Here is a 249,647-nt window from a genome sequence, read left to right as displayed (position 1 = left end):
GAAAATGAACTAAATTGTCACCCATCTGTATATGCTATAGGAGGTGCTGGAAGCTCAGTGGGGAGATGACCTCAAGCTGCTCTGTCAATGTGTCATCGGCATCGGCATCGGCGGTCACTCAAAACCAGTATGACTGTCCTCCAGCTCCAGCAGGGAACCCCAAACTTCCCTCTCCCAAGCCACATTAACCATTATTTATCAACTTTTTTATAATGAAAAAATGCTGGAGGGAAAAAAACAGAATGCAATAACCAAACCAGTTCATTTATTTATATATTTATTTTCAGTATAACTCATTTTAACATTTATAATATACATAATATTTTAAGGCAACAGTAAAAACTGGTTCAATAACAACTAAGGTCATTTGGATCGAGAATGGATTTTTAAAGCAGAATTGCAAAGAATATGAGCCCAAGAGTACGGTGGCCGGGAAGTGCAATGCAACATTACAAAGAATGAAACACTTTTACAAAGCTCAAGACAAATTTACATTTTGGAAAACAAATTTACATTTTAGAAAACAAATTAACATTTTGGAAAACAAAATAACATTTTAGAAAACAAATTTACATTTTGGAAAACAAAATAACATTTTAGAAAACAAATTTACATTTTGGAAAACAAAATAACATTTTGGAAAACAAAATAACATTTTAGAAAACAAATTTACATTTTGGAAAACAAAATAACATTTTAGAAAACAAATTTACATTTCGGAAAACAAAATTACATTTTAGAAAACAAATTTACATTTTAGAAAACAAATTTACATTTTAGAAAACAAATTTACATTTTGGAAAACAAAATAACATTTTAGAAAACAAATTTACATTTTAGAAAACAAATTAACAAGATGCAAAACACTTTTACAAGTCCCGAAACAAATTTACAAATGACAGATTCTTCACGGAAAGGGAATGTACCACATACCGGAAGTGATGAGGTGTTGCGGGTGTTGCTGGTGAGCGCAGTCAATTTGTGTTGTTGTGAGTGAGTATATGGCGTGAATGAAGTTTATGGTGACTTTACGTGTGGTCGGTGTTTTGAGTTTTTAAAGAACGCGGACCTGACAGAAACATTGGAAAAACGGGGAACGTATCGACAGCCGCCGCCCGGATCGGCAAGCCAGCGGGGGGCAGCTGAGTCCGTCTGCAGCTGCAGGACCTGGAGCTCACTGCCCATTCCTGGCAGCCAAAACCGACACCACGCAGCTGGAGACCCAGGCCGTATTGCTGGGCCCGCTGGAGGGAAGGGAAGCCCGGGAGAATCAGATCCAGGACTGAGCGTAGCGGACTGTCACAGCCTGCTGAAGTTTAAATCACAGGTTTCCTAAAGGGAGTCTGGCGGGACTCGGACTGTGGATGACGAAACATGACTTTAAGTCTCGTTAAATGAATAACTACATGCAGAAATAAATGAATCATTAGTGGGGGAGTGAGCCTGGACATTTCAGTCTGTTTAAACTTCACTTTGAAGCAGAACCTCTTAGTTCAGAAGGGTGAAGTTTCCGTTTGTACTCATATCTGTGAACTGATTATAATAAATATTCTTTGTATTAACACATTAATTAGCCTCTTTGTCTTTTTGTTTAAAAAAACTACAACATCACATGAGATTTTGACGATTTATAGTGATTTTATTTCCGTTAGACCTTTGCCTACATTGACGCTGATGCATTAAAGACGGCCCATAGACAGTATATAAGGGAGTGCCTCCCCTGTTCCAAGATGGCGGCTCTATTGACGCATTCGATCCATAACTGCCGTAGTCAAGGCGACATGTATACAACACCTCATCACTTCCGGTATGTGGTACATTCCCTTTCCGTGAAGAATCTGTCATTTGTAAATTTGTTTCAGGACTGGTAAAAGTGTTTTGCATCTTGTGAATTTGTTTTCTAAAATGTAAATTTGTTTTCTAAAATGTAAATTTGTTTTCCAAAATGTTAATTTGTTTTCTAAAATGTAAATTTGTTTTCCAAAATGTTATTTTGTTTTCTAAAATGTAAATTTGTTTTCCAAAATGTTATTTTGTTTTCCAAAATGTAAATTTGTTTTCCAAAATGTAAATTTGTTTTCTAAAATGTAAATTTGTTTTCTAAAATGTAAATTTGTTTTCCAAAATGTAAATTTGTTTTCTAAAATGTAAATTTGTTTTCCAAAATGTAAATTTGTTTTCTAAAATGTAAATTTGTTTTCCAAAATGTTATTTTGTTTTCCAAAATGTAAATTTGTTTTCTAAAATGTAAATTTGTTTTCCAAAATGTAAATTTGTTTTCTAAAATGTAAATTTGTTTTCCAAAATGTTAATTTGTTTTCTAAAATGTAAATTTGTTTTCCAAAATGTTATTTTGTTTTCCAAAATGTAAATTTGTTTTCTAAAATGTAAATTTGTTTTCCAAAATGTAAATTTGTTTTCTAAAATGTAAATTTGTTTTCCAAAATGTAAATTTGTCTCAAGCTTTGTAAAAGTGTTTCATTCTTTGTAATGTTGCATTGCACTTCCCGGCCACCGTACAAGAGAGAGGCAGAGAGAAAAAGTTAAACATTTAATCTTATTTGTTCTAAAATGCACAACCTGTCCTGGAGATGACAAGAGTGAATCAAGTTAATTGTGTTTACAATATTTAGTGAATTTAGTGTTTTTTTTTCAAATGAGTGCAATTTAAGTTATTTTGCCAAAATAAAGTGTTTAAAACACAGTTAATTCCCACAAAAAAAGCCATATTGAAGCTTATACGTGACCTACAATTAGATCAAATTCCTGAAAACCCTTTGTACTTTTGAGCTTTGAAGTTCAACAGTATGATTGACAAAATAATCTCAACTTTAAGGTCCACTTAGCTTTGTCAGAGCTGTCAACCACGTCAAACAATCTTCATCAGGAAATGGAGTTGGTTCTTGTGACCTAAGAAAGAAACTTCAGTTACAAGATAAGTGGTTATATATAGGGATGAAATGGAGATCGTAACCCCTGTCAGGAATGTTCTTTGTTATTGGATGGAGTCCTTGACCTTTCTCCGGCTGTCCGTTGATGCTTGGTCGATGACTTTGACCCCTTCCCAGTCGATGCTGTGGCCTTTTTTGGTCTGGTGGTCACAGACAGCTGATGTTGTCTACTTTCAGTGTTCATTCAGTTGTTTGCCTATAGGTTCCTTAATAGCTAAATACAACTATTTGTAAACTGTCATAACATTTGTGTCACACATGTTAGACTCTCAGTTTTATATAGGATTACAATAGGACTATTACAGGCTATAATCATTCACATGATTCAATTCTAGGTCTAATTTATCTGTAAGGAGACACAATCCATCGATTTCAATGTGTTTGGTAAGTTATCATTGCTATGTGGAAAATGCCTAGCTCTGTCTCCTTAAAACTTTCATATTTTAGCAAATAATCAATTGTATAAAATCCCCTAGTTAACATTACACAATGGATGGCACAATATATCATGCAGTAATGGTCAGATAAAATAGATTTTCACTGTGGAATATGACCGGTGTCATGTAGGTATTTACATTTCATTTAATGTATTATTATACAGGAAAAGATTAAAAGAAACGGAAACAATACAAACATGAACAGCTATACACGGACATTACAGATAAGTGGACTTAGGTGGACTGAGCAAGATGGTATATGAGATATTAATGACTGGATGCAGGTATGTCCCTCCATGAAATAGTGTTTATATGTCTGTTTGAATGTGTAATAGAAGTTTTGTCTCTAATATGTGAAAAAATCCCTGACCATAATTGTTTCTGTAATAAGCACACACAAAATTGATATGTTCCTGTCTTGTGTTGTGAGATGCGAATCCAGGGACACTCCAAGATGGACACGCAGAGGTTTCTGCGATTGTTAGTTGATGATTTGTTTGATGGTTAGTTGATGATTTGCAAAATGGGGTCAGACATGATACACATTTAGGTGATTGAAAATACATACATTCAGTTTTCATGGCATCGATAGTTAGATAATTAGATTTCAACCAGTCATGTAAATACTGTGATCATAGGAGAGTTTTGAATTTATTACATCAGGTTTTGAGTTAAAAAAAAAAATTGCAGTGTCATCAGCATATAGTAGACAATGTGAGTATTTACACACATTGGGAAGGCCATCGATATACAGGAGAAATAATAAAAGGACCCTAAGTGCTGCCTTGTGGAACTCCCATAAGGTATTGAGGTAGATGTTATATGACCGATTTTAATCACTTGAGACCTGTTTGTTCAGCAGAATCTGATCGAAAGCTTAGCAAAAATCAATAGAAATTGCTCCAGTTACATGACCTTTGTTTAGTGAGGTACTTATTTGTTCAGTAAATAATAATAATGCAGACATAGTTGGTATTGGTTGGAAACCATATTGAAAGTCACCAAGGGTTATTGCTTTAAAGATGAATGTTTAATTGGTTAGAAAGTTTTTGCAAAAAAATATGGATATTGGCCTGTAGTTAGAATTAGGAGTTGGATCCTCAGATTTAAAAAATGAGGGTGATTTGAGCAGTTTTCCAGCCGGTGGGAAATGGAAAGCCTGATACAGAGATTGATCAGATAGTGGAGAAGAGGCATACGGCTGTCAGTATGAGACATAAAAAAATTTAAACCGTACTTATCACAAGCATGAGAATTTAAAAATAACATAGTTCATTCTGTCTGATCTCAGAGCAAGATAACTGGTGGGATGTAGAAGAGAAAACAGGTGGGGATTATGAGGTATATAGATGCAAGTTACAGATGTAACAACATCATCATTTAAAGTGCTTGCAGTGTTTATGGGCTTGTCTTGTAAAGAAATTTGAATATTATTTTCTCATAATGATCAGTGATGAATTCTGTGTCTGCCATAATATTTTAGGTTTAGAAGCAGTTAAAATAATTTTCTTCTGGAAATAGACAGCCTTTGCTTTGCGTAGTTCATGAGTACATTTGTTTCTGATTTCTATGAAATTAGTTTTACTCTTCAATGTTTTTGAGGATATATATATTTTTGAGAGAGTGTCTTCTGTTTTAGTAATTGCAGAATTACAGAATTTAACAATGGTAATTTATACTGCAGAGATTGTACCTTGTAGGCAGTGGTATATTTTTTTGCATGTTGTTTCCACCTTATTATAGAAATGAGCCACAGTTTGTTCTGGGTTTTCAGTCATTGCCCCACTCAAAGTCTCTAATTTCAGCATTACATTGATGCAGTTTTGAATTTGGTATTTTTGAGATAAAGATAATTTTGGGGGGCAAACCTTGAAGAAGAGCTAGGACAAATGTGTGACGTATAGTCAAATCACATGAGGAAAACAGTACAACCTGCTCCAAGTTAGCCACAAGGTAGTCTTTGTGTCCTAAATAAAATTTTCTTTCATAAATGTCAAGAGTGCCGGAAAAGACAAATACTTAGGGTTGGACATTATTTTACTTGCTATATTTTTCTTATTTATAATCTGGATAACAGTGCCAACACCTAAATCTTCTCCCATCTGTTAAGTAACTAACCCATTCAACATTATTGGTTCCTGTCTGTGTCTTGCCTACAGCTACCGTAGAACACTGCCTCTCAGCTCTTGCTACTCAGGGAGATGACATGACCTCATCATGGTACTTTATTCCTCTCACTGGCTCCAAGTTAGACCTCGTGTTGACTGAAGGGTTTCTGCCGCTTGTTTTGAAGGCTTTAAATGTGCTAGATGGCCTAGACCTTTTTACATTAGTCCATAGAAAATCTCAAAGTGATTCCGCGTAGACCTCAGGCTTTTGAGGTCTCAAGCTCTAGACTGTGGAAGAGCCCTCTTTGAATTAAATTAAATTTAATTCTTAAGTATTCTTATTCAAGTTGGCATGGCTGTGAACTTATTAAGGTTTGTGTTGTGCATGTGTGATCCGTTGTATTGCAACTCTGGAGAATCATTTGTAATTGGTTTATTGTTTTTACAGCATTTTGATTGCCCATGGTTGTTTTCAACCTTGGTTAACTTGACTTCATTTGAACTTAGCTACCAGAGCTATTCTTTTGTTTTCATCTATGTGGAATATGCAAAGCTTTTTTATGAAAAGTTTCTGTGTGTTTTTCATGCATATTTTAGTAATTCTAGTCCCATTTCAAACATCCCAGTCTCCCTAAAGATTCAGTCCTGAGGTTAATTGAGTCAACATTTAAATCACTTTGTTATGGAGAAAAATCCTCAAGACAGCCATTACTCTGGAGAGCAGTAAGAATGTCACAGGACACATAGGCTACAGCACACACACACACACACACACACACACACACACACACACACACACACACACACACACACACACACACACACACACACACACACACACACACACACCCCATGTACTTCCATTGTGCATGCTAATCTCAAGAGCACATGTACAAGGTAACTCAGCAAACATTCCAGGCATCTGCTTATAACAGAATATTGCCATTAAAAATCCTGCCAAGGTCAAGGTCATGAGGTGATGTTAATCTATGTTTCAGTAAAATGATTTAAGTATATTCAGTATTTCAACAATGAATTAAGATGAAAATAATAAATTTCATTATTTCTTTGAACTAGCTTGAATTAATTTTGCCTTTAATGATTCACTTAAACTGTAAGGCAATAGATCGATATGCAAAAACATACACTTGGACAAAATCTTTACAAAGTGAGGTAAAGATTTATGCTATGTTTCCACTATTTTCATAAACGGACATTTCAACCTCTTTGTTTTCAAAAATAACATCTTGCACAGCTGTCAGTTTTCAGAAAAGTGATTGTTTACATGTACCCGTGTATATGTGCCGTCAATGCCGTCAAGAGCACGCCAAACCTGTAGGTGGCAGTGTAACGAGAAGCTCAAGCCCACGTTAGCCAATTAGAAACCCGAAAATAGCAACAACAGCAACGAATCACTTCCTCTTTTTCTCTCTCGGCTGCCTAAACCTCCGTTTGTCTCAGTTTACGTGCAAATGAAGTTTTCCAAAATCTCCACTCTGGCCGGAGGTTTTAAAAAGAATCGTTTTCAGAGGCGAGTTCTCCGTTTGCGTGTAAACGAAGGGCACAAACGAAGGGAAATGTCTCCATTTTTCAAAATAGCCATGTACGTGTAAACGGGGTATTATACCCAATACAAAAAAACTAATGTGACTCTCATGCTCTTGGGATCACCTCTAACTGGGTGATCCCAAGGTGTTCCCAGGCCAGGATGGAGATATAATCTCTCCACCTTAGTCCTGGGTCTTCCCCGAGGCGTCCTTCCAGATGGACGTGCCTGGAACATCTCCCTAGGGGGGCTTCCCTCAGGGGGCGTCCTTACCAGATGCCCGGACCATCTCAACTGGCTCCTTTTAACGCAAAAGGAGCAGCAGCTCTACTCAGGATCTAGTTCTTTCAGTCATGAGCCAGCCTTCATGACCACAGGTGAGGGTAGGATCGGAAATTGATCGGTAGATCGAGAGCTTTGCCTTCAGGCTCAGCGCTCTTTTCCCCACAACGGTGCGGTAAAGTGAATGTAGTGCCACCCCCGCTGCTCTGATTGTCCAGCCAATCTCCCGCTCCATTGTCCCCTCACTCGCGAACAAGACCCCGAGGTACTTCAACACCTTCACTTGGGGTAAGGACTTATTCCCTACCCGGAATAAACACTTGATTTCCTGCTGAGAACAATGACCTCAGATTTAGAGGTGCTAATCCTTATCCCAGCGGCTTTACACTCGGCTGCAAACTGATCCAGTGAGTCATCAGCACTACATCATCTGCAAAAAGCAGCGATGAGACTGTGACAACTGAGAATGTCTTGACTTTCAAAATGATCGGTTACAATTTGGTTTGAGCTTTGTTTAGACCCCAGGGCAGCTATACACAGGATTAAGTATTTATGTTCTTTATTTGGCCAAATGCCGACCTTACACCAAACGACTTTTTCAAGTGATTCCACTGTCGCAGACTAATTTCCAATATCGGAATGAAGTCATATGAGTCTTGTTAGGGTTGGGGCATGCTCCCGTAGTCTCAATCGTTTGGTGTAAGGTTGTCATAAACCTGAGTCCGAGTCTGTCTTTTTCCCGTCTTGACGTTCCGACAAAATCAAACATGTTTGATATTATCGTAAGTTTTCAGTCTTTGTAGTTAAGTTAAATCATGTGAACATTGTCAACAACCAACGGATGCCTTCCCATCAGCACCAAACAGGAAGCATAGTGTGTACTTCTAGTGTATAGTAGACAACAGCCGAACTTGGTACTTGCAAAGCACTTGCAGGCTGCGTATGGTGGTAGGTAATGGCAGGTGATCAGCAGATGCAGACTCAGATCAGGTTCTGGCAAACACTCTGGAGGTGGAAGAGACATATGTGAGAATTTTTCCTGCAAAGTAACAACAAGAGATCAATTCAAGTTTCATTTACTAGAGCACGAGGGTCTGGAGAGTTACCATGTAGAGCGCGGAACAATCTGGAAACGAGTGAGAGGAGAGCCGGGGTTCTTATACAGATTTTGCTGATTGATAAGAAACAGGTGTGCCAGGTTGTGACTGCTGAACCATGCCAGAAGCACACACACACACACACACACACAAAGGTGGAGACATAGGGAAAGACAGATAGGAAACACTGGGGAAGTCTAGAGGTCACAGAAAGGGCTGTGACTTTATCTTTTTAATTGACAAACATCATATGTCTAATTCATGGCTCATTCAAATAACTATTTGTCTCTCGTTAACTACTGTACATATTTTTTCTGAAATATGTCCCATGTTGGCCCACTGGATGGGGCGGGGGGGGGTGTTACCTCTCTGTAATCCCAGATGCTAATTTTGTATTGGTATTGATTGTGAGCTCATTCCTTGTTAAGACTGAGCTCATATGTATCTTGGTTAATGATTGTCAGGAGCATTGTGATGTCTGTATGCCGGTTTACATTTTTAAATACTCATGTTTGAGTGTTATGGACCGCTTGTTGTTTTCTATTGGCTCAATGCAAACTCTGATCCATATAGAGAACATGTTCTTTGGCTGTGTAACATGACAGCTGTCTTGCTCACAGCCCATTTACACAATTATTTCCCATTATTGGCTCAATGGGAAAATCCAGCTTTCTCATATCAGAGACGTATACACATATTCACATTTTCTTCACACACTTTATATTCAGCCAAACATTAGAAACATATTTCAACTTCGATTTGATTGTTTACTTGGCTGTTCTACTCCGCTGCATTCAGGCCTATCTTAAGTTCGTACCAATCTGCTGCATGGCTTGAATATATGATTTTAATATCCTCAAATTGATAATCATCTGCTCGCTGACATGTCTTTGCCTGCTGCTGCATATCAAGTGGATTATTATCACGATGGTGTAGATATTCCCTTCAATGGCTGGAGATGCTTTGTTGGGAAATGGCCACTTGGCAACAGGTGCTGCTGTCCAACAGATAGTAGATTCCATAGCATAGCTTTATATAGCTGTATGTTATGTCACGCTGCTGCACTGAGTTTGGTGTGTTTTTTGCAGGGAGTGACATGCTCAAAGTTAAACCAATCACAAACATCTTGAGCGGCGCTAAACTCCGGACGCAGCAACACTGGCTGTGCAAAATGGTCTCGGGAAGGAACTTGTTTTGGTGGAACATTTGCACCCCGCAAAAGGGAACACCACATACAATATAAAATGAAGTTAACTGTTTACACAATACAGTAACGTGAGCTATTCAAATTAGCTGGATAAATGGTTAAAAGTAATTTGCTATGTGTAACGTTAAACATATTTTTTGTAAATCTTTACGATCATTCCCCGAAAGAACCAAGCAGGCCTGCCTGATTGCACGATCCAAATTTTCTTCAAAACATGTCATTTTCAGCGGTTAGCTTGACAGCTTAAAGTTTGTTGAAATTTTGCAAGGTGAGAGACATCCGATTATCCGGTAAATTAACTGTCATTGATCCAGACTAACCCTGAACCAACCCTCCTTTTCTTCTGGAGCTTCTTTCTTATCCATCTACTCTCATGTCATAGAAAAGGTGTATCTCCTTGTGCATCTCATTAAACCTTTAGAACGCTGTAAACTGAACCCTGCTTTTCGTCACTTTGTTCTCTGAGATCTCATAACTGCTTTCAGAATCAACTCACAGAGGTCCAGCTGGTAGATGACAGGACACGAACCACAAAACAATCATGATCGGATTATTTCATATTACACTCAAATCCAGTCCTTATGATTTAGCTGATTGAAAAACTGCTCTTTTTGACTGCCTTTATTATTTTCCTCACAGATTCCTAGTATATTGATTTTGGAATAGCTCTTAAAAACATTTATGGAAGGAGGTAAACTCAGAAGGATGACAGTTGTCGGGCTCTGGGAGAGGTTGCGTGAGTGTACTTTAATGAATGCTGAGAATTTGGGACATGCTTTTACAGGCTGCATTCACAGAATCAATGATACGTGTGCAAAAAGCAAACATTTCCATGGTTTCCATGGCACTGTTTTTCTCATCCTGATTGAAGGAAGAAGGCAGAAACAGGAGAAAGCAGCAGACCAGCAGTTGGCTGATGATGGTATCAGAGATGATCTCAATGAGAACCCTGCAGTCCCCCAGTCAGGAGCAGATGGCTGAAGAACATGATTTGTTGAACGTCACTCCTTGTGGTGTGGGTTGCGAAAGCAGTGATGTGACTGTTTTTTTGTTTTTTTTAAAATAACTAACTGGTGCTTATATAAAGGTTGCCATCGGTTCGATGATGGAGTTTGGCATTTTAGTTTCTAACCCATTTCTCTGACTAATTGAGCCGGCAGTCATAATTACAGTCAAGTGAAAGCCACCCAGCGAGCTGCACTCCAAGTTGGAGATTATATGAGGTTATGAGTGATGGGGAAGCATTCCTAGAGAGGCATGTGTATTGCTGTGAAAAAACAAAACTGCTCCTGAATGAAACACAATGAAGTGTCGAATTAAATTATCATGACTCACATGAAAAAAACTGATTTGTTGGTGACTCAGCCGTCGTGAGGTTAGGCAAAGATATTAGTGGCACATTTGTTTGAAGCGAAGACCGGGAAGAGGAGGAGGAGGAGGAGGAGGAGGAGGAGGAGGAGGAGAAGGAACATGGGAAACAAAGGGGTTGTTTTTCTGTTTTCTTACACGCCTTTGCCAATCCAAAAAAATCAAGGCTCACAAGGGTCGTTGAAATCTTTGCTACTTTTTGGATAGCCTTTCAATCAGAAGCTGGCCATTTTATGAACTGTCTAAATTTTTTTTTTATGTTGCATTTGTTGTGATCTTCAATATAGTGTGCCATAAACTCTAACCAAGTTCGATAATCTGATCTTTCTTTTCAAGTCTTTGTCTGGATTTAAACTTTTCTCAAGTCTCTATATTGTAATCCATTGCGTTGCTTGGCCTGTTTGTGCATGTCTTTGCTTCAAAGGTTTTCATACACTTTAAACTATCATCTAATCTGAGATGGTGGATAGAGACAATGTCTGCAATGTCATGGCAGTGGCTTGCTATATCAGTGTATCAGCTTATAGTTTGACATCTTCATCCTGGGGCCTTTCTGTGGAAGTGTTATAGACAGCCAACTGTTTGGACTCGGGTCAACAGGGAGCCCAAGCCACATGAATAATGCATGGTCTCTGCTCTCAGGCATACAGCCCTGTCTGTGCTGCCACAGCACATGCAGCGCTAGAGACGGAGACTGTGTAACAGAGATCATAGAAAGCAGCAGCAGCGGATAAGACAGACACACAAAAGGGGGGGGGGCAGAGAAATACAGAAGATACTACCAAGCACAGAGATGTACAATATTTGTGACAGGAAAGAGATATGTATAGCTCAGTTCACTCAAATTTAAAACTAAAAACAAAAATGTTTCTCATGCACCACTGTAACGAATGATTGTTGTCATTATGGATTGATTTAAAAAAAATATATATATATATTATTTTATAAAATGGACTCACACAATTACCCAGAGTCCAATGTGAAGTCCTCAAATGTATTTTTCTTTCCCAAACAACAAGTCTAAAACCCAAAGATATTCAGTTTACAAGGAAATACTTGGAATTGTTGCTTGATAAATTACTTCTGCCTCTCAAATATGAATATGTTCTGCTTTTTATCTGTTTTATATCATTTTAAATGGAATATCTTTGGGTTTTGAACTGTTGGTCAGGCAAAACAAAGAGTTTGAAAATGTGCTTTGAAAAATCGAAGTTGACAAATTCTACAGCAACGTATTTTTTACAGAAACAATGTCACAGTTACTCTGGATAACCCACAGACTTCACTCTCAGCACTCCCGTTGGAACTAAATGCTTTGAGCAACACAAACTAAATTCTATGCAGCCCCATTGTTATTGGGCTGGGAGCAGCATCTTCACGAAGGGTACAATGTTCAGTTTTTGTTGAAACTGTCTATTGTGAAACTGAAACAATCTGCATGGCTATAGAAGACCAAGGATGAGGACAAATGTATTTCTGTAATTTGGGTGAACGGACTCTTTAAGACAGAAGAAGGAAGCAGAAAAAAAGGGGGGAAAAAAACAACAGAGATGCAGAAAACTGACCAAAAATGTCAATGAAGAAATCGAAAGCGAGGGAGATGGGGGCACCCGACAGAGAGGAAGACAAGATGGGAGAGGGAGTAGTGTGGTAGCAGGGGGGAGATAGGTAGAGATGTGAAAATACCACAGGGAGTGCCAGGCAGATTGGCCATCTGGACCTCTGAGCTGACAGCTTGAAGTGTTCCAAGTGCAGCGAACGTAGAGCAAATTCACTAAGCACGGCCCCCTCTTGAGATATGCAACACATTACACGAGAAGCATAATTAGAGGGCTGGTGGGGCCTGCAGTGAGCGTCACCGTGAACAGAACGGTCGAACAGAGATCAATGCTCTGCTCTCTAAATTAATGAGGCTAATGTTGAAGTGACAGCCTCGTCACCGGAGATCTGTGGGGAATAGGACAGATTCCAACAGGCGTGAATGAAGACATGGAACAGTGTACAAGCCTAAGAAATTACAGCGGGCAGCAAGCGTGCACACACACAATATGAGAAAATTCTTCATTAACACATAGAGCTGGAACACAAAAAAAGTCATTATTTTCATAAAAAAAACAATCACAATCGTCTCGGGTGGCGCTAAGCTCCGGACACAGCGACGCTGGCTCTGCAAACTGGTTTCGGGAAGGGAACCTGTTTAGGTGGAACATTTGCACCCTGATAAAAGAAAACGTGAGCTATTTAAATTAGCTGGATACGTGGTTAAACGCAATTTGCTCTCACCAGTGTATCGCCGTGTATACCGTCACTTTGTCTACAGCAATCCTACCACAATCGGTCCCAAAACGTCCCAGTTAGATAGTAAATGCCCTAACGTCAAACATATTCTTTAATCTTTACAATAATTCCCCAAATGAATCAAGCAGGCCTGCCTTGTGGCCCGATCCAAATTTTCTTCAAAACTTGCCATTTTCAGCGTGTAGCTTGCTAGCTTGAAGTCTGTTGTCGTTTCCCGAAACGAACAGAGTTTTGCAAGAAGGGACATCCCATTATCCAGTGAATGAAGTCGTCACTGATTGGGGTTGGGTACCGAAACTCGGTGCCAATAGGGAACCGGTGCCGACGTAAACGGTAGTAACGAGACCGAATAAGAACGAAAGTTTCGGTGCCTCATTTCGGTGCTTGACTTTACACTACACCTGACAGCATGTAACGTTAGCCTACCTTTAGCTAGCAGCTGGATTAAACACCGGTAAAATGCTGACAGCTAACGTTAAACAGTACAAAGTGTGACTGTATTTCACTGTGGAGGACTTCAACAGCGGGATGTAACAGTCCGCTCTGCAGCGCAGCAGCAGCCGCCGTTGTCGCAATTCATAGATATACAGTATGTTTATATGGTCGGAGTTAAACAACACAGACGGTGCGTTCACTTGCAGCTGCCGTTGTCGGAATTAAACAACACAGACGGTGCATTCACTTAAAACAGGTAGCCTCGTGGTGCATTCACAGTAATTACCCCATCTGGGGTTCAACAGCAATTTACTGGTGAAATAAGTTATTGTTATTGTTATAGTTATTACATTATTATTAAATCTTTAATTTTGACCATGGCCTTAGCAATAAACAAGTCACTGACTGTTGTTTACTACCCTTATTTTTTTTCTTATTCTTTTTTTTTTTAACTTATTGAAAAGTACCGGTTCAGGCACCGTTTAGGCACCGTTTTAAAAGTATCGATTTAGCACCGGAATCGAAAAAAAAACAAATGATACCCAACCCTATCACTGATCCAGAATAACCCTGCGCCAATCCGCCTTTTTTTTTTAACGAGGCTAATGTTGATGCGACAGCCTCGTCGTCACCGGAGAACTGTGGGGAATAGGACAGATTCCAACAGGCGTGAATGGAGACATGGAACAGCGTACAAGTCTTTAAAATCACGGTGTGCACACACACAATAAGAAAATGCTTCATACACACACAGAGCTTGAACACCAAAAAATGATTAAGGAATATTTTAATTTGACGAATTCATATTGCTCACCAATAAAGTCATTATTTTCATTAAAAAACATACTGTTGAAAGTGAACAAAGAATACAGCTGCTTATACTAAATATCAACAAATTCAAGGTGGGGGGAGACAGAAATTTACAATAGAAAATTATCATTTTCCGGTGTAGAAAGATTATGTCTGAAGGTTGAAACAAACAACTCACAACTCAGTGCATCTCAAATATAATTCAGAACTCATAACGTATGAAACACAAGCACACGCGGAGTGCACACAGCAACATCTGCAGTCTCTTCGAGGGGAGAATGTGAAGAACGTATTCAACAGAAGTCCTAACATGTGAGCAGTGCTCGAAGTTGTCTTTCACACAAGATCTTACCAATGAAGACTGTCGTTGCAAGATCATTTGTTCACAAAGACGTACACATTACACACATAGAAAAAAAGAAGAAAAAAAAAGAAGAAAAAAAAAAAAAAGAAGCCAATTGGGCAACGCAGCACTGATGGACGTGAGGGAAGTTGAAGCTTCTTTTGATTTTTCGCGGATTTCTTTTTTTCGGGGAGCAAATCCTGGATCTGTTACAACCCGTGGTTGGGCGAGCCAAAAATGCTCCATTTGGCTCTTTGGTATTTGGTGTTGAAAATGGCAGAAACACATATTCATAAAGTACAACATTAACAACATTATAATTTCAGAAAATTACATTTCCCCCCCTGATAGGAGCTTTTTCTTTTTTCCCCCTCTTTTTGCTTCTGATTGCCCTTACGGTCCTTCAAATCAAACTAGAGAGTCGAGGTTTGATTGCAATTAGAAACAACTTAGAAAAAGTGTGTTCTTAAAAAAAAAAAGAAGAAGCAAACAAACAGAAAAACATCACCAAAGGTCATTGGCTGTGGGGGAAGTTTGCTTTTCACGGCGTTCAAACAATGTTCCAGCTGCTGCCTTGATTTCCACCTGACGGAGCAGATGATTCCTTACTGACAGGTGCACACAAACCCCTTTGGGAATGTTTCTGCTCCAGTGAGGCACATTAACACCATCCTAGCCTTTGATTAGTCTTTCTTAAAAAGTATTGAAATGTGATAACATGATGCTTCACATGGCATCAAAACATGGAAACCCACTTTCAATTATACACAGCTGTGTTAGCAGAACGGCCAGAGCCACCTGTTGAGTGCATTTTCATTATCAATGATTCATTGCTGTTTACACTTCTTTTTTTTTTTTTAAAGCCTCTTGAATGTGTACAGTCTCGCGCCCTGTGTTTAAAACAATGCCACGCTGTCCTCATGGAGACAATAAGCTATTACAGTCTATACAATAAGCTCCCATGTTGGTGTTAACCATCCATTGGTGCGCTTCCAAGGCTCTGCTATTCAACATGGGACTGCAATTCCACAACCATCTGTGTCTGGATGATGAACGTGTCGTGATGAAGCATGACGGAATGCAGCAAAGCCGATGACCAAAGACCACAGGCCAAAAAAATAAGAGATTGTAAAATCTTGAGAAGAAAAAAACAAACTATTATCTCCTCTTTGTCGTGGTCAGTGGTTGCCCTTGTTAGCGTGGAGGACCATTTAAAATGTATCCTAGAATGTGACATGTGGGAGTAGGATCCTGATGGATTCACTGTATACGGTATGTATGTGTCTCTCTCTCTCTCTCTCTCTCTCTCTCTCTCTCCTGTACGCTCGTGGTTTGCTGCACCATCCAAAGCAGTTCCTTTTAGGGGTTAATGGATGGTAGGCACATCTCCCAGCCAGGCACCGGGTAGGGGGCGTGGGCACCTGTACTCGTTCTGCAAGGGAAGGAAAAAAGAAGAAGAAGAAGAAAAAAAAAAAAAGACAATAAAGTGAAAAAGCATTTAACAGCTGGTCTGTGCCAGTTACAGAGGTGGTGGTTACAATGCAAAGTTAATTACAGTGTCCAGTGATTTGATAACAGTACAATGGGGCTGTGACAGTGCCAGCAAAGCAAATTAGGGTAAGCAATTAAGCAGATGATGAAATCCCGTGTACTAAGATAGCTGAGGAAGGCTGAGGTGGAGCGACTTCCCTAATGTCTTTCGGAGATAAAATGAAAGCTCAACACAGAGAACTCGCACAAGTGTTCATGTTGGAAATTTCAGTTTAAGCGGAAGTAATTCAATTTGAAATAGCGGTTCAATTGAAGCTGCCCAACTAAACATTTTGTCACTTTGTGCCAGTCAGTGTGCAACAATAGATATTCCAATTAGCCTATAGTCAAGCATTGATTGGCATCACAACAATAGCTGGAATATAACTATACACAACCGTGTATGGAAGTTAATGACATGACACGGGCCAGCAACAGAGGGTACTATTTTTTTCCAGAATTTGGTTTTCCGATGTACTGTTATTAAAGCTGCAAACACTAATTGTTTAATCAATTAGCTGTTAAGTATTAAATTAGCTTGAGTAATTAAAAAAAGAAAAGAAGTCAAAGTTCTCTGATTCCAGCTTCTTAAATGTGAATATTTTCTAGTTTCTTCACTCCCTTTATGACAGTAAACTGAATATCTTTGATCTGTGGACAACAAAACAAGACATTTGAGGACATCGTCTTTGGCTTTGGGAAACACTGATCGACATGTTTCACCCTTTTCTGACAGTTTATAGACCAAATCAATCGATTAATTCAGAAAATATTCGACAGATTAATCGACAATGAAAATAATTTATAGTAGCAGCCCTAGTTGTTATCTTTAGAAAATGAATACAAGTTCTACATAATGTGTTTACATATATATAAAAGAAAAGGTAATCTACATATAGTAGGATACTTACTACATACGTTTTCAATAATGCAAAAATAGATTGCTTGAACATGTCCTCGTATTCCCAATACAACGTGTGGTCACATCTCTACAGTCAGTACGTTCACTTGTAATAAACAGGCCCGTTCCTATCACATAACATATTTGTATCACTAGAAATGGTCAATTTAAATCCTGACAAGTGAATAATTCGGGACCTTTAAATGTCAACGCTCTCCCACAGGTCAACTCAAGCTTGTTGAGATGTTGAAATTCGTGACAGATTTTTACATTTTACTCTCATTTAAGAGCCTCAAGCTTTGAATTGATCTTCACACTGAAAGAGGCAGAGGCACACACTCACACACAGCCCACACGTCTAAGTTTGCCACTGAGCATCTGTGCTCTGAAAAAAAACCCTCCACTTTACAACTTAACCTTTAAAGTAGCCTTTTTTTGCAATACAGGTAAATCCAGGTTGCCTTAAGAACACAACTGCTGCAATTTTGCCAGGCTAAGCAATTTCTAAAGCTTTGAGAATCTGCTCGCAAAATTATCCCGGCTCAACTTTTTCCTGCTCGAGCTGAGATTGTTGTCGGTGTGAAGCAGATCTCTGTAACGCAGGGCTTAGACGAGAATGCCCTGAGCACAACTCTTATTTAAACGTTATCAAACGGGCTGAGAAGCCATCACTCAACTCTTTATCAACCTCTCAGGTGGATATGAGTGAAAGGAAGACAGCTGCACAAATTGTCATCCCTTAGACAATTTTGCCAGAGAACACAAACAGAAACAACTCGCAGCAGAAGCTCAGGCTGCTGCTGTGAACACATGTGCATTAATGTGAACTCTGAAGCAAGCAACACACACACAAAAGCTGAGGCGCGCGCACCCCTCTGAACAGGCCCACCCGCACGTGCAAACGCATGCACACACGCACACACACAGAAGCACATCACCCTATCAGGGGATGGAAAAAGACTAGCTAAATGATCAAATTAGTTGTTTATCTACCCATTTAAATGTTATCATTACACAGTATTTAATATAACAGTTTTGCCTCATTGCAACTGTAATGGAGCATGCGCTGGAATTGACAGCCTTGTTTATCTGGTATAACTGGAAATCAGAGAAGATACAGTAACTCCATGATTATGTAAGTGGCACAAATCACAATATATACTGTTTATATGTATTTATATAGTCGGTTTTAGCATTTGGTCTCAATCCCTTGACACGTTACATGTTATCCAACATTCTGCCTGTTACAAAGAGTTTTTGTGTTTTTGGTTCATCGGCTCAAAAACATTTTGACGCGGTGCTTGGTAGAAACGGAATCAATCCAGGGAGCGGCCAAATGCAGTGACATGGCAGCAATTTGAAAGTAATTGCAGCGGCATCCCTTACATCGGAATTCAGGAGATGTTCCTCACTCACCTTGTTGACTGAGTGCAGGAGGAGTGCATTTCTTGTAAGATAGTGGTCACAGTGCCAACTGTTATGTGGCTCTATATGCATTATCTGACAGCAAAAGCCCACCATTTTCACAACAAGAGCAAAACGTTCCTTGTCTTTTTTTTTCTGTAGCTTTGTTGCTGTATTCAGCAAAGCTGAAATGTTTTGCGTCACGGACACAGCTGAGTGGTTATTTGCGAAAAAACTCATTGTGCTCCTTTAACATGATTTTCTTCAAGAGCTTAGTTAATGAGGAGTACTGTAATTCACTCTGCCTCTCACACCACTTTAAACACTTGCATTGCCAACAGCCAATCATCGTCTGATGGCTTTCAGCCATAAGTTGAAGACAGTGCTTCTTTACATCACTTTGCATGAAAGGACAGGATGCCTGTGCATATTTTTGTCCTAAGATTACAACAATCCTCATCACTTCTGCTGCCGGTATTCAAGACTGGCCGCTCGCTTCCTTCATGACGGCAAGGAATAAGTGTCTCTGCCAGGGGCCTAAATATAGACTGTGCAGGCAGTGCGGGCCCTTCAACCGTCAGTGCGTCTACATGCACAGCACTAACCGGGGTACCTTACCCCTGTTAACTGAACAACCGGGTTATGCCAGTTCTCGCGTATACATGAGCTGGGAAGAATGGGAAGAAAGACGGGAGTAACTCTACCTCCGGTACAGTAGGTGGCGCTCTGCAACGCACAACTGGCTTTTTCTTCAAATGTCAAAATGACACTGACCGTCACAGCGTAGAAACGCACATGTTCTCGCCAGATGACTGACAACCTTTGGGCTCATTATATCAGTAACGTTAACCAGTGTCAGGTGGAGATAGACAATCTGTTTAGCCAACTCACGGTGTCTGCTTCTGCCTCGGCGGGGAGTAAAACAGATGGACCGTAGGCTCTTTGCTGCAGATGGCCAGCTTATTCATGCATAGCTGTTTTGTTGTACGCACAGCATCGACGGATTATTTATGGTTTAAAAACCACTCCAGGGGAGTGGGGAACGGTTGAACTTAACTTAACCCGATCATACCCTGTTTAAGGTGTATGTACATGGAGGAATCCCCTGGTTACTGAAGGAGTTCTCTAGGTCTGTTAACCGGGTTATGCGAGCTCCGATTTTAACCGGGGTGAGGTGTTTACATGGCGTTTTAGAAAGCGGGATATTACCTGAACCCGAATATAATCGTTTTTTAAATTAGATGTAAATGATGTGTTTGGCAGAGTGAGAGTGACTTGCGAGTGATTCAGATTGCTACCTCTGAAAATACACCTGTGTTCAAAGAACTCACATTAAATTAAAAAGGTGCAGTTTGCTATACAGTACATGCCCTCGAAAAGGCAACTCGGCGCCGTTCTTTTTAGTTAAATAGTCAGTAGCAATCTGTAAAGGCTTTGTGTGGACTCAAATTGAGCATGAAGAAAGGGGTAAGCTAACCCTAGAATTAATGTTGGCCTAATTATTATTATTATTATATTATTATAATTATAATGTTACTGTAAGGGGGGGGTTTAGAGCACTTAAAAAAATAAACTCCTTGGATCGACACAAATCACACAAACAACCAATTTTGGATTAAAAACAGGGATTTTCACTGAAAGGTGACAATTTTGCACCCTTGAAATGAATAATTCTTTTGATACAGTATATCTGATATATAACGATATGCAGTGATGATTGCTGGGTAATATGTATGGTGATGTTGTCCAATGTCAAGTCTTAAGCCCTATTCGCACGGGATAAGTATTACCTGGTGACCTCCACTCATTTGTAATAATTGCAGAGGTTGTCTGTGATCTTAATCCCGTGCGAATCGGTCATGTCTGTAATTTGTAAAGTAATAATTCCCCCGCAAATGACCTACCATATTTCGCCGAAAACGGAGGTCCTGTGATAATATTAGTCCCGTGCGAATCGGCATCTCTGATTTGGCCAAGATTTGGCGGGCTTTTAGGTTTTTTCAAGGTACCTATTTCCTTCTTTTGCACCTTTTTATCCATCTTTCGCGAAGAATGGAGGGTGCGTTGGAGTGTTCTGACAGTGTTTTGGGTGCTGGGTCATGTCGCTATACATCATATACAATTTGCAGAAAGAGAAAGAAAAACCACCACAGCGAAGACAAAAGAATGATTAGATGGCGATGGATGACATGTATAGCAGCATGCGGCAAGTATATTTTTATGTTATCATACATCTAGAGATAACGACAAGACCTCTCCAAGCAATAGCTTATCAAAAATAATGCACAATCAAGCGAGGGCTCACTTCATAATTAGAGGTTAATGTTACAAATAAATCGCCGCGAAGCTTGAGCTAATAGATTTTAACCTGGTGAAATGTTTTGTTTTATACATCTAACCGACCCCGCTTGACACCATCCGAGAAAAAGGAGAGAAAGAAAAAGGAGAGGTCGCGAGTTCGGACGATGACTACCCGCCATGGCAGGTGTGTCCTCGAGATCTGACCACACACAAACACACGTAGCAGAGCTACCCACACCCATGTTTACTGTTGCTTAATGTCAGTAAATTCAAGTAAAATCACAGGCTTCGCTTATCCCGTTCGAATGCGCCAGATGAAAATCAGACGTGGGTGGGTAATTTATAATTCACACGAGGTCCCTAGATAATACTTATCCTGTGCGAATAGGGCTTCAGACTTACGGTAGTCTTGCATTGCCAGACCTTCCTCCACAGCGCTGCTGCGAAGGGTCTTGCTAGTCTACACAGCATTCCGGGATGGGAGAAAAACGTGCTCTGGTGTATTGGCATTTCTATAAACCAATCACAATTGTCTTGGGCTTCGCTAATCGCCGGACGAAAGCAACGGTGCCGCTGTAAAATAGCCTCGGGAAGGAACTTGTTTTGGTGGAACATGTGTACGTTCAAACTATGCTTGTTTTAGCCATGCAAGAGAAAACTCAGATTGGACAGATAGTCTAGCTAGCTGTCTGGATTTACCCTGCAGAGATCTGAGGAGCAGTCAACCATAGTCCTCACAAATTAATTGAGGGACATAAGGAGGTATTTTCTGGTGGCACCTGAACAATCCCGGTAATGAAATGTCGATATAGACTAGACTTACAGTAGTTAGTGACACAATAGCTCTCAAGATTGTCTGAGCACATCTGCAAGCCGAACGCCTAATTGTGTGTGTGTATGTGTATGTTTCATTGGACCATACTGCCACACAACATTTGCCCCATAGGATTATATTGCAGCCAGTTACAGCGTTCACGCTTACTACTTGACCTATTTCAAAGATTGTTGTTCCTATCAGTCACTTACACACAAAAACATAGGAAAATAGGTTCCAGGTTGAAAAAAACAGTAGTTCCCATTTATTGCATTTTCTGTGTTAGAATAAGTGAAGCGGGATTCCAACAGATAAAAGAAAAAGTAAAAATCGACTCAATTAAATATCTATAAAACAAAGTCATCAGGGATCTGTCAAATTCCTCAGACAGAGAAGGCACTGCTGGCACTGCATATTCAATTATAGTGCCTAAGTACTTGTATGATTCAAGAATTTCTACATCCCGACCATTAACTGTAGTGTTGACAGGGTTGGAGTGATGACTTCTAAAGTCGATACACATATCCTTGGTCTTTTTCACATTTAATCAGTGACCTTTCACAACAGAGCTACATTCTTAATGTATCTGATTGAGCATTGTCTTCCTCCACGTGTGTGTGGCAGCCTTTGAAAATGCTGCTTCTACTCTCATGAACACAACATAAAATTATGGGAGTTTCTTCATCTCTAAAAGAAAGGCCGAGGTAGCTTCCTTGGTTCAAGCCAATGTGGGAGCTACGACGAGCTGGCAAGGGCCCAACTTGGCAAACACTATGGTCATGGGTGGGTCCTTCCTTCCCACCATAGGCGCCAATACCGTGGGTGCTCAGGAGCTCGAGCACCCATCGAAAACATTGAGCATCCACGTGTGCCACACTGCCAGAAGGCTACATTCATTTAAAATTAAACCTTGCAGTTGGTGCTAAGTGGAGCGTCTGTCATAGTGTGATTGGTTATCTCGCTGTCAGTCCATGAAGCTGATTGCAGTTACGTGTCAGTTAAACTTTTACATCTCCAATCCTATCTCCAATCCTATCTGTATTTGTGAGAAGTGGCGCTGTCCCTTTACGGCTTTATTGTCAAGTTAATAGGCGTGTGTGTTCGTGTTGGCCGCTGTCCATTTCCTAAGGTTCTGAAATGCAAATTTTTTTTGACAACTTTTGTTTTTAAAGGGCGTGCACCCGTGAGCACCCACGGCGCCTATGCTTCCCACCAATGCAGCACGGCAGCGCGTGTTAGAAGCGTACAGTCATTGGTGTTGTCTATGTGATACGCAGGTATACGCCATATACCCACTAGGAAAATGTCAAGGATTTCCGTATACCCACTTACAAAAGCGCAAGGGTAACGATACGTAACGATTGTTTTTTGTGACAGAACTTTCACACTTACGTTCATAAATTCACCCCGCCTGTGTTGCGAGTCGCGTAGGAACAACAACACAGTTGCTTGGCAGTCATTCTCTGTGCAAATCTGAAATTAATTAATGTGAATCACTTGAATCACACTTGAAACGAATGCGATAGTATTTGGGTAAGCCTGCCCATTAAGCTATACTTCTGCTTCGAGTGACACTGCAGCAGACGTTAACGGTACAGAAACTACAGAAAATGAGCCAGATAAGGCTGATGCTATACGCGATAACATCATAAAATACTTATGGGGTTGTCGCTCTGGGACGCGTCGCTCTGGGAATGGCGATTATGAAGCTGGGAGGGAAAGATCACAGTATACTTACTAAAAAAAACTAGACTACACCACTGCGTGCAGTAGCTGTTGGCTTGATCTCACAGAACCTGGCACTGGGACATAAGAAATCTCATCTGCCTCAGAGGACATTTCAGGCATATGAAACGCTGGGGCTCATATGATTTCCAGAAACAAGCCAATACAGCTGACAAGATACATCCTGAAAATTTGAGTCTGACTTTGGAGAGAGACAGAGCTTTTATTTGCCTCACGGACAAACACCCACTGTCCTTTGTGGCTCTCGGGCCACCCCTTAACAATCTACCCTGGGGAGTGTTGTGTTTGCACACACACTACAACAACAAAAAGGGCCCCTTTATGCCTTTCTTCCCCCACATGAGCTTCTAGTTGTTGGAAAAGCAAGACATGAGAAGCTGGCAGGGATTCCAGTGGTTTCAGACGGGACAACTTCCCCTTGTTAGGCAAAGATTACTTGGCTGATCTAGCCACCATGCTGGTCTGTCCCCGAAGACATTGTCACAACGGATAAACGGTACGCACAGCGTCCAACCTGGGGCGTGAAATCCGTCTGTTGGAGGGACTGGACTGTGTTTCTAGAACTGTCCCCCGGAGTAGTGTGCATTGATATGGAAACACATGATACATTTCATGATGGCTAAAAGGATTTAATTAATGTACATATATGGCCCTCTTACATCCTATGAACATCTTGGATGATATTATTGGTAAAAACTCCCACTAATCTTAGCCAGGCTCTCCCACACATTAAAGCAGTGAGGGAGAGTTCTGTAAAAACACATACGCAAAAAACGAAAACTGACTCATATTGGGGATGTTTGTGTGAATATTCGATATATCGTACTTTGGAGGATGTTTCGAATCAAAATGTAAGAGCCAAAGCTAACTAATGGTCATTTTGAGTTTTTGTATTTACTAATGTTTAAGTTTCTATATTTTTATAGTTATTTGATGTTGACGTACATTGTATTCAACTATGAGCGTTATTACAGATCTAATTTACTCTAGTTCTATGTTTGAGCTACGGCGCAGGTGCCTTTTGTTTTGCTAGAGAAGGAGTTTTTTTTGGGTCAGCGGTAGCTGCGGGGCAAAATGTTTTTTGGACCGTAAAAAGTAATGTAAAGTTTGTAACGAATAAGTAATGTAACAAGGTCGGAAAGTTGGAACAGCAAGTTGGAAATTTCAATGTGGATTTCTGACTGAGAGAAGCTCGGGGAAATGTCTGGATGAAAACAGAGGACTTAGGCTGTACAGGAAAGTTTGCTAATGAAATCACAAAACGCAACGCGGTGATGCCTATTCTGTGAGTACCTGTCTGCAAACTTAACTAAAGGATTGGAAATAAAGAACGAGTCAAGACTAATTGTGCCTACCGCTGACAGAAGTGAATTTAATACAAGATTTAATTTTGCCACTACAGAAAAGATGTCAAAACTAGATAAAGCAAAGTGAAAGAATAAAGAAACAGTGTAGGTTGATTGATGAGCTTTACAGCATTTTACTCTTTCGCTTTAGAGAGTTTCACAAGGACAGTTGTGTTTCGCAAGGCTTCCAACCAGGATAGCATTAAAATGTCAGCAAACCTCTGAAATGATTTTAGGACAGTTTCAACGTGAGGACATTGTATATGTGTTATACATATTTTTAGGTGACTTTCCCTTTTAATTAAAAACAACAACCTGTACAGTAAAATACATTTGAAATGGTCATGGTCAGTGAACATTCTGAGGAGGACTCTACTGAAAATGTCAGCAAACTCAGCAAACTCTGAATGAAAATGTTTATTTTACTTAAATGGGACATTTTCAATGTGTTACAATATCATTTGAGCTGACTTTCCTTGTACAGTTATATGCAGTAAAACTATATGTACAGTCATAGTCAGGGACATTTATATGTTGCTGCTTCTCCAAAAATATCTGTGAAAACAATGAGTCTTACACATATAACTGAGTCGTGTTGGTCTGTCCACATTGCTTTGAAATGATCGCATGTACAACAAACACTTATAACATCATTAAAAAGTGCATGATCATAAATGTTGTTTCCCTCTGCCTATCTAGGCATTCCAGAGGGGAAACGGACCACTTCTTAGACTTCACTTCTGGTCTTTTCAAGAATGCAGGTTACATGTCTAGAGCTGTCCCTACATTCTTCCACCCCCTCTGACGCATTTATGTGTTTTTAATTAGGATGCTAATTATCAGGCTAAAAACATGATGTAATTAGTTCGCTCTCAGTTAGGACATCTGGATGAAACAGACATATGCCAGCCACTCTCAAAGGGATCACACGCCTCTTACCCCACTCAGGCCTCCAATTACCCTGTTCTATCTAGTGATGTTTCAAGCTCCCTTCTTTTTCCATAAAGACCATAAAAAGAGAGGCAGGCAATGAAATATGGACCGAATGCGTCAATTCTTTGTGAAAAGTTAATGGGACACTTGAAATACGTGTGCACTGCAACTTTGGTCTGGAGAACATAAACAAAGCTGCTCATTTGTAATCATGTACTGTATGTGCATATGTGTTGTGGGATTTGTCACATCTGTTTTAGATTCACACACTCCTGTCAAATGAGATCATGGCAGACATGGATGAGCTGTAATCTCCACATACGATACAGACAAAGGACGGCGAATCGGAGTAACACAACCAAGCTTATTCCTGCTTTGAGGAAAAACAACTGATAAGGATGCTCTTCCTGGGGAGGTGAGGCCTGTATAAGCTCCTGATCTCAGCAACACAGATCCTTACACTTTTTCTTAAGCTCTCGCTCTATCAGACACACAAACACATATTCAGTCCTCTGATTTAACCAAGATCAAGTGATATTTCGGTCTTAAGAAGTTGCAGTATGGGTACGTTGTTGTTGGTTGTTAGATACACCACGTGAACAAAGATGTCGGTAAATGTCTGGAGAAGTTGGTTGGGAGTAATTGGGATGCTCTCTTTGATAACAAGACAGAGTTCAGTGGAAATTAAAGGTAAATGAATGGATTTCCTGTTAATGGTTTGACACAATTCTAATTGTGTTCTCATCGGGGTCACAGCATTCGGGCCGGACTATTAACGCGGCACATTAAAGGCAGGGTTGGTAATGCTGAAAAGCTGGCAAGATTTGAAAGAAGCATCTCCTCGGGGCTTCCGACCCACACACAGATGTGCACGAGCACCGCTGCGTCGCGTTTTCAGAGCAGAGCGGAGAATAGGCCGCAATTTTACGCCATGTCTCATTCACCGGTAAGCAAACATCTTATATTATCATACAGAATGTTTAAAGGTCCAGTGTGTAACGTGTTTATCAAAATCTGTGTTGCCCCTTCACAAACTTGTCCTTTTTCATGAATATTTGCCACCACCATCAATTCCAAGTATTCCTTGCGTACGCACAGCGGGCCAAGGAGGCATTTCATTGCTTCTTTTCAAAGCGAACCGCTAGGCAGTGATTGGTGGGCGTTTTTACAGAATTACAGCAGCTACAGATGGATCATTTTCGCTTTTTCGAACAATATATTAGAAAAAAGTGTATATTGGAAATAGTTACCAATCCTGACTTTAATAGAGGGTACAAAATATGTGTACCTCGTTTTGAAATACATCCCCATCTATTTTTGAATGTATAAATAACATGTACCACAATTTAATATTGTTGCTAAGAGCATCATTGTATGAATATATAAATCTTGTCAGCAAGTGCAATATTTTGCCTCTAGCCATACTTTTTTTTATGAGATTGAAAATGCAAACTTTGCAATGACAGCATTCAGACATTTACAGGATACCAATAAAGGAAAACATATGGTAAGGAAACTGAATGGATATGATACCACAAACGCATCGCTACAACCTGCATGTAATCACTGGATGTACAGATAACGGAAGCTAAACACCTTATTTTAATGACCTCATCACCTAATTCAAACTAAGAACATCTACAGTTGTACCAGCCATGATGGACTTCTAGCAAATGCTGTTTCAAAAATGAGTAATTTTTGTGTAACTCAAATGTATAATGCTATTATGCCTGAGTCTCTATTATGTGTTGAGTAACTACTGCATCTGAAAGAAAAGAAACAGCTTATGTGTATTCACCCTCTACACTATCCCTGTGTCGAACAACACACACTGTATTTCATTAGAAGCCCTGCTGTAGTGACCCATATGTAAGTGGGCTAGCGAGAGTAAGCTGTTCTAAAAGAGGATCATTGGAAGTTTAACAGGGAGTGATTTTGTGTGTGTACGCATTAAGCAAGAGATGCAAACTGTAGTGTAAAGGTAGAGCTCAAAGATCTCCCTGAGGAAATCTGACCCAGTGAGTTGTGGCTGGGAGCAATCTAGAAGTTCGCGGGGGGGGGGCTCCTGGGGGTGTTTTTTTTTTTTAAGGAAGGCACAGTATTTTTTTTTTTGTGGGAAGCGTTATGATTTATGAAGGTGATGGCTGACCGCATTAGGAGCAGCCCCTTCAAATCTCTCTGTATATGTAGCATGTGGTGCACAATAAATTCAGAAAACACAAAAAAATAAAGCAAAAAATCATTTCTTACCCTTGTTAGGATATATGTATCATCTAAGGCATCAAACCCATAGAGGTACGTTCTGCAGGTTTCATGGAAGACGTTTCCACAGTGTCATCTATCACATGTGTTGTCCCTCTAATACCATACACAGTTCCTGAAATAATATTATTTTTGTTGTTGTTGGTTGTCTAACTTATTTTGTATCTAACTCTTTTGTTATAAATATCACAAATGCAATAGTTCCTGTGCTTCAGAATTCCTGCTGCTTGTGTTGCTAGGCAACATGTAGCCTAGCTAAACATGAAAGGGCTGATATCAGCTTGCCAACTACACGACTGTGCTGGGATTACAGTTTTTTTTTTAAAAGTCCTGAACGACTTTTGAAAAAGGTTTCCTCACACAAAGCTTCAGTAATTATCTGCTCTGAAATCAGAATACAGAATAGTGTTGCATAACGGACAACAGGATGTTAAAGAGTGTCTTTCCAACTTTTCCCTCGTTCGCCAACTCTCTTCCATTATTACACGCAAGGACACACGCTTTAGCTCTCCCGCTCCAACTTTCTCTCTCTCACTCGAACTTATGAACTCTCCCCATCTCTTAATTATTAAGACATGTCAGCCTCAGCGTTTTCCTTTGCTGTTCCCCTATAGCTCTCCTGCAGGTTTGAAGGACATGCAAATAAGTTACTTGGTTAAGATGAGCAACGGCCCTTGTATTGCTTATCAGTTTAATTTAAATGTGTTGGCAGATACGTTTGAAGTTAAAAACTTTTGTGTTCATTCTCTACCTTTTTAGATCAAAGTCATGCTGTGCAGAAACCCGCTTAAAAAAAAAAGATATGTGGCCAGGAACAGGTTCAACTCATCATCATCGTCACGTTTGCTGATGACACTATAGTAACAGGATGGGCATTAACAATGATCTGAAGTTCTACCCTGGAAGAGGTGGGGGACCTGTGGGGGACTATGGTGAAAGGCCAACAACCTCTTCCTAAATGGCATCTACCAAGGAGCTAGTTGTGGATTTTGGGGAAAAAGCATCCCAGGAACTACACAACCCTGAGGACCGGTGGGACACCTGTAGAGAGGGTGGACACCTTCAGGTACCTTGGAGTTTACATCACTGAGAATCTGACATGGTCCACATACACAAACATCTTTGCGAGAAAGGCAAGGCAATGCAGCTGAGAGAATTAGTGGATCCGAAAGAACTACCATTTTGTCTCCAAATGGAGAGTAAACGTTGCCAATAGTTAGGCCTTCTGCTAGCCGCATCCAAAGGCTCGCGACTGCGGCTAAAGCTCAAGACTACAAATAGCCGAAAGCTAAACTACTTGTTTTGCTAATATTGACAAAGGTTTTATTGGGTGTGTTGTCAGACTTTCTTTTAGACTCTCTTTTTGAGAAGTCAGTCTTTCTTTTTGGGGTTGTGTTGCAGTGTAGTTGCCAATGCTGCATTTTTTTCTGCACGATTCTTCCAGCACTGAATCAAGAGTTGCAATTGCACCTGCATATGTGGAACTGCCAATAGAAACGCGAGATAGACTCTCTCCCGATGCCAAAAATAACCTGCCTACCCCAGATTTAGTCGTCAGAACTACTCCTTGTTCTTTATATCGCCCCCAGGGGATATATAAAGTAATTACAGTAGAATTGAATTTAAGAGTATGCCACATTGCACTTCACTACACATATTGTTTGTGTATGTGACAAATAAACCTTTGAATAGTTGAATTTCTCTCAAGTTTTGTTAATAATTTAGTTTAGATCTGTGTTAGTGAGAACTTCTCCTTCCGTCTCACAGATGTGCTACAGTATTTCAGGATGGTGAATATTACACAGGTGTGCCTTGGGCTGGTGTCAACTCAAGTTTACTCTAAAATGTGCAGTTATCTTGAAAAAGACATGTATTAGGAACTGAACTATGGATTTGACATGACTAGGGCTACAAAAATTTATTTTTTTTTGTTGTAGAAAAATCTCTGGCAGTTGACAAATTTCTCTTGGCATATATCATCATATCGCTCAACCCTACCATGCACACTGTGCTAATATAAGACTGTGTCAATGTTGAAATTCAAATCTCTTTCTTTTCCCAAGTCTTGGTTGTCTGGTTGGAAACTGAGCAACACAAGGGTTCTGCTTTTGGTCGTGTCAACGTTCTGGAGATCCTCTCATGTCAGGTCAGTACATTTCTTTAGTTCTTCTCCGTAACTAGCACTCAGCTTCAAAACCAGGTTTCTATGCTTGTTTTGTTAAACATGAATCAGTCCATACTCAAGGCCATCTCCATTGTATTTGGGAATAATGTAGTATATCTGAACAGGTAATAAAGGCATCAATATACTGCGATTACTCCTAGCTGCAAAAGGTACCACAAAACTGAACTTAATTTTCTAATTTCCTGTTACTGACTTTTATTTTTACATTGGAAGTTAAACTGATAAGTCTTTGACAGACCATAATGACTTGCTGTATGAAATAACCCCAAAAGTTATCGGGGAAAGTAAAAGTCACTTTACATTAGAGTGCATGTGTATTATTTATGTTGCCACAGAAAATCAATGAATCAACATTTCATAAGCATTAATAACTCATTATTACCAACAGCACACTGTTAGTTCATGACTTCATATAGAATAGTGTCAAAATGTGCAGCACTAAGTCTTCTCAGTTTGTGATCCGTGGTACAAAATAGTTGCATTGCCAATGATGTGAGGAAATTTCACTTATTTGGGAATTTGCATCTATCCTTTTGACACTGACTCAGTAAATATCTTTATATGGAATCAAAATCTGCACTTCTTAAATCCTGTTCAGGCCTCACCTAATGTGATACAAACACAGACTGTTTTTTATTATTCCATTATTTCTAACGGACAGTATTTTGGCCATTTGTCACAGGAGGGCATTTTTAGCATTACTACAACAAAAGATGTATATTAAAATGACCCAATGTTATGATCATGATCAAAAGCTTTTAGGTGATTAACAATATTCAGTTTGGACAAATATTGGTACAATTTTATTAGAACTAAAATGGAAATCAGTCAACTTAAATTAAGCCTTTCAAACAGGTCATTGTTTATTCACAATGCAATGCTGCTGTAGCTTATATTATATATGTACAAATATTCAGTGTCTTCAATAATGAATTTTGATTGTTGGTGAGTGGAAAATTGGCTGTAGATAAAGTAAAACATATGGAAATGTTGAATGCAGCTGAATGGGCAACATTTAAAATTAAATTCTTTAAATATAACTAGCCTACTTTGAAGTTTTTGTCCACGAGTTGTGTGTTCGATTAATTGTGATTTGACCTGAATACTTGACTAAAGTCAACTACCATTATGTTTACTGTACATTTTGATTCATAATGATATTTTGAAATGTATGGTTGGTATCTTCCACTATTTGCTATACCCGTCGGCCAAAGCTAATTACTTTTAACCATGCAACCTTTTTAGTTCTTCAGTGTCAGATGTTCAGATTTTGTAATTCAAGAAGGAAGATGGGCTTTCCTGTTCACTTCACCATATTGAGAACTTTTTGGGAGTCATTCAGCAATAGTTGTGGACGCTTTGCTGGCTGTATGAGTCTTACTACAGCCTCATAAAATTGTTCCAAAGAGAAAAATTAGGTAAGGAGTTTGGCATACGACCTCCCTAAAAAAAGTAGGCTAAAACGTTATTTTGCTTTCACATTGGGGTTGAGCTTATGGGAATCATAAACTTTGGTTTAAGTTAAGGGTTAAACTGATCAAACCTTTATTTCACTCGTCGTTCATAAATACGATTCATTCATGTGTTGGTCTATAAATAGCTGCTAACACTAGCTCAACTGTTAAAGTGCAGATGTTATTCTTTATGCAGTTTCGGTAATAACCAAACAGTTTCAGGTGCATTACCACCAACCCTAGAGCGCATGTATCCCTGAAAAATCAAGGCGGATTGCATGAAATATATTTGGGATCTGGCTGACGGAGACACATACATGTGGCTCAGTGTAAATCAAAGTGCATTACATCTAATCTGTATTCTGAAATGACTACAGTAGTGCAGTGGCATCAAAAATGTCAAATTTGTACCGATTCAACCTGTATTTACTCATCTCATTCATGTGATCCTTTCACTCCAGATTTTTGTTGTTGTACACAAGGCATCTGCATTTAATCACAATGGTGCATGTGCTATGAAATTACAGGGGACCAGGCTCAGAGTGAATACTGCCTCTTTCAGTGGTGTTAGTGGTACCCACACTCGTATATGAAACGGCCCTGACCTTTTGTCTAAAAGGCTGCTCGTCAAAAGATTTCTATTGGACAGGTAGGGATCAGGGTTGGAATCTATCATTTATTTCATGAAACTGTCTCTCTATTTGATGATGCATAATTTGCATCTCAGTATTGCAGAAATAGATGCCACTTTTAATGTGTTGTGTAATGTCAGGGTTAAATGTTCATGATAGGAAGGGATAAAACATGGCACCCTAAAACTCGTATCATACAAAATTACATGTCTCTAAGGGTTGGTGAAGGCATGCTGTGGGAATCTAAATGCATCCAAATACAACAGGCCTCTGGCTAAGCGCTCTTATTAATCCAACACAAACACAGTTTAATCATTCTGCTACTGGGCCTCTAGTTTTTAGTTTTCTGGCCAAAGGGACAAGCATGTTTAGTTAACTTTTAAGGCTTTAGCTTGAATAATTAATCCAACTATAAATCAAGGAATTTCTTGCAAGATATAGCGACTTTTCATACCCCAGTAGCTACTTTGAAGTGACTAGCAACAAATCTAGCAACTTTCTGTAGAAGAGAGCGGGAGCTCTTTCTCTCTCCGTCACTTCTGACAGAGGAGCAGCAGCAAGCCTACGGGCGCGTCATGTAGTTGGCCGACGCCTTGCATGGCAGCTCCACTACCATCGGTGTACTGTATGTGAATGGGTGAATGAGAGCCAAATTGTAAAGAGCTTTGTCTGATAAGGTAGAGAGGCGCTATATAAATGCAGTACAATTACCATTTACCATTGGATGAGTGGTTCTCGTGAATGCTTCGAACGGGCAAACCACCCGACAATGCTGCCAGCAGCAATACTGGGAATCAAGCATTTTATAACTGCATTTTCTGTCACGTTTTTGCGAATTTAAAATAAAAAATGTCTGGGAACCAAGCAATCAGGCCTGTTCCGAACAGGCACGCGCTCCAAACGGGCACCGCACTATAGCTGAATTTCGGTCGTGGCTAGAAGGGATACAGCTGCGGCCGGTAGTTACGCAAACTACGCAGAATCTTGCTAAATCTAATCTAAATAATACTCTAATTTAAATACTTTCTCCTAGGAAACACTAGTTCGTTTTAATCCAAACCATGATCTTTTTCCTAAACTTAACTAGTCGTTTTGGTGCCGAGGTTATTATAGTTTAGCATTTTTCATTAGTTTTTATTTTTATTTCGTTTTGACTTTTTGTTTTCAAATTCAGTTTAGTTTTAGTTTTTAAAGTTTCCATGACATGGTGCTCTTTGGATGCTTTTATATAGACCTTAGTGGTCCCCTAATACTGTATCTGAAGTCTCTTTCCCGAAATTCCGCCTTGGTGCAATAATACAGCCACTGGAGCCAGTCCCACAATGAGCTTTACTTAGTATGTGCCATTTCTGTGTCAGTAGCTATTGAGGAGAAGAGAGGGGGGGCAAGGTGGAGGGTGGGGGTGTGGCCTTGACCAACTGCCACTTTGCTCGTTTGAAAGCCACAATGTCTCTTTCTCATGGGTGGGCCAAATTCTCTGGGCAGACAAAGCAGAGAAAGGGGAGGTAACCTTGTTCCTTATGACCTCATAAGGAGAAGATTCCAGATCGGCCCATCTGAGCTTTCATTTTCTCAAAGGCAGAGCAGGACACCCAGGGCTCGGTTTACACCTATCGCCATTTCTAGCCACTGGGGGAACATAGGCAGTCTGGGGGAACGCATATCAATGTTAAAAAACCTCATAAAATGAAATTGTCATGCCATGGGACATTTAAAGTGGGTTTGCTAGTTTAGTTTAGTTTTCTTTTTTTTTTTTTTATGTTTTAGTGGTAGTTTTAGTCTTTTTTCGTAATATGGGTTATTTGTCACGGGCAAGATTCAAAAAGGTCAGAAAAAGTACAAACAAACAAAAACATCATACAATTTTAGAAATATGTATTCACAATGTATTCAACAATAACACCATTACATGTACATATGATGAGCACAAATATGTAAACCGTCTACACAAGACGCCGCAGTAAGTGCAAAATGTGTCGTGTGCCAGGAAAAAACCTAAATAGCCAATAGACTAAAGAAGACATACATGAACAGGTGTTTTGAACTTTGGTTACAGTAAAGTGGTGAACTTTTTGAAGTCAGTCGACTCACACAGTTGTGTAGACATCCCAGTATCAATACACATACCGGTATTAACCCGTGGTTCCTCCCGCTTGTGGTGTTCCTGTGTATTTACTACCCAGCAGCTATAAAAACTTGAAAGCGCCGGTGAAAGACCTCCTGTAGTGTTCTCTGTCCTGCTGTTGTCTCCGTCATGCTGCCTGGGCCCGTACCCATACATCCCCGCCCTGTACCGACCCGGGGTTAGCTTCTGTTTCGGGGGAAGGGGACTTTGCTAAGGTAAGCTAGGTTAGCCTCCCTGTACACGCTTCTCAAATGTACTTTCAAATTCGTGGGATTTTTCCCTTTTAATAAATTGTCCACATATTTTACCACCTTCCACTGCAAGGCACTAATCAAATAGGTCTCTGCCGCTTTCTTCCGACTTTCGGTACCGCCATAATGCCAGGCGAGGGGCGTGGACTATGTTGTGTTCAATTTGACATAGAATGTCAGAATTTCTGGATTCCCAGTCGGAAACTATATGTCTACGGCATAGACCGTATTAAACAGGTCTATGGTCGGAAATGTCAACTCTGAAAGATATAACGTTATTTGTTCTATGAAAGACATTGACAAAGACGAAAACTAAGGACATTTATTCGATAATTTCATTTTATTTTAGTTAGTTTTGCAAACAGACATTACAGTTTTGTACTTTACCTCGTTTTGTTTTTTTATTTCAGTTTACGACGATGTTTTTTTCCACCTAGTTTTCGTTATTTCGTTCGATTATATCGATTATAACCTTGTTTGGTGCCTAAGTCAACAGTTGTCGCCGTAGCTGTGTCCCTTCTAGCCTTAATCCTTTATTTCAGACCGAACACCGCCATGATGAAGTACAAAAACTGGCAGTATGGTGTAACAGTCACAATCTGGCTCTGAACATCAAAAAGAACAAAGTCAGCTCTACCACTCCCCACTCTACACAAATGGCGAGGCAGTGGTGAAGGTCGCCAACTTCAAGTTCCTAGGCATGGCAGCGACTGAGGATATGTCCTGGAGCACCGATAACCCCTCAAAGATTGGGAAAGCTAAACAGCGCCTCTTCTACTCGAGAAAACTGAAGAAGGTAAACCTGCCGCAGAAGCTTCTGTTAAATTATTGCCACCGTGCCATTGAAAGTGTGCTGACATACTGCGGGTCAGTGTGGTTCACCAGTTGCACTGCGGCGAAGCAGCAAGCTCTTTAGGACGTAATAAAGACTGCTAGGAAAATCATCAGGGCCATGTTGCCTGACATCACCACCATCTACACCTCCTGCGCCATTCTCACAGCAGCATCAGAGACCAATCACATCCAGCTCATCATTTGATTGACCTCCTAACCGTCAGGATCATTCCAAGCAAGGACTACCAGAATGATGAACAGTTTCCCTCCCTAAGCAGTCACACTGCTAAACACTACAACGTGGCTCAGGGGAGATGCTTCACTGTTTCGTGGTTTCATATAATGACAATACATGATGCTGAAGCAGAGCCAGTGTTTAGTGTCTTTGGACACCAGTGGAAACTAAAAGGCATAGGTTTGTTCCTTCCTATCCTTTGTTAAAGGTTCATCATGCAAATTATGTTCACGTGTTCCAAATCAGCTGTGACTCCCTGATTTAATAGGATGTGAACCTGAACAACTACCAAATAGCTGCAGGAGACATCTTTTTCATTTCCCTGCCCTTCCCACTGGAGTGGCTGTTGACACTTGCCAGAGGGTGCAATTGTGCAATTAGCACTCCTACTGCAACTACTAGTGACAGTGTCATACTTAGCGGTTATTAAATAGCTGGCGTAATGTGACATTTAACAGAAAATGGAATCCAAATGATATGATACCGAATGTGATACCTTGACCTTTTTCAAGCGCCCTGGTATAAAAACACTATCAGGATGTGGACCAATCCCAGTTTATAACAATGGAAAAGCCTGAAACTGGAAAATATTGAAAAAATACAATGATGATGATCAATTCACTACTCACTATGATTTTTTTTTCAAACAGAGCACCAACTCCCTAATGAACTGCAACCCCTTAAATGCATAAATTGGGTAAAACATTATGTCATAACATAAGCAGTATTTCTACTTCTGCACACAAGTTCCAGCGCTACTTCCTTACACAAGTAGGTCTGTGCGCCTTGTGTGGAGTAACAGGCTGTACAGTTCATAATGGGTATGAACTTTATGTTGGGCGACTTTCGCGCGGAGCAGCTCGAGTGATGTGTTTTACGCCACCGCCGAGAAGGACAACCGCAACGTTCAGCTTTTGAGACGAGGAGGACATACACATTACAAGATATTTACCTCTTCTTAATTCATTGATTATCGAAATGGTTGCTTATTAATAATCTATCCTTTGACAGTCTAGACAGGAGGACCGATTACAGCAAATTCATTATGTCATGACGTGTACTAAACGTATTTCTGCACACAAGTTCCAGTGCTACTTCCTTCCCCAAGTAGGTCTACAGTTTACAGCCTTAGACTGGCCCTCGGACACTAATCTAGATGTGTTTGCTATGTAAGTGGAGAGCCCCTGCATGGTGTTGTGTTAGCATATGTGCGCCTTGTGTGGAGTAACAGGCTGTAAAGTTCATAATGGGTAACTTCCTAAAGGGTTTTCTCACATCATTAGTTTTCAAAAGACCTGATTAAAAGGACACAGGGAATCAATTTGGTGGAATTATGTAAAATATATATATATATATATATATATATATATATATATATATATATATATATATAATCACTAATAAACTGCTGGTGGAAAAACTGGTGGCAAAATAACGGGGCTAGATAATACCAAATTAACATTTAATTAAGACCTGATTAAAGCACAGGGAATCAATTTGTGGTTATATAAAATATATATATATATATTTAATCCATCTAATAAACTGCTGGTGGAAAAACTGGTGGCAAAATAACGAGGGCTAGATAATACTCCATAATTGGTAACATCAACTCCAAGTCAAGGATTCACCATTAGAGTGAATTTCAAGCAGTTTTGTAAAAAAATGTAGCCAACCTCACCACTAGAGTATACATATAACACAACCAGACCATTCCACTGTATACTATTTATTAGGTCTTATATATTAGTCACATACTGACATATCAAAGCTGCCAGTTGCCTCACTTCTTTCTATCACCATATTATATATTATATATTATTCATTAAATTAGATGATCTTTATTTATTATTGCTACTGTCTGGCTAGATGCAAAACTGGATTTCATTGCACTGGTATGTACTGTGCATAATGACAATAAAGTTGAATGTAATCTAATCTATTATCACTTTATTTGAACCCTGTCATGGAATTTATAAGCAGTATATGAACAATACATACATGGTTTATAACACACTTTAAAACTCTATAGTGCACTTCTTACCCAATATAAAGACATTTCTGGCATTAATAAGTTAGGGTATAAATGGGTATTAATGAATGCTTGATAACACATGATAATCAGGCTGTTTTCATGGAAACTAAATGAAAAAAATGGTCTAGCTGATGGTCTGAACTTCAGAAGAGAAACCAAACTCTACACATTTGTCTCCCTCTGTTACAATGGCAAAAAAATTAAGTTTTTTTATCTTTCACTCTAAGTAGAAAAGCAACTTTAGGCTGCATTACTCTGTTCTCCACAAAGGAGTGGCCTCCATAGGCGGCCGTAGCTGCTGCCCGATTCCAGCAGACACTATGTCTATCAGGCACCATTCAAAAATATGTGATCTCCACAAATGTCACTGCTCCCTTCTGAAAACCACACTTTAATAATTCAATCATTTTCAGAGAACAAGAAATTAATATTTATTTGACAAGAGCAACAAAAAAAATAAATTTCCAGCAAGAAGATTGAGACAAGACAAGCCTATAAAATATAGACAATGTTGTACAATATAGGTTTCGGATAATATCGGCAAATTAGAATGAAGCACTCCTGAAAAAAACAATGGTTCCAAATTGATATTTTCTAATTTGAATTAAATGTTTACCTAATATGCCTTGGGGCATAAAACAATGAAGTGCGCCAAATTACAGTATACACTACTAATGGGCTCATATTGTCAAATGTATGAAAGGTTAACAGAGACAGCCTTGTCTCAATCCTTAGAGTAAACTGGTCACTGCTGTAAGCCTCCTTAAAGAGCTGTAGCCAGGCTCTCTCTGCATAAAGGTGAATATATGCCGCTCCTTGCCTGATTGTACATTAGCCGCCAACCTCATAATGATATAAATATCACTTGGAATGGCTAGTGCCTCTCTCTTTCCTCTTTTGATTCCCACCGATTCCCTGCAGGCTTTATTTTCATTCATCGTCTGAACTCAGTTGGCACACAGTTGCAGATTGAACTGCAAACGAGGAATCAAAGGTGCTACAAGGGAAGGTTAAATAAGAAAAATGGGCTGATGTACAGTATGTTCATTCCCTGCAGGAATAGAATGTTACACTAAGGCTCTAACTAAGGATTATTTTCAATTATCAATACTGATTATTTTTTTTAAATATGAATCATTTAGTCCAGTGGTTCCCAACCTGGATTGCAGAACTCCTCCAAGGGTTTAATCTGAGGGGTTGTGAGATGGTTAAAGCTATAGTGGCAACTATTTCATGTAAATGAACGTCTGTTACATTCAAGCCATTGCCAAATGAGTTGACACAAAGCTATAAAAAAAAACGCGCTATACAAATTCAATTTATTATTATTAATTAAGACTATCAGCTGCACAACACTCTCTCTGTATTTCTTAGTATGGCTATGTTTACAAATTGGTGTAGTCCGGCATCATTTATGCGCAGCAGCTAGTATGATGTGTTTTACGTCACCGCTGAGAAAGGACAACAGCAACGTTCAGTTTTGGAGACGAGGAGGACATACAAATTACAATATATTTACCAGCCCTTTATATTTATCGGTTGCTGATTTATTATCTATCTCTTGACAGTTTAGACAGGAGGACCGATAACAGCAACTGATAATTCTTTCAACATACACATGGCATGTGCATGTATTTACGATTAATTTTGTGTGTGATGAACTCATCAGTTATTCAATAAACTGTTTGAGCGCTATTTTACACATTTACTACTTCCTATGTGAAACGTTGCAGGAATGCACTTTGTAAAGCTACTGTGTGAGCGTGTGTATGTATGCAGGAGAGTTGTTGACTTTAATTACACTCAACACTGTGCAGTGTAGTACTGCCATGAGACTGCTATCCACTTATTATTCGGTTATGTATTCGTGCCAGCTTAGCAGTTATAAAGACTGTGGCAGAATGAGACATTTGTGGGTTTTTGACAGAACAAGTGAAGGTGGGTGGGTTGATGCTACTGTTATCAAAGGATAAAGCATGCAGGGGCTGCCAAAGCCCGTGGCAAGAGGAAAAAGGTGTGTGTAGGGGGGTAAGACATTATAAAATTCAATTAAGGGCAATAGAGGGGGTGGATCTTTTTATATAAGGTGCCACTGAGCTCTTCTCCCCTTTCTTCGATCTAAGGCACAAACACACATGCATACACACACTTTGAAAGATCTGCTGTAGAATCTTCTCTCTCTACGTTTTTGTTGTGATATCCAGGAAAACAGAGGATCCCTATTTGTCTTTGCTGTAGGGCCAAGCTCCAGATGCAGCTAATAATACACGGTTCATTGGGGTTTGCGTTGAGTACGTATGACTGTATTTCTGCATGTGCAATAGGGAAGAGCGCCTGGGGTAAAGAGCCACGTTTACACCATTTCAGTACACGCATCATCATCCTGTACAGCCTCTGCAGGGAGAAGTTCTTTTGAGGGTGACCCAGCAATCGAGGGAAGAGGGCATGAAATTGCCCCTGTGAGATATTTAAGAGGTTGTTGCACTGGATAAGTGGAAGTGCTTCTCACCAAGAGGTGTGCCGGCATTGTCGTACGAACGTTTTTTTTTTTTTTTTAACCATCCGCATTTCCAAATGATGATAAAAAAAAAAGGTGTTTATCAGTGTTTCTGTTTTGTAAACCAGAAAAACACTTGAGCCAAGCAGAGAAAAACATACATCTTGCTCTCATTAGCCCCCCGTTTCCAGTATAGCCGTTCATTTATTAAGAGCAGCATGATCTCGCCCCCACTCGAGTGTAAAACAATGGGAGTTTAGACGCTGCATTGAACAGAAATATAAAGCTTTCTATTAACTATAAAAACCTTTTAATAATTAAATCTTTTAAAACTCCATGTTGCTTGATTGCAGAAATGATGAATAATTTAAGGCCAGAGAGTATTTCATGATGTACACATTAAAAGCTGCTGTTTCTGTGCCTGGAAGGGAAAGCAAATGACAACTGAAATCTGGAATATTAGACCTACTGTATATTCATTGAGATCTCTCTCGCGGCACACGCCTGCTTGCACTTAAGCTCTTAATGGTTCCTTAAAACTGATGAGGTAAAGGGGAAAGGCAGCATAAAATGAAAGTATTCTTCTAAATGCTTTTTGGAGGAACGCCGATCAAGTGGAACGCAACTGGAGGGGAAATTAGCCAGGGGATATGCAAAGTGAGCGCCTTGGCTGGCTGTGTGACATCCTTCTCTCTTTAAAGCTGTCTGAGGGGAGGGGAGGGGGGAGGAGGGGGGGAGACTCAGTATCTCCAAGAGACAGGGACTGTGTGAGGAAAAGCCCAGAGAGAGACTGTGAACTTCCTAGTGTGAGCTTATCATTGTTTCTTAGGAGATACCTAGTGCTGATTTCTTAGGCTGTTATAGTAATGGTTTATGCCATGAAAGTATTTCCATCCATTTACTAGTCCTTTTACAGTTGTACATGCTGTAGTTCAATTTCAATCATCTAACCAGTAAATTGCCAGGAAATCTAATACTGTATATCATATTGAAAAAGTCTTTCCAAATAAGTCATACCATAGAAGGATGCAATAACAGGATATTGGACAAGAGCAACAACCTATTTCCAGAACTGTTTTTTGTCCTTAAATTATAAGATTTCCAACAGCTGTAGGCTGGGAGGAGGGGATGACGTGTGTTTTAGCATTCTTTACAGTTTATAATGTTGTTGCACTGCACACTAAGTTTTAGTTTTTGTCTGCAGACTTGAACTCAGATCTTTGTTAACGAAATGAAGATCTTATATGGCATCATCTCAGTCGCTGATAATTCATTGATCCTCGGCATCAGAAAATCTTCCAACATCATCCTGCCGATAGCTTTTAAAGTATGTGCCATTCTGGAGGACAATTCCAAATCACGTATTTTGCAGTTCTATTTCGTATAGGCTTCGCCCTCTAAGAGCTGTTGCTATTGGGTTTATCCTTCGTGCATGCACAGTCGTGAAGATTTCTTTCGTGCTCTTGTGCCCTGAACAGGCCTTTCTTACGCCCGCAGTTACTGTATATTACAGCTGCGAGACCAGAGATCTGCTCCCTATTTTTCTTCAGCGACCAGCAATTTGAAGACTTCAAAGAACAGTGGTGTCCGCCTGTGTACCGATTGGCGGACCAGCTACATCCTGCCGCCAGATCTCCACCCGAGCTGCGAGGCGCGCCTTGGCCCCGTTTTCCGGGCTGGCACCCCGACGGTCGCCAGCAGTAGACGATGGCGGCCGGGCGGACAGTCAGGTAAGGTAAGGATACCACCCAGACACCCCGGGAAGGGGATCTCTTTGGAGGGCAAGAGTCTGCTGACTTGGATCCCCCCAGAAATGGTTCTCTAGCCGGCCCCGGCTCTCCCTCCTACCTGTTGGGAAAACTGGAGCTCATAACAGAACAGGATTACGGAGCCCAGCCACTGCGGCTGTCTCCGTCCCAGAAGGGGAGCACCGCTTTCTCCTCAGCATCAGGTGGGCTCCCTGCCCACCGCTAAGGTTTTTGTTCTTGACTTGTGTGAATGCTAAGTAAGCATTCTCCTAAACCTGGGAGACGGACGGTGCCAGTATACCGCTATGCTATGCTATGCAGGGTCCAAGGCGACACGGAAACTGAGTTCCCTGCAGTCCCTCCACTGCGGCAGAGCCTGGCCTCCATCCATGCTTTTGAAGGCCTTTTTTCGGTTGACGGAAGCCCACACCGCCATCTCCCCGGGATCAGGTCCATGCCCGCTTCACTGACCGTGCGCACCTGCGTGCGTATATATCGACATCTGGCTGCACATGTCACAGTGGAACATCTGCCTGCATAGGTCATAACTCCCAGCCAATGGCAGACATGTGCTCTTGGACGGTCCCATTGCCCCTGGTGGGTTGTTTGGACAACACAAGCTATAGGCAGTGGAGGGGATGTGGAAACACACGTCCTGGAGAGCAGCAGCACCATGTCAGCTCGAGGAGACGGCGCCCAGCAGGCTGTGGCTGCGCCTCCCCAAGCCCCAGCTCCAGCTCCAGCTCCACCATACCACGAGTCGGGGGAGGAGGTACATCATAACAGCTGCCATATGGCACGGGGACGGACTGTCACAGCTGGACTGTGCGATCTTCCGCCCCGCAGTGATAAGCCAACGGCTGTTGCCCTGGCCGCTGAACGGGAGCGCTTGGACAGGTTAGGGTGTCTTGTTGCGCTACTTAGGAAACAGTTCCACCCTGTAGTTCAATCGGGTATGTTGATCTGTAACTGCAGAGCACAATGTGTGAGCCAATATGCTGTATGTGAATACACGGATCTTAAGTCACAGAATGACTAGCGGCCTTATGCATTCAGCGTGTTACGCTTGACGGTGGTCCGCTTTCCAGCACTGGTGTGTGGAGAAAGGCTCGGACACCACCTTGCGTCCTCTGCCTCTCGTGTTAACCTACCCTCAGACACTGCTCTATAATGATTGGGCTAAGTTTTTAAAGTGTATGTTGCGGCCTTTTTTGACCTTGCCACAAGGACTGTGGAGAGAGATGGGGTTTTGCACAGCCCTCAGTCAAGCGTTTGTTGAAGGGGATCAGACGACAGAAACCTGTTGTGCGTTCTTGTGCATCTTAATGGGATTTAATCCCAGTGCTCCGGGCTCAGGGGGTTCCCCTTTTGAGCATTTGGCACAAATCTCGCTCAGAATGTTGTTCCTGACAACAGCGCTCCTCATAGCCTTGACATCGGCTAGGAGAGGGACCGACTTATGCGCGCTGTTGGTCTCACCGTCCTGCTTTTCTATTAGAGAGGACGGGCGCGAAAGAAATCTTCACGACTGCGCATGTGCGAGGGACAAACCCAATAGCAACAGCTCTTAGAGGGCTATGCCTATACTCAGAATCTGGAGTTACAATATGTTACTATCGCTTACTTTGGAGGACTTTTCTTTTACTTTGCAACCATTTTTCCCCACTCACAGCAAAACTAAATGCCACTATATATGTTCTTATCATCCAAACAAAACAAAAAAAAATATTCAAGTTAGAATGCAGTCTTTAATCAAAACCTTTTACAATAAGCTTCATTTGTAAGAGGAAAATGTGCCATTTAGACTTTGCACATGACCGACATGTTTTTACTAAAAGCAATAACATCATAGTGTTCTTTAGTGTAATTGTGGTTGAAATACAGTTTATATCGCTCAAGATAACTATGCTATGTAATGTGTTTTTTTTCCCAAAAACTTCCAATGCAGCCATGACTTTCTAAGGAATTTTTGTCTGAATTCTTTTTTATCTACTAACCTAGTTTATCAGTTCATGAAAGAAGAATCTACAGTTTGTGAAGAGTATTTGCTTGAAAAAGGGAAAAACACAGAGTGAACCTCAAACTAGTAATTTTATAGTAATTAATAGTCATTTTATAGAAAATTGAGTAGTGGTTAGAATAGTGTCAGCTAACGTTTATATTGCAGCCATTATATAGTGTACCACTAATTGTATATTTGGTGTATTTCAAAGCTCCTAAACAAGGATCCCCCACATGTATTTTCACTTGCTTTGCCTGCACTTCAATATAATAACTACTATGGGGACTAACATCACCACACATGAATACAACTGGGCTCACTGAGCAAGAGTCTCAGCCTTCCAGTCTTACCCAATTTATGGAAAAAGTGTGTTAGGGACTCCAGTATGCAGAAATATTCAAATACACCATTTTAAAAATTGGTGAAAATAGCACATTTATACTGCATGCGCTTTTTGCCCAAAACATGGTGAGATTAGCACAAAGTGGGCATTTCTAGGGGAGACTCATGGGCGAGGCAAGAGGTGAAGGGACCCCTTTGAAAATGGCAATGTCAGTTTTTCCCTTGCAAAATGTTGCCTAACTTTGGAGAGTGATATAGCCTTTACCCCTTTACAAGCTAGCACCACATGGTTGGTACCAATGGATGCCTTAGATAGTCTAGTTTCCTACGATACCGATGATGACCGGCGGCCCTGCAGGTCTATTCCTAACATTACAGTATTCTAGAGTTTCTTACATACCTGTGATTAAAGTTATAAATAAATAGACCTACCGCACATAACACAATAGTGGCACCATGCAAATATAATATAAAGCTTCCATACTTTTAATCCATGAAAAATTTGAATAAATAAGCCTAAGGTCCTGCCTCTGACTGGGCATATAGCCAATCATAGTTCAAGATAATGGGGTGGAACGTGGGGTGGGTTTGCCAATGCCCCCCAGGCCACTCCCTGGACACAACCCTGAGTGAAGAATAACCTCTGTGCTGCAAGGCTAGTTTCAGGGGAATCCATCATGTATGGAAGCAGTTCTGTCAAAATTAATTATTTTCTTTGCCTAATCATGGTTGGCTGAATTTTGACAAGTGGTGCAATGTGTGATGATTGGCTGCCTCGTTTCTTAGTGCTGCAGTTTAATGATCCACTGTTTAACATTAGTCTCTGGGTGATGATGTACTTTCATCTAGCGAAGCTACTCATCAAGTTCTTAAATCCAAAATGTGCCCAAACACTGGCTTTCTTTGAAGATAAACTATGCTAACTTTGGAATCTATGACTTGATTTAGAATTGTAGATGACAAGAATTTTAAGTCTTATTTGAATCACCTTTTTCTCTCACCCAGACTTGTTAATGCACTATTAGTTATGCATTTACAATTTGAATTGCAGTTCTGGCAATTTGAAAACTATTCAGCCCTACCAAATATAAACAGTATAGTCTACCTTTAAATTTCAATATTCATGTTAGTGTTGGATTTGCCAGAACAGTCATTTTGGTACCAGTTTGTTCATACTTCTGTAGTTCTTTTCTCCAATACGACATATTGTAGCTGTCAGATATTCCCAATAACTCCTACTCGAGGCGACACAAACTGTATTTTCCATTCAACTGCACACATTTACATTCTGTACAATATGATGTGAATGTGGCATGAATTGATTTTGGCGATCTCAACAAACTCCCAGCATAGCTGCATCCAACTTCATCTCGAGCAGAAGTACAATCAGTCAGAGTAAATAACAACACCTGCCTGGGTTTGCGTGGGTTTTTTAGGTTAAGAGTATGTATCCAGCCGCAAAGTAAAAGAGAAAGTGTACTGTTCCTGCTGGGCTCTGACACCATTTTATGCTGGTCTTGATGATACCTCACTGAATCCTAACCACAGCAGGGTAAATGTGTTGTGTTCCCTTTTGTTCTTTCACATTGCCATCCACAGAGACTGCTGCCGCTGCACAGACCCATAATGAAAGGCACAACTAGCTTTGCCGGCCAACAATATGACACTTTCATCAAACTAAACCAAGCTTCAACAGCTTCTCAATTATTAAACGCCTGAAATAAGCAACAGTGTAGAACCCCAGCCTGCAACAAACTACCGTAGAAACCTGTCAGTGATGTTGAAAAGGAGAGATTGTTTTTGAGATGATGAGATTTGGATTATGGTTACGTAGAGAGAGAGACGCTGATTGCTACAGAAATACTTGCAGCGCTTGAAGTGAGAATCAGAACACCGCTTTTGTTTTGTGGCAAAGTGCAGTCAAGCTGCATATTGGTGCCAGATGTATGACTAATAGCAGGCGCAGGGCTGTACATTCCACCGCCTAAGCCTGAGTCTCTTAAACCTTTTCTGGTCCCAAAATAAATGGGTATGCCAGAATGTGAATTTGTTTATGACATACTATATTATATTTAGCATAGAGCATGGCAGCAGCTTCAAATGGATTATACATAAATGACAGGTTTGGAACATATCTGTATTGGAACTACAGATCAATTAGGAATGTAAATATTCACAATATCAATTTTCTCAGCAGAATTAGAAAACAAAATTTAGTTCTCAAACACTCTTCTCCTGTAAGAACTTCTCCTGTCAATGCCTGAATGTCAAAAATAAACATAACTGAATTTTGCAAAACCTGGCCGAAAATCAAACACCGACTATAATGGCCTTACTCCGCACAAACTTCAATGTTTGGTGTTAAAGCAGGATTTGCGATCTCTGGCGAGGTCACATATCAAGCAATACACAGTACACAGATATTTTGGTTCTTTTTTTCATGCATACTGTCAGATTTGTTTAACCTGAGAAAAGTCTGCAACTGCATTTTGGATTTCTGGAGAGAAGCTCAGTATTGGGCAGATGTGGCTGAGCATGCTCAGAGACCTGGTTCTGTGTTTACAAAACCACATTGTTTTATGTGTTTTTAATAGTTTCTGGATGACAGTGGAGTTGGCTAAATCAAGCTGTGGCTAATCTCGTGGTACAAAATTGAATGTTCCTCAGCAAATATTTTGGGAAAGAAATCAAACCTGTCTGCCCTGCCATGGAGACATTAGTCACAGTTGAAATTGAATAAGTGAAATTTCTAAATTTATGAAAGAAGTCAAAGTTTTCTGCATGAATAGCAGCCTAACGGACTTTAGATTTAACATTGGTTTCGCACATTGGACTGTGCCTCTGAAGTGCTCCTACACTTAAAGTGAGCAACTTAAAGACTCATGTCTCATGTCTCTTATTTGATAGCTCCTCGGTCCTCGGCTGAACCGGAAGGTGTTCTGTCCCTCACCGGCGAAGGCCGTCTTAAATCCCTTATTTCTACCCCGAGGACCGAGCATCGAGGAGGGATCATCGAGGAGCTATAGGCAAGGATACACGAGAGCAGCCTTCCCCGGAAGCCGTGCAGCTAAAAGCTGTTGCTAACTCGGCCCATACAGCTGATGAATTGATGTTACGCTTCAGAGGAAAGGACGTGTCATCCCTCTGAAACACATATGCTCAGTTCCTCTCTCTCCCGTGCGTCCTCAGTGGGAGGGACTAAGGCGTGAGGAAGGGAGGCAAGTGGAGGAGCCGGGGATGCAATTTCAGGAAATTGAAATGCACTGCGAGTCTCTGATTGCTTTATTAGCTGCTGCCTTAAAAAACATATGCATACAGACTGCTAGCACAAACATCTCAATGAGGCAGAATAAAACATCTTTCAGTTGTGGATCATGACATCCAGAAATCAATTTTGATCTCACAATACTGTTTTGTGCTTTGTCTTTGCCTTTTTAAGATTGCTTATATGCTACATAATACAGCACAATCAGGCTTATCATGTAAGTAAACTTACATTGTTGTAACTGTCAAGCTTTCCTTCTGAACACACTGTGTGTGTGTGGAAAGATGTAATAAATAAATTGCTGTAACTGCACGTAGGAGCTTGAGAACAATTTTACAATCAATGTAAGAAGATAAAAGCTGGAACTGCTCTATTGTCATAATCCAATGATCTGTAACTTATACAGAGTGGGCTGATTTGGTTGACTTGCTTTATATTTATTTGCAATAATGCTGACGGAACCCACAGAAAACACATATCCGGTACTGTACGTAATCGAGTATGCCGAATAAATAAAATTAATTTTAGCCTGTGGTTTTGTTGAAGTTGCTGCTAGCTCCGAGGCTAACCCCCTTCACTTTCTTCAACCAACAGGTAAACAGAATGTACTAAACTATGTATGACCGGGGTGCCCTGGTTGCTCACCTGATTGAGCGTGCGCCCTATACTAAGGCTCAGTCATTACCGCCGTGGCCCGGGTTCGAGTCCGCTGCCCTTTGCTGCATGTCACCCCCCCTCTCTCTCCCCCCTTTCCTGTCTTCCGCTATCCTAGCAAATAAAGGCCAGAAAAGCCCTCCAAAAAACTCTGTAGGACCCTTAGTGAATCTGTGTTATGACTGTGGTCATTTTGTGTTTATGGTCTGCTGTGTGTGTGCTGTGTGTGCCTTGTGTGTTTTTTCTTTTGTTCCATTTCGTATGCAAATAGGGGTGTGCCATAGCTCGGAGGTTATTGGTGGAGAGGTTCAGGCCCGACCCTGTGATTGGCTGCAGCTGGGGAAGCAACCCAGTTATAAGGAGCCAAGATGGTGGCCGTCGGCGGGCAGCGGGCATTTCCATAGACAGTATATCATGGACCAATAGACCCCGTTGCTCTGGACGGAGACCAGTGAAGGCTATTAGAAGCACTTTTCTGGTGATCACTAGCTTTACTGCGCAGCCTCCAACTGACAGAGACAACGTAAATGTGACGTGAGCAACGTGTCTGAAAGTTGGAAGTCTTCTGGTAGCTGTGCCAAGAGAAATCTCAATCATTCCCAATCTTACAGAGACGGAGAGCGTAGGTATATGTAAGGAGATAACATAGGCACAGGCTAATTACTGATCACTAACATGCTAGTTAACATTAGTAATTAAACCTAAACAGCTAATGGAAGTCCAAACTGCCTGCGAGCTTCTCCTGTACTATACGGTAATTCCTCTACTGTGCGACAGTAAGTCACTTGGATATGACGCAATCGTTAGCCTATTTTCACAAAAACATCTGCTACGGAATCATAACGTGAGGTACAAGGTAATGGAGCCTTTTATACATTTTCGTGTTTCTGTAGAAATAAACAATGGACAAATAGAGTCTTCAAACGCTTCAGATGTAAAGTGACGTAAAAACAAAATGGTGGTCAGCGGAATGCTAACGGGAGGTGATCGCTTTGTAGCAACAAAGCGATCCCATGGGAGGTTCGAGTTCTGAAGCGAAGCTTACCCTATTGGGCATTCCTCGTCCTCCTAATCTCCAAACTGGCCACACTTGTTGAACTTTGGTTTAGATTAGATTTTGTTTGTTTGGTAAGGGTGGAGCCCAAGCGTGTTAATTTTGTTTTCTCCTGTTTTTTGGTTAGTTATTTGTTTTTGCTCTTTTGTTTGTTAGGTTAGTTTCTTATCTCCCAGTTAGAATTGTTTTGTTTATTTTGGTAGCTCACCCTGAGGTCTAATCATATTTCTATTTTGTGTAAACATCATTTCTTTTTGTAAAATAAATTCATGTGTTGATCTAACTGCTTAATTGTTTGTGGCTACTTGGGAGACGGGGAAGATGGGGCCTTTCCATGTTGCGTCCTAGGCACCCCTAGACTAGGGCGTAACAATCTGTCATAGGTGTGCACCCAAAGCATGCTTCCTGAGATCAAACAAAGACAACCCCTGCAATTATTTTTCAGTTTTCAGGTGAGTGATTGTAATTAGCCTGGTTTATAAATATACTCATCAGAGCAGAGGGATCCACATTTAAGCCATATCATAAGCTTTGGGATTACCCCAGTGCCTCGCCTCTGTGCAGATTACCATAAATCTCCTCATACAGTTGTGGAGGTGTGCACTGTTCCAGAGACACTCTGGTTAACATAAAGTGCAGTTACAGTGCACATTCATACACAACTTAGTACCTATAATGGATGTTCAACCTTGTAATGAACAAGTTCACACGTTTCACTTTTCAGTTGCAATAAAGGCCTCTCAAGCTATTCCCCTCACTTTGCCATGTCATAGCAAAACAACAAATCACACACACACACACACGCAGTGCAAACACACACACCATATAAATTAAAACATGATTGAGCCATGCCATGCTGATGTGGTGTGGTGTCTGCAAAATAGTTAGACAGTGTCCAATTATTCATGGTCCCTCAATGTCGACATACCATGAAGAACATATGCAAAAGTGTAGCTTTAAAATAAACATTTAGCTAACAACTGCTATAAAGATGAATAAAGCCACACTCAATTAGCCTTAGAAAACAAAGAAATTCAGTACTGCATTATTACTATACTTTAGTCCTCTGAAAGAGACTACTGTTTTTTTCTTTGGATCAGATTAGTTATTTTTTTATTTTCCAATTTAAGGTTTTAAAAGTAAAACCTAAATAATTGGAGACATCTTACATTTGAAGTCAAGCGTGTTATGAACGAAGGGTAAAGGATGCTTAACTGTGATTCAACAGTGTCTTTTTACAGGGCATACTTGATAAAGGATTTACCTCTCTGTTGAGCCTTTGTATTTTGATTTTGAGTTTCAATTTTTAGGCTGATGCGATGAATCATACCTCACACTCCCTGGAGCCAGATATTGTGCATGTGCAGGAACCAGTGCCATTTCCTAGCACCTCCAATGCCTCTGGCGTGGCAGCAGGGTTGTAGCTCATGTAATACTCTTGGAGCTGGGAGCTCAGGTTCTGCTCTGGCTCCGGACTCTTTGTGCGACGTCTCCGCCCCACCATGGATCGCTGCTGCAGCAACCTGGTTGCACCTGGATAGCGCCGCCACAACACATAGATAATTGTCAAGATTAGGGACATGGTGAAGAAGAGTGCCACGCTGCCTACCACTACTTTGTGCAGAGTCATGTGTTCCAACTCTGGGGGTGGTATGAGAGTGGGTCGAGTGCTAGCAACTGAGTCTCTTGGGTCTTTGCTCATTTGCCCTGGAAAGGTAGGATGAGGAATCGCTCGAGGTTTGAATGGTGGGACAGGACCAAAGGTGCTGGCTGGTGGCATAGGTGGAGAGCCGCTAGTAGGGGCAAAGGTTGGTTCCCCGGTAGCTTCAGAAATGAGCTCTGACATTGGTGAGGGTGTTTCAGTCAGAACGTAATCAGTTTCCTCACAAATACCATGGCTCCTCGTGGCTTCCATAATTTTTTCTCCCTGGAGATACTTTGGACTGCTGCATATCATAGTGGTGTCTTTACTTCCCCGAAAATTCCTCAACCAAGCCACAAGTGGGCATATGCCAGTTCCACAATCCCACATGTTCCCAGCGAGGCTGATGGAGGTCAATGAGATCCATGCTGACACCGCCTCTTGAGAAACATTGGACAATTTGTTGGATTCCAGGTTGAGGACTTGAAGGTTGGGCAAGCAGTGGAACACAGCCGGGTCCAGGGTCTGGATTTCATTTCCAGACAGATCAAGTTTCTGCAGTGTATACCAAGTCCAAGGAAGGCCCTGGTTGACCACCTTAATGCGGTTCCACTGCAGATACAGTGATCTCAGGTTGGCTAAGCGTGGAAACAGAAAAAAGTTGATCCGTGAGAACTGGTTGTGCTCCAGATGCAACTCCATCAGCTTCTGTAGCCCCAAAAAGGTGGTACGGGTAAGAGCCTTGATTCGATTGTAGCCCAAATCCAGAAACTCCAAACTTCGGCACTCCAGGAATGCTCGAATTGGGATGTTGGAGAGACCATTTGAGCGTAGGTGTAGGTTTTGCAGTTTCCGTAAGCCATGAAATTGACCAGGCTGCAGGATTTCCAATTTATTGTAGGACAAGTCCAGGCTGCGAAGATTGGGAATTCCATGGAATGTTGAATTGTGCAGGGACGTGATCCTGTTGGAGCTTAGTATCAGCTCTTTAAGCCTGCGGACCCCCTGGAATGCTCGACTGTCGACAGCTGAAATCTGATTATGGTCCAAGTATATCCAAAGAAGCTGGCTGAGGTGAGCAAATTGATATGGCAGCAGGGTGTGCAGTTCATTGTAGCGCAGGGAGAGGCCTTGGCAGCCTACAGAGATGTTTTCTGGGACATCTAAGAAGCCAGCTGAATCGCAATGGACTGTCTTCCCCTCACATCGGCAGCTATTGGGACAGGTGCGCTCATTAAAGCTGAACAGCAGGGGAGCCCGCAAGAGGAGGAGGAGCGGAAAGAGGAGGTGTGTCAGTCGTCCATCACACAGGATTGGACCTATAAGAGAATATAAGAGATATAGAGAAAGGAAATTTAAGGATTTTGGTGAAGTCACATTGATGTTATATGCAAATAAGCCATGCGCAAGTCAAAAATTCAGTATCCTCTGTGACCAAAAGGGATTCACAACTTTTCAAAACAGATTTACCATCTGATAAATCATTTAAAGTTCTTTGTTAAATAATACCAGAAGCTTATGAATCGAAAAAACTAAATTAGAAAACTCTCAGGTGATTTAAATAAAAGAATGATCTTCAGAAGAAAATCATGAAAGAAAATACTGACTTTTGGAAAATGAAGTAGTAATGAAAATGGAATCATGGCTGCAGTGTAAGACTTGTTTTCTGGTTTATATTTTATAGTTAATACTGGTACTTATTGTTAAAGGAGCTATAACAAGAATCACAATCTACAGTATATTTTCGTACCACACTTTTTAGTCTTCCTATGATAACCGGTCACAACGTTGGTTTCTGCAAAATTGCACTTATTGAGATGTTGCTACCTCAAACATTAATATTCTGAACACAGACTTCTCAAGGATGATGTACATCTGGACAAACATTATACACATCGGTTTAGAGTTAAGAAACCAAGAGACTAAAAACAGGCTAAAACAACCAAGAACTCTAAGGAATTAAAGACTTTCAGAGGATCATATGAATGTACTATTTCTCAGGAGGAGTACAAGCCGTCCACATTCAGCTTTGAAAATGTGTCACCACTTGCAAGACCCATCGACCCCCTATTGATACTGAAAAGGTAAATTGGCTGCATTTTTTTTTTACTTGTCAAAGAAACATTTCGGATCTTTTCTACTTCATAGTGAGACATGCTCTGACATTTCTTACTTTCCCTGCAGAGTTGTCAGCACTCCATCACCTTTACTCACTTTAAGAGGTTTTCACAATCCTCTTAGTCTCAGAATCCATTAGGGGTCAAGATGCCAGGACCTTGACATAGATTATTCCACCAAATTTACACCAAATTTTCTGAAATATAAAAAGGTTGGAAGGGTTCCATGACCCTCCACTCCAGATTTGTTCTGTCTAAACTCTTGATTTTTATTTGTTACTCTTGATGGAAACCGTATTGAGCGAGTCTATGAATATAAATATCTTGTCATCTGGATCAATGTCAACCTTAACCTTTACAATCCATGTAAATGCAACGACTGACAAATTACAGGGTCTGCTTGAGGGTGTTAATATCTATATAGTCTCGCTTTGCCATGCTGCGGAGGAGAGTCTGGCTAGTCCACACAGCATTCCAGGATGGGAGAAAAAAAAAAAAACGATCACAATCATCATGGGCGGTGCTAAGTTCCACACGGAGCCGCTGCAAAATAGCCTCAGAGGAACTTGTTTTGGTAGAACATGTGTATGTTCAAAAGTTGTTTAAGTCGTGCCACAGAAAACTCAGATTGGACAGATAGTCTAGCTAGATGTCTGGATTTACCCTGCAGAGATCTGAGGAGCAGTTAACCATAGTCCTCAGAAATCGACCGGATTTTAAAGGTTCCATGATATGGTGCTCTTTGGATGCTTTTATATAGACCTTAGTGGTCCCCTAATACTGTATCTGAAGTCTCTTTCCAGAAATTCAGCCATGGTGCAGAATTACAGCCACTAGAGCCAGTCCCACAATGAGCTTTCCTTAGGATGTGCCATTTCTGTGTAGCTATTGAGGAGGAGAGAGCAGGGGGGCAAGGTGGAGGGCGGGGGTGGGGCCTTGACCAACTGCCACTTTGCTTGTTTGAAAGCCATGTCTCTCTCTCTCTCTCATGGGTGGGCCAAATTCTCTGGGTGGGCAAAGCAGAGAAAGGGGAGGTAACCTTGCTCCGTATGACCTCATAAGGAGCAAGATTCCAGATCGGTCCATCTGAGCTTTCATTTTCTCAAAGGTGGAGCTGGATACCCAGGGCTGGGTTTACACCTATCACCATTTCTAGCTACTGGGGGACCATAGGCAGGCTGGTGGAAGCGGAAGGTAACGGTTATCGGCGAAAAGACATGCATCCGGCTAACCTGGTTGACACCAGACCCTTCTCAGTTGTTACAGAGTGGGTCTGGGCAAGCTTCATTCACAGCCCGTTTCCAAAGGGGCGTCACCAACGGACGCTGCTCAAATGCCTCTGGGCACAATTGGATAGTCCTTCAACCAATCAGACCAACGATCCAGGTGACGTAGCAGCGAGAGCGGTATCAATGGGTTGCTGCTTGCCGTCGCTGCGCTATCGTCGAAGTGTAAAGTCCGCCTCAACGGTTGTGATTGGTGCCTACATATGGAAAAATTGGAAATGGGCTTGAATGGGCTCTTGGCCAGACTGACTTGCAGAGCAAATCTCAAATTTGCCGGAAATTCGTTAGCTAGCATCCGGCGGAATTTCCTGCGGCACCGGAGCAATCCCTGAAGTGGAACGTCGTGGCTAGCCTGGGACTTCTGGCCCCTTTTTATATGTAGTCCTACAATAGAGCTTGGCGATATGGAAAAAAATCAACATTGACGCCGATTTTGCAGGTTTGACTATTGGGGTTTTCACAAAATACGAACACAATGAGCGTTTTGATAAATAATCACCAATAATGTAAACTTAAAACAAAAAGCAAGGAAATTTGTGTTTGGTGGATTATTTCTCTGTGGTAACAATGCTTTTTGGCAATAAATCTTATACCGTTGGAAAACCTGTTTAGTTCCCTTTCAAATGGTGCCCCATTTGTAAGGAACATGCATTTGTGGGATGAGCAGCAGCGCTGAGTATGTGGGTTGCGCCCATGAAAAATTTGCTAAATCTTCTCTGCCAATGCCAAACAGCTTATTCTGCCATTGACTCGTTTGGTGGATTGGATGATTGAAGTTTGAAGAAACAAACGTCTCATTTATAAATGTGGCGTACGCACAAAACGGGGCTGAAAATGTTTACTGAAAAAACATTTTCAGCCCCGTTTTGTGCGTACGCCACTTCCCACGCAAAGGTTGTGATTTATAAAAAACAAACTTGATGGGAGAATGTGCGGTCCTCCACGCAAACTCTGACCCATGCGTACGCACATTTTGGAGACAAAATAGGAATTGGTGACGCAGATGGTGAGGTGGTCAACTGAAGTCAGACTGCAGAGAGTAAATGGGAATAAGATTACTCTAATATTTTCTAGTATTGATGCCTCACGCACATTCTTTCACTTAATATCATCCACCATGAAGATGAAATCCAGCAGTGTTATTTGCGCTTGTACTGAGTGATAACTGTTCCATAAACACCTCCAACTCAAATCTTAAATAAAAATGTGTTCATAATATTTTATCGGCGCTGTCTCGCCGTCACATTGTCCGCTACGGAGCGCAGGAGGAGGGGATGGCCCGACTGCATGGAATACAGAATATCATCAAATACTCTACCATTAGATAACTGCAGAACACAGTGTAAATAACTAAATATCTGTCTTTAAAATATATATCATCAAGCATATATCATCATCAAATGTCAAAGTCTGGAAATACAGCCGTTAAGCTCTCGTTCAATCGTTACCCTTAATGTCCTCGTTATCGGTCCGAACTTTAATACTGTTCATAACAAAACCTGCATGAAGTGTGTTTGCCTATTACATTTCGTCTTCAAATTGTATCTCGTGGTGGGGGATACCACTAGTTGATGCTGTGATTTTAGCAAGGTGTTAACGATCACAAATTGTTGTAAACATATAAATACTGCGGTGAACCAGTGCGTAATGCTGAATGATGGCACTGCAGGAGGACTAACCCCCAATGGAAGAATCAGGAGAGAAAGAGCCAGGGACCATGACGATTTAAATTCCCTAAAGCTGCGCTCTTGGATCTATGTACTGAATTGGGTCCAGTAAAGAGGGCAACGCACCAGAACCGTGCTATATCCCGGTCCAAGTACAGGTCCTCGCCACTCTGAGGGAAACTGGCTGTTTCCAGAGGGAAATGTCAGACAGCTAAGTGTTTTTTTAAATAAATATTATACATATAAAGTTGAAGATTATATATATATATATATATATATATATATATATATATATATATATATATATATATATATATATATATATATATCTTCAACTTTATCACTAAGGCTTGTTTGGATATAATATATAGTTCTGTTAAATCTTTATATTTAAATTATATACGTCTGGTATATCGAAGCTGTCCCCGAGTGCCGTAATGCCTGCTTTTTTGGAAGATTTTATGAATAAAGGTAGTCTATAGATCCGGTTTCCCTACACTGTGCGACAACAGGCCGAAATTATAATTCAGCAATTCCCGAGTGTCTGAGAGGTTTTTTGCTTTTTCTCTGCCAGTCGTCATGATTCAGCATGATTCGGTGTAACGAAAGAACAACTGCCAGGGTCATTAACATACTGATCAGCATTCACGAGGTGCTTTGCATTGACTATTTATGGTTAAAAATGGGCGTGTACAGGACAGGATAAGAGGCTGATCCACGTATGCACACTTGTCGGCTATCTGTGATTTATAAAGGGAACATTGCTTACAGTGTGCGTAACACACGGTTTTATAAATCTGACTTTTTTTCGGCGTACGCCATTTTGGGCTTTTGGCCGTACGTACACTTATAGTAAGGATCCTAAGCACAGTTTTATCTGACTTTTTTTCGGCGTACGCCATTTTGGGCTTTTGGCCGTACGTACACTTATAGTAAGGATCCTACGCACAGTTTTATGAATGAGACCCCTGGAGTTTGTGTAACAGCTGACGATTTCCTGCAACAATAAAGAACAGTCACTCTGTCTCTTTCTCCGTGAAATGAAGCTGCCTTCAAGTGCGGTCGGAAATGTTGAGATCTATAAACAATCTGACTGAAAACAATTATTGTGAAATTCAAAGTTTACTTGTGCTTCATTTCAGGTTGAAATAACACAACAGGCGAACGCTTTTGTTGGTCCAGAAGCTTTAAAGTACAAAAAAATTGTATAATTTGCGGAAACCCTAAAGTTCTTGACTGTCCAAATCAGTCACCTGGCTGATTGTCAACTTCAAATCTAAGCTGACAGTTGGCCCTTTAAACTTGTAGTCTTGTTTAATTTCAAATTCTACACCCAGCAGTACAGAGCCAACAAGTTAAAAGATGAGGCACTGTCCTGCTATATGTCAAGGGACACATCCTTGATCTAGGGCTCTCATCTGGTCTCGCTCTGACTAAGGATATCATATGTCATATCTCAGGACGACGCTGCTTTCAAATGTACTTTTACCTCCCCTCAGGCACCTATCTGCCCTCTGTCCGGTTTTGCGGCAGCTGCTTTGCTGTTACCAGCTACAGATTTGACTTTTAGCATTCATGAACTTGCTACAAAGGCATGAAGGGAGAATGGGTTTTAATTTTTTGGACAGGATTAAATGGTTCCGAGTAGGAGACGAGTAGCATTGTGCAGATGTATGAAGCAGTAGTTACAACAGGTATCTAATCAGGTTAGTGGTTTTTAATAATAAATGCTGCCATAGATATGGATTTTGTAATTTGAGTGGTGGGAGAGCTATCCTTTGTAGAATTAATAAGATTATAATTGCATGTGTGTGTGTGTGTGTGTGTGATTGTTACACACAGAGAGAGATAGCAATGATCTCCTTAAGTGGGAATTATTAAGGGTTGAAAATGCTTTGAAGAATAAAAACAGTTTGAGTTTTGTTAGAGGTAATTACATTGTAAGATATTACTTTTCAGAATATGTTATAATTATTATGACATTAATAGATGGTGGTTGACTTTTGTTCAGGCCTTTCTGTTTAGTTCATGTTTTTTTCCCCATCAGTACTGATTTGATGTTTTGTCCTTAAAGTGCTGTTATTGCACAAGCTTTAAGCTACAAGTCTCTACATATATTATACATGAACAAAGAATACCTTCACCCATCTCTTCTTGTACACATGGGTTGCCAATATGAGAAAACACATTAACAGAGCAAGGAAATCCTAGTCCTCATGATTAAACATGAGCATTAATTCATGCATATTAAAGATAACTTATATACTCTGTTGTTGCTGTGATTCTTGTTCTTTTTCTTTCCTCTTTTAGTTATATGTTGGAAAGGAATGTGTAAAAAGATAAAAGTGCAGACAATGTTTTCTGTTATGCTTGTCTCTTTAATGATTTAATGTTACATTTTGTCTGTATAATAAAAATTATTATGAAAAAAAAAAATATATATATATATAACATATATAATATTATTATAACAATATATATAGCGGCCCATGGAAATTGTACTTGAAAAATGTTCAACACACACATTTGTATTACCACACTTGGGAAGACCCTTGCTGACATATTGAATTCCCTATAGCTCCTAACTGTAACCATCTGTACTACTTACATAACCCCAAAACCTTTATCATAGTCTATCTATATATCGACGACGTTTCATTTACTGGATTGTTCCGGTACCGCCAGAGGTTCTGCTGGATGTCCCTCATTTTTATCCTCTGAGCTAGAACGGACAATCAAATTATATTTATATTAGGGCTGGGCAACGATTAAAAGTTTTAATCGCGATTAATCACATCATTTTCCTGATTGAACGCATTGTTATACGCATAATCCAATAATGAATTAAAAAGTAGTGTATAGCGCAATTTTATTTTAAATGTTCTGCCATATGAACGAAAGTGCCATAACATTTGTTCTGCAAACACTTAACATCTGCATTTTGGTTATACAGTAACAGTTAAATAAAATATTTAGTGTAAATCTCAACTTAAACAATGTAATCAAAGCAAATACAAAATTAAAGCTTATTGCCACTGCCAGGGCATTAAAGCGCCCATATTATGCTCATTTTCAGGTTCATAATTGTATTTTAAGGTTGTACCAGAATAGGTTTACATTGTATAATTTTCAAAAAACACCATATTTTTGTTGTACTGCACAGCTCTCTCTCACTGCTGCAGCTCCTCTTTTCACCTGGTCTCTGTTTTAGCTACAGAGTGAGACCTCTTTTCTTCTTCTGTATTATCTTTGATTGAACTCGCACATGCGCAGTAGCTCAGATGTAGATCAGATGTCAGCTAGCTCCATAGACAGTAAAAGTAAGGTTGTTTCTTCAACTTCAGTCAGTTACAAGGCAGGATTAGCTGGGAGACGTCTTCTAAACCAGGGAGCACATGTAAGTAGTTCTTTTGTAGATTATGGTGAATTTATGTGTGTTGTAGCAGTGCTAACGCTAGCATCCCAACGGTGGCAGTTAGCCAGCTCGTTTCGGCTTGTGCCATAGAAAGCCGTGCAGATTTTGAACAGCTCACCCGGAGACTGAAGGCAGGACACATTCAGAAACCGTATCTCACTCAAAACAGCATGGATGGATTATTTTCAAAGTTTGTATGCGTGTGCATTTCGCGCTAGTGGATCATAACCGGGTTGTAAGTACTGCTTCAAAATGCCAAAAGAAGAAACAGGAGCAAGAGACAAAAAATAGAAAGTAGGCAATTTATTGAAAACTGCATTTAAACTTAAACAGGCTGTTCATCAGCTGATCAAAAGTTTAAGACCATAGGCATAAAAAGGTAAAATCTGCACAAAAATATGGCTTTCGTGTCATTGTTCTTCAGGCAGTCACACTGTCATGATCTCCTGATGGCAAAGGCAAAAAGGCTTTCTCTCTTTGAACGTGGCAGGATTGTTGAGCTGCACATGCAAGGCCTCTCGCAACGCGCCATCGCTGCCGAGGTTGGACGCAGTAAGACAGTCATTTTACATTTCTTAAAAGTTCCTGAGAGTTATGGGACTAAAAAGTCAAGTGGTAGACCCAAAAAAATTTCACCTGCACTGAGCCGCAGGATCCGACGGGTTGTCCGTGAAGACACAGGCCGATCCTCGACCCAAATTAAGGCCCTTACTCATGCTGACTGTAGCCCAATAACCATAAGACGTCATCTGCGAGAGAAGGACTTCAAGAACAAAAAACGTCTTCAAAGGCCACGTCTCCTCCCACGCCACAAACTTGCCCGTTTGGAATTTGCAAGGGAGCACCAAACATAGGACATTGAAAGGTGGAAGAAAGTTTTATTCTCTGACGAGAAAAAATTTAACCTGGACGGTCCTGATGGCTTTCAACGTTACTGGCATGAGAAGGAGATCCCACCGGAGATGTTTTCTACACAGCACAGTGGAGGAGGCTCCATCATGATTTGGGGTGCTTTTTCCTTCAATGGGAAAATGGAGCTTCAGGTTGTCCAGGGGCGTCAAACGGCGACTGGCTATGTGGACATGTTGCAGCGGGCATCCCTCTTGACTGAGGGCCCCCGTCTGTGCGGTAATGACTGGATCTTTCAACAGGACAATGCTGCAATTCACACCGCCCGCCTGACGAAGGACTTCTTCCAGGAGAATAGCGTTGCTCTTTTGGACCATACTGCGTGTTCCCCTGATCTTAATCCCATTGAGAACATTTGGGGATGGATGGCAAGGGAAGTTTACAAAAACGGACGTCAGTTCCAGACCGTGGATGCCCTTCGTGAAGCCATCTTCACCACATGGAGCAACGTTCCCAGCAGCCTCCTGGGAACAGTTGCATCAAGCATGCCGAAACGAGTGTTTGAAGTGATCAACAAGAACGGTGGGGCTACTCACTACTGAGTCCTTTTTTGACACTTTTAGTTCTGTTGTGGGTTTATTTTTGGGCTATGGTCTTAAACTTTTGATCAGCTGATGAACAGCCTTTTTGAGTTTAAATGCAGTTTTCAATAAATTGCCTACTCTCTATTTTTTGTTTCTTGCTCCTGTTTCTTCTTTTGGCATTTTGAAGCAGTACTTACAACCCGGTTATGATCCACTAGCGCGAAATACGGAAAACTTGCAATGTTTCCCCCGGTCTTAAGATTTGGCCGAGTGCAGATGTGAGTTGTGCATGCTCAGATTTAAACGGTTTACGGCGTAACATGTCTTACTGAAATTTGTGAAATCAATAAAATAATAAACTTTTCTCTTTACATACAATAACAGAAGATGGAAATCATTTCAAAAACGTTTTAGCTATCTATGATTGTTTGATTTAACGTTAGCTCAAAACGCCATTCAAGTGACAGCCTTTGTTGTGTTTGATTGCTAACTTGTAGCCAGCAGCAGCAGTCATTTCCAAAACATTTTGTCTACGATTGTGTGATTGCTAACGTTAGCTCAAAAAAGCCGTTAGCATCTTGTAGGCTACTTGTCGCAAAGTGATGCATGCGCAGCTCACATCTGCACTCGTCACAAAGTGATGCATGCGCAGCTCACATCTGCACTCGTCACAAAGTGATGCATGCGCAGCTCACATCTGCACTCGTCACAAAGTGATGCATGCGCAGCTCACATCTGCACTCGTCACAAAGTGATGCATTCGCAGCTCACATCTGCACTCGTCACAAAGTGATGCATGCGCAGCTCACATCTGCACTCGTCACAAATGTATACATTGCAATTATCCTAGTTATCTTAAACAGCTTATGGTACCCTTCTCCTCTACCTATCACTTGAGACACTCCACACAACTTTTTTTTTTCTGTCCCTGCTGTACGTTTCTCAACAGCTACGAAAGCCTTTAGCTTTAAAGCCCCCTCAGATTGGAATAATCTACCTGTAAATATTCGGTCCATTCTATCTCTCCAGTTCTTTAAAAATGCTGTTCTCTTATTACACTATCAACTGTACCTGTCTTTAACCCTCCATAACACCATAACATATCTTCTAATATTATGAGTAGTATTCAGTTTCACTTTTACTTTGCCACAAATTTGATTATGACTGACTGACTTTTCTTTTTTTCTTGGTTTTTTGCTTGTTTTTGTTGTCTGTTTCTGTTTTACTGTTGTGTCTAATTATGATTGTACTGTATATTCAATTATTGTTAAGGACCCCCTCGAAAACGAGATGGTGCATCTCCAGGGGTTACTCCTAATAAAGAAATTTTCAACAAATCTGTGCTTGACTCACATCGGGCAGTGACACCCTTGTTGGTTTGTTTATCCACCAATTCTTTTCTTTTCCGGTTCCTGTAAGCGCGGCAGCACAGACTTTTACAAAATAAAAGCCTGTGAGCAACAGACTTTTACAATAATAAAAGAAATAATAAAAACTGTGTTAATGCGCGATAAAATAATTGTCTGCGTTAATGAATTAAGGAGTTTACGCGAGAATAACGTGTTAACTTGCCCAGCCCTAATTTATATACATATATATTTTTTTTTTGTAAAATTTTCATCACACACATTTTAATTCCAGAGCCTGCCTCCCTACATGCACATGTTCCACTAAAACAAGTTCCTTTCCGAGGCTATTTTGCAGAGGCACTGTAGTTGCGTCTGGCGCTTAGCACCGCCCAAGACGATTGTGATTAGTTTAAAGTAATACCAATAAACCAGAGCAGAGTTTTTCTCCCATCCCAGAATGTTGCGTGGACTAGCCAGACCTTAACCTAAATCTAATACTAACAGCAGCCGTTAAACCAAGTCTTAACCCCAAACAAACAGCCCTTCGTAGAGGTAGGGGCTGGGCAAAATGTCCTCCCTCTCAAGGTCTAACTCTCACAAAATTTTGTACAAGAGCACACGCACACACCCCAAATGTTGCGATTTGTTTGGTATGTGCATAAGAAGTTACTGTTTGACTTTGGACAGGGTTTATAAAATGACAGAAGGTGAATGACATGTACAATAACACAATAATGTACAATAACAGAAATGCATCAGGCAGAATGTGCAACTCTTTATACTGAAGTTTTAGAGCATCATATTGTTTTCCACTGTGTGGACAAACAGACATTATTTAAGATAAAAAGACAGAGGGAGACTATTGCATTACATAATGTGTGTTGTAGTCACGATATATTCACATTGACAAGTCCTCAGAAAGGCTACATAGCAAGGCTCCAGGACGGAAGTGTTTTATGTACAAAAAAATACAAAAAAACTTGTAATTTCTGTGTGCCTACCTGCTGTTGTAAACTGTAAACTAAAGAAAGACCTCCATAGTCTGGCATTAAGTATGCAGAGAACATTATTCAGCATCATTATACCACAACTTGGGGGTTGTCACACAATAATGACAATTCCATGCTAAAATGCATAGCAAAGTAATCTACATTAATCACAAGACACCGGTCACTTTGCTTTACCTCGGAACAGGCCGGTTAGTTTTGAGCCATAAAATTACCAAACATAAACAAGCAATTGACTTTTACCTTTTTGAAAATGATTTTTTACTGGTGACTGATTGGAAGATTGTTTCTTCTAAGGAAATGAAATAGCTTTGACATCACATGCTAGTACTGAAATGTAGGGGCCAGGAGCAAGAGCAGGCTCATAACAAGAGTTCACAGCAAGATTTTACAGAGCCCCAGAAACAGCTGGTGGAGCTGTAAACAACACAAACCAGGAGGAAAGCAACAGTAACAGTTCAGGACCCTTCACATCCTTTGTTTGATAAATTTGAAAAACTCCCTTCAGTAAGACGATACAAGGTATCCACAGCAACGAGAAACATTCTTAAGAGATCTTTTATTCCATCCTCTGCCATCATTCTTAACCAGTTTTTCTCAACGGGGGCGGTACCGCCCCTCCAGGGAGCGTTCAGAAGATGATGGGGAGGATTGGAAGCAATATTTTGGAAAAGGGGGGCGTTGAGGTGCCCTTGGGGGGCGTTTGTTTGAAAGCTAGTTTAAACCAAAGATTCACAATAACAATATGTTTACACTTAAACTACTAAAAAACTCAGTGGTCTGCAACATTAAAAGCTGCCAGTTTACAGCACTGTGACTGGACCAGGCGGGTATCCTAACTCTTCTGTGCTTCTGTCAGCTTAGTTTGGCGCAGCTCCGCGCTGCCTTCATGGAAACGGGACGTCAGCGCATCATCTTAAATGAGCTCTGTACTACGTGAAGCTGCATTCAGAAAAAAAAAAAAAAAGCAATCACCGCGACGTCCTGTTGTATTCTTTAACCCCCCCCAATGTAGCACAAGTAGACTTTATATTTCCCAGTAACAGTTTTTCGTCAGATCATTTATAGAACCCAACATTTCCTACTGCACCTGAAGGCAGCTTCATTTCACGGAGAAAGAGAGAAAGAAAAGAGAATTGCGTGAGATATCGACTGTGCTTTGTTGTTTGGCAAACATTTAGCTAGTTCACAAACTCCCGGGCAGTTCAGGGCTTGTGTTTGGTGTTTTAAAACTTTCTTGTGGAAGCGATAGAGGCAGTGATGTCACTGTTTACTGTACAGGATTCTCACACACCTCCGCAAAACACAGCGCAATATGGGGTTGCGTTTCTCCAAATGTTTTTTTTCTGCTATTTACTCACAAGACAGGCGATAGCAAACCTAGACTCTTCTAACCTAGACTCTTCTAACCTAGACTCTTCTAACCTAGACTCTAGAAAAAAGGGCTCTCACTAACTTTCAAAGGTTGTAAACTTATTTCCATTCGGCAGTAGGTGTCGTTCTTCAAGTCGTTTGTCTTCACCAAAATACTTTTGTGTGTGTGAGTGTGTGTGTGTGTGTGTAATCCTTCTGCTTTTACCCCTTGATAAGTGCCAGTTTGTTTTCCGTTGGATTAGATTATAGATTTAGATTTTAATGAAAAATAGATTTGAATGTTAAATTGCTAGGTGTTTCTGATTGGCTACTGTTAGTGTTTGTAATAATAATAATAATAATACATTTTATTTATAGCGCCTTTCGTGACACCCAAGGTCACTTCACAAACAAAAAAGGACATTCAAATTATAGTCATCTTCTAAAGGTGCTGAGGTTCACACCTGGGACATGCAGCAGGCCTTTTGATAATACCTAATTATAGTTTGAATGTTACATATCTAGTCGTTCTGATTGGCTGCTGTTATTTAATTTGAATGTCAAATGGTTGCATTTTTTTAAAAACCTGTAAATATATATAATTTCTATTCACATGGCTTTTTTGATACCTGGGAAACTAATACATGTGTTGTTTGGCATTAAATGATTTGATTTTTTATTTATCTTTGATAACAATAGTAACAACAATAACAGGCCTATATTAGGGCGTAATCATTAATATTCGGGGCAATTAGCCTACATAATATTTGATGGGGGCGTTAAGGACCTGGATAATGGATAGGGGGCGATGGCACAAAAAAGGTTGAGAACCACTGTTCTAAACTAATGACTTTTATTAGGTATTAGTGACGGCTGCTGGTTTCTACAATGTCTATTTAAGAGATGCACTAATTGTTAATATTTCCACACTTTTATCCCAACCCTTTGGCCCACTTTACTTATTTTTTTATCTCATGTATTCAAGCCCACGGCAGAAAAAGACTTGTGTGTATGTATGTCTGTGAAATATTTAAGTATCTTAAGAGTATGCATGTCTGTGAAGCCAAAGGAAACTGTCCATGCAAGTGCAAAATAAAGATGTCTAATCTAATCTAATACTCAGATGGGGGGCATTATATTCTAATGAGCCTGCATGCGACATAGGAACTGGCGCCAAATCAGAATGGCTTGTTAAATGTTCCCATGTTTTCTGATCTAGGCAGCCCACAAAACAATGACTGGGTTGTCTTATATCACAGATTGTTTATTGGTAGGCACTGAACAAGCACTGAACAAGTGAGTTTTCCACAATATGTCCCTTTTAATGGATCTGCCCTAATTACATTTGCCAATTGACTACTAAAAAGCACTGAAAGAGTGCATACCTTTGCCAAAAACTGAATGAACAGTCCTCCAAATGTGTTATTTTAATATAAAATGTCAAGAAAATGACTGTGTATCAGAATAAGCATCAAAATGAACAGTGATAGACCGTAGAAGATTATTTTCTTTTAAGAAAGTGTAGTAATTCAAGTAGTAGTTAAAAAGGGACAAATGCTCAAGTACCAAAACTGTGTCACTGTTAATGGCTGTGACTACTTGCTAACTAACAACCAGGCAGACAATCAAACAGTGTGTGTGTGCTAAACTCTGTGTTTGATTCTTTTATTAAAAAAAAATAAATATTGAAATAAGGAAGAGAGAGAATGCTAAATATTGCCAGATATTCATGAATCTCTCCCAGAATGCAAGCAAATACTAAGGGAGTAAATTAGGTCTGAGTATATGAGATTTGAGTAAAGATGCACGCTACATGTGAAAATGTGTGCTATAAATAAACCCCTTGAGTCCTCCAAGCAACAGATGCACTTCCACTTCCATCACATCCATTAGGTAACTGACCAAGCATCCATGGCACTATACACAGCCATTAGTCTTCCCTAAACGATAATCCCATTGAAAAATGTCTGTTGCGAAGCCCTTAGGGAATCCTCACTATGTCATCTCAATAAAAATGCATTGGGGATCAAGCAGAGAAGGGTAATTCAAACATATTTTCGACGTAAGAAAACTCCAGGCTATACGCTGTGATAGAAAGCCACAGTGTTAAGCCACTGGCTCATTGACGCCTCCGCAAGACACCATCATTAATTAGCACACATTGGTTCAGCATGGATTTCTGCATAGACAGAAGAGTAATAAAAAACCCACTGGACATGTGTGCACCGGGCTCCCATGGGAGGCTATACAGAGTAGAATGAAAAGAGACTTTCACTTTAGCACAGATTGATCATCCAGTCATTAAATGTGGCATTCTGCACAGGCATTACTCATGTTTTCCTCTTTTTTTTTTTTTTTATGCATCAGATGCTGTAAGGACCCCCTCCCGCCGAACAACGAATATCATGGAAAGCTGCGTGAGCCTCCTACGTGAAAAATTTCAAACACTCTGATTCTGACCGACAGTAAACAGAGAAAGTTGTCGCCTGGAACGGCCATTAAGGCTAACTAGCATAGAGAGCTACGTCCCTACATCTGTGTCACTGCGGGAAGAAAGGCACAGAGTTAGAACCTTAAATATAAATGAAATGCTACAACCATGGTTCAGGCAGGCATTGCTGTCTGTTCCCCCCTCAGAAGAGATTTGATCTCATGTGGTAAGCTACAGACATCTGTTTACCTGGTTCTATCTTCTTAGTAGAGCATGACCAAGCAGAGCCAGAGGGGTTTGGAGATCTCATATCTCGTAGAAGTTACATCTAGGAGATTTGAACAACTTGCAGTGCACCAATATAGAAACACACATCAGTGTACTTATCACAAAGATAAATCCTTTTCCAATACTGTAACTTTCAAGTCTTGAGTCCGTTTTTCCCACTTGCTTATGAGTAGGGTTGGGTATCGTTTGGTTTTTTTTTCGATTCCGGTGCTAAATCAATACTTTTAAAACGGTGCCGGTGCCTAAACCGGTACTTTTCAATAAAGTAAAAAAAAAAAAAGAAGAAGAAAAAAAATAAGGGTAGTAAACAACAGTCAGTGACTTGTTTATTGCTAAGGCCATGGTCAAAATTAAAGATTTAATAATAATGTAATAACTATAACAATAACTTATTTCACCAGTAAATTGCTGTTGAACCCCAGATGGGAAAAGGGTATTTTACAATTACTGTGAATGCACCACGAGGCAACCTGTTTTAAGTGAATGCACCGTCTGTGTTGTTTAATTCCGACAACGGCAGCTGCAAGTGAACGCACCGTCTGTATTGTTTAATTCGACAACGGCAGCTGAAAAAAAAAGGCCGGTTTTTTTTTTAATTCGACCATATAAACAATACTGTATATCTATGAATTGCAATAACGGCAGCTGCTGCTGCGCTGCAGAGCAGACTGTTACATCCCGCTGTTGAAGTCCTCCACAGTGAAAGACAGTCACACTTTACACTGTTTAACGTTAGCTGTCAGCATTTTACCAGTGTTTAATCCAGCTGCTAGCTACAGGTGGGTAAGCGTCTACATGCTGTCAGGTGTAGTGTAAAGTCAAGCACCGAAATGAGGCACCGAAACTTTCGTTCTTATTCGGTCTCGTTACTACCTTTTACGTCGGCGGTTCCCTATTGGCACCGAGTTTCGGTACCCAACCCTACTTATGAGTATGAATGGCAGCGGATGTGGTTTGTGTGGTAGGCTGCAAGTCTTATAATACCTTTTGTCAGAACTTCAGTGAAATAAGCCAAGCGTAGCCCTACCTTTTCTGCAGAGAATCCACCTATAAAACTCGACCAGCTGTCATCATCTAAAAACTCCATCCCTGTTTAATCCTCGGCCAAATACGAGTGTGGAATTTTGTTAAAACTGGCATCTAAAAATCTAGATTAAATCCTAAGAGTACTGCACCAATTTAGCATTGCACTTCAATAACATATCAGACGTGATGAACTATTTTTTTAAAAAATGAGTTAATGCAACAAAGCTAGAGACATTGTCTTTTTTTCCCCCATGCATTCCTCTGCCATTATAAAACCTCCTGCCTACATTACCCACAATCCAACAGCAAAAGCTTGTTTTTAAGCAGATTTAAGTTACAATCTTGTTAGTAAAAGCCCGTGTATTCCCTACAGCCAGTGGAGCAGTGCTCTTAGAGAATGACAAGATGGGTAGTTGTGCCTCAAAGCAAACTGGAGCACATTGCTTTTTCTTTTATTGTGTGCAGCGAATAATGCTTCAACACAATTTGTGTCTGATAAAGATGCAATTGCAGCCAATGAATATCCATTACACAGCATGCTCTGTGCTCCAGTTTCCCTCCGGGCTTAACTACTCAACAACTGGGAGTAGTTTGCTGAAGTTGGACTCAAATGTTCTCACTAAATGTCAACTAAAATGGGCTTGCAAATGCACAAAACAGCCAAAGTTAAATCATTATATAATTTCCTAAAATATATCTTGTCCCCAATTACCTCACCTATGGTCAAGTTCCAATGGCAATCTTTCCGAAGTCCCATAAAAGTGAGACTGTCCCCCATCCCTGGGGACAGAGTGAATGTTCAATTTTTATGTTGTTGAATGTTGGCAGGCTGACCAGAGTCAGCTGTCGTCTTCCTTGGCGGTGCGACAAGTTGATATTTCATTTGAATGCACGGTGCTCTGAGCAAAGGCTATTACCCAGAGTGCCCAAGTGGGTTGGCCAGCAGGGCTAAGGCCGCACGCTGGGGCACTTCAAATAAATGAAAAGTGAGCAAGAAAACAAAATATTTCTTATTAAATTGTCTACTGTAGCACACGTTATAACCATTAAAAGGAATGATTTCTTTGTGGCAGCTTTTCAAGGTTATAGACTGGCAGAAATGTATAATCAACATTATGGATATGGTAATTTATTGTAGACAGGCTGCATCTTTTTGTACTTTTACTTTAGACATTATGTACTATACTGTACTTTTTTAAAGATTATTTTTTGGGCATTTTAGGCCTTAATTTTTATAGGACAGCTGAAGACATGAAAGGGGAGAGAGAGGGCTTATGACATGCAGCAAAGGGCCGCAGGGCGGAGTCAACCCGCTGCGTCGAGGAGTGAACCTCTATATATGGGCGCGCGCTCTACCAGGTGAGCTACCCAGGTGACCTACTATACTGTACTTGATTGGGTATATGCCCCCCACCCCACCTCCTTTCTTTTCTTTTTCTTGCCACCTCGCCTTAAAATGATTATAAAATGCATACAAGGTGCTTTCTTTGGGAAAAACTGATCACAACAGAACTAGGAGGCTGTATGGTAAATAATCTGTATTTTCGCAGAACTTAAATATTCAGATATAAACTTCTTAATTCCTCCAACCCCACCTCCCCCCCCTCCCGACTGTCTTCCTCTCTCTGACACGGGAGCCGAGGGATTTAAAGTGTGCAATGTGTGGTCGAGCTTAGGCAAGCAAAATTCTAGGGCACTACAGAATGTGTGATATATTACATTTTGGAGTGTGCCCGCTCAGATTTAAGGCACATGAAATTAAAAAGACTTTCAGGGCACAGAAGTATGTGACGTATAACCAGTCACAGAGCCCATCATGCAACGTGGATTAATTGGACACACTGGCATTACAATATTGAAATGAAGTACCTTTTACACACTTAAAACCCATTATTGTACGCCCATTAATTTGAAAAATGGAGTCAGCTGTAATTTCAACTCACAGCAAAAGCATGAAGCAGTAAAAAATGGCTGATTTATGATAAAAGCTTATTTTACTACTACCGGAGTTGCACATACATGCAGGAGGAGCAGCCGGTCCGAAATACACACTACACATTACGAGATTAAGATGTATGGAAAAATCTGCTTAAATGGGGCTGTAACCATTAAAAATTAAAATGAACAGTCAGTTTTGTAAACTCAGTTATTCTGTCTAGATTAGTGAGGCATGTAGTAACCGAGCGAGGTCTACTGAGTCCATGACCTACTCAAGTCAACAGTGAAAGAGGGGAATGAAGAGGGACAGATTGCTCTAGATTTGCCTGCAAGCTTCTTTTATAGGAAAAAAAGAAAGGCTTCAATTCTAACCACTTAAAGACCTAATGCCATGATTAGGTGTATTGATTTGTCAAGTCTAAGCATTAACATTGCAGATCAATGGGATTAGCAACATACGGGATGTAGAATTCTAATTTATCCACAAGAAAAACTGCCTGAAACGTTCATCAACTTCTCATTGTAAGTACAGTGCGGTCCCCCTTTCACGGACCATGTGTCTGCATCTGTAGCTGGCCGCCATGTCTATTGATTCACATGTCTATTATTCTCATTTATACCATGGCTACTGTGAATTCTCAATTCTGATTGGCTGGCAGGTGTGGATTCCCTTTTAGTAACCACACGGTATAACCGGGCACCTCTGTCTGAATGTGTAATGTTTTCTCCAGTTTTATTAACTACACCGTGGCCTTTGGGGGAGCCCACTTTTTTTCTTTTTTCTTTTTTTTTCACCGGGGGTGTGGTGTTGGTGTGGAGGGGGTCAAGCACTTGTGACTTACAAAGATACATAACAGCTACAAGTGTATGCACTATACAGGATTTACCCTATTATACTTTATCGACAGGAATTGATAGGTCAAACAGCCACCCACAAATAGTCTATAAACAAAGCATCAGGCTGTCTTTGAGATTTCACATGAACAACGGTTAAAGTTACTCAGGCTACCGACGAATACCGTAATTCCTCCATTCAATTAGGCCTAAGCGATGCACCCCAAACTTCCATCCTTAACAAACGGCCATGTATATCGGCTCTTCCAGTCTCTCCACTGCTGGCTGTTCCAATTTAACGGGAGAGAGGAGCCAGAGGGGTTAGGATCATGACTGGCCTCTGACAAGCTGTTACAACCTCAATCTTCAGCCAGAGAGGACATTATTTCTTCAGCTTCTTCTTGCGTTGTCACCCCGGTGGGAGGTGTGCCAACAGGGCTTGCAGCAGGTGAATCGGTCGTGCTATTAACGTCATCGCTACACAATTTCTTAGTGAAACCAAAATGAATTAAACTGCCTTGTTTCCTTTTTGCCATGGCTGTATGATGCTAACTGCAGAATGGATTTCAAGGACTTTGCGCACCGATTAATGGCCTACGTTTAAATTTTTTCTACGAATCTTTGAGTTAACATGTACTTAACATGAATTGAATTCGCACCGCATACCATGCCTTGATGCTCATGAAAAGAATAGCATGTATAATTATTAAGGCTGTCAGCATTAACGCGTTAATCGCGTTGCAATTAATGGCCGAGCATAACGCGTTAATTTTTTTTAATCGCATGCCGCCATTTATTCATTTATTTTCACTTCACTCGGCTTCACGTCGTGCCTAACAGGCTACTATTTTGACCCTTTGCCGCACCTTGACTTATCATCAAGCTGCCATACTTCCTCCTAACACATCCTCCTGCTGCAGGCTGCAGGCATGATGGAGAAATGCAGCAGCAACACAATTCTGAATGGCGCTTTTTATTTTCCAAAACTCCCGGACGGCTCGTAGACAAGTCGAAAGCCATAGGCACATTGTGTAAAGCCGAATTAAAATATCACGAAGCACGTCAAGCTTGAGCTACTACCTACGAGCTAAGGATAGTCCAGTTAACATGACTCAGGTTGATGCTAGTGGGCTCAGGCAAAGCACTGTTTTGGAGAGTGCTACTCGCCGACCTGTTATTGAAACCAAAGCGCAAAGTGCAAACGCTGTCTCATCAGTGAGTAATCAAAATTATGTAGAAGTTATTGTACACTAATTTGACTCTGGTATGTAGGGTTGGGTACCGAAACGTGCCGACCTAAACGGTAGTAACGAGACCGAATAAGAACGAAAATTGTGCGCTCGCTCGCGTAGACACCGCCTACCAAGAGCCTGGGTCTGTCCGAGGTTTCTTCCCAAGAGGGAGTTTTTCCTCGCCCCCTTCGGCCACTGCTCCTTGAGGGAATTACTGGAATTGTTGGAATTGTTGGGGCTTTGTAAATTATAGAGTGTGGTCTAGACCTACTCTATCTGTAAAGTGTCTCGAGATAACTTATGTTATGATTTGATACTATAAATAAAATTGAATTGAATTGAAAATTGAATTGACTTTACACTACACCTGACAGCAGGTAACGTTAGCCTACCTTTAGCTAGCAGCTGGATTAAACATGGTTAAAAATGCTGACAGGTAACATTAAACAGTGTAAAGTGCGACTGTATTTCACTGTGGAGGATTCCAACACCGGGACGTTAACAGTCTGCTCTGCAGCGCAGCAGCTGCCATTGTCGGAATTAAACAACACAGACAGTGCGTTCACTTAAAACAGGTAGCCTCGTGGTGCATTCACAGTAATTGTAAAATACCAATTTCCCATCTGGTGGTTGTTTTTGTCGTTCAACAGAAATTTACTTGTGAAATACGTTATTGTTATAGTTATTACATTATTATTAAATCTTTAATTTTGACCATGGCCTTAACAATAAACAAGTTCCTGACTGTTGTTTAGTACCCTTCTTTTTATTCTTCTTTTGTTTAGAGTAAATAAATGATAAACTAATACAAATCTGAAAGTTAAGTTCATAAAGTAACTTTCTTTGCATTCATTTGATTCCCAATCAAGATACACCGGTAAGAATCGCTTTCCATTGTTAATATTTACTTAAAAACAGTTCTGAAATGCTAAATAATATAATTGTAATCATGTGATAAAACATGCGATTAATCGCGATTAACTATAGAAATTCAGCGATTAAAAAAAATTAATCGTTTGACAGCCCTAATAATTATCTTTATTGAAGTGAATTGAGGTTCAAATCGCCGACATGCATTGATGAATATTTTTGCAATAGTACACATAATAATCCACGATGATCACATTACACGAAATTGAAACTGCACGTCAAAATGATAATAAGACATGGAGCACATGTCTTATTAAGGGGAGCCAAGCTCCCCCTAGCTCCCCACGTAGTTCGCACCCTGGTTTTCTCTAATAATGAAGTGTATCAGGACACAGTGCTATTCTCTAATCTTAGGTTGAGTACGTCAAGCAATCAGTGGACTTTCTTCCTCCCCTGATTTTATCATTTGTGCCAAGTTTACACTTCCTGGCCCAGCCTGCTTCAGAATTCTGAACTACTATATTTCTGAGGAACTTTATTTGGTTATCTTTAAAACAGAAGAGCGACACTAAGAAATTAGTTATACAAGTAAATGAATTTGTTATTAATAATATTCTTTATTCAATTATAGTACAAATGGCATTTTGTTGGCAAGTGGACATGGTATAGGAAAAATAAATAGACACAGAGGTGCGTTATTCAGTATTTTGTCAGTAAAGCACACTGCTGATTATAAGTCAAGTTAAAGTTAAGAAATTTTCTACATAAGAGTGACATGACACTGTCATGAACGTGTCATAAAACATTATAAACAAGTTATAAACGTTTATGACATAACACTTCTTTTAGTAAGTGTCATTCAGTTTTGTCATGACAAGTTAGGGTTAGGGTTCATGTTTCATGACAGTGTCATGTCACTCATGTAGAAAACTTCAAGTGTTACCAATTTTTCTTTTTTATTTAATCAATTGATTGTTCACTGTCTAAAACATCAATAAATAAATCCTCCCAAGAACTTAAAAACCTTGTTAAAATAACTTGTTTTGTCCGTCCAACAGTTCAAGAATTAAAGATATTCAAGTAACAATGACTTAAAGTGCTCATTAGGGCTGGGACGATTCGTCGACGTTAGATAGTTCTAGGGACACCTAAACTGTAGCCCCGCCTTAGCTCTGAAGCTAGCCGAGCTCTCCGCCTACGTGCAGTTTTTTGTCAGGTCGACGGTCCAGTGAGTGAGTCAGAGATAACAGCACGAAAGAACGAGTATGGCGAGTGGTGGCGACCCACAAGAGTTCCCTGCCGGCCTCTTTAAGATCGCAAGTTTGGGAAAACTTTGAGACTGTATGGCTGCAGCCTGGAGCTTCCCGCGTCATGCCTTCTCGTCTCACGCCGCCCCCGCCTCGAAAATGTCGGTCTTCGGGTCAGTTCCAGTAGTCGGCTACAGGTGAGAGAGTGGTGGATAAGACGAGGACTGTGTGTCGGCGTTGTTCAGCAGTTGTTGGGTATGTGAGTGGAAATACATCTAACATGCTAACGCATATCCGACCCGATGTGCCAATCGCTGGAACGAGACAAAAAAAAATTCCCTAAAGTGCTTAACCAGCCTTCAGATACAAATAATTAAAGTTAAATTAAAGGGAAAAGTGCTTGGATGTTAAACAAGAGCTTATTCATTATTTTACCTACTACTGTTAAAAAAAGCAAATACAGGCTACTCTTTTTGCACTTGCTCTGTTTACTTTAAGTTTTCATTTTTGTATCTGGCTTCAGGTTGCACTAAAAATTCATTTTACTTGAACAGTGCAGTGTTAAACAGTTTTAATAAATAGAGATTTGAACCTTATTGAAATTTGCATTGTGTAAATTGTTAATAATTGAGAAAAGGGAAAATAATCGCTAATTGAAAAATGAATAGTTAGATTAATCGAAAAATGTATTGTTAGATTAGTCGACTAATCGAAAAAATAATCGCTAGATTAATCGTTTAAAAAATAATCGTTTGGGACAGCCTCGTGCTCATATTATGCTTTTTGGCTTTTTCCCTTTCCTTTATTGTGTTATATATCTTTTTTGTGCATGTTATAGGTTAACAAAGTGAAAAAGTCCACCCCAAAGGGACTTACCATCTCCAACAGAAAACACTGTTCACAAACTGCTCCAAACCGCTCTGTTGTAGTCCAGCCTTTACTTCAGAGACAAACAAGCGTCACTTTGTAACACACGTTATAATGCTCGCCTAGCTGCTAGCATAGCATGCCCTCATACTCTGCAACTGACTGGCTAGCAGTGCTTACTGCGCATGTGCGATGGTACAGAAGGGAGATACCTCACTCTGTAGCTAAAACAGAGAGCTCAACACACAGGGTGAAAAAAGTGGCTGCAGCAATGTGCAGTACAACAAAAATATGGTGTTTTGTTTTTAAATTAAACCATGTAAACCTATTCTGATATAACCTCTAAATACAATTATGAACCTGAAAGTGAGCATAATATGAGCACTTTAAGTCGAAGAAAGGCAGAAAATCAGAACATCTGAGAAGCTAAAACCAGAACATTTTTGGCATTTAAATATAATGGACCAATATAATAAATCAATTAATAATCTTTTATTTTTCTGTTGATTCTAATTGGACTATCCAACGAATGTTGTTTCAACATTTAGATTGCTACTCTTAACTCTCGTGAGCTTTTATGTGAAGCTGCCCAACAAATGGTAGAAGTTCAATCTCAAACAGCTGTCTCATAGAAATCACAATAGAAATACCTTTTGCCTACTTCTTAAAGTCACATAGTATACCTGTCAAGGGAGTAAAGTATAACCTGCAAGGAGAGAGACCTTTACAAAGGCTAAGTGATTATTTTTAATGTCAACATTTTCACACCAGCAGGTTTTTTTCCATGACAGCTGCCTGCTGTGGAAACCGGCTGCCTTCATGAGACGAGTTGGATGGAGGTCCACTTGGAAAAGTGACTTTTTTCCAGAAGTATTAGCCAACCCATTATGGTCCAGTGCCTACAGCTTTCTCTCAGCCATAGCGCTGCCTGCTATTTCAGTGACTTTGAGCCCTCTGAATATCTAGTAATCATACATTTGTTTAGGCATGTTTGTCAAGCCTATTTTTTCCCCATTCTAGAGTAGACAAAGAAGAAAATTCTTAAGAGCGTTCAAGGCAAAAGTGTAATCTGCACACTGCTTTATATTCATTTTAAAGCATTAATTATCTGTTGCTGCAGTGTTTTCATCTGACAGGAGGTTCGTGCCTGATGACGATCCATGAGAGATAGCAAAACTGCAGCAATCATTTATAAAATAGTGTACAGAGTTTATGTTTCGTCACCTTCCTAAAATAATTGCCTAAGTCATTTTTTCAGGTTTTTCAGAAAACACAAAAAATAAAACTGCCTAAGTCACATGCTTGACATAGGCAGTTATACAAGGTGTAGAATCACATGACCTGTTCAACTGAGGATGTAGGCAATTTTACCAGAGGTGACCAGCACCATGAGGAGATGATTTAGGCAAAGAAATCATTTTTGTTAAAAGTCATTTTTCCAGGTTTTTCGGAAAACACAAAAAATAAAACTGCCTAAGTCACATGCTTGACATACGCAATTTTACTAAAAGGTGTAGAATCACATGACCTGTTCAACTGAGGATGTAAGCAATTTTACCAGAGGTGGCCTGCACCATGAGGAGATGATTTAGGCAACAAAATCATTTTTGTTAAAAAATGACTTAGGCAATTATTTTAGGAAGGTGACGGTTTGCTTTAATATCCGCTTCTTTACTGTGCTGCTTATCTTTCTTAGACACTTGCAATAGCTTAATTCCTTGGCTGTAAAGATATAGAAAACTTAATGACTCCTTCCCATAAAAATGATTAAAACACAATGGAAACTATTTGATATGATGGCATTTAAGAAGAGTGACTTTTAGTTGTCTCATTTTATTTTTCGAATCAACTTACTGCCGCACGGTGGCGGTTTAATCGTGTTACCGTACTCGCGTGACCGTTCTATTTAATGTAACGGGCACAGTTTTACACACAAAGTTAACGTTGTGAAACGGAACTAGTTACATTTAAGGCAACTCAAATACTCAGTAAGGGTTAGTAAACTTTAGGGATAGGCTTAAAATAAGTCGCGTAAAACTTCTAAAATGACGTGACGCATTCTCATGAACGGGTTCCTATGATATCGTACCAAAACTTATGCAAAAGAATTAGTGCGATATCCTACAGTTTAGGCACCAAACAACTAAGATTAGAAAAGATATTGTTGTTTGGATTAAAACACCGGTCCCCTTAAGTAGTACTCCCACAACACGAACACGCGTTGACTGTGGGTGCTCCAAAGCTGAATTCACCACTCAGCCTCACAAACCCACACTTCTCTTTAGTGTTTCCGTGGCTTCGCGTTCCGCAGCTCCTGTGTGTGTGTGTGTGTGTGTGTGTGTGTGTGTGTGTGTGTGTGTGTGTGTGTGTGTGTGTGTGTGTGTGTGTGTGTGTGTGTGTGTGTGTGTGTGTGTGTGTGTGTGAGAGAGAGACAAACTCCACTCCCCCACTTAAAAGCCCTGTGTTGTATGACCCACAGGTATCCTACCCGACCTCCTCCCTACATGGACCAAGGCACATTGATTACTGCTGTAAGCAGCAGTAGTCAATGTGGTGCATACAGCAATAAAAACATGGCATACATACAAAGTCCTGTGTTTGTTTGACCCATCCGTCACGCTAACCTGCCTCCTTACGCGTATTTGCCGCTCTTATACTTTGTCACCTCATTTACTCTTCTGCTCTTGCGATATTTACACGAGCAGTCCATAGTCAGGGTCGTCGGACTGGGGGGAAAAAGGGGACTGAGTACCCAGGGCCCTCATGTGAGGAGGGCCCAAAGAAATGCTAGAATGAATAGCTGTGGATGCGGGGAGGGGCCCATAGAAAACGCCTTTCTACATTTTGTATTTTGAATTTTGTGCTATGCCCCTGCCCATAGTCACCATTTAACAAGAAATGTAGTTGTCGGTCATTATGAGCTGCTTGCATAATTGACCCATGCGGTGGTTTTCTGGGTGAGGATGGCTGGATTATAAAGATGGTGTCTTACACAGCATCATGAGACGAATAGTTTGCTTCTCTAACAGCAGTGCCCGATAAATCAGCCATATCACTGCAAGCATTTCACCTTCCCACAGTGTTTAACATCCGGCTTCAGCCTGTCAGAAAGTGACAGCTGAAACTCTTCACAGGCCCGTGACAGCACCCATATCAGGAACTTTACTGACACTGGCTTCCCTATAGACACACACAAGAACACACACACAAGAACACACACACACACACACACACACACACACACACACACACACACACACACAGTGCGCGCGTGTTATTGGCTGAGAAATCTGTGCAGATCAGCAGAGAGATGCATTGATCGATATGAGTGCTGGTGTCAAAAGATCAGCACACACCGAGACGTTTCAGCTGGCCACCGTGAGGCGAGCCTGTTTTAAAGGCTCAGGAGTTGACATGGTTGATGAGAGATTGTGCGTGCGTGCGTGCGTGCGGTATGCTGGTAATCAGTCAGTAGCAGATCCATTCAGTGTGAAAAGCAATATTTGTCTTTAATCAGAATTCTGCACTTCATGCCATCGTATAAACTTTAGAAATGAACTTTCCATATTTGTCACTTATCAGTTACTTGAACTTTTAACTGGCCTTTACACTGTTCCTTACCGCGGAGTACCCGGAAGGGATGTGGACGAAAACATTATAGATGGGAGGAAATAAAAGACTAATGTGAATTCTTCAGAATAAAAGCACCATCTGCACAAATGGTATAACTAGCTAAATAAATAACAATTTGCACAAGAAACTGCACAGATTATACATCCAAATATTCCTCATTATCAGAATCTTGTTCACACTAGCCTAGGTGAATACCAAATATGTTACTATTTGGTGCTTAGTTTTCTGTTTCCTAGATGTCAAAGTGACCTGAAAGAACATTATCCTGTGTGTTTAAACTTTTGTGAGAGAATGCAAAAATAGATCTTTTCCCCCCCATTTCTATCTATATATGTCTACATGTCCCTTTAGGGGCTTCATACGTAACACAAAGCGCCTGTCCTCATCAGAAAAATGAAAGCAATGGTCATTTGTTTAAATGCCCTGAAGACTTTATTTCTAAATCAGCCTCTTACTGTGAGCTATGCGCCGCTACGTGTCCTCTCAGTGAAGGTTAATTCACATCGGACTTTTCTGTATATGTGTTTTTGTCTGAGCTCTCTCTCTCATTTTGGAAGGCACCGATAAATTATCGTTTCTGTTCTTCAGACTGAAAGACTTGTATGACAATAAATCCAAAATATTAAAAACCGAAATGATTAAATGTATAAACCCTTTGCAACCAAACGTAGGCTGTAGTGTGCTTCAGGGACATACAAATAAACACAATACATTATCATGCATGTGCTTTTTCTTGCAGTCGTTTTTCTTTTTGTGCTAGCTCAGCTCCCACTGCTTACTGCCAGACTTTGTTCTCAGGTTTGTGTCTCTGCCCATATTTCACTGCATGAGTTCTTGTGCAGGACACACTATGTAGGTAAGCCTTTCACACTTATTTTAAACATTATAAGGAAAATAGAAGGTAAGAGCGATACAAACTTTGGAGAAGCGTTGCAATTCAAGATAGTCCAGTACTCGGCACAACGGCAGAGGCGAATAAACTGAAATGAATTACCTGGAGGTACAGTTTGGTTTCATATGTGTTATGTCGGTTTGATGGCGCGTGTGGGTAGTGGTGAAGTGACTATTACTAAACTGCTGTTAGAAGTGCCTGACGGGAGCTTTCAGTCAGGCTCAGAATGGGAAAAAAAACATGCCTCACACCGACAGAATGATCCTTATTGATGGCTTCAGCTATTTTCAAAAGAGCATGCAGCCATTAACAATGCTCAAGTTTAGTTAGAATGTCTCCTTTCGGTTTATTGTCTTTATCATACCTAACATGGCTCTGGAAGAAGCACTGTGAAAGCAACCAATTTGCAGCAACAGTTCATGGTAAATGGAAAGACCTTGTATTTCAATAAGAAGGTATTTATTTGATTTTATGCAGTTTGACTAGATGCTAATGCCTTCATAGATCTGAGAAACTAGATCCATGTCAGTTGTCTAAGACTGCATAATGGTCTTAAATGTGCAGGTAAGGTTAGTGCTTTTGAGCCAGTGGCAAACCTGTGTATAACACTCCATCTTCTAATTAGCCACTCAACTGCAAGCTTGAAGAAGTGGAATGGGAGAAAAATGTGTCTACAGGTTACTTTTTAAGAAAGTAAGCTTAGGTTTTCCAGACATGTGCTCCATGGGCCAATTACTGTCTCTGTCTGCCCTAGGAAACAGATGGATTATGGAATAAATGGAAGGTTATTTGAGCATAATTGCCATGTTGCTCTTGCCTAATCAGACGAGTTCGTGCAGTCAGACGGGAGATCAGGCACACATGTGTTGTTCACAAATGACTCCTGCATTGCTTTTCCTTGCCCCTGCGTTCTGTCGGCTGAAAATGTAGCCTCTTTGTGTTGTTTGCACGGTGTTGCTGTTGTGGGAGCCTGGGCTGAATATAAATTCCACAGCTTAGGCTACGAATATGTGATTAGAATGTATCGGTGCTGGGCTTGTCAGTCAAAAGTGGGTTCTTTCTTAACATGAATTGAAAAAAATAATATTACATTACTATTTTTTTAAATGATTAGTCGATTAAATGGACTGCCAACCAACAAAAAAGATGTGTTGGCAGCAATTTTGATGAACATTTAAGTCCTTTTTCTTTTTTTTAAAGATAATTTTTTAGGCATTTTAGGCCTTATTTTTACAGGACAGCTGAAGACATGAAAGGGGACAGAGAGGGGGAACAACATGCAGCAAAGGGCCGCAGGTTGGAGCCGAACCTGCGGCCGCTGCATCGAGGAGAAAACCTCTACACATGGGGGCGCGCTCCACCACGTGAGCCACCCAAGCACCTTTAAGTCCCTTTTCAAGCACAAACGGCAAAACTAATTTTGTAGTTCCAGCTTTGTAAATGTGAAGATATGCTGCTTTTCTCGGTTTTATATCACTGTAAAGTGAATACTGTGGTGTCGTGAATTGTTGTTTCAGGTTTAAAGGAAATTGTGAGGGCAATTATTCACCCTTAGCCGGTGATAACAGTCGCTTCTTTGAACAGTTGTTACTTAGCTGCTGGCCAAAACATTCTGCCCTTCTGGGCAGATGCTTAAGATAACCAATGTCATGTTTTATTGTCAAATTGGGGGACTTCATCCGAGGCCTGTATATTTAATCTGTAAAAAAACAAGGCGATGGATAAAGATGGATGCTGTGACTGAGAGAGCTTCAGTCAGAAGTGTTGGTATTCTAACAAATGCAGCCCCTTACTTTTGGCTTATAGTAATTGTGATGACATAATTAAAACTGTGTGCTCATTAGTTGCACTAAGCTGCTCATTACTTGGGTAAGTGCCACAATTCTGCACAGATGTGTGGGCAGCATGCATCTCTCCAGCCTGTGTCAGCTTTTCCCTATGTTTGGGTATCAAAAATGAAAACGAAACAGCAGCATAAATCCAACCAAGCGAGAATTGGAGACAAACAATATCAATCACAGTAGTGCAGTATCAAAAAGTCTCTCTCTCTCTCTCTCTCTCTGCACCTAACCGCCAATCAAACAAGTGTGTGCGCCCGTGCGCGTTCTGTGGCAGGAATAATCGTCCTTCACTGCGATATTCAAAAACTAGAGTTGCACTGAAATAAAGGGCACGAAACAACGTGAGACTTTTCGACGAGAGCCGCTGCGAAGGCTTGGAAGTCAACACCATGTCATCGCATTTTCAATGATAACACCCACAGTCCAATAATATACGCGCGCGCGCGTACGCACACACGCGCGCACACAAAGACAGGAGCTGCGGAACGCGAAGCCGCGGAAACACTAAAGAGAAGTGTGGGTTTGTGAGGCTGAGCGGTGAATTCAGCTTTGGAGCACCCACAGTCAGTAAAATGGAGGAGGTGATAGGCAGTGTGGGATGAGACTGTAGGTGCCCGGAGCTGTCAGGAGGAGGTAGGAGAATTAAAAACATGTTAAAGCTTTTGAAGGGAAAGACGAGAGGAGGCTGAGGGGGAGGCCACGTTTCGGTCATTTAAGGTCAGATCGGGAATTTGGGGGGAACTTGTCATTTGAGCTTAAGCGGCAATGGGCGTCATCTGATAAGATAATGGGCTGTTATTTAGCTTCAACCTATTGTGCGCTGGCACGACTGCTACAGATTTTCACTTCCACATGATAAAAAAAAGGTGAGAGCATTATTGTCTCCCTCCTCCCCTTCATTCTGAGATGCACTGACATTCCCGCCTGCAGTTGGCTATTTTTTTATTTATTTTCTTAAGAGGGACTAAAAGAAGGAACACCTTTCAGTGGTGATGTTGGTCTTGAACGCAAAAATAAATAATATATATATATATATCTCAGGGAATATTTGCAGAAAAATAAGAGCAAAAGTAGCCTATAGCCTACAGCTCTGAAAAACTGGAGATGTGCAGGAATAAGCCGCGAAAATATTTGTTGGAATTTTCGGAACATCCACACACTCGCAGATACGGAGAAAAATCAACCCATATTGTTATAAGAACCACAAGTGCGCTCAACTGGCCTAATCACTTGGAGGCTCCCGGGCTTCTTTATTTTCTGGCGGCTATCGTTTCAAAACGAGACAATCCTCCACTTACTTACCCATGTTGTCTCATCGGTCCGTTCCCTCCGTCCTCCGTGGCGCAATCCGCCGCACAGATCACGACTTCGTCCGTGTCGCCTTTCCGTTCCCAGTACCTGGAGAGCTCCGGAGCTCTGCCTCTCACGCGAGGGGTGACTCACCTGCCTTCATTCTAATTTAACTGTCTCCCTTTTATTAAAAAAATTAATAAAAAAGCTCTTAAAGTTTGCGCCCATGCTCCATGACGCAGGGCAACTTTCCAGACCTGTCACAAATATCCATCCAAGTGCCAAGTTGGAAGTCAAACGCCCGGGCTCTACAGGGTTTTTTCATCCGATAGAAACAGTCTTGGAACAGGTGCCCGCGACAACGACAAAAAACAAACACAAAATAAACGTCACACGCTGCAAAAGTTAGGAGGTGGAAACGAGGTGGGTTTTGCCGCGGGGATCGGCGCAGTCAGCGGCGGAGGCAGGTGTCCTCTGCGCAAACATCCAGCGGAGCGACAGAGACGCCAGGCAGCAGGCACGGGCACTGTCAGGGGCTCCTGTGCAGTGCATTGGCGAGCATGGTCTTCGTGTGCGCGCGCGCCTGCGTGGGGGACAAGTGGGAGACAGAAAAGGAGAGGGAGAAAGCATTCAATGCAGTGTTTGACAGCTGCAGGCAGATTTAGTCAAATGTGAGATTTGCTTTTTGTGTGTGTGTGTGTGTGTGTGTGTGGATCTGCTTGGTTTCCATCTCCAGCAACACCAACACAAACAAACCAATGCAGGAGATGTCTCCCTCTTTGCCATGCTTTTCCTCTGTAAGCCCATTATGCAGGTGTTGTGGAGGACACGCTGAGGGCTCTATGTGGTCATCATTACAGCATGAGTGGGTAGCCTTGCCTGATCCCACCTCTTGTTTGCTTGCATTATTATTGCGGATGGAAAGGCTAAATGCAAGAGTTCTGTTAGAGCAAGGACACCTTTGGACATTTTTTATTTATACGGTCGGAAAGCATTTTACATTCTCTCTCATTAGAGCTTGTCAATGTCCAAACCAGAGAGAAAATGGTTATTATTGCAAGCTCTAATACGTTTTTGATTTTTCTATGATTAAAATCGCTGTAATTAGGTTTTTCTGGCAATAACAAAAGTCCTAGTCCTCAGATAAAGTTATACCCACAGTCCATAACACTTTCAAATATTTGATTTAGTCCCCCCTTTCTTTAATCACGTCATATTGTGATTCATTGCTGGGATGGTGTTTAGTCTCCCAATTGGTACTTATTTCGGGTGATTCAGACAAAAGAGATGAAAAAATACAATCCATTATGAAAATGTGCCTATTATAAGATATAGCTCCAGCCTGACTTGACTTCTGGGTTAGCCTTGGCACACTATTTAGTGACTTAGTGAAAGTTTTATGAGAGTATGACATTTAAAAGTATGAAGTTCAAAGTGAGTACAGACGATAAACTCTTCAGTCTGGCTTTGTTTTTCATTGAGAATAAAATGTAAATGTGAAGGCTGTTGTAGCAGCATATTGAAGCCAAGTTCAACAATCACAAATTGGTGTTATGTTCAAGTGTACACCTACTTTTTGGCTGTATTGTAGTGTACCTTTCGATATCATTCATTTCATAAAATCTTCAGCTACACGCCAGCCAGCTTAGGCCACTTACCAAAGAGGAGATTGATTAAAAATTCAAACCATTTCGTAGAAGATCCTCATATGTACTCTTGAAAGAAAAAACTCTCTCTCTCTTCTTTACAGTTTTTTCCAATTGCTAACACACTGAAATGACATGCATAGCACAATTATTTAAACTGACACACAGAGAGCAAAACCTCTTCTCAAGTCTCCAAAAGTCTAAACACATTTTCTGCTTTACACACATTTTGCAATTCAAAATGGCACTTTTTAAATGCACTGAACACGGTTCTCTGCATAAGACACAACAATCTGACTTAAAGTCACATGTTTGCCATTTCAAAACACTGCCATTCAAAATTCAATATATCAGCCACCTGGCCAAACACCTCAATGGTTAATTGTTACCACTTCAATCAGGAAGTAAGCACTATGAAAAGACCACAGGTGTGCACATTTTTTTCTGCAATTTTCTTTTTCAGTTTACTGTTTTTTGTGAGCATATTTTTTGTTCAGTGCAATGTAAATATATCTGCTGTTCATATGTTGCACTGACTTGTTTGGTGAAAAATAAAAAATAAAAATGTTTCAACAGCATGTGTGTGTATCTGCAAATATTTCTGTGCATGTGAACAATCTGAAGAATTTTCTACAATTTGAACTATTTTAGTATTATGGCAAAGCATACTAAAGAGGAGAGTGCTTTTCATTATGCCCAACAGTTGGTTAGACAAAAATCTGGTAATATGAATGAAGTGTGTGCCATTTGGTGAAAAAGGTTGATTTTGATAATACTATATGTAGTTTTGGTTGCAGTGCTTCATTTTGCAGGATATATGAGGTATTTTACAGTGTGTGGTTTTGTGAATTGTGTTAAGTATTTTGATAAAACCCGCCTAGTTTGCAAAATTGTGTTTTAGCAATTGTAAAAAAAAATGTAATCACTTAAATCACAATAATAAGCTGTGATTTATTATGATTAATCTCTATAGACAGATATCGGTAACACTTTACAATAAGGGTACATTAATTAGTATTACTTAATGCATTAATAAGCATTAATTGTACCGTTAATTACAGTTAAATAAGGCGTCTAATAAACATTTATTAACAATGCTCATGTTTGTTCATGTTAACTAAGGTATTAATTGAAGCATTATTTACCATTAGTTAATGCCTGAACTAACTGTTAATCACACTAAGGTGTCTATTTTACTATTAGTTAATATAGTAAAAAGCCTGGACAAACTTTTAATAACAGTTAACTAAGGCGTCTATTTACCATCTGTTAATGCCTTGACTAACTGTTAATAACACTTAACTAGGGTATCTATTTTACCATTAGTTAATGCAGCAAAAAGCCTTAATAACAGTTAACTAAGGTGTCTATTTTACCATTAGTTAATGCAGTAACAAGCCTTGACTAACTGTTAATAACAGTTAACTAAGGTGTCTATTTTAACACTAGTTAATGTACTAAAAAGCCTAAACTGGAAATAACAGCTAACTAAAGTGTCTATCATTTACAAATGTTAATAATAACTAAGGTATTGATTGATTCATTGTTTAATGGTTTGTAAGATGCTATTTACATTAGTTATTACAGTAATAAGCATCACTTTACAGTTAATCATACAATATTAAACATTAGGTAAATGTTAAACATCTCTTGATAACAAGTAAACCCTTAGTTGATGTTAATTAAGGTATTAACTAATATTACTAGGTGGTTGATACAGATGTTTGATAGCATGAATGTCTTAACAGCCAAGCCATCTCATTATGAGAAAATGCCTATTGACCAAACTGAATGTCATAGTCGCTTTGAAAAGACAAAGTGAAGAGTCCCTTTTCACACAGTGAGAATTTGTGCAACATCCAACATCCAACTCCAGTTCATAAATTCTACTTTTCTTTTAACCAGTTGCTCAGGCAGACCTCTTCTTCTGTACAATGTGGCGTGCCAAAGAAAACTCTCTCTCTCTTATGTTGAGGCCAGTGTAGCGATGGGTGTGCCAACCACTGCTGTAGTGGACATGCTTCTATAGTTGTGTAGTGGACACTAGTATTTGTATTATACCTGTCTCAAGTTTTGTCTCTGGACGGTGGGCTCACTTTCAGACTGTGACACCATCAATAGAAGGGCCATCTTCTTCTTTGGTGGCAGTGGTTCCATTTCCTCTCTGGAGGGCTGTGATGCAGGTTCTCTGTCCTTCAGTATCCCACTCAGCTTTCGCCACACCTCGTCCATCTCTGCTCACAACATGTGTTCTGTACAGAATAAGCATTTAAATCAGACAAATAGCAGTTAAAATCCCTCCAAATCCAAATCAATAAAAAGTTTGTTGAGTTGAGTTGATCAGCTGAGAGGCCAGCGTTTCCCAGCATGCCCTGGGTCCGCCTGGGTCTTGCATTCGGTGGAGAGCAACTGTGGCACATGGCTCTAAAAACTGCGGCCGCCTTGATCTCGGGAGGTTATCGTTGCCCACGTGTACATGAATTTGGGATCAAGTCGGACACAAATATATCCGGCATGCATTGGGCGGCGATCGCCGGTGATCGATTCTGCGCAGATCTGGCTCATCTCGAACGAGCCTAATAGTTCAAAGGGGGCTTGTATGATGGTCCGTGATCCATGTCGATCCATTTAGCGACTGCATGGTTAGGTTTTGTTGTGTTGTTGACAGACCTGCGAGGGTGGACTCGCCAGTGTAGTTTGACAAACACGGCTTGAGCCTGTCTCAGTGCTAGCATCTTTGCTAACATCAGAAACGATGTGCATTCCCCTAAGAGCTCAGTCTCACTGAAAAGCGTACAAATACCACGGGTTTCTACCTGGGAAATACGTGCAATGTGTACGCGAAAGTGAAATTGTGCGTACAGTAGATACGTGGAGCGCTCCAATTACAGTAATGGAACCCACTGCGCTTATAGTATAAAGGGACGTGGAACCGCGTAAGGAGGTTGGTTGGGGTGGTGGATGGGTAAAACACAGGACTTTCACCCAGGAGACCGGGGTTCGCGTCCCGTGTTTGGCGATTTTCAGCATCCCTTGTTTGGCCATTTTCAGCATGTGTTTTTTTTGTTTTTGTTAGGCCATTTATTAGCGTGTTTATGTGGCGCGTTTTTGCGACTTTGTAGTGTTTTTTTGTTAAGCCTTCCCCAATGTTTCTTCCCTAAACCCAACCGTTTATTAGTGTGTTTTTGATGTTTCTTCCCTAAACCCAACCGTTTATTAGTGTGTTTTTGTGACTTTCTTGTGTTACTAAAGCCTTTCCCTGCATTATTTTTCTAAACCCAACCATATCTATGTTTTTGTGTGTGATGCTGTTCTCGCAATAACACACAACGTGGTGACGCGAGCTGCGTGCATATAAAACGCACCGGTCCCCATTACTTCAATTGGAGCGCTCCACGTATGTAATGCACGTAGAATTTCACTTTCGCGTACACATTGCACGTATTTCACAGGTAGAAACCCGTGTTATTTGTACGCCTTCGAGTGAGACCGGGTTGCCCCTAAGGATGATACTTATTGTGCTTCTGTTGAAAGACAGCTCATCACTGCAATATGCAGTCCCTCCAGGATTTTGCGGCCTTTTTTTGAGATTGTTGCGGCCCAAAATGCCTGATTTCGCGGGAGCTTTTGTAAAAAAAACAAAAACGGCAATAAAAGTTGCGATGTCTTTTGTATTTTTGTTACAATTAAGTTGCAAGAGACAGTGAAAATTGCAAAAAAAAGTTGCGATTTTCTTCCGGTATACTTCTTTAAAAATAAAATAAAACTTATTTTGTTGAGAATAAAACTACTCTGGGCTGAGTTTTCCTAGTAACCTTACCAAAAAGGCCCAGGATGCTGCAAATGTTGGTATAATATGAAAATGGCTGGTGGATTTAAGACAAAAAAAAATTATAATTTATTGAATGAATCAAATTTGAACATATGTGTCAGTGGCTTGTTGATCTTTACATTGTTAGTTAATTTCCTAACCTGGCCTGGGCCACACATTCTTACGGTTTGATAAAGTACTGTATTTATTGGACTTTAACTAATCATTGCGCTTACAATAATGAGCGTAGTTGTCCTCAATTTAGGTCATTGTGTACATCTCATCTCCGTTTTTTCCTGCATCCACCGTGTGTTTGTGCGCGCGTCAGTCGCGGGGGGAACTGAGCAGAAGCCCTGCCCGCTGCAGAGAGCCGACAGGATTAAAACATGGATGTATTAAGCAGTGACTTTAAAGTGAAAAAAACATTACAGCGCACATTGATGTTAAAATGTATACAGGTTGGAAGTATCAGACGGTCTGAAATGATTCGGTGTATGTTTTGTTGGCAAACGTGAGATATTTGAGTCACACACATCTCGTCTTCATATCAGAAACAAGGAAATTCATTTGGCTGCATACATGTGTTACTTGAACCCGTTCTCACTCCCGCTTGGTCTGTGGCTCTAAGCGTCACATACTGAGTCTGGCACGTGGGACTTCTGTGATTGGTTGAAGTCGTGGGAAACTCCGGTTATTAGTCAAATTTGAGGAAAAGTTGCGGTGATTGGTCAAAATTGCGAGTTGCATCAAATTCACAGTGATTGGTTGAATTTGCGTGAATTTCGCAACATCGCAAAATCCTGGAGGGACTGAATATGTGCACACAACTGTGGTTTTATCTAAACTTCCATCTGGAAACCGGTATGTGACTTCAATCTCTTTGGCTAATTTTCAAAAGCAGAGTGCATGTGTGACAGAAAGCCATATAATAAAAATAAATGAAAAGATGAAAATACAAACTGAACAACAGAGATACAAAACCTACCTTTCAACCTAGTTGTTCCCGCTGTGGGCGAAACAGCTGTAGTATCTGCCTTTGTGTGGTCAAACTGACAGTATCACAATAATTTGTGATGCCTGAGAGCTGCTTTAACTGTCAGAACGGTTCAGTATCTTATTGCCAGTCGCATACTAACAACAGCACTTCTTTATTCCTGGATGAATTTCTCCTAACAAGCCGAGGAAAAGAAACTCCTTCAGGTGTGCGCAGGATGCAGCCCTTTAGCTACAGACCATGCAGTGCTATCATTGGAAAGCCTTCAGCTCCTGCTGCATTGTCTAGGAGTTTACACATATTTTAAATTTGAATCTGGTGATAACAATTTAGTGCAGTCTAGCTCAGTCAGGAAAGTCACTTGAGAGAAGGAGTGACAAGAGCACGGAAATGAGTGTAACAAGTACAGGGAGCTGCCCGATGGATGTTTGACGTTGGCTCCGTCGCCTGGAGCCAGTCTCAAGGAGGCAGGGCAGTAAATCAGCAGCGCTATGGGGATCCTTCCCCCTCCCCTTCCTCCTACTCATCCTTTACAGACGGGGCCTTGATGCGGTGTCAGCAAAGAGATGTCAGGTAAATACAGAAGGAAGAGGAGGAAGGCCCCAGAGGGGGAACAGTGCTAACACAGGGGAAAGCAGTGTGCAAACTACGGGGGAGCTCGGCTCTCCTTAAGACATGGGCTCCCCTGAAAACGTGATTTGTGAATTTGGTCTCTAAAAATATTAACAGTGTGTCATTTTCACGTGCAATTTTAGTTTTGTGTAATGTGATCATCGTGGATTATTATGTGTAAAATTGCAAAAATATCATTAATTTCTGCATAACGGCGATTTGAACCTAATTCACTTCAATAAAGATACAGTAACTATACATCTATTCAAAATATAAATGTTGGAGGCCATTAATCGGCGTGCAAAGTCCTTGCAATCCATTCTGCAGTTAGCATCATACAGCCATGGCAAAAAGAAAACAAGGCAGTTTAATTCATTTTGGTTTTACTAAGAAATTGTGTAACGATGACGTTAATAGCACGACCGATTCACCTGCTGCAAGCCCTGTTGGCACACCTTCCGCTAGAGTGACAACGCAAGAAGAAGCTGAAGAAATAATGTCCTCTCTGGCTGAAGATTGAGGTTGTAACAGCTCGTCAGAGGCCAGTCATGATCCTAACCCCTCTGGCTCCTCTCTCCCGTTAAATTGGAACAGCCAGCAGTGGAGAGACTGGAAGAGACAATATATATGGCTGTTTGTTAACCCTTGTGTGGTGTTCATATTTTTGTTACACAGCCAATGTTCCTGGGTCTGGTGGACCCACCACATTATCAGGCTTTTAAATCAATACAGCCATAACAATTTATGTAAAAATACTTAATAGAAGGTTCATTTAGCTCAATTAACAATGATATATACATCATGGTTCATATTTGCCATTTACCCGTGAGATCACATTCATGATCATTTTCGTTTTTTTGTGAGAAAATAAGGAAATTTTATTATAAAAAGATAGAAACAAGATGTTTGAACATTATTGGTGCTTTTTTCTTAGAACTTAATCAGAACAGGTGAAAATGCTTGAAATGTCACAATTGTGTAACTTTGTGTGGGAATAGCAGGTGTAGAAAGACAACATAGTTTCATCGCACCTTCATTTAAATACACTTGGGTCCAGTAGACCCGAACACCTCATATATAATAGTTATGTGTAAGGGGTGTTACCATGTGCAGTCATTGAAAATAAGTTATTTTTTATGTTCTTCACAGAAAATGAGCCAATGAGTTTGAGTTAGAATAAATAATAAATAGCATAATTTTTCTTTTAGCAAACATTGAAAATGGGTCCCACAGACCCGAACACCACACAAGGGTAAAGAATGGAAGCTTGGGGTGGGTCAGCCTAACTGAACGGAGGAATTATGGTATTTGTCGGTAGCCTGAGTAACTTTAACTGTTGTTCATGTGAAATCTCAAAGACAGCCTGATGCTTTGTTTATAGACTATTTGTGGGTGGCTGTTTGACCTATCATTTCCTGTCGATAAAGTATAATAGGGTAACATTGCATACACTTGTAGCTGTTATGTATCTTTTTAAATCATTTCAAGTTGCAAGCGCACAACCCCCCCGGTGAAAAAAGAAAAAAAGAAAAGTGGGCTCCCCCAAAGGCCACGGTATAGTTCAAACACTGGGGGAAAGGACAGGTGATACCCGTCAGTTGAGCTGGCAAGGCAGGTTAGGGAGAACATTTTTTTTCTCACTTACCTTTAGTGGTATGCAGCCATGTGAGACCGTCCTCCCAACAAATTCAGCAAATTCTCAAAAAAGGAATATGTTTTTACGTTCAACTGACAAAGCCCTCTAGGAGTCGTAGCAATTATAACTCTTCTTTTGGCGGCAAAAGAGGAAATACTGTGAGGTTGTTATAGAGCTGTGGTTAGGTTTGGTTAGGTTTAGACCCCAAAACGACTTGGTTAGGGAAACATTGTTTGGGTTAAAATGACTACGTAGTTAAAGGGATACTTTGCCAATTTCAATCCAGCTCTGTGTCATCTTTGTGTGGGCAGTGTGTTTTAGATGAACGGTGTGTGGCTTTCTTCCATGGCGCCAGTGCATGGAGCTGAGGTCTGCTGAAATCTGTCTGATGACGCGAAATAGATCGTTTTGCTAGTGGTTCCTCTCTACTTTGTCACTTTAGCATGAACATGTTCTTGGACTCTGAAGATATTTTTGCTTTTATGTATTGAGGTGAGTAGTGTTTTCTTTTTCTGGTTTCAGAGCATTGAAAACAAGGACACGGTTGTTCAGTGCTGTGGTCACCACACACACTATTCCATTCCAACTCTACTGTATTTGGATGGTTCAAACATTCACAGGTGGGTAGCTCAAAACCTGAACAAACAACTCCAATAGTATCTGGCTAGAAACCTTTAGCGTGAAAATATGTTTGTATTTTTGTGGTGATTTAGGTGAATGGCTGGATCTGACATGGCCATTATGTCAGATCATGGTGGCTCGATCCCTGGCCATGCCGAAGTGTCCTTGGGCAAGACACTGAACCCCGAGTTGCCCCCGATGCTGTGCCATTGGAGTGTAAATGTGTGTGAATGTTTATCTGATGAGCAGGTGGCACCTTGGACGGCAGCCTCGGCCACAGTGTATGAATGATGAATGGTTCCTGTACTATGTTAAAGCTCTTTGAGTAGTTGTTAAGAGTAGAAAAGCGCTATATAAAAACAGTCCATTTACATTTCCTAATATGTGAGTGGATACAAAACAGGATTGCGACGACGGATTTGCTTTAATTTTGTTACTTTCAAAGTCCATCCCCGGTAGATGTATGATGAAATCATCTTGCGAAGTGTGTGAATTTGCTGCATGTAGCCATTAATATTCTGCATGATACAGTTCCTCATGGAACTTTAAAAGTTCAAAAAAGCTCATTGGCAGTGGGAATGACAAGAATGAGGGCTTTCTCTCATGACTACTTTCAGAATTAAAGTTGGCATCAAACAAGTCAGTGCTCTGTAGTTTTTGTGATTAGGCGAAGGATCTGTTCATGATCCGGTTGTTGAATCAAGTTCAAATCAGTGGTGAAAACTTCTTGTCGTATCTAGGACAACAAAATCTTGTACTGTGAATAAGAAATGTTAGATGTCTCAACTGGGCAGCCATCATTCTTTATTACCTCACCCCCGCTGATGTAAGCCATTACTGTCTAAAAATAGTCATGGGAGAGCCACTACTTTAATGAAGACAAGAATGAGAGAGGTTTTGATTTTTCATGCAGAATCCAGACTTAAAACACATTTTCCATTGTTACAGATTTGTGTCGAAATTGATTGGTGATGTAACGTGCATTTCTAGGCCATGGTTAGTTATGCATTTTTCCAAATAATGCAAACAAAAAATGCAGATCAGGTGAGATAACTTAACTAAATATATTTTTAGTTCAGCTACAACACATTGATTGAATAACATTTTTCAGCTCTCCATCAAACAGTTGATGTCAATCCCTCATCAAAGAGCAAAGGCTTCTTTCTAGACTCCCTATTTCCCAGCAACATTCAACAGGGACATAACTCCGTTCAAGAGGCAGAAATAAGAGCATGCCCCCCCCGTGTTCGTCAGCCAGTTGACTCGCTACACGTATTAATATTCCCACTCTTTCACCAGGGCTCGACATTAAAGCCCCAGTGTGTAACGTTTGTAGTTGTTCATTATCAAAATCTGTATTCCCCTTCACAAACTTGTCCTTTTTCATGAATATTGACCACCACCATCAATTTCAAGTATTCCTATTATCTTGGAATTTTATTTTCACTTGCATGAACTGGGGTAGGCGCTCCATAATGATGCGCCATCTTGAAAAACGATAGCCGGTAAGGGACATACAGACTATACTGCTCCGCCTTTCACGACTCACAGCTGCTGCTAATGGGTATCGTCGCTTCCCGGCCAGGCAAGTTTGAAGAAGGAAACATGGAGGACCACGCGTATTCAAAATCCAAATTTCAGGAACAGGAGTCTTCTTCTTTGCCCAGAAAAAGAAAACGGATATTGAAAAGAGCAAGAGACCGGCGTCATCAGAAAAAAAGAGTGAACATAGGAGCTGCTTTTGGACGCACACACCAAATCCCAACTAGTTAATTATCCTCCGGACCGCTGTAGTCTCCTTTTCTTTCTCTCTCCTTTCCGTCAGGTGGCGCGAGTGCCCGCTCGTGGTGTGAAGCGCGCGTCCGCGCCACTCTCTGACATGAACTCATGGATGTATTAAGAGAACGCATGAACTCCAACAATGACGGTTAGATGGCCTTTTATACACCTTCGCTTTTTGAAGCGTGAAGGCTACCGTAGCTGCAATACTGCGTGGGTTTGATTGCGATATATGATCTCAACGCTAGATGGGATTAATTCTTACACAATGTAGCTTTAAGGCTTGTCCGCTTGTCAAGTGGATGTTTTTGTAGGGCAAGTGGAAGAGAAATTGACTTGCCCCACTGGACAAATTAAATCTCAAACAAAATAAAATGCCATGTTACTTCACGTTATGTGCCACTCATTACGTCTATGTTACCGATTTGTTACCGAACAAATACATTTCTTTCCCCACTATCCGGGGCGGCGGGCGGCTAACGTTAGACCCAGCGTCAGTGGGTCAGCGAACCACCAACGTTAGACCCAGCGGCAGTGGTACAGCGGACAGCTAACGTTAGACCCAGCGGCAAGGGGTCAGCGGACCACCAACGTTAGACCCAGCGGCAAGGGGTCAGCGGACCACCAACGTTAGACCCAGGCGCAATTGTACAGCGGACACCATCGCGTTAGACCCAGCGGCAAGGGGTCAGCGGACCCACAACGTTGACGCCGCAGCAGTGGGTCAGCGGACCACCAACGTTAGACCCAGCGGCAGTGGGTCAGCGGACCACACGTTAGACCCAGCGGCAGTGGGTCAGCGGACAGCTAACGTTAGACCCAGCGGCAGTGGGTCAGCGGACCTAACGTTAGACCCAGCGGCAGTGGGTCAGCGGACAGCTAACGTTAGACCCAGCGGCAAGGGGTCAGCGGACAGCTAATGTTAGACCCAGCGGCAGTGGGTCAGCGGACAGCTAACGTTAGACCCAGCGGCAGTGGGTCAGCGGACAGCTAACGTTAGACCCAGCGGCAGTGGGTCAGCGGACAGCTAACGTTAGACCCAGCCCACTGTTCAGCTCATTCTCTGTAACCGATGCAGCGTAAAAACACTGCGGAACTAGCAAGCCAGCCGGTGTTAGTTGGCTAACGTTAGCTTGCCTTAACGTTACCCCGTCACCACATTGTTCACAGAAAACGAGCCAAATAAAGCTGTCACTCGTGGAGATAGCAACGTGCTTTGTGTAGATGAAGCATGAAGTTAATTTGACTCATTTAGCGGCTGGCTCTCTGCCTCGTAACGTTACTACTCCACTGCTCGTTTGTCCGTCAGTTATTGTAAAACCTCAGCTCCGCGACTTGCCAGATTAAATATCAGCTAATAATCAACTGTAAAGTAGCTACACCTTTTAAATGATCCCTTGGTAAATCAGCCTCAGTAGGGTAGAAAGTGAAATTGTAGAAAAAAAAAAAAAAAACACCAACATTTAGTGGCAAAATCCATTGTTATGTCTACAAAATTATTTTAGATATAGTATAAGTTCAAGTCACCACTACCTCTGGTCAGTCCCTCCAGGATTTCGCGATGTCGCCAATTCACGCGAATTCAACCAATCACCGCGAATTTGGTGCGACTCGCAATTTTGACCAATCACCGCAACTTTTCCGCAAATTTGACCAATAACCTGAAGTTTCCCGCGACTTCAACCAATCCCAGCAGTCCCACGTGCAATCTGAGAGCCACTGACCAAGCAGGAGTGAGAACGGGTTGATAATTTCCTTGTTTCTGATATGAAGACGAGACGTACAGCTAAAGCCCGTGCAAAACATTTCAGACAGTCCTGCCAACCTGTATACATCTTAACATCAATGTACGCTGTAACAGTTTTGAACTCTAAAGGTGGTGCTGTGTCAATCCCGTCGGCTCTCTGCAGGGGGCGGGGCTACTCCATTCCTCCCGCGACTGGGGGCGGGGGGCGCGGGCGCACACAGACAGACAGACAGACAGACAGACAGACAGACAGACAGACAGACAGACAGACAGACAGACAACTTTTGTGCATGGACAAGTGAAATGTCCAAAGGACAAGTGCCTCAAAAAGTTAATGTCAAGCCCTGCTTTCACCTTTTGATTGAACACAGCAAGTCATATCAGTTTCAGCAGAAAACGTAGGAAGTGAATAACTTCAGTAAGAGTGGAAGGGCTGCAATAAAAGAGTTAATTAAAACACTACTAGACCAGTTCAGCCATGCAGAAAGTCTTGGTTTGATTTGCTCAGACACCTGCCACCTGAGATTTCTGCTGCCATCTCTTTTTAATGATTCAAATCAATCAAATAACGGATGAATCAAATTTGGCTGCAACTAATGATTATACTCCGTATTGATTAATTATTCAATTATTTATTAATTACTTTTCAGATGAATCTATTATGTATTATTAATATTACTTTAATTGCTTACTAGTCTTTTAAATGTCAGAAAGTAGTAAAAAAGTGGCCATCACAATTTACCAGAGCTAGAGGTAATGTCTTGCAATAACCTTTTTTTTTATTTTTGGGACCAACAGTCCAAATACCCAAAGATATGCGATTTACAATGAGACTGGAACTAGAAGCTGGAACAAGCAAATGTTTTGCATTTTTGCTCGATGAATGGCTGACTTACTAACTAACTAATGACTTAGGATACGCTTAATGGTTAAAAATAGTTGTTGATTGATTTTCTGTCAATCGACTCTAAGGAAATTAAGTAAACAAAATTTGAAATGACTTGTCTTCAAAGAAACGGTGCGTCGGTTATTTTGGACAGCTTTCATAGGTAAATGGTTGACAGAAAGGTCTATGGATTTTTCAGATTCATAGGGACATTTACTTCACTGGTTGCCTGGCAAACACTCTGTGACCATAAGAACTCCAGGAAATCACTGTGACCAATCGCTGATCGGCAAGCAAGGAGGTAAGCTTCGCTTCAGAACTCGAACCTCCTATGGCGCCATTTTGATGCTACAAAGAGATCACCTCCCGTTAGCATTCCACTGACTAGCATTTATTTTGACGTCACTTTGACAGCGAATAACTTTATATCTTAAGCGTTTAAAGACTATTTGTCCATTGTTTATTTCTAAAGAAACACGACAATGTATAAAAGGCTCCATTAACTTGTATCTGATGTTATGGCTCCGTAGTAAACGTTTTTGTAAAAATAGGCTAACGATTGTGTCATAACCAAGTGACTTACTGTCGCATAGTAGAGGAATTACCGTACAGTACAGGAGAAGCTCGCAGGCAGTTTTGACTTACGTTAACTGTTTAGGTTTAATTACTAATGTTAACTAGCATGTTAGTGATCAATAATTAGCCTGTGCTTATGTTATCTCCTTACATATACCTACGCTCTCCGTCTCTGCAAGATTGGGAATGATTGAGAATTCTCTTGGCACAGCTACCAGAAGACTTACAACTTTCAGACACGTTGCTCACATCACATTTACGTTGTCTCTGTCAGTTGGAGGCTGCGCAGTAAAGCTAGTGATCACCGGAAAAGTGCTTCTAATATCCTTCACTGGTCTCCGTCCAGAGCAACAGGCTCTGTTGGTCCATTTTATATGCATCAATGTCGGCAAGAAGTAATAACAGCACGTAACTCCTTATGAAACCACAACTTGTAATTTTCACGTTGTGGTTTGTGTACATATTTAACAATGTGTTCATTAGTGAGCTTTTAAAGTATTGGCAGTATTGCTCAACTTTGGACCTAAGATAGCCGTTTCCCCTTGATTCCAGTCTTTTTGCTAACCCAAGCTAATCGCTCCTCTGCAAAAAATAAAATAAGCATATTTTCCGAAATGTTTAACTATTTCTTTATGAAACAATTTTTTGGTCAATTCTTTGAGTTTTACGGCTGGCAATTGCTTTCCCTGAATTCAATATTCATAGTATTGAATTCAAAGTATGTCATATTTGTTACTGTAGATTATGTGATAAACCGGCTTTTGCTCTGAGTGGCATGCTGCTCCACTAGATCAGCATAGCAGTGGTTTTTAATTACGGACGACGAGAGGCAGAGTCCTGCAGCTTTTCTATCTACTATTATCAGGTTTTCAAAGTCAAAAATCACACCCTAATTTGATGGCTGAAATTAAAGGCAGCAGTTGGGATCCACAGCTAGCCTGTATGACTAAGAACGCCGCTGTCTCCACGTTTCCATGTCATTATTTCAGGACACATCTCTGCAGTCTCTCAGGGTTCATTTTTTAATTGCCAAAGTGACTGACTTTCTTCATACACATAAAAAAAAAAACACACAAACCAAATGACGCACATACCTCAGAAGCTACAGTCCCTGCATTGTGTAAGTAAATAAATAACTTTAATTAGTCCTACTAATTTTTGCACTGTTAAAAAAGGACAAAAGTAACTGCACGACCTTAAACTGCCTTTGCACCTTCTGAAAGCCCTTCTAATTGACTGAAAATGAAATGACTCATGACATCAGATTTTAAGACGTCTCAAACTGCAGCAAAAATCAATAGTAGTTTATATCAAAGCTTATTAAAGTTCTGCAAGGAGACATTACACAGCACATAGCTGGGTGTTGTGTCACTCACCATGTTGAGTTTGATGGATTTACAGACAGGACAGTTCCATTAACTCATATTGTCCCAAAAAGAGGAGTCATGGCTAAGTTGTCCACGCAGTGACATGTCTACTGTATTTCAATCAGGAGGACTTCATTTAAGAGTGAAATGAATGCAAACACCAGGCAAAAATAGAAAACATATCAAACTGAAAACAAGTTTTCATTGAAATTAAATCTTTAATATATTTTTCGTGTTTCATAGTTGATAGTTTTATTTGCCTGTGCATTTGCTTCCATGTACATTTGTGAACATATTTTATTAGTGATCCATCAATGTGTAACCTCACCTTATTGTTGGAGTATCGAATTCCCCCTTTCTGGTCTACATATCCCTGCCTGTGCTGAATTATTTTCATCCCCTGTGAGGACTAAATGTATCTCCCCGCACCCTCTCAAAGTTATCAATGCTACTTCACCAATAGACCATATATTATATACCTAAAATAGAAGTGTTTATTTTATACTAAGTAAAGCGCTGTAACATGAACACATTGTATTTAGCCGCTACAGAGCTCCGGGACTCCGGCTACCAGCGGCAGTTGTTTAGCCGCCAATAAGTGACCGTGAGCCAGGTACAGGAACCGCCAGATCACGGTCCCTTCAGGGGAAGTTTAGGCACCAAAACGACTAGTTAAGTTTAGGAAAAAGATCGTATCTCCAGAGGAACCAACGAGCGTTTCCTGGGTGAAAGTATTTAGTTTTCGCTGCAAAATAAACTCTGCTTTCTGGCTTGAAATAAATGTATGTTTTTTTGACACCATATCAGTGGTGGAATGTAACGAAGTACAAATACTTTGTTACTGTAGTTAAGTAAATTTTTCACGTATCTGTACTTTACTTAAGTACAATCAATAGTGCATGCTTTTGACTTTTACTTTGTTACATTTTGCAGCAATTATCTATACTTTCTACTCCAGTACATTTCTACAACGTTGCGTTAGATTTTGGTTACATTTTCTGATCAGTTTTTCCCCATGCCAAAACGACTTCCTGACCGTCACACGTTTGCAGTCCGCAGGGAAGCCTTCAGCAGCGGCCGTCCAGCTCCCGGGGCCCAATGCAATATTACGAATCCCACTATGGCCACGCCAAGACCCGCCCTTCAATAGCATTTATTGGCCAGGCGCGTACCGCTCCCGGTACTACCGCTGCTCCCGATACTCTGCTTGGTCATATGTGAAGCATCCGTTCATATAGGGTTAATATACAACCCGTAAATTAAAAACACTCCCGGTCCTCCTCAGCTGTGAAGCCACGTACTTGTTGTCCAAGACTGTGTGTTCTCGCCAAATAAATGTGTGCAGCATTCACTGTCCTGTGGGAAATAATGCAAAGTCAAGCATCATGCAGATCACCCTAATAAATAACCAGAATTGTAAGTCAGAATGAAAACTGGGCCACAAATGGTAAGCACAATTACATTAACCTAAAACTAACAATTAAAATGCCACGGCCCATACGTTTTTTTTCAAATTATTATTATTAGAATATAGACATTATATATATAGACATTATATATATATATATAAGATTGTTTTGCAAGTACTTTTAAAATCAGGTACTTTTTACTTAAGTAGGGTTGTCATCGTTGTACTTCTACTTTTACTAAAGTAAATATGTCTCTGGTTATTTGTACTCTTAAGTACTGAGATTCAGTACTTCCTCCACCACTGCACCACATTTTGAGATTATTTTCCATTGGATATTGAAGTTCATAAATAATTGTTTTGGCATGCCTGGCTGAGAGGCACTATATCCATGGTATTAAAATGGGAATTTAATTTTTGCATGTTTTGTTGTGCCGGTAGCTAGCTAAAAACACGAGATTTAAGCATGTCAAAAAATGATTTTAGCACCCTTGTCTACCAGAGAGACCAAGTTAGCTTTTAGTAAGCTAAGGTTAGTTAAGTATTAGCAAGCTAAGGCACTTGCAAACATAGCTTTCTGATTTATCAACATTTCACAATAACACAAGTGTTACATACTGTGTACAAAATGCAGCTTTAGCTTAACTTACAGACTTACCACTTGAGCCACGCTCCACCCTCAGCCTTTAGCCAACAAGAGCCAGGCAGCCTTTTTGACTCACTGAGTACATTATCATACTCTCTTACTTAGCCTTCCACTCAGCTAAGTGAGAGTATTCGAGGCTGGTATGCAGCATTCAACATTAACTTTTTGTCCACCAGCAAAATGGTTAGTGAATGTTAAAATTTTACTTTTTTTTGGGCTGGTGAGTCAAGCAAATCTACCAGCCACTTACATATTTTACCAGCATTAAATGGTGCTAATTTTGAATCCTGCTTGTATGTTCATGTCTTGAAGGGGACTGCAAGGACCACAATTGTGGTGGGCTGGTCTAGGTCTCAAAAGTCCAGGGCTGATTTATTACCCCAGTCCAGCCCTGACAAGTACTACTCATTCATTTGATCCCGATGCCGTATAATAATTTTATGAGAATGGCCATCCAGCCCTTTGAGATGAAATACTGTGATTCAAGGCTCTAGCTAGCTACAGAAACATGAACTTGAATTAGCCACAGCCGTGAGCTAGGTTTAACAGAAGGCTAAGCTACCAGCGAGGCTGCTGCATTTACGTTTCCTCTCACACCGCCTCTGAAGTCTCCTCATTCGGATGGCAGCAGTAGGCGATGACACGGCTTCGGTCTCTGATCCTCGGAGCAGTCAAATGCTGCCATCCGAACGTGGAGATGCCAGAGGCTGTGTGAGAGGAACCGTAAACACGCCAAACGAATTGCTGTCGGTGTTCAAACGAGCCCAGCAGACCAGCTCTCCCCACTGTTCACAGCAAATGTTCACTCCTTGAACAATAAACAGGACTACTTTTTTAACCATAATTTTGTTCGTCTATGTACTACATATATAGTATAAAGTGATCACAATAAAGTTATCTCTTATCTAAGAGTTTAGCCTTGAATAGGGCTGCACGGTGAAAAAGTCATTTTGCGATTTATAATACTACAATTGCCATAAAATGTTCTTTACTTAACCAATGTTATACAAAGTTAAAAACAGAGTTTGATGTCAAAGGTTTAAAAAAATTGGAAAATTGTGGTTGCATAATCGTGGAGACATGTAATCTAAGCCGATGCAAAGCCAAGGATGGGATGTCATTTTTTTTTAAATCAGTTTAGAAATACAAGCTGAGGCTTCAGGCCTAATCTTTTCCTTAACCAGACTAAACGTTGCATGTTAGATTTGACATGAATTGTGAGCATGCTTATCAATTATTCAACATTATAAACGGAGGTCAGTCAAACAAATAAGGTCACATTATCATAATAAGCCACAGTCATCCTGTCCAGTGAAGTTTTATCAATGCACAACACTGACAGACAAAAATAAATTCTGTGCATGATCTCAAATTAGTATGTAATGTAATTTCTTAAAGCAAACATATGGATACGCATCTTGGTGATCGCAGACAAATTTTCCACAAGCCCATCTATAAAAGATCCGAACACAAGAGACAAGTTTTGGAATTGTTGAATCAGCACACAGCTCAAACTGATTTACAGTATATTCCAATGCTGCCGTAGCTGCAGGGAAATGACACACTGAACAATAACCCCTTCTAGCATGTGCCAGTGGACTCCCACCACAACCAGTCAGCCAGACCCCTGGTGCTTGCACAGCTTGGGACAGGTCTTCAATCTTCTTGTAAAGAGCTTTCGATACTACCTATTAATTTAATTCAATTTTATTTATAGAATCAAATCATAACAAGAGTTATCTCGAGACACTTTACAGATAGAGTAGGTCTAGACCACACTCTATAATTTACAAAGCCCCAACAATTACAGTAATTCCCTCAAGAGCAAGCATTAGCAGTGGCTATTGCGACAGTGGCGAGGAAAAACTCCCTTTTAGGAAGAAACCTCGGCAGACCCAGACTCTTGGTAGGCGGTGTCTGACGGTGCCGGTTGGGGGTGTGATGAACAGTGGCACATAATAGTCACAATAAAGATAATGGAGCAGTGACTACAATGGTAGTCATAGTAGTTAATGTCATAGTAGGGCACCGCAGGGTGTTACGGGGTGTAGTGTGGCAGGTATGGGTGCCACCCTAATCCAAGGTGATATTCTGGGCGAAGAAGAAACATAAGGACTCTAGGAAGTAAACTCCCCAGAGCTAGGTTAGTAACAAGCATTATTATTAGAGTCACTATTTGATGGTCTTTGTTATTTCAGTCAGCAGCATACTTTTTGGTACTAGAATTATAAAATCAATTGCTTTTTCAATTCACTAGACGGTGAAGTTGAGTTTTTGTTATAGTGAGAAATGTATCCTTTAAAATAAAAAATAAAATATATTTATTTTTATTTGCAAATATCGCAATATGTGTTCTCAACATCTTCCTCCACATCGTGGTTATAGAAGAGGCTATCTGAGATGCCAGTTGAAAAAACATCCTCCTCAGCTAAATGCAAGGGCTTGAGAAGCACACAGGACTATGCCTCTTAATTAGGCTAAGGTGGCTGCAACCCACGGGAACTGTGCAGGAGATGGTTGCAAGTAAGAAAATGTCTGTATCCCGGGTAAGGTTGCTGCGGCGACTCCAGATGGAAGCAGCTTGTCAGCACACAGACATTGCAATTCATGTATGCATCCTCAGCCCCTGTCTGAGGGGATCGATACCAAGACAAGAAGGGCCTCTTTCATGGCCTTCTTCAGGTTGAAGAGGAGCAAGGCAAACAGTTCACACCATAAGCACATCATGCTGGGAGAAAACAAAAGGTAAACCAGTCACAACTACCTGAAATCACTCTCAAATCTCACTGGTTAGATGGCAACAGATGGGATGTAATCTCTCCAGTTGCAATCGTTTCAAAACGTCCTGCAGTGCGTACCACAAAAAAAGCCAAATAGATGCAGTGAAACAATCAAAATCCTACGTTGCTGGTGTACTGTAGTAATCTGGCTCTGGGATGTAAAATGCTGGGATAAGGCATGACATCCGGCGGGTCTTTCCCCTCTTGCTATCTCCACTAGTGGGGGTTAGCACCACCCAGGACGGTTGTGATTGGTTTGAAGAAATACAAGGCAGAGCATTTCTTTTTTTCTCCTATCCTAGAATAAGACGTGTATAATAAGAGTGTACTGCACTGACACAGCGCTGCAGAGATAGGTCCGGCAATGCTATGCTTTTCCATATTTCCTGTCATATCTATATCATAATGTTGGATTTTCATGTTAAACGTGGCCAAAAAAAAAGCCAAGCCACCACAAATAATGAGGTAAACGTATTTCATAGAAATCCCCGTGAGCTAAAATGTTCCAATTTCCAACTGTTCTGAACGCTCCGGTTTCAACAGTTTTTTCTACTCTCAGCTTAGTGTTCCGCAACTCCAAGCGGGTCTTCTATGATTGGTCATCTGTACCAGCCAGGCAGGACTGGAGTGTTTTTTTTGTTAAGCTACTGCGGTGTTAACATTGTCGCATGCAGCTGCATGCAAACGGCAGTAAAAGATGTAATCTTGGCTGCCAATGTTGTTAAATTCTCCCCAATTCTGGGTCCCATTGCTCCTGAAACATTTCTGGTTTGTATGTATTATTTGGTGAAGAAGCCTTTATCTGCGATTTTTGATGGTAGAAAGTGCTGCTATCAATCAATCAAATCAACATTTATTTATATAGCACTTTACAGCAACCAGCGAATATCAGGGGGTAACTTGTTCCAGAGTCTCGGGGCAGCAACTGCAAAAGCCTTTCATACCTAGACCTTGGGACTTCTGAAACCAGTTGATTTGAAGACCGCAATGACCGGTTGTGCTCATGCAGGGTTAAAATCTCGGACAAATACTCCAGGGCCAGGCCATTTAAGGCCTTGAAAACAAATAAAATCTTAAAATTGATTCTAAAACGCACAGGGAGCCAGTGTAGGGTGTAGAGAACGGGAGTTATGTGTGCACGTCTAGATTGTTAAAAAGCGAGCAGCAGCATTTTGCACAAGTTGAAGTCGTGAGATGGAGGTTTGATTCAAACCAACATAAAGAGCATTACAGTAATCCAACCTTGAACTAATAAAAGCATGGATCGCCTTTTCTAGATCGTGCCTGTTAAGGAAGGGCTTAACTTTAGCCAGGAGACAGAGCTGGAAAAAGCTCATTTTAACAACATTGCTGATCTGCTTGTCAAATTTCCTGCTGCAATCAAATGTAACCCCCAAATTTTTGACAGCTGGCTTAGTGTATGAAGCCAGAGCTCCCAAACTCAAAGCTGGACCGTTTTGCATGCATGAAGTACTTAAGATAATACACTCAGTTTTATCTTTGTTCAAATTAAGGTTATGTGAAAGTCACAACTTAATATAAATAATACATCTAAGCAGTGAGTTTAGTGCGACACTGTCATTTGGTTTCATACGCAAATACATTTGCAAATCATCTGCATAACAATAAAATGGCTATATTCTATAAGTGTCCACTGCTACACTGTAACAGTAGCTGCATGCTAATGCCAGATAGCTGTAATCTTGGTAGCCAATGTTGGTAATTTCTCCCCAACTTCAGGTCACATTCCTCTGAAACCTTTCCGTTTATGTCGAATTTGGTTTAGAAGCATTTATCTACGATTTTTGACAGTAGAAAGCGCTGCTATATTTTATTAGTGTCCACTGCTACCAACAGTAGCTACGTGTTAACGCCAGATAGCTGTAATCTTGGCGGCCAATGTTGGTCATTTCTCCCCAATTTCGGGTCACATTACTGCTGGAACATGTCCGGTTGTGTAGTATTTGGTTTAGAAGCCCTTTATTGGTGATTTTTCACGGTAGAAAGTCCTCCTATATACTGCGTTGCAGTCAGTCTCAGGCTCTGGAGGGAATCAACACATCGGAGATCTCAGAGACGCACGGACATGCTATGGCCAATGAGAGCAGACTGGGCTTTTTCGGGAGGGGGGCTTAAAGAGACAGGCGCTCCAACAGAGTATCTCGTACAGAGGGTGAATACAGGTGTAGCAGCCATGGGCAGTATGAGAAAAAAAATTTTTTGAACATCAAAGCATGTAAATGTCAGAATGTGACTTTAGGTAGCTTTTCATTTTGATCACAACTTTGCATGTTTTGATTGATTGCCCAGTTTGATTTTTAGCAGTGTGTCTATTTTGCATTTGGTTTTATTGGTAGATGTGTTGCATGTTTTAACAGTTTTTATTTGCACGGTGTGGCGGATTTGCTGTGTTTTCTTAATTGTTTGTTGGACTGGGAATCAAGGTTATGAGAAGGAGCTGTGAGTGCCTGGACCACACCCCCTCCCTGCAGCTCAGGATTGGTCACAGGATAGTATGATGTGCTTGTTAAAGATGGATGTGAGACAGGTGCAGAGTAGGAGGAGGACAAAGAAAAAGAATCACGGGTGTGACCGGATGGAGGAGAGTTTTGTTTTTAATACTTTTTATGCTGTACAGAAGTAACCTGTTTTATTTTAATGACAACATCAGGACATAAACATGTTCTAGTAGAATCACAAAATACAAGTATGAACCTAAACAAGCTATATAATAGGTCCACTTTAAAGTCTGAAGCAGTGCAGTGATAACATCCCAAGCTCTCTGGTTGTTATTGAGGTCATAATAACACATGTGATGCCCCATTAGCGTCACATCACACAATAAATGATCTAATAAATACTGCTAACCTGCTCGTTGTTTGTTAGTTACAGTGATTTACTGTGTTTGGCTAGTATCGCTCTTTTTTATACGTTCTTATCGAAGCTGTTGAGAGAGTACAGCCAAAGCAAAATCACAACCAGCTTAGAGAAGGATGAGAAGATACAGAGGATTCAATAGATTTGAATGGGCATTTAAGAACAGATGGCAGTAAACTCTTCACTAGGCCCAAGGCCATCGATGGACCTTGGTTAAAAATGTGGCCTGGCTACAGCTCTGCCTCCGGCAATCAGAAGGTATCGAGCAAATGGGTTTTAGTAATTATCAGAGATGGCAAAAGTACTCACTTCCCATACTCAAGTAGAAGTACAGATACTTGTGTTAAAAAATACTCTGGTAAAAGTAGAAGTACTGATTTAACTTCTTTACTCAAGTAAAAGTAACAAAGTACTGGCTTGGAAATTTACTTAAAGTATAAAAGTAAAAGTAGCCTTGCGAATGACAACCATTTGTTTTACGCAAAGCTACCTGGACCACACAAATGTTACTAGTGCAAGCTGAGAAACTTCAGTGGACATAGAAAAAAGGCTCTTTATATGCCATTGCCTACATTTTAAATGGATGTCTGCCTATAAAGAACCTATTACAACTACTACTTCTAGTCATTATCTTTATTGTGACTATTGCCATTGTTCATGACACCCCCAACCGGCACCGTCAGACACCGCCTACCAAGAGCCTGGGTCTGTCTGAGGTTTCTCCCAAAAAGGGAGTTTTTCCTCGCCACTGTCGCACTTACGCATTCATGCATGCTCTTGGGGGAATCACTGGAATTGTTGGGTCCTTGTAAATTATAGAGTGTGGTCTAGACCTACTCTATCTGTAAAGTGTCCTGAGGTAATTCCTGTTATGATTTGACACTATGAATAAAATTGAATTGAACCGAATAGGCCTAAAACATCACATATATGATTATTGTGACAGAGACTGGGACTCCAGGTTAATACGATTCTGACTGAGTAGCAAGATATGAATTCAATTGTGATTCTGTGAGAATTCAAACATGAGTCCTCTAACTTACGTCTGAGAGGTTTGAGACATTCACGTTATCAGCCCAAAATAAAGTCGATTTGAGACAAGACCAAGTAACGTTATCGTTAACTTAAGTGGTCTCAAAAACAAGAACGGCCTTGAGTAACGTTAACGTTACTACAGCTGTTACACTAAATCAAGTTACTGAATTTGTTTTTAATATAAAGCTATACATGCATATATTGTATCAGCTAGTATTAGATTAATTTCAAATAAACTGAACGCTCGCTAACTTTAACGTTACTTGGCTTACTTAACTAAATGCTAGCGAACCAAGTCATCGTCATTGCTAGCAGGAGAACAAATGGAACTGACCATTAACGTAAACTTAATAAAGTTACTGAAACAAACAACAAATAGCTTTTGATAACAACAAAAAGATGCATTTACCTCTGTGTTTTTTTTAATTTGATGGTGAATTCTTGAAAGCCAGCAGTTCGTGGTGTTTCGGTTGGCACAATTTGCAGCACATAATAACAACGTATATTCCCATCCAATTAGATTGAATTCGGTATTGATGACGCGAACAATAATAACGGTCACTCCACTGAAATGATTTGAAACTAAAGAGCCAATTTTGTAAAATATAGGGAGTAGAAAGTACCGATATTCGTGTTAAAAATGTAAGGAGTAAAAGTAAAATGTCTGCACAAAAATAAATAGTAAAGTAAAAATACTTACTCTACTTGAGTAATCTAATGAAGTATTTGTACTTGTAAAGTGGCAGTGGAAAGAAAACATGAGGGACACACAAAAAGCCGATTGGCACTGTAAAACTGCAAAATAAACAGGTAAAACCCTGCACTTACATGGAAAACCTTGTCAAATCTAAAACTCCTGGCAGTGTTTTAATATGACTGTTCTGCCCTTGTGAGGTTCAATGAAGGCAACAAACGTGTTCACCTTTGCAGACATGAAAGCCGAGGCATCAGGGAGGTTCACTTGTTCTTTCACTGTAAATACAAAAGGCTTTTAAGATTCTTTTTTAAATGTTAACACTATCCTATATTATATACACTACCATAAGTTTTAAGTGAGACATTCTGTAGATTTAATTGCAAACCAAGGTTTCCCCCCACGGTACCAATGACAGCGCTGATACACATGATAATAGACACATACAATTTGTGATGGAGTAATTGAGTGCTGGACTCGGGCTGAAGTCGCTACTCTCTGGACTTGGTGCACTGATGACCTGGACTTGGACTTGAGGATTTATGAAATCGGACTCGAGCATACGTAAAAAAAAATAGGACTCGGATTCGCTATTCTCTATACCCGTGACTTGATTCGGACTCAGGGAATGTTGACTCGACTCAGACTCTTCTTTGGAGACTGACTTAGACTAGGACTCGACATTTGGGGATTCGACTACAACACTGCTTAACATGATTTTGTTATACTGAACTATAATGTATAATATTTAAGCTAATACTAAGCTAAAGCTATACTTTTTGAAACTGACATGTTTTGTTTAATGCCCCATACCCCATAGATGTTAGGGTTATAGCATGCTGTAAGAAATATTCACCAGTGACATCTACATCCATAGTTGGTTGGCAAAATATTCAGAGATTGCTGAATTGATTTGTTCTGTGTTTTTAATCTGTTGAGGATAAAGAATCAAGGACTTCCTTTTCAGAATACGGATAAAAGGAGAACCTCTCGCTTAGTGTACTTTATTTGGAGCTGAAGATGAAGTTTCAGTTTTTCAATTTGTATCATTTCGTACAGGATAATCTTAATGGAATCTTCAGTGAGTGTGTGTGTGTGTCTGTGTGTGTTCATGGTCTCTTTGTGTGCCCAGACAGAGAGAAACGCAGGGAAAGACAAAGAGAAAAGAATCTACTTCTCATCAATCTAGCAGACAGTCATCAATGTTCATTTGTACGGCTCTCTTGTGGCAAACGGTCTAAGTGAAGTTTAGCTGCAAAGCAATTGAATGGAATGGCTACTTTTGTTGTCTGTATCAAGGTCAGCTAATATAAATAAAATAGCTATCTATTTATTTTACGATGAATACGTATGAATACGTATGGTACGTATCAAAAGCCCTGCACCTTGTATTGAGAAACGATAGGCGAGCATGTCACTGAGCAATCAATACATTCAGAGGGAGTCTAACTCAGGGCAGTTTCCTATTTTGCTCAGTTTAGTCCGTGTGGGCCTTTACATCACGAGTGGGTGTCCCACTCATGATGTAAAGGCATAAGCTGCAGATTTGGTTGCTAGGCTGCAGTGCCATAAGGTGGACAGTGCTACACATAGAAGGGAACCACCAAATGAAGCAGCAGCAGCAGCAGTAAATACTCATTTACGCAGTGTTTCCTCAGTACACACACAAACACTTACCACCTTTAGTAAAGCTACCGTATGGAAGCCAACTGTGTGCACTATTGTCCGTCCACTGTGTATTTAAATGTTAATGTTCAGTTTAAAATGTGTTTAAAAGAAGACGCATTCTACTTGTACTGCTTGCATACTGCATTACGTGGGTGGTTTTAAGATCATTTATATAACCTCTGTCTGCAATCAACAATCCGGTCCACAGCAAGTCTACAGGCAGAAACCACACTGTTCCCCGATGCCAGCACCACACCTCCTCCCCCCACTGCGTGTCAGCACCACAGCTTTGTCAGAGCTAAGCAGAAAACCAGGAGAGGTCTAACTTTTACACGGTTCAAAGTGCACATACAATACCACTCTCCTCATCTGTGCCACTTTTCTTAACAAGTATTTAGCGATGGTAGTCATGGAAACAAACAACCCAGATGATGATCGGCTATTGTCCCTATACCTATGGAATAAGTGTGTGGAAATAAATACAGCACAGCTTTCAGGCTCCACATGTGCCCATGTGTGTAAAAAAACAACATGAAATTGTTTGTACATGAACTCCTAGAAGGCAACCATAAAGTATGCTATGAATTATTTTTGAATGGAGCCATTTCTACCATATGATGTAATATTAGCAACATGTAGTGCCAATGCAGGAATTAATGTCATGTTCGTCTAGAGCAAGGATACTCAAATATAAAAAAAATAGTCCAATGATCAATGGTTCATAGTGGATTTAGTGGGTGATGTTCAAGCTCTAAAAAGGTCCAGAACAACACATTTCTGGGAAACTTGTTGTGTAACCAAAACTGGGTACAAATAAATATTCATTTGTTGCAATATTTCATAATTGAAAATGCTGATTTCACTGCCTTCTCTTGTTGTGTTGCAATGATTCCTCTGGTAGCTTAATATGATGATTTCAGATGGTAAGTTTTGCGCTTCTTATCGGTGTTCTGTTCGAGAGTTTGGTTCCAAATGGCCATGTTTGTTGCCGTGGTGTTTTACCTCTCTTCACAATGGCCACTGCAAATCAAGCACACAGGTCTTGTGCATCGTCTGGGTAGTCATCCGCATGTCTGGAAAGTACTGTAAAAAAGCACAAAACAAAGGTTTTCTCCTGCTGAGCTGCTGAGAAAACACTGAACTGCAAGCCTGTCTTCATCCTGCAAGAGGACGGCTGTATGTGTCAAAACACAAAATAGCCTGATGTTGACAGGTCAGCAAAAAGCCCAGTGATTATCGAATGAAAAATTAAGGGGAATTTATAAAAAGCCCACAGGACCCCCTATCCATCAACCTTTGGAACATTGCTCTGGCATTCTTAAGACCAAACTGCATAGCCTTGAAACTAAACAAGACAAAGGGAGTCTCAACAGCTGTCTTGTTGTCCCTGATGCCCTCTGTAAGTCCAGTGTGCTGAAACACTTAGCTCCATACAGGGATTAGGTACCGTAACCCGTGGCAGTGGCAGACTCAGGCCGTCTGAAAGCCAGGGGCTAAAAAAGTGAAAAAAGGGCAACAGCTACATGCGGTGGCGCCTCAGCACCCAGAAGGTTTTCTAGCATGTAGGGCAGCCTATATGGCATTTCATCACGTTTTCTCAATTTTAAGGCCACCATGAATGGCAATTACAGTAATTGCATGAAACCAAAGAATCAACACATTTGCATGTTCTTGCTAACAAGAGCGGACATATTTCTTGCTGGAGTTACGGCTATAAAGATGGCGTCAGATGTAAGCTAGCATGTTGTTACTTTTTTTTTATACACTACAACAATATGGTTAAGCATAGAGAAAGCCTGAGAAAAAGAGACTGAATATAGCGCAAAATTCACAACAGGCGTGAGGACCATTAGCGTGGCCAACCGAAATCGTGTTGAGCGATAATCTCGTCATGACGCCCAAGCCTAGCTGAAGCCTGAGTGTTGACGCCTGCGTAGTGCGCCCGCATTGACATCGACACATCCATTGGGTCCGATCTAGCATCCAGCAAACCACAATGCAGCCAAAAGCAATTTTGGCTGCAAACTGTTTAGTGCTTAACAGCTTAGAAAGGGATATTTATAAATCCTGAGTAAATATCTCCCTTATTGTCTGATGCAAATTAGAGTCAAGGCAGTTGATGTTGGGAAGTAGTTGTACATATATGTAGGAGATCGTATTGATTGTGGTTCATTATTGGCATCTCTCTAACCTGTTGTGGGACAACTATTACAAAATAATTGCTCTGATTAAACATTCTCTTTGTTGCCGTTTTTGTCTTCTCTTCAGAGCCATTGTTGTCACCAACACCTTTGTCAACTACATTCCCAAATTCCCCAGGTTACAGTTAGTTTTTAATCTGAATGTGTGCTCCACTGGCATGGCGTATTTATATTCAAACACGCCAAAGCAAAGCTGCAGTGAGCATGCACACATTTGTATGCTGTGCCGTTTCGGTTTGTGTTTCCATAACAGGCAATTTCGACATCATTTTCAGTGTTGTTGCAAAAGGAGATACTGAGGAGACCCCCCAAAGGATGTCAGCTGTGCCTAAACATAGCATGCTTAGCATATCAACAAGAAATGGGTAAGAATATGTTTTCATTGTTTTTAAGCAGGCCAGCAAGCAACGTGTGGACACCTTTTTCAGAGCACTATCCAAGCTGCACTGATCATTATTTCTCATAAAGTAATTCTATAGGCTGCTGTCTTGCCATTGCCAACTTTGGGGCTGCTATTTTTGTTGACAGCTTTCTCTCCTGTCATATTGTGTCTTACAAACACAACATAGCTCCCCCACAGCCCGAGCCGGTGTCCATTAACACACTGTATCACTATGCAGTGAATAGTAACCATTGAAGAAGCACTCAGAAGTTTCCTATTCTCTTTTTTTTTTACCATTATTCCAGAGTCCCCAGACAAACATGAAAATCCACTTTAGGGGTGCAACTCTACGACCGGTCCCTCTCTGTGACGTTGAAATCCCTCTCTCTCTCCCTGCTGGCTTGCCATCTCGTCTGGACTTACCTGGAAAGTTTGAAAATACTTAGCCTGACTTTTCTGTCCCACCTTATTGACTTGACTGTCAGTTATGTCAGGGATGCATGGGATTCCCCCCTTTCTGGTCTACATATCCCTACCTGTGCTGAATAATGTTTTATGGGGACAAAATGTATCCTCCCCTCTCCAAGTGATCAATGCTACTTCACCAACAGACCATATATTATCAATGGAAGTATTTTAAGCGCTGTAACATGAACAGTCTATAGTGCGATAGAACGATAAAATCCGAGCGGCAGTTGTTAGCTGTGTTTAGCCGCTACAGAGCTCCGTTGTATCAGCGGCAGTGGTTTAGCTGCCGATAGGTGACTGTGAGACGGCTACAGGCTCCACCAGATGACGGTCCTTTTCAGGGGCCACGGTAGCGGAGTTTAACCAAGAATATGTGAGCGTCATCTGGCGATGACAGTTAAGTTTAGTTTCGGCATGCCTGGCCAAGTGGCACTATCCGTGGGGAAGTGGGATTTAATTATTGCTTTTGTTTTGTTGTGCATGATCAAAAAACATCCCCCTCTGTTTTTTTTCACAAATTGCACCCTAAGTGTACCTACTGTTACTAATTGGCCAACATATTAGTAATTACCAAGTTACCTTTTAACTTTTATGTTGGGTTGCCATCAAGAAATTGTAGTACAGAAATGCCAAAGATATGTTTGAAGTGATTAAGGAACAGTGTCTCCATTAGATTAGTTTCTTTTTCATCTGTAAAATATGCTGTACGTTTTGTTTAATAACCACGTTTAAAAGGATCCTTATCAAAAATGTTTGTGTATCTTGTGTGTTTCTGAAAAAAAAGAAAGGGGGGGGGGGGAAAGAATATCGGCTGACATTTTGTTACAACAGTATTTAAACTTTCAAATATTAATATTGGTATTGAACATATTCTGGGGTTTTATGCAAACATCCAGAATTGGATTGGACTCACGTCGTGTCTGTCTTGGCCAAAAAGTTGCACTTGAACCCACCGCAAAGAGACCAGACGATGGCCAACCGCCACATACATTCTGCGCCTGCGTGAGAGGAAATCGATTCATCATTAAAAAAAAAAAAAAAAACGGACCCAAACATTGATATGATACATACAACAAAACAGCCTTTGTCCGAATCAGCCAATGGCAGCACAGGGCCTTTCATAGGTCAGTTCAGTTTTGTCACATAGTATAGTCAAATAGCAGCCCTCTCAGGCCATCCCTGCACTAAAGCCAGCATTGATTAACTGAGCCATGGTGGACTTTCACCTGCACTGGGGGAAGTTAGGCTCCTGCTGGCTCCATGTGATTGGCTCTCAGTGGAGTCCGATCGTGTTGGTACTGAGCAGGACCCCTGCAGACCCTGTCAGAAACACTCCGCATCAGCAGCCCGCTGACCAGGTTTTCATCACTTGTTGAATGTCTAAGACTCAACAATCATTGCTTTGACCAGAGCTCACAAATAGGCAGTTTGTCTCATATATAAATGTTACAATTTTGAGCGCAGATGCCTAAAAGAATGAGCCAGCAGTTTTGGCACTGAATCAAAAATCTTTTTTTTTTTTTTTTCTTTTTTTTTAAACCTTACCAAATCTCTTTAAAGAAAATGAGATCAAACAAATATGGAAGTATCCATGTAATATAGTAATATACATGTTATTGGACCAAACATTTGGTTTCTTTTGTCCACAATATAAATAGCAATAATCTGTAGGATTCTCGTAGGGTACAGATTTGATCATTGGCAAATTATCAAAGATGTTTTATCAATATTAATAAAGTTATGAATATAGTTATTAATAACTTTATCAAATCGACAAACAATCAAAACGGGGCACCACCCTGCTAGTCAGGGACCAATAATCAACTGTGGAACAGTCTCATTTCTGTGGTAATCCTTTAAAAAGGAAATAAAGGAAGGGGTGAATCCAAGCACGGACCTGATCGACCAGCGATTATTACAACAAGTACACAAATAATCACAAGCAACTGCTAATTAAGTATAATAAGATTTATTAATGTCACAATTATCAGTAGCTAATCAATAATCCTTCAATAATAAACAGATATCTTTTACCATATCACAACCAAAACAAAGCCAAAACAAAGCAGCATGTGTCATGGACACGTCTGTGGGTGTGTGTGTGTGTGTGTGTGTGTGTGTGTGTGTGTGTGTGTGTGTGTGTGTGTGTGTGTGTGTGTGTGTGTGTGTGTGTGTGTGTGTGTGTTTTGAAGGAGGAGGGCGTGTCAAAATGTATTCCTAACACAAAAACCAAACTGGCTACTCCTGTGAGCTGCACAAAACTATTATAGCCTCAAGAGGTCGTAGTGGTGCTACGTGCGGGGAGGGGCTGAAGAAGCCGAGGGGTTGCTAGGCACGCCGCGACGCTTAACCTAGTATGCTAGGTCATGTGTTAGCTCTGTACAAGGTGATGCCGACTCCACGTGTGAAGCTAGCCTACCGCGTTAGCTCGGGAGATACACGGCTAGCCTGTGTCGTGTCGTTGTCGGTGTGTGTGTGTGTGTGTGTGTGTGTGTGTGTGTGTGTGTGTGTGTGTGTGTGTGTGTGTGTGTGTATGTTAGTAAGAGGAGAAAGAGAAGAAGAGTAAAGAAAAGAGGCACTTTGATCTTAATTATCGATAATGACCTAGTTCCCCTCAGCCACTCTGTCCTACAGACTGAGACTTTTGGTTTTGCTGAGGGAAACGTCACTATAACCACTCCAGTAGCTAACAGCTGATTTTCGCGATTCTATCGCAGACAGTAACTAAATTCCATGAAAGGAATGAATTAGCGGGTAGCGCTTACGGTTTTAAACCAGCTACATAACACAACATAAACCAACGGTAGGCTATAATTGATCAGTTATACATTCACAGACAGATTAATAATCACATATGGACCAGTACATGATTAAATCAGATCACATTAATGGCAACAATGGTAGCGAACCCTTTGCTCATTAGTAAACACACTACTTATCTCTGCCCAGACGTCAGCCTTTTTACGGTGTGTTCAGTCCGTTTGTTCCTGTCCATAGATTTCCACAGAAATGAAACAGAACGAATCCCGGGCGCTCGCCAGGGCCACGGTGAAACTCCCCTCCAAAAAGGCAGTAAGGGAAAGAGTTTGGTCGACTTTGAGAAGAAAAACGTTGTTTCCTTCTCACTGCAGTTATGAAAAACACTGGTGCGTTTTTCATAGGATCCTCCGAAATTAAATCCACTTTCTCCAGAAAATAGAAGTTGAGCACAAGCGCTTGCCCGTCTCCTGTCAGCAACGGGAGTTGCAGGTGAAGACGATGCAGTTTCCTAGGGTCAGGTTATTTATAGGTTCAGACCCCCTGCTGTGTTTATGGTCCCGCTGAACCAATAGGAAGACTCGAGACTCTTGAAAGGGTGAAGACTACAGCATTGTAGTCCTTTGACTTCCTACCAGTTGTGAGGCGTTTCCCTTCTGGCTGGCACTTTCACATAGAGGTGTGAATTAACCAGGCTTTGAGGTTTACATACAGGCCAAGATTCCTTTGTCTTGGCCACATGTCCCCTTGTCTCTGAGCACATGTGTGTCTTGTATCCAGAGGTCAGTTTAATCTGAGGCCTTTTGGTTAAAATCAGGTTTAACCAGACTCTTGGTCCCCAACAAATCTTTCCAATATTGAATGCTATGTCTAAACAGCTCACAAAGAAACACATTGAATAAGGAACCTAAGTGTTTGTTTCTGCACCATCCTGAAGCCCTGTACGTTATTCAGAGTGATTGTTTTCACCACTTTTCCATGAATTTTAATTGGCTGCAACTGTAGATGTCATTTCTTTTAACACACTTTGGGGAAAAAACTCTTCATCTTTGTCTGCCTTGAAAACATCTCCTCCGATCTTGGAGCAGTTCTCTCTCTCTCTCTCTCTCTCTCTCTCCTCTCTCTCTCTCTCTCTCTCTCTCTCTCTCTCTAGCAAACATACAAAAATGATAGGTGATAAACACTTGCATAGAGCGCTGCACAGAGGTTGGACAGATGTTTTCCAGATGCCACTGATGGCAACTGCTTGTCCGGTCTGAACACTGTGTGAGTTGATACCGCGCTGAGATCACACTCTGTCTGATTGCTGGCATTGGTGAGTATGTGAGTTGTTGCACCGATTCCGATACCACGTGATTTAGCCCAGAAAATATTTCTTCCGTTATGACTGGCTGTCTGACATGTTAACGCACTGGTATTGGATCGGTACTCCGTATCGGCCCATACGCAAGTTCAGGTATCGGCAAGGAAAAACATCTCTACTCGTCACCCTCAGTGTGATTCGCTCATGTTCGGCTGACAGCGATGCATCCTCCTTTTCTAACGGGGAGAACAAGCAGGAATGACAGCGTTGCCTCATGAGTATAAAACAGGTGGATTTGCTTTCTTATCATCCTGTTTGTGATATATGTGAATGTTGTGTGTGATGTCTTAAGCTACTGGGACCTTGAATTTCCCCTTGGGGATCAATACAGTATCTATCTACAGTACAGGCCAAAAGTTTGGACACACCTTCTCATTCAATGCGTTTCCTTTTTATTTTCATGACATAATAAGTACATAATTCCATATGTGTTCATTCATAGTTTTGATGCCTTCAGGGAGAATCTACAATGTAAATAGTCATGAAAATAAAGAAACGGTGTGTCCAAACTTTTGGCCTGTACTCACTCTATCTATCTATCTATCTATCTATCTATCTATCTATCTATCTATCTATCTATCTTTAATGGCCTTGCATATTACCGGGCTAAGTGAATCCCTTGACAAGACACTCTTTAGCATTAAAACCCCCAGCCTGCCCATGTATCATTGTCTGTGTGGAAAAGCACACTGCTAACTGCTGTTCCCGTTGTGTGACAGCAGACAAGATAAGCAGCCATTGATTTTTCCCCCCTTGACATTGGCTGAAAGAAGAACCATCCGCCTTGACATTGGCTGAAAGGAGAACGCTGCCCTGATATAATTGTGTTGGGTCCTTGCTTTGCAGCTGTTGAATCGGATATGAGGCAGCAGATGGGTGGAAGCAGTGAATGACTAATATCACGTACACTACACAGACTGCACTGACCCTGTACACTGCCAGCGCTTCGGGGCAAAATCATCTCCTCACTGTAACGCCTCACAGAGAGGTGAGTTTCAGCTTGTAGCGTTCACTGCAGGCTAACATTGCATCCATGCAAAATGGACCAGTGCTGCTATACAATATTCAATTATTCAGCTGATGCTCCTTGTTCATTTCTTTTACTCAGAACACAACTCTACTTTTCAATCTGCAACGCAAATTTGAGGATTTATTCAATATCGTTCTTCATAATTCATACATGTACACACTGTGCCGAGAATATGCCTGCTATAATCTCTGTTGTTAATCTGGATAAACGTATTTCTGTTAACACTTTTGAGGGATACTTCATTTATTTCTATTTCTGAGAGGATGAAATCCCTGCAGTGGAGCAGATGAGACACATGGCAATTTCATGGAATATATTAATTTATTCATAGACCTGCTTTAGTGGGTCATGTTTTGTTTTTATGCGTGCCAGCAAATGGATGCATATATACGGTACATGTGGTGATTTGTCTCAAAGAGACACGCAGCCCGTGGCATTGACTTTATAGCCAAGCTGATGGACCATAACTAATTCCCTTAAGGATTTCACAGTTTTTTTTTTTAGCAGTTTATGGAAGAAATTGTGATGTCAAATGCAGAGATTTAGACATTTAATTGTTCTTTTTCCTTTTTTACAAACAAAGTGGCCTTAGAGCAATATGAAGAATACAGATTTTCGGTGTCAGTTATTTAAAAAAAGCTACAGGAAATATTTGCGCAACGTTTCCCTTTTAGAGTTTTTGAACAGAAATAATTAACAGTGTGTTTGACAATATACCTTTACAGTATCGCAACATTAGCACATGAACACTATTTCACTGTGACTATGAAGCTATTTAACAAGCACTTCTTGATGTTTTAGGAGGACTTTGTGGTCCGCAGTCATTTGCCATGGCAAATCAACGACTCATGAATAGGTTTTCAAAAAGTGTGATGATGTCGGTAAATTCAGGATCTCATATTCCTCCATCGTTATGCATACAAGTCATAAAAGTCAATGCAGTGTTGTCTGAATTATTCATCATATCCCACCTCTGTAAAACTCAATTGCTATGAACTCAACACATTTTTAGGTTTTTACCAGCCGTGTAACCTCTCAACTTAATCATTATCACAGTGATCCTGGATGGATGCTGGATGGACGCGGTGAGGAGGAAGTGGGTCGGATGTTGGCATCAGCCTCAAGTGCTTGACGCAGTGAGCTACACGTACAGGAGCAGCTGATTGGCTTGAGGCTGAATTGGATGATGTGTGATTGATCAACCAAAATGGAGTTGGCTCATGGGGAAATGGCTTTCATGGTTTTTGATTTGCATTTGTTGGGAACCCAGCAGTGTGGTTAAACACTATCTTTTAGACAAAGATCTCAGAGCACGTGACCTCTGAAACAAAGGAAACCACATGCGGCCTTAGCAGAGAAGAAGAAGAAATCGGACAACAGGGACACCGCTTTTCTTATCGAGTCGACTGAACTGGTTCTTCGCTGCCTTTTGAGAGAAACCAGTTTTTTCCGTGAATCACTGACGAGTGAGACGGATCCGTTTTGTTTACCGCGGAGCATCTATGGGATCAAACAAATGGGAACACACACAGTAAGGAGGCTAACATTTCTGGGCAGAGAAATATAGGTGTGTGTTATTAATGTCAGTATTGCTGCAACTTGTTACAACATTGAATGTGATTAATAAGTAAGTGCTACTGTTGCACATGTCTTACTATTAATATGATTGTGACTACTGAGTCCAATGTATTGCTGTGAAAGTACTGCATCACGGTACTTGTTGATATATGTTGTGTTTGATACAGTAGCTTATTGAAACTATAATGTTACACTGCTATCTCCCGCCGCGGAGAAGTTAGTTACTGTACAAGCGAGATAATAAACCTTCTGTTTGTCACTCAAACCACAGCACCACGACGTAACGAGACCGGTACCTCGTGGCCCTGTGTAGACAGAAGGATCGGTTATTATTGCCACAAGAAGTCAGCTGTTGGCCCATAAGAGCCTGGCTAATAAACATTCCCCTCGTTAGATAACTTCTCAGACCCCTGCCATAACGTCAAGTTAGGTCAGAGTCCTGAGTGAACGAGAGGACTGGTTATTATCACTTCCTCGAAAATCAAGAACTTTTGAGAGACTTTCTTTCTCTAAAGTGGGCTTTGCTTTCCTCTTTACACACAAACCTAACACACATACACAGATCAGCTGACGGCCACCCCATAGTCACGTGGTATAGCAACCAAGTTTCACTACCCGCCATCTTGGGGTTAAATAGCCTGTTTGTGTATTTTCCTCGAGTAGCCATTTTGTGCCTTGCGCCAAAAACTACAAAGAGCCTCACATCTTGCGGTGTTTCATCCGCCATCTTGATCTAGCATGGCTTAGCTACCCACGTGATCTCGTCACCTCCCCTTCTTTCTAACTAACACACACACACACACACACACACACACACACACACACTTGCTTGTTTTTGCCTTTGTTGTAGTTGTAACAAGTAAATAGGTTTATTGATTGAAGAACTTTTGACTGACAATATTGAGATCATGTTTAATTATCACGATTATTTGTTTTTAACCAAAACCAATTTTATTGTCACATAGGCTAATTATAACTGCTTTCACATCCATATTGTGCTACATTCCTGCTAAAGTACAAATATGTGCATCAAAATAAAATGGGTCCTCTTATTCACCAAAATTCAGTGCATCTCCTTAAAGAATAAATGCAAAGAAATAAAACAAAGAAAATGTAGCAAAACTTTCACAGGGCACTACTTTCCATATTCCATTGTGTAAATATATTTTAGGAAGCAAAATATAAACTTGCAGTGTACCTGCATAATGGATGTGAATAAAACTCAAAATATACAAATCAATAAAAAAAAAATATTCCATAACAGCATGTAACCAAATGAGAACATTTCAGTGCAGAACTATGCAGAAAAGACAAGTTCACAGGGTTTTGGAAAGAAACACTAGCCTGTCAACATATTCTGTACATCACAGGTAGTGCCACCTTAGAAAAATAATTGCGCAAGGGGATCACATATCGTTTATCCAGAGTGTCACCGTGTGCGACTGCATTCGTTATTTCACTGTGTCTGGATGTGTATGGATGCCTGAGTTGATGTTGTGGAATGATTAGTCTTTGCAACGCATTTCTTGGCCCTCATACGTTCATCGTATTGAACTTTATGGTGTGTGAAGTGGTTAAAGAGGTTTGTTGTGTTGCTTTGTGGCGCCAACACAACTTTACGGCACTCATTGCATATGACCTCTTCTTGTTTTGTGTCACTTGCCTTGAACCCAAAATGCTTCCACACAACGGATGACTATCCGATTCTCAGGACAAGCCCCTCGGCCTCGCCCTCTGCTACGTTAAGACATTTTTTGGTTTTCTTTGTTAAGATATATAGCCTTATGACCGACTGCTATCTCTTGTGGAATTTTCCTCACGTTACTCTGTCCTCTGTGACTGTCTACATCTAGAAACTAAGCTGTGTGGTGCAGCTTAGGTTTACGGAGCGCTACATTGGCTTTGCAACAAAAAAAAAGAAAAACTTTGATATGGAGCGTTCTATGAACGTAATGACGCATTTTAAATATCGCTCGATCACGCAAATTGGATCGTGGGGAGCCAAAATCCTGATTAAAATGTGATTAATTGTGCAGCCCTACCCTTCCTGTTCACTTTATACAGTTAATATTAGATAAATTAATCAAATTAATTAAGATCTGTGTTTTCCAAGAGAACACCACCTATGAGACTGTTTTCACAGTTCAGTTATTGGTCCCTGATTCCAGGGTGGTGCCCCGTTTTGATAGTTTGTCAATTTGGTAAAGTTACTAATACACATATTCATAAATGTATTAATATTGATAAAACATCTTTGATAAATTGCCAATAATTTAAACTTCCACTCTCCAATCAGAGTTTAGTGTTAAATAAATCATACTTTGGGAGTTTTCTTTTTAGTTGAATTGTTGCACATTTTGTCGTTAGTACTTATTGTTATAGAGGAATACTCTAAGTTTGTAAACTCGGAGCGATTTCCCCTTCGGTTCGGTTTCGTTTCACACCTGGAAAAATCCAAGCGTACCAAAATGCGTCATTACACATCACGCGAGAACGTTCACTCCTCTAATTGGTCCGATGTGTCTGGGGCGGGAGCGAGAAATGTAATACAGGAAGAAGTTCCTGTGTTCTGGACTAGTGCATATTTCTTTCATATCCGTGGTCAAACCAGCTCATTTAATCTAAATTATCAGACATTGTTTCGTGAGCGACCTTACTACGTCTGCTCTGATCACCGAGACTTCGCTCTGCTCTGCCGGTGTCTGTCTCCAACCTTAGCGGCGGCTGGTATGACCACAGAGATGTGAGTGATTTGTAAGTCTATTTCTGTGAGAGAAACACTGCAAGCTGCTACAGTTTGTATGTTCTGCTGCATTGCAGATTGCAAAGCACACCTGACTATACAGGAGCCATTAGCTCAGACTTGTGGAGTATATAGTTTAGTTGGTGCGGTTCGAGGTCGGATCACGTTCTCACCACAAACGAACCGCTCCAGAGTTTGGTTGAAAGCGTACTGAGGCCACCTCATGAAGGAGGTCTCGGTACGGTTGTTTTGTCCGCTTTTGCTGCGCACCCGAGTGTGATTGCCGCATTCACGCCTGCCCAAACCAAGGAGGTAAACGAACTCTAGTGCGGTTCAACAGAAGTAAACGAGGTAGGCGTGAAAGTCCCCAAGTTTAAAATTAAATTGTATCGGATGGGTCAGAGATAGGGCTGGCAATCCAAATATTGAATCGCAATTAATCAAACGATTGTCCAAAGTTAATTCAGTTTTTAATGCTCTTATCAACATGGGAGTGGACAAATATGCTTGCATTATGCAAGTGTTTATTATTATTGCAACAATCCAAAACAATGAAAAATACTGTCATAGAATATTCTCCAAAACAAACTCAAAGGTACTGTGTGCTCAAAAAATATGCTGACAGCATAATATGGCAAACTCAAGCCCATCATGCAACAGATTAAGTCAGAATATTAGCCTTTGGATCACTCAACAAGATAATGAACTTATGCAGTCGCTGTTTGTAGCGCTCTAAAACTGTCATCAGTGATCCTGATGATGCTCTGAATATGATTGCTTGCAATAAGTAAACACTGTGTGTCATGATTTCTGATCCTCTGTGCTGCGAGAAGGTTAAGACGGAGACATGAATACTGATGGTATTCAAATGATTGCCTTTGGATATAAACACATCAGAAAACTGGTGGCCTGCCTCCTAATTAAATGTTTTAGTTGAGCAGCTTCCGCGGCTCTATCTCAGGATATATGGCTGACGTTTTCACCAGGCCACTTGGGAATACAGTATGTGTGCCCTCCAGCAGCTTGGCTGTTTAGACTCCAGCGTCTAACAGAGCGTGCTGCTCCTTGGCAGCATTTAAGCTGCTGCTAAGGCAATGCAAGGCAAGGCAGCTTTATTTGTATAGCACATTTCAGCAACAGGGCAATTCAAAGTGCTTTACATAAAACATTAAAGAGCAGTTAAAAACGATAAAAAAAAAAAAATTAAAAACGGATAAAAGACGAGAATGAAATTTACAGTGCAGTATAAGAACAAGTCTACCGAGTCCAACTCGGGCCTCCCAGAGGACTTATGTTTTCTGCTGCAACTCAGGTTCCAAACCTGGCCCCCTAGAGGACTTAACCAGTTCCAAACTGGGCCTTACAAAGGACTTAACAAGTTAACCGAGTCCAACTCGGGACTCCCAGAGGACTTATACTTTAACTCTTTTTCTGTTGCAACACAGGTTCCAAACCTGGCCTCCCAGAGCACTTATAAATTAACAATTATTTAAAGAAAGGCAACATCAAAAACAAAGGTCTTCAGCCTTGATTTGAAAGAACTGAGCCAATTTAGTGGTCTTGTTGTCATGTTTTAGAATGAAAATAAATAGCACAGGATCTCAGGAGCACACTGACCTCCTGTAATGATATGTCTTGATCAAATGCTGTCAAATGGTTTATCACTCCAAGCACAGGGTTTCTAGCCTAGAAATCTAGACGCACCCTAGTGGCAGCAAATTTATTTTGCAGCCAGGGTCAGTCTAGGCTTGCGAGCTGGAAAAACCAAATTTTGGTCAGGCCAATCACATCGTGTAGAGAGTCGGTGGGCGGGCTTATGGTTGCTGCTGCTGGGAACGCAACAGCGGTCTTCTGGAAGACTTGGAGTTAAGCTTTTCTTTGAGAAAAGAACAAAGAACGGCACAGAAATCATTCTTAAAAAGGAAGATGTGTTCTGAGTTTTGCCGACCGGATATGGCCAAAGTTTAATCTATCAACTAGCTCTGCTACCTTCTTCGTTGCTCTGCCCGGTTGTAGCGCTAGCCTATTGCGTGCAGAGGGAATTTGAAAGACAACCGTATATCCCGCCCCTCGGATTGAGCCCTGTCAATGGTGAGTTCCCAGACCCAACATCTTGATGTGGGTCTGGCTTGTCAGGCTACAGGGTTTCTGCAGTTTCAAGTCAAATTTAAAGTGCTTAACTTTTTGGTATTATTGAACGTCCATTACATTCAAGTCATTGCCAAATCAGCTCCACACAACTCTCTCTGTATTTCTCAGTATGGCTGTGTTCAGAAGACTGTGTCGTCCGGTGACTTTTCTGCGCAGAAGCTCAAGTGAAGATAACAACCTCTTCTGAAGAGTCCATCATGTTTTCTTAATCCTCCGTGTCCTCCTTGGCTACTAGCAACTGCGTGGAGGTGGAGTGGGGATGGTGCGCGATCACGGAAGGCTGTATCATGTGGACGCGCTGACAGTGTTGTTGTCGTTACTTAGAATTCCTCATAGGGGAGACAAAAACTACACACTATAGCTTTAAGACTTTTCAAGACCATTATGAATAAAATTTGAGACCTATATCACGACATTAAAAAAAGAAACACATAAAGGAAATACAGAGTCACATAATTACTTGCAAGTAAATTCATTTCTTGAAATTGAACTAAAGCGACATGCAAGTAACTTAGGGGAGTTGCAGAGCAGCTGTGTGGGAATAAAATTTGTTTTACGTCTGTGGTACAATCCGCCGCATGTTGGTCTAATTTGTAGTCGTTATACAGCGAATTATACTTGGACTAGCGAAAGAAAGAACTACAACACCACAGAATCCAAAACTAAACATTTTTTTTTAAAGCTGCGGGAGCAATAGAGGTACCGTTACATGGACATAAAGTAGGTAAATTAAGACCCGTTATTATTTAAGACCTAGAACACAATACTTCATCGGATTATTTTATACTTAAGACCCCGCGGAAACCCTGCAAGCATTAGATTACCATTCAGTACCACGTTTCTCACAGGAAACTATCAAAACTAAAAAGGTTTATTGAGACACACAAAGATATACATATTTTCTAACAATCACTACATTCGTGTAGTAAGATACAAAAGAGGTCTGTTCACACAGATAGGAAAACAGTGTTGCCATTTAGCATACAAATAAAACGGATGAGAATGACTTTCTTCAGACTTCTCACACAATGGAATGTGGAATGTAACATTATTCCCAACACTAAATTGAACGTGAACTAATTTTTTTGTACACAATGGATGAAAACAACCCTGATAATTACATCATCACACACCCAGTTTCTTGAAAAATCTTATCTGACAATAAGTGCTGCTGTGTTGATAAGAACAAGCTTCCATGTCCTCTCCTGTTTCTCAGTGCAGGACCCAAGTGTGTCCGACATGAGCACACAAAAGGATTTGTATAGTTTTGATCAGCTGGAGATTCTAATCTTCCGTTTAGCATATTACACAATGTGAGTAACAGCCTATAGCTGTTTTACAAAATTAGATATTTAAATCACTTTTTCAGATCAGAGATGTTCTGAGTGCTTTTACTGCCTCTAATTGTGATTATACATGCGTTGTGGTGCTTCAGGTTTAATTCTTTTAAACAAAATCTATACAAAACCTACACCATTTTTTGTTTTATTGATATCATGAGTGAAAGTCGACCCTCAATGTTACATTTTTTCATCCTCCTATTATTATCTATGTACATCTCTTTTCGTCTCCATTCCTGTGTTAAAACAATGAACAAATTATCCCAAAAGTGATTTAAATAACAGAGCATTTTCAACAGATGACATTACGGTATGACATCCTTAGAATCTAATAATTTGCTCCTTTTGGTGTTATGCTAATTTTCTTTCAACTGACGAGTGCAATTAAAGCAACTTCATTGTAAAAGTCAGTTATTGGAGCAGCAGTGTTCATGAACCAAGGCGACATAAGTGTCAGACTGCTTCTTCAGAAAGTGGGTGAACTCAGCTGTGACAAGTTTTATTAATAACTACTACACCTCATATTTCCATTCTGACATGATCTTAAAATCTTCTTAAATTAAACCAAATGTGTGAGACTCTGCGTGTCTGAAGCATCTAGGAAAGACCCATAACTGTATTTACTATCACCTACTGTAAAAAAATCACTGGGAAAAGTCCTTGTGTGACATGAATCACTTTCACATTATGTAAAAATCCCAGTTCCAATGAAGTTGGGATGTTGTGTAAAATGTAAATAAAAACCGAACACAATGATTTTCAAATCCTTTTCAACCTATATTCCATTAACTACACCACAAAGACAAGATATTTAATGTTCAAACTGATAAACTTTGTTTGTTTTTTTGCAAATATTGTAGATGATATAAAGAGAACAGTGGTAGCAGATAGGCCAGGCCGGGTTCGGACAGATATTTAGAAATGATGTTCGGGTCGGGCTCGGTCACATCAGCACGATAAGGAACTGAACGTTGTAAATTTTAAAAAGCTTATTGTGTAGGTGCGCGCCTGTGTTAACGTGCGCTTGTTGCCCCGCGTGCGCTGATGCGCTCATCTGTTGACATTTCCGAATGCCTTCCTACAGTTGCTTAATAAAAGCGGGCTTTCCACACAAACAAACATACATGTGTCATTGGTATGAGAAATAAAATTAGATTTTAACTGTGTCGGGCTCGGACATAAATATCATAATGCCTGTTGGGCTCGGGCCGGGTTCGGTTACTGCCCTGTCGGACACGGGGCGGGCTCGGACAGAAAAATGCGGCCCGATCCGCACTCTAGGCTATAGGATGCAATTTAGACATTATGAGGTTCGGACCTTTGCTGGGAATTCATTTTGTATAACTGGGACTCTTTACTAAGCAGCTTGAATTGGTTTAGATTTTTTGAAAAAGTGACAGCCCTAGTCCTTGCCAATCAACGCTATGTAAACACGACTTAATTAATTAAGAAAACTTTTTATTAACATAGTACAGAGATCAATTTGCGGGCCACTGGAGCTCAGAGCTCATTTGTTTTACATAATGATTAATAGTATCATAGATGCTATATCAGAAATGTTTCAGGACACTCAGGTAGCCTGACTGCTGTTATCAATCATGTATAACATTTAATGTTGCATATTCATGTGCTGAAGTTTCATCACTGGGTTCCCCATAGTGATTGATGCAGCAGATTGTCCCCATGTCCTTCGCACCACAGCCCTGCAGAATATGAGATGAACAGACTTACTGTGACACTGCGTTGTTTTCCCACTGGGCCTTAATGACAGGCAGTGATAAGCCTGTTTATTTATTTCTTTTATTTTTTTAAATTTTTTTAAATTTGTTTATTTTGTTCTTATAATTCTTTTCTTTTTCTTTTTTTACAACAAATGCACTTTTACACCTGGTGAAATGTTTGGTTTTATCCATCTAACCGGACCCTGCTTGACACCACCCGGAGAAAAAAGTGAGAGAAAGAAAAAGGAGAGGTCGCAGTTCCGACGATGACTGACTACCCGGTTGAGATTGTGTGCGTCCTCAAGATCTGACCACACACAAACACACGTAGCATAGCTACCCACACCCATGTTTCTACTGTTGCTTAATGTCAGTAAATTCGAGTAAAATCACAGGCTTCGCTTATCCCGTTCGAATGCGCCAGATGAAAATCAGACGTGGGTGGGTAATTTATAATTCACACGAGGTCCCTAGATAATACTTATCCCGTGCGAATAGGGCTTAAGTCTTGTTGTCATTTCCCTGAAGCAGCTTATGAGGATAGATTCATTAATACGGCAGTGTTTCCTCTGTTGATTTGAGCGTGGCGGTCCCCCACGGCAACATTTCTGCCCCCCATGGTGTCAGAAATAGAGCTGCATTGTTAGAGTGCATGTCGGAGAATAGCGCGGCCACTCGGCAGAAAAAAGGGGGAACGGAAAAAGACGCCGTCCACATGCTAAGCCAGTTTGAGATGGTGTGTGTACGTCCTTGAGAACGGTCAGTCGTATAACTTCTGTTGTCGGTTCATTTAAGCGTGGTCTTGCAAATTTAAATTAAGTTAACTGGTGATTATCGTTGTTTGTATTCTTCACCTGCTAGCTAAATTGCAGTGTTCGGACCTGCCCCCACTGCTAAAAAAAAAATCCTAAAGGAAACACTGAATACGGGCTTCAAAGGCTGGAAACATTTTTCTAATGAATAAATAAATAAATGTTGATCGTTTTCCTGCTGTTTGTGTTTAGCAGCTGTGTCAGATTCAATGCTGCTGTTATTTCATGTCCATACATGTTCTTCTGTCATTCTGAATTTATAAGAAACCGTTTTATATAATTTGGGACAGTTCCCTGCCCGCCGTGCTGGGTAAATAAATGGAGAGAGAAACAGACCCTCCAAAGATATAATTCCGTTTCAGTCTTGTGTATTGAACGCTCAGAAGAGATAAATGAAGTTAGGCTTACTGCCAAGGTGCATGTCTTTGTCCGCTTCAGCACTGAGCTGAGGACAGCGACACAAGAGCCACAAAGGTAGGCCAATGAGTCGCTGCCCTCAGTGCCGCGGAAAAGTGCTGAAACGGAGATGAAGGGGAACCCGTTTTTTTGGGCTTATTTTAACTGGCCCATCCAGCTGTCTGGAGGCCCACCTACAATCAAAATCCTGGCGCGGCTAGTGATTCAGTACATTGCTTTGATTTTTGTCTAACTTCCACATTTTGCATATTATATAGTTGTGCACTTATATTATTTGGCATTTTCCCGGCTCAGTCATATTAACTTTGCCAGTAGAACAGATCTAGAACAGAGCAAATTAAATGAATCATTATTTACGGTAGGGTTGCAACGATATGAGATGATTTCATGGTACAATAACCTTGTCAGAAAATATCATATGGTATTACACAATTATTATTATATGACCTTACAATGACCCTTAAAGGAATGAATAAATCATAATTTAAACCATTTTTTAAATGGAAGTATGGGTTAAAAAAGAATTTCAGTACTGTAAATAAACACCATGTATATGGTATAACCATCAATTTTTATACCACGGTATACTGTGAAACTGTTAGTTCGCTGCTACCCTACTTGCCATGAGATTGGTTTTCAAAAAAGTTTATTTATGTCAATAAAGTGTTTAAAAAAAGGGAAATTTGGCCATCACAATATCTAAGAACCAACCTGGGTCTGACCAACACTCTAAAACCCAAAGAAATTCAATTTTCCTTTTCTTAAAAACAGAGGAAAGCATCAAGTCCTCACATTTGAAAAAAGTGGTAAGGTGGAGTTTTGCATTTTCCTTGTTAAACAAATTTATTGATTAATAACTTATCCAAATTGTTGATTAATTCCATGACGTAACGAATCGACTAATTGTTTCAATGATCTCGAACAATCTTCTCAGAATCTGTACTTGCTGCATTAATATTTCCACCTGTCTGATGTGAAGCTGGTCATGCAGGTTTGCCATTGTCTAGTTGTGTGAAGACAGCTATAAAGGATGCCCCGATGTTCAACTTGCCTTGTGAGAGAGGTCCCATGGGCATTTGGACTGATAAAAAATTCACTTTCAAAGTCCCAACAGGAAATCTAGTGAACAGCTGCACAGACACGAAGCCAGCTCTCGCTGGCACACTGCAGTCGGTAGACAGGACGGTGGAGACATTTCTTTTCTCTTCCTTTTCTTTATGTTCATATGAAGGACTGTATACCCCCACACACACACACACACACACACGTACGTTAAGGCTGTCAACAATTCAACCTTTAAATATAACTAGTAGCAATATACAGCATAGCACACATACAGTACAGTACATGTACATTAAAGTGATGGTTCGGAGTAATTTCACCCTAGGGTCCTTTGCACCATGACCTCGAGCCAAACATATGAAGGTAAATATGGTGCAAAACGTGAGAGCTTGTAGAATACAATGTGAGAACTTGCAGAACAAAAAAATTGAACTTGTATGTTAAAATTTGCACTTGTAAAATAAAAATTTGCACTTGTAAAATAAAAATTTGCACTTGTAAAATAAAAATTTGCACTTGTAAAATAAAAATGTGCACTTGTAAAATAAAAATGTGCACTTGTAAAATAAAAATGTCACTTGTAAAATAATAATTTGCACTTGTAAAAATTATTCACATTTGAAGTCACAAAAGAAAAAAAACATGAGAGCTTGTAAAAAAATCTGAACTTGTAAATTGAAATTTGCACTTGTAGAAAAAAATATTCACAAATGTGTAGATTGATATTTGCATGAACACAATAACTGCTGCAAACTTGTAATGCAACATTTACTCATGTACTTTTTTTTTTACTCAGGTTGATTTTCCATCACAACCACAACTCAGTGATTACAACCTCGAATCTGTCACTGTGTGCGCTCTCTGCATCACAAAGAGGCGAATCTGCCTCGACTTTTGCAACACTTGTTGCGATACATTTGGTGCAAAACTAATTTGTACCTGTGGACTTAGGCGCTGTGGAGCTCTGATCCAACAGAACGGGAAAGCAGGGTTTCTATCGCCAGATGAGGGACAACTCTGTCCGGCTTATTTAGCTATGTCGCATGGAAGCCTGGTTGAATAGCAAGCTAGCGTTAGCTAAATAACCAACCAGCCTGATTCTAAATAAATACCTTTTAATTATCTTAACACTTTTTAACAGTCAAACTGAAACACTGGCGGTGAGCTCCAGGTCCTGCAGACGGACCGTCACCAGCGGTATCGGCCAGCGGAGCAACACCGCTATTATTGCCAGAAAGCCCGCTGCCGACCCTCGACCTGCAGTCGGAGCTCCAGCGGGACACAGAGAGCCCCGCACCGGTAGCAGCTCACCGCTAGTGTTGGTGGAATAGCAAGCTAGCGTTAGCTAACTAACCAGCTTCTAAATAAATACCTTTTAGTTATCTAAACACTTTAACAGTCAAACGGAAACACTGGCGGTGAGCTCCAGGTCCTGCAGCCGCAGACGGACCGTCATCAGCGGGTAACACGTGCCAAGTTCTGCATCCCTGCCAAGACTTCCATCCATAAGGGGAAATAATGATTTTATAAGGCAAAGTAGCTACTGTTTAATTAAAATGTAGGCTATATACATTCCTTTGTCATGTTCATCAATGATGATTATAATTTTACAACGTTTAGAGACATCAATGTTTTATCAGACTATCATTTCCTTGCTACCTGGGTGCAAATCTCGGCAACGAGGGTTAAGAGATGACGCATTATTCGGCAAAAATGATTGCTGCTGCCCGCGAGGTGGATGTAATTCTGCAGAAGCTATTGTTGCTGCGCCCGAGGCGTGCAATGATTGGCAGTGAGGCACAACATCAGCAAAGCAAGCTGTGGTCATGGCCCGGGGATGTGCCGATGCTACCGGCGCGGGCTCTCTGTGTCCCGCTGGAGCTCCGACTGCAGGGGGGATGGGCAGGTTCTCCTTTCTGGCAATAATAGCGATGTTGCCTACGGCCGCTGGTGACGTACCGTCATCGCCTGCAGGACGCGCAGGAACTGCGCCCACGCAGTGTTTCAGTCTGACTGTTAAAAAGTGTTAAGATAATTAAAAGGTATTTATTTATTAATCAAGCTGGTTGGTTAGTTAGCTAACGCAAGCTTGCTATTCAACCAGGCTTCCATGCGACATAGCTAAATAAGCCGGACAGAGTTGTCCCCTGGCGATGCGAAAACCCTGCTTTCCCCCGTTCTGTTGGATCAGAGCTCCACAGCCTAAGTCCAGCAGGTACAAATTAGTTTTGCACCAAATATCGCAACAAGTGTTGCAAAAGTCGGCAGGCCGCATTCTCTTTGCGTGATGCGAGCGCATACAGTGTGACAGACGGAGGTTGTAATCACGGAGTTGTGGTTGTGATGGAAAATCAACCTGAGTAAAAAAAAGTACATGAGTAAATGTTGCATTACAAGTTTGCAGCTGTCATTGTGTTCATACAAATATCAATCTACACTATTTGTGCATTTTTTTCTACAAGTGCAAATTTCAATTTACAAGCTCTCATGTTTTTTTTCTTTTTGTGACTTCAAATGTGAATAATTTTTCGTGCAAATTTTCTATTTTACAAGTGCAAATTTTATTTTACAAGTGCACATTTTTATTTTACAAGTGCAAATTTTTATTTTACAAGTGCAAATTTTTATTTTACAAGTGCAAATTTTTATTTTACAAGTGCAAATTTTAACATACAAGTTCAATTTTTTTGTTCTGCAAGTTCTCACATTGTATTCTACAAGCTCTCACGTTTTGCACCATATTTACCTTCATACAAACACCCCCCCAGAAGCTTTTTTCACCTGGGTCGAACACTGGGAGAGTTAGCATGGAGTCGCGTTATCAGCTGAATAGCTTAGCGCAGGGGCTAATGGACCCACGTTTGTATCTCGTAAGTTACCCCACTAATAATGCCCGAAATGATACCAAACGTATACAGTAGTACAAATAGGTTATGCACTCATAAAATGATGGATTGGAAAGTTCTTCTGCTCTCTGCTGTTGTTGTTGCTGCTGTGAGACGAGTGCTTAGGGACGTCTACAAATTACAACACCGAAAAGAGATGCAACAAAAATATTTATTAATTTAACTTTTTTTTTTTTAAGTAAGTGCTGTAATATAACTAGCAGGAGAAAAGTCATAATTGAGGTAAGTTTGGAGACATTACCTTATTTAATCATTAATTAATAAATATTTTTTGTTGTATCTCTTTTCGGTGTTGTAATTTGTAGACGGCCCTAAGCACTCGTCTAACTATAGGTAACAGCACCAGCAGCTAGCAGAAGAGAGCAGGCAAGTGTTCATAAACTTCTGGTGTACTTACAAACTTTCCAATCCATCGTTTTATGGGTGCATAACCTATTTGTACTACTGTAGACGTTTGGTATCATTTCGGGCATTATTAGTGGGTTAGCCCCTGCGCTAAGCTATTCAGCTGATAACGCTACTCTACGCTAAATCTCCCAATGTTTGACCCAGGTGAAAAAAGCTTCTGGGGGGGTGCTTGGCTCGAGGTGATGGTGCAAAGCACCCTAGGGTGAAATTACTCCGAACCATCACTTTAAAGGAAAGTGCACTATTGTTCTGTCCATGCAGAAAAAAATAATCAACTCGGGTTTGTTTACCTAAAGGTCCCATGGCATGAAAATTTCACTTTATGATGTTTTTTAACATTAATATGCGTTCCCCAAGCCTGCCTATGGTCCCCCAGTGGCTAGAAATGGTGATGGGTGTAAACCGAGCCCTGGGTATCCTGCTCTGCCTTGGAGAAAATGAAAGCTCAGATGGGCCAATCAGGAATCTTCTCCTTATGAAGTCATAAGGAGCAAGGTTACCTCCCCTTTCTCTGCTTTGCCCGCCCAGAGAATTTGGCCCACCCATGAGAAAGAGAGAGAGACATCATGGCTTTAAAACAAGCAAAGTGGCAGTTGGTCAAGGCCACACCCCCACCCTCCACCTTGCCCCCCCCTCTCTCCTCCTCAATAGCTACTGACACAGAAATGGCACATCCTAAGGAAAGCTCATTGTGGGACTGGCTCTAGTGGCTGTAATTCTGCACCAAGGCTGAATTTCGGGAAAGAGACTTCAGATACAGTATTAGGGGACCACTAAGGTCTATATAAAAGAGACTTCAGATACAGTATTAGGGGACCACTAAGGTCTATATAAAAGCATCAAAAGAGCACCATGTCATGGGACCTTTAAGAAGCCTTTATCTAAAAATTGCTTTCACGCTTCATGTCACTAGTTGAATGGAAGAAAAGAGTCTGTGATTAACCCTGTAGCAGATTTTTCTTTGAGTAATTCGGCACTGACATAAACAAAACACGGCCCCTTGAATGTGCTCGAAATTTTAATTAATGGCCGCAGAGGCATCAGCGTCAATTGTCAGTATGATCTACACCGTGGCCTTGCTATCTTTGCTGTTATGCCCACACTTTATTCTTTGTGTGTAAACTCTTTATTCTTCTACGAGTCTTCTTTGAGACTTGCCAGCGTTTATAAGACACAATTGGGCTAAGCTACTTCTTTTTATTTACCCAATAACACTTTATTTGAAGGGGTGTGCATAATACTGACATGACACCGTCATTATTATGACATGACACCTGTCATGAACATGAAGGAGTCCTTTTGAGTGTTCATGACTGTTGTCATTAAGTGTCAATTAGTAAATAATGACATTTTTAATGCAAAGTTAGCATTGTACCAAGTGTCTGTCATGACAACTTGACATTAACAAAGACAACAATCTCTGTGTTATGACAACTTGACATTAAACTAGACAATACAACCTGTCATAAATATGTCATGACAGGCCCAATTATCAAACTTTAATAAACTATTTAGCTTTATGGGTTAATATTACATTAAACATGTCATTAAGAGGTTGGTTTTTACATTATGCATTATGATTGTGTCATGAATATTTGTCCTTGACTTCAAATAAAGTGAAATAATTTGAACCTGTCATGAAGTTTCATTTCATCATCAATGCTTATATGACGGTTTCATGAATAATATCCATAACCTCAAGTAAAGTGGAACCATTTGGACTTGTCAAACCCTGTATTGCATTAATTATTTTTTAAACATGGTAAAAATGTTTTGTTTTTAGCCCAATATATTTACAGTGAAATTAGTTTAGTTTTAATTGTACTTTGCGATGATTATTAATAACACTGTAATAAGACAGTTATATACATGCAAGAAATTCATTTACATGAATGTGTTAATGTTAAAGTCAGATAATATATTGATTACAAAATGGCTGGAATAACATAATATAAATACATTTTATATTTTTTCCTTTTGAAATATTATAAATAATTGCAAACAGTGCATTTCACTTCAATATTTGCATAATGTTGCCATATGACAACAAATTAATTTTAGCCTTTTACAGAAAAAATATTGAATTTTAACTGGTTTAAATGATGAAAATTGAAAGTTTACTTACCCCTGTTAACAGTTGAATTTATTTTTTTTTTCAAAGAAATGCTTCTAAAATAAAAAATAAAAAACCCTACATTTTGGCTGATACTGGGACGTGAGTTTCAGTGTGGCACAAGTGCAGAAAAGGAGCCAGCAAATAGGATTTCCTGGTTAGGTGATGTCATCAAATATATGAAAGTTCTAAATAACTGGTCAAACTGGTCTTATAACTTTTAAGACGTCCAAATGGTTCAACTTTACTTGATATGGATATACTGTATATTATTTCTTTTAACCTTAATTTCACTGAGAGGAAGCCTGTCTTTTGCAGGAATACTCTTTTATATTATATATGACACCGTCATATAAGCATTGATGATGAAATCAAACTTCATGACAGGTTCAAATTGTTTCACTTTACTTGAGGTTATGGATATTATTCATGAAACCATCATATAAGCATTGATGATGAAAACAAACTTCATGACAGGTTCAAATTGTTTCACTTTACTTGAAGTCAAGGACAAATATGTGACATGACACAATTATAATGCATAATGTAATAAACAACCTCTTAATGACATTTTAATGTAATGTTAACACAAAGCTAAATAGTTTATTAAAGTTTGATAATTGGGCCTGTCATGACATATTTATAACGTTTATGTTGTTTAGGTCAATGTCAAGTTGTCATTACAAAGACATCGACAGGTTGTACCGTCTTGCTTAATGTCAAGTTGTTATAACACAGAGATTGATCGTTTTCTTCGTTAATGTCAAGTTGTCATGACAGAGACATCTCGGATAATGCTAACTTTGCATTGAAAGTGTCATAATTTACCGAATGACACTTAATGACAACAGTCATGAACACTCAAAATGACTCCATGTTCATGACAGATGTCATGTCATAATAATGATAGGGTCATGTCAGCCTTATGAACACCCCTTCAAATAAAGTGTTACCATTATGCGACACCATGTTGAGAACACAAACACTTCTGTCACTGAAGAAGCCAAGATGCAGGTTCAATGCCTCCTCCAATTACTTTTACAGTGCTTTTGAACTTTGACAGTACTTTTTCAAAGGAAACCAAGCAACCAAAGACCATCATTATGTATTTTGATCAGATATTTCTGCAAGGAAATTAGTTACTTATACGTTTTCAACTTGGTTGAACTCTTGAAACACTAAAATAGTATTAATAGTGCAACAGTTAGCGAGGATAGTCTCAAAACAACACTTTGTGCGGGTGCGTTTGTGCATGTACGGTATTTGTGTTTCGCCGTGTTATGTTTGTGCATGCCTACTTTGCTTTTCCCTCAGGATCTCCTTTGCTTGCCGAATCAGAAGTTATTCTCTACCTGTGCCTCCTTGTCCTTTATGCACTTCCCATCCTTCTGCAGTTAGGTAATAAGAAACGAGGAGAAGCAGGGTGTGAGGAAGGTTGACAGTGGTAGAAGTTGTGGAATATATTATGCATTTCTGTGCTGCATACTTTCGCAAAAAAATGACGCTGATGACAGAAAAAGTTAAATACTAACCAAAAACTCACAGCGTCCGGATAGTTAGAATGGTTTAATGTGGGTCAGGAATGTGTTTACAGAGTTTGTTCTTGGCTTTAACCCTTTTGAAATAAAAATGGTTCGCCGGTGCCTACATTGGTATTTATGCATAATTCATTGCACCAACACCATTGCAAAATGTCACAGCAGCTGAGTGTGTGAAAGTCTCTTAGGGCCTTTCTCCGGTGTAAATCATGTGACCTGAGTAGGTCACATAATTTCAAGTGGTTGCACTGTATATGTTGGGAGCTCGTAACCCATGTTTCTGTTCAGACATGGCCTTTGTTTTTGTTGGATGTGAAAGGCCTCATTATCAGCTATCAGATGACTTCTAGTCTATGACTTTGACCGCTTCCGAGCCGATGCCATAAGCAGTTTAGGTCTGCTGTTCACAGACAGCCTCCAGTACTCTGTCAGTTTCAAACTAAGGGTCTGTGCCGATCACCATACGACCATCTGTTATGTGACCAAAGCTGTTGTTTTTCCCCTTCGTCTATGTAGACAGAGAACTAATCTGCATATCAAGCATGTTATTTTAAACTGTATTTGCATTAAGCAGCAACAGTCACCAACCCACCATCTGCGACACTGCAGCAGATTGTAAACTGCAGCACACATTAACTTTTTCGATTCTACCTAATGTCTCAATCAACTCGAAGATGTGACCCAATACTGAAAAACTATGACCGCCAATAAACAACGGGCAAATGTCAATATTGGACACTTTAGTTCTATGGTTTCCCAGCCCAAGGGTTGTACAGTAACATCCCCTCATAGCCATGCTAGCAGCTTTGCTCCAACTGAAATGTCTCAACAACTGTTGGATAGATTGCCATGAACTTTTGTACAGGCGTTCATGGTCCCCAGAAGATGAATCCTACCTACTTTGAAGGTCGACATTTGTAGTGTTTTTTGTTTTTTTTCTTCCTTCCTTTGAATGCACGCAAGTAGAGGGGGGTGGAGAGACACAGCCAGCCCAAATGAGCAGCAGAACGTCCTCTACAGTTTCGGCGTTGAGCCTACTTTCTCTGTATGACGCGTGGTTCTCAGCAAAAATAGACAGTAAAAATTATCTGTTGACAGTCATATTCAGTGTTAGGGAAGTTACTTTTAAAAAGTAGTGTTTGCTCGTTACTCGTTACTTCTTAAAAAAGTAATCCTTTACTTTGTAACCCCCAATGGAAAGTAACTTTTTACTTTACTCGTTACTTTTACGTTACTTTTAAAAGCAGGTGTCTCTGGCAGAGACTGAAGTTAAGTATACAAAAGCTATCTTTGACCATAAAGCCAATCTATGGTTTATCAGTGAAGTGTCTGAACTAGGCCACATTGCAGATTCTCTACACAGAGTGACGGCTGATTCATTGCAATTTCAGCGGGTAACTCGTTGTAAGTAGCGCATCGGCAGGTCATCGGCGTTACCCAGTGTTAATGTGTAATGTCCATATCTACTTGTAGTACTGGTCGCGCAGCCACGACGGTCCGTGCATTGTCGTAGACACATGCAGCCTCTTTTCTGGAAGTCCTTGCGTGTCCGTGCGACCGACACAAGTCCAGAGCGGTCCGCTGCGTGTAGCCTAGTCTATGTATGAGCCCATCTCCACCGCATCCATCTGTGAGGTTGTCAGCTTTGTGTCTGCCTGGCGTGCCCCCCTGGGGTTCCCGGACCCCCTGTTGAAGAGCCCTGTGTTAGATTATCTACAACACGTGTCAAACTCAAGGCCCGCGGGCCAAATCTGGCCCCTCGCAGATTTAGACCTGGCCCACATATCAAAAAAACATTACAGGGGAGAAGGACCTCTGGAATACTTTGCTTAGCCTGCACCCCCCACGACTTGGCCTTGACATCTGCATTATCATTTTATACTTTGTATTTTATACCAGAACTGACCTATACCCTACTGAATATTCTCTTTCACTAAGATTAATTTCACTACTGACACTAGTTTATTCAGAATGACTGTTCATCTTCATCTTCAAACAAGTACAGTAGTAGGGAATTAACATATTTTCTTGTTCTTGGCATTTCTCCCTTTGTTTAATTTTGTTTCCTTCTTTTTTGCTCTCTCGGGATCTTTCCTACCCATGTTTGGTGCAGCCGAATGATATGTTCTGCCTCTGTAAACCCAAGAAGCATTAAAGTAAAATGGCAGATACAGCCTACTACTGTATACTGTTTGATGTAGAACAGCGTAGTTCTTTCAGTTCATTCTCTTTGATGTGTTTTTTTTTTCTTCTTCTTGAACAAAATTAATTTGGTAGCTTCCTTTATCTTTTGGGCACAAATTCGCATTTCTTCCTTATACTTGAGGAGACAGCTTTAAAATTGAAAATGCTTTTAATCACGAACTTGGAAATTTTGCTATTCATTTTGTGTTATGTTTCCAGTTTATACTCCCATTAGTCAACCAAAATTGTCAAAGCCCTGCTGAGAAGTGTGCTTCTCAAGTGGTTAAGATGTAATCTGTAGTCAAAAAGAGTTGAAGTTCCTGTGCTTACAGAAATTAAAATTGTGTCAGGTGCAGAGATTAAAAGAAGCAGGAGGTAAAAAAATAAGATGTTGCATATGTGAATGTTAGATCCTTATGTTCATCTCCTGTTTGCTGCTCTTCACACTTTATTTTTTTATTTTTTAAATGTTCCTCTGAGGCACCAATGAAATTTTCAGACTTGAAATTATACACTGAGCAGCCAAAGTGACTGCACGGAAAGAAAGTTATCCAGTATTCCCAGCAGATATATTGTCTGTGAACTTCAGATATCAACCTTTTTTTTTTTATGAGCCCAACACACTGAGACACATCAAATCAGAGCATACATGACACTGATAAGTTCAGGTGTTTCCACTCATTAGTCTGCCATGACGATATGTCAATGGCATCCAACCTTTCATCTGGTGTCTAATAATAGCCTGTGCAGTGGGGCATAGAGAAAGTATGGAAGCGAGATTGACAGAGATGATTCTAGAGATCCCACCTAATGAGACAGGAGATCAGCCTGTCATTCTTAATATAACACCTGCACAATGATATAGTCACGCACACATGCGCACAAACAGATGCATGCACGCACGCACGCACACACACACACACACACACACACACACACACACACTTTATGCAGCAAACATACAAAAATGCTAGGTGATAAACACAGACATAACATGTAAACATGGAGATGCTGTGCAGAATGTTTCCAGTGGAAATATACAGTATATCAGATATGACTTGAATGTAAAATGTAGATGTGGATTAAGCCTGTCCTTCTAAAGCCCATATCACATCTGAACCCTAATTCAACACCATTTCTACATCAGCAAATACTCATCTCTGATAGGCTGGCATGTGTCTCATATTGGGAAAACTCAAGTCGCCAAGGGTTTAACCACTGATCTAATAATATTTGAAATTGTGGGTACCATAGAAGCAATATTAACTGTCAGGCTCAATAATATTCATGCTTTACAATATGTAAGGTATATTGTTTTTTTGTCAATGTTTCTGTAATAGAAAGTGAAGAGAAATTGGAGGGGGAAAAAAAGCAAACAAGTGTAGATTTAGCCATGCTAGCGGTAGGGATATGGGGATGCCATGGTCTGTCTGTTGGTCGGTGCACAACTTTGGTCCAGAGTGATGACAAATCCTCGCCTGGGTAATCTGGAACACTCGCCTGAAAATGTTTTGCAGCAAAAGTATTGATACCGGCAGCGACAGCTGTTCAATACAAAAGTGTGAATATTTGCTCCAGCTCATCTACCACAGCCAGTCCTGGAAATATGTTAGGATGTCGGTGGGTCAGTTTGAGAACCTTCTACGGGTGTTGGTGAAGCGTGAAAGCGAGAGAAAGTGACGTAAGATGCAATGTGAGCAAAAGAGGGAACGTTATCTGAGCATAGGAGAATTAAACATGCCCCAACAGATGGTCACATATTACGCCTATTTAAATCTCTCTGCACTGGCTTCCTGTTAATTTTAGAATTTATTTTAAAATGTTGGTGCTTACTTACAGAGCCCTTCATGGCCAGGCTACACAGTACATCGTGGACCTTTTGCAACCCTACACCACATGCCGAGCTCTCAGGTTCACTGAGAAAAAAAAAAAAAGATTCTGGGAGAGCGTGCCTTTCAGTCGGTAGCTCCTAAGCTGTGGAATACCCTTCCAATAAGCTTAAGGTCATTGGACTCGGTGGACTCTTCGAAAAAGCAGCTTAAAACCCACCTGTTCAGACAGGCATTTAGGTAGCACGTGTAAACTGGTGACCTGTGTGTGTTTTCTTTGTATATTTTACCTGATATTCTTGTGGATTTTTGTCTGGTGTTTTCTCTTTGCTTTGTTGTTTGACTATATTGGATTTTTATTATATTGGATTTTATTTTGTTTTGTTGGCTTTTTTGACTGTGAAGCACTTTACGACTGGTTTTCTGTGAAGTGCTAAATCAATCAACAATTGCTTGCTTGCTTAAAGTTTAGCGGTGAAGATATCAAGAGAATGTTCAGTAGGTAGAGTCACATAAATGCTGCAGCCCCTCAAGACTAATGGAGGTGTTCAATGTCTTGTTTCCCTTGGCTGCTGAGTGGAGTGACGGGAGTTAGCTCCGGAGACTCCGGCCCTGGAGACAAAAGAGTGTGCTCTTGGAAGCCAAAGCAGGACAAGCAAACACTAAGCTACTGTATATCATGTTATTAAGTTTCCTTTTAGCGAAACACTGAGTGAATTTCAGTTCTCTTCAGTTACACAGTGTAGTTTATGTGTAGGGCTTTCATTGTGAAAGGTAAGAATGAAAGGAGTGGCACTGGTGAGCGCTGCCTTTGCAAAGGTTTAAAAAGGAGTAACAAAGATTGCTCGACTACAGAGCCTCTGTGGTGTTGTATTCTAAATCTCATAGTATAGGTGAAACATGATTTGTGCAAAAGTTTCACTGTGCAAAATCACTGTGCAAAAGTTTTGAAAATCAACTTGGTTTTGAAATTAAAATTACAACGATTTATCGCCGCATAATAATGGCATCCTGTGTGAAAGTATTTATGACAAAAACAATTTGAATAATAGATTTTTTTTTTTAAGATAATTTTTGGGGCATTTTAGCATTTCTATAGGACAGCTTAGACTTGAAAGGGGAGAGAGATAGGAATGACATGCAGCAAAGGGTGAGGCGCTGCGTCGAGGAGTAAACCTCTATTTATGGGCGCCCGCTCTACCAACTGAGCTAACCAGGCGCCCTTGAGTAATGTACTGATGTGCCAATGAATAGCACAAAACAAACGTCCCTGGTGTGTAAAGGCCTTTACAGTGGAACAGGCATTCTGAAAAGTCAGCTTTGCAAATGTTTTATGAGCAAGGAAATATAAATAGGTGTATAATTGGAGCCCTGCAGTGTTCGAGCTTTTTTTCTGTTCTTTTCACAAAGGAAATGCACTCAATATGTTTGTCATGTCTTAAGGATACACACAATGCATGTTGGTAACACTGAATGTAAACATGACATGTTTTTTTATAAGAAGCTCCACAGAGCAATTTCCCATTGTGACAATAAAGCCTGAGGGGTTCTGCTACAGGAAGTGCTCCACCCTTTGACTCTACCGGGTCCATTTCTTCCTTATATCAGAACTCCCCATAATTCAAGATATAGAAATTGTTCAAAGACTGCTATTGGACGTGTATGTGGAAAGTTAATTCAATCGATCTTAAGCACAAAAATGGAACACTTTTCCTTCTGTCTGAGAGGTGAAACGAGCAGCTCGCTTCACCTCTTGTCTGTCTCTTGATATCTCCTTCTTTAACTTTTCTGCTTTTTTATTCCCCCACTGACACAGTGAGTGATGGCAATCCCACTTTCTCTCACTTTCTATTTCTATCTGCACAGTCATCAAGTCATCACTGTCTCTCCCCACGGCAGGCAGCCGATGACTGTGTATTTCTTTTTTATTCCACAAATAAATACACTCCACAAACAAAAGCCAACAGGGCAAATACATGACAAATCAGGTCTAACCAATTAACAACCACACAGCAAAAGGAAAAAAAGAAATGCAAATAAGTAACTCAAATAAAAACTAACAAAAATAACAAGGTGCTTGGGCTTCCTTCCTTATTGACAACTACATTTTTTTATAAACGCAATCATCTCTCAGAGTAATCAGAGTGACATAAAAAAGGGCACAAAACAAAAACAATAATTATCATAAAGAAAAAAAGACACACAGCCCGTATTTTTGAACTCCCCAATGGTCTATCCTCCCTATTAAATACAAAACTTCTTACCAGCTGATGATGTTGTTAGTGAACAGTGTACTAAACTCGCCACCACATCAAATTAATTCAAACTACACCTCAAACTTCACAATAGTACTTTCCACGAGGGGAGGGCACGTAGGAGGGGATAATTGTGTGTGTTTAGGGGTTTGTGTGTGCGCTTAAATGCATTAATGTGTCTGTATTTCAAGCAGCGGCAATGGTACGAAACGGGCCACACTTCCGGTCTCCTGAAGGGGCGTGGCCTCGTTTGAACGTGTAGTGAACGTCGTGTGGATGGATGAAAAGTTATATTTGAATAATTTATTAATATGTTCTTTTGCTAACGTTAGATATTTACAGAGCTAAAAATATATATTTAACATGACGGAGATTGGTTTTGTTAGGGCGTTCGCGAACGTTAGCGTCTCTGTGTTGCCAGATCTCCCGAAGAGTTTGGTCCTTAGACTGAAACAGGTCTCAAACCAAGTTCATTTTCTCCTGATGTGTCCGTCTGAAAAATGACATTTTAGTGTCATAATATTCTGGAGATATGTGGCTTGTGAGAAATGGCACCAATATTTACTTCGGTGACCATGGGGCGAAAGGATCGCGCATAATCTGTGTTCACGTTCACTTGATCGCACACAGCCCCCACCCATCCTCCACGCAGTTGCTTGTAACCAAGGAGGACACGGAGGATAAAAAAAAAAAACATGGACTCTTCAGAAGAGGTAATTATCTCCACTCGATTTTCTGGGAGTGAAAGTCACCGGACGACAGCATTTTCTAAACATAACCATACTAAGAAATACAGAGAGAGTTGTGTGGAGCGGATAGTCTTAAAGGGGTGATAGAATGATTATATAGGGTATTTCACACTGTTCCTTATGGTCTCCTAATGGGGTATGTAACATTGGTTGGGCTGAAAATGGCCTGGTTGATATTTTAGTGCCCCTTATGCATCACTGTGTTTTGGCCCTATTTGTAACAAGAACGTTTCTTCCAAATATGGTATGCTCATGAATATTTAGATGAGCTGCGCGCTGATTGGTTGAGCGAATTGCCATACGCACACATTAGAGACACGCGCTGATTGGTTGAGCAAATCCCCAATACACACACATTAGAGACAGAATCTCATTCCAGACACTGCAATGTTTCCTTACCAAATTCACTTCTGAGACTTTTTTATGCGAGAAATCAACTATATAAAGCTCAAATATGGGCCGTTTTACGAAAATTGATGGCTAATTGCAAATTTGGTAAGACGTGTCGGACTTTAGGAGCTCCACACAGTGTGACAAGAAAGCGGCAGCCTGCTGGGCTCCATACCCAGGGCAAAGTCACCCTTTGTGGATTACTGCACTACCGGGGCTCTGCGGCCGGCTGCCGGCATAACTATAATATATTTACAGTTTGAATGTCGTCACGCCACTTATATAACATCTACCCCAATGTCTTATAAAGCTAACCGTTGTGTCCGATTTGATTTTAAGGCATTTCTATGAACGCCAGGCGTCTTATTAGGACGAGCAGTTGGCTAGCTATATGTCCCATTCAAAACAATGGGAAACGATAGCAGCTAGTTAGCTACACTTTCGGCATAACTATAGTATATTTACAGTTTTAATTTCGTCACGGCATGAATATTACAGGTTCCCCAAGGTCTTACAAAGCTTAGCTAACACTTGTCCGATTTCGGATTTCAATTTAATGCATTTTTGTGAATGTCAGAGGTCTCGTTTACTCCTCATTGATGGACTCCAGCTCACCGCGGGCTCTATCAATGAGACTTGCGGACAAGAGGCGTTTATTTCCCCGATTGTTTAAATAACTCAACGCACATATTCATTATAAGATTAACTGGAACCTGCGGGCTGCCGTAAGAGATTGCGGGTGTAACAAGCTCGCTGACCGCACTCTCAGTCACTCACCGGCCGGCCGGTAGCAGGAAGAGGGGAGGGAAAATTTGCAAATAGCCATCCATTTTCGTAAAACGGCCCATATTTGAGCTTTACATAGTTGATTTCTCGCATAAAAAAAGTTTCAGAAGTGAATTTTGTAATGGAATAGCAGAGATCTGCCTGACCTAAATTCAGAAGACAACCTGATCTCAGGTCAGTTGTGTAGCCTATGTAAATGTTGGGGCGTGACCGTTCTCTTAATACACCCATGGGCGTGACAAAGTTACAGGTCTTGGGAGGTTGACGTCAACTTCCAGCTTTGTTGAGATTCGCCCGTTTTCAGCGGCAGTTTCAAAATATGAGATTTTCATAGTAAAGAGGTGTCAATGGGATTTTGAGCTTATATGTCATATTTACCCACCGAACTGTCATTATTCAACTATATCAGCCCTTTAATTAGCTTTGTATCAACTCATTTGGAAATGGCTTGAATGTAATGGACATATGGATATGGATAAACCTTGTGTGTGTGTAATGTGTCACTAGAAGCCAGTTATATACCATGGTTTAAGTGGGATAATGCCCTTTGTGGTGACCAATAGAATATCATTTTAATAATGGCTTCTTTTTTTTTTTTTTTCCCCAAAAGAAGAGAGAATCTTTTTTTATAAATGATACTGACATTTCGCAATGGTTTCTTTCAACAAGTCTTCCTATTGCATAGTGAAAACCTCAACCCTATAATTGGCATACAGTAGATTGGTAAATGGATGGGTGTAAATGATGAATAAATGGGCATAGAGATGGCGGAAAAGAGACATGACAGACAGATGTACTTGCAAAGTGGATGTACATCTGTTGTACAAGCATTTCCGTGTTTGGGTGTGCTGAACAGTGTTTAAATAATTGCTCGATTAGTAACATTTTAGTTAAACTGTCGCTTTGCATACTGTATGCCGCTGAGCTGCTCTCAGCCGTCCCTCTGCACCCCTGAATATCCTAATGAATACGGCTGTCTGTTCTCTGGAGAAAGCACCCACTGTTTCTCCCTGTCTCAGTGGAGGAGGCAAGGTGCTCCTGCTGGCTCTCTAATACCCGCCATCGAATATAGAGCACTATAAAGCTATCTCTGAGGGATTAATGCACTTCAAGAACCAATTAATGAAAGGCACAAGTTTAAACTGAGACAAGAAAATAGCTCAGAGGTAAACAACACAAATTCCATTTGTTCTTTGTTCACTACTTTTTGCTCTAATTAAATCATGCGTTTTAAGGGAAGGATTAATGTTGCACTTCAGGCTAGAAAATGTCGAACAGAACTAGGAAAACCCACCTTGTGAGTAGGGCTAAACATTTTTGGAAAATCTAATTGCAATTTTATTCACCAATATTGCGATTTAATATGCGATTATTTTTTAAGCTCTTTGTCTTCTGTATTATTCAACAAAGACAAGCAATAAATCACTATATAGCAGAGATGGGAGTAAGTCACACATGGGCAAGTCACAAGCAAGTCTCAAGTCTTAACCTTCAAGTCTCAAGCAAGTCCAAGTCATTTTTTGTGACAATCAAGCAAGTCAAGTCAAGTCATAGCTTTGGTCAAGCAAGTCAAGTAAAGTCATACAAAAGTTTCCATTTTTAAACAAGCTAAAGACAGTGATTATGAAGTGCTGGAGTTTTATTTGCATTGTTTACTCAATATTCAAAAGACATTGCGTCCACATACATCTGAAGAGTTTAAATTAACACAGATAAAAAAGCACAGCCTAAAACTGATATTAGGCCAACAATAAATCAACATTGTTCAATATGCCTCAAACATGGCATCAAATCATGAAATTCCTTCAAAATTCAAGTATAATGGTTCCTAAGTCAAATAATATTCTTCAAATATGCCTCACTTTTATAGATATTTAGATTGATTAAACCAACTGTTCTTTCCTGGAGGCCAGGCCTGTATGTGATGATGAAATTAGGTGATGCATGAATTTATGAATGACATCTTTTATTTAACTACTTCAATCACAGTAGTATAATGAGCACTGACCCAAGCCTGGTGGAAAAATCCATATGAAAGTCAGAAACAAATCACACAAACTAAAGTGCAGATTGCAGAAATATAAATACGTAACCAAATCGCAGCCTTTGCGATTAGGAAATCACGTTTTAACATATCGCGATATTATTGCAAATGCAATTAATTGTTCAGCCCTACTTGTGAGGTGAAAGTCATCATATAAAAACCACAGTTGAGTAAAAAAATGTGTTTGGCCCCTTGATGCCCACAAACCTTTAATATATGGTACAATCCCTGCCTATGTATTGGTAAAGCCTCCTATTGAAAAGAAAGGGTGGAGAAGGGTATTGCGGTGCTAGGTGTCCTTTAAACAGAGCGGGACCTCAAATCCTTCAACAACTACCATGCCAAATTTAAACTGCAAAAACAAGAACTTATGTTCAAATTCATAGTTTGCTGAAATCTATTTCCACCAAAATTGAACTGTTGTTCAGGAAGTCCCCTTTTGCATTAGCTTTCTTCAAAAATGGTGTCTTCAAAACACGTTTTTGATTTCTTTGTGTGGATTACTTGGGTTGTTACCGACATCTTGTGAAAATTTCGTTCCAATAGCCCCATCGGAAATATATTTACTGGGAAAAATGTTGATGCGTTCAATACTTATTTTCCCCGCTGTATGTCTTCATACAAAAATAAAAACTTTTGCAACTAAAAACTTCCAAGTGCCAAGCTTTGGCCAGCTTTAAAATACATTTAATTCAATTATAAAATAAAACTTAAATAAAAACAGCTTTTCGTTTAGAGTTCGGTGGGAGTTTGGAGTATTGAAAGAGAGTGTGTTGGTTGACTGACATGTTAGGTAATTTAGGTTGTCGTTCGTCCACGTCGTTAACGTTAATCTCCGGGTGACGGCGTACCATGTGAGTTCTCAAGTTTCTGGTGTTTCCAAAATACTTAACTTTCTCTTTGCAAAGCCTGCATATAGCATGATTCCTATCTAGTTCAGTCTTCCCCTCAAGGTTATAAAAGCCGAAGTGTGTCCAAACTCTGGCCTTCCACGAGGATGGAGCAGGTTGAATAATTCTTTCTGTGAGGTTTGTCATTGTTTGCACCGACTAAACTTCTTCGGCTGCACTTGTTCTTCTTTTGATTATGACAAGACTGCCCAGTGTGAATTCGACGCAGCGCCATCTATGGGAATGGCGAGCTAAAGTCATTTCACACCCCTAATTAACAGGTATCCTTTTTGCTGGGTAATATAGAACGGTAATAATTGAATGCGATGGCCCTTAAAAAATACATGGCTTAGCATCTTTTTACACACACACACACACACACACACACGTATTCTTTTATTACCTTACTAGTTAATGTCTTAGTCTGCTATTTAGTTATCAGGGTTTTTCCTGCACAGAGGAAATATCAAATAAGGTAGCACAGACTCGTTGCGTTTACTGTACGTGGACCGATCATGCTAACTGCCGTGTAGTCCCCCCACCAAAACCCTGGTTATATACAGTTGGTGTACTGTCACTAAGTCCTTGTTTTATGTCTGTATCATTTCTGTAAGTTCTTAAATGTAATAAAATGACAATCACAGAAAGCTGTGTAAAGTGTACAGGTCATCAATAATTGCAGGAGAAAGGGAAAGTGTGTATTAACCCCCTGTGGTTTGGGAGTGAGATGTGAAGGTAGTGAAGGATCTTGATGGGAATAAGATGGAATTTAAGATAAACAGGCAGTTTGGAGCTGCATCTCCAGTCATGCAGATGCAGAACTGTCGTGTTGAACAAGAAGCTGAGGCTGAAGCTCTTAATTTACCAGTCCATCTGTGTTCCAACCCTCAATTATAGTCACACGCTTTGGGTAGTGACCAACGGAATGAGGCCATAGATGCAAGTGGCTAATATGATGTTGCTACGCAGGGTGTCTGGCCTTAGATATTTTGAAGGAGCTCAGAATAGATTCCTTAATGTTGAAAGCAGCACGTACCAGCCTGAGTGCCTCTCTGCTGTAAGGTATCTTTTTATACATCATCTAAAATGCTTCCCCAAAGTAATTGATTTAGGGATTAAATCACCTTTATTGCCAACGTATTAGAGAAAGTGGTCTATTCTCTGCTTTTTGAATGAGTACTTCCTTATTGAAAGGTTCCAGCCAGGCTTTTGAACCCATCATAGCACAGAGACTGCATTCCTTAAGGAGCTGAATGGTGTTGGACTAAATTCAGATGCTGGTAGTCGTATCGTTTTGATATTGTTAGACCCTTCTGCTGCCTTAAGTACCCCCTCTTGGGGCCCATTCTTAAGACTGTAAGTCGTTTGTTCAAGCAGAAATTACAACTCATATTTACGTTTATAGTGGCGGGGCCGTCTAGTGGCCATAGTAATTATGATGGGAGCAAAGCAGGAAGTAAGGTGAAACACAGGACATTCAGACTAGGGTTTGTGTCCCATTTCAAAATAAAAGTAAACAGCAAGGTGTTTTTCTTCTTTATGGAACAAACCTAACTGCCTCACGTTCTGTGTCACATGCATAAAAGGAAGTAACCTAACAAATGTACTGATTTTACCTCAAATCACTATCTTTTTCTAAACTTAAAAAGGTGCTCTAAGCGATGTTGGGTGACGTTACTTCTTGTTGACGTTCAAAGTATTGAAACATACACGGTTTGTGTATGTTTGCATGGACCACTTTGTCTTTGTTGGCGTGTGTGGACCCTGGGCGGTCTACAGAGTTGTTGTTTTTTTTTTTTACAGTGTGTTCAGGGGACCGGCAGCTCGCGGATAGTGAGGAGAGGTTTGCTGTATGTGACAAAAAATGTTGTAGCCTAAAAAACGCGTGACATCGCTTAGAGTACCTTTAATTAAGTAGTTTTGGTGCCTAAACCCAACCAAATTGTGATCTTATGACCTTTAAGGTTTAAAACCCTGATTGTAACATTCTCTGGTTTAGATATGAGAACGGAAAACGCTCTCCTGTGGGTCGTACTTCCTGCCTCCGCTAGGGGTGCTAATTTATGAAAAGCTCCTGTGGGTCCTGTTAGAGGGTAGAATTAAACAACCTATATTGCTGTATGGTTTGGAGGACTTGTTGCTATTCTTGGCCCTTTATTGTTTTCATTTTGCATGTATCCTTTGGGTCAAATCATACACAATTGTTACATTTCTTATCACTGTTATGCTGATGATCCACAGATGTATCTGTCCATTAATCTATCAGACCTCATATGTCTCATCACCTACAACTTGCCTGGCAGATGTAAAGTCCTGGATGGCTAGTAACTTCCTTACATTAAATGCAGATAAAACTGAAATTATGTCCGTTTGCCCCAATGCATTCAGGGAATACATAAAGCAGTAGCTCGTCCTTTTGGACTTGACTTTTGATCCTGATGTAAACTGCCCTACTCCTTTTTGTGACATATCAACAACATAATCAACATAATAATTTCCTTTCATGTTAGGACATAAAAAGACCCTTACTTCAGACAGATGGATTATTGTGACTCATTCAGAACTGCTGAGACAGGGAGTAATAGGGCATCAATGACTAATTTTTACAACTTTACTTCTAATTATTTTTTACACTAGCCATCAAATTCACTATTAAGATTGTTTATTTATATATTTTTGTCCTGTAATCAAATCATCATTTTTTACAGTTTTATCTTTTATGTCTGTAAAGCACTTGTTGAAAAAAAAAAAAAAAAGTGCTATTCAAATGAAGGTTAATATGATTTGAAGCTCACAAGACATCTAGTTGTCTAGGTTACAACATTGGGTTGGAAAGTGAAGTTTGTGTTGTTTCAATGACATTTCAGTAACTTTATTTTATGCAAAGCAGGTCTCACTACACACTAAAATATAGTCCGTGAAATGGTCTTGGTTAGAGTATAACCTTGACATCTGAAAATCTATTTTAAATCAAACTTTTAACCTAGATATCTTTTGACCTCCAACTCATCAAATGAAACCTTGCACACTGAGTCCGATGCATTTTCCTCTACTTTTTTCATTACCTGCTAAAAGTCATTCTGTGAAATGACATGCAGGCCTCAAGGATTGGTTATTTCAATCATTAAGAGAAGAGAAGATTTTTTTAAAAAGCATAAAGAGTTTCACAAAACTGGAGCAGTTAAATATCTTCAGAAGATCTACTTTGACATGTCAGAAGCCCGGAGTGATACATTACCATCCATGCTGGAAATTCACATCAAAAAGAACCGGACCAATTAGTGCAATCCAGTTGATCCTCAACAGCAGCTGGCAGTATGATAGACACACACACACGGCTACAGCGCACTTTGCCTCAGAGAATCATCAAAAAAATGCTCATGTCTCTTACACAGCTAAATTAATTTTTAACCTCTTTTGAGCCTTTTGACAGATAAGAGAAAGCAGAGGGAATCAAGACTCTTTCAAAAAACAATGGCCCCAGTTTGGGGTATAAGCAATGCTTTGGGGCCACAATAACAGATAAGATGTGCAAATGCTTGTATTCCAGTCATGTCCACCTAGGAGGAGACCTTGAGGTAAACCAAGAAGGCGCTAGAGGAATAAAATATGCTATCTGTCCTGGGAAAGCCTCCTCCCACAGGAGCAGCTGCAGAGTGTGCCTTGGAATTGTTAACTGCTGCTATTGAGTAAGTGGCAGATTATTGATGGATGTAGTTGTACAATGGTTAGTCTATTTATCTGTTAGTGGATTGATATGAAAATGATTTAACAATATTTTGATATTGGCTAGGATATATAAGATATAATATTTGGCTAGGAATTGATGGTTCCCTTATCTCAGAGATAAGTTGCTTTTCTCCATTTCATTGTAGGCTACATTGAATAGCTTTTGTTTGTTTTTTTTTACTGCTGAATGGACAAAACATGGGTTTTAGAGACGTCTCAAATGGATCTCAGAATTATTTTTTTTTTTTACAATTTAAATGTACTGTGTGGGGGTTTTGACAACTAGTAAAACTATGGAGAAATGTTTTTATGAGTTGGTCCCTGTTTTTAGCTTCATGCAATGCCCATTCCGACACTCCGTACACACTAGCATACGTATATACACTGCATACATACATATTTTCAGAATGTGAACTCTGAACTGAATTGGGTGCCTGCCATATACTACAGGCAGTCCGAAAAGGAAGTCAAAGCAGGGAACATGTGCTAAAGATGCCAGTTGAGCAGAGGACACAGTGCAGAAGCCCTAGAAGGGCCTCGCCGCCCACTCAAAGAGGTAGCAGTGTTAACATCACTGCTCGAGCGTCACATGGTCTTAGGCTTGGTTTACAATTTATATTTATATGATTAACTAATGTGCTTGCTCATTTCTTTAATTGTGCTTCTATTCAGTTTTGATCCGTTGATGCTCTAATCCAGAGCAACTTCAGCATTTGGGGAGAAAATACTTGATCTTTTTGTAACCAAGAGGCTGATGTAATGCCAAGAGCAAATTTTATTGGATGGGTTTAACTGACAGACAGGCATTAAGGGGATGTTTACTGGGTCGAAACTTACTCGGGGTTAATCTTTTTTTGGTTGACTGGACCAGTCAGCTACACAATCTGTTTTAACTGGACTAATGTTAGATGCAATAGCCTGTGTGTGTGTGTGTGTGTGTGTGTGTGTGTGTGTGTGTTCTTGCTCCAAGCTGTCTGGCAGGTGGGAGGTGTGAGCCTTATTAATTCTGACAGCATGCTTCATTCTGCATGGTATTATTCGTGCTTGCTTGTTACATGAATGGGCTGATTGAATTAGCCTTTTTCTTTAGAATCCGCACAATGTAGGAGATTATTTTTGTGCTAGGAGTGAATTAAAAGATGTGTGCGATTCTAAAACACAGCACACAGCTGATTTTAGCGGATTTCATTTGTGGGTGGAGTCACCGCACTGAAATCAACTACACAAAAAAAAAAAAAAAAGGGATCAACTAAAAATCTTCCAGATTTTCTCTGTTAACCCTTGTGTTGTCTTCCCGGGACAAAATGAACCTGGTCTGTTTTGCCTGTTATATAAAGCATAACGTATACATTTTCCAATTCTGTGTTACATCTTCTAAGCCAACTTCATTCCAACTGATCACCGCTAGTTTTACACTTATGTTTGGAATTCATGGTCAATAAACCTCATTCATATTAAAATATGCCTAATTTTGAGTTAAAAAAAACCCCAGAAATGATGAATTACTTTAGCTTATAATTAAGATCAGAGGAACGTATGTTGATGCATAATTACAGCCTGTTCCGTGTATGGAACCATCCATGTTATTTTTGGGCAATTTGGTTGAAAGAAACCCATATTTTTTTGAAAACGGGTCAAATTTGACCCAAGGACCACACTTTGACAGCAATCGAGATACAGCTAGGATTCATTATTTTGTACAGTCTATATGTATCACTCACACTATTGTAGTCATTGATCACCAGCAAACAACTGTGGTTTATATCATTTAAAGTGAATACATATAAAATATAAAGCTTCTTGTGTATTCAATACAGGTTTAGACACATGGAGGCACAAGAGAGACAGCTGGCAAAGTTTGCATCACGTTCAGTACTTGGCAGGTAGGAGACATTAAAATGCGAGTACCATCTTTGTTTGAAGGAGGAATGCATTTTTAACATCGTTCCATGTTTTCACCCACATTTAACATGAGTAATTATAGCACAGGATAAAGTCACAAACAATTTGTCTACAAGATACTTCATCTTCAAATTCAATTAGCATTACCCAAAGCCTGTGAGCTTTTTCCACACTTGCCTTGCTGCATTATGCATGACGAAAAGTTGTTTTGTATAAATTAAATGTGAAAGCATAATGCTGTACTCCTATGCCAAACTTGTGAGGGAATTATTAGAAAGAATGAGCAATAATGAAGCAGACGGAAGAAAGTAACCTTAACAGATTGCGCAGCTAAATTCAGGAACAAAAGACGATAGGATGAGGGCAGTGTGTAGCCTTCAAAACAAAAACAAAGCAGGGAAATAAATGTAAAATATATATATAAAACATTTTGAAGATCAAGTTTGAGAGTGATGTTTGTTTGGCATTTTCTAATAACACAAAAGACACATTTGGAGTTCCTTTGATACAAATCCAGGGATGCAATGCATCTCGCTGATGCCCCCCCAATATTTTACTGGGAGACTGTAATCACTGTAACTTAAAGAAAACTATAAACCGTTTTTATCAATATTTTAGCTATCCTACACACCATAATAAAACCCTGGGGCCTCATGTATAAACGGTGCGTACGCACGAAAAGCTTGCGTACGCTGGTTTTCACGGACACTTTGTCATGTATAAAAAATGTACTTGACGTGAGAATGTGCGGGCCGTCACGCAAACTGTGGAGCAGTCGTGAGAATGTGCGGGCCGTCCGCAAAGTCTTTTCTGGCTCTGTAACGTAGCGAATTCTAACTGAAAAGTGCCGGAAATCACTAAACATTACAAAATAAAGTTTCCACTACAGTTACTGGCATACGTCTGTAACGTTGTCTATGAAAAAAAAAATATTATATCCGCTGATACTCCATAAAAGTTTGATCATTTATGTGGATAAGGTTTCACATCTTTCACACAACTGTTTAATGTGCAGGCTCTCTGTTAAACATGAGGACGGAAAATGATTGATCAATCCACTTAGGAAATACTTTCAGTCATCCTCTGTATTTCCCATAGATGAAATATCTTACTCGCGGAAAATTACACGGAAAATGCAGTAGTGAGTCTGTGAGTCTTTAGTTGCTGAGGCTCAGACATCCATGGCGCACAGAAGGCGGGACGCACGGATCCATCTCCCCAGGAACAAACGCTGTGTCGGGGGGGACTAACTCAAGTGATGTCATTAATCCTGTGGATGATTTGTAGGCTATAAAGTGAACAAAGTGTACCCGGTCCACCAAACAATGGGCCGTCTTGACTGTCTTAATTCTGCACATATTGCTGTCACTGTAGTCCTATTTACTATTTGATTATTTCATCCATGCGTGGCGCAGCGGATCTGTGCGCACGTCACCTGCCGTGGAGACGCTGGCCTCACTAACATCTCCTCCTCTGACTCGGGTCTCCCTCGCGCTGGACTCAGTTTCACTGAGCTACTAACACTTAATAAATAAAATAAATGGCATTACATCAGTGAGTTCAAACTGCTTATTATGCGTAATTTGGACTGACACTGAGATGTATGTTGTTCTGTAACTGGTAACTTCGACATTAAACTTTATTTTTTTATTATTCTGCCATGGTTCGGTGCATTCACCGCCCGGTCACCATTTGCCATTCTGGGCATTTTCATTTATTGCTTATCCAAGATGACAAACCTCCAAACAGAAAAAAAAATGTCTCGCCTCCACCTCCGCGATTTTTTTGTCTGCAGCAGGATAACCCGTTGTGATTGGACAAAGAATGACGTCGGGGGCGCATTTATAGTAATTTCCATATTCATTTATGGGAGGAGGCAAGGCGGGGTCAGTCACTCATTCATGTGCGCTCAATTTCACGTGGATTGTCATGTTTTATACATGTTAATATTTCTGTGCGTAGGTAGTTTTCAAGTTTTGGCCGTACGCCATCTTCTGGTATGAAAGCTGCGCAGTCTTTTATACATGAGGCCCCTGGACCTCTGTTACGGCTGCATAAAGGAAGAATTTAAGTCCCTGGTGGGCCCTGCACTCGGATCTTCTGTGCACCTTTTACTGGTGTATAAACTGTGCTGAGGAGGAGAAGGTGTGCAAAAGGCAGGTGAAGGTGAATAAAGAGGCCTCTCTTGCTCTGTAGGGGTGCTTCAACTGCACAGACTGGTCTGTGATTACAGACCCCTCTGACAATACTGATGATATAGGAGTGGTGTGTAGCTACATGTGGTTTGTTTCCCCTAAAACAAACCACAAACAGGCCTCACCAGCTTTAAAAGGCCTGATTCGGAAAAGGAAAAAAATTGTGTTAATGAGGGTAATGTTACCGACGTTAAGGGAATAAAGGTTGAGATCAGGTTTAGAAATGAAAAAAAAGCTAAACTGAGGTACAAGGAAAAAATTGAAGCTGAGCTGGGCAGTAACAATTTAAGAAAAGCCTGGAACGGTACGAAATCTTTACCTTGCACGGCAGCTGGATTCTCGGGATTTCACGAGATCACGCGAGAATCGTGGGATCACATCACAGCAACATCCATCTGTCAGGCTTCACGTAATGCGCTTGTGTCTGACCTGGCAGCCTACCCAACCAATCAGCGTCCCGTGAGGAGCTACTGGCCGCTACGGGCGGGGTTTAGCCGTGTGTAACGGCCCCAGCCAACAATGGCGTGATAGACAGATGGTGGATCCAATCAGTGGATCATTTTCTTTTTCATTTTTTTTATTTATTTTTTTTTAAAAAAAGGGCCTACCCTTTTCCAAACAGTTTTCAATGACGTTTTCTCAGCTGATTCTGTGTAACAAACCATGTGGCGGGTCATGTTAATGAAATCTTTGACAGGGTCCAATAATAAAGGCAACAGTAACATTGCCTCGACTGGTTTTAATTCTTTGTCTTTCTAAGATTTGAGAATCATGATTTTGCTGAAATCCTAATGTATTAAAGAAGGATACTATGGCTCCTCCGGCTTTGGCTATTGGCATTAGAAGTGTGGGAAAACATGTCAGGCTCGCCAAGCCTAGTAAGAGTCCCGGAGTCCCTAATAATATATGTGGCCACATTCTCAAAACTTGTGCAAAAGCAGCTATGCAGCATCTTTCATTTTAGTTTATGGTATCTCTTCAGCAACAGAGGGTCACTCAATTAAGGAAACATTCACCAATTGTCCCAGTTGCTAAGACGAAATCGCCAGCGACATTAAATTATTTAAGGCCAATAGCGTTGGAATCTTTAATGACGAAGACACTTGAGAAGCTCATTAAAAATGAATAATTTTTTTTTCGGCTACCGTTTTAGAGCGTCTAAGAAGAATTCAGTTCCGGGTCGTTGGGTGCATAGGCTTGCGTACTTGCCCATACCCGGTCCAGCATTTAAGGCATTTCCGATACGGATAACGTGATCGCAACAACTCTATAGACATTTTAAATGATTAATTGGTTATCAAAATAGTGCCAATTAATTGTCTGTTGTGTAATAGATTAATCTATTTGTTTCCCCTCTAACCATCATCTGAACATGCAGATGGGTAACAAAAAAAAAAGTCTACATAAAATGTATCAAGGAGTCTCCTGACGGCTTCAGTGCTCATAGAGAAGTCTGTGGCACTCTGGTGGGGGGATGAACAGCACTCCTCCAAACAATCCTGCCTCAATTTGTGTTTGATGATGGTGGTGGAGAAAGCTTTCACTCTAAAATCTCCCCAAGGTGTTTCATTTGGGTTTAGGCCTTATGACAGTATACATATCAGTATCTTGTATAAAAGTACTTGAAAGCAATACTTGAGTAAAAGTACAAGTATCTTACGAGAAAATCTAAAATGGGTTGGTCTGAAGTAGCTAGGTGTGGTTTGGGCGTAACGTGAAAATAACCAATCAGAGCGTCATCTCACGTTCCCTTTAAGAGCAGCGCATTTGTTCCATGACGGATTGCTATTATGACGGCGGATTTGCCTGGCGCACGCCAGCGGGAGCTGTCTGGGATGCGAAGCAGTAATAAATGCCCGTCTGTGGCGGTGGCGATGTTGTCGCGGCCTCTCAGGCGCATCTCCACAAGTCTGGAGAGGATTGCTCGCCATTAGCGTGGGCCTCCAAACGCGCACCACCTGCACCTGTTGTGCCCCTTCCTCCTCCCCGACTCCATCTCCGTCCACCCACTCCATCAGGAGCGCCGCGTGCATTCCTGGACCAGAATCCGCCGGGTGTCCAATCCCGCCGTAGTTCAACATCACGTCTCCTTAAGTCCTCTAATATTTCCTCATTTTATGTCATCGTAACACATCCATGATTCATGGAAATGTTGTGTAAAACACAACAAGGCCCACAAAGAATGTTGCGACTTTTTAGGACTGTACTGTAAAGTGCCTCCTGACCTATCCAGACACCTGAAGCGCATTTTCAGTAATATTTTTCTTTGTATTTATGTATGGTTTGCCAAAAAGGGGAACTGCTGCATCCCGTTTAGATGAGAGAAGCAAAGTGTATGCGGCGTTATTGCACCACGCTACATTATGGCCAAGCATAGCCCTAAAATAGCATCTGAATAACGCGTTACTGACTTTAGACTAGCACCACTGACTTTAGACCGGGTTTTTTCGGGCTTGGCGGAATGGTTTTCTGAAACTGCAAAATAGCATCAGGGAACGTTTACGCCGGGAACACGCCTCCTCTTTTGGAAACGCCCGGAGCCAAAATACATTCCATTATTTACCGGCGATGCGCTCTGTGGAGGGAAAAGTCTGCTGTGCGTCGGGTACAAAATAGGAATGATACATGCGTCGGTGTACAAAGGCAATTGCGCTGAGTACAAGATAGGGCCCAAAGTCTTAAGGTATCTGGAATTTACTGTACTTGAGTAACAAAAGTAATTTTATGATATTACCTAAATATAAGTAGTAAAAAAACAACAACTTTTGATTATGAACTATTGTGGCTTCCTCATAGTAAAGCATAATATTCAGTGTTTCCATACCCTCTTAAACATTAATTCCAAGTCGGACATCAACAAAGAGAAAAATAGAAACCCAATTTAAATTTCTTGTTCACTCCAACATACTAAAAAATTTCTTGCAAGTAACGAGTAACGAAGAGGCTTAGGGGAAATGTAGCGGAGTAAAAGTTTCCAAAAATATAATTAATGAAGTAAGGTACATTAATTAGGTAGGTTAATTCATCTGGATGTGGAAATGGTACATTATCTGTAGTCAGTCAGTCAGTATGTAAGTAAGTTACTGGTTGCCAACTTGGCAGGGGTATTTTTTATTATTTTCTTTTTTTTGCTTCCTGCTGGGCAAAAGTGCTCCAGATTGGACCAAGAATCATTTCTGTTCAGATTTTTTGTCACACACACACACAAAAAGTACAGCAATGCCTGCCAATGCCGTTAAATCCATCTGCTCTGTCAACACCCCCTCTGGACCGCTTACTACCCAACCGTATATAAATAGATAAGAGTAAAACACTGCACAATCATGTCAACTCTTGGACAACAATACATTGTTGTTCCCTATGTACAGGTTATATATTAAAATCATCGTAAGACGTGGCACTCAAGAGAAACCCCTTCCCCAGTAGCTTTATTGTGACTATAATTGCCACTGTTCACCAGACACCGCCTACCAAGAGCCTGGGTCTGTCAGAGGTTTCTGCCTAAATGGAAGTTTGTCGCACTACATGCTTGGTCTTGGGGGAATTACTGGAATTGTCTTTGGGTCTTTGTAAATTATAGAGTGTGGGCTAGACCTAGAAGTGTCTTGTTATGATCTGATACTATAAATACACTTTAATTGAATTCCAACTTATTATTTTGTAACCTCAATCAATATGATCCACTAATTCCACCCATGAATACTCATTGCAGAGTATCGTCCTCTCATCCGGGACCATCCGGGGAAATTATTTCCTTTCCTTGTTTTAAATTCAACAAGCAATTTGTTGTATTTTAGAAGAAATTCTTAAAGCAGCAAAAATTCAGAAGTGAGTACACTTTATTTTAAGTTTATTTATCGCAACTAATATCGGTAACGCGATATTCAACAAAATGATCGCATATTGCATATTTTTCTCATACCGTGCAACCCTACTTGCTATGTACCCATCATTGTAGAAACTGGGATTGCAATGTTTCTGAGCTTCAGCTATTTTTCAGATGAGATAAGTGACACTATTAAGCCTTTGGTGGCTTTCAATTGGGCACTGATTGAAAGCATCTATCTTTTTTTGATGGCATAACTTTTTTAAAAGACATCATAGGAAGAGGAGCCTTTGTTGATCTGGTTGTTGCCTTGCCAACTGAAGGAATAAGAAATCTGAAATCAAGTTTTCTAAATTGAAAACAGTTGGCAGTCACCATAGATAGACAGTGAAGTGAAAGTAACATTTCCTTAAATCAATGCCAGGTTGGTTTTAAGAGACAGGCTATTTTCTTCTCCCACCTCTATCCTATAGGCCTCCTTGTTGTTCTCATGGATCAAACGCATCTCTGTGGGTTGCTAGGATGTTGGCCACACAGTCAGGCTTTTTCTCTTTGTCGTTTTATCCTACCTTCCTTCCCATGTCTTTTTGGAGCTTCCTCCTGCACTGCAGCAAGCAGTGCACTACAATAACTCCAAGTCATTGGTAGAACATTGCACAATAACTTTGAATATATTAAAATACCTAAAACCACCTCCTAAATTAAGGATAGCCTACTCTCTCTTGTAAAGTGACTCCGCATTGACACACCACTCCAATTTTCATGCTGTCATACTTTCCCAGCTACTTGTAGCAGTGCACCAACTTCACCTCATCACCCTGCATAGTGATCGTTTTGTTCCACCTTCCCAGCAGTGTGTGAGATGTACTGCAGGAGAAAGCAAGGACACACAACCAAATGATACTTTACACTTTGCATTTACACCATTTCAACAGCTGTGTTATAGCACCTTCAGAATTCCATGAATGAGTCCCATTAACCTTTTGAACCTAAGGCTGTATTTCACTCTCTTTATTTCAAGGCTAATTGCATAGTCAATGTATGTTTCAGCCAGGCATGCAATATATTGCTACTTTCAGGACAGCTTAAGCTACTCAGAAATGGCATAATTTGGCATGCATGCTCCTGATCTATGAAGAGTCTAAAGGGCAAAAAACATCGGCTTTTGTGCTTAACGTCACGCACTGCGCAGATGTGCCGGTCTGCGAGCAAGTGACACAATTGCAGCTGAGGATCTGAATACTGCCACTACTGAGTATAGGGTTCTACTGTTAGTTTGAAAGGTTTAGTGACATAGTGTTTTCTAAATTAAACTTTACATTTCTCACTTTATATGGCAGGGCCTCGCTTACCGATCCTCATGTCATGGCCAGTGGGGAGAAACTGAAAGACATTTATCCACAACCAGGGATGTGCAAATTGCTGCACTGGCTTGAGGACCTTAATTTGGTGGACTCTAAATTTGGCCCTGTGCCTTTGGGTCTGTGCTCTCTTACCACTGCCCTCCTGAAATAAGTAGACTTTATTAAACACCATGGTGCCCCTGAGTTTCCTCAGTTGCCAGTTACAACTTTAAAGTGCTCATATTATGCTCATTTTCAGGTTCATAATTGTATTTACATGTTATATCAGATTAGGTTTACATTGTTTAATTTAAAAAAAAACACCATATTTTTTGTTGTACTGCACATTGCTGCAGCTCCTCTTTTCACCCTATGTGTTGAGCTCTCCGTTTTAGCTACAGAGTGAGGCATCTCACTTCTATTCCATCTTTGTTAGAAGTAGTGTTTTTCGAAAATTAAGACTAAAAATCGTCGTCAACAAACCTTTATCACGTGAGGAAAACGAGATGAGACACAACGTAAATGCTGGTCATGTGACGATGACCATAATTAAATGTATAATGCAATATTGTTGACGAATAAAAACAAGACTAAATGTAGTTTACAAAATAAAAATTGTTAAATTGTCTCTTAATTTTTCGTTAAGACGAGATGTTATGTTATTTTGTCTTGTTTAGTCGCGTTATTATTCGGGTCGCACTGCGCAGACGCAGGCGACGTTACTTCCTCAAGCCCTGTCGCGGCATTATTTCATTTAGAAGCTGCAGCGGTGAGTTAGAGAGTGAGACGAGTGTCAACGACAACAAACTAAATTAAGTCTGACACAGAGAAAGCTAGGACCGTGAAGGCCAAGCGGAGTTCGTCTTGGGGAGAAAAAGAATAAACGGCATTTGTAAAAACTTTCATTACATAGAAGTGGAAAAGAAAACATGTGTTGTGGAAAAAGATGGAGAAATGCAGTCATAAAAAAAAAAAAAATCACAGGAAAAAAACACCACAAACCTTTAGGGACATCTCAAGTCATTCCATAATGAAATCGAGGTAAGTCAAGACATTAACGTAACGTTACTATAAAAAAAATCTGCCTGCCTCTATGGGAATTTAACATAGGGTTGTACTTACTTATGCCCCCTGTATTTTAAGGAAGAACATTTATTTATTTACGATACATTATTTATTCACAAAGAAAATTGGTGTCCTTAAAGGTTGGATTTCTTCCTAATTTTTTTAAATTAAGTCATTAAGATCAATTTCCAAAAGATGATTTTTTTTTATTCCTCTTTTTAGTCACTTATGCTGAGCATTGCATCAGAGAAAGAAGAAAAAGCCCATTCCAAAAATGATACTCATTCACCCTACGTATGGCCCTTACTAATAAAATCCTCAGATGGGCAATAACCTGCGTCTTCAAGGTGTCCTTAATGCTGAGCTGAGTGGATGTCTTCAGTTGAGGGATTATAAGTGTTGCCCCCACCTCTTACAGCATCTTCTCGATCAGGAAACCCTTGTCTGCAATTACTCTATCTCCAGGCTAAAGTAACTAAGATCTGGGATTGCTGAGTTATTTCTATATCTGAGATGGAGACTGTGTACCGTTTGGATACAAATGTTATACAGTAACCCACATGGAGCAATGCCAATCGGACTTTTTCTGATTTTTAACCTTGGAAACAGTTTACTAGCGTGGTGAGAGGGAGATTGGTGTTTCACAGCAAGTCTCGATGCAGTCTATAATCACTCACCTGAGGGCAGTAAAGCTAAAACTTGTCAGGCATTGTGACCTCCACTTGCTTTTTGACATTAACAACGGTAGCGAGCAAGATCCTGGTAAGGGTAGCTAGTCTTGGGGGGGGGGGGCATTCTGTCTTTAGATTTAGAAAGTCTTAAGATTAGATAGTGTCCCTTGGAGATGCACACATGAAACATGGAGATAGAATAAAGGGTACAGATGTCCCCTGCCAAAAGTTAAACCAGGGTAATAGTGTTTAAATGGTATGCTTCGTAGGTTGCTTTGACAACTATAGTGCGTTAGATTCGGTGCGATTTGGGGGTGAAGTTGCAACATTCATACCTGCAAACTCAGAAGGGCTGAAAAAGGTGACACATCATTCATATATTCATATATATATACAGTGTTGGGAAGGATACTTTCAAAACGTATTTCGTTACAGAATACAGAATACATGCCCACAAATGTAATTTGTAACGTATTCCGTTACTTTACTCAATCTGAGTAACGTATTCTGAATACTTGGATTACTTCAGGATTACTTCCACATTGAATTGCGTTTTATAAGTGTAGGAATGCAGCTATCACATCCAGCTTACTAAACAGGCCTATAATGGTGTGTTCTTTTTATTCCAACTAGCTGAATGTGTACCTGAACAAGCAGATAGATTATTGGTAGTCCCGAACTGCATACTACAAAAATCTAACCGCAGTCTTGCTACCACGAGCTAATTTTAGCCAACGTTAGCTAGCATGTCAAACGGGGCTAGTCAGTCTTTAAACGGCTCTGGAGCTAGTAAATCAGCACGTAGGAGAATGTAAAGTCGCACGTCAATGTTAAAATAGCAAGGTGACCAGTAAAACTACAGCAGACGACTACCCTTGGCTAATTAAAAAAATAGCTTACTTTAAGATGCTTCTTCAGGTTGGAGGTGGAGTAATTTGGACGCTGAAAGGAGGTTGGTTGCTGGCAAGCACCGGTTGCACTGCACAGTTATATTTCATTCTCCCTGTTCGTTCTTTAATGTGAAATGCTGTTTGAATTTCCAAGATAGAAACTTATTCCTGTCCTGGCTCTGTCGTGCCGGTTCCGACTCCATTGTGACTGATCACGCAAATAGCTATTTTTTTCGATTTCATATCGGGGCTTCGGGAAAATGCATAGAGTTGCCTTAATTTAGTCAGAGTGAATAAACTCGTGAAACAGAGAAGTATCGTCATGTAATCCATTGATTTCAACAATGTAACTGTATTCTAAATACCAACGATTTAAATTGTAACTGTAACGGAATACAGTTACTCATAATTTGTATTCTGAATACGTAACGCCGTTACATGTATTCCGTTACTCCCCAACACTGTATGTATGTATGTATGTATGTATGTATGTATGTATGTATGTATATATATATACACACACACACACACCTATCTATCCATCTGTGGAGTGCAATAAGTGAGGAGACAGGAGACGGAGATGCGTCGAGTCAGCTTTACTCTCCACTTAAAAAAGTATAACCCATGGGAGGCGGTCAGCCCAGTCGCTGCCCGTAAGGCTGGCCCTGAGCGCAGCCTTCATGTCACGATGAAACCGCTCGCAAAGTCCGTTGCTCTGTGGGTTATAGGCTGTGGTACGGTGGACCTTTACCCCCAAGACCTCAGCGACCGCAGTCCAAAGCTCCGATGTGAACTGCGGATCTCTGTCCGAGGAGAGGTCAGATGGCGTGCCGAAACGGGCCACCCAAGCCATAATAGGCAACACGGGCCCCCTGCTGCTGTAGTGGAGGACAGGGGAACCACTTCTGGCCACCTGGTGGTCCTGTCCACCATGGTGAGTAGGTAGGTGTAACCACGGGAGGGGGGAAGTGGGCCCACCAGTTCCACATTCACATGATCAAAACGTCTCTCAGGCACTTTGAAGGGTGCCAAGGGGGCCTTGGTATGACGAGTCACCTTTGCGCGCTGGCACACCACACAGGCAGCAGCCCAGGTCCTGACGTCCCTCTGCAGGCCTGGCCAGACGAACTTGGCCCCCACCAGCTTGGTAGAGGCCCTCACCCCCGGGTGGGAAAGCCCGTGGACCAGCAGGTACCATGGGGCGCGGTTGGCCAGTGGAGACGTCGCAGAGGAGTGTAGCGTTGGCTGCGTCAAACACCACATCTTCCATGAGCAGCGCCGTGGGGGCCGTCCTGTAGGCTTGCACCTCAGAGTCCGTGGTCTGATCCTCAGCCATGGCTGCGTAGTCTAGGCCCAAGTGGACGGACCCAGTGACGGCCCGGGAGAGGCAGTCGGCGACAAAATTGTCTTTGCCGGCCACGTGCTGAATGTCAGTGGTGTACTCGGAGATGGCAGAGAGCTGCTGTCGACCAGACCATGGCTCCGAAGACTTGGCCATGGCGAACATCAGCGGTTTGTGGTCAACGAAAGCCGTGAACCGCCGGCCTTCCAACAGGAAACGGAAATGACGGGTGGCGAGGAAAAGACCCAGGAGCTCCCTGTCGAAGGCGCTGTATTTCCTCTCGTTGTCACGAAGCTCCCTGCTGAAAAAAGCCAGCGGCTGCCAGGCTCCGCCCACCCACTGTTCACACACAGCCCCCACGGCATAATCAGAGGCGTCTGTAGTAAGAGCAACTGGGGCGGTAGGAGACGGGTGCGCCAGCAGAGCAGCGTTGGCCAGTGCGGTTTTGGCAGCATCAAAAGCATCGGTCATCCCTGGGGACCAATCCAACAAGTCCGCCGGCCTCCTACCCCGCAAGGCGTCGTACAAGGGTCGCATGAGTTGGGCCGCCTGGGGGAGGAAACGGTTGTAGAAGTTCACCATGCCCAGGAACTCCTGCAAGGACTTCACAGTGCGTGGGCGTGGGAAACTGGCGACGGCATCCACCTTGGCAGGGAGGGGGACGGCCCCCGGCGGGTGAGGATGAGGCCATGCTCACTGAGCCGGTCGAACAGCTGCCGGAGATGCGTCAGGTGGTCATCCGCGGACGCGCTGGCCACAAGAATGTCTTCCAAGTAAACAAACAGGAACGGCATGTCCCGCAGCACAGAATCCATGAGGCGCTGAAACGTCTGCGCTGCACCCTTCAGGCCGAAAGGCATCCGTAGGAATTCGAAAAGGCCGAAGGGTATGATGACTGCTGTCTTGGGGACATCCTGCGGGTGGACAGGCACCTGGTGGTAACCGCGCACCAGGTCCACCTTCGAAAAGATTGTGGCGCCGGCCAGGTGGGCAGAGAAGTCCTGTATGTGCGGCACTGGGTACCGGTCGGGGGTGGTGGCGTTGTTCAGGCGACGGAAATCACCACAGGGACGCCAACCGCCATCAGCCTTGGTCACCATATGCAGGGGGGAGGCCCACGGGCTGTTGGAGCGGCGCACGATGCCGAGGTGCTCCATGGTGGCGAACTCCTCCTTGGCAATAGCGAGCTTGGCAGAGTCGAGGCGCCGGGCTCGTGCATAGACTGGGGGGCCAACCGTGGTGATGTAGTGCTCCACGCCATGCTTAGCCACCGCCGATGAAAACGTGGGCGTGATGATATCAGGGAACTCAGCCAGCAGGCGTTGATACAGGTCCCCGGTGGCAAGCGTGTTCGACAGACAAAGCGCTCCCACCCCTCCAAGCGTGCAGGGGTACGAAGCAAAAGAGAGGGCGTCGATCAGGCGGCAGTTTGTCCCCAGGAGCGGCGTAGACACGGCGGACATGACGAAGTCCCAGCCAAAACGCCGCCCGCTGAAACACACTTCCACATACCTCATGCCATAGGTACGAATAGGTGTGCCATTGGCGGCATCCATCGAGGGGCCATGCACGCCAGCCATGGTGTCCACAGGCTTCGCCGGCAGAATGCTGCGCTGAGCCCCAGAATCGACCAACAGTCGCCGGCCGGACAAGGTGTCAGTGACGAATAACAGCTTGCAGTCACGGCCAGCGCCCATAGCTGCTAATGAGCGCCGGCCCTGGCTTTTCCCTGGGCTCCAAAACTGCAAGGCTGGCGACACTGCTTGGCCCCAAACCTGGAATGGTAATAACACCACCCGTCCTCACGCTGTGGGGCGGCGTCACAGCGCGCCAGCGCGGTGTCCGAGTCGTCCTCCGGGGGTAGGCAGGCAGACGTGTGCGGGGCAGCAGCGCACTGGACAAACTGCTGCCCGGTTGGCAAGGAAAATCCTGTCTGCCTCCACAGCCAGCGCCCGATAGTCTCTGGAGGAAGTGAGGGGGAGCAGGCCAGTCGCGGTCGCGCGCCGGTGCTGGAAGCTGCCGCAGGAAGATGTGGGCGAAGAGGAATGAGGGATCCGCCGTGCCCAGCACAGCCAGCATCCTCTCCATTAACTCGGACGGCTTGCTGTCACCAAGCCCGGTCAGGGACAGCAGGCGGTCTGCTTTCTCCAGCTCAGACAGTTCAAAGAGTTTCAACAGGAATGTTTTGGCGGCGTCGTACTTGCCATCAGCCGGAGGAGCCTCTAACAGCGCCATAGCCCTGGCTGTCGTCGAGGCATCTAAGGCCGATACCACGTGGAAATACTTTGTAACATCCTGCGTTATTCCCCTCAGCTGGAACTGTGCCCGATGTGTTGAAACCCCGCCGGGCTGTGCTGCCAAAAGTCCGGTAACTTGATGGTGGCAGCGTAGATAAGCGCCGACATTAGCCCCTGGCGGCTAGCGGCGCGCCGTACACATTCTCACCACCGTCGTTGTTCGACATAATTCAGCCGTATCCAACTCCGCGTCAGGGGTCACCAATGTAGAGTGCGAAAATTGAGGAAAGAACGGAGACGGAGATGCGTCGAGTCAGCTTTACTCTCCACTTAAAAAAGTATACAACACTGTACAGCGAGTGAGAGCAACAGCGGCCACCACACGTAAACCCGGAACTCTCATAACATAAACACCTCTCCCTTAAAGGTACAGTCCCTTGGTGAATGTCTCTTTCAGTCTTACTTGTGGGTCACCACACATCTATGATAGTTGATCTAAAGAATAAAAAAAGGGAGCCCAAAACGACAGTCGGCTCAAAATTAAATGATTTATTAAAAATGTAATAACTTATAACAATAACTTATTTCACCAGTAAATTCCTGTTAGACGAAAACAACCACTGGATGGGAAAAGGGTATTTTACAACAACTTCGAATGCAGCACAAGGCTGTCAGCATTTTAACCGTGTTTACTCCAGCTGCTAGCTAACGGTAGGCTAACGTTACCTGCTGTCGAGTGTAGTGTTACCGTAACTAACGTCCTGTGCGGCGATGTTTCAGTTTCCTCTAACGTCCGATTTCGGAGCATCAGAGAGAAGCAGAAGCATTTAAGTGGCATCTAAATAAGGCACCAATATCCGAGTTGCTGTTCAGTCCGGTAGATAACGGTCGTTAAGGCACCGACTTAATTAGCACCGGTCTCCAAATAAAAACTCTTCGGATCTACACGATTCACGTGGATGACATTTTCCCATTCAAAAAGGCGATTTTCGCCGATTAGCAATTTTATTTATAGTATCAAATCATAACAGAGTTATCTCGAGACACTACAGATCTAGACCACACTCTATAAATTCCAAAACCCCAACAATTACAGTAATTCCCTCAAAAGCAAGCATTAGCAGTGGCTATTGCGACAGTGGCAAGGAAAAACTCCCTTTTAGGAAGAAACCTCGGCAGACCCAGACTCTTGGTAGGAGGTGTCTGATGGGCCGGTTGGGGGTGTGATGAACAGTGGCACATAATAGTCACAAATGTCACACGGTCGAAACAGTCTCTCATCTATTGAAGAGAACTCTCCAACACTTCCTGGTCTCAGAAATAATGGAGCAACACTAAATTGATGCAGCCTTGGGTTTTCTGGTTTTGCTTTGGTGTTTCTAATATTTTAGAAGAAGGCAAACAATATGGGCAACTGACAAGACCGTCCATCCAGAAAAACGCAATTATGCGATCGGATAATTCAATGCATAAATCAGCCAAAGTCCGCATATTTATGCCTCATAAATTGCCGATTTCAGCGCAAAATATGCGGGGCTTGCATGATTTCTTAATCCCCGCATTTTCGTTGCAAAAAAGTCCCATATCTTAGCAGAAAGTTGAAAAATGTTGCGTTTACTTCACACAAGAGCAGCCATTTCCCCCTGTTGCCATGGGAACGTTATGAAGTGACGTAATTACACGACGTGAACATCATCGAAAAGCAGGGTGTTGGGGGAATCACTTTCTCTTTTTCATCAAACCGCAGTTTTTGCAAGTTCCCGCAATTTCATCGCATAAAATTGCATACATATCCCGCATATTCCATCACATTTTTTAAGAAAACGTGCCGCATAATCAAGGAATTTTGCCCGCAACAATCACAAAAAAAACTACATTTTTCTGGAAGGACTGACAAGAAAGTGAGCGAAGGGGGAAGAAGTGAACAACGCAATAACAAGCTGATGGATTCTGTGTTTTTGTTTTTAGCTGAGTTGGAACAGAGAATATTCGGTTAAAACAGATCGGTGATCCCTCGGTTCACTTCCTAGATTTGGGTCGGATGGTGTTGTAACCTGAAGTCAAACAAACTCTAGTGCACTTGGACACAAACCCGAGACCCCGTTTTCAAGCAGAGCAGAGCTCAGTTGTTTGGTCTACACCAGACTTCGAATGAGCTTGCTCATCACCCCAAAACAAACTGGACTCTCCGATGAAACCCTCCAGTATTCGGTTAAAACAGACCAATCAGCACAGGTGTGACAGCACCCTTAAGACCAATCCCCACATATCCACACCCACTCATAATACATCCCTGCTTTAGGGTCATCCACACATTGAACTGAATCATTGGGTCACATAACAGTTACAAAAGAGCCACAAGAAGCATTTGGTGTGACCTACTTGCACTGCAGTCCTGACATCCCTATTCCAAGTGTCCTTTTTGTTGTTGTTACAAAGCCTCCCCACTCCTGGCTCACACAGGTGGCATCAACAAGGAGGGGAACAGGATCCTTGAACGCCGGAGACAGGGGAAACGCTTTGGCGTTGACCCCTGGTGTGATGGACACGTTGGACTTGATAATCCGGACGGCTGTAGGCACAATTCTTTTCCCTCAATTTACTGCTGCAGTGTGCTGTCAATCTTCTCTCACTAGGTGTTCTGTCTGTGCTTTAACCTCTGCTTCAGCTATCTTTGGACAGGCGTAGACTTGTTGCTGTCTACTCCTTAAAGCTCACTTTTTTTCCTGTGGCTTGGACAATGGTGAAGTCGTCGGAACAAAATGACATATACATTGGTTATACTTATATAGAGAGTTTAAAGTTACACTAAATGACAGATATATTTGCTGCGAGTGGACTTTATGGACAATATCAAAAATAGGGAGATTGTCTGGGGTATTAGCAAATGGCCTTCCCTCAAAGCCCCCACATCCATATAAGCCTAGGCCGCAGATGAATAGAATAGATAAAAAGGTTGGGAATCTAAAATCACTTTAAATTAGTCTTAAATTCATAGCTCACTGAAAAATAAAAAAATATACAAAAAAGTGAGTGAAGGAGTGGGGGCGGGCCCTGATTAGAGAAAGATTTTCATGAAGTGTTGTCCTTTTTACACAGACAATGAGCGATGAATGATAGGGCTGAACGATTACTTGCCTTTGCAATAATGTTAAATTGCAGCGTAATAGTGTTTCCCCCTCTTTATTCTATTCATAATGTTTAGAAACCCATATGCCCATCACTATTTCCCAAAGTCATATTTTATGTTTGCTTGTTTTGTCTGACAAATAGACCAAAACACAGTTTTTTATTTACAACTAAAGTTTAAAACAAAGCAGGAAATCCTTCCATCTGAGAGTTAAACAAGCAAATGGCTCACATCTATACAATACACATACAAACCCCAATTCCAATGAAGTTGGGACGTTGTGTAAAATGTAAATAAAAACAATACAATGATTTGAAAATCATTTTCTACCTATATTTAATTGAATACACTAAAAAGACAAGATATTTAACTGATGAACTTTGTTGGGTTTTCTTTGTTGCAAATATTCACTAATTTTAAATTTGATGCCTGCAAGATGTTCTAAAACAGCTTGTTGACAAGGGCAACAACAACAAAAATGAGAAAGTTGAGGAATGTTAAAAAAAACAAAAAAAAAACCTGTTTGGAACATTCCACAGGTAAACAGGTTAATTGGTCATGATTGAGTATAAAAGGAGAATCCCAAAAAGGCTCAGTCGTTCACAAGCAAGGATGGGGCGAGGTTCACCACTTTGTGAACAACTGCATGAGCAAATAGTCCAACAGTTTAAGAACAGCGTTTCTCAACATACAATTGCAAGGAATTTAGGACTTGCAAATAATCTGCAATCCATAATATCATTAAAACATTCAGAGAATCTGGAGAAATCCCTGCACGTGAGCGGCAAGGCCGAAAACCAACATGGAATGCCCGTGACCTTCGATCCCTAAGGCGGCCCTGCATTAAAAACAGACATTATGTAAAGGATATTACCACGTGAGCTCAGGAACACTTCGGAAAACCATCAGTTAACACAGTTCGTCGTTACATCTATAAGTGCAAGTTAAAACTCTACCGTGCAAAGCGAAAGCCATATATCACTTATACTCATATCACATGAGTGCATCACATCGATGCACTCATTAATTTCAACACCCCTAATCATCACCGCAAGTGAAATTACTTGGCAATCAGCTGGCACACCTGCGTAAAACTCCTGTGTAGATTCACAACTAAAACTACATCGGCAAGGTTCTCCAACAGCACCAGAATAGCTGTCATTAAGCACGGCTGTGGCTATTTACAGCATCCATACCACCAATTCATCACGTCTGTAAACCATCATCGGGGTGATATCTTAATCATCATCATTAAATGTCAGATATATGATCGATGATTCATTTATAGCGCGCATATCAAAATGGACTTTACAAAGTGCTTTACAATTCAAGATAAAAAAAATCTAAAGATCATTAACAGGGAAATGATGGTTCAATGTCTGTTTATGTTTGGAAAATGGGGTATGCATGGTTTTTCTGCGTAAGCAGCCCCCAACACCTCTACCTCCTCCTGATGGTTTTAAATGACAACTAAAGCAGCAAACATGCCTGTCATTGGTTGAACTTTACACTTCTGAAATAACATATGCCCAATATCTTTTACAGCCTCCTCATCCTTACACCATACTGTATGTGTGTTTGGTCACGTACAGCAGTGATGTCCAATCAATATCCATAGAGGGCAAAGAGTGTGCAGGCTTTTCTTCCAGCCAAATAGCAGCACACTTGCTGAGGTCAAGGACTGACAAACTTACCCTAAGGAAGCTATATGCACCCTTAACATATCACCTTGCTCCAGCATTTCTCATATTGGAGGACTGTAGAAAAGATGGAGGACAGTAAACAACTTTTTTTTTTTTTTTTTGATTGATCCTGTACAATGAAATCACAGCTCATTTCAACTTTTACATTGGTGTCATTTTTCAAATACTTCTTTCTCAGAGAAAGAGATATATTCTATAGATTACAAGCGCCCCTCCTTTATTTTGACGGCTCTGATTCCCTGTGTCTGCTTGCATTGAATCCTTGAGTGTGATCAGAGTCTGGTGTATTCCCCTGTAGCAAAGACCGTGTCAAGCACATAATATTGCATTCACAATATTCCCGCTGGGTCCTTACCAAGGCGAGGAGCTCATCAATCTTTTTTTTTTTACCAGTGATCTCACTTTCCCCAATCCGGATAGATGGAGGGTAGGGTTTAAATCTCCTTTCGTTTTCTCTCTCCCCTTTACCCCAGCTCTTTTCTCTCTCCATCACACAACCAGCTCAGTCAGTAGATTCTCCAGCCCTGGGCCGTCTGCCAACATGGCTGTGATCAGGTGCTGCCAAGTGTAAGACTAAGGACAGACTGGAAAACTTAAGTAGAATGTTCATTACTAAGTCCACAGTTAGTCTGTTTATCAGTTGTAACCACTGTTCTGTAAACCTGTTTTGGAGTTTATATTTCAAACGGCTAAAACTGAAGATAAACTTCAGAATAAGGGCCACTACGTCTATGAAACCAAGTGGTACTTTGGTAGTGCACTTAGTCTGAGTGAGTGTGGACAATGATCGTGGAAGTATTTGTTGGTACTTAGATTAATGAACAGGTCTTACTGTATGAAAGTCCACTTCCATTAGTCAAAGAAAAAACTAGGGGGTAAAACAACTCTCAGCTCTCCATTGACTTGTATTGCGTGAATTTTCCTCCTTGTCAATTTCTGCTAGCAAACAGAAAAATGCCTAAAAGCTGCTGTGTGGTTTTATTCACTACCAACAGAGTAAATAACCCATGAATTAAGTTTTTATAAGCTGCCGACCCAAAACAACTGAGCTTTTATGAAGACAAAAGTGGATACAGACGTGAGGAATCTGCAGAGCGAATGGGAAGACTGTGGGATCCTGACACTAAGCTAATGTTATGTCTGATGTTACGTGCATTTTGTTACAAGTCAAATACCAAAATGTCAGTTTTAGGCTAACATATATATCTGTAAGTTAAGCTAACACGTAACGTCAGAGAGTGGAGAGTTATTTTCCCCTCCGGGGGTGGCGGTACTTGCATGCGCTCTGTCTCTATAGCTTATTAAAAAAAACTAAATTTTGTGAGGAGCCATATTTATGATAAAAAGGTTAAAATTGTAACTTGCCAAGAGCATTTATTGAAATCATGAACTTGTCATCTGTTCTTATAGTTTGTATTGTATTTCGCTGGCAGGAATGGGCTTCTACAGGTTATTCTTTTTTTTTTTTTTTAGCGCTGAGTGGAGGTAAAGGTGTAGCAAGAGTGTCTTTTCACACATATCTGTCCCAGATGTATTATGACTACTACTTCTATTTTTGCAGGTGGCTTGTCTTGACTTTAACACCAAAGACACAAAGCTTACTGTCCTCTCTCCCACCATCTGTCAGTATTACATTAGTCTAAACCACTGTCACCATCTTCCCCTACCCTTAACCAAAACCTAACCATGGAGATACCGGTTCACAAAACGCTCCTAAAAGTCATGTTTGGAAATTGTAAGTCATTTTTGGAAGGCACTTACAAAAACTATTTCGTTTTTGAGGTACAGTATGGAGATGGATTTTGGACAGTCTATTTCCGTCTGCTCTTTGAAAAAACTCCATCTCTGCCAACTCGGAGGGGATCAGTGTAGTTTGGCGGTAAACAGAGACAGTGACTGAAGTAGGAATGTGCAGACAAAAAAGACGCTGCAGTTGCAGCTCTGCCTATTTTTAAACACCTGGTTAATTACTGTTTGTCTGTGACAGACACGTCTTATTCTTTTGGAACAAGCTTTTCAAAGCTTTCTGACTGCCTGAAGAGCCTGTCTATAGAAGCAGGAAAGGACCACACAGGCAGAACGAGGTCAGGGATTTCAGAAAGATGATTGTTATCCCTTAGAAGATAGTGATCTCAAAGGTAGGTGCAGTGGTCGGAGTCACAGCACACTGTTGTAGTGCTCACAGTGCCTCAGGAGGATTCAGTCCACGAAGCTTATATTGTCTGAGCTTCCAGCTAAGAGGCAGAAAAAAGGGCTGTAAAGGTAGGCTGTGCCCTGTAGCGGCATGTTGCAGGGACGCTGGAATTCTCCTTTGAGACTTCTTGCAGTGTTGTGGGCGTAATTCTGTCATGTTTCAGCGAAGGAGGGTGCCCAGTTGATAATTGCAGTGACCTAACCATTCAATCAGCCGACAAAGTGAATTTCCAGCCAGGCAATACTGTACCCCAGGGGGTGGGGGGGGGCGGTGGAGAGATTGTGCAGTACCTCAACTTAATTAGAAAAAGTAAACATTCAGATTTCATCATAGAAATCTAGCCACAAATGTTTATTTAGGAGGAAAAACATTCAGTAGAACGACAAATTGGTTAGATACGGATCTTAATTCAATTTACAAAAGACAATGCAACTTGTTGCGATAGGTTAGTGGGAGGTGTCTACAGGGCAGTAAGTCTGAGTCAGTTTTAACACCTTAAAGTCATGTGATGCCACTGACCGGGTATGAAAACTATATAGCAAGCGAGCAGAGAAGTCAAAGTAGTTAGCTAAAAGTAATGGATATGTTTTTAATTGATAAAATGGGTTTAATTTATAAACCGTTTAAATAGCTCAAAGTAATTGGTAAACAGTTGCCGAAATTACCTAAAATGAATAAATAAATGTTTCAAACAAACATTGTATTTTATCTTCTAGCAAATTGAAGATCAAGACCACACTTCGAACGCGCCCTGCTATGCTCTCTGCTGTTCCCTGCTAGTGCCCTGCTATACTCTGCAGTGCCCTGCTAGTGCCCTGCTATACTCTGCTAGTGCCCTGTTATACTCTGCAGTGCCCTGCTATACTCTGCAGTGCCCTGCTATACTCTGCAGTGCCCTGCTATACTCTGCAGTGCCCTGCTCCGTCCTGTAACGTCCTGCAGTGCCCTGCTATGCCATGAACTACTACAACTACTATTTTTAGTCATTGTTCCATTATCTTTATTGCGACTATTATTGCCACTGTTCATCACACCCCCAACCGGCACTGTCATACACCACCTACCAAGAGCCTGGGTCTGTCCGAGGTTTCTCCCTAAAAGGGAGTTTTCCTCACCACTGTCGCACTAAATGCTTGCTCTTGGGGGAAATTACTGGAATTGCTGGGTTTTTGTAAATTATAGAGTGTGGTCTAGACCTACTCTATCTGTAAAGTGTCTTGAGATAACTAGTTATGATTTGATACTATAAATAAAATTTAATTGAAGGTGTGACACTTAGCTAATCGATCGCTTACTAAAAGCTAGGAATCATGTAAATATATGCTGTACAAAAAAAGCTAAACATATTTTACAGCAGTGTTATGAGATGAATTGCAATATATGGTTGTAATGTTATGGTTTGATTGTGCCTTACAAACAGCACATGGTGTTGACAGAGCTAAGCAAAGTGAATAATCTTCAATCTTCTTACTGTGCCAGCTCAACAATTTCTATTGACTCCCAATATGGGAGCAGATTCGGTTAGTCTGAGTAATATGACAAGATGGATAAGTGGATGGCTGTGTTTTGCAGTCCCCAAACAGGAAGATGCTCTAAAGTGACATGTTTTTTTTGGAGAAGAATCTAATGCTGCCGTCAGTGGCAGTTTGTCAAACCCAGTTGGCGCTATAGTCAAATGAATTAAACATGCAGTCTAATTGTGCAATCGCTGTAGCTGAATTGGCTTAAAGCTTAAATGTTAGTTTGCATTTATTGGTAGCTATTTGAAGGCACTCCCTTAACACACGCACTGATACACAATCATAGCCGTACCCACCACTGAGGTCACCAAGGTATTTTTTCAGAAGTGTATAATAAAATTCGTCAAACAATTAAAACTAAAAATGTATTTAAAATTAATTTAACTTTAATTGGTGTTGCTAGGATATAACTCAAGACATGCCTGACTTGCTTGATGTTGTCAATCTGCACTAATCTCTGCCATACAAAGTGAATTTCATTATATCAGCAGTTATTTGGACAGTTTCTACATGGCCAGAGTAATTTATGCTTTAACCCTTGTATTGACTTCGGGTCATTGACCCGTTTTCAATTTTAATTTTATATGAGAAAATATGGGACGTAGAAATAAGCGCTGAAAATGTGTGGAAGAAATATTTTACAATTTAAAACGTTGGAAAAAGCAAAAACAAACAAAAAAAAAAGGCATCAAAGACGTCGAAAAAAAGGTTGACGGGAAGACAACACAAGGGTTAAATCAGTTTCTCTTCTTGCATTTTTTCTCCAAAGTAAAGATACAGCAATAAGTAGTGACAAAAATCAGTAAAATGAGGTAGAGTTTGAATTCAAATAGTGCTAAAGAATCAATAGATTAAAAGGAAAACTACAGTTTATAACATTTATTTTTGTAGCTTCGTAACTCTCTATAATGTTAGCATTTCCTTCCATGAGTATGGTATTTGGATGAAAGTAGTCTATATCGACAACGATTCATTTATGCTCCGTTGCCGATGGAAGATCTGCCGGACGTCCCTCATTTCCGTCCGGATGTCCGTCACCTTCCTCTTTCTTTGTGTTGGCATTCTAAACTTCAGTGGATTTCTGAGGACTATGGTTATGCTCCTCAGATCTCTGCAGGGTAGACAGCTAGCTAGACTATCTGTCCAATCGGAGTTTTCTGTTGCACAACTTAAAACAACTTTTGAACATACACATTTTCCACCAAAACAAGTTCCTTCCAGAGGCTATTTTGCAGAGGCACCCTTATTGCGTCTGTCGGTTAGCGCCACCCAAGACGATTGAGATTGGTTTAAAGAAATGCCAATAAACCAGAGCACATATTTCTCCCCTCCCGGAATGCTGTGTGGACTAGCCAGCCCCTCCTCTGCAGTGCTGTGGAGGAAGGTCTGCAATGCAAGACTAAGATGAAAACAGAACCCAAGTTGACACTAGAAATTTGTCAACTTGCTAAAATTTATGATTACAGTAATAATTCCCATAATCATCCCCGTATGACATATAAAGTAGAAACAAGAGCATATATTTTAAGCACCACTGAGCCTATACATAAAACAGTAAAAGTGCAAGATGTCAAAAGAAAATACTAACCAAGCATAATTTAAATGTAAAACGACAGTCAAGACCCAGGACGAGGGAGAGAGATTATATCTCCACCCTGGCCTGGGAACGCCTCGGCATCACCCAGTCAGTGATGGTTAATGTGGCTCGGGAAAGGGAAGGTTTGGGGTCCCACGCTGGAGCTGCTGTCCCCGCGACCGGACCCCGGATAAAGTTTAAATCCAACACACACAAAAAAGAAATATGAAGTGATGCAAATACAGGCTAAAGTGTTCTATAATATCATTACCCAACACAAACATCTGGCTTCGTACTCTTTGAATGTTTTACCCAAAATCCCCTCATCTTTTCCCCTTGTTTGTCAACTTTGAATGTAAATTGGCATGTATAACCACAGAGCCAATCTCTGCTCTGGCTGTGTCAAAGACCATTAACCTTGGCTGCACCTTGACGTGACTCTTTCAAATCTTACTTGTTCTTAACCTCCTTTTAGATTTTGACCGACGGTTTGCTTGGTGCACAGGTTTTAAGTGATAACCACCCCTGAGGCACAAACGTAAGCCTGTATGCACAAAAGATGACATTTTCGAATTTGCTGAAGTCAAAGTGCCAACCCCAGAGAATGACTCCAGAGTGGAGACCGTTTTTTCATGCTTAGTACAAACAGCATTAGAGCAACAGCTGCCCAACATCTGCTGCTGAGGCTTTTCTGCTCTTCATGTACATGGACATATTCATACCCATTTGTTTTACTTGTCTGGGTGAGAAAACTAGAGACATTAAACTGTGCAACCAAACCTTGAGGTCTGCTCTGTCGGGGGACATGGACCAAATTGGACTGACTGTTGACTTTTAGCTGCTCTGCTGAATGTTTACAGGGGTCCGTTTCAGGAAGGAGGTTTAACAAACTCCGAATCTAACCCTGATTGATGTCTGAGTGGATTTATCCTGAGATGGGAAACTTAGCGGAAATACTCATGTGCACATACGAGGTTGAACATGTATTTAGTTTAAAAAGCAACACAGCGGCTGCTGCAAAAGAGAGAATTTGCGTGGGAGAGTACTGCTGCTAGAGTAAATGTGTATATTCCAATATAGTGTATATCAGGGGTCTTCAACATTTTTTAAGCCAAGGACCCCTTAACTGAAAGAGAGACGGAGCAGGGACCCCCTACTATGTACTATGTATAAAATGAAGTTGCATATTAAACTCTGCCTACAATAACGCGTGGGCGTTCTATACATAGCTTTTTTTTTTTTGCACACTAAGTTTTGAAATTGGCTAATAATTGTTGGCATGGTTTTATAAATCATGTTTTAATGTTAAACATAAAGTACATGTGGCACAGTGAACCCTTAGGATGAACTGTATCTGTGGATGGCCTTAGTGACTACCTTACCTATAGGCCAGTAAGCAGTGGGGATTTAGATTTTGGATTTGTGTTTACTGATGTTAATTAAAAAAAATAATTAAACAATAATTTTGAGGCCCCCCTGCATTGACTGAGGACCCCCCAGGGGTCCCAAACCCCCTGTTGAAAATCCCTGGTGTATATCATATTTAATCATATGTATAATATTACTGGTGAAATGGTATTGAACCTATAATCTATTTCATTTAGGTGCAATACTGCGGGAGAAACAGTCCTAGGCCTACTAATCCCAGTCTGAGGCTGCAGCACCATCATTAACAGAGTTATACTTCATTATCGTTTTTCTCTATTTCAAAGGGTTTACATCATTCACCTGCAATACCGTGGAACTCCTTTTTAATGTCTCTTACAGGTTTGTGTCCAGGGAACACTACAAAAAAACATTTAAAAAGACGTTTCAGAGAGAGTCACATTCTTCTGACAGCTCTGCATGCAGTGGCTTTACCAATATGCTCCACATCACCAATGTTGTAAATAAAACTGCCGTTTGCAAAAAAATGTAATGTGACACAAATAATCTGCTGTAAGAGCATAAGATGGGTGACGTTAGTGATATGAGGACGGATAAGGTTACGTAGGCTACATAACTTGATAGACTGGGAAGAAAAACGATACCGCTCAAATAGGTAGTTATCTGGGCCTCAATATCATCTCCCGACGTATGTTTAACACCCTGCGAAGTAATACGGCTTCTTCATCAACGGAATCGTCGACAAAAGGAAATGCCACGGTTTGAGAAAAAAAACAAAAAAAACCGTTTTATAGTCTGCCCAACACAGTTAATAAACCAACCCTGTTTTTTTTATTCATGCAGATAAACTGCGCTAAAATGCGCCTGATACAGACTGAATGAATGAATGAGGAAATGAAAGAGGGCTGTGTCAGGTGGAGGAGACAGAGAAGAAAACCTGCTCCCGACCAGGTTAGGTTGACAGACTCAGTTACCATAGTAACTGAATCTGAGGTTAAGTTACCTCCCTTTCTGAAACAGAAAACCCAGAGTTCCCCTTATCTCAGGGTTAACAAACTCAAGAGTTTTCACTAAACCCGCTTTCTGAAAACGGACCCCAGGATGCAAACCAATCCGTGGATGGAGACATTTAAAAAGCTGAATGAACTCTAAAACAACCTTCCTGGCTTCTTGGAAGAACAAAGCTTTGAAGGATGCACGGTGAGCCGTTGAGAAGTAGTCTTATAAGTAGTCCTACAGCTATACAGCAGCTGGCAATTTAGGTCACAAACATTCAACAACTATTGGCATTCATGGTCCCAGGATGATGAACTCCACTGACTTTTCCTCTCGTGCCAACATGAGATTGACATGAATCAGGCAGTGATGTTGCTACTGTAGGTTTGCGTCCAGGGGACGCACCCTATTTTCCCCCTGATAATGCTACACAACAAATCTGTGTTGGAATCATAGAAATCAACAAAATAAACCCAAAAAGAACGTACTAGCAGTTCTTATTTAACCTCCTTGACAAAACACACACACGAAAGGTCCCCGAAAAAGGTAACAGACGCGTGCGGAGGCACACACGCGAGACCAGAGACACTCTCCGTCTCCCACTTGCAGCGTCAGTCTGCACAGAGCACCGTGTCGGTGTGCTGCAGTGAGTAAAAACCTAACACTGCCTGCGATCACAAGATAAATGCACATTATGTGCATTTTTAAAACTCAGAGGTTTTCGTTCATAGAGGTTTTAGCCAGCGCCAGCGGAAAATCACCGGCGCCAAAATGTCTTTAACTTTAGCAGTCAACTTCCCTCTCATCCAGAGCCGCTATAGGTTACACCTGCATCCGATGCTAAGCTGCATGTGTTCAGAGATTTACCACCCACAGTCAGGCTGTACCGGAGTATTCCAGAAGGACAAGCTCTGCTCCTGGTCAGAGGAGGAGCCGCAGCCTCCCACTGGATCTGGGTCTGTCCGCAGCAGGCTGCGCTGCCGTCTGATGTGACATTAGAGATAGCAGCATTAAATTGAGTCCATAAACGTTGAGTTTCATAAACGGTTGGTTTTCACACCTGATGCAAACTGTACAGGAGTACGAACTTTCCTTGAGACCTCCTTTTCAAGTGACTTTACATAAATAAAGCGGTTTTCCCCATAAATGCTGCATAAATACTTTTCAGAATGCAGGAAATGAAGTGTTCACGCACACAATTTCCTCAGGGAGGAAAGCTACATCATGATGATGAAACCGTACACTTAAATCTAGATTTGGGTTTATTTAAATAACTAAGGCGAGGGACATTTGTACTAGTGAGGGACATTACATTTTGTGTTAAATGTATCAGGATCTACCACAGTGGAAGAAAAAAAATAAAATAAATTGCTCCTTGAAAGCAGTTTTTATTTCATACCATTTTATTCTCTTTGCAAGAGTCCTTTGTTTTTGGTGTGACTGATACCTCTAGTCTCTAATCTAAACGTTTCTGATTGATTTAAAATAAAAAGGTTAAAGATTGATGATTTAATCATTTGGATGAGGTTTTATTTGTAAAAAATCACTTTGAAAAATGTTATCTGAAGAGAATGTAGAAAAAAAAAAAAAAAGATTTTAAATTTGGGACGCTCCACATTCATTATAGGAGGGCACGGGAGGATGTTAGTAGTTGGTGGTTAAGGACTGGGACTCCCTTAAATGGGGACTCCCAACAGTGAAAACCTATCAACATCACTGATCAGGTAAATGTCTCAACCACTGTCGGAAGGATTGCTATAATATTTGGAACACACATTCATGTCCTTAATATGGTTGAATGGATGAACTGTAATAACTTTTGACACCCTGCCTTTTCATCTATAGCCAGTTCCTCCAGAAAAACGTGATTATGTGATTGCATAATTCAATGCATAATCAGCCAAAGTCCACATATTCATGGAGGGGCCGCATTTTTTCAAATATGCTGCACTTTCGCTGTATAAATTGCCGATTTCCGTGCAAAATATGCGGTGCATGCATGATTTCATAATCCCCGCATTTTCGTTGCAAAAAAGTCACACATATCTTAGCAGAAAGTTGAAAAAATTTAGTTCAAAAAGTTTACTTCACACAAGAGCAGCCATTTTCCCCTGTTGCCATGGGAACGTTATGAAGTGACGTAATTACGCGACGTGAACATCATCGAAAAGCAGGTGTAGGAGGTTGAATTTGACATGTACTTTGAGTCTCTTAAGTTGGTATCCAATAAGAAAGCCATCTTAATATCTGATGTCTACTCACATTTCTTTGTTTAAGTGCTCCTGCTGTCTACATTATTAACGATTTTTGAAAGTCTGTCTCTTTTGTATCTTCTATTTCCCTTTGGTTAGACTATTACTTTTATTTTTACTTTAATATTATATTATTTGTATATATTTTTGTATCTTATTTTTTTATTTATTGTAATGACTGAATATCTGTAAACTATTTTGGAAATTAAGTTTAAAAAAGCAGGGTGTTGGGGGAATCCCTTTTTCTTCGCTTTTTCATCAAACGGCAGTTTTTGCAAGTTCATCGCATAAAAATCCAGCATATTCCATCGCATTTTTTAAGAAAACGTGCCGCATAATCAAGGATTTTTGCCCGCAACAATAAAAAAAAAAACTCTGCGTTTCCTGGAAGGACTGTATAGCGTCGCCATCAGGTCAAATTTATTTGTCCAATACTTTGATTTAATGACTAAATTCCACCAAAACAAAACATGCTAATATGCTAAACTATTACTACATAAATATGTGAGCATGATAAATATTATACATGCTTAACACCAGCATATTAGCATTGTCATTGTGAACATGTTAGCATGCTAACCACATGGATGCAATAAGAAAAAGTACAGTCCCACTGATAGCATGTCTGTAGCATCTTAGCACACACATGATTACTGTGAGAGCAATTTTCCAACCTTTTTAAATTAACATGGACACATACATGGCACTCACAGAAAGCAACCACTCAATGTTTGTTTAACTGTATCTTTACATTAGATTCATCCCAGGATGGACTACATTGTGCATTAGGTACAGGTAAAAGAAAGTGTGAATATGGAGAATATTGAACAAGCAGTCAGTCATGACACACTGTACAAAATTCCATGTGGAGACAAAGAAATACCTCAGTGTCAATGGCGGTGCAAGTGACAATGAAATATTTAATGCCACTTAATGTTGAATACAGTCCTGTGAGGGTTGGAAGATGATGAGACTTCAAATGTGGCTCTCGCAAGACACTTTTGTGCATCGAAAAATTCCCAGGGCAGGGTAGAAGTAGTGGATGAAAGGATGGAAACATAAACACTGCATGTTTCCAGAGATGGCTCAGTATATTAGAAAACAGCTCTAATCTCAGATGTCAGATGCTGTCAAAGCTTGAAAAAAACTGGCACAGGGAGATGCGTGGATGAGCGTAGCCTCTTCCATGTGATGCTAGATATAGCACTGTCTAGTTGCTGAAGGCTTCTGGCTGTTGTTACGGATACCATCTAATCTACGGCATAATATGGCTGGAGAACTGGATTTTGTTTGTAACATGAGAAGCGTGCGCTGAAGTGTGATCATCATACTAATGAGTTCAGTTTGTGTATGTGGAGAAGGTGGAAGTGACCTTGTGAAGATGTGGAACTGCACTAACCCCACGCTAATGGTGAATGCAATTACCACCTGAAAAGAAGCTTGCATTAATCAGTATTTTCTATGTTAACACAAAATCAAATAACTCAGAGATGTTGGTAGTACTGAAATCAGAGAGTATTATCATTCAATTCTGCAAATCTACGAAGCTCATTAGCCTCATTAAAGGGTAACTACCATTTTTTTTTGTCAACCTGGACCCTATTTTCCTATGTTTTTGTGTGTAAGTGACTGATAGGAACAAAAATCTTTGAAATTGGTCCAGTAATAGGCATGAACGCTGTAACCGGCAGCCACAGACCAGGCTGCAATGTAACCAGAGCTGTATAGTTACTTCACTACTGTACTTAAGTACTAACAAGCTGCATCTGTACTCTACTGGAGTATGATTTTTTTCTTCTACTTCCACTTTTACTTGAGTACATATTTTCAATGAGTTTAATACTTTTACTTTTACATTTTTTATGTGCTGCATAGTTACTCGTTACTGTTGTGAATTCCTCACGCTACAGAGACTGGGTAGGTTACAGTGTGTGTATTTAGTAGTGTTAATTTCGTCAGACGAGACGAGACTAAATATGTTCGTCAACGACCTTTTTTTCCATGACTAAGACGAGACGATGACGAGACGGCGCCAATGTCCAAAAACGCTGACTAAGACTAAATTAACATGCATTATTGTTGACGAAAAAAGACGAGACTAAAATGTTTTGCATAAAATAAAAACTAAGATAAAATCTCTCTTCATTTTCGTCTACAATCGTCTCTACTTTTTCATCATGAGATAGAATATTCAGCTGTTACCGAGACCCGGTGCTACGGCACCGACAGGTGCCCTAACGACCGTTATCTACCAGACCGAATAGCAACGCAGATTTTGGTGCCACTTAAATGCCTGCGCTTCTCTCTGATGCTCCTAAACGGACGTTAGAGGCAACCGAAACATCGCTGCACGGGGCGCTAGTTAACACTATACCTGGCAGCAGGTAACGTTAGCCTACTGTTAGCTAGCAGTTGGAGTAAGCACGGTTAAAATCATTGACATATATAAAAGGGTTACAATGCTGACAGCTAAACGGTGTAAAGGTTTGTCTCTATTTCACCGTGTAGGATTCCAACACGAGACGTACGACAGTCTGTAGCTGCCGTTGTCTGAAAAACAACACATATGTTGCGTTCACTTGAAATACGCCTCGCCAGTTTCGTGCTGCATTTATTTTATTGTAAAATATACTTTTCCCATGCATTGGTTGTTTTTGTCGTTTACTGGTGAAATAAGGAAGAGGCTCAATATTTATATAACTTTATATCATTTATTTATTTTTATAACTATTTGACTGAAATGGTTATCAGAAATAATTTATTTAAAAAAAAGACTAAAATGTTTTGACTAAAACGGCGAGACTTTTAGTCGACTAAAACTTGACTAACAAAAATGTTTAGCACAAGACTAAATTAAAAATAGGTGACAAAATTAACACTAGTATTTAGGGCTACGTTGGTACGCTAACTACGTAAAAAATCCCAGAGATCCTGTCGTGTTTCATTTCATTACGGTTGCCCGTTTGGAAGTCAGAGACAATGTAAGTTTGTACTTCTATTTAGCCATTGTTGCAGCAGATGAAGCTATGCCTGAGTTGTTTGAGTCTGCAGTGATTACTGAATGTTAACCGTTTGACCCTGTGATGTGAAGCTGATAGTTTATCTGTATGTTGTTGCTAGCTTGCTAACTTTTCTGTTCATCACACGTTACTAACTAGTGCGCGATACGTTTTTTGGGGCTTTAATCGTTACTGTGATGGAGAAGATGTTCACGTTACTTGCACAGTGTGATAATTGTAAATTTTATTTCAGTATTTGTTAATATTTGTTATTTTTAATATATTTAATATTTTTTAATTCCTTTGGCTACAGCCTTAGGCTATACATTTGAAATAATATAAACCATATGATATTCAAACTTTTGACTGCTTTCTTTAATAACTAAATAACACAATACTTGTACTTTTACTTTCAGTACTTGAGTAGTACATTTTAAAATAAACTACTTGCAATACTTAAGTACAAATAATGTTGAATACTTTAGTACTTCTACTTAAGTGTGGTGCTTAAAGAGCACTTCTACTTAAGTCACTTTTTTGATAGAGCACTTGTACTTTGACTCAAGTATGAGTCTCTAGTACTTTATACATGTCTGAATGTAACCCTATGGTGCAAATGTTCGGCGTCAGTTTGGTCCACTAAAAGTGCTGTTTTTCCCACAGAGAGGCTCAGATTATTATTCTAAGTGTCTGACAACATTATGGACCTTTCTGTTTAACCAGGAACCGTTCTGAGGTTGCTAGCGCTAAACCCACTAGACTCCATTTTAAAAAAACAATACTTTGAGTGTATAGAGCCAATCTATTTTCACATGTAAAATCGGTAAACTGTGTTTATTTCAACCAAAACTAAGGTGTGATGGTTAAAAAAGGGGCAAGACGATCCAAAACGGCTTTTCATAGTTTTATTTGTTCCTGTCGACTTTGAATAAAGTCTATTTTACGAAGCTAAAATGATGGTTTATTTACATGGAGTCTGGTAGGCTACGGAACGCAATGTTGCGGATGTTTTTAGGTTTTAAAAAAGGATCTTACTCTTTAACAGAAAGGTCAACCTCCTTAAAAATCCTTTCCATAGTGTTGTCAGACACTTAGAATATTAATCTGAGCCTGTCAGTGACAAAACAAGCACTTTTGTGAAGGTAAATACAAGCTGCACAATTGCCCTATTAACTTACTGTACATTGTAGCTTGTTTCGCCGCTACCAACTGCAGCGATCTCGCTTACACTGCATGAAAAGTGGGATTTCCGTCAGTATGCGGCACTGTAGATTGTCGTGGAACTTCAGGTTTACGACTGCACACGTCAATTTACAGGCAACACCGAAAATTGCCGGGAATTGTCGGAAATTGACGTGGGCCTTGCTTGGCAGTTGTCCCCCATGACCCCCCCTCCCTCTAATTCTAGGGGAGGCTTTAACATGTAAATGAAAATGCTGTGAGCTATACAAATGCAAATCAGGGTAGCAGCAGGGGGAGTTTTACCCCAGGTGACATTTTTCTTAAAGGTATTAACTTGAAGAAAATCTCGTAAAATAGATCAGACTCAGTATAGCCTAATTGTAGACTCTTCCAATTTTAGCTTGAATTGATTTATTTAATGAAAGTATGCTAGATTAATTACTGTGTATGTCATTAGCAATGACCAATGTTATCTCAAAAAGATACACAAAATAATTTATTTCAACAATTAGTTTTAATCAGGCTTTGCCACAAAAGGTAAAATGTGCATTCCATGATTCATTCACAGTCTACTAGAGCTCAACCAGTGTGCATAGTGGCATGACTACAGTGAACTTTCTTTGGTCTTGCTCATCCAAGATTGTCTTGTGGAATGGAGACAGAGGCACCACTGTACAGTTTTCTAAGAGAAGTCTTTCTGCTGACACCAAAACACTGGGCTTCACATAAAGCATATCAACTTTGTCATTGCATGACAAGGTCCCAACCATTTGTCTTCTTAAAATACTGGCAAATTCAGCACCATATTCACATGTCCATGGCATATGAAGCTGTTGGCTCTGCTGAAATGGCCTCATAATCTAGACTTCAATTGTCCTATTATTAAACTATCCCAGTAATCCATTAAAACTCACTGTAATTCACCTCCACACCAGTGTGTGCGCTGTTCGCACCCTGCTGGTTTATCTGCCTCCTCCTTGTCTTCTCTATCACTCTCACTCTGCCCCGCACCCTACCCCCTACCTCACTGCTTCCATTTGAAAAATAGCGGCGGGACTCGGGTGATGACTCCGAAAGTTAGAGCAAAAACTTCCGAAATATGGGAATATTTCAGGCCAAATGGTAAAAGAGTTGTCGGTACACTCTGTCAAACTTCACTTGGAAACACACGAGTTGTTCAAGACGTTTGGAGCGGTTTTTTTCTCTCCTCTATATCACCTCCGGGGCTCCAAAGATGTGCTCACAGAAAAGAAGAAGACAACGTAAGTATATGAATATTAATGAAACTGCGAGCTAGTCTGTATTGTTTATTCTTCAGAAGTACAATGACTGTATTTGGATGTTAAACAGGCTACTTAGACTTGGCCGTAATGTTTTAAACTCCACCAAGTGTAAACGCGAGCAGCACAGAGCTGTGTACCTGGCTGCTTTCAGCGCCATTCATTACAGAGCTGAGCGGGTGAGTTGCTTTATAAAAGTGTATTTTTCTTGTCTCGTAATTTACAGGAATTCAGTACGCCGTCTTCACAACTCTGAGACAAATTGTAGCAGGCGCTACGAACAGGATCAAGGTTAAGATTTAAAGAATATGCTTTCATTGAATGAATTGCATTAATTATTCTGTATAAGGACATAGATACGTTAATAGATACCGATCTTAACCATAGTATTATTATTATTATTTTTTTTTATAGACTAACCTCGCCTCATAACGAGGCTCTGACCTATATTTGCTCAGAGCTGTCTGCAGGTCCAGATTTACATTACGCTGATAATGACGCCATTGTGTGTAAGTAATTTTTACTTTTTCATCTTTCCTGGTTTAATTTTACTGTGACTTAATTTTATTTTTTTATTCATACCACTCTCATTAAATAGTTTTCCAGCTTCCTGTGAGACATATTACGAGACAGCACGCAGGAACTTCAGGTAGAAACAACCAGATGTGGCATCGCGGGCAGAAGCTGTGAAGAGTTCAGCTCAGAGTCGGTCGAGAAGAAAAGAGGGTAACATGTTCTCTGGCCAAGCGCCTATTCATATTCTAATTAGATCCATTAGCACCTCCGCGGGGGCTCTCCACATACGTCATGGTTCGTTTCCGACAATATGTGGCACAGACGAACGTGACGTTCACAGCCTGTAAATTGTCGATAACTGCTGGCGTTTACAGGCATTTACAGGGACGGAAATTCCACTTTTCATGCAGTGTTAATACTGGACCAATGTCAAAGATTGTTGAACCCATCAGTCACATAGACACAAAAACACAGGAAAGTAGGGTCCAGGTTTTGAAAAAAAAAAGAAAAAGAAAAAACGGTACCCTTTAAGTTAGTTTTATTTTTGTTCTGTACAACTTCTGCCTAGTGTCCAGTTAGCTGGTGAGGAAAACGAGTTGGTAGAGACCAAAACCGAGGTAAAAAGAGAATTTTGGACTTACATTTATCAGGCGCCTAGCAAAACCATTCAAAATGAATAATAATGCTGTTGTGTCTCTGACTGATTACCTATAGGCAGGTAATTGGCTGGTTACATGTTAGTGTGGAATATGGTGGTAGCTAGCTTTTCCACCCTCTGCTTAAAAAACTGACATGAGTTTTCTCATGGCAAACTCAGCAGTAAAGCTACAGTTGTCAGAGGCAAAGCTATGTTAAACTGTAGTTTCCCAAGTCTGTTGTAAAATATTGATAATGAGGGATTATTGTGGCCAAATACCACAAGACATGACATTTATGCCACTCCACTGTATTACTATAAGAGCCACTGTGTTAATCACACTCTAGCGTTTCTGTTAAGATAATATCTTCATTTGTTTAAGGGATAGTTTGGATATACTGAAGTGGGGTGGTATGAGGTACTTATCCATAGTCAAAGTACTGCCTAAGTACAGTAGATGGGGGTCTTTTGAAGAAACAGACCAGAGTACCGACACAGAGGCTGTGTGTTTCTCCAAACTGGGGACGTGCCGACCGCCATCTACTAGATATAATACACTGACTATGGATGAGAAGATCATACAACCACACTACAAAATATGCAAACTATCCCTTTAACACAAAGCTTTAATAATGAAATATTTGGAGGACAATGTGGTGAAAAATGCAGGCTCCATAAATTAGTCTAGTACCAGCTTTTAATTATTGAAAAACAGTAGTCATAGCAGAAACTATAGGCTGTAGGTTATAATTATATCATATTAATACGTAAAAAGAACATCAGGTGAAGGGCTGTCTCCCTCTCGCTCTCTCTGGGTAAACAAGAAAACAAAAATAACTATAAATGGCATTTATAATGAAATATTCTATAATTGATGGCCATTATCAAAGGCAAACTTAATGTAGAAAGACAGGGTTGGCAGGCTGTGCTGCAGCTGTCTGTGTGGACACCACACTTGTGCGAGCTGCAGCAGTTCAGCAAGGTAGCCGTCACGCACACAGAGATAGTTAGTATAGCCCAGGCATTCATTCAGGATAGAATAACCATGGCTTCTAATGCATAAAGCCACTCTATCGTTATACAGTATAAACAATTATTTAAGTACTGGAGACTCGCATAGACATTTTTTTGTAACTTGAGTTTTCACAAGCACAAATACAAAAAAAAATAAATAGCAACTGTATTTCCTGAGGAGGTCAGGGTTTTCCCTGCCATTATACGGCGTATGCCTACCATACACTAGAGGACTTTGAAAAGACTTTGAAAATACCAAAGTCTGACCTCATCTCACATCTAATGTTAATAGATAATGTCATAATATGTAAAGACTGGAGATCTTGCAGGGTCACAAATTGCAAGAATACAACTAGATTTGTTTCGAAAAATGTAACCAAGCTCGCTAGCTACTGCTAGCTGTTATCTGAAGGGAAAGTTTGCTGATTTTCTGTTCTGCCATACGTGCAGATGAATGGCGGCAGTACCCAGAGGTCTGCTTTTATCCGCCGGTAAAACTCCCGTTGGATGACGTGCTTCAGAGGTAGGGGTGCAACGGATCAAAAAACTCACGGTTCGGATCGTTTCTCGGATCAGAGTCGAATCCTGCCTCACTCACTGCATTTATTTGATTTTTGGCATTATCAGTTGTGACTGGGATATTACTAGTACTGGGCCTCTTTATCTTCCATTCTTCCACTGCTTGTGTCAGTACCTGCGCAAGAGTGCTTGTGTGACTCGTAGAGGGGGCGTGTCTGCAGCACCGGACTTCTCATCTCCCAGTCTGCTGTGATGAAGTGAGCGGTTATCGTCACATAGCTATCCGTTCCCGTGGATGTCGTAACGTGGCTCAAGCACTTTCAGCATGTGTTTAAAGCCCTCGTTTTGCACAACCGAATATGGCCTCGTGTCTGCACCTATAAAAACACCGATAGAGTTTGTGATGGCTTTAGCCCGGTCTGATTGTGCAACAAGGGACTGCTTAAATGCCGCGGTGATAAGCGGTTGTTGAGCAGCTTTCGTTTTCACTCCTGTCAGTGAAACACCGGGGTGATGTCGCTTCAAATGCGTGGCCATGCTGATGTGTTTCCGTGGCTTCTTTGTGACCTTTCTTTGCCACAGTGCCTACACACCGTCACGGTTTTATCCACTAACCTCTTTCCTTCATCATTATATTTGACAGGGAAGCCAAAATGCTCCCATACAGGGGATTTAAATGACGCGGGGCGTTCAAGCTCCTCCGTTCCTCCGCTCACCATGACCACGCTGTGTGTGGACTGAACATGCGCACAACTTTTTTTTTTTTTTTTCTCTTTCAGAAATCAATCCGCGGATCACGTGTGTGTCGAACCGAAGATATTTATCCGAACAGATCACGGATCAATGACGATCTGTTGCACCACTATTCAGAGGGGTTGAAAATCTGCAACTTTCCCTCTTTAGCGTTTAGCTTAGCACAGCGCCATAGCAACAATAAACACTGGCTCTAGCGGTTGCTGCTTCCGGTTTGGTTCACATTAGCGAGTGCACGGTGGAAAGTGAGAGGGAAAAAGAGAGAGGGAGGGGTGTTTGTCTGCGAGTATGAAGTTAGCAGTTACGTTATAGCTGTGAACGTAGCAGCGCAGTATATGTACAGTATGTTTATCTGTTGGTGAATGAATGCTACAACTCCTCAAAACCCAAGCCAAGGTTCCTTGTTCCTTGCTTGCTATCTGCTGATTAACGTGATTGGGTTAGCTATCGAACTAGCAACAACTTCTGCACAGGGTCACTGAAGTCTCTTTCCCGAAATTCAGCCTTGGTGCAGAATTACAGCCACTAGAGCCAGTCCCACAATGAGCTTTCCTTAGGATGTGCCATTTCTGTCTCTGTAGCTTTAAATGCTATTGAGGAGGAGAGGGGGGGGGGGAGGTGGAGGTGTGGCCTAGACCAACTGCCATGCTTTGCTTGTTTGCAAGCCATGATGTCTCCCTTTCTCATGGGCGGGCCAAATTCTCTGAGCGGGCAAAGAAGAGAATGGGGAGGTAACCTTTCCACTTATGACATCATAAAGGGAAGATTCCAGATTGGCCCATCTGAGCTTTCATTTTCTCAAAAGGTAGAGCAGGATGCCCAGGGCTCGGTTTACACGTATCGCCATATCTAGCCAGTGGGGGACCAAAGGCAGGCTGGGGGAATGCATATTAATGTTAAAAAAAAAATGTTCATGCCATGGGACCTTTAGTATCAACCCTTTTATTGATTTTCTTAAGAGGCTTTATTTGTATAGCTTAGTCTTTCTAGCATCTTGTCCAATTTATCAGCAAGTGAGCTTAACTAGCGTTACTAGTTTTTTTCCACTACTCACACTAGTGGATTTACCAGCAGTAACTTTACGTATAACAGTCCCGTAATTATGTCCGACGCCGAGTCACGCATCTCCGTGACAGTCAGTCAATCAAAATTTCGGCGTAAACAAACACTCAGTGCAAAGTCTATTATTCATCCTCGTTAGCAACAAATTGGGGTTATGCTTAGTTATGTGCGCACGCAAATGAAATTGCCATTAAGTGTAGCACGAGTTGTACCTCCTACTACATTGGGCCCCGGGCGATAATCCAGTGATCAGATGCTGGACAGTCTGTAACGTTGGCATTAGCATGTAGCTCCTGTGTGTCTTTACACAAACAGCTGACTGCAAACGTCCTTTAGCGTAGCAGAAATCCAAAGCTCTCCTCGTCCTTAGGTCCAATAGCTCATGTACTAAACGTTTCGTGGCTTTCAAATTATGTTCCAAATGAGCTGGGTTTTTGACTAATTTTGAGTGACGGTGCTGCAGATCTACGTTGTTAGTGACAAAACCACATGATCAGGGACTAGTCGACTTCAAGCTCAAAACGTCATATAGAGTCGTACGGACGATGAAACTACACCAAACACAGCAACTACCAAAAACAAAGACAAGAAAATACGTAGTGGTGACCACGATTTGATCTAAAGAGCCGGGAAAACCGCTCACTGTTGCGGACCATTTTCTCTCACTCACTCTCTCTCTCTCTTCACGGAGAAACAGCTGATCAACGATCTACTAGCGTAAGTGTAACAGCTGTGTAGCATTGTAATCAAATATATAAATGAAAATAGGTCGTGTATAACTAATATTTACATATAGGCCTATATGCAGATCAGTCTCAGGTTCAAACTTGTAGTTGTGAAAGTTAAGTTGCACAACTTAAGGTAATGTTTATGTATGTTTAATGTATGCCTTAGTTTGAGGTTATTGCATTTCAGAAAAAGTTTTTGTGTTGAAATGTTTAAAACTTAAAAATGTTGAGTTTTTTGACAGATGTAGGCAATACAAATGTAGCTTTATCCGAAATTTTATATTTTTTATATATATATATACATATACATATACACACACACACATATACACACACCACTTTTGGGTTCTGTGGTATGGTTGGGCTCTTATTATTACAAATGTAATCATCAATCAATCAGTGTTGTCATGTATTATTATGCTTTTTCGAGTGCTCTTTCGATAAATTCCATAACACAACCAATTGCAAACTCTTCCAGCACCTCCAAGTTTTGAATTTTTAAGACTAGATTCTAGGGATGCACCGAATATTCGGCCACTGAAAAAGGGCATTTTCGGTTTTCGGCCGAAATACTTTTATCACCGAACCAATACGGCCAAAAATGTTGTGATGACGCAAACAGAAACCGCGACCTGCACGTGTGTCAGTACCCGATCCGTTCCACCTGCAAAGCGTCTCCTAAGCAAAGAGGTTGAGACAGACCACGGAGTGAAAACAATGAAAAGTACGCTCTGAAAGCACACGTTTCAGTGAGATCTATTCGGATCCTCTGCACTTCATCGCGACTGTACTTGTTCCGCGTTATAAAGACCATTACTTGGATGCGGAAATAAAGCAGGACGCACGAGAAATGATCCAGGGCGCGGATGGAGCGGAGAACCCGCGATGGAGACGGGAGCGCGAGACGAGCGCCAAGCGCGAGGAGATCAGAGCGCAAAAAAGACTCGTCTCTCTGCACCAGATGAGGGGCATGCACCCTCGTTGTCTGATATGTTCAGTGAAATCCTGCAAGAAAGTGCCTCAAATAATAATAATAATAATAATAATAATAATAATAAGTAAGCTATTCTGTTCTTAGGCTACTATATACTGTATGTGACTATCAGATTGTAGCCATATTTCTGCTAGATATTTTTTTAATTAAACTTTAATATTAATTTATACAATTGCAATGCCTTGATTTTAGTAAAGTTAGTACACAAGTCATAGCCATAAATGCAATGGTACTAATAATTGGCTTAATTTCTTTCGGTGTTTCGGTTTCGGCCAAGAATTTTCATTTCGGTGCATCACTACTAGATTCATCTCAGGCAAAACAATGCTGTTTAATACCAGTTAGAAAAGTAACTAGTGGAAAAGTGTACTTCAAACTAACTGCATCTGCTGATTGGATCCACTAACCACTGTTTTTATTTAAACAATGCTTTAAGTGAAATCAGAACTCTGGCGGAGAAATGATTGCGCCTCCGACGCTTTTGCCCGAAATGAGCACAGGATCTCACAGCTGCTTAAAAAGTAATGAAGCTTGAGTGCTTTGTCTTGTTGTGCCTCTGGTAAATCGATGTCCTTAATCATTCAATTGGAATAAATCTGGTCCCTTGTTTCTCTCAAACAGCATCAACAACAACATTCACATGTTGACAGAATGTACAAACCTAAGCCTACTACTTAACAACTTTAATGTATGAAATTTCCCTAAACCGAATCATTCATTCGCCTCCTTCTCAACCATTCCCAAAGACACAATAACTGCCTTCCAAATCAAAACCATTAACATAATTAAGTAGTGAATAGTAAATTAGAGTTGAAGAAGTTATTGTGTCGTTAGAAGTTGGATGTCTTGTATTGTACTTTTCAGTGATGTCAATACTATGGAGAGAACCTTGACGAGGAAACACACTCACCCTGTGATTGCCGCTTCATTAACACGCTTCTCAATCTTGATTATAACTTCCTAAGTGGTGGAAGGGCCTTCAGAATTCAGTGATTCGATGTGCAGAGCATGAACTGTAATACTTTGATGAGATTGATGTCTCTAATTAAGGGAGGAAATGTGGTTTTCTAAATAGCTCTTAGAAGAAAAACTCACGGTTTTGACTGTGTACATGAAATACTTCATTCAGGTGAAATGAAACCAATTACCCTTTCCATAATTCACAAAAAAAATAGTTATTTATATATTAGACGACTAAAATGTTTGCATCATCAGTAAATAAAGTCAATTATTTAACACTACGAAATCTGTATGTTCTGCAGAAATCATGTTATTACTTCTGCAGCATATATACAGTGCCTTCGAAAGTATTCGCCCTCTGAACTTTTCGACCTTTTGCCACATTTCAGGCCTCAAACATAAAGATATAAAACTGTAATTTTTTGTGAAGAATCAACAACAAGTGGGACACAATCATGAAGTGGAACGAAATTTATTGGATATTTCAAACCTTTTAAACAAATAAAAACTGAAATATTGGGCGGCAAAATTATTCAGCCCCCTTAAGTTAATACTTTGTAGCGCCACCTTTTGCTGCGATTACAGCTGAGTCGCTTGGGGTATGTCTATCAGTTTTGCACATCGAGAGACTGACATTTTTGCCCATTCCTCCTTGCAAAACAGCTCGAGCTCAGTGAGGTTGGATGGAGAGCGTTTGTGAACAGCAGTTTTCAGTTCTTTCCACAGATTCTCGATTGGATTCAGGTCTGGACTTTGACTTGGCCATTCTAAACACCTGGATATGATTATTTGTGAACCATTCCATTGTAGATTTTGCTTTATGTTTTGGATCATTGTCTTGTTGGAAGACAAATCTCCGTCCCAGTCTCAGGTCTTTTGCAGACTCCATCAGGTTTTCTTCTTCAGAATGGTCCTGTATTTGGCTCCATCCATCTTCCCATCAATTTTAACCATCTTCCCTGTCCCTGCTGAAGAAAAGCAGGCCCAAACCATGATGCTGCCACCACCATGTTTGACAGTGGGGATGGTGTGTTCAGGGGATGAGCTGTGTTGTTTTTACGCCAAACATAACGTTTTGCATTGTTGCCAAAAAGTTCGATTTTGGTTTCATCTGACCACAGCACCTTCTTCCACATGTTTGGTGTGTCTCCCAGGTGGCTTTTGGCAAACTTTAAACGACACCTTTATGGATATCTTTAAGAAATGGCTTTTTTCTTGCCACTCTTCCATAAAGGCCAGATTTGTGCAGTATACGACTGATTGTTGTCCTATGGACAGAGTCTCCCACCTCAGCTGTAGATCTCTGCAGTTCATCCAGAGTGATCATGGGCCTCTTGGCTGCATCTCTGATCAGTCTTCTCATTGTATGAGCTGAAAGTTTAGAGGGACGGCCGGGTCTTCGTAGATTTGTAGTGGTCTGATACTCCTTCCATTTCAATATTATCGCTTGCACAGTGCTCCTTGGGATGTTTAAAGCTTGGGAAATCTTTTGTATCCAAATCCGGCTTTAAACTTCTCCACAACAGTATCTCGGACCTGCCTGGTGTGTTCCTTGTTCTTCATGATGCTCTCTGCGCTTTACACGGACCTCTGAGACTATCACAGAGCAGGTGCATTTATACGGAGACTTGATTACACACAGCTGGATTCTATTTATCATCATTAGTCATTTAGGTCAACATTGGATCATTCAGAGATCCTCACTGAACTTCGAGAGAGTTTGCTGCACTGAAAGTAAAGGGGCTGAATAATTTTGCACGCCCCATTTTTCAGTTTTTTATTTGTTAAAAAAGTTTGAAATAGCCAATGAATTTCGTTCCACCTCATAATTGGGACCCACTTGTTGTTGATTCTTCACAAAAAATTACAGTTTTATATCTTTATGTTTGAGGCCTGAAATGTGGCAAAAGGTCGAAACGTTCAGAGGGGGCGAATACTTTCGCAAGGCACTGTAAATATATATATACACACAGTACAGGCCAAAAGTTTGGACACAGCTCAGTCAATGAGTTTTCTTTATTTTCATGACCATTTACATTGTAGATTCTCACTGAAGGCATTACAACTATGAATGAACACATGGAATTATGTACTTAAAAAAGTGTGAAATAACTGAAAACATGTCATATTTTAGATTCCTCAAAGTAGCCACCCTTTGCTTTTTTGATAGCGCTGCAAACCCTTGGTGTTCTCTCAATGAGCTTCATGAGGTAGTCACCTGAAATGGTTTTAATTAACAGATGTGCTTTGTCAGGATTAATTAGTGTATTTTTTTCCCTTATTAATGGGGTTGGGACCATCAGTTGTGTTGTGCAGAAGTCAGGTTGATACACAGCCGACAGCCCTATTGGACAACTGTTAGAATTCATATTATGGCAAGAACCAATCAGCTAAGTAAAGAGAAATGAGTGGCCATCATTATTTTAACAAATGAAGGTCAGTCAGTCCGGAAAATTGCGAAAACCATCAAGCGCTACAACGAAACTGGCTCACATGAGGACCGCCCCAGGAAAGGAAGACCAAGAGTCACCTCTGCTGCTGAGGATAAGTTCATCTGAGTCACCAGCCTCAGAAATCGCAAGTTAACAGCAGCTCAGATTAGAGACCAGATGAATGCCACACAGAGTTCTAGCAGCAGACACATCTCTAGAACAACGGTTAAGCGGAGACTTCGAGAATCAGGCCTTCATGGTCAAGTAGCTGCTAGAAAACCAATGCTAAGGAGAGGCAACAAGCAGAAGAGATTTGTTTGGGCCAAGAAACACAAGGAATGGACATTAGACCGGTGGAAATCTGTGCTTTGGTCTGATGAATCCTGACCTGGCCTCCACAGTCACCGGACCTGAACCCAATCAAGATGGTTTGGGGTGAGCTGGACCGCAGAGTGAAGGCAAAAGGGCCAACAAGTGCTAAGCATCTCTGGGAACTCCTTCAAGACTGTTGGAAAACCATTTCAGGTGACTACCTCTTGAAGCTCATCAAGAGAATGCCAAGAGTGTGCAAAGGGTGGCTACTTTGAAGAATCTAAAATATAAGACATGTTTTCAGTTATTTCACACGTTTTTGTTAAGTACATAATTCCATATGTGTTCATTCATAGTTTTGATGCCTTCAGTGAGAATCTACAATGTAAATAGTCATGAAAATAAAGGAAACGCATTGAATGAGAAGGTGTGTCAAAATGTGATATTGCCATATCGATTATGAATATGGCGATAGATATTAATTTCGATATTTTTAAACAAAAATAACAAAGGTTGGAAGGAGGAAGACTGAAGCGAGCACGCTAACGCTGAAAAGGCACGTTACCACACAGAAAGACTATTGAAGACAAAGACTCTGAAGACTATTCTTGTTTTTATCCACAACACAACTTTTTTTGAATACACCTTTAAAAAACCTTAACTAACACACCAAGGAGCGGGCTGGCAGAGAAGTCAACGAGCGACGCTGGAGCTGCTCGGAGCACACGAGCAGGCTGTCCCTCCAAATGACCGATGCTAGCAGGAAAGGTTTCAGAACGCAAAGCGATACGGCGGCTGGGTGAGTCAGTTAACACAGTACAATCCCTCTTATGTAGGAAAGTATACATTCATCCAGGCCTTGCTTAGTCTCATTCTCACGTTAAACACAACATGCAGGGAAAGGAGACAATACCATTAATGTTACAAGCTAGGTTAGCCGTTTAGTAGCTGTGTGTCTTTGTTATATGAGCCCAGGTTAGCTTAGCCATGTAACACTATGTCCAATCAGTTTTAGCCCATCTGCATGCATACACACAAACCTGCACCTAAGGGCTGGGAATCATAAAAAAAAAAATTCGGTACCGATACCAATATCGTGACTTTGATACCGGTTCCTGAACGATACTTGTCGATACCAATTTTATTAAATCTATTTGGAAATAAAATATACAACATAATACATTATGGCACAAATCTTTGTTTATTTTTCAGCTGCTCCTACTGGAGTCCCGTCTCTGTGTAACGTAGAGTTTTTCCTGCATGCCTCTGCGATGTGTAACATTACACAGCCAATCACAAGCATCGTTAGATTTTGGTAGCAGCACGCTGCATTTATTGGCCCGCTGACACTGATGACATTTACTTCTCACTCCTAATTTCCGCTGGTTGCAGAACGGCTGGGGCACCGGCTCCTTGCTCCGCCGTCCGTCAATACCCACCAGGTTCGGATTTGTTGCGGAACGGCTGCGGCCATGACTGACAGCTGAAGTCACGAGGACCCACGAGATCTCGCGAATTCACGTAGAATAGAACCCGTTTGTTTCCATCCAGAGGAGTAGAGGGGAAACAACTCTGTGCTGTGTTCTCAAGGTGTAGTGCAGGGGAATATGATCCGCCGTGAGCACGGTGTATTTTATTTTGAAAATTAACCGGATGTTTTATTTTGTTTCTTTGCTCGACTTCCTGTCCCGCACAATCTGAATTGTGCTGAATTGCTGCGGAGCTCTCCGGCGTCCGGCAAGAATAGAAGCTCTGCGTATAAATACACACATTGACTTTGATGGCTAACTAATGACTCCGCCGCCGTTCCACAACCAGTTGAGTTAATACCTTAGGAGTTAAGGTATTAAAATTTGGTATTGAATGACCAGGTCTCCCTCGATACTAGCCCTACCTGCAGCTGCACACATACAATATATAGCTTAATTCTTCCAGCATAACATAGCACTTACATTCACGGGCAATAGTGCGCATTATGAATTGGATGCTTGCTGTCACCTCTGCTGTCTGTTATCTTGGCCAGGAAGCAGGCAGCAGCCCCCCAGGGGTCTTTTGTTCTTTTGGATGTTTGTGCTGTATAAACATTAGGTTTGCTAACCTGCACTTCAGAGGGTGCCACAAGCTTTTTAGAGACAAAACAAAAGCCAGATCTACTTGGCATGCAGGAATCATATCTACATGAAAACCACAGAATAGAATCTCACTCACACACACACACACACACACAAACACACACACTTAGGTGAAGCATGAGGAAATACTTCCATCTAAACAAAGCACACGTATGCATACAGTTAGCTCTCACGGTGCACTTGTTTTTCTGTTCTGAGAGAAACCAACAAGGGACAGAGGAACTCCCGGTAGCCTGGAGGGGATGATGGGCACAGCTTAACACAGCGGATTTCTTGGCCGAGGAAGACTGCCTCCTGCCAAAATAGCCATGTATTTCAAGCTAAGGGACACCACAGGAAGCATTTCATGTTTTGATCGCTCTTGTTTTTGTAATCCGCATGTGTGCAAAAAGGCTGAAGCCAACGCGGTGACTCACGTCATAAGGACCTTGTCAGTGTTGGCATGAATGCAGCATATCAATACAGCATCATTGTATCTGTTAACTGACTCACATTTCACCACCAGCTCACACATTTGGAAGTCCCCCATAGAATGTATGATTACCTCCATCAGTCAGAGTTGTTAATGGAAGTCATTTCTACTTTTCCTTGCAAAGAGAGTTTAAAATGTTTGCAAACGGATTTTTGGGTTACTAAATAGTCTATATATCCACGATGTTCCGCTTCCCGGAATTGCTGTGGTGCCGCAGGAAATTCCTATGCACTATTATGGCATCATTTGGGTCACAGGTGTACCTAACCAATGTCGCATACCCAACCAAACGTCCTGTACCAAAACGGTTCGAGCTAAATATGCATACCGTTACAGCCCTTATTATAGGAGTATTCTGTCTGTTGCATAAATGTTGTCAGCCATGCAGATACAAACTAAAGGTGTTTTGAGAGGTTAGATCTTAAGTTAGATGTCCTCTACTGGTTTGGGAGTTGAACCTCTGCTCCATAGCTCAATGCCCTTTTGATGACATTATAGGACGATTTAGAAGGTCTGTTTTTACCACTTTTTTTGATTTTCAGATGTGTAGTAGGAAGTTGGGGAAAGGCTGACGCTATCGTTGGCACACTAAATGTTTGTTTTGTTTGAGAATTATTTATAAAAAAATAAAAAATAAATAAAAAAGGTAACTCACTCACCTGCTCGCGTAGATTAAAAGCAATACGCAAAGAGAGAGACTGTTTACTTTGATTTTAGAAAAGTTCAAAGGCTTTGAAAATCCCTGCAAAGCGGCTTTTATAAAATGCCCCACAGCGAGAGAGAGAAAACACACACTTAAAAAAAATAAAAATAAAATATGTAATCAAAAGAGCCCTGCTGTGAAGTGGTGACCTGTCCAGAGTGGTTATTCTGAACTTTGCATGCTGGGATTGGCCACAGGCTCTCTTTTGGCTGGTGCTTTACATTTCTAGGTACAGTAAAAGGAAATACACTCTTGTTAAGTATCGGTACAGTCAACTGATACTACTACTACTACATAAAAATAAGGGTTTATTCAAATGAGGCAGCACAAAGCTGGAGTTTGTATTTTGGTGAAAATTGGATCTTAGATGTTAGGAAGGAGAATAGACACTTGAGAACCACGACTGGTTTTTCGGCAATGACACCGCTGGAAATTTGGTGATTTTATCAACAAGAGCCGACTAAATATTTGGAGCAAATGAGCAGCAATAGTGGAACAATGTTTCAAGTCTTAAGAAACTACTTTAAGTAAGCACTCAAACGTTCAAATTGGCATTACAAAAAAAATAAATAAACCGTGGACAGGATTTTTTCCAATAAAGCAGTCTATATTATGCAAGGAATGAATATGAGTGATTCTTACAGTATCTTGTCCACAGCTGTTTCATACTGTATGAAAAGCTTCTCCTCCCATTTTGTTAAATCCCTGCAGCCATCTGAAGGCAGCAGAACACATGTTGATAAATCTGCAGTCTGGGATTTAACAAGGGCTGCGCCAGAGCACAGTGCCATTACGCACTGCCAGCCACTGTGTTTACATCCATTACATCATGTGCAGTGACACCAGGATGCAACTAATGAACCACCCACACCCCTACACACATCAGACTAGTCAGTTATACTATAAAAACGGTATACTTCCTTTTTATGCGGGAGACGCAGATTACCAGGGCTCATCAACCCCATCTTACCTTGTTTTTTCTTGCATAAGTGGCGGCTCATGTTTTATTCTTGAAATTCAATCTGGAACAAACGCTGTTGTATTACGCTAATTACAAAAACGTGACCATTTGTGACGTGAGGCATAGTAGTACAGTAAAATTACGGCTTAAGTAGTGTCCGATTGATGCTCTCATATAGGCCAAAATGCCTTCACCAGACAATGTTTATTACTATCTATTTCTGTACTCATGGCCGTATTGAGGCCAAATTACATTTTCCCTGATGTGCATTTTAAGACGTTTGGAGAGCAAAAATTGTGTTTTCTGTGCTCGCTTTCTCTCAGCCTCCTTTTCTGTGCGTCTGCTTTCCAAAACCTGCTCCCTCTCTCTCATATTTTCTTGTCTCTCTGCCTTCCAACATTATATTCTCTTCGGTTCATTTCTCTCTCCTGTCCTCTACTCTTTATTCTCCCTCAGCCTCCGTATTGTCTGCCTGTTGCTTTCTCTGCAGCTCCTCGCTTGTCTCTCCTGCCAAAGTCTATTCATAATAATTTAGTAAAATGATACACACCTTCAATATTTCAACTTTGTTTGAGAATGTGTCTCAAACAGTACATACACGTGAGTAAAATGTGGGTTACACAATAATGTATTCATACAATACTACAATGCTATAATTATGCTAAGTGTTAACTATAGGTTCCACTGTAATTACCAAAGAACATATACTGTATATCTGTGGTAATTACATAGTTTTAATTGGATCACGTCAGTTTTTGTTTGAGTTGAACAACGCAGGGACAAAATACTAATCCTATCCATTGCACAATGGGCAGTATCTGCTCTTCTTTCTCATCTCCATCACCTTCTCTCTCTCTTTTTCTCTCAGTCTCATTTGTCCCATATATCTTCCCATCCAAAAGCTGCGCTATGATTGCTTTTTTGATTGACATTTATATATAAAAAGTTGGCGCCTGTACTCGATGTGATGAGTAAAGTTTTTGTAGGTACGACGAAAGAACGGAGATCATTTATTTCACTCTCTTCCCCCCCCCCACACACACACACGGTGAACAGATGAGCAATGTCGGTAATCTTGGCGTTCTCGCTTTTCTGCAGCAAAATAAAATTATTTTTAGGCAATTATCTCACAAATGTCATGTACATCTCGGAAATATATACGGAGATCCGGGTCACTGTGACCTAAATGGTGAGTACTGCCATGATTCACAGATGTTCTAATCATCTGTTAATATAAAAAAAAAAAAAAAAAAAAATCTGCCTCTGGCTGCAGATTTGTTATAGCGACAGTAGAGAAACGGCAGGAAATGATGGGAGAGAGAAATGTCAATGTTACTTACTTTTCCTTTGTGTTTTACTTGTTCTTAAGTATTGTCATGTGTTAAGCAACAATACTGAGAGGAGTTCTGCAGCTTGTTGTGATTGCCTTGAATCAGACAGCTCATGCTCCCAAAAAAAAAAATAAAATAAAATAAATAAATAAAGCACACAATACCCTCCACGCTGTAATCCCAGGATAGAGCCCAATGAATTGTAAGGCTACCCTGTCACCTGTACCTGTATCTATGGCAACAAAGTGCACATCTTTTACTGGTCGACGTTATTTCTCTGGCACCAATCTGCTCATGCAAATGTTTATTTGCCAGAAAATGAACAAAATTGTGAGTTTGGCCCTGAATTCTCAAAACATATTTCCAAAATTGACAGTTTTTTTTTAAATATTCAGATGTTTAAAAAAATAAAAAATATCCCACAAGTAAACAGTTTGGCATATGTCTGTCTCAGTCGCTGTGGCAAATGAAGCCACAGCAGCATTTTCCTCGCCATCCTGTTTACATGTTTACTGCCAAAAGAGTGGGCAGCTAACAGGTGTTAATCAATGGTCATTGTCGCCGATTGGAAAAACCTGTCATGTTGCGTTCACATAAAAAAAAAAAATAATAATAATAGCTGCACAGCTTCTGAAAGACGACAGATGCCAAAATGTTGAGCTGTATTTTTTCGACACATTTTGAATATGGCCAACATGCAGATGCTGTATTAAACATGGACATAATGGCCAATAGAAGAGGTTACGCACAGGAAAATCAATGTGGAACCTTCACACAGTGTCAGAGAGCATCTAGAACAGGATGCACTGGTTTCACATTTCTCTGGCATATCTATGAAGTGTCACAACTTTCAAAATTACAGTTGTGTTTAAGAGCCCTTTGTGATACCTGGAGTTTTCTCCCAATGACTGATGCCACGGTCGACCGCTCTGTATGTGCTGCAGAAATCTAAGGCTACGTTCAGACTGCAGGCAAAAGTGGCTCAGTTTTTTGGGGTCAAGTGATCAGGTCAGACTTCTCCAGAAGTAGTGTGAACACTCAAATCTTGCCCAGATCAGATTTATTTATTTTTTTATTTATTTTTTTTAAGAATCAGATTCAGGCCACTTCCTGAATATGTGGGCCTGAATCAGACCCAAATCTGATTTTTATCAATGCGGCCGCAGTGTGAACAACCAAGGTGGATTTGATTCTCTCTCTCTCTCTCTCTCTTTCTCTGTGTGTGTCAACCGGGGCGGACTGTCCTCAGTCCGGCCCAACCGCGATGCCTTTCCGGGGCGGGGATTGGCTCACGTAAACGGCATCAGGGGTCTGCGGCATTGCCGGCAACCCACCCGACCAGTCTTGAAACACGGACCAAGGAGTCTAACGTACGCGCGAGTCAGAGGGTCGCCCCCGTGGCACAATGAAAAGTGAGGGCCTGCGCACGCCCGCTGAGGTGGGATCCTGGTCCCTCGGGCTTGGACGCACCACCGGCCCGTCTCGCCCGCACCGTCATTAATGTTACGGCTGCCATTACACAAACACTTTGAAATAAAAGCGAAAATGCTTATTTCCTCCATAACCTCCCTAACTTCAGTGCAACAGCGTGCTGCTTCTGATGTCATTGTTATTTTGCGCATGCGGGTCAGTTCAAAACCGCAAACAGTTCACATTGGAATCTGATATAGGCCACATTTTAAAAAGGTAATGTCAACAGCCAACCAAAAAAAAAAAAACGGAACCGAGCAAAAAATCTGAATTAAGCATTGTGTGAACGTAGCCTAACTGACACGGACGACTGTGACATACTGATACACTGCCTCGACTATTGGTTCCGCATAAAGAACATAGTGTCTTTATTTCATTTTTTCCAAAAAAAAAAAAATTAATTTGGTTTTGATAACTGAAAACCCCTATTCCTCAGCCTGCATGGAGGTCAGTCCTAAACTGCATTCATATGGCCTGTGAGGAAACACTTCTGTGTTCTTTTCTACCTACATGTGTCCTATCACATTATTATAAAAACACAAAGCTCATAGAAAACTAGAAGGGCATTCAGAGAGTGCAAACCTCAAAGGCATGCACTCTCAAACAATGTTAATGCATTGTGAATTTTTCCCAGACATTTTTAGCATTATTCCCACAGCACATGAATGCTGCACAAATGCCCCATCTCGCAATGTTAACAAAAGTGAAAAATATCAACAAAAGTGAAAAATAATTTGTCCGCCCCATGATTCGGATCCGCTCCAAAATGTAATGGGTTCTTCCTTGGCCCATTCTACATCCTTCCACCAAACCCAGCAGAAAACATCTTTCTTGGTGGAGGTAAAAAGAACCAAAAAGCCTTTTATCACATAATTTATACCAGTACTACTTTTACCAACTCATATTACATAACACCCGCCCTCTTGAGGCTCACAGCCAATCAAAAATGTCAAATGACAACCTGCGACCGTGAAATTCAGGAAAAAGTAAGTGGGAGAAAATGTATGGAGCACGGAGGAAGATTTCCTCATCCAGGACGGACAGACGCAACATGTCCTCCAAATGTATCGACAACTTGACCATTTGTAACTGCCCTTTAGTAGGACACAGACACACAAAAAGGACTCCGTTAGGATTGCCAATTGCGGTTTGCATTATTAGGCTACGACTTTGTTAGGGCTGGGGGACTTTCGTCATCATGGTTGCAATAATACCCCATGGTTAAGGTTAGGGAAGGACTGAGGACATGGTTAAAAGAAACCAACCGCTGACTTAAGGTAGGAAACGGGAAATGAACAGCGGTCTCCAGTGTTGAACCAGACACACCAGTCCAACATTATGTTGCTCTAACATTACATGACTTGCTCCTTTGCTCCCGATGTATTATTCATAATTACTACTTGAATGTCAAGAGGAGACACCGACATTATAACAATTATAAACACAGGGCTGTTGACAAGTCTGTAACCAAAATCGTGATGATGATGTTGTTATAGTATTATCTAATTCAATACTGTGCATGCTGAGCAGATAGATGGAGAAAGGGTTATGGTTTCTTTCAAACTCTTCCAAGATTGAGGCATTTTGCCTGAATGCTACAATATAGGGATTTAACTATGAAAATTTAACCTCATGGTTCAAGGGACCAAAATGATCACGGTTTTCGGGATTAGAAAGCACTGATAGGCCTACCCAAGCTGAAATAGTTTCAAAACAGTGTAACAGTGTTTATCATATTACAAAAATATAGGCAATAGGCTTGTAAAAACTATTGAAAACTGGCTGCTGACACACTGGCCCGCTGTAGGGTGTCCGGTAAGAACTTGAACCAGAGATGTCTGACCGAGATCCAGGAAGATTTATTTACAACTCAAACATGAAGTTAACTATGAAGTTGTATTTGCCGTTACATGTGAAGTTGGATGTGGTTCTGAAATTTAAGCAAATAATTATGCACATTAATAATAAGCATCTGACTTACTATGAACATTATTTACCAATACTAAATTATAGCCACCAGCATATAACAAGAAACAATACTAAGAATTACATTCATTTCTCTGTAATAATTAACATAAATGTAACATATTGCTCGGTAACAAACTGAGAATAAGACACATCTATTACAGCACACATATCCGTAACAGAGCAAACAGTGTAATACACCTTTAATAGCTAAGCACATGGCTGCACAGCACTAGTCGGTTTACTAGCGGTTGCATGTTGCTAGTAAATTGCCCTATCAACCTGAATATCAACACGTGGCTGCAAAAGTAATATTACACAATCTGCACATCTATCAGTTATGCAATAAGAAACACAGCAACAGCAATACTATAAAAAGGCAATAATATCTCTCTCACTCCAAATAAATGTCATGTGGTAGGCTAACAGGCAAAACGTAATCCACATTGTAGCAGTACTGAAATATGAATAAACGTAGCTTAAACGTTTACACAGATAACGAGGCAGTAAAAACCATGACAGTTTAGCAAGCTACAGAATAGTTTTAACTTACGTTCTTGGCTACACACATGACTTCAACAAGTTCGAAAACGGGAAAGGAATGATAAAGAAAGTCTGTTTACAGCTGTTCTGTCCCCTTCTCCTGCCTGAGCGCGAGTGATTGGCAGGAGATCAAAGCGATGACTCTCGTCACTGATTGGTCAATCATCTCAGGAGAGAGAGCAAGTGTTACTATGGCCTTTGTTACAAGGCTGATCAATGTCCTGAGCGTTCTCCTCCTCACGCCATGATTCCAACTTCAAGAAAAGCACTGTAGGCTACGCAGTGCGCCCGCGCAGCAACTTCAGGAGACTCCGATGAAGCTGGGAATGTGCGGTTTCCACGCCGTGGTAATCCACCGTGAGAATAATGATATTTTAAATGAAAACGGTAATTGTTATCATCAATATTTGTACCGTGGTTCACCGTTACACCAGTAATTGTTACATCCCTACTACAATATTTGGTAAAATCAAGAGAACAAAAAAAAAAAAAAAATTAAAAAACTATATTAGAAATGAAATACTCCATGTACGTTGCAGTCTGCAATGATAGCAATACCGGGCAGAAAAGGAAAAAAAAAACATGCAAAGAAGGACTGTATAGGTGACATCAGTGATAATAGTAGTAGTTATAGAAAATAAAAAAAGGTCTAACCCTGAGACAGCACACAAGTACAAATACAGGCCTACAACTCCTATCACTGCTATGCAGAAGACACGTTTTAAAACTGATCCTAATGGCTGAAACAAAGCCTACCTTAATGGTTCTGCAGAGCATCCTTAATGTTTCCATTAGGCCAGTGAAGCACATTATTACATTGAAAAGATGCTATGTGAAGAACTCATTATTTCAGTATTATTACAGATGCTACTCTTCTGCCATTTCTGGCCATTCATTTTTTTATTTATTTATTTATTTATATTATATATATATATATATATATATATATATATATGGGGAAAAAATCGATACAGCATAGTATCTTGATATTTGTCATGGCAAAACTATATCAATACACAGACGCCAAGTATCGATCTATTATTATATATGTGTTGGTCAGTCTGTCTGCTTGACAATCTGATTTTGCAGCAATAAAATTGAAGTGAGATAAACAAACAGAAATTTATCTTTTTAGATAAAACGGATGTTGACAAAATTGTCCTTTTGGGGACGTCATTTGAAATTGGGAAAAACTTATAAAAAAGTAATAAATTGCAATATATCGCAGAATATTGCAATATGTTTAAAATCGCAATAATATCGTATTGTAAGTATCGGGATGATATCGTATCGTGAGGCCTCCGGTGATTCCAAGCCCTAATATATATATATATATATATATATATATATATATATATATATATATATATATATATATATATATATAGTGCCTTGCGAAAGTATTCGGCCCCCTTGAACGTTTCGACCTTTTGCCACATTTCAGGCCTCAAACATAAAGATATAAAACTGTAATTTTTTGTGAAGAATCAACAACAAGTGGGACACAATCATGAAGTGGAACGAAATTCATTGGCTATTTCAAACTTTTTTAACAAATAAAAAACTGAAAAAGTGGGTGTGCAAAATTATTCAGCCCCCTTACTTTCAGTGCAGCAAACTCTCTCCAGAAGTTCAGTGAGGATCTCTGAATGATCCAATGTTGACCTAAATGACTAATGATGATAAATAGAATCCAGCTGTGTGTAATCAAGTCTCCGTATAAATGCACCTGCTCTGTGATGGTCTCAGAGGTCCGTGTAAAGCGCAGAGAGCATCATGAAGAACAAGGAACACACCAGGCAGGTCCGAGATACTGTTGTGGAGAAGTTTAAAGCCGGATTTGGATACAAAAAGATTTCCCAAGCTTTAAACATCCCAAGGAGCACTGTGCAAGCGATAATATTGAAATGGAAGGAGTATCAGACCACTACAAATCCTACGAAGACCCGGCCGTCCCTCTAAACTTTCAGCTCATACAAGGAGAAGACTGATCAGAGATGCAGCCAAGAGGCCCATGATCACTCTGGATGAACTGCAGAGATCTACAGCTGAGGTGGGAGACTCTGTCCATAGGACAACAATCAGTCGTATACTGCACAAATCTGGCCTTTATGGAAGAGTGGCAAGAAGAAAGCCATTTCTTAAAGATATCCATAAAAAGTGTCGTTTAAAGTTTGCCAAAAGCCACCTGGGAGACACACCAAACATGTGGAAGAAGGTGCTGTGGTCAGATGAAACCAAAATCGAACTTTTGGCAACAATGCAAAACGTGGGTTTGCCGTAAAAGCAACACAGCTCATCACCCTGAACACACCATCCCCACTGTCAAACATGGTGGTGGCAGCATCATGGTTTGGGCCTGCTTTTCTTCAGCAGGGACAGGGAAGATGGTTAAAATTGATGGGAAGATGGATGGAGCCAAATACAGGACCATTCTGGAAGAAAACCTGATGGAGTCTGCAAAAACCTGAGACTGGGACGGAGATTTGTCTTCCAACAAGACAATGATCCAAAACATAAAGCAAAATCTACAATGGAATGGTTCACAAATAAACATATCCAGGTGTTACAATGGCCAAGTCAAAGTCCAGACCTGAATCCAATCGAGAATCTGTGGAAAAAACTGAAAACTGCTGTTCACAAACGCTCTCCATCCAACCTCACTGAGCTCGAGCTGTTTTGCAAGGAGGAATGGGCTAAAATGTCAGTCTCTCGATGTGCAAAACTGATAGAGACATACCGCATAAGCGACTTACAGCTGTAATCGCAGCAAAAGGGGGCTACCAAAGTATTAACTTAAGGGGGCTAAATAATTTTGCGCGCCCAATATTTCAGTTTTTTATTTGTTTAAAAGGTTTGAAATATCCAATAAATTTCGTTCCACTTCATGATTGTGTCCCACTTGTTGTTGATTCTTCACAAAAAATTACAGTTTTATATCTTTATGTTTGAGGCCTGACATGTGGCAAAAGGTCGAAAAAGTTCAAGGGGCGAATACTTTCGCAAGGCACTGTATATATATAGAAACAGAGAGAGATAGAAAGATAGCTAGACAGATGGTTGGGTACCAAAATGCGGTGCCAATAGGGCACCGGTTCCGACGTAAACTGTAGTAACGAGACCTAAGAACAAAAATTTCGGTTCCTCATTTCGGTGCCTGACTTTTTTTTTTCAAAAGCATCACTTAACCCAAACGATACCCAACCCTAGATAAACTTAGCACAAAAAGTAAAGAAATTTGTGTTTGGTAGATTATTTCTCTGTGGTAACAACGCTTTTGGTAATAAATCTTATACCGTTGGAAAGCCTGTTTAGTTCCCTTTCAAATGGTGCCCCATTTGTAAGGAACATGCATTTGTGGGATGAGCAGCAGCGCTGAGTATGTGGTTTGCGCCCATGAAAGATTTGCCAAATCTTCTCTGCCAATGCCAAACAGCTTATTCTGCCATTGACTCGTTTGGTGGATTGGATGATTGAAGTTTGAAGAAACAAGACATATTGGCAATTTAACAATGTAGTCATTTTGCAAACAGGAGCCTCAGTAGCGTGTGGAAGAACATACACAGCCACAACAGCCTGGCACCTCCTCCTCATGCTGGTCACCAGCCTGGTCATACACTGCTGTGGGATAGCATCTCATTCTTCAACCAGCATTTGTCGCAAGTCAGCCAACATGGTTGTGTTGGTCACTCTGGCACGAACAGCACGCCCAAGCTGATCCCACATTCCATCCTCTCCGCTCCCACATTCTGGAGGTAGTCTCTGATAAACCCCGCCCTATGGGGGCGAGCATTGTCATCTTGGAGGATAGAGTTCGGTCTCAGACTGTGGAGATACGGTGATATGATTGCCACTGGTTGCAGAATCTCATCTCTAAATCAGGTACCTGACTGGCAGCACCTGGGGGTACCAGAAGCTCAAAACAAGTGTCAATAGCAACAGCAAAATAACCTGTTTGGCAATGGCAGAGAAGGGCACAACCCACATACTGCTGCTCATCCCACAAATGCATGTTCCTTACAAAGGGGGCACCATATGAAAGGAAACTAAAACAGGCTTTCCAACAGTATAAAATGTATTGCCAAAAAGCATTGTTAGCACATAGAAATAATGTAAGACAGACAGACAGACCGACAGACAGACAGACAATGCATTGTTTCTACGGTCCGTAACACACAACAATTCAGAAATGTCATTCACAAAAACTTGGCCACAAAAACATAGCAGCATGTTAAAATCCGGTGCCAATATGGCACCGGTGCCGGGTATCTACCGGACTGAATAGCAACACGGATTCCAGTGCCTCATTACGGTGCCACCCAAATGTCTGTGCTGCGAAACAGACAGAGGAAACAGAAACATCGCTGCATGTCACGCTAGTAAACACCAATAACATGTTACACTAACGTTAGCCTACCATTAGCGACATTAGTAACTGGATTAAACACTGTTAAAATGGGTTAAAAGTGACTGTATTTCACTGTAGAGGGTTCCAACAGTCTGTTGCTAAAGCTATGAGCTAAAAGACAAACTATCACGGGTCACTGCTATTGTCGGAAAAACAATACAGACATAAAGGTTGCGTTTACTTTAAACTGGTTAACCTTGTGGTGCATTCAAAGTTATTGTAAAATACCCTTTTCTCATCTGTTTTTGTCATTTCAACAGCAATTTACTGGTGAAATAAGTTATTACATTTCAATCATTTTGTGATCATTTGTGCTGATCCGAAAATTGATCCGATTCGTGACTTAAAACCGTGATCTGAACCATGAGTTTTGTGATCCGTTTCACCCCTATTTGAGATGGATGGGAAATTATATTGCAAACCATTCTCGCATTGTTTCATTATTAAAATGTGTGGTATAGTTACATAAGAAATGAAGTGCTCCAAAAATAGGCAGTTTAAAATATGGCAGCCTGAAATATGATGCCTGGTTGACAAGCCGGCAACCACGTTAAAAAGTTAGCATTGAGCCCTGGCTGGGTTAACATAATCGATTCTCCAATTAAAATCGATTAATAAAATCCCGAAATCAATCTTTTAATATATGCCTTTTCAACATGTCTGTGGTGAGATTCTTAATGTAAACATGCATTATACAAAAATACTTGAGGATTTCTTCTCAATTTACAGCATAAGTTCTTTGAGAATCTTTTTTTTATATCCATGCAAAATTGGTATCACAGGTGAAACTTCCCTAACCTAAACGATATTCGGAAAATACCTTGTGAATCGAAATCAAATACCCACCCCTAATTGTTCGCTTTACAAATGTACATTTATTTTACATTAAATCTGTAAAACCACTGGCAATAACAGACGTGCTAATGTGAGGACACATTTCTCCCCTTCTTTTGAAGTTAAATAATGTACAACATGTACATTATTTAACTTCAAGAGGAGGGGAGAAATGGGAGACAGAAAAAAGGTGAACAATCACGTTTCCCTGAACTGCTCAGGTTCGAGAACAGCAAATGTCTCTCCAGCCCTCTACACCTGAAGGAGAAAAAAATAAATAAATAATAATAAAACCTAGTCAGCAGATCCTGAAGTGGGTGACAGCGAGATAAGCCCCGGAGGCTTTTCTTTCCCCGGTTATTAGCAAAAACATGCACACTCATTCATGCACTAATGATATGCTGCAAGATCCATCTCTGCTTGTGCTTTCAGCGGAAAATATCGAAACGCATTCCACACTTGGACCTAAATGAATAGTTTGATGTCAACATAGGTGTCGTGACTATCTGTAAAAGCCGGCATCTCAAGTCACAAGTGGTAACACTGTCATCAAATCTTTCCGGGGTAAAGAAAGAGACTCTGGAGGGCATTTCAAAGACATCAATCCATTTCCACCGCTAAAGGGCCTGGGTGGGGTGGGACTCGAGCTCTGAATCCCCTGAGGGAAGCACACAATCATCTCGCAGAGTGATTTCACTCCCACTCTCGCAAACTACACAGTCATATGCAAATGAAACAAGGATTACATAAATGTTTCTAAATTCGAAAGCGCTTCCCTTAGAAAAACAATTCTACAGTATGGCCCCACAACACAGCGCCTGACAGCTTGCAATAAGCTGCAGGAGAATACGGGAGCGGTTGTTTTAGCTGGTGCCTATCTGAGGGCATGCTAATTTAATGTTAATGCCTCCATCTGTGCATTAATGGGAAATAATGATGCAAACAAAAGGACAAATAAATAAGGTGTGGACAATCACTGCAATCATGGAAATGTGTTCATGGGGAAATGTGGGAAATAGTTCAAGTGAGTGCAAAACAGAAATACAATAAAGGGAATTTATATAGCAAAATGTATAACCTGAGGTAGAAAAGAGAAAAAGAAAACAAAAACAGAATGTTTTTTGTATACTAAAAGCCAGTAATAAGGAATCCTTGCTTTTCTATTCTATTTGATCCAGTCTGCAGTAGGTAATTGAGTGTGTCAAGCCCTTCACTGTATTGACTGTTGTAAATATAAAAGCGGGTGCCTTTTAGCAACAGGAAAAAAATCATTTTAATGATAAACCTGTCAGCCCTGCAGGGATTAAAACAAAAAAACAAAACAAGAAAAACACTCAGGAGAGTGCAAGAAAGGCTCCAGTTAGCCCCCAATTTTCACAAGCAGAAATTTGGTTGGATAGATGATAGAAAAGCTATGCAAGACCAGCTAATTAATAAGCTATATAAAACTGGACAGGGGAAGTTATTGGGTCTCCATAAAGAGGTGGATGCTTTCTGTTGAGAATGTGAAAAAGAAAGGTTTTGCAATTCAATTTCCAGGTGCCAAAAGATAAAATCATGTTTTTTTTCAAATACAAGTATTACCTTCTTATTTTTAAAACAAATCCTCTGAAGAGACCCAAATGAAGGGTCAGTGTACCCACAGTAGAGCTGGGCAATATATCAATATCGTGATATGAGACTAGATATTGTCTTAGATTTTGCATATCGTGATATGACAGTGTTGCCTTTTCCTGGTTTTAAAGGCTGCATTAGAGTAAAGTTGCCATTTTATAAACTTACCAGACTGTCTCATTGTGTGTGTGGCCGGGTTAGCTCAGTTGGTAGAGCAGGCGCACATAAAGGTTTATTCCTCGACGCAGAAGGTCCAGGGTTCGAGTCCGACCTGTGACAATTTCCTGCATGTCTTCCCCCTCTCTCTCTCCCCCCTTTCATATCTAGCTGTCCTATCCATTAACCCTTGTGTGGTCCTTTGGGTCACCGGGACCCGAAGGACCACACAAGGATGATGTACTTCTGTTTTATTTTGTTGAGAATTGCTCTCTAAACCCTGTCTCTTGTAAAGTAAGTAAGTAAAGTTTGTTTCCTAGCACATTTAAACACCGTTTAAGCTGACCAAAATGCTGTACAAATGAGCACCAAGGTGCTGCATTAACTTTGTTTTGTCCTTGGGGTCACCGGGACCCGAAGGACCACACAAGGGTTAAAGGCTGAAATGCCCCAAAAAAAATCTTTAAAAATAAAAATAAATCTTGTGTAAATATTTTGTGAAAGCACCAATAGTCAACACTACAAAATTGTTGTTGCAGTATCGATAGAGGTATTTGGTCATAAGGATTGTGATATTGGATTTTCTCCATATCGCCCAGCCCTAAACCACAGCTTGATACAGCTTGTGATTTAGGGTCTATTATCGTCAAAAATAACATGGACATGTTATCAAAAACACACTTTATTCCTTCAAGTCAAGGTTTTGTAGATTTTTTTCCTTTCCCTTTCTAGTCTTTTTCTATATTCACCAATTTTCCAATCTTTTCTCAACCTAACAAGTACTTCAATTCCTTAAACATAACCATGAATACTTTAATTAGGCTTTAGTTGCCAGGAGTGGATATCTAAAGGGGAAACATTAAAAATGTTGCCAGGGAACATTTTGCAGGTATGTTTAATATGAACTTCTTTTTTTTGATTACATTACAGATGTGATTGACAGAGAAAGAAAGAAATTTGATACAAAAAAAAAAAAAAAAAAAAATCACCATTTGACTTTGTAATAGAAGAAAAAGACATGAAATGTGAGCGGAAATTGAGGAAACAGTTGCACACACATTAAACACAGGCCTGAATTACACACATGCTCAGGACCTATACATGTAACTACCTCCTTGGAGGAGCGCAACGAGCAGTTGGAGGTTCAGTGCCTTGCTCAAGGACACCTTGGTAGTGCCCAGGAGGTGAACTGGCACCTCTCCAGCTACCAATCCACACTCCGTTTTTTCGGTCCGTACGTGGACTTGAACCTGCGACCCGGTGGTTCCCAACCCAAATCCTCACAGACTGAGCTACTAACACCCACAATACCTCATTTGACCACAGTACACACAGCTATAGACTTGTGCTGTGTCTGACAATATTCCGTGTAGGCAGCAGTAAAGGCCATAAACAAACATGACTGTATCTACTTTATCCATCATTGCTCAGCTTTTCTAAAATCTACTTCTTGCTCACCAAGCACCACTGTTGCCAACTGAGCAACTGTTTCACCAGATTTTGTGACTTTTCCAGACTCCTTTTGGTGACTAAACATCTCCCGAGAGCCAAGCAACAAATAGGGTGACATTTTCGGCTGGCATCAGCTACTTTCTTGCTCTTGCTCACATAACGCTGCTGGCTCACATAACAGGTTGGTTATGTGAGTTGAGCAGAGTTGCCAGATTTGGTCGATCAATCAGCAGCGTGGCTGAAACATGAATGAGCTGCTCCTGCAAAAAGCAACAGGGGGGGGAAACACTGAGGTCATAGATCTTGAGGAGGATGATACAGACTCATTTTTACATTTTTCCCGAGCTAAGACCACAGAGAAATTCACAGTTCATGTGATATACAGCACACTGTTTGCTGCAAAACACTAGACTCTATTTTAGGATGGCATGGCATTGTACCGACGCCCTGTTTCCTCAGAATCCTACATTTTTAAGTACACATACCTACCTACCTACCTACCTACCTACCTACCTACCCACCCACCCACCCACCCATCATGTCTACTGTTATGTGTAGTAAAAGCTCCTAAATGTGTAAATGAAGTGATTTTAGCATTTGGCTGTTAAACATACGATACAGCACAAACTCTATCATCCAGTGGCGGAATGTAAATAAATATAAAAGTAGTATAAGTACTGTACATATCTGAGGCACTTGTGTTGTACTTTACTTGAGTCTTTTCTTTTCAGGCTATTATGAATTACTGTAAATTTACTTTACAGATTGAGATTTTGCAAAAACAATATATGTCGTTTTTTATAAAATATGATATTTTGTTCTAGATTAGGATATTTTGTTATAGATTAAACTACTGTTCCTGACAATAATGACATAACCTACGTTTCGGTTTGTCAGTTTGCTTTGTCTTTCAGTAGTAGCGGTACACAGAGCCAGGCTTCCGTACCTTAATTACCCAAGTTAAAGTAACTATATGTAACTTTTTCAAAGGTTTCTGAAACGGTGCCGTTTTTCATCCGATGATCATAAAATCACCTGTAACAGCAAACGAGACTAACAGCAAAAGATCTCTATTTTTAGATATTTTATTAGAGTTTTTATTAATGCCTCTGCCCGGGTCCGCAAAGTCACAAAATGATTTACGGCAGGTAGACCCGCTCTACAGTAACACATTCTGATGGGTCACAGATTTCGCGTAACACCAGAAAAGCCTGTTATTGTATCCAGCAAAGTGAAAGGTAGAAGGAGATTTCTTTATTTAGTCCAATTTGTATTTTAATGTAATTTGTAGAAGTTGTCTGTTGTAGTTATGGCTGATACTGAGGAACGGCCATCACACAAAAGGAGGAAATTAAACGCAGAACAACTAAAAGCTAAAAGGGAAAGTGACAGATGGGGAAAACTAGGGTGGGCGGATATGGACAAAAAAATATCTCGATATTTTTGCAGATTTTGACGATAACGATAATTAGGCGAGATCCTTTAAAATTGTGTTTTTAAAAGTCTGAGTTACTTAATCACTGATTATAATAATGAGCACAATGTTGAATGAAAACAATTCTTATTTATTTTCTTTAAAATGTAAGTATTCAAGTAAAAAGAATTTAAAGACAAAATACGAATTCTATACCAATACTAACTGAACTAGTGTAGGAACATTGAACTCTGAGTAAACATTCAGTTCTACACCTCTGTTGTAATGTAAATTGTGCAGCATACAACCAAGATTAAATCATAATAATAAAGTGCTCTGTTCTGTAACATATTGCACACAACCATGTCCTTATTGGAAGCAGTCCTGGAGCTGGGACAGGGCTGTTCAGGCCACGTTTTGATAGTCCTTCTTACCTGGCTGTATAGTCCTTCTGACCGGGATTTCACGCTGGGATCAGAAATAGTTGGATGTGACCTGACTGGCCCAGGTGAGGTAGAGGCGCAGTTCTGTATGCTATGTTAGAGTATACATGGTCTAGTGTGTTCTTCCCTCTAGTAGCACAAGCTGCATGCTGGAAAAAGCTGGGGAGTACAGACTTTAAGGATGCTTTGTAAAAGTCCCCGCTATATATATGTCCCTCCAGATGTTCGTGCTGGAGTTAGTTCACTATGGTAAGCACTGAGCCAAACTTGTGCCAACGTTCGCATCGGGAGCTATGTAGACGGCATTGTTCGTTTTGTAGTAAATAAAATGGCCTGTATATTACAGACAGGGCTCCAGGTCAGGTGACCTGTGCTGGACAACAATCCTGCAGTTGGTACTCCATTCATTCTGCACAAAAATGCAGTCCTCCGCTTCTGGTCTTGGAGGAGTTATGTTCTCATCCTGCCGGTAGCTAGCTCGGCGGTGCATAAGGACAACAACCCACGACGCCCGCGGTCTGGCTATGTCCTCCGGGATGTTATGAGCCCGCCTGGAAGGCCCTCGTAATGGCTGTGTTGTATCGTAGTCCTGTATTAATTAGTTCAGTTCAGCTGTACTTGTATAAATATACACCGACAGGAGAGCTAGTAGCCGCTGCACACAGAGTGCGCCGCCATCTTTGTTGACATTAGTGAATGTGTAGCGTTCCAATCGGTTCCAATGCGTGTTTTTAAGTTTTTTCTAAGTAATTTAAATACTCCGATAATGTCAATTTGCACATTGTTAACACAACAATGACGATATTATCGTAAACGATATATATCGCCCTCCCTAGATCCCAAGATCCCAGGGATCCCAGATCCCTGCACGGACCTCGGACAAAGAATTTGCACCACTAGGTGGAGCTATAGCAGAGATACATGTTTGGCTCTGTAACTCCCAAACCGTACATGGCACATTAAAAATTCAGCTGAATCTCGTGATATATTTTTTCGCAATATCGCGCAATGTGCAAAACAACTTTTGGAACTCCTAGGCCGTACGACCGATCTCCACAAAACCTGGTACACAACATCTCCAGATGGACGTGACAACAAGTTATCAAAAGAATTTTGCTACGTTAAAGTATGTGCAATTTACAATCAAACTAATTTTTGTGGCTAGCCACAAAACACCAACTTTAACATATCTTGGCCAAATTAATAGGTATCAGATCAAAACTTGGTATCCCACGGAGCCTCTGTACCAAATTTTGTGAAGATCGGACATTAGAGGGCGCTATAATGAACGAGAGGGCGTGTTTTGGCAAATAAGTCAATGTATTTAAATGGGAAATTTGCAATTGCAATATCTCCGCCGCAGTAAAATGCTATCATCACAAAACTTGAGATTATTTTTCTACGTGCCACTCTGCGGCTCTATACCAGATTTGGTGATGATCTGCCTTTAGGAGGCGCTATAATTGAGGTAGAAGCATTTGGCCTTTTACTCCATGCCAAAGTAGGCTAAGTTACCATATGCAACACTTGAAATGCAACGATGCATATGTAACTTATTCTCTTATTGTAAATGAATGATTTTCTGTCTGAGCAAAACATTCATTGCAACTATATGACCTCCCGTAACGCTAACTCAGTAATACAGTTGGCAATACAGCACCGTAAAGAAAAGACCTTTATGACAGCAAGTGTGCCAAAGCGGCCGCTAAAATCAACACAAACTGAAAGCCACACATATAGCCACTTCAAAGTGAAAAACGTTTTTTATCTATCCAATATTATAATATACAATAGTATAACAGTCTCAGAGGCCATTTTTACTACATTTAGTACTTTTACTTGTAATAGGCTACTTAAAGAGTGAGTCTTGTTCACAATAGCGTTCCTTATTTATTCAAATCCAAGCAGTCACATTTTGGTCACTACATGTGTTTTAGCGTCAAAATACTGTTTTCCCAAGCCCTTCTAAAAACTTGTTCCAAAGTGACCTGACATAGGTTGCCGTACAGTAACTTGATGGCGGTCGGCACGGCCCAGTGTTTGGAGAAGCTAACAGGAAGCTAAGCAATGTACTGCTGTGGACACCACATTAGGTCGGATATGTGACTTTAGTTCTAACTAACCGATCAAGGCAGCGGTAGCATCTCCCATTTTCTCTCTGAGAGTCTGGTGGCTTTGAATAGAATGACATTTACTGCTGTGGACGGGGGTACCAGCAAAACGTGTTTTAGTTACTTAAAGGACCATCTAAAAAGTGAATATAATTATATATAATTATATTATTTTATAATTAATTAATATAATAGCGCAAGCATTGGCATTATTCATTACCTTATTGATTAGCCAACTGTGGTAACCCACGTCACTGCTGGGCTAGGGCTGAGTGAGCATTTCCATTTGAAAACAAACTGAAGAAACGCAGATGCTTTTAAAAAAAAATTTCCTGATCATAACATGTCTGAATCATGCTGTTGAAAGACGAGACACACTTAAAGGTTTTGCATTTCATTTTCAAAGTGAGTTTCAAATAAAATGTAGATGCTTGATATTGTCCCGATTATCATATTTGATATTTCTGATGTCACCATTAACCACATGCATCAACATGTGCACAATGGAGGGAGATTTTAATGGGGCAAAAGATGGGCCCACTGAGGGGAGCAGCCTGTTGCAGCAGCTCTTGCTCACTTGTGAGCTTTTTCTTCTGTTTTTAACCTTCTTTTTAACTTTTTGTAAGTGTATGTACACGTATTCTGCAAACCATGAACACTAAAAACACCGGGTTCAACTTTGCTCGCTAAGTTTATTCATTGCCGGCAACCGTATCTGCGAAACACGGTGGACCTGCCGGAGAGACCCGATGTCCCCTGTGAACGGAGGAGGAGAAGGGGATGCCGAAGCCGGGGCTGAGTTTCGCGCTAAGAAACATCGCTACAAACAGTCCTTCCTTCGTCGTTATGGGGAATGTAAGATCTCTCCCAATTAGATGGACGAGCTGGCGCTGACCCGGTACCAAAATGGAATATCGGGAGTGTAGAGTCATGCCGTTTACGGAGACATGGCTATCGGAGCTCACGCCAGACACCAACATTACAGTGGACGGTTTCCAGACGGTACAGGTGGACAGGACAAGTGAGAGTGGTAAGAGGAAAGGAGAAGGGTTGGCCATGTTTGTTAATGATAGATGGTGTAATCCTGTTCATATCTCTATCAAAGAACTCTGTAGCAGGGACATTGAGCTGTTAGCCATTAGCATGAGGCCATTCTACATCCCAAGGGAATTCTCACTATGTGGGATATACTCTGTGACGCTCATGGGGAGGACACTGACAGTGTCACACGTTGTATAATGGACTACATCAATTTCTGTGTGGAAAAGGTTACCGACCAGGACTGCGCGATGTTTTCCCAACAATAAACCCTGGATTACTCCTGACATAAAGACTCTTCTTAAGGAAAAGGGGAGGGTTTTGGGGTCAGGAAATACAGAGGAACTCAAGATTATACAGAGGCAACTGAGAGGGAAAAAAACGCTACAGGAGGAAGATGGAGGATCAGCTGCAGTGCAAGAACACCAGGGAGCTCTGGAAAAGCCTTAAAACCATGTCAGGCTACAAAGAACTAAAACCTCAGACTGTCAGGGACACAAAGTGGGTGAATGATCTGAATCGTTTCTTCAACAGATTTGATGGGTAATTTACCCTACCCCTGTCCAGTCCTCTCTGCTGTGGCAAACACCACTGTCTGCACCCCCTGGGGTTAGTCACATCCCTGCCATCACTTCCCCACTGCTCCCAGTAGACCACATGGACAAAACGCACACCAGGACTGATAAAACGTGCAATTAAAAAAATGTGACCGTGCATTACTGTAAATACATTTTACTATTTAATATTTATTCTCTTTAAATTATATTTATTGTGCGTTTATCTGTGTCTTCTACTTTTCCTCTTATCCCTTGCTGCTGCAACAGTGCGAATTTCCCCATTGTGGAATTAATAAAGGATTTTGAATCTTGAATCACCAACCATTTACCTATTTGCATTATTTTAGGCAGATATTATTCAATATTGCAGCAAGCACATATTTGACGCTGAAACGATGTTAAACTGAGCAAAATTTGCTTGAAAAGTTAAGTCTTTTATACATCTTATACATCTAGGGCACTCAAGATATTACACATTGTACACAAGTACAATCACTGATGCTGTTAAAAAATGTTCTAACCAATACAAATGATAAAAGGTACCATTTGTCCTGCCCTAACAAAAGACTCAGGAAGATGTCAACCAATCAGTCTAAACACCCCTTGATGCTCGGGCGCCTTTAATAAATCAATAAGGTACATTAAGGGGCTTTCACACCTGCTCCCATTTAGTTCGGTTGAACGGCACTAGAATTCGTTTACCTCCTTGGTGCGGTTTGTTTGGGCAGGTGTGAATGCGGCAAATCGCCACTCTGGGGCGTAGCCAAGGCGGCCCAAACAACCGCACGCGGACCTCCTTCATGAGGTGGCCTCAGTACGCTTTCAACCAAACTCTGGAGCTCATTTGTGGTGAGAACGTGATCCGACCTCAAACCGCACCAACTATACAGTACAGGCCAAAAGTTTGGACACACCTTCTCATTCAACGGGTTTCTTTATTTTCATGACTATTTACATTGTAGATTCTACGGAAGGCATCAAAACTATGAATGAACACATATGGAATTATGTACTTAACAAAAAGTGTGAAATAACTGAAAACATGTCTTATATTTTAGATTCTTCAAAGTAGCCACCCTTTGCTTTTTGGTAGCGCTGCAAACCCTTGGTGTTCTCTCAATGAGCTTCATGAGGTAGTCACCTGAAATGGTTTTCACTTCACAGGTGTGCTTTGTCAGGGTTAATTAGTGGAAGTTTTTCTCTTATTAATAAAAAAGCAAAGGGTGTGCTACTTTGAAGAATCTAAAATATAAGACATGTTTTCAGTTATTTCACACTTTTTGTTAAGTACATAATTCCCGTATGTGTTAATTCATAGTTTTGATGCCTTCGGTGAGAATCTACAATGTAAATAGCCATGAAAATAAAAAGGAAACTCATTGAATGAGAAGGTGTGTCCAAACTTTAGGCCTGTACTGTATATACTCTGCAAGTCTGAGCTAAAGGCTCCTGTATAGTCAGGTGTGCTTTGCAATCTGCGATGCGGCAGAACATACAAACTGTAGCAGCTTGCAGTGTTTCTCTCACAGAAATAGACTTACAAATCACTCACATCTCTGTGGTCATACCAGCCGCCGCTAAGGTTGGAGACAGACACCGGCAGAGCAGAGCGAAGTCTCGGTGATCAGAGCAGCTAGAGGCAAAAGACTACAGCCAGCATTAGGAGCCACTTGCGCATAGCCCATAGGGGTTGGACTGTCTGCTTTTTCCCGGAGATTGCCGAGGAAAAAAGAGTGTCAGCCATCTTGAATCCTCGCTTAGCTTCTAGCAGGAGCAGAAACTGTTCATCCCGGACGGAAATTTTGGAACAACAATTATGTGCATTCAAACTACCGCACACCTGTACCACCGGGATACATTGGTACACATCGGAGAATATGCAGGACACTTTATTACAGACGCAATACTCCACACTACGCGAAGCCGCTTCTGCATGGAGACCAGCGGTGGTGCTCGATGCCTCTGGCCGTAAACGGACCTCATCAGCGGGAGCGTTGAACGAGTGTGCCGGTGGAAAGCTAACGTTAGCCGGCCACCTGTTCCACCAATCCTGCTTTGAAGTTAGGGCTTTGACTTTTGCCCAAAAATCATAGTCGAAGTTCGTTTGTATATTAATATTCGAATATATTCGAATATTTATTAATATTTTGACCATTAAATGCCTTCAGTTTAAAAAAAATAATTAAGTCAGACCCTGGATTAAACACAAACAGTATGCTTCGACAGGAAGTTCGGAGCTTTCACCGTAGCCTACGTAAGTGGTCTGATGTTTATACTTGTGTGCTGGTGTGTGCGTCGAGCCAGTGTGTGTGGGCGGTGTTGCCAACTTAGCGACTTTTTTTTCACAAAAGCGACTAGCGACAAATCTGGCGACTTTCTGTAGAAAAAGACGCGCGACTTTCTGTAAAATAAAAACATGGATGTATTAAGAGAACTGGATACAGTGGTCGGGCGGAAAGCCCCCGTACGTTCCAAATGAGAGTGCTCAAAAGCGCATTAAGACAACATGGAGCTCGGCTTTTCCGCATTCTTGGCCCATGACGTCACGGTGGACACGCCCACTAGCAACAATTTGTTTGTGTTGTCGTAGTAACCGGTGCAACATGCTCGTTCATGAGGTTCTCTCTCGTGGCTCTTACAAGTGGCGAACTCATGAACTCGCCGGCTTCGTTTCATTGTCTAAAATACTCACTAACGTTAAACATTGTGTTTTCTTTGTTCCCGATCGTTTACATGCTTAACTAAATAAACGATTGATGTATTTAGCTAGACAACCAAGGAGATTTAATCATTATGTCGTGCTATTAGCTAGCTAGCTACTAGCTAGTCCTAGCAGTTAGCCTGCAGTTTCGTGAACAGAGCTCATCCATGGCTTTATCTCTCATCCACGTTACAAGCTTTACAGCATACAGCCCTCAGATGTATCATAAGAGAGAACCAATGCCATGTAATCACTATGTCTGTAGTAACGTTATGTAGGCATGATCTTAATACAGCCATGCTAGCTAACCCTGATGTTAGCAACTAGCTAGCCGATAACCCGCCAGTTTGGGAAACGCTAATGACGTTACATCCACGTAACAGGCTTTACAACATACATGCATCCCTCGGATGTATCATAACTTCATAAGATAATACCATGGACGTATTAATAGAACACATGGTGAATTAAAAGCATTAGCTATATCCATTATTACAGCTAGCTACGTGAGCTCGGGAGAACAGTCATGTGAGCGGGCCGGAGCGGGCGTGCGCAGTCCCGTGGGTCTGCTCGCTTCCATTATGCGCGTTCATCATTTCAAATTTAATAATTCTTTATTCGCTTCTAGTGAATATTAAAAATGTTAAAAACGTAACGTTTTAAACAAGGACCCTTTCATTGTTCAAGCTGGTAAGTTGATATACCCCGAAACTAATTATCCGCTGAAATATTAGACGTTTCTTTCGCCATGTAATGTCTATGTGAAAAGTCTTTCTGGGCCATGGGGTGCAGTACCACCGTTATCCGCTAAGCCCATGTTGGCATATAGACATGGCGCTCTTCCTGGGGGCTTGGCCAAAACAGTCCTTTCTCTTATGGGAGGAGCAGCCCCTCTGTGCTCTCTCCTCATGTGCAGCAGCACTGAGCAGGCAGGTAGAAAGGGGAGAAGGGACAGGGTGCGGGGCCGGTGTAGGTAGGGGAGAGAGCGGAACGCGACGGGAGAAAGACGCCGCTGAGCTGGCCTGGCCCTGGGCAAGCCAGCTTTCTTTGAGAATTAGGGGGGAATGCACCGCTACCGAGCCACGGCCGAGAGACGTGCGTCGCCACGACGTACATTTTGAAATGCGTAAAAAAGCCTCGGAATCTGAACTGAAAACAACGTTTACAAGCAAACGCATTTACAAAAAATAATACCCATAACAGGTTCGAATATTAAGGACTGGCTAATATTTGTTCGAATATCATTATTTTTTTTTTATATTCGAATGATAATGGTTGGTTGAATTCTAATGTAGAATGCGGTCTGTTATTTCTTGTTATACCATGGTCTGGGTGAATACTCTATTCTGATTGGCTGCAGGGTGTCCATTAAAAAGTGATGTAGGACACCTACTAAAGGAGTTCGGTGAAACTGACTTTTTACTGTTCTATATGAATGCGCTACATTAAATCAAAAAGGAAATGTGGATTTATTATTTCCAAATCGTCCTCTGAACACCACAGGATGGCGCTAAAACACAGGCTGCAAGAAGTAAGTTCTACTGGCCCTCTGGACTGACTCAGTTTCACAGCGAATAACGTTATCTCACATCCCGTTCACTGTTCAGCTCGCTGCTTCAGGCTGCACCGCTGCAGCCGACAGTAACGTTACACATCGTGGATCAAATTCTTCGTAAAAGTCGTTATATTGTTTTGGGGACAATGACATGGCTGGATATCTAGCTTGTCTTGTTGTTCAACATACTGTCAAATTATTTTTACTGATTGCCAACTGTACACAATGTTATTGACGTTGGATCTTGCTAGCATAGCGTTAGCTTTCTGGCTCGTAGCTAAACTGAAGGGTTCTATCAGCTGAGCGGACTATATAAATATCTCCGGTTGCTAAGGGAGGCAAGTCGTATCTAAGGTTCTTCCTAATTCCTGGTGGAGAGAACAACGTTTGCATTGCATAAGAACCTGATGGATGGGAATGATTGTTCCAGGTATTAGTCAAACCGTCAGGTGTAACCAGGGAAACGGAGTTATTGTTTGGATAAACTTTAGATTTCGATTGTAAAACTAATTAAAATATGAACAATTTTTTTTAAATATGTTATTTGGCAAGTGACCATGGTATAAGCGGGTTAATGCCCTTCGAGGTGTCCATTGTCAGGTATTAATGGACTTCGGCTGATGCAACCGTCCGACGCGTACACCTCACCGTCGTCCATTAATAACTGACAATGGACACCTCATCGGGCATTAACCCTTACATAACAGACCGCTGCTAAGGATAACACACCGTTGCCATCCATAGAGCGTTGCCATGGACACAGTTCTGTTCACTCTGGAGCAGAGGTGTATAGTCCAGGTGCCAGAAAGTAAAAATCCTGCCATGTTTTTGGATCTGCCTCTACATCTAGAACAGGTGTTTTCACTAACGAGCTCATCTACCTGGTAGAGGAGCTGGTTTAGTGATGGTTGGGACAGCTGCTGGACAGGATTTCTACTTTCTGGCACCTGGACTATACACCTCTGCTCTGGAGCTATCAATCAATCCGCTGAAAGAAGTCCGGATAATGTATCAGCTGTGGCAAAAAAGTACATGTTTTAAATGTGTAACACCACTTGAGCCACAGTGAAACATTTTTTTGTCTATATGGTTGAAATGACAATAAAACACACTTGTTGAGTTGATCGCCTCACTGTCTGTCTGTAAAGGGTAGGCGTGGCTTGGGAGTAGACGCTAAAGCAGCGAAGCAAGTGCATTCTGGGATTTGGTGTCTTTCAGCCACATGAGCCAAAAACACATTTTCTGGCTTTTCTCAGCATAGAAGCCACCAATTTAATAAAAAATAAATAAAAAAATATCACATTTCTACTACATAAGTGACCCAATTTAAATATATATATTCATCTTTCCAATGGTGAAATATTCCTTTAAGGCCACTTAAACCAAGATCTATGGACAGATCAATTGTTGTGACTTGCCAGGAAACAACTCCTCGCCACCAGTTGTTTTGGCTGCAAGGTAAATTAAGTCTTAAGATAACACTCTTCTCAAACCGCTTATTTACAACATAATTAACATTATTGACCCCCACAGTGGAGCTTATTCGCATTCATCTCGAACTGATTTGTTTTGAGGATTGCTTGCCTAAAGAAGTGTGCTGTATGTGTGTATATAACTCATTCTTCACGACTCAGAGATGTGATGCAGACAGAAAACTATGGTTGCCAGAACATGTTGGATGTCAGCTGTCACAAGTCAGCTTGTACGTCAGTGAGCTAGAACGTCAGTAAGTGTGCGTCTCTGCAGTAGATGGACATAAAGCACAGCACTGTCAATTCAAAAATCTACAGAACATGTAGTGAAAGAAAGTAACATCAGAGACCAAGCCCAGAGAGCCAGAAATCATGGACTTCTCACAAAAGGACATACAATATCCCTCTTTTTCGTGGTTGTGAGCTTGTGCACTATGGCTGCAGATTTGTTTTGGAAACTCACTTTAAACCATTTTAGCGTAAAACAATTAAAAAGTACAATTCTACAACCAAACAGTATTTAAATCCCTTTGTATTATATGAAGCAGCAACATAAAATGACTACTCTTCTAATTTTGTTTTATAGCACCAGGATGTTTTATGGGTAATGCAAAAGGCAAATATACCTACTGTTATCTTCCGCTGAAAGCTCTTCTCGCTAAGATTTCCTTGGACTGCAATGTGCTGGGTCTGCAGTTTTCTTGATTTAGGCCCAGCTTATCTTAAGCTTATAGAGATGTCAGCAAAACCCCCTTTTAATAGCGCAAGGCTCTTAATTCATTACCAAATGTAAACTTTGCTGCAGAGGAGAGCAGGATGGGCTGGGGGTAAATTAGAGGGTGTATTCTACTCAACTAATTACTCTGTAAATTCAAACCCCTCTTGGGATGAGAAAAAAAAATCTAAACACTCAGACTCAGTTTCTCTCTGCATTTATTAAATCTATATAACCTAAAAAGGTGTATTTTCCCCTATTTTTTTCAAAACTGAAAGGCACATATTTTATTTTTGCTTGTATAAAAATGTCTCTGGTTGACGAGAACCAGAAAAGAAAGCAAGTCAGAATTATAGGCGGTTTGCAACACCACTGCGTCCGCCCTAAACCACCTTGTCACAATCCTACCACACAAGACTGATTCAATGCGATTAGCATGTGCGCAGCATTGTGCACATGCATCCAACCAAACTTCAGCAATCAAAAGATGACACCTGCTGACAGGTTTATTGCTTAACGGTGCTGCTACCGTCACAAAGTGGAAATATTCAGCTACCTGCGATAACTGTGATGATTAAACCCTTTAATTCAGAGCCGTCACCCTGTCAGGCTAAATGCTACTGTAGGCGAGGACAAAAATTGTGGCAAACTGGTCATTTAACAGCAGACATCACAGAGCTGAGGATAAGCAAGAGCAAGTGCTGCTCGGGTCTCTGGCTCCCATCCACCCTCTTATCTTGTCTGAAGAGACAAATTTCAAGGCCAGCCAGTGACCCCTCAACTGTCCAAGCTGTCACACTACTGACACACACACACACACACACACACACACACACACACACACACACACACACACACACACACACACACACACCCCTAACAAGGACATTTTGTTGTCAGTGTCACAGTTTTTGTAATAGAGGGCTTTTAGGTGGCCCTTAAAGACTCCATGAAATGGAGACTTTGACTTCCCAGAGAACAGTGAATCTTATAAGGAATACCCAGCTGACAATCTATAGTTTTAGTATCAAACGCTCACCCCTTGTAGGCTTTAAAAACTGGCTCGGAAAATCTTGTATCTTGCACCCCTTGCAGAGGATGCCAGCTGTAGTAAGCTTGGAGTCACAGTCGTTACAATGGTTTCCAATGGCAACCCAGAATGACGACGCAAATATCTCAAAACTCGGTCTGCTGCAACATAATGCACTTCTCCACTGTTGATCTGTAGGCTATGTTGAGCATGTTCCAAGCACTCAAATCTTTGTATTTTTTGCTAAATAAACTATTCGCTGGAGGTAGCACTTTTAGCAATTAATTTGGGAGGCCACAATTTCCTACAGGGGGTCTGTCAGGTATGTCAGTCAGAGGTCTCATTTCCAAAACTGTGCGTAGGATCCTTACTATAAGTGACGATGTACCAAAGCCCAAATTGGCATAGCCGAAAAAAGTCAGATTTATAAAACCGTGAGATGCACCCCGCAAGCAATGTTCCCTTTATAAATCAGAGATTGCCGACAAGTGTGCGTACGTGGATCAGCCTCTTATCCCGCCCTGTACACGCCCATTTTTAACCATAAATAGTCAATGCAAAGCACCTCGTGAATGCTGATCAGTATGTTAATGACCCTGGCAGTTGTTCTTTCGTTACACTGAATCATGCTGAATCATGACTGGCGGAGAGAAAAAAAAAAAAAAAACAACTCTCAGACGCTTCGGGAATTGCTGTCAACTGAATTATAATTTCGGCCTGTTGTCACACAGTGAAGGGAAACCTGATCTATAGACTACCTTTATTCATAAAATCTTCCAAAACGGCAGGCATTACGGCACTTGGGGACAGCTTCGATATACCAGACGTATATAATAAGATTTAACAGAACTATATATTATATCCAAACAAGCCTTAGTGATAAAGTTGAAGATTATATATAATATTTATTTAAAAAAAACACTTAGCTGTCTGACATTTCCCTCTGGAAACAGCCGGTTTCACCCAGAGTGGCGAGGACCTGTACTTGGACCGGGATGGCACGGTTCCAGCGCGTTGCCCTCTCTACTGGACCCGATTCAGTACATAGATCCAAGTGCGCAGCTATATTACTATTACAGCTATATTAGGGAATTTAAATCGGCATATTGGCCAGTTATCGTCATGGTTCCTGAAGTCTCTTTCTCTCCTGATTCTTCCATTCCAGTCCTCCTGCAGGGCCAGTAGTGCCATGCAGCATTACGCACGGGTTCACCGCAGTATTTACAACAATTTGTGATCGTTAACACCTTGCTAAAATCACAGCATCAACTAGTGGTATCCCCACCCCGAGATACAATTTGAAATCGAAATGTAATAGGCAAACACACTTTTCTTCATGCAGGTTTTGTTATGAACAGTATTAAAGTTCAGACCGATAACGAGGACATAGAGCGTAACAATTGCGCGAGAGCTTAACGGCTGTATTTCCAGACTTTGACATTTGATGATACATGAACAGTTTTAAAGACAGATATTTAGTTACTTACACTGTGTTCTGCAGTTATCTAATGGTAGAGTATTTGATGATATTCTGTATTCCATGCAGTCGGGCCATCCCCTCCTCCTGCGCTCCGTAGCGGACAATGTGACGGCGAAACAGCGCCGATTAAATATTAAGAACGAGTTTTGATTTAAGATTTGAGTTGGAGGTGTTTATGGAACAGTTATCACTCAGTACAAGCGCAAATAACACTGCTGGATTTAATCTTCATGATATAGTGTGAAGAAATGTGCGTGATGCATTAATACAATACAATTCAACATATTAAGAGTAATCTTATTCCCATTTACTCTCTGCAGTCTGACTTCAGTTCACCACCTCACCATCTGCGTCGCCAATTCCTATTTTGTCTCCAAAATGTGCGTACGCATGGGTCAGAGTTTGCGTGGAGGGCCGCACAATTCTCCTGTCAAGTTTGTTTTTTTATAAATCACAACCTTTGCGTGGGAAGTGGTGCACGCACGTTCAGCCCCGTTTTGTGCGCGTGCACGCGTTTATAAATGAGACCCCAGACGTTCTGTCCACCACTTTGGTTTGGACTGAAATATCTCAGCAAATATTGGATGGGTTACCATGAAAATGTTGACTAACTACTTTGGTGATCCCCTGACTTTCCATCTAGTCATTAGGTCAAGCCTTTTCATTTTCCAATATGAAATTTGTGTCCGAGCCCGACCCCGACATACTCATTGACATTATTTTCCTCATACTAATGACACATGTAGCCTACATGTAGCGTACTTTTATTAAGCAACTGCAGGAAGGCATTTGGAAATGTGAACAGATGAGCGCATCAGCGCACACGGGGCAACAAGCGCACGTTAAGTGGTTTAAATGTTCAACGGGTTAACCTTTTCTGATTGCTTTGTTCCCGACCGTGGTCAGAAAACCAGGGGAGACTCGTTATCTCCAGGGCCGACATTATAAAATTAATAACGGCGGGATTAAAATCCCGTTTCTGGTGAGCAAATTAATGAACTTGGCTTTCAGTCTGGGGTTTATTTCGGACACCGCACACACAGTGTACAAAACTTAAACTTATTCCACCAACTCTGCTCCGGTCGCATCTACACGTCTGCTTCCTCTTCGTCGGTCTTCTGCCCACTTTCCACACGCACACACACACACACGCACACGCACACGCACTGAGCTCTCTTAAAAAGGAGCCGCAGCACCATTTTACAACAAATGCCTTATCGCTCTGATGTGACCGAGCCCGACCCGAACCCGACCGTAATTTCTAAATATCTGTCCGAACCCGGCCTGGCGGGACCCGTCTGGCTCGGTTCGGGTATCCATGCCTTACTAAGATGGTAAAAATGGTAAACAACATGCTTGCATCGTCATTGTGAGGATGATAGCATGCTAACATTATAGCATTTGGCACAAATACTGATGTACCGAGAAGGATGTTGAAAAGAACCTTCTACAGCACAAACTTATTGAGATTTCTAAGTAACCCTAGGCCAATACAAAGAAAAGAAAATTTTAGGTTAAGATGTACAAGGTCACATTTTTTTGGTTACTGCAGCTCTCAAAGCAAGATTGTTCATTCCATTATCGGCAACAGAGTCGAGCCTCTCTCAAAATACCATTTGTAGAAAGGAAAGGGTAAATATGAAAGCAAGACTGGATGTTAACACCACGCTCTGCTCATCTGTAGGTTAGGATTTGAACAGGGACCCAACTGCAGTGTATTTCTGGTCTGCTGGTCGTGGGCGGGATGAGGAGTTTGTGTTCGCTGTATTGTTCTCTTAAATTGTATTGCATACTGGGAAGATAGAAAGATAGACTATAGCTGTGATGGATGGATGCATGGATGTGTTTGAGTCTTACTAGAAAAATACAATTATGTACAATAAATTACAGACTTGTGGAGGGCTCCTGATGGAGTCATTATCTGAATTTAAAAAATTGGTGGCCTGCATTTACATCAATGCTGATTTCCAATAGTCTGGAACCTACACGTGATGTACTTCCCTTCATTATCAGGAATCTGTGTTTCACGTATTGATGAGGGCTGTTACTATTGATTCAGTTAACAACATAGATCATGCATTCTGCGTTATGCCCAGAAACGGCATACAATGTATGCAATTTGCTTTCGGTGTATCACCTCACATTTTCCTGTGGAGGTTTATGGAAATGTTAAACAGTCTTTGCTTGTTAGCTATTTTTCCAGACTTGTACAAAGACACCAACAACAGGCACATAGAGTACTGATGGAATACACCTATGCAAGTCTGAAGTATGGCAAATACAGCTACTAAATGAATTAATCAGGGCTGTGCAATACAGGGTGACAATTTTTTCAGGACTCCCGCAAGAATACAGTTGACGCAGTATGGGAGTCAATTTATAAGTCAAAAATAGAGCATAGAAATCAATGGGAGCGGGATGGAGAAATGTGGGTTTTGAGTGTGAGAAGATCTCCGTTAGGAATTCCGTAATGAAATTGCCTAGGACTGCAGGTAACGCATGTATATAGTGTAGCCTAAATTTCGAGGCAACCTCAGGGATTTGACCACGATTACGCGAACGCACACACGTAATATCAACTGGCTAGTTATCCTCCAGACAGCGACGGACCTAACCTACATACGATCAGCATGCACAGCCTTTACTATAGATTGAGTTGCTCCTCCTTGAATAATAAAGACCTCAATGCTATGCCATGAAAGCCCGAGGAATCTATTTAATTGCCTTCCTTGTAGCAATATTTCTCAATACACGCAGAGACTGATAACAAAGACGAATATACATGGCTGATAAAATACAGCTCACGTCACATATGGCGGCACAGGAGACGTGAAATGAACCTGTGAATTATTTTATTAATTGAAGAAACAAGGTCATGCATTGTGTAAAGTTTGCTTTCTGCTGTTTTGTATACAACTTGTCTTCGTGAGTGTACAGGGGTTTCTTCTACACTGGACTGTAATAATGTGAGTCAGAGGGAAATCCAACTTCCGAGACAATTTTAAATGGCATTTATACGTCACAGTATGTTGACATCTTGGGATAAGGGAGAGCATTATTTTCTTAAAATAGATGAAAAATCGGACAGTGTAGCAAGAATAAGGTCGGGTATCAAACCACAGTACTTTCTTGTTACCGATACTATTCTACATCAGACTGGACAAAAAACGGGATACAAACGGGTATGATCACGAATAAGGGGATGCATTTACTACAAAATAATCAAAACAAGGGAAACGAATAGATGGGAGGAATATGTAAAGTCATGTAATGTGCTGCATGTGAACCAGAAAGGAACCAAAAGCCATAACGCAAAGAGATCTGCCAACAAAATGTTGCTTTTGTTGCTGCTTTGGCTTGTACAGCATATGCATGGGTAACACCGGTGTGTCCGGTGTTTTTAGTAACAATCCAGGATGTGTATTCAGCAGGGGGGTAGAAAACACATTGCCACAATCTCATAGCTTCCTTTTCAATATTTTAAGCATTTAGAAATGAAGCCACTTGCTGGAAACCTGTAAATATACTGTTTAAAGATACATTTTTATGTGGCACTTGTCCTTCAATTTGCAGAAACCTTTTAACACCACACGCCCGTCTTAAGGCCTTTTCACAGTCGCCACAGCCGACCTGCCAATGGGACGTCAAAATGACAGATCTTGCTGGCGCGCCAGGATTTTGAGTGCGCGACCAGAGGTTTTTTCCAGCGGCGCACAACAAAGTGGAAACCGGAAGCATGGACGAGTTCGAGGGCAACCGGATGCAAGTCTCTCTTGTAAACTTACTGGGTTAAGATCTTTTATGGTGGACGAAAGGCTCGATCCCACGAAGTAAGTCATCGAATCAAAACCTCTACGTCAATGGTGCTGCCAGTTCTGCCGTTGTTTACCTTTTTCTTCTTCTTCTAGTCTGTAGAAATAGCAAAGTCGGTAGCCTTTCCTCATTAGCGCCACCTCTGTTCAGGAGAAGACCAACTAGTGTCGCGACCACCAGCGCGGGTATAAATAGTTCCGGCGCTCCCATGACATCACATTTGCACGCGACAGGTCAGCTGCGGCGAGTATACCGGACGCCTCAGCCTCTCAGCTGTGGCTAACCAACACAAAAATACACATGGAATTCCAGTGTGAAGCTTCAGCTAATAGGAATCATAATGCTAAACAAGATTACACAAAGTTAGCTCTACAGGTAGGGGGAAATGTCCCAAAACCTCAACTACTAGCACGGGTTAAAAGCGCAGAAGCCCCTTTCACTCTACCTACCTACCTACATACCTACATACATACATACATACATACATACTACATACCTGCAGTGTAAGGCTCAAACATACTTTCTGCGTTTGGAGTCTGAGGCATCTGCAGACTTGGACACGCAGTTCCATTCAGAGCTCATTGAGGGTCCGCATCGGTCCGGCGTTCTGCGCACGTGCATTTCCAGATCCACACAACACACTCTATTCCAGCTGGTGGTCTTTGTATTCCTTTACAGACAAATTATATAAATGTGGATAACGGCAGATTTCCTCACACAACCTCCCTTCAAAACAAGTAGGGCCTATCTATTTGGTTGTCTTCTTTTTTTTTCTTTTTAAACCAGTGGTTCATACGCCACCAACTGGACCTGAGTGTGGAAAAACCAGAGCATGTGCAGCAGGCAAGCTTGCTATGCTTACAAAAGGAAGAATATATATATAATTGGTCAAACTTTTAAAAACAGAGGAGATGGTAATGCATCAAGGGGGCAAGAAGAATAATGTGACTAATCGACCCCAACGGATCATGTAAACCAGGAAGGAGGTTTAACAAACTGAGCCTAACCCTGATGTCTGAGTTGATTCACCCTGAGATGGGAAACTCAGAGTTTTCGGTTCCAGAACAGCTGATTTGAGTTGGTTCAATCAACTCGGAGTAGGTTCACTCAGGGTTACGCGCGTGCACAACCACTATAAAAAGGCAGCATGAATGGAGCCACGATTCTACGATTCACCATGGTAACAGCCACAAACAAACGGGTCGGCGTAAATACTCATGCGCACATACAGTGAGTTTGAACATGCATTTCGTTAAAAAAGGGGGATGTTAAAGCCTGTCCACGATGGTTGAGGTTAGTGATATGAGAACTGATAAGGTATCTAATGAACTGTGATAAAGAATACCTCTCAAATCGGTTATGTGGAAATGAAAATACATCGATAGTCGGGACTCAATATCATCTCCCGACGTAAACTCTGTGAATTAATACAGCTTTTTCATCAACGGGATCGTCGACAAAGGACATGACATGTTTGAGAAAAAAAAAGTTATATAATCTGCCTAACATAAACCAATACGTTTTTTTATTCATGCAGATAAACTGCATTAAAATGCACCTGATACAGACTGAATGAATGAATGAAGAAAGGAGTTTCTCTCAGTCTCCTGAATGAGAGAAACTCTAGGTTTTTTTTAGTTTCTCTCAGACTGAGAGAAACTCGAGGTTTCTTGAAGAAAACCTGCTCCCGACCAGGTTAGGTTCACAGGCTCAGTTACCATAGTAACTGACTCTGAGGTTAAGTTACCTCTCTTTCCGAAACGGAAAACCCAGAGTTTCCCTCATCTCAGGGTTAACAAACCCAGTTTTCACTAAACCTGCTTTCTGGAACGGGCCTCAGTAGTGTTAAACTCAACTTCACTACGGGCTACCCTGGAAATGAGAATCACATCAAGGGACAGACATGTAGAGCTTAGACATGTTTTTGGAAAAAATTAAAAATTTATTGGGGGCAAGTCCCAGGATGAATACTGGACCTAACAGCCATTACCTTGTCAACAGAGAACCTAAAGGAACTTGTTACAGTCATCTGTGGAGAAACATGGTGACGTAAAGCGCGTCGTTGAAACAATGTTATCCAGAAATCTTAGGATTTCTTTTGAAGAAGCAATTAAGTTCGCAAAGTAAGCACTTGGACGACACTTCCGTCTTAGGGGCCATCCACACTGAAACGCTTTTTGGTGTCAACGCACATGTTCTGCATCGTTTGCATCCTGTAAAACGCACTGCCTGAAGACGCACGTTTTTTTAAATCTGGTCCCAGCGAAGCCGCATGCTTGCGTATCGATGATGTCATGGCCACACCCCTCGACCTCTAGCCTTCTTACCCCCGCGACGACGTCTCATAACACCACCACCACCTACATAAACATGCCACGCCACCTATAGGCCTGGCATATGAAGTAGTGTGTTGAGTCATTTACAAATGGATTCGTTTGGACGCCAATTTTCCTGGAACGCTGCCAGGGAAGACGGGGAAGAAAAAAAAGGTCATTTTGGTACGTGTGGACGTGGCCTTAGACTACAGCCAGCGCGTGTCATCCACGGAGAAGTGTTGGAGATAGCCATAGTCCTAACCTTTAAAAAGGTGCTACTTTGTCCAACAACTCGGAGCAATGCTCATTACAAGACTGCATTACAAGCTCCACATCGTTGACATTAGTATTAATATCACAGCAAAAGTGCTCTGTAAACTGATCCGCCTTATTCGGAGTAATGATCGCAGGAACGCAGTGTTCTTTTCAGACAAAGTGTCAGCATTTACACACAGAGAGAGAGAGAGAGAGAGAGAGAGAGAGAGAGAGAGAGAGAGAGAGAGAGAGAGAGAGAGAGAGAGAGAGAGAGATATCCAACGAATGACCACTTATGTGAGTGGAACATAGCTGTAGTAAAATATACATTAATAATACTCTTGATTTTCATCTGCAGTGGTGGTACAACAACAAACAATAAAGCCAACATCTCCCATGATTCCACGCAACTTCCCCATCTCATCAAAAAGTTGTTCAATGAGAGACCCCAAAGTGAGAATTGACTGTTTTTTTTTGTTTGTTTTTTAAATCAAGTCTTTCATGATACAAATGCAGCAAGCTGCCTTATACTTTCTAGAAATTTTAGATTTCTAAATAGTCTAACCGCACTGGTGAATCTTTTCACTTGTTTAAAAGAAAAGACTTTTAAGGAGTCGGTTATAGAAAGAGGATTTGATAAGATGGTGGTTCAAAAGCAATTTGACGCAAGGAAACCATGGGAGTAGCAGGGCTGAGGTGGAGACACAGAGAGAGAACAGGAGGAAACTGAGTGTAGCAGAGTGAAAATGGAGGTTATTTGTTGAAGCGCGTCAGTGTGACAGCACATGTTCATTGTCAGTTTTTGCCCTGTTGGCTGCCAACTTTCAGCTATCTTAATTGTGCTCCTTTGGCAACGGCATAAAACCCAAACAGGGATTTCAGTCTTCATGGCTTTCTCTCTGTATTGTGCAGTATGTCTTCTGTCATTAGTTCTTTAGTCAGTGCAACTGTACAGATTTCAGAGCATGCAAGACACCATGCTTGATGTTGACTTTTAATTACAAGCTGCTTGTGAAGTATAAATAGATAGCGTACAGTAATATGTGGCTTTTTTTGCTGCAGTATTATCACAGATAACACCTTGTATGGTGAGTCATACTCCATGCAGAGCATGTGAAGCTGCTGTAGAGAAAGTGAGAGAGACAGAAGAAGGGAGGGGGTTTGGGAAGGAAGAATAAAATGTTATCTCACTGATAGGAGCAGAGATGCCTTGTCTGGACTAAATTACCAGCTGCTACGAGGGGAAGTAGCCTGTGAAGAAGGGCCATGTGATGTGAAATCACTCCAGTGGTTTGTGGCCTGCAGGGAGCCGCGTGGGGACAGGAGAAGGCCAGTGAGCGATGAGTGGCAAACAAACAGTTCACTGAGTGACACACAGCGTACGCAGCATGGACAACCCGGGTTGGAGGTTAACACAGCAAGAGCAGTGAACTCTCCAGGGTGACAGGGCAACGAGCAAGACAGAAGCGAGAGGGATTGTGTGTATGTGTCAGACACGTGTGTGTGTGTGTGTGTGTGTGTGTGTGTGTGTGTGTGTGTGTGTGTGTGTGTGTGTGTGTGTGTGTGTGTGTGTTCCAGAGAGAAGGGAAAAAAAGAGGGGAAGCAGACATAGTAGGAAAAAACGTTATTTTCTAAATTACACAGGGTTTTTCCTGCATAGAGCAATTTTGGGGGGCCTCCCCCAAAAAGGTTTTAGCCAGCCCCAAAAGGAAAATCACTAGCACCGAAAAGAATGGAGAATAAAAATAGCTATTCAAATCCTCTCTACATGTGTTTAAAAAGGACCACGAGTCATCAAAAAGGCGCCTGTAACGCGATAAGTTGGCTAGCGGATAAAAAAAAAAAAAAATAAACTTCAGGCCCTGCACGCAAGTATTGTATCATAGTGTATATTAAGTCATAATGCAGTCTGCATGAAGTGTACAAGGGTTTAAGGACACTGGGGCACTTTACTGGGGTAAAGTTTAAAAAGCCTTTATTATATTTCTTGGCCAAATCATTGAAACTCGTATTGAGGCAACGAGTCTGTACTACCTTTATCTTTATGACACATGAGAAAAAAAAGCCACCATGGATGTCTACGCTGATAGCTAGTTAACGGTTTGTCATAGCTCATGCGGAGATGATTGCTGCTCCTGCGCTGTCTCACACACTTTAGCTCTGGAAATGCCAACGCATTAGAATGTAGCGACGTGTACAATCGACATCCTCATGACACAATGGGCCAATTAATGTAAATCTAGCACTCTTGGTATCTCAGGCTTACTTACTCGTCCGCTGCAGAGGCGCTGTTGTCTAAACCTCTCCGTGCTGCCTTGAAAGAAGGGTCTCACTTTGAACTCACGCTGTGGGTGTTCTGTAACCAGGTGTCTTTTTTTTTTGTTGTTTATTACACAATGAAACTCCTATTGTCTAAAATATCTTCACAAGTGACACATTGTGGCTCCAAACAGTTTCTCTTTTTCTCCAGTATTTTTGCCTGGATCTGCGCACACTTGGTCCCCCTTCTGTGTGGATGTATTGGTTCCTTGTTCATTTAGGCCCAAGGTTGTGTAGTGTAAATCCAAGTGTTGCCCCTCACACAACTGTTTTGGAATTCCTGACAGGGCTGCACAATTAATCAAATTTTAATCAAACTGGCTTCCCATGATCAAATTCGCGTGAACGAGCAATATTTAAAATGCGTCATTCCGTTCATAGAACGTTCAAGTTTTATTTTTAATTTTTTTTGCAAAGCCAATATAGCGCGCCGTAAACCTAAGCTGCACCACACAGCGTAGTTTCTAGATGTAGGCAGTCACAGAGGACAGAATAACATGAGGAAACTTGTCCTGAGAATCGGATCGTCATCCATTGTGTGGAAGCATTTTGGCTTCAAGGCAAGTGACACAAAACAAGAAGAGGTCATATGCAATGAGTGCCGTAAAGTTGTGTTGGCACCACAAAGCAACACAACAAACCTCTAACCACTTCACACACCATAAAGTTCAATACGATGAACGTATGAGGGCCAAGAAATGCGTTGCAAAGACTAATCATCCCACAACATCAACTCAGGCATCCATCGAAGCGAGCCTCTTTAGCGCATCACCTCCCAGTAGTCTATTTCTGCATAGTTCTGCATTGAAATGTTCTCATTTGGTTACATTCTGTTATGGAATATTTGTTTTTCATTGATTGTATATTTTGAGTTTTATTCACATCCATTATGCAGGTACAATGCAAGTTTATATTTTGCTTCCTAAAATATATTTACACAATGGAAAACGGAATGTTGAAGTTTTGCTACATTTCTTTGTTTTATTTTTTTTAACTATTCTTTAAAGGAGATGCACTGAATTTTGGAGAATAAGAGGACCCATTTTATTGTGATGCGCATATTTCTACATTAGCAGGAATGTAGCACAATATGGATGTGAAAGCTATAATTAGCCTATGTGACAATAAAATTTGCTTTGGTTAAAATCAACAAATAATTGTGATGATTAATCGTGATCTCAATATCGATCGAAAATAATCGCGATTGTCATTTAGGCCATAATCGTGCAGCCCTAATTCCTGAATATTCTTCTCCTGTTAATCTGAAAGTTGTTCTTGTAAGCGAAGGTCTGTTGGACTCGCGTGTGATTGGCGTTTCTTAGCTCTCCCCTTTTCCATATTGAGTTTTTAGGCAAGGCAAGGCAGTTTATTTGTATAGCACATCGCAACAGGGCAATTCAAAGTGCTTTACATAAAACATTAAAGAGCAGTTAGAAACAATTAAACAATTTTAAACATTAATAAACAAATAAAACAAAATAAAATGATAGTCGTAAAAAACAGTATTAAGAAATAAAAAAACAACACAAAAAGATGGCTTTAGCTTAGATTTAAAAGAACAGAGTTGCAGCGCGGGTTTCTGGAGGTCAGATTAACATAAAACCACACTCACATGGACGTTTTAACAGACAGTGCATAAAATGCGTGATATAATGTCCGCCCAGTGCTGTTCCTGTTTCCTTCTGTAAGTACCTTGAAAAAATAAAAAATAACTTTTTTTTTTTTTTTAGTTTATGTGCAAAAGTATTCATGCAAATGGTTCACATTTACATTTTGATTAAACCCCCTACTGCTACAGGGCTCCAGATTAACTTTATCAGTAGGAGCACAGTGGCCCCCTACTGAAAATTTTAGGGGCGCAACCAGAAAATTTTAGGGGCACACACCGTAAATCAACATGCTAACCAAATATTCACATTTCTACTAATTTTCACTGTATTACTAATAAATACTTTAATAATAGATGCAGAAATTAGAATGTGCCGTTTCAAATTCAGTGTCATGTTTGAAGATTCAACTTAGAAGGCGCCATTGCTGTCATGACAGTAAACAAAATATTAAAAAAATATACCAATTCTATCTACAATTCCAATGAATTCACCTTAAAATTAAACATGCATTGTTTAGGCTACTACCCTTAGGGTTGGGTACCTTTCGCATCTGAACCAATATTGGTACGGATACCTGAAATTATGTTCCAGTACCCAACGGTACATTTTTTCGGTACTTTCCCTCTGTAATTGCAAAACAATTATTTCAGTTGTGAAAATAATTCCAAACCTATTTATCCTATGTACTTAGAACATTGTTATTTTATTAGAATATGTTACACTCTAAAGAAATTAAACAAAAATAAAACCCCTCCCTCTCTCCTCCCAAACCCGTCCCTACAACCTATTAAATTGAATAATTCATTTCTTACTCACTGTAACTTTTTTAGCCCGTTGTATTTTCATCATGACCGTTTTTAATTGCTCTTTAATGTTTCATGTAAAGCACTTTGAATTGCCTTGTTGCTGAAAGGTGCTGTAGAAATAAAGTTGCCTTGCCTTACAACCTCAGCCTGTCAGTCAGTCCCCAGGGCACAGTTGCACACTGTTGTGCCTGCTGCTTGTCTCAGAGGAAGTGTAGCCTAACGTCAACAGCACCGTGACTGTTTTTAATATCATATAGCAGCAAACGCTGTCTGTGGGAAGTTTTTAAAAACTATAACCATACTTGAAACCACTTTATCGGCATCACTCACTGTGACTTCAACAAAACAGCTGACGTAGTTTGCGCCGATCGCAACTCCGCGTGTGTGTGCGCGAGTGTGTGTGCGTTTGTGTCGGAGCACCGCTCTGTCAATTTTCAGAGAGGACAGATAAGCTTGCGCGCTCAGGTACCTAGCTACGTTTCGACATTTAACGTGTAAAAAAGGGGGACAAATTTACTGGTCGCAAATACTCAAATATTGGTCGCAAAATGCGACCATTTGGTCGCAGTCTGGAGCCCTGTGCTAGATGGCTATGCTGAGACGCACCACTAGTGTCCCTGCCTAGCAGTGCCTGACTTTTTGCTAGAAGCTAACAATGTAGCTATGGCTGAACTTTGGCCTAATTTAGCATATCAACATTAGCTCACTAAGAACCTGGGAACCACAATCCCAAACTGGCAGTTTGATTTTCTGTGTACTGAATTGTTTACCTAAAGTAAACTTGTTTGACTTGCATGCACATCATGTCTTCTTTTAAATATCCTATTAGTTTTTCTAAAATTATACTTTAAAAAATCCCAATATATCGCCTTACGCACAGTATCGAAATATATTGCAATATACTGAATCGTGACCCATGTATCATGACCCGTATTGTTATCACCAGATTCTTGCCAAATACTTGCCAATACCCTCTACTGATTCTGAATGTGAGGCAGTTCACCGAACTCAAAGGATTACATATTTATTCTGATTCCAAAAGTAATTTGCCTTTGTCATTTCCTTGTTTACTATCAATTATAACAACAGCTTGGGCAAGTGTCACAGACGTGGGAAACTTATGAAATGTATGCACCCACAGACAGAGCTTCCTTTCCATTAGTTATAATTGTGACTGATTGCACAAGGACATTCTTGAAAATAACCTTGAAGAAGTCTTATGCTCAATTTCATTAGTGGTTCCTGGTTTAAACCCTGTAGCACTAAACCATTTGAATGATTTGCCAGCGGTGCCAAATGGCTTTTGTCCCCGTTTCAGCCAGCAGAGCGGTGCCAGCCATAGTGCAGATGAGGACAACCATGGAAAACATTGACTGTGTCGTTGCTGTAATCTCCGTTCAGAGTTTCCTCTTTAATGTTAGATTTGTTCCAAAAGAGTGATGATGTAATCTGAGCCAACATGTTACAGCATAAACTAGTATTTGCATCTGTCTGATGTCCTTAACTGTAATGTGATGTGGACTGGCATGTGCAGTCTATTCTGTTTGACACAAGTTATGGACGAATGCCCCAAGTGATGTGCAATCTGACAGATGGAAGCGATCGACAAGTGAAAGAGATGATGGCTGAACTCAAAAGACAATGGGCAAACTCAGACGTCTGGAAGGATGAACAGCTGGAAAAGACAGAACGCATCGGTGGATGCAAACGACAACACGCGTCAGTCCTCGGTAAACCGCACCTCAGACAGATGTGAACACCAGTGAAAGGTAACACGGTGCAGTCATCAATGAATAAAGGCAGACAGAAATTAACAGTAACATTTGATATAAAAGAAGAAAGCAGTATGAACACTATGCAGGCACAAATTAAACTCAATAAACTTCAGCACAGCAGACTGATTGCATTCACTTTTTTATCTAAATTTGCTGTTTGGCCAACACAGTCGACCCCACCCGACCCATTTGTAATCCATTTGACTAATGGAATAATCCATTTGCCTGAAACAGCGAACATTCATTGTGTGAAATAGCCTATTGACGGCTGTATTTGGAGGTGAAAACAGACTTATTTTGTAATCATTATAGCCTATATTTCAGGCTTTAGGCTATGTATGAAAAAAAGTCTCACGGAAATCATAGAATGTTAGGTTGTAATGCATTTTCATCCCTAGACTGGCAATTATAAACAATGAGGCAAACAACAACAACAAGCTGTGCCTTTGCGCAATCCTGCAGGACATTTAGCTTGATGTTAATGTCTGTATGACACCTCGAGTCGCACCGACAGCACTACAACAATCCAATCTTTCTGTAACATTTGCTCCATCGCTTAGTTTACATCTGGCGTTCTTGTCTTTGAAGCGTTTGGTGCGGAAAGAATATGTGGCTGTCGTACGAAGCTGCTACAGCAATCAAAAAAAAAAACAGTATGGATGACAGGCAAAGTCAAAATACATGTCAAGGACAATCTCTTCCACTCGTGGTTCTCGTCTGCTGTCTGAGGCGTTTCGAGGGGTTCAGAAGACGGGGGGCGTTCAACAGGTGTGATGTGGAGATTGTGCGGACATGTGATGTCGTGCAGCTGCTCTGAATGAATTGGACAGCTGCAGGCAGCATCCATCTCATCTGATTGAGGGCAAACTGTCATACGTGTGACAAGTCACAAGTCCAAGGAAAGTTGGCCAAATCTGAGGCTCTATAATCCTCAGGATTTAAGTATCCTCACGAACAGACTCGAGGATTAAACCTGCAAATACTTAACAATTCCATATAACTATTTATTACCACTATACAGAAGTTTGTACAGTCCTAACAGTCAGATAGAAGCACATATTGGGCAAATACTCAAGTGTATGTGAACAGAAATTGTCATTCATCAAATTTTACCTTGTTAATTTATACTGAAATTTACACTGAGGAAAATATCTGATACAAAAGCGCGTAGCTGTGGACCAATTCAACTCTGACAGATTGGAGAGGGTAGTGATAGTGGTCATGTAATATTGATTTATTTATAAAGAAAAATTATTATTATTATTATTATTATTATTATTATTATTATTATTTATCATCATCATTATCATCATCATCATGAAATTAGTGTTCATTAACGAGTAATGTATGATCTTTCAACAATTTCAAGTGAATAATATAACAATTTACAGAAAATATTGTTAAAGCTTGTGTCATGTGGTGCCCCCCCACTGGTTGTGAATGGTTGGTGCCCCTGGGCACTGGCCCAAGTGCCCTTATGGATAATCCGGGCCTGCCAGAAGTGGATATTTTAGGAAAACAAATGAAGTACAATGACAGTGAAACTTTTGCAGATACACTCACTCAGTGACGGACTGGGTTTAAAAAAATGGCCCAAAATGTTAACATAAAAAGCTTGAGAAGAAATCATACAGACTGAACACACACATAGGCTCGATGTTAAGGCACAGTATATAATATAATACAACAGCTCCACATGAAAACAGCATTGCACAGCCACAGTGCGTGTCACAATACCTTCATCAGAATATTAAATAGGACTCTATGATATGAGGAAAATATCTAATTGTAATTATTTTGACGGATATTGCGATTGCTATATGATTCACGTTATTGGAGGGAATGATCATTTTTGTATCATTAATCTAATTTTCATTGAAAAATATGATTATAGTGAGATTGTTGAGATGATTTAGTCTGTTGGAATACGATTTGTCGGACAGTATGTCTCTGCAACACCACAATACTTAATTCAGTTTGACACATATTTTGCCCTGCGATATGGATATTGCACTAGTCCATATTGCGATTTCGATAAAATGGCGATTCATTGTGCAGCCTTAATATGAAAACAGCAATGCACAGCCGTTTTTAGTTTATATACATTTATTTTTTGTTTGGGCCAGGTATAATGTCTCAGAAATATGTAACGTTAGCTAGCTATATAGCTAGCTATATACAACAAATGGTTGGCGAACTGCATATAGGAATGGCCATGATGTTTAGTCTTTGCTCTACTCTACTGTCCGATGTAAAGCGCCATCTCATGTCAAGTCTTTGATTCAATGTCATGAGAGTAACGGAAATTCATGCCGTCTCCTTTTTTCAGAAGTGAAATATTATCGCTGAAAAACTGAAAGGATTTAATGTTACATTAATTTTAATTTGTATTAGTTTCTTTAACATGGTAGTTATAAACCACAATATAGCTAGTTTAAATCTGTGTTGAGTTTTCCTTTAAGGTTTTAGTTTTAATTTAGCTTAAGTTTACTAGCTACATTTTTTTTTTTTTTAAGTTTTAGTTAGCCGCAGTGCATATTACAATAACGTTAACTTCATCAGACTATGAAAAGTGCACTGCACAGCCCCAGAACATATTACCAAAGAACTTCTAATATCCGTAGACCGGCTTTGATATTACATAGCTAGCTAGCTTTGACTTACCTTCATGTAGCTATAGGCTAACGTTGGCAAGTTAACAGGCTGGGCGAAGTAATGGTATTGAGCATCTCCAGTTGCTTCCGGCTCCGGAATCCACTTTCCAAGGCTTTTGGTTGTTTATCCGTCCATTTTTGCCACAAGTGCAGTGTCCAAGTCTGATTCTTCGGCCTCTTCCTTCTTGTTTGTGGCTCTGCGATGTCCGTATTATCTGCCACGCTAACGTTAGCGGAGCTAGCTGAACCATTGCTGTCGCTACCTACAGCTAGCTAGCTGCGGCCCTGCAGCTACAGTCTATATGCTGCGACCTCGCTGGTGGCATGTTTCGAGAATAAATGTTCTTTTTACACATTTTGTTCCCTCAGCCAACAGTTCCATTTGTTATTTTGTTATCTTTTAGTCTGTCATGAATGTATAGACCTTTTTCACGGCAGACATGTTGACATAGTAGGAAAAGCACAGGTGTACTCAAAACCATTAATGATGGCTGCATTCCACTGGTATTGCTGTCTCCTGGTATATGCTGACTCACTGAAATAGTTTACTCACACTTGATGGAATGGAGCCATCGTTAAGGTTATCAATTTCAGCTGTGCTTTTCCTACTATGACAAGTCAAAATGTCTGCTGTGAAAAAAAAGTTCCATTATATAACAGTGGTGACACAAATGTCACACCCGATTAATTTCCGCTTTCCGCCCTCACTTGGCCTTTCCAAAGATCCTTTAAACCATCTCCGACCTTTCCACTCCCTACGTTACTTCAGGGGATCATAGGAGAAATACATGGAAAATGCTGAGAAAAACAATATATGTGTATTAAAAGGGGGAATTGGGGCAATCCTAAATGTTTTGAGCTGTATCCAAAAAATAACTTTGCATAAAAATAAAAAACAACAAATTTATGACAAACGACAAAATTATTGTTATTTTTTATTCCTGTTGCATCCATGAATCTGCCCCCGCCCCATTGTGCCCTTTTTTTATTTTATTTTTAATTTAATAATAGGCTCTGTGCACAGAAATAGTAGCCTGGATGCCAGCCGAACTTAGCCCCGCCCACAAAATTCGAGGTCGGGAAGTTCTATTCTGTATATATTCTGACTAGAATCTGAGTATGACCACGTCAGGCTACAGAAATAGGCTCTGAGCCTATTTCTCTTAACAACAGAGATTGTATCTCCAGAACGTCGACCCCAACTGGCCCAGACTGGAATGGACCTGGTCAAAATTGGTTTAAATGATGCCCAAATGATGTCTTCTGCAACCACACTGGAAATGCAAAACAATCTTACAAACGTGGTTCTGTCACTACCAAAAAGCCAAGTATTTTATGGTTATTATTAGGATTACTTACCGTGACTTAAGTATTCTTATTGTATAGAAACAGCAGCCAGTCCTCCTCGCTGTTCTCTTGTGTTATTGTTATAATTAAATAGACACACTTTCCAGGTTTACTGCTGTAATTACTGGGGGTGCCTAAAAAATAAAAAAATAAAAACACTCAGCCCCACTGGTTGTGTAGGTACATTGGGTGTGTGCTTATCTGTTGGGGTGGGGTGTGTGTGTGTGTGTGTGGGGGGGTCCATTCTAAAAGCGTATAATTTCAAATTCATGATGCGAAAATTATAGGCCAAATACTCCTTTTCATAACGTGCTTTTATTATTTCAACAACAAAGAGGTTTTTTTGGTCAGGCACTATAGTCGGCGCTAACTGCCGAACTGAACAGGCTTGTTGTGCATCACTGTGAGGAAGAAAAATTCAAGTCATCATGGTAAAAGTAGTAATGATGGTTATTTTTCACTTCTCCACAAAGCCTATTTACTTTGCAGAGACAGGGAGCCATTTACGCTAAGTGTCACTATAAATGGAGCTTGTCACTTAGAATATTATTGCTTTTTTTAAATGAAAAGTATTTACCAGTGTTTATTGGCTTAAATAGGCTCTGCGTGTCTCACCCAATATAAGAACGGACTGTTTGCTTTTTAACATGCCAGTTAAAGGGCTTACCTGCTGACATAGTTAAACCAGTGTGAATTCAGTCAGTCTCCTGCAGCGATCCATGATAATCACACCAAGTCATGATCACTGTGGCTCAGTGGTAGAGCGGTCGCCTGCCAATCGGAAGGTTGGTAGTTGGATCCCTGGCTCCTATGTCAAAGTGTCCTTGGGCAAGTCACTGAACCCCGAGTTGCCTCCGATGCTGCGCTGTCCGAGCGTTATAATGATAACGCTCGGACAGCGTGATGATGATGAGCAGGTGGCACCTTGTACGTCAGCCTCGGCCACAGTGTATGAATGTGTGTGAACGGTGAATGGTTCCTGTACTATGTAAAAGCGCTTTGAGTAGTCCTTAAGACTAGAAAAGCGCTATATAAAAAACAGCCCAGTCCATCACAATCCAAAATGAGATTGAGAGAGGCTGATGAAAAGGAAGCTGTCATCCGAGGCCGACAAAAATGAAAACCATAATAACCATTCATTTTCTTTCTTTCTTCTGCAAACAGAAGGGGGGACTGCAACCTGAAGGCTACACTTTCCCACCGTGTACATCCATTTCTTAAAACAGTTTGAAAATAAACTTTGGTGATTCATTTCTATGCCAGCGAGCGCCTACATTCTCTCAAAATAGCCACATTTGTTTTCAAAGGGGGTTCGGTTCAACAAAGTTCTACTGATTTTGAAAGTATTTGTGTTGGCGTAAACACTCAAATTGAGCAAAGAGGGAGTTGCCCAATGATAGAACAATTTTGGTAACGTGTCATTGAATTAACCTCAAGGATAATAGGAAGTCAAATTGAACAGGACCCAAAACTTTGGATCCTGGGTGACACAAGCTCTATTAATGTGAACTACTACAAGAAATACTTTATCTTACTTGCGAGCACTGCAGTAAAAAAATGTATTCTGATTAACTGGAAATCTGAAAATTCACCATCAGTAAGACATTGGATTAATGAGCTTGTGTCTTACTGCACACCCGAAAATATATTATATAATGTGAGAGGGAAACATGCAGCCTTTAGAGAAATCTGGGGCCCCTTCACAGACATTCTGCCTTCTATGGACTTGGCTGACCACGCTAGTATGAGCCCTCCTGGACCGCCTTCGAATTAGCCCTCTGCATGTTTATCTGGTATGACTTCCTAATTGATGCATTTGTTGTAAGTAGTGTGTAGATTTATATACAATAGATATGTATATACACAGATGGGTGTTGGTACTTAAACTGTACATAGACTGTTTAGATATATAAATGAAAGGAAATTGAGAACCATACAAGGGAAGGGGGTGGGAAGGGGAAAGTTTGTGTAATATTTGTGTTTTTGTTTTGTATTGATTTTATTTACTTAACCTTTTTCCTTTCTCTTGTTTTCTTTTCTGATGTTCAAAAATTGAAAATCATTATCCTTGTACGGTGTATCTGTGAGGTTACACATTTGTGTGTATTTCCTTTTGTGAAATACAACCTTCAATGTATCAAATTGTAGATCCTTACTACACACCTTTAATATCTTGTAAGAACGTCTGTTAATAAAAACAAATCTTAAAAAAAAAAAAAATTGAGCAAAGAGGAATACCAATCAGTAGCCTACCAATCAGAACCCACGTTACAAGAAGAGGGCGATGGATGGTTGTGAACACCTTTTGTTCCCCTGTCTGATAAACAATGGAATGTAAAGATCCTGTAGGTTAGAGAAAGGGAAACATCGGAGGCTGGGCAAGGTAAAAATACTTCATGTTTATTTATTAAAACAAAAATGTATTGCATACAGTGCTGCCCGGTTAGGCTTTAAACTATGATTTACATAGGAAAAAATAGATGATCAGTTTGAAGAGGCAGTGAACGACCGAAGAGATTTACAAAATACATCATGCAAAGAAGCTTATTTCCTCGTACACGTGTTCGTAAAATGTTTTACAATGTTGCATTTTTATTTGAAACTATGGACACACCGATTCAGGGACTGCATATGTGTAGTATGTATCCAACAACCGTCTCAAAGTTATCGTTTTATATTACACAAGCACACAAAACAAAAAAAAAAAAAAAAAAAAAAAACAGAATCAACTGCAGTTGTCTTCCAATCAAAATCTGCTTATTCAATCAAAAAAAATAAGCATCTAAATGTGACATTAAAAAATATAACTTAAAACTAAGTCAATATTTAGAAACCATAATTCAGCATCCAAACAAACAAAA

At 40.8% G+C, this 249,647-nt stretch overlaps 1 protein-coding gene across 4 annotated transcripts; it reads right to left on the bottom strand.

Moving 5' to 3' along the window:
- Positions 1–14,499: 14,499 nt before the first annotated feature.
- LOC120546024 (leucine-rich repeat transmembrane neuronal protein 4-like) lies at positions 14,500–245,959 on the bottom strand. 4 transcript variants are annotated; one of them, XM_039780761.1, is made up of 7 exons: positions 245,450–245,959; positions 113,838–113,922; positions 110,876–110,956; positions 86,798–86,988; positions 83,103–83,673; positions 50,763–52,393; positions 14,500–16,314 (listed from the first exon to the last, which is right to left on the bottom strand). In XM_039780761.1, the coding sequence occupies exons 5-7, from the start codon at positions 83,104–83,106 to the stop codon at positions 16,249–16,251; spliced, it is 1,701 nt and encodes a 566-aa protein (XP_039636695.1). In that variant the 5' UTR covers positions 83,107–83,673; positions 86,798–86,988; positions 110,876–110,956; positions 113,838–113,922; positions 245,450–245,959; the 3' UTR covers positions 14,500–16,248. The 4 variants fall into 4 exon arrangements, with proteins under 4 accessions (XP_039636695.1, XP_039636697.1, XP_039636696.1 ...); XM_039780763.1 differs by lacking the exon at positions 110,876–110,956; XM_039780762.1 differs by lacking the exon at positions 113,838–113,922.
- Between the last annotated feature and the right edge of the window lie 3,688 nt (positions 245,960–249,647).

Source organism: Perca fluviatilis, chromosome 17 (genome assembly GCF_010015445.1).
Source record: "Perca fluviatilis chromosome 17, GENO_Pfluv_1.0, whole genome shotgun sequence".
Classification (NCBI taxonomy): domain Eukaryota; kingdom Metazoa; phylum Chordata; class Actinopteri; order Perciformes; family Percidae; genus Perca; species Perca fluviatilis.
The sequence above is the reverse complement of the archived record's forward strand: the minus strand, read 5'-3'. Positions and strand labels throughout refer to the sequence as shown.

What these genes read in the sequence shown, in the direction of transcription:
- LOC120546024 (XM_039780761.1), bottom strand. An exon ending in CTGGCTCCAGGGAGTGTGAG is followed by an intron (nt 16,315 to 50,762) that starts GTATGATTCATC and finishes CTTCCCTTGCAG; the next exon opens with AACGAGTACAGGTGCCCACG.